A 212,370-nucleotide genomic window follows, 5' to 3' on the forward strand; every position below is an offset into this window, starting at 1 on the left:
TCAGACCACTTCATTCCCCCACTAGAAGCTGTCCAAAGGCTTATTTTACACTTAGAATGAAATCTGAAAGTCCCACATGATCTAACCTTGCTATTCCTCCAACCTCATCTCCTGCCATTCTAAATCCTGCTCACACAGCTCCAGACACGCTGGCCTCCTCTTGAACAGATCAAGCATGCCCCTTCCTCAAAGCCTCTGCATTTGCTGAACCCTCTCCCTGGAAGGCTATTCCTCCAGATGCCTTTGCAAGGCTGGTGCCTTTACTTCATTCAGGTCTCTGCTCAAATGTCTATTTAGAAAGACCTTCTGAGACAAATCATTCTAAAACAGAAAATATCACTTCCTATTCCCTTTTCTGGCCTTTTTTTTTTTTTTAAAAGCACTTGCCCCAACCCAGCATGGGTTGTTGTTACATGCATGTTCATCATGCTTAGAGTATGGCTCCCCCACTGAAAGGCAAGGGCCGCCAAGGCCAAATTTGTCTGTTTTGTCGACTTACTGCTGTAATTTCAGGGCTGAGGAGAGGGCTTGGTTCACAGCAGGAGTTGAATAAGTATTTGCCAAAGGAATGAATGAAATCACACAATTCTTGCTTATCTAGTAGCTAAACAAACTGATAAAAATAACACACATATTTTAAAGCATTATTATTTAAGCTATACCCTTAAATAGAATGCCTGCCAGACCATAAACATTTTATCTCAGCAACAGAAGCGCTTGTGGGCCAAATAGCAGAATACAACATTGTGTTGAGGCAGCAGTCATTAAGTTAGAAAAATGCTTCTCATTAAGAATTAAACATTAGGGGTGGGGAAGGAAAGGACTGGGAGTTTGGGATTAGCAGATGCAAACTATTACATATAGGATGGATAAACAGGTCCTACTGTATAGCACAGGGAACTATATTCAATATCCTGTGATAAACCATAATGGAGAAGAATATGAAAAAGGATATATATAGGTATAACTGAGTCACTTTGCTGTACAGCAGAAATTAAACACAACATTGTAAATCAACTATACTTCAATAAAAAATTTTTAAAAGAATTAAACATGATTATATACTTAAAAGCTGCTATGAGAATAAAGCTTTAAATGTTCTCACCACAGTAACAAGAAAATGGTAATTACATGAGGTGAAGGATGTGTTAACTAACCTTACTGTGGTAAACATTTTGCAATATATGTGTACCAAATCATCATTATATGACTTAAACTTACACAATGTTATATGTCAATTATAGTTCAATAAAGCTAGAAAAAAAGAAGTTGTCCCAGCCAATCAGATTCATAACGGATTTATTTGGAATTGATAAAATACAATTTGTAGTGAATTCAGATTCTGAAAGAGGTGACAACCTAGCTCACAGAACTCTCAATATGTTTACAGATCCAATGAAAATATGTTCATATATATGAAATAAATACTTTTGGTGCTAAGACTAAAAAAAAAAAATTAAACATTATGGTAGTAGATGGAAATATATTTAAAGCCACCTTATTTAAAGAAATAGATTCAACAATTTTTAATTAAGTTTGATTTCAGAAATTAAAATTTTTTCTTTTATTCTAATGAACTACTTATGACTAGAAAAGTTTCAGATATTATCATCTAACTTGAATTTAACTGCTTTAAAAACTTTCTTGTACCTTATCAATTCCCTAGCAAACTATACAAAGCTATTATTCCAAGTCTCCTATATTAAAACCCTCAGAGGGCTTTCCTCTCAAAAGGTTTAAATATGTCTACTTCACCAAGATGATTCACTATTAACTCACAAAAGCATCCGGGTATATTCAAAAAAATTGGTGCCATACATACATATATAATCTTATTAACTCAGCCTAAAGAAAACACATATGACTTTGCAGACTTTCATGAGGGAATTCTAACATCCTCTAGGGGGCTCTAAATCCACAGACTAAGAACAGAATCACTGAACAAATGGTTGTAACTATGAGAAATATTATAGTTAATGAAAATAGTACTGAAATGGGCTCTTAAAGATCTGTATGCTTTGGGGACTTCCCTGGTGGTCCAGTGCAGGGGGTGCAGGTTCGATCCCTGGTCAAGGAGCTAAGATCCCACATGCCTCACAGCCAAAACCCCAAAACATAAAACAGAAGCAATACTGTAACAAATTCAATAAAGACTTTAAAAATGGTCCACATCAAAAAAAAAAAAAAAAAAGGTCCACATCAAAAAATCTTTTAAAAAAGCTCTGTATGCTTCATTAATTAGTTCTGTTACCTTGGGTATATAATGCATATTCTATGAACCTCAGGGGTTTTTTTCATCCATAAAATGTGGACACAGTATCTACATTTATTTTGTGCCTGGCATGAGCAACATATTAGGTACTAGGGATACAAAAAAAGGATAAAATCTAGTATGTGTCCTCAAGGACTTCCTAATCTAATAGAACGAGGCAGACACGCAAGCAAATGGCTGCCCCAAAATGTTATGGGTATAATGCTATGGCTGAATGAAGGCTGTACAACGTAGAGTACAGACAAAAGAGAAGGAATGACTGAGGAGTTAGGTACCTGTGCCTAGTCTTAAAAGACAAGTATGGGGGTGGGGGATAAGTATTTGCCAGTAATAACACACCATTGTAAAGCAATTATACTCCAATAAAGCTGTTAAAAACAAACAAACAAACAAAAAAAAGAAATGTTGCAGTGGCAATGGAAAGGACAGGACAAATCTGAGAGATGCTAGAGACAGAAAATACAAGATCTGCTGACACCTACACAAGGGGAAGACGAGGCAGAAGTTTCCAACTCTGGTGACAAGCGTTGGGGGTGGTGTTATTCACCACAATTTCGTATCATATGAGAAAACACTTTATAAACTGAAAATTATGCCTGGTATGGTTCTAAGAACTTTACACACTTAATCTTCATAACATCCCTCTGAGACAGGTACTTTGCCACAAAAGAAACTGAGGCTCAGGGATATTACGTAGCTTACATAAGGCCACAGGGGTGAGAGGTGATAGAGCCAGTACACTATTATTATAGTCCTGATCTCTACAAGAATGACTCAGAAATCGTGTGGTTACACAGGTGAATTATTTTTAAGAGATGCACATTCAAGTACACAGAAGTAAATTGTTAGGATGTCTGGAACTCACTTGTACATGGCTCAAAAAAACTAAGAGATTTTTTAAATGCAGCAAAATGTAAACCACTGTTGAATCTGGTTGGTGGGTATATGGTGATCATGGTACTACCCTTCAACAGTTTCTGTAGGTTAGAATTTTTTCATTATAAAATGATAGAGGAAAATCCTTTATAAATTCTCAAACCGTATCCTTCTTGCTGCCTTAATACAATTTAATTCAACAAATACGTTATTGACTTTTGTTGGAACCTAGCCAGGTCCCCTAATCTCAAGGAGTTCACAGCCTAATTACAACCAAAATACTGTTCAAGATAGGATGCATAAAATGTTTCCACTGACATAGCAAAATATGAACCAATTTATGCAATTCAGAAATTAAAACCTTCAAACATAGCTTCACTTAAAAAAAATTAACACATGAAAGTAATGCTCCACCTGATCTACATAAGAACTCACCTTCTAAACCCTTCAGTGGTCCCAAATGTCTTCAAAGACATTTTTGTAAAGATATTTCACATAAGGGGACTTCCCTGGTGGTCCAATGGGTAAGACTCTGCACTCTCATTGCAGGGGGCCTGGGTTTGATCCCTGGTGGGGGAACTGGATCCCGCATGCATGCCACCACTAAAATGTCCAAATGCCGCAATGAAGATCCCACGTGCTACAACTGAGGCCCGGCACAGCCAAATAAGTGAGTGAGTGAGTGAGTGAGTGAGTGAGTAAGTAAGTAAGTAAATAAATAAGTAAATAAATAAATAAATAAATAAATAAATAAATAAATAAATAAATAAATAATTTTTTCAAAAGATATTTTAAATAAACCCAGAACACTAGATAACTTGCTAAATTTTCTTTCTTTAATCAAGTTCATCAGACTATATGACCTACTACCCACCCCTGTTGCCATCATATACTATAGTCTCTCTCCTTCCTTCAACACCCCCAAACTCCAATGATCATTTGACCCTACCAAGACTTTCAAGCCATTAATCCTACCATCTTTTTTGCTAACCTTCACTCTCCTCCTGCCTCTGCTTCCCTCCTTACCCAGCTAGCAAAAACCCCATGGTCAATCATTATGATCACTGGCTGAATGTTCTCTCAATTTGCCCCCTCACTCGACTAAACCTCAATCCCAGTTAAATCCAATGCGGGACTTCCCTGGAGATCCAGTGGTTAAGACTTCGCCTTCCAATGCAGGGGGTGTGGGTTCGATCCCTAGTCGGGGAGCCTAAATCCCACAGGCGTCAGGGCCAAAGAACCAAAACATAAAACAGAAGCAATATTGTAACAAATTCAATAAAGACTTTTAAAAAAATGGTCCATATCCAAAAATCTTAAAGAAAAAAGAAAATGTTCTGCCTACTCCTAATTTATACCTGTGTATGAGAAAACCAACACACTCAACCATGCTAAATATCACTTTAAACTCATGATCACAAACCCTATACGAGCCCTTACTGATGCATGATACGCACACTATTACTTCCCCCGTCCATCCATCACTCCCCCACTCTCCCACGCAACTAATTCATACCACCATCTCTCCTCAAATCTCCAGCCTCTTCCCCTCTCCTTATTCTCAGCTCCTTGCTTCCTACTTCACTGAGGAAATGGAAGCATCAGAAGAGATCTTCCTCAGGCTCCCTGCTTCAGTCTTTGCTCTCAGCCTACTCTCAACACAGCAGCCAGAGTGAGCCTGTGAAATCCTAAGTCAAATCACATCACTCCTGTGCTCAAAATCCTCCAAAAGCTTCTTTTCTTGGCTTTCCATGGTCTTCTGCCTCCATCCCCCCTACCTCTCTGACCTCACCTCCTATTACCAGAAGACCATACAACTTACCATCCAAACTAGGACACTACTGGGAGTGAAAGCGGACACTATTAATAATTTCATTGAGACAAGAGACATAAACAAGGACCACTCTCTTACCAGATCCCTCATTCACTCTGCTCCAACCATATTCTCCAACATGCCAGGTATATTTGCACCCTAGTACCCTTGTACTTGCTCACCACCCAGGTCGCTCACTTCCTTTGGGTCTTATCAAGAGTCATCTTCTTCAATGAGGTCTTTCTTGGTCACCCTACCTAAAATTCCAACCCCTGCCCTGCCACACACACATACTACCTCTCCCTGCTTTAGTTTTTCTTGTTAGCAATAGTCATATTATACATTTCACTTATTTATCTTATGTACTGTCCATCTCCCCAAGAAAATGTAAACTTCCTAAGAAGAGGGATTTTTGCCTAATTTCTTCCCTGCTCTATTCACACTGACTAGAATAGAACCCGTCACATCATGAGCATTCAGTAGTACACATTTGCTGAATGAATATATCAATGAAAAAGAGGTATTTCAATAACCTATTCATGTTAGAAACATCATAAGCAGAGGTAGAAATAACATAGGAGGAACAGAGGTGTAGTCTTTGATGGACAGGAAAAGAAGAGGTAAACACTATGAAATTATCAATAGATACCAATTAAAACAAGCACACCATACTGAAAACATTAAATATACTATGTGGAAGTTTCATGAAAACTTAAAGGAAAAACAAAAGTGCTCAAAATTTACATTTATTCCTTACTTCTTAGCGGATAATTTCCAAACTCCTTAACCTAATGTTTAAGGGCCAACCTTGCCTTAACCCTCACCTCCAGTCCTATCTCATACTATTTCCCTATATGAACCCTCCTGTCCCAGCAAACCTGCCTTTTCATTTTTATTTTTAATTCACCTTCATGTTTATATTTACATCACCTTATTTGCTCCTTCTAATTTCCAAGGCCTGGCTCAATAAAACCTTCCTTCCCAACCATATAGCCTGCCCCCAGTGATAAATCCCAACTCTGAACTCTTAAAGCAGTGCTTATCCATACCACTAAATTGGAACAGTTAATTTTTCTTTTCTTTTTTTTTTTTTTTTTGGCCAAGGTGTTCGGCTTGCAGGATCTTAGTTCCCCAACCAGAGACTGAACCCAAGCCCTCAGCGGTGAAAGCGCCGAGTCCTAACCACTGGACCGCCAGGGAATTCCCTATTTTCATCTTTAGTGTCTATATCTTGTCCTCCCAGCAAGAATGAAGGGTCCCCTCAAAGGATGAGAACATCTCTTAGACCTGTGTATCCCCAACCCCCAATACCACGGCCAAACACAAGAAGTTCTCACATATCTTTGCTAACTGCATTGTCACAAGGTGCTCTGAGAAAAAGAACATAAGTAAAATCAAAAGATTTTTAAATTAACATTAGGCACATTTCACAATAATAGAATTTTTTTTCTCTGAAATTTGCCAGCATTTTCCAAGTTAGATAATTTCTTTCTGGAGTGGTCAAAAATTGGACTTTGAAATTCTATAAAAGCTCACTTGCACTTGACACATTTTCTACAAAAATAAAAGCAATTATACCCATACATGTCAAGTCAGATTTTAAGGTTTTCAACTCATGTTATGAAGACTTATCACTGAGAGCCCAGCAGGGAGATTTTAGTTGAAGGAGTGAAGCACATGGGGTTTTTGTATCCTTCCAACAACAGTATAGAGGCTGGCAAACTACAGCCTGTGGGCCAAACTCGACCAGTTGCCTACGTGTATAAATAAAGTTTTACTGGAACACAGTCATGCCCCTTTGTTTATGTATTATCTGTGGCTGTTCTCATGCTGCATAGCTAGATAGCTGCCATAGTCCTCCAGAGTCCATATGGCCCCCAAAGTCTAAAATATTTACTAGCTGGCCTTCTACGGAAAAAGCCTGTCAACTGCTGATAAGCAAGCATACCTACTGTAATACAGAGCATGGAGAGGAAGCACAACCTGATAAGGTGAAATGCGTGAATTAGAAAATACATTAAAAGTTCCAAGGACGATACACATATTATAAATGTTAGCAACTATGCCTGAACAAACCCCTGTGACTCAAAAGAAGGACTCTAAAGTAGAGGGAAATTATTTCAACTGTTTTATGGAATGAGAATCATGTTTCATATTTTCTTTGATGAAAATTTCTAATTAAAAGCATCCCAAGGGACTTCCCTGGTGGCGCAGTGGTTAAGAATCCGCCTGCCAATGCTGGGGACATGAGTTTGATCCCTGGTCCGGGAAGATCCCACATGCTGTGGAGCAACTAACCCCATGCACCACAACTACTGAGCCTGCGCTCTACAGCCTGCGAGCCACAACTACTGAAGCCCTCGTGCCTAGAGCCCAAGCTCCACAACAAAACAAGCCACCGCAATGAGAAGCCCGTGCACTGCAACGAAGAGTAGACCCTGCTCGCCGCAACTAGAGAAAGCCCACACGCAGCAATGAAGACCCAAAGCAGCAAAAAAAAAAAAAAAAAAAAATCAATCAATTAATTTTTAAAAAAAGATCTCACGTGCCTCAACTAAGACCTGACGCAGCCAAAGATAAAATAAAAATAAATAATTTTTTTTTTTAAACAGGTAAGGTAGGGAATTCCCTGGCAGTCCAGTGGTTAGGACTCGGTTCTTTCACTGCAGAGGGCCCAGCTTCAATCCCTGGTCGAGGAACTAAGATCCCACAAGCTGTGCGGCGCAGGCACCACCCACCCAAAAAAAGAGGTAGGGTAATTTTTATCATTTCACTAGGACACAATGAGACATACTCCACGTCCATCACATGACAGAAGTGACCAAAACAAACCTTTCCATGAAAATAAGTGGTAAATATCAGAGTCATAACTAAAGAGGTGAGACAGACAACTTGGTAACATGATGAAACCTACACTTGTAAAAGGCTTATTAAAAGTGAAATTAGGGCTTCCCTGGTGGTGCAGTGGTTGAGAGTCCGCCTGCCGATGCAGGGGACACGGGTTCGTGCCCCGGTCCAGGAAGATCCCACATGCCACGGAGCGGCTGGGCCCGTGAGCCATGGCCGCTGAGCCTGCGCGTCTGGAGCCTGTGCTCCGCAATGGGAGAGGCCACAACAGTGAGAGGCCCGCGTACCGCAAAAAAAAAAAAAAAAAAAAAGTGAAATTAAAGGCCAACTATCTTCAATCGAAGAGCATTTTTAGTAACATAATATGCCACACACAGGTATGGCTTTGAAATGTGAGAATAAAACATGCTTTGCAAATAAATTAATGTGTGTAAGATGATCCAGTTAAAAATTACAGAGATGATGACAACTAAATGTAACGTGGTATCCTGAATGAGGTCCTGGAACAGAAAAAGGACATCAGGTATAAACTAAGGAAATCTGAGGGCTTCCCTGATGGCGCAGTGGTTAAGAATCTGCCTGCCAATGCAGGGGACACGGGTTCAAGCCCTGGGCCGGGAAGATGCCACATGCCGCAGAGCAACTAGGCCTGTGAGCCAAAACTACTGAGCCTGCGCGCCACAACTACTGAAGCCCGCGCGCCTAAAGCCCATGCTCCGCAACAAGAGAAGCCACCGCAATGAGAAGCCCACGCACCGCAATGAAGAGCAGCCCCCACTCGCCGTAACTAGAAGAAAGCCCGCACGCAGCAACAAAGACCCAACGCAGACAAAAATAAATTAAAAAATAAAATATAATAAAAACATTAAAAAAAAAAAAAGGGGCTTCCCTGGTGGCGCAGTGGTTGAGAGTCCGCCTGCTGATGCAGGGGAGACGGGTTCATGCACTGGTCTGGGAAGATCCCACATGCCACGGAGCGGCTGGGCCCGTGAGCCATGGCCGCTGAGCCTGCGTGTCCGGAGCCTGTGCTCCGCAATGGGAGAGGCCACAGCAGTGAGAGGCCCGCGTACCAGAAAAAAAAAAAAAAACATTAAAAAAAAACTAAGGAAACCTGAATAAAGCATGAACTTTAGTTAATAATAATTATCAATACTGGCTCACTAATTGTAGCAAATGCGCCATTAATATGAGATGTTAATAATAACAGGAACTTGATTCTGGGTATATGGTAACTCCCTGTTCTATCATCTCAGTTTTTCTGTAATTTAAACTGTTCTAAAAAGTAAAGTCTATTTAAATTTTTTTAATTACATAAACAGGGGCTTCCCTGGTGGCACAGTGGTTGAGAATCTGCCTGCTAATGCAGGGGACACGGGTTCGAGCCCTGGTCTGGGAGGATACCACATGCCGCGGAGCAACTAGCCCTGTGAGCCACAACTACTGAGCCTGCGCGTCTGGAGCCTGTGCTCCTCAACAAGAGAGGCCGCGATAGTGAGAGGCCCACGCACCGCGATGAAGAGTGGCCCCCTCTCGCCGCAACTGGAAAAAGCCCTTGCACAGAAACGAAGACCCAACACAGCCAAAAACAAACAAACAAACAAATAAATTAATTAATTAATTAATTTAAAAATTACATAAACAGGGACTTCCCTGGTGGTGCAGTGGTTAAGAATCCGCCTGCCAATGCGGGGGACACAGGTTTGATCCCTAGTCCGGGAAGATCCCACATGCCGCGGAGCAACTAAGCTCATGCTCCACAACTCTAGAGCCCACGAGCCACAACTACTGAGCCCATGTGCCACAACTACTGAAGCCCACACATCTAGAGCCTATGCTCCACAACAAGAGAAGCCACTGCAATGAAAAGCTCATGCACCGCAACAGAGTAGCCCCCGCTTGCGCAGCAATGAAGACCCAACACAGCCAAAAAATAAATAAATAAATTACATAAATAACATAATTCTAAAACCAAGCATCCAATTTAGCAACTTTTTTCAGTATAAAAAAATATACAAATTTTTTTTATTATTATTTTTTAGCTAATTGGGCCTCTCACTGTTGTGGCCTCTCCCGTTGCGGAGCACAGGCTCCGGACATGCAGGCTCAGCGGCCATGGCTCACGGGCCCAGCCGCTCCGCGGCATGTGGGATCTTCCTGGACCAGGGCACGAACCCGCGTCCCCTGCATCGGCAGGCGGACTCTCAACCACTGCGCCACCAGGGAAGCCCAAAAAATATATACAAATTTGAGAAATGCATGTGAACACTGTAATTTATCGGTCTCCAACAACCACCATCTAGAAGAAGGATTAGCAGCTATCTCATGATGTCCCAGAACCCATTTACATCTGGTAACACGTTGCGATATTTAAACTATCACGAAGAATATTTTATCTTTCAGTTCACTGTGATCAGAAATGAAATACAGAAACTTCCTAACACAAAATTTCCACAGCTATGTTATATTTTGCACTAAATCCTGGTCAACTGAAGCAAGGCAAATGTATTTCCTAGCCAGAATTGTTTAAGAAAAGCCAGTTTTTATATTAATTTCCATTTAATATCAAACTTTAAAAAAAAGCCATTATAAGTAGTAATGGTTGAGCCTGAAGAGGAGAGTTTTGGCTGGTGGTAGTAAAGCATATGGGTGCTTAGGAAATAAAGACAATAATAACTACCATGCATGTCAGGCTCGTCATGTACTAGGCACCAACCAGGTGCTTTACATGGACGTTCTTATTTAACCTGTGTAACACTCGTGAAAGGTAAGTATTCTTAGCCACTTTTTCCAAATGAGGAAACTGAGGAAATTAAATTATTTTCCCAAGGTCAAGTTAATAACTAGCAAAGCCGAGACTAGAATCCAGGTGTATCTGGTTCACCCAGCTTTTACCCACCAAGTCATTTGCCTCCCAAGAGTGAGTGCTTTAATTTACAGTCAAGGTTACTTCTTCTAATCACCCCACTCTTTCAACAACTATTAATATGTCAGTCAGTAGCTGCCTGACAAAGTCAGGTTTAGTTGGACTTCAGGACTAAATAACCTAAATTCTACTAAAGAAATGGTATAGGAAAGTTTAGAAAAAGTTACTAGGGACTAATCTAGATTATTACCTTGATAATTAAACACACACACACATAGCAGGTGCTATCTAAAGTATTTTTAAAATTTTTTTTTAGTATTTATTTATTTATTTTGGCTGCACTGGGTCTTTGTTGCGGCATGCGTGCGGAATCTAGTTCCCCGACCAGGAGGGAAGTTCCTATCTAAAGTATCTTTTGAGACTTAAATGTGGGATTTCCCTGGTGGTGCAGTGGTTAAGAATCTGCCTGACAATGCAGGGGACATGGGTTCCAGCCCTGGTCCAGGAAGATCCCACATGCCACAGAGCAACTAAGCCCGTGCACCACAACTACTGAGCCTGTGCTCTAGAGCCTGTGAGCCACAGCTACTGAAGCCTGTGCACCTAGAGCCCGTGCTCCACAACAACACAGAAGCCACCGCAATGAGAAGCCTGTGCACCGCGATGAAGAGTAGACCCTGCTAGCCACAACTAGAGAAAGCCCGCACACCGCAACGAAGACCCAACGCAACGCAGCCAGAAAAAAAAATACATATAAATAAACATTTTAAAAAAGATGTAAATGTACTAAGAGTTCTGGGTATAGCACTCTAAAGTAAAATAAAATGAGCTCAAAACTAGCTATATAATCTCTAGTGATTAATATAATCTTTCTGGAATTCAGTTTTTCAATGGAAAAACAAGGAATTATGGGTACCATTCCCTTCCCATAATTTACACTCTACGAACCTCCAAATAGATCCAAGTTCCCTAACTGGTTCCAGAACATCTTGGTCACCTCACTCTCTTTCTCTATGAGCTAACAGGGATTTTTTTTCTGTGGGCAGGTAACCTCAGATAGTAACCAATATTGTCAAAGTGATCTATACTCTTAGCGTATCATCTGCCTTCTTCCAATGTGGGAGCGCATAAGATCAAAATGGCCCTTTATTGGAAAAGGTTCGGAAAATTCAAGATTATCATCTTCCTCCCAATCCTTCAAACTATTTAGAGTCTCATCATCTCAATAGTCTCCTTCCTGGTCTCTCCTTCCTACTGTTGAAGCAATCTTCCTAAAGCACAAACCTTGTCATGCTACTCTCCACTGCTTACAGAATAATGTCTACAATATGCTACAGGGTATCAAGCTCTCAACCATAAATCCCTCTTTTTATAACTCCTATCTCATCTCCCACCACCTTTCCACTTCCCCAAAATCAGATTTTGCTGCCATACTATATCCTAAAGTCTCCAACATTTGCACATGCTATTATCTAGGCTTAAGGGGCTCAGATCTTCCTTATCTTCAAGTGAACTCAGATTTCTCCTTTAAGGCCCGGCCCCCAAATCTCTTCCCTCTGTGAAGCTCTGGGGGAACTGCTCCTGACAACAAACGGGGTGCATCCTTCCTCCCTTATGACACTGACTGGGAAAGTTACCCCATTTTAAAGTCTCTTTCAGTTTTTCTATTTACATCATGCAGAAAATCTAAGCAAGGTGTCAATTTGTCTTCAACACTTCCCTAACACTTGTTAATCTCTCCTTTTAATTAAAGACAGAGGTCTCAAACTCAGCACCTTCTGCAAACAGTAGCAAGCTAGGTCTTATAACATTGTTTTTATTATATTCAAGTTGCTTTCTATTTAGGGCAAGAGATGGTAGCCTTTCATTATGGTAATAACATAAAGCTTCTTTAAAAAAATTTTTAAAGGTGTCCAAATTTTTAAAAAAAGACATTTTAAATAAACAATGGTATAAGTAGTTTGCAGATTTGGGAAAAATCATGATGCTACTCAAGGATTAAGCATGGTTAACATTGTTATATACTGATGCCTCCACCTTGACAGAACTGTCAGTTACTTTTTTTGTTCATTAAACAGGTACATTTCATCATAGTATTTATATACTATTCATACGAATGTGATAGGGCAAAAAAGGACATAACTGCCATTTTTTAATGACCTACTACAATGTTAGCTGTATTTTATCAATCAAATAATTTTAATTTGAAGATTTATTTTAACTACCCACCCCTTTTAAGGGACCTAACCAATTCATTCCAGAGATGGGTGTCCTTTGCAAATATTTTTTTATAAATATAATCATGTTGAATTACAATGATTTGTCTAAACGTGTTTCCCCTTACAAGACTTACCTCCTCCAATGCAGGAACAGTTTCTTATTCATTTTATGTTTTGCTAAATTACATACTCTAAAAATCATTAGGTATTAAAAATAATGAGCTCATCTTTTTCCAAAAAATGGACAGACAAGCACAGTAAGCTTTATCTAACATATATCCTTCACTCATGCATTCAAAAAATGTTTATTAAACACCTACGAAGTGCCAGGCACTGATGAACCGGACAGTTTAAGGTCTGCTCTTGAGGGACCCACATTCTCATAGGGATACATGACATTCTAATGTCACTTTTAAGTCGTTGTCACAGACTGGATTTCTACATACCCTCTACTTAGAATCCTTTGCCTACTCCTTTTAGTGGTCAGTTGAGTCCCACGTAGGCAGCAGGGCCCAGCTCAAACTGAGGAGCCTTTACCAATCTCTTGACTCAGATACTTTCTCACAGACTATTTGCAACAAAATGTTGTTTTCTCAACAAAACTCCAAGTTCCCTAAAGTAGGGACATAGTCATCTTGGTATCCCCATTACTTGGCAGAGGAACTGGCATTTAGCAGGTGCTGAATCAATGTCTGAATTTATTAAAAAATTAATAAATAAGTGACTGAATGATGAAGAGCAATGCTCCAGTTAGGAATCAGCCAAGCTGCTGCTAACTCAGTTCCAAAATGACTGAAGAACAGTAACTTAATGTAAGTTGAAAACATCTACTAACTTCCCAATGAGCATGCTTGAAATAATTATTAATGTACCAAAAAGATATTTCCTCACAATTAAGAAACATATATCATGAGAGGGGAAAAAAATGGAAACAAGTGATACTTTAATATCTTTAGTTGGTATTTTTGAAACAAAAGTAAAACATTATAGAAAAAAAGAATGGACTTAGTATCAACTATTCCTGGCACAAGTACAGGGAACTGAAAGGCACACTACTTTGAAGATATAAGTATATAATATAAAGCCAGATAGTATCCAAAATTCAAATTAACAGTACAAGATTTCTTGTTATGACAGCAAAACTCCAGACCCCACCAAAAGTGAATAAATAAAATACAGATGTCAATTTTACCCCAATACATTAATTAATTTTCCAGAACTAAAAAAGACAAACCACAAAAATAATGAAATTCATGCATAATAAATGGCTTGTGGATTAAGCTCAGATTTTATAAGACCACACAACTGACAGAATATCAAAACACTTGGACAGCTAATATGCATTACTGAGTAAATACTAATGTATCCTCACTATTCCATTAAAAAACCTTGGCTTTTTAAAATATTACTTGAAATCATTACTAATGGGACTGTTAAACAAGATTAAGTTTGAAAGACATTAAATAAGTTATGGTACACCCCTACCATGGAATACTACGTAATCATTAAGAAGGAGGTAGAGGTACATGGAAAGGTATCTACCACGTACCACTAAGTGAGAAAGCAAACTGCAGAACGATATGCATGGTAAGATCCCAGAGGCAGTACAGGCGTTAAAACACAACCCCCCCCCCCAAAAAAGAAAAACACAAACCCCAGAGCAAGACTACTTGAGCTCAAATCTCGGTTTTGCTGCTCACTAGCTAAGCAACCTTTGGCTAATTACTTCTCCTTGCCTCGGTTTCTTCATCTGCAAATGGATGTAAAATTGAAGCTTACTTCGTAGGGTATGTTCATAAGTTTGTGAGGGTTTAACAGGTTAACATATGTAAAGCACTTAGCAAGAACAAGTGTTAACTATAATTTGGGGGGAAAAAAGAAAAAATCCAAATCATATAGCATATGCATATACATGCAGGGCAAAAAAGCTTTCATTGTTGCATTGTTTTTAGTTGTTCTTTTTTTTTTAACAAAGAACATTTATTACTTTAGTAATTTAAATTTTTTAAAAAAGGAGAACATAATAAAAATTTGGCACTAAGAGCTCCCCTGCTGAAGGATCTGCTAGTACAATTACTTAAACACTCAAGACCAAACAAATTCTGTGAATAATAAAAAATGTGAAATTTTCAAGTCCAACAAAAAGGACACAATACTTAATCTCTAGGTATAATTCAACAATAACATGCTACACACCAACAAGGAGAACTGCAATGGTATTAAAATTATATCCCTTTTTTTTCCCCAAAGGACATAAATAACACAAAAATATCCACCTAATCTGGAATGCATATCAGGAACTTTCATAATTATTTAAACCTTCATTAATTTTATTAGTCTGAAATTATATACTACCAAATCTAATTTCCTCTTATTCAACAATCTCTAATGACACCTCACTAAGACAGATATAAATCTGGAGATCAAGATAAACCAAATAGTTAAAAAAAACCTAAAACCCTTAGAACTCTTGAGAGGAAGATTTCACCACCCACATGCTTTGAGGAAGCTTTGGTCCCCAGCATAAACTTAGCTTCTTCCATAAATACAGTGGGTGTACAAAACTACCAAACAGAAGAGCAGAAAGAGAACTTTGAGCTTCAGCTGCATTTTTGCTGAGCTGTAATACTGGTAAGGCCTGTTTCAAGATCCAAGGGTACACCCTCAAATTTAAGGAAAGCATGTAAACAGCAGACTGACATGTCTATGTCATCACATTTACCAGAATGGTACTTCATAAAATTACAAATATTTATTATCAAACTTCAAATAGCATTATTATCACTGTGTTCTATCTAAAAGGAACCTTCCAGAACAAAAAAAAAAGAAGAAAATCTTGTTAGTTAAATAGCTTTTCAAAAATAAATAGAAATCAATAAATGTTAGCAATTACTGTCATTACTGTTATTATGATGTTTTGGAATGATGGAATAGAAACTTACTCAGAGGGAGACTTAATAAGTTACGTTCCATCAGAATCCAAGTTGGCCCACCACATCCTTGAATAATTAGATATTAAAAGGCAGTTTCTTTTAGAGAAATCGAAGTTAGATTCCTTGGTTCTAAAGGAGGTAAAGATGAAATAAAGTCTGCGAAAAGAATTAATCTATTCTTTCCTAAGCTTTTCTGACATAAATCCATATTTGTAAACAGTTTGCAATTCTGCCTTAAGTGTTATGACTTTTAGACCTAATGTATTTTTGTCAGGATTTATAAACAGTGAAAGTAAAATCAAGAAATGGGTCAGAGTTCTGCATTAGAAAATGAAAGGAGACAGTTCAGTGGGTTGAAAATAGATGACTTTAGCCTAAGCCCTAAAAACTTTTAAAATAGATGTATTTGGATAAAATTTAGATTGCTTGGGAATATAATTTGGTTCTGATCTTGAAAAAAAGGAAATAGGCTAATATCCCAACTAAATTTCTGTCTTTTAAATTTTCCAATATTAATCCTTTCAAAAATTCACAGAAAATAAACTGAAAACATAAATTAGGTAAGGGAAAAAAAAAGAAGACCTGAACATGTTTGACGACATGCTTCCCACTAGTCTCCAGCGTGGGTGTACAGGCATTACACGGGAGCAAGACCAAGCAAGGATCTTTTCAGACAGACATCTTAGATTAATGAACTGACATCTTGCCTGTTTTTACAGTTACAGTATGCTTAAAGCCTTATTTTTCTTTTCTTTTTATTGAAGTATAGTTGATTTACAATATTGTGTTAGTTTCAGGTGTACAGCAAAGTGATTTAGATATATAAATCTTTTTTTCAGATTATTTTCCATTATAGGTTATTATAAGATATTGACTATAATTCCCTGTGCTATACAGTAAATCCCTGTTGCTTATCTATTTTATGTATAGTAGTTTGTATCTGTTAATCCCAAACTCCTAATTTATCCCCCCCACCCCCTTTCCCCTTTGGTCAGCATAGGTTTGTTTTCTATATTTGTAAGTCTGCTTCTGTTTTGAAAACAGTCATTTGCATTATTTTTAGATTCCACATATAAGTGATATCATATATTTGTCTTTCTCTAAGTACAATATTCTCCATGTCCACTCATGTTGCTGCAAATGGCAATATTTCATTTGTTTTATGTAGAGCCTTATCTTTTTAAAATGGCTGACAAAAAGGTGAATATGAAGATAATTTTGGCTTAATATACATAATTTAATTACAGCATTAGTATTAAGTTATATTTTCCTTTCAGGTATAAATACTTATCAATTATCTGGTTCATCTTCAAACTTAAAAAAAAAAGAAAAAATACATTATAGAGACCCTTCAGAAGTCTGTATTTTTTTTTAAACATTTGCTCAACTGTTCATTTATATATATTAAATATGCAAACTTGAGGTATCAACAGATGTTCACCACTTCTTCTGACCTTTGCATTGCAGAGTTCAAAACTGGGTTTCAGCTTAGAAACAATGAACAACTACCTTTCTGAAAATGTTTTTACAAAATCATAATACATATTGAAACATACTTTAAAAAATCAGAAAATATAGGTAAACATAAAGAAGGAAACATTAATTATCTATAGTTCTAAAAACCAAAAATCAAACAATTTAGTGTCTAAAGCTTCATCTAAAATGTGTACACAATACAGAAAGTATTGATCCTAGTTCCTTTACAAATGAAAATATCTTGATTAGGATTAAAGAGTTAAGGCCACAAATAATTCTATGCAAACACAAGTTTAGGTAGTTCAAATGTAAAAAAAATACATAACTGAAATCCTTCTTACCTAAGAGAAAATTAACTCCAGAGAAGGAAATGTGTGGGTGAAAAAACCATAAAGTTGAAAATTTAATCATTTAAGAAAAAATTTTTTTCAATTTTTTTTGGTCTTTCCAAAGCAAGTAAGAAGGATTCCACTTATATCAGACTTTTACCCGCCCCCCCCAAAAAAATCATATTTTATCTTGGAGAATCGTAATGTATAACCAACTCCCCAATACTCTCACTCCTAAAAAAATAATAATAATAAATAAAAGTGAAACATCTTACAATTGGGAATATATCCACTTTCCTGCTTCAATTTTCTGCAAATATCAGGGGTACTTTTTCCAAATAAACCAATTTAAACTAAAGCACATCATGTTTAAAGAGTGGCAAATTTTGTATTGTTAGTTTCACCAAATAAGAGTTAATACATATTGTTGCCGTTTCCAGAATGCCATTATCAGGCAGCATCACCTGGTAAATTGCTAAGTGCCATCACTGGAAAGCTGCTCACAAACTCACCGTGGAGCCAACTGGGTGAAGTGGGAAGTGACAACGCTGTGACAGTGGTCAGGAAGGCACCAGAAGAGTAGCCCTTGTTTTAAAGTCAGGGATGTGGTATGAAGGTGGAAAAGGACGAAACCAGGTTGAAAGCTGGAACACCAAAAGGTAACTACCAGTTACTGAGTGAAAGCCATGTTCCTGAGCTTTTACATATATTATTATTTTTGAAGTTAATCCTGTGTGATAGCTATTTATCACCTCCATCTTACAGCTGAGGAAACAGGATTAGAAAAGTCAAATAACTTACTGCATAATCATGCAGCTATCATGAAGCAAACAAGGAATTCAAAACTAGATTTATTTGACTCCAGAGCCCAGACTCTTTTCATTTCCCCAGGCTGCCTCTCTGGTTCTTCAGTATATAGAATTCAGGTTCCCTGTGAGCAATTTCACTGTTGTGGGCTCTAGGAGGGAGAGATCCACCTGGAGGCAAACGGTCACATACTATCACCTGGGGAGCCTAGAGTTTTCAGCCTTTGTTCGTCCCAAGCCACCGCTATACATAATCTTTTCTCCCGTTTTCCCTTTTACAGACCTAACACACTGGATGGGTGGATGGAAGGAGAGAGGAAGGGAGGGATGGAGGGAGGGCGGCAAGCTGACTTAGATGTTTATTTGATTTACAAACTCCTCTATCCTTGTCTTTGTTCAAGTTGTTCCCTGCACCTGAAGCCCTTCTCCAATATCCCTATAGCTAATCACATCTATGACTGAAGGTCCAGTTCAAATGCCATCTCCACACAGCACTCCCCAGTCTCCCACTCTCTCATTCAGTAGTAGTATCTCCATCTCCAATCTAAATTTTCCTGACCCTTTATGTATAAAATAAATATACAAATAATATGATGCCGGGTAGATATACACTATAAATACAATAAAGGGGCAGGAGAGAAAGAATGACCAAGAGGGCAGTGTAAGGACCCAGAAAGTATCAGGCAAGACCTCTCCAAGGCAGTGATTTGTAATATGGCGTGTTTAATTCAACACAAACTATTTCGGCGCCAATATCTGTTTCACAAAATGCTCTTCTTCAATTCTCCACACCCTCCCCTTAATCTTTTCCAGAAATAGTCTGCCGTAGTGGTTTTTCATTACTGCTATTATTTTAGAGGAAAAAAACATCTCACACAAGATGTTGACAGGTGCTTTACAAACAGGTGCAAATTTCAAATCACGAATATTCTGAAAAAATGTTAAAAGTGATTTGTCAGTGAGAAGTCTGATGCCAAAATGAAGCTGAACTACAAGAATTTAAAATGGAATTTCAAGAAAATGACTTAGCAACTCTTCAACTCTATAATCTGCACGTTTACTTTCTATCATATATGAAAAGAAGAATGGCAATAGGAAAATATACTTGAAGAGAGATCCTGCAGTTTTTCACTTAAGGATAGATGGGGACTTCCCTGACAGTCCAGAGTTTTCACTGCCAAGGCCAGGGTTCAATCCCTAGTTGGGGAACTAAGATCCCACAATCCGCACACGGCACAGCCAAAAAAAAAAAAAGAAGAGTTAGAATATCCTCACCCCTTTAAAAGCCACACTATCTACATGCCTTAAAGAAAACCAGCACATGCTAAAATTTTCTTTCACAGGCTTATACAAGAGCTTGGAGAGCTCAAGCCCTTCAATCACTTGGAACTAGAAGATGCCTAGTTAACACAAAAATCTAAGGGCCAAACTACTCACTTCCCTTTCTTCCTCAGATTTATTCTGCCGATTCCCCAGTACCCTGAAAGAAATATCTGTGGTCTATTCTATCTTTCAAAACGATTACTCTGATCCCAGTCAAATCCTTTCTCTTACTTCCCTGATTACAAAATTCCCTCTTTCATCTACACTATCGTCCTATCTGCCTTGACTTTTTTCTTATCTAATGAGAAAAATATTCTTCCAGGCAGACTTACAGATCCCCAAAACTTACTTCTACTTCAGGAATTCTTAATCTTTTTGTGCCATGGGTCTCTTTGGTAGTCTGGTAAAGCCTATGGACCCCTTCTCAGATTGCTTTTAAATGCATAATTAAATATATGGGATTACAAAAAAAACTAATTATACTGAATATTAGCAAAACAATTGAAAAACCCTGATATTGCAATATATGTACACCTTTATTATCACATTAAGTAACAAGATCTAACGGTGGATTCACTAATACCATAATTCAAAAAAATTATGAGCATAAATGATATTTTTAAAATGTTTATTGGAGTATATCACCAATGATATTTTGAGACATCTGCAACAACTGTAAACATGACACAAAAATATCTGTAATTTTTATTGGTGACAAAGTCACAGGCATTGCTAATTCTACTGCGGTTTGTTGCTTACATTCATAATTGAAGGAAATGATAATACAGTTATCAGATAATAAAAATAAAGACGTGATTTTATCCCCATTCTAGCTCAAGGAGCCCCTGATTTCTATCCACCAACTGGTGAATCCCTGGTTAAAAATCCCTTCTAGTTCAAAACCTTGCTCAAACTGATTTTTGCCACAAATTTTAAAATAAAAACACTGATTTCTCCTTTGATCTAGCTCTCATCTGAACATACCACCATGCCTCCCTGTTTTTACGCAGATGTATACACAGAACCCTGTTTATTTCTATGATTTGCCTATCCAGCACCCATTTAAATTTTGCCAGTCAATAAAAGGCGAAATTGAAGGAAAGGAGATGGAAGCAACCAACAGCTTCTCACTTACAGACCTCCAACAGGAAGTGGAAAGATGCCAAGTACGGTGTGTACGTTTTTGGTAGGTGGGCTGCCCGACCCGTAAATCCAGCTTGTCAAGAGTCTCCGAAGCAAGACATCTTCACCAGCGGCACTCAGAAGACATTCCACCTCCTCCTCGCCTCCCATACTCAGTTCCCTGGCTTCCAGGTCGCTCGCCTCTGGCTCTCACCCGAAGCCACCCCGCGGTCCTCCTGTCCCTTCCCATCCCATCCCCCACGCGTCCCTCCCTCCAGTCCGCCCCAGGCTGCCCTGGCCCCTGCGCGCCGCCACATCTCTCCCTGGACCTAACCGTGTGCCCCCACCCCCACTTCTCCCCTCATTGCAGGGAAGGGCCCAGGGGTCAGCTGGACCCGGGGGCCCACCGTCAGCGCAGGCTGCGGCCCTAGGCCGAAGCAGCACGGCCGCCAGGCAAGGAGCCGCGCACTCCGCGCAGCTGGATCGGGGACGTGCACTCACCAAGAAGATCATGCGGAGGAGGGCACCGAGGTCTGCGCAGGACCGCCACTCGGCCTCGGAGCCGTCGCCCTCGCGGCGAACTGCCACCACCACCGCCGCCGCCGCCGCCACTAGCTAGTTGGCTTCCCTGCGTCCTGCGGCGGCGCTGCCGCCACGCCACGGCGCGTGCGCGGCGCCGCGGGGGCCCCTGGGACTAGTAGTTCAGGCCGGCAGCTAGCGGTGCCTCTTCCGCTTTTACCACCCAAGTCCGCAGCAGGCTGGAGCAGTCTTGAGCTGCTGGAGTACCGCGAAACGGCTTCCGGAAAATTGTTCACCAAACACTCACCCTTGCTTCCGCGTACGGTACTGATGGATGTGAATAATCCGGCTGAGCAAGTATGTGTAAAGTAAAACAATTTAGAGCATTTATGTTTTAGATAACAAGTGTCACTTGGCCAGAACACATCATTTGAAACACACACACCCACACACCCCTCTTCTTCCTTTCTGTCAAAAGGGTCTTTAATTGCCTTTGTGTTATCTGGATTTTCAGTCTTAAACCTGATATCCCACCCCTTTTATCAAATTTTACTTGACCATACAGTTTTTTAGGTCGATTGACAATTTATCTAATACAAAATTTTTAATAAAAACAATTCAGATATATTCAAATATAAAGTTAACTGAGCTGAACAGTCCTAGAAACCTTAGAATTGGAAGACAGCTTAAAGGTCATTAGTCCACCTCCGGCCCAGGCAGGAATTCCCTCTTGTACACTCCAGCCAGATAATCATCCAACTTCTCTTTCAAACAGTTCAAATTTCAGGGTGTTCACTTCCTTAAGTAAGGAGGCCTGGTCAACTGTTGGGCAGCGTTAAATGTTAGAAAGTTCTTCTGCTGAACCAAAATCTACTTCCCTTTTACTTCCTTCCATTGCTAGTTGTTATGCTGCCTGGAGCAATATAGAATGTTTTCCACTTGATAGTCTTTCAAAAAATTGAACACAATGATTATATCGTCCAACACTAGGAGTCTCCAGACCAAAAAAAAAAGGCATCAGTTTTGCAACAATTTCAGATCTGATTCAGCTCCCAGACTGCTTTCCATTCAGTCATCCTCCTTGATGTATTATCTTTAAAAATCGTCAAAATTTGCCTCAGATTTATAGCCTTGTTTTATTACCACAAGAGCATTCTGTGGTAAACTGGTCAGGTATTATTGCTATCATACTGCCATTCAACTGAATCAAGAACTCCATCAGATCAAAGATTATTCCTCAGCTCTGTTATAAAACATTGTCCAAAGCAACAAGGGAATGAAAAAAGCAACAGGATATGGTTTACAATTTAGGGTAAAAGGATAGTTCACACAGATTAAGGATCATAATCATAAGCTAAGGTACAAAGTGCTCCAGATTCCTGGCGGAAGTCTTCATCAAATTGAGGGGCCATGACTTTAAGAAGGAAGTTAACACTTGGGAGTTACTGAATGGTTGGATTTGAAGAAAGAAATGGCATGTGAGGATTGCTAAGGAAGAACCCAGCCTGAGCAAAATGAATGCATTCACAGTTTGCCCTCACTTAACACTGAGTACAGTACTATAAGTGGGCTGGACCACACAGGCCAGGTTAAGGGGAAAGGAAAGGGCCCCCAAAGTTGCAAAAAGCTCTTGAGGGTTGTGAAGAAACCACACTGTGTGTAGTAAGTAAAAAGGGCACTGGGATGGTCAATTAGTTGTTCTGAGCCCTTCTCTGTCAACCTACAAATGAAGAGCTTGAACTAGGTAAGTTGTTCTCAATCTTTTTTTCCAGCCAGTGCATCCAAGGAACACAACCTGCACATTAGAACGATGATCACAGCAACAGTAATTCTTGTGGAATATGAAGTATTTTTCTCAACGCCTTTTACACAGGGGAAAGTGAACTCAAGAGGTGAAAAGACACTCAATAAATAGTACTCCTTGAGGGCGGAGAACCCTGTCTTATTCACCACTGTCTCTCTGGAACCTGCCATACTACCAAGATGTAATACATATCTTCTTTAAAAAAAAATGAATGGGATGAATAAACAGTAAACCATGGCCAAAGCCTTTTTCCTTCCACTACATCACTCAGCCTTCCTTGACATACAGGGATATGAAATTGCTTGTCCATAGTCAACAGAATTCGAACCAGATCTTGATCAGAGCTCAGTTCTTCACTCTGCAGACCACTCTGCCACAGGAGCAGAGAGCAGTGACATACTCAGAATTTTTTTTAATGTCCTTTCTTTCATTTGTGCACAGCCAGTCTTGGAGGTAAGACAAGAAAGCAGGTGCTATGCCAAGTGACTTGGGGGTCTTTGGCAAGTATTTCTGGACAAAAATATTTTTTCCTCACATCCATGAAAGCCCCCTGAAATGTCATCCTTAGTGTTAGAAACATTGAATCCTGGATGTTAGAGCTGAGTATAAGAGATCATCTAGTCCAATACCTGCATTCGTTTGAATTTGGAGGCTGTTCCTCAAGAGATCCTAATTAAAAAACACATGCCCCTGGGAAAAGTAACATTTAAGTTATTATGCATCCATCTTTAGGAAAGAAATACGACAGTTAATTGAGAGCAAACCATACCAGAAAGAAAAGCAGGGCCATATCCAGAAAAAAATAAAGATTAGGAAGAGAGAGAGCAAGATGAAAGGGAGAAAAACAAAGACTTTATCTATGTGCAATTTTTAAAATCTATTTGGCACACAGTTTGGGAAATGAATTCATTTGAAGCAGTACATACTTAGGTGTAGATAGCTACAGCTTGTGCAAAGATTAATCTTAGTGTCTCATCTGAGTCAATTAAATTATAAACTAGGTGATACGTAAATATAGCAATAACATGGATAGAAACCAATACAGCAGAGAATGAACTCTGAGACTGTATTTTCTTTTTTTATTTATTTTTAAAAATTTAAAAAATAATTATTTATTTGTTTGTTTTGGCTGCGCCGGGTCTTAGCTGCGGCACACGGGGCATCTGGCTCTTTAGTTGCATCATGCGTGCAGGATCTAGTTCCCCAACCAGGGATGGAACCTGGGCACCCTGCACTGGGAGCTCAGAGTCTTACCTACTAGACCACCAGGGAAGTCCCTGAGACTGTATTTTCAACTATAAAACAGAAACGTCACCAACCCTATCTATCCCGTCTGGTTGTTTTGAGGATAAAACCAAAGTAGGTAGGTCAAAGCTTTTTACCATAAAGCAAAACACAAATGTTATGCATTGACATAGTTCAAACTCAAGCAGCAGGCAAACATTCACTGCTAAAGGCTAACTTAGTCGTTTTTTGTTTCTTAATCTCTTTTATAAAATTTATTTTCAATCTGACAAGTAATATATTAATTCTTGTTCTTAAAAATGTATACAATAAACAACATGGATGGACCTAGAGATGTCATACTAAGTGAAGGAAGTCATACAGAGAAAGACAAATATCATGATATCACTTAATGTGAAAACTAAAAAATGATACAAATGAACTTATTTACAAAACAGAAACAGACTCACAGACTTAGAAAACAAACAGTTACCAAAGGGGAAAGGTGGGGGGGAGGGATAAACTAGGAGGTGGGGATTAACATATACACACCGCTATATATAAAATAGATAATCAAGGACCTACTGTATAGCACAGGGAACTCTACTCAATACTCTGTAATAACCTATATGGGAAAAGAATCTAAAAAAAAAATAGATGTATGTATACATATAACTGAATCACTTTGCTGTACATCTGAGTCTAACACAATATTGTAAATCAACTATACTCCAATATAAAAATTTTAAGAATAAATAAATAAATAATAAAAATTAAAAAATGTATACAATACAAATAAGTCAAAAGTTCCTCTTGATTCCCACCCAATTCCATCCAGGAGCCACTCTTGTCAATTTGATACATATCTGTCCAGATTTGGTGGCGGGTTGTTTAACCCAAATAGAATCACACTGTACATACTGTTCCACGTTCTATAATGCTTTTTTCATGTAATAGTAAATCCTGGCATCTTTCCATATAGATACATAAAAATCTACCTCATTGTTTTGAACCTTGCACAATATTTCCATAGTACAATCTACCCTAGTTAATTTAGCATCCCCTGTTGATGGACATTTAGGTTGACTCATCACATTTTGAATAACAAAAAATACATGTGAATTAACTATATGTTATTTCTTAATGGGAAAATTTTTCTAAATCTCTGGAAAATCCAGAGAGACAGACATGGAAGCTGTCCTATACACAAGGGGCACAAAATATCCTTCATAAAGTCCTTTTTGCACTTAAACTGTCCAGTTGAAAGTAAAGGACAAGATTCCAGTCACAGCCCTACTCCATGCTCTGGGCCCTTGGTTGTCCTGCACTGGCCCCCACTGGCAGGTTCAGAAATAGTGATACTCAGAGGTCGATTTACTATGAAGCTGATGGAGCTTTTGATTTAAGGCAGTGTACTCACATAGTCGTATGGTTTTATAACATTTGCCAAGGAATTTTAAATTATTGGCTAAATCGAGGACAACAGATAAAAGCCTAAAACTTGAGAATACTGGAAATGAGGATCATTTCCTGTAGAACAGGATCATAAATTATGCAACTCATACTTCAGCCCAATGAAATCTACTATAAAACTGATTTTTCTACCAGTGCAAGGGATGTCCAGACTGATAGGAGCTGTAATGTTAATGGATCATAAAGCTTTTGTGCATTATCTGTATTTGAATTTGACCCAAGACTAATTATAATATATGAAATATCTTTAACGTAATCATATTTTACATCTTTCACTGACAACTGTTTTCATTGTCTTGTATTACTTAGTTTTAAGTTCTCAAAGTTTTTCAAGCTTGTTAAGCTCCTGATAGATTTTTTTAATAACAAAAAGTATAGACAAAAAAAGTAACATGCTTACAATTTATATACTCTTTGAAAATCAGATATCAACAATTTTAATGGCTACATAATATTTCATCATACTGACAAATCATAAATTGTCATTTCAAAATGGAAATTGTTTACTCCTGATAACAAATTTTTAAATGCCAAATTCATGCAAATTAAAGAAATTCTAGAATACAGATATAAGTTAAATAGAAACTTAATACTTTGTAAAGCTTATTTTAAAAATAAATGGTGGGGGCCTCCCTGGTGGCGCAGTGGTTGAGAGTCCGCCTGCCGATGCAGGGGATACGGGTTCGTGCCCCGGTCTGGGAGGATCCCATATGCCGCGGAGCGGCTGGGCCCGTGAGCCATGGCTGCTGAGCCTGCGCATCCGGAGCCTGTGCTCCGCAACGGGAGAGGCCACAACAGTGAGAGGCCCGCATACCACAAAAAAAAAAAAAAATAAAAATAAAAATAAAAAAAAAAAATAAATGGTGGGCTTCCCTGGTGGCGCAGTGGTTGAGGGTCCACCTGCCGATGCAGGGGACACGGGTTCGTGCCCCGGTCCGGGAGGATCCCACATGTCGCGGAGCTGCTAGGCTCGTGAGCCATGGCTCTAGCCCATGTCCTAGAGCCCGCGAGCCACAGCTACTGAAGCCCCCGGGCCTAGAGCCCATGCTCCGCAACAAGAGAAGCCACCGCAATGAGAAGCCCACGTACGACAATGAAGAGTAGCTCCCACTCACCTCAACTAGATTAAGCCCGTGCGCAGCAACGAAGACCCAACACAGCCAAAAATATATTAATTAATTAATTAATTTTTAAAAATAAGCAGGGAGGCTATAAAAAAATTAAAAAATAAAACAGGGATACACACATACACATTGCATATGAAGAAAACATCTCTAGAAGGCAACATAAAGTAGTGACAGTGGTAACCTTCATTAGTGTAGGGTAACAGGGCTGGGGACTGAGTGGCAGGCCAACTTATTTTCATTGTATATTGTATATTGCACCCATTGAATTTTACACCATGTATATATATTTCCTATTTTAAAAATTTAGAAATTTAAGACATATATCAAATATTATCACTCAGAAGCTATAGAGGTAGCTCTTTATCCCCAGTAGCTTATTTTACTTCAAAGGAAAACTTAAGATAGAAGAAAAAGGGTTTCCCTGGTGGCGCAGTGGTGGAGAGTCCGCCTGCCGATGCAGGGGACACGGGTTTGTGCCCTGGTCCGGGAGGATCCCACATGCCGCGGAGCAGCTGGGCCCGTGAGCCATGGCCGCTGAGCCTGCGCGTCCGGAGCCTGTGCTCCGCAATGGGAGAGGCCATGGCAGTGAGAGGCCCGCGTACCGCAAAAAAAAAAAAAAAGATAGAAGAAAAACTAAAACTAACATTTTATGTATAAAATTAAAATGCTTTACAACTAATCAAGTACCTTAATCATAAATAGTTTTGTGAGGAGGCAGAATTATATCCATTTTACATACTAGTGAACAGAGCCTCAGAGAGATTAAGTGACTTGCCCTAAGTCACAGCTAGTTAGTGCCAAAACTGGAACTCAGTTTTTAATGCTTGCAAACCCCATGATCTTTCCCATCACACTGACACAACATGCCCCCCTAAATACCTTTCTCCAAAAAAACACGTGAAGAACAGAAAATGAATTGTTACTTTTTAAAATTTTTATTTATTTATTTTTGGCTGCATTGGGTCTTCGTTGCTGTGCGCAGGCTTTCTCTAGTTGCAGCGAGCGGGGCCTACTCCTCGTTGCCGTGTGCAGGCTTCTTTGTGGTGGCTTCTCTTGTTGTGGAGCACGGGCTCTAGGTGCGTGGGCTTCAGCAGTTGCAGCACGCAGGCTCAGTAGTTGTGGCTCGTGGGCTCTAGAGCTCAGGCTCAGTAGTTTTGGCGCATGGGCTTACTTGCTCCGCGGCATGCGGGATCTTCCCGGACTAGGGCTCGAACCCGTGTCCCCTGCATTGGCAGGCAGATTCTTAACCATTGCGCCACCACAGAAGCCCTTTTTGTTACTTTTGTGTGTGGGGAAGGGCGGGGAAGGTTCTCTATTAATGATTAAATTCATTTTCTAAAAGTGAAGACAAAACTTATTGAATAGCACATTGCACCTTCAGAAGTACTAAAAAGTCTTACATGATTAATACCTCCTATTACTCCCAGCTCAGGTATTAGGGAGATACTTTTCTTTCACTCCCTTATTTAATGAAGGCTAAGGAATTATTCCCAGTCTCTTAATAAAAAAGATATCTTTGTGGCCAATATAAGAGAGATTTTTTTTTTTTAATTTTGGCTGCACTGGGTCTTAGCTGCGGCATTCAGGATCTACACCGTGGGATATTCGCCACGGGATCTTTAGTTGAGACATGCATGTGGGATCTAGTTCTCTGACCAGGGATGGAACCCAGGCCCCTTGCATTGGGAGCGCAAAGTTTCACCCACTGGACCACCAGGGAAGTCCCCAAGAGAGTAATTAGATGTAGCACTTTTCAAAGCATTTCCAAAAATCTTTGTCAAATTCAGTGTAATCCCCAAACTTATTATTTCCCATTGAAAGTAATCTTGAAAATTCACTCTCAAGAGGTGGTTTTCTTGAAGAGCTTCTAAAATTTATTCTCATAGTATATTTACATGATAAATAATAGCATTACCACTATTCTACAACTTTCCCATACAGTATCTCATTTGATTCTTGAAACAAGCCACTAAGACAGGCAGGGACAGAAATCCCTGACACTCAATAGATGAAGAAACTGAGGCTCTGGGAGGTTGTTTTTTCCTACGGTCATGTGTCCTATCTCTTAGTTGAATATTCTCTCCAACAAAGCATGTGAAAAATTCTTAATTATCAGAACTTCAACTTGTCAATTACATAGGACTTTTCCTTTTCCTTCTTGCTCTATGCCTTTAATTCCCTTTCAGAAAGGAAGATTTGGGGACTAAACAACATTCAATCCTAATCAGTCCTGACTCTGCTTAGCTTTCTGAGATCAGATGGGAAATAGAAATCTATTTTCTTACCCATAAGAGCACAAGTGAAATGAGCTGGTTTAAATTACTAGATAAACTCTACATTTGTCTATTGCCCAATATCAAAATACTTGTAAACTATGTAACTACTCTATATCCTAAAAACGATATGTAAGTCTTCTAAACCTGAAGCTCAGGATGACAACCTAGACTACAGAAATTAAAAATTAAACGGCCAAAGCTCACATCCTGGCTCCATATCTTCTCAGCTGTGTGATCTCCTGGGCAAGTTTCTTGGCCTCTTGGAGCTTCGGATTCCTTAGCCCTAAAATTAGGGGTTTAAAAAAATGTTTTCAAAAGGATTAAAAGAGATAATGCACTTAAAACATTTAGCATAGTGTCTAGCACTTATTTAAATATTGATAACTTGGCACTGACACTATTATCGGCATTTACGATTCAGCAAACTAGATTTATCTATGCACTTTCCTATTCAATCCATAAATGAATGCACTTTGCAATATATTGTAATATATAACATACCTAATATACTTGACATTTAAAAGATACTACAACCACCAATATACTCAATTCCCTTTAGCAGTTAGCCAGATATCACTTTTCTAAATCTCAGAAAAAGTAGAGTTGCAAAGGTTACTCCATCAGTCAAGGGTGAGGCTGAAACTAAGAGCTCTGTTTTTAATGGATATGGACTATGATATATACAGAAAATTTGCTTGAAATTATACGTAGCTGTAATGTGGTGGAATGGTGATTTCTATCTTGATAATGGACTAAGGTAACCTAAAGAAGGGTCAGTGTTACAGCAGTATACAAATCCTGTTGAAAGAGATGGATGATGCAACTTCTGTAGTAAGAATGGAGTCAACTCTGAGTCACCAGTATAACCTTGAGGAGCACTAAAGGAGATAGGAAAATTCTTGAGTACTGACTCCTAGGCTCAGCATCTTAGTCAACTGTGTGTAAGATGTTTCAGTGCTATTTGGACACAGTATTGTTCATACTAGTGAATCTCAAGAAAACATTTAGTGCAAAAAATACTAGAGTTATTAGCGCCTGACTACGATAAGTCCCATGAATTTTCTGTAATCATCTCAAAAATATTTTGTGTCAGGCCTCTGGCCTGTCTCTAGTAGGTCCCCCAAAAAGATTTGTTGAATAAATGAACTTCATTTTTAAAAATTGTTAAGAGCATTGGCTACAGAGTCAAGCTGACTTGGATATCCTAACTCCATCACTTATCAGCTCTATAACTTTAAGCTAGTTAATTAATCTCTTTTGGTTTCAATTTTCTCATCTGTAAAATGGGAAATGTCAAGTATTGAACTGTAAGGACCAAAAGGCACAGGAGACAGACTAATGCTTGGCACATAGTAAGCCTGAAGTAAATAGCAGCCTTTATACTTTTTGCTACAAGAGTAAGGCATTATCAAGACGTCTTTGTCTATCAAACGCGTTTAAGCACAGATCAGACCTTTTCCAGAAGGAGTGAAGGTAAAAACATATCCAAAAAGGATGAGGAAGGCCTTGTAAATGATAATCTGATCCACAATGGGAAATGATGGGCAGGAAGAGGAAAGACAGGGGGTGACAAGTTAGGAAAATGATACATCCCAGGGTGGGAGTGATGGCATTAGTAAGCTCTTCACGGGAGAGCTGCCACATGGGGAGGGGACTCCCGAGTCAATTACTTAGGAATCAATTACTTTGGCCAGGCCTGCCCTGGGACTTACCGTGGGGCAAGGCAATGTGGAGATGCCTGGTATAGACAAAGATAGCGGGGCAGGGGGTGCCGGGGAGAAATAACTGGCTAGTAGGAGCTATGACTCGCGACCGGGCAGTGCCCAGACCAGGCCCCAGTCGAGGGCTGCGCACCTCGGTGAACAACAAAAGGCCCTGGGGCTTGGACACTCTAGTACCCGTAGTAGCTATGAAGGGCAGAGAAATTTGTTCTGAGGTGATCACAGCATCTACGCTGATACCTGCCTGCCTGGGACGGGATGGAGACGAGGAGGAGGAAGAGCCGCTTCCCTCGGGAGGGATGGAGGAAGGGCAGGCGGGCGGGCAGTGGAGAAGCAAGGGACCCAGGACCCACTGCCTCGGGGGAATCAAGCACGCCGTACTGACTCCCGCATCCTTAGGGCTCAGCGTGGAGGCGGGACCTCAGCGGTTACCGACGGAAACCGCCTCGGAGTGGAAGGTCGCGTCACGGACAGGCAGCTGCTAAACCAATGGAGCCGGAGCATGGGGCGGATGTTGCCTTCCATTGGTGACTGTTGGGCGCGCCCAGCAGCCAATGAGTCAGCCCAGGGGGCGTCGCGGTGACGTTAGCTGCGGAGGAGGCCGCTTCGAATCCGCAGCGGCCAGCTTGGTGGCCTGGACCAATCAGCGGCCTCCAACGAGCAGGGCCTTCGCCAATCGGCAGCCTCCACGACGGGGCTGGAGGGAGGTTATATAAGCCGAGTAGGCAACGGCGCGGTCGACGTTGACTGAGCTCTCACAGGCGCGTTAAGTTGGGGTTTTCGTGCGTGTGAGAGATAGGTGCCGCGGCCTGCAGTTCCGGACCTGCCCTTCGCCTTGTACGCTGCTCCTCCTGACCCTGGGCTGTGTCATCCTCAGCTCGGACACCTCGGTGCGCTCTCGTGTTGCGGCCTGTGGCTGGTTTGCCTGCGAAGCCCTGCCTGCCTGCTGAGTGAGTGGACGACGGTGCCGGCAAGATGAAGCCCTCCCTGGTGGCTGCGGTGCTGCTGCTGATGCTCGGCGCGGCGCGGCCGGAGGAGGAGGACAAGAAGGAGGACGTGGGCACGGTGGTCGGTATCGACCTGGGCACCACGTACTCCTGGTAAGTGGGGTTTGTGGAAAAGGGGAGAATGGGGAGTGGCCTCCTGGACTGCCGTGAGCGTCGCTGATTTCTTCTGTTCGGTTTTTCCGTCAGCGTCGGGGTGTTCAAGAACGGCCGCGTGGAGATCATCGCCAACGATCAGGGCAACCGCATCACGCCGTCTTATGTGGCCTTCACTCCTGAAGGGGAGCGTCTGATCGGCGATGCAGCCAAGAACCAGCTCACCTCCAATCCTGAGAACACGGTCTTCGACGCCAAGCGGCTCATCGGCCGTACATGGAACGACCCGTCTGTGCAGCAGGACATCAAGTTCTTACCTTTCAAGGTTCGACCTGATTTTTCTCTTCTAAATAGAAAGAAAAAAAAAAAAAAAAGAAAGTGGGGGTGGTGGTGAGAGTATTTAGGATTAAGAAGTTACTGAAAAACAGTGCAGAGACAAGCAAAAAGGATACAGACATGGTGTATCTATAATTTTTATTTAATAGTTTCAGTGTGTTACAGAACTTAAGAAAGTAAGGTTGGCAAAGAAACTTCATGCGTAACTACTCTGTCCGCAATAGGTTAGCATTAAGAGACTGGTTAAAACTGAAGAGGCTTGTAATTATCAGGCACCTATACTCCTTAAAGTATATCTGTTCAATATTCAGCTCCGAAGGACCAAAGTAAACCAAACTGTGGGGGAAGAAGTGGGTCTCAAACGCTCCTCTTTTCAAAGTTTAAAATGTCATTGCTTCTACGTCTGAAAATAATTATTCTTTAAAATAGGTGGTTGAAAAGAAAACTAAACCGTACATTCAAGTTGATGTTGGAGGTGGGCAAACAAAGACATTTGCTCCTGAAGAAATTTCTGCCATGGTTCTCACTAAAATGAAGGAAACTGCCGAGGCTTATTTGGGAAAGAAGGTAAGTATTTCTAGAACAATGTCGAGCAGTTTTATTACTATTCTTGATTGATTGTGTTGTGTTGACGCTTTCATCGTTTTAAAAATCTGAATGACATCCATGCATCAGTTTTAATTACTTGCGTGCTTTATTGTAGGCCAAACAAAATACTAGCGCCTTTCATGTGTTATCACTTAATGCTTGCAAATTCATGGATATAAAATTATATATTATACCCATCTTAATAAAGCGATGGTTTGGCTGTAACTTAAATAAAGGTTAAGCCGTGTGATATGTTTAATTATCTTTTGTTATCATTTTAGGTTACTCATGCAGTTGTTACTGTACCAGCCTATTTCAATGATGCCCAACGCCAGGCAACCAAAGATGCTGGAACTATTGCTGGGTTGAATGTTATGAGGATCATCAATGAGCCGTAAGTGTTAAATTAAAAAATATGACGGGGCTTCCCTGGTGGCGCAGTGGTTGATTGAGAGTCCGCCTGCCGATGCAGGGGACATGTGTTCGTGCCCCGGTCCGGGAAGATCCCACATGCCGCGGAGCGGCCTGTGCGTCTGGAGCCTGTGCTCTGCAACAGGAGAGGCCAAAATGGGGAAAGGTAGACTTAACTAAGTCATTTATTTTTTCTTTCTCATTCTCCTAACAGTACAGCAGCTGCTATTGCTTATGGCCTGGATAAGAGGGAAGGGGAGAAGAACATCCTGGTGTTTGACTTGGGTGGTGGAACCTTTGATGTGTCTCTTCTCACCATTGATAATGGTGTCTTTGAAGTCGTGGCCACTAACGGAGATACTCATTTGGGTGGAGAAGACTTTGACCAGCGTGTCATGGAACACTTCATCAAGCTCTACAAAAAGAAAACTGGCAAAGATGTTCGGAAAGACAACAGAGCTGTGCAGAAACTCCGGCGTGAGGTTGAAAAGGCCAAACGGGCCCTGTCTTCTCAACATCAAGCAAGAATTGAAATTGAGTCCTTCTATGAAGGAGAAGACTTCTCTGAGACCCTGACTCGGGCCAAATTTGAAGAGCTAAACATGGTATGTTCCTTGTTTTTTGCTTTGCTAATGAGATCTAGTTAGACTGTCTGAGTTTGGGACAATGCATTTAGGTATTTTGACTGTACCTGGGTATGACAGGCATCATCACAGTAATTTGTCACTTATTCTAGGACCTGTTCCGTTCTACCATGAAGCCTGTCCAGAAAGTGCTGGAAGATTCTGATTTAAAGAAGTCTGATATTGATGAAATTGTTCTTGTTGGTGGCTCTACTAGAATCCCAAAGATTCAACAACTGGTTAAAGAGTTTTTCAATGGCAAGGAGCCATCCCGTGGCATAAACCCAGATGAGGCTGTAGCGTATGGTGCTGCTGTCCAGGCTGGTGTACTCTCTGGTGATCAAGATACAGGTAAGTCAGTGTCACAGCATCATCCATAGTGCTTCAGAGTATAATTAGCTGTTGCTTTAGAAAGCAGTAGATTATGAGCAGCAAGCTCACACAGCTAGTAGAGGGTACAGTGAGGTCAAGACCTGGCAGTCTCAAGATCCTTGGCAACTATATTTAATTCATTGCTTCTGAAATGATTATGCATAGAACCTAATCAAGTGGCAAGATGGAGAAGATGAAGTTGTATTGTTTGTGGGGTCTGCTTGGAATTGCTCCTGTGACTCCTGAATTAGAACTTAGCTCGATTAACGTACCTTTGCAGGTGACCTGGTATTGCTTGATGTATGTCCCCTTACACTTGGTATTGAAACCGTGGGAGGTGTCATGACCAAACTGATTCCAAGGAACACTGTGGTGCCCACCAAGAAGTCTCAAATCTTTTCTACAGCCTCTGATAATCAGCCAACTGTTACCATCAAGGTCTATGAAGGTAATTGCTTACATTTGTTAATACTATGGTATGTTTTTGAAGAGCTTGACTTCTTTTAACATACTCTATTGAAATGTCTAGGGAAAGAAATATCTGCTATTTTCAGGTGGGAGGGCCCTAATTTAACTGGTGTTGAGTTTGGTAGAGCCAGTACTAAAATCTATTTCTTATCTAGCTATCTAGCACTCTTTCCCATTAAAAATACCTTCTGGGGGAATTCCCTGGCTGTCCAATGGTTAGGACTCCACGCTTCCACTGCAGGGGGCACAGGTTTGATCCCTGGCCGGGGAACTAAGATCCCACATGCTGCGCGGTATGGCCAAAATAAGTAAATTCAAAAATACAAGACAAAGGACTTCCCTGGTTGTCCAGTGGCTAAGACTCTGCACTCCCAATGCAGGGGTCCCGGTTTCAATCCCTGGTTGGGGAACTAGATCCCACATGCTGAAACTAAGAGTTCGCATGCCACAACTAAAAGATCCCTCGTGCCGCAGCTAAGACCTGGCGCAGCCAAATAAATAAATTAAAAAGATAAATATTAAAATACAAGAACAAGTAAAGGGTTCATACTGCTATAAAGTAGATGAAATTCAATTAAGAGTTACTAGTAACTTAACTAACTGTTCCTTTCCCAACACTGACCCACTTCTAGTTTGATAGAGTGCCCTTGACACTACAGGCTCTAACAGACTGAAACATAGGGATCCAGATGTACTAATGTTTGTCGGTAACAGCGAACAAATTTTTTTGTGTGTGACTTCTAGGTGAACGACCCCTGACGAAAGACAATCACCTTCTGGGAACTTTTGATCTGACTGGAATTCCTCCTGCTCCCCGTGGGGTTCCACAGATTGAAGTCACCTTTGAGATAGATGTGAATGGCATTCTTCGAGTGACAGCTGAAGACAAAGGTACAGGCAACAAAAATAAAATCACAATTACAAATGACCAAAATCGCCTGACACCTGAAGAAATTGAAAGGATGGTCAATGATGCTGAGAAGTTTGCTGAGGAAGACAAAAAGCTCAAGGAGCGCATTGACACCAGAAATGAGTTGGAAAGCTATGCCTACTCTCTAAAGAATCAGATTGGAGATAAAGAAAAGCTGGGAGGTAAACTTTCCTCTGAAGATAAGGAGACCATGGAAAAAGCCGTAGAAGAAAAGATTGAGTGGCTGGAAAGTCACCAAGATGCTGACATTGAAGATTTCAAAGCTAAAAAGAAGGAGCTAGAAGAAATTGTTCAGCCAATTATCAGCAAACTCTATGGAAGTGCAGGCCCTCCCCCAACTGGTGATGAGGAACCAGCAGATAAAGACGAGTTGTAGACACTGCTCTGCTAGTGCTGTAATATTGTAAATAACTGGACTCAGGAACTTTCGTTAGGAGAAAATTGAGAGAACTTAAGTCTCGAATGTAATTGGAATCTTCACCTTGGAGTGGAGTTGAAAATGCTATATAGCCCAAGTGGCTGTTTACTGCTTTTCATTAGCAGTTGCTCACATGTCTTGGGGTGGGGGGCGAGGAAGAATTGGCCATCATCAAAAGTGGGTAAAAAAGCTGGGTTAAGGATGTGTGTTCACCTTGAAAATGTTCTATTTAACAATTGGGTCATGTGCATCTGGTGTAGGAACTTTTTTCTACCATAAGTGACACCAATAAATGTTTGTTATTTACACTGGTCTAACTTTTGTGATAAGCTTCTAATTAGGTTAGTCATTTACTTTAAGGTTAGAGTCTCGGGTTGAGGGGAGTGTTTGGCGTTTTGAGTAAGGAAAACACTTTTTATTCAGTCATTTCTGGAAATCTGCCTAACCTAATCTAAGAAAAGGGGTGGGAGATTCATCCATATCCTTAAGTAGGCAAGGGCTATTTTACAGGGCCCACGAGTGGAGTTTTCCTGAGCATAATTGAAATTTCCTATTTCCCCTTACCTTTCAAAAACTTCTGGTGGCTTTTTATTACTAATGATGCTTTATACCTGCTTGGATTCCTTTGAGACTTGATAGAGTGATGGATCACTGATGATAACGTTACACACCTGGATTCAATTCATAATTTTAGAATGTGAAGGTATATTTTTGAACCTCAGCTATGTCAGTCTCCATCTCAGTGGTACAGGAGTGGGGTCTAGAATGGTGACCTACATTTAGCCCTACTAAAGTTTAATAAATATGGTCAATAAAGGGCAGGCTATCATGCTAACATGAAATCCAACTCAGCCCCAGGATAGGTATTTTATAGATGGGCAAGCAGCTGAAATGTTAACTTGTGGAACTAGGACCTGACAGTGTGATAGTTTTACTCTGAGGCCCGGACCTCTGCTGCATTGCCCAAAAGCATTTGGACAGAGGGTCTTCAGGCCAACGTCCATACAAACGTTAAAAATGACCTGCAGTGCTACGTGCAGTGGGATAGGGCATAGTGGGGACAGATAAGGGCCAGGCTTTGTCCCGGTCCCCAGTGGCTCTCAATACCAAGAGCCAACAGTCTGCACCTCTTTCTGAGGAGCAGCTAATGAATATTAAAAACACTTCAGCCTGTGAATGTCCACCCCCTAATTTCTATAGCTTTTGTTGTATCTAGCAATTAGGATTTCTGCAACATTTTTGTGATTAGTATTCTTAACAATCAGCCAGTCTATTACTCAGTTACCTGGGTTGTATTGCTGGGAAAACCCTTTATATAATAGAGGTTTTTGCCCTGGGCTATCCAGTTCATCTCTTTACCTACCAAAGTAGGTAAAAGCCAGAGGGATATATAGTGCAGAAGATTTTGGAGGTATGAAACAACTAAGGTTTCATTTAACTTTTCTGAAAGTAATTGACATTTAAAAGTAGTAAAAATGTGGTTTTATTAATCAACTACAGTCACAATACAATCGTTATAGATTTCCCCTTCCGTATTCATCCCACCAAACACAAAACAGAGTAGTGTGTCAGTCTGACCTTCTTCATGGGAGTCACCACCTTGGGTTACTCCTTTCTCAGTGGAATCCCCTTTCTCAGCAGCACAGTTTAGAGTGGCAGAATTTGAATCTTCTTTCTCAGAAGTACATGTCACTGGCCATGGAATGATACACATGGAATGGTCCAATCGTCCAGGGGGTAGAAAAGTATCAAATTTAAGCAAGGTCCAATGCTGCTTTTCTATTTTGGAAAAAAAAAAAAAGAAAGAAAAGGGTCTGTGTTAAGAAATTTCCAGAAATGCTCCGTGATGTGCTGTATCACCTGAGCCCTAACAGAAACAGGAAATAAAAGGGAAAAACCCCTAATGGCACTGTTACTGCTTTGATGATGTTATTTCCTAAAAGTTTGGTTGTCATTCTTTCGGATTTAGATGTGGAGGGACCAAAATCAAAGACCAAAAAGCATTGTGATACTTTTCAAAGAATGGTCACATTTGCTTAAAGATGCACAGTGAACAACACCTGCTCACCTATGTGATACTGGTACATTGTGCCCAGGGCTCCAGTGGGAGTCATCCCTCCAAAGATATACAGGTGCTTTCCTACAGCCACAGCTGAATGGGCAGCACAGCCTGTGGGAGCTGCCCCAGTAGGACTTAGCTTCTGCCACTTCATGTCACCTGCCAAGAGATAGAAAGTGTTTAGGTACAACATGGCCTAGACTGCGGTTTCAAACTTAACCTGTCAGACTCCTGCAGTTTGCAAAGCAATCACTGAACTTCATTCACTGAGAGCTCTGAGAGATCCTATAGCAAGGTTTGGGGTGCACAAAAATCACTGGGGACTGAAATTCTGTTTGGCTAGTCCAGGGAGGGAGGGAGGGGCTCAGTAATCTATAATTTTAACAAGCATCCCAGGTGATTCTGATGTGGGTGGTCTTTGGAGCACACTGAGGAATGTGATCCAGTCTTTGGTGACCATCACCATTAAGTATTTTGGAGCCCAGAAGTAGGTGAGGTTCCAACTGTGTGTGTGTGTAAGCATGCCTGTATGTGCACACATGTGCATGTTTGAAATACAGTTCCTTAGAAAGCAACTTTGTGAGTACTGGCTAGACACTTTAAGTATCTTGCTTACTTCATTCTCTTAATAGCGGTATGCAATTGCTATTATTTCTGCCTACCTTCTTTCTTCTTAAAGACGAAGAAATAGGATTAGAGAGGGAAAGAGACTTGTTGGAGATCCCACAGCTAGCAGGTGGCAGAGCTAGAATTGTACTCAAGTCTGACTCCAAAACCTGTGTTATCTATGCTGTAATGTGCTGTCTCAGCACCTATTTCCAACCTATTTCTGCAGGTAGTTGCAACTTTTCAGACAAGAATTTAAATGAGGCAGGGTATCGCTGGATTTTAGGTTTTAGAGAACTACCTGGGCTGGAAAGGAGGAAAAATAGTTAGGAAGTAGTTCCTTGCACAAGAGAAAAGGACTTTCTTTTTTAAAATAAGCATTAAGGGACTTCCCTTGTGGTCCAGTGGTAAAGAATCCACCTTCCAATGCAGGGGACGCAGGTTTGATCCCTAGTCAGGGAACTAAGATCCCACATGCCCTGAGGCAACTAAGCCCATGCGCTGCAACTACTGAGCTCACGCGCCTCAACCAGAGAACCCCCGTGCCACAAACTACAGAGCCCACGCTCTCTGGAGCCCGTGCATCACAACTAGAGAAGAGAAAACCCACACGCCACAACTAGAGAAGAGAAAACCCACACGCCACAACTAGAGAGAAGCCCGTGCGCTGCAAAGAAAGATCCCACATGCTGCAATGAAGATCCTGTGTGCCGCAACTAAAACTCGATGCAGCCAAAAAAATAATTTAAAAAATTTAAAACATTTTTAAAGAAAAAAATAAATAAAATAAAGCATTAAAACTCTGTTTGACTGCTTGCAACGAATGCTTCTGTGAAGATATTTTCCATCTGTCAGTTCAAGGCAGGGGTCCAGCAACTCAGAGTTGGAAGGGAGAATCACCCAGTCCAGCCAAATATCCTAGGCAATGCAGGAATCCCAGCCAGTGTCAGCTGGCCTCAGATGTCACCAAACCAGAGAACCTATTGTTTGGCAAGGTAGCCCGATACACTGCACAGCAGTTCTCATGCATTCTGCCCATAGTTCCAATTCCTATCATCTGGAGCAACGCAGAACATATTCATTTGTTCATCTGTCCACTTTTTTTTTTAATATTTTAAATTTTTTGGCTGCACTGTGCGGCATACAGGATCTTAGTTCCCCAACCAGGGATTGAACCCATGCCCCCTGCAGTGGAAGCGCAGAGTCTTAACCACTGGACCACCAGGGAAGTCCCTATCTGTCCACTCTTAACAGATATGCACTCATCACTCATGACCTGCTAGACACTGTGCTCAATGCTGGAAATACACTGGCGGAAAAAAAGAGACAAAGTCCCTGCCCTAAAGGAGCTCATAGTCTGCAAGAATGATCCAGAAAGAGTCCAGGCTCTCTAGGGCACATCAGCCCTTCAGACACTCAAAGACAATTCTCATGTTATCCCTAACTTTCCTTTTCTCAGTGTTTTTAACAATTTAGCGTGACAGTTCTGGTTGTCCACCTCCAGACACGCTCTAGAAGTTATCCATGGGGTTAATGGGTACTGCTTGAAAGAAATCCAGTCGGGAAACAAAAAGCATAATGAATTTTAATGAAAGAGCAGGGTTGTTGGAAGGATAAGAAATAATTAATGGGTAGGTACATGGCAAACAGAAATACCTGCTTTTATTGTTATTATTATTTCTCATTATTATTCAGGCCACATTTCACAGAATCTAGTGAAGATTCTGCTGGCTGGTCAAGAACAAGGCTCTAGTCAATCAAAGCTATTTTATTTAATCTTAAGCAGATAAGCCCCCATGCCCTCCACCCTACTTACTGATATCAATGCAATGGAGATCATCATAGAAATTGTCCTCTGCCAAGCCTCCATGGATGAAGAGCTTTGTCCCTGCTGCCACCATCACATGACCATGCCGGGGGGATGGAGGTTTTCCAAGTGTCTTTGGTTGTGACCAGGTCAGGGTACCTAGAAAAATAAATTCAGTGACATTAGATGACAAAGCTATGAAGCAAGAACCCGAGAAATATACCCAAGCCTCACCTCCCAGCAAGCAGAGATGCTCCAAGCAGAGAGGGACCTGGGGGGTCATTCACTGCAACTTGCCAACCCAACCCAGGCCTCCCTCCGTCCACAGCCTTTACAGCCTCTACTGGTACACATCCAGGGCTGGAGAATTCACTGCCTAATATGCCTGCCCCTTCTACCGGGCAATAAGGAACCACTTCTTGCTTTGAATTAAAAAAAGACCTCCCTTAAGTTTCTTCAACCTAGAACTGCCCCAGAGTTAAAAAGAATGAGTCTACTTCTTCTGGGACAGGCCTTCAGAGTCTTCTCTTTTTTAAGACAATATTCTTAATTGATTTGCTGGAAGTGTGGGGAAAGAAATAGACTACTTTTAAAGTTAGCAGGGCCTCCTGAAGTGGTTGTATAGGATAATGGTTAGAGCACGGGATTTGGAGTTAAAACCAGGTTATTTCATTGAATAACTATGTGGCCTTGCACCAGTTAATTCTATAAGCTTCAGTTTCTGTAGTTGTAAAATGAGGAGAAATTACCTGATAATACCTACCTCTCAGGGTTGAAGTGTGGATTAAATGAGATAATATATGGAAAGCACAGGCACAGAGAAAGTACTCAATACATGAGAGTTATTAATATGGGTATGATCCAAACAGTGCAGATGTATTTTATGTGTTGAAAACCCTTCATATCTTCAAAATTGTACATATATAGAATTCAGGAAAATCAATCATTTCAACATACTAGATAAGTCTTAAAGGAGTGCTACAAAAATTATCTGAGACAAAAGCCTGCCAAACAACTTATCTCTGAATTACCATTTGTGACAGGCCTGAAGGTTGTTCAAGGAGCCCCCAGAGTTCCAAAGAATACAATTTGAAATAATCAGAAAAAGTTTATGCATAAATATGTTTACCACAGCATTGTTTGTAATAGAGAAGAATTGGAAATAGCCTAAGTCCATCAACAGGTGAATAGGTGAGTTATTGCTACAGTCATGATAGAATACTATGTATTCATTAAAAACATTGAAAAAACTTTGTGATTACAGGGGAAATGCTTAAGTGAAAAATACAGGATACAAATAGTATACCTAGAATTCTCTCTGCTATTAAAAAAAAAAAACCACCATAGTTGTACTGAAATGTTAACAATTTTGGGGTGATAGTATTTTTTATATATATACATATATATACATATATTTTTTTCTCTTAGTTTTATGTATTCAAAACCAATATTTAAAAATTTAAAACTGCTTTTTTTTTTTTTTTTTTTTTTTTTGCATTACGTGGGCTTCTCACTGCTGTGGCCTCTCCCGTTGCGGAGCACAGGCTCTGGACGCGCAGGCCCAGCAGCCATGGCTCACGGGCCTAGCCGCTCCGCAGCATGTGGGATCTTCCCAGACCGGGGCACGAACCCGTGTCCCCTGCATCGGCAGGCGGACTCTCAACCACTGCGCCACCAGGGAAGCCCTAAAACTGCTTTAAAAGAATCACACAGTTCATTCTTTCTGGATAAAGTCATACTGTGACGTGTCAATTCTTAATTTAAACTTTGTAAGTTTGAAATTTTGCTTATTGCCTTTTCTCAAAAAAGGCTGCAAAAACACACATGAAAATTATTTTTGTCACATGCTATTTGTAAAGTATTATTCATAAATGCCCACTAGTAAGAGGAAGAAATGTAAATAAATACTACTTAGACAAAGATTTGGCAAGAGGTCTCACAATTTTATTTTTTGAGGTCTCACAATTTTAAATGTTCATACCATTTTGACCCTATGTAATTCCACTTCCTAGCATCTAGTCCATATTAAATGTTGTAACATGTACAGAAATTAATATATATATTCACTGTAACACTGTCAGCAAAAAAGTCAGTCAATAGGAAAATGACTGAATAAACAGGGATTCCCACAGAAAGATATGCTTTGCAAGGAAATTTCTGACTTAGGAAAGATCGATGATGTATGATTAAATGAAGGAATAATAATGATAATACAGTGATTATTTATTAGGTGCTTCCTACGTGTCAGGCACTGTGCTATGCACTGTATCACATTATCTCATTTAATCTTTCCAACTCTTGTGGTAGGCACTATTACTATCTCTATTTTACACATCAGCAAACTATGGCCTAGAGAGATTAAGAAATTAGTCTGAAGTAATACAGAAACTAGATGTCAGATCTGGTCCTGAGTCCCTGTCCTATGGCTTCAAAGTTTATACTTTCAACTAGTACTAAGATCTACCCTTAGACCTGCAAAAGTAAGAGGCAGACCAACATTTATAATTTAATAATTCTATGTGTGTGTTTTAAAGTTTTTATGTAATTTCAAAATCCATAGAAAATTCATAGATGTTCATAAACACATGTGCATATGATTTATAATTGCACAGGAAAATCTGGAGGTAGACATTAGGAATGGCTAACAGTGTTTACCTCTGTCTGGGGAGTGGGAAGGAAAGGTGTAAGGGGCAAAATTTTACTTTTTTGCTTTATTAACTATACTGTTTAAATTGATCAATGATTCCTTTTTAAATGCAAATTTTGCTATGGGTAGAAGATATCAGCTAAGAGATATACTGAAGAAGTCTAGAAGTGAGACACACAGCCAGGTTGTCATTTTCTAACCTCTGCTTCCTACATCGGGTAAGCTGCAGGCCGGGGTAACCCCGACCAGGTAAGTGGCAGCCCCAGGGTTCCCCCGAGTCCATACTTGCATCAAACACATGCAGCTTCACATCCTGCACAGGCTGGGCGCCTCTCTCTCCGCCCCCAAGGACATACAGCTGGTTTCCGATGGTTGCCGATGACGTGTGGAATGTTCTTGGGGATGGTGGTGGGCCGGTCACCTTTGGCATGGTCCAAGTCCTCGTTTCTGGTCCACAGAGAAGGTAGGTATCTAAAACACCCAGGCTGAGGGGCCTCTGACATCAACTCTGGGGCTGGGCAAGGTCACTTTGCAAACCCCAATCCTTAAGGCGGACAGTGTAGGTCTAGGCGGGGATCTCATGCCACCAAATTCCAGGAGGGGTAGGGGGCAATACTTAGAGTTTGCCCAGATAGACCCAAATCCCCAAGATTGAAAAGCCACAAGTACAATTCAGAATGAGGCCAGGGAGGGTGGGAGGGAGGGAGACGCAAGAGGGAAGAGATATGGGAACATATGTATATGTATAACTGATTCACTTTGTTAAAAAGCAGAAACTAACACACCATTGTAAAGCAATTATACTCCAATAAAGATGTTAAAAAAAAAAAAAAAAGAATGAGGCCAGTTTGTTTTTGGAGGCCTTCAAACATCCTCTCTGAACCCTATTCCCCTTTGATGACTGACTACCCTGCCCTGTGCCCATTCAGAGGAGCCCAACAGCTACTAAAATTCATTCCCACTAGATGCAAGAAACTAAATGTGCCAAGTTTCTCAGGATATGTGGCCATTAAAAGAAAGTAGGCAATATTATTACAGTTTCAGTAGTAGCAGTAATTGTCCCTACTACATAGTAAGTGCTAAATAAATACTAGTCTCCCCATTTTACAGATAAGGAATTGAAGCAGAGACAGATTAAGTCACTCATTTAAGGTTACATGGCTAGTAAATGGCTGAGTTGGGATTCAAATTCTGTTTCAACACCACCAAGATCTATGTATTTTCTACTCTTCTGACTTGAGAATAAAATTTCACCACGTGGGTAGGTGTACAGAAGCTTATTTCTTTCCAGAATGAAGCATGAATTTTATAGAAACACAAGCAGTAACTGAGCACCTCCCTTGTGCGGAATCATTGCCCTGAGCACTCTGCCATCCCCACTATCCTCAGTCAGCCCTGGGAGGCGGATGCAAAGTATCTCCACTTTGCAGATGAGGGAACTGAAGCTCAGAAAGTCTAAATCCTTTCTCCCAGGTCACAGTGTTGGTGAGTAGTAGAGCAGGGCTCTGAACACAGATCTGTCAAAACTCCCATACTTATTCCACTACAACACACCAGGAATTCTTCCTCCCTCCCTTCCTCCCTCCCTCCCTTCCTCCCTCCCTCCCTTCCTCCCTCCCTCCCTCCCTCCCTCCCGTGCCACATGGCTTGTGGGATGTTAGTTCCTCAACCAGGGATTGAACCTGACCCCACGGCAGTGAAAGTGCCAGGGAATTCCCAGGAATTATTTCTTGACTGGGAAATTCTGTGCCTTTTGTAAAGGTCTTCATTCAGTATACAAAGTGGCACACGAAACATGTGTAATATGTGTAGGACTCAAAACATGAACCTGGAGACCAAACAAGTCTCAGCCTATATCCAAAACATAATGGAGACTTTCCTGGTGGTCCAGTGGTTAAGATTCCATGCTTCCACTGCAGGGGGCACGGGTTCGATCCTTGATTGGGGTACTAAGACCTGCAAGCTGCATGGCCAAAAAAAAAAAAAAAAAAAAACCCAAAACAAAGCATAACGTAATTGTCTCTATAGCTACAGATCTTGGATAGCTTTTGGATTTTAGGGGGAGTTAGAAGGGGCACAACCTCCAGGGTCAGAAGATCCTGGGATGGTGTGGCTGCCAAGCTAAACGTTAGCACAAATAATACAAAAGGAGTCCTAAGCCAGCTGAAGGACTCGCCTTAGTAACAAAAGCAACCAATGATTCACCTACATCTTTCATATTTCTTAGGCATGGTGTCAAACTATACTTTCTAGGAGAGAAAAAGGATCTGGTGGAAAATCAATTCCCTTGACAAAAGCTTTCCAAATTCTCACTGTATTTTATTTAAATAGATGCCATCATTGAAAATCAAAGGAACTGATCTCCATCCAATCTAGAACTGATTTCCATCTGTCGAACCATAGCTACATCAACCACAACAACAATTATTGAGCATTAAGTATGTGCCAGATTTGAGTTAATTTAAATTCTTGCCAAACTTAACAAGGTAGGAACTGTTACTATCCCAAAATGACAAAGACCAGCTATTGTAAAAATAAATCTGTTATCGATAGAGGGAACTGGGCAAGAGTTGACTGTTATGTGAAAAATGTCCAGATTACTAGTAATTAACAAAATGCATATTTAAACAATTAGATACAAGGGTTTCTTTGCCTATCAAATTAGCAGTGCTTAAAAATGATAAATTCGATACTGGTCAGGAGTGAAACAAGAACTATTAAACACAGTTGGAGAGAGGATAAGTTGAAAAAAATCTTTCTGGATAGGGAATTCCCTGGTGGTCCAGTGGTTAGGATTCTGGGCTTTCATTGCCGTGGCTTGCGTTCAATCCCTGGTTGGGGAACTGAGATCCCACGAGCCACACAGTGCAGCCAAAAAGAAAAAAGTTAAAAAAAAAATCTTTCTGGAGAGCAATTTGATAGTATGTACTAAAAGCCTTAAAGTCCAGTGTTTTATCTAGTTCTTTTATTTCTGGGCATGAGTTCTAAGACAATAATTTTTTTTTTAAACATGGAAGAACTTTTTTTTTCTTTTTATTTACTTATTTTTGGCTGTTTTGGATCTTCGTTGCTGTGTGTGGGCTTTCTCTACTTGCAGCGAGCGGGGGCTACTCTTCGTTGCGGTGTGCAGGCTTCTCATTGAGGTGGCTTCTCTTGTTACGGAGCATGGGCTCTAGGTGCGCGGGCTTCAGTAGTTGTGGTGAGTGGGCCCAGTAGTTGTGGTTCACAGGCTCTAGAGTGCAGGCTCAGTAGTTGTGGCACACGGGCTTAGTTGCTCCGTGGCATGTGGGATATTCCCGGACCAGGGCTCGAACCCATGTACCTTGCATTGGCAGGCGGATTCTTAACCACTGTGCCACCAGGGAAGCTCCTAAGGCAATAATCTGGAATACAGTCAATGATTTCTGAACAAAGATGTTCAATGCTTTGTTATTTATAATGATAAAAATCTGAAGACAACTTATACGTTAAAAAAACAACAACAGGGGGATTATGGTATTGTCATAAAAATTGAGGGACTCCCCTGGTGGTCCAGTGGTAGAGAATCCACCTTACAAAGCAGGGGATGCGGGTTCGATCCCTGGTCAGGGAACTAAGATCCCACATGCCACGGGGCAACTAAGCCCTCGCGCCTCAACTAGAGAGTCCGCGTGCCACAAACTACAGAGCCCATGTGCCCTGGAGCCCATGCGCCACAACTAGAAAGAGAAAACCCACACCCACAACTAGAGAGAAGCCCATGCGCCACAACGAAAGATCCCATGTGCCGCAACTAAGACCCAATGCAGCCAAAAATAAATAAATAAATAAATCTTAAAAAAGTGTGATGCAGCCATTAAAAATGATTTCAACAAAGCCTTATTAATAGGGAATTATTTCTGTGCTAATTATGAAATTAAAAAGAAAAAGATACAAGAGTGTAGTGGTGAAATAGGATGATCTCAGGCTTATAAAAATGCAGAGAAAAGACAGGAAGTACACAGAACTGTTATTAATAGCCTTAGGTCACAGGATTTTGGATGGCTTTTGTCCACTTATTTACACTTTTCAAATATTTTACAATGAATATAAACCATATTTATAAAGAGAAAAACAACAAAAAAAATGTTTTTAACTGACAAAAAGTCAGGTCCACCTCCCATGGGTGGTTCAGCAACATCCTCGCAGTAGTGATGTCCCCAAACTGCTTCCTCTGTGATAAAACTGCCAGTGAGACTAGTCAGGAGCTTTGCACTTTTTGACTAAAAGAAACATACTAGGAGGATCTAGATCAGGGTTTCTTAACTTTGGCACTACTGACATTTTAGACCATATAATTCTTTATTGTGAGGGGCCTTCCTGTGCATTACAGGATGTATGGCAGCGTCTCTGGCCTCTACCCACTTGATTCCCTGCCCCGAGGTGTGACATGGCCAACTGTCCCCTGGGGGGCACCATCGCCCGCATTTGAGACCTCCGATGTAGGTGATTTGGGTTCTAGCCTGCCCCAGTCCCTGGCTCCCTGGTGACTTTAGGAAAGTCACTTCCCCTTGTGGGACCTGGGTTGCCCACTTGGCATAGCTTTTCTCTGAAGCCTCTTCCAGCTTTGGCTTTTAAGAAATGGATAATTCGTACACATTACGAGGAAAACAAAATGTAACTCTATTATTTTCAGATTCTGCCAGAAGTTAAAATTTCTATTTTCTATGAGGTCAGCAAAGTTAAATGGATTAGTCAGTACAATCCAAATGGGCTTTGGTACAGGAATTGGAATTGGATTTATTTATTCATTTTGGTAAATAAATAACCTTTGGCTACTTACCAGGATTGAGAACTTGTAGGCAATTTCGATTTCCTGACTGGTCGGCACCTCCAAACACCCAGATGCTGTGAGGTGTGCAGGAGGGAACAAAGCTGGCATGCTCGTACCGGGGCAAGAGGCCCTCCGAGGTGGCTAAATCCCACTGGTGTGTTCCTAGAAAACATTTCACCCAGTTCCTAGATTGGGGCTGCCAATGGCTTATACTGGTTGACAAACTTGGGGGAGGGTACTGAGGAGAAAAGGGTCAAAAGCATAAGTGAACAACCATCAGATCACTTAAAGGGAATGTGGTCGACCTCCAAAAATTTTTATATCAGACACTTGGTGGGGGGGCCATCTGATTCATCCATAAACCCTCTTCTATGGGAACTGTCCCCACTCTCCCAACCCCAGGGATAGATCCCAGGACACTTTGTTGTACTACACCTTGACTTTCTAGCCTTAGCTGATAGGGTCAAAGGTAGTCACTGGACCCAAAATGGGCCAATCAGATCCTTTCTCCCAAGAATTTGGAATTCAAATAGATTTCTGGGTTTGGGTGGCGATCTTCTACCATGTGTGGAGAAGGAGAGAAAGCCGAAGTATGTGGAAGAGAAGAATGAAACACCTACATAAAGAAGCAGATCTCTCCAAAGAGAGCGAGGGAGGAAGTAGATGGTTTTTGACAGCTTTCTAATTCTTGCTTCCACTTTCTCCTGAGGCTAGGCCAAATCTCCTGCCTTTGGATTCTCTTTCTTTCTTTTTTATTTGCTGGTTTAAGAGAGTTTCTATTACCTGCAAGTAAATGACTTCTGGCTAAAACAATTTCACAGACTTAATACCTAACTTATGAGTTATTTTAATTAGTAAACCACTTACATATGACCTTTACAGGCATTATCTTGTTAGATCATTACAAGTGCCAAGTGAAGCAAGTTATTATCCCTGTTTTATGGGACACTGAAGCCCAGATGGTTTAGCCAGAGTCACAAAGCTAGTAATAGGTCACGAAAGAATTGTAACTGTACTAGACAGCAAGCTTCTTGAAAGCTGAAAGAGATTTAATTTAACTTTGATTTCCTAGTGCAGAGTATAGAAATTCAAATGCCTACAGAGGATTGGAGGAAATTGGAGAATGAGAGCCCCAATGATAGGTGGCAGCTCAGTTGCAAAAAACTGTCACCATGTAGACATACAGGCGTATGGATGTCAGATCTTCCAAGATTATCAAGAGAGGCCAAACCACTTCAAGTTTTACATGTAGACTCTCCTGCACATTTGGTTAGTAAACAACTGAGATCAAAACAATACACAGGGGCATCACTGGTGGCGCAGTGGTTAAGAATCCGCCTGCCAATGCAGGGGACACGGGTTCGAGCCCTGGTCTGGGAAGATCCCACATGCCGCGGAGCAACTAAGCCCGTGTGCCGCAACTACTGAGCCTGCGCTCTAGAGCTCGCGAGCCACAACTACTGAGCCTGCGCGCCTGGAGCCCGTGCTCCGCCACAAGAGAAGCCACCGCAATGAGAAGCCCATGCACCGCAACGAAGAGTAGCCCCCGCTCACCACAACTAGAGAAAGCCCACGTGCAGCAACGAAGACCCAACGCACCCGAAAATAAACAAAATAAAATAAATAAATTTATTTAAAAAAACAACAACAGTAGACAGCAACGTTACACATGGACCTAACAAAACATGTAACAAAACACCAATTTTCTTCTGCCATTGTGTGGTACATAGTAGTCACTCATTCATTCATCCAAATACTTATAAAGCACCTACTCTGTGCCAGGCACTGTGGTAATGGCTGGGGATACAATGAGAAGCCATATAAAAGACAGACAACAAACAATCACACGTGAAAAGGGCTGTGAAGGGGGATAAAGATGGGAAAGTACAGGATACTATGGAAACACAGAGAGTGGTTGTGTCATTGTGATTTACATTAAGAAATACATATTTGGTCTTCATCTGTTCCAGGCACAGAGCTCTGAAAATCCCTGCGCCGACTTAAGTGATAAGACTGATAAAGGTGTCTTTTGTTATTGATAACAAACCCCCTGTCAACCACACCTGAGTATATGTTAATGAGGTGACTTTTGGAAAGCCCCTAAGGATGGGAGCTGGTTGCCAGGGGAACTAACCATGACATTACAGGGTTAGAACTTTTCAGCCCCAGACAATGCCCCCCTACCCCCATCTCCGGGGAGAGGAGAGAGCCACCAATGGTCATAACTCACTCAATTATCCCTCCATAAAAAAGGAAGGGCTGCAAGAGCTTCCAGGTTGGTGGACTCACGGAGGTTTTGCAAAGGTGGGGCACCTGGACAGGGCACGAAGTGCCTCTTCCTGCATACTCTGCCCTATGCATCTCTTCTATCTGGCTATTTTCCTGAACTCTGTGAGCCTCTCTAGCAAATTAATGGAACCTGAGGCGGGTGACATGGGAACCTCCCGTTTATAGTTGGTCGGTCAGAAGCACAGGTGGACTTGTGACTGGCATCCGAAGGGGAGCAGGGAGAGCCTCGTGGACTGAGTCCTTCACCTGTGGAATCGGATGCTAATTCCAGGGAGAACTGAACTGAGTTGTGGGACGTCCAGCTGGTGTTGCAGAATTCTTTGGTGTGGGGGGAAATCCCCACACATCTGTCAGTCAGAAGGGAAGCACGGAAGACTAGTGTTGAGAGGAGGCATGGGAACAGAGAAGGAAAACAGAAGAGTCTCTCCTTTACAGTGGCAGTGCCTAAACTAGTCCTAAACTAGTGGCAGATGTATCAAGGCAAGGTTCCTGATGAAAGTGTCATTTAACTGGGATCTGACAGATGAATAGTAGCCAGATGATAAGGAAGAGTAAGAGCCTTCCAAGCAGAGGGAACAATACAGTAAGCCCCCTACATACGAACATTTGAGTTGGAAACTTTCAAAGATGTAAACGTGCATTCGCATGTCCAAATCACATAAGTTTGTTCACATGTCTGGCGTTATCTGTAAAAGTTGGGTACCTAGGCTAACTTTGTTGGACTTAAGAACAAATTGGGGGCTTCCCTGGTGGCGCAGTGGTTGGGAGTCCGCCTGCCGATGCAGGGGGTGCGGGTTCGTGCCCCGGTCCGGGAGGATCCCACATGCCGTGGAGCAACTGAACCCGTGTGCCACAACTACTGAGCCTGCGCTCTAGAGTCCAAGAGCCACAACAGCTGAAGCCCGTGCACCTAGAGCCCACACTCCACAACAAGAGAAGCCACCACTGTGAGAAGCCTGTGCACTGCAATGAAGAGCAGCCCCTGATCGCCACAACTAGAGAAAGCCCACGTGCGGCGCACGTGCAGCCCACGTGCAGCCCACGCGCAATGAAAAAACCCAACTCAGCCAAAAATAAAAAATTAAGGAAACAAAAGAACAAACTGGACTTACAAATGTGCTCTTGGAAAAGAACTCATTCTTATGTAGGGCATTTACTGTATATGCAAAGGGTTGGAGACCAAAAGAGTTCAAGGAACTGAAGGATATCCAGTGGAGCAAGTGTGGGTTTGGGGGAGCTAAGAAATGAAGTTGGGGATAGCCTGAAATTGGGGAGTGACATGATCAGATTTATATTTTAGAAAATACTCAGCTAAGTATGGAAAATGCAGTGTACAGGAGGTAAACTTGGAAGCAGGCTGACCAGTGAGGAGGCTGTTGTAACAGTCTAGCTGAAAGATAGTGATGCTTGGACTACAGTAGTAGCAGTGCAAATGGACAGACATGGATGAAAATAAGAGATACTTAGGATTTGGTGATTAAATGGCTATGTGGATAGAAGAGGTGGAGACATCAATGCCTCCCAGAGAAACAGTTGATGAATGAATGGCTGGTTATCCAGGGCTCCATATGGACTCTTTCCCCCAAATCAAGGAGGTCTTGGTTGGGTGGATATATTCCTGGAGTCTGGTGAGACCTTAGGGACCTCTCAGGGACATTCATTTTCTCAGAGAAAAACCCTACTGTCTGGTCTGAACTGATAGTCTTAGGAATGGTCATGGCTGGCAGCACAAAGCCCTGCTCTCTGGCCATATAGGGCATGTGTTCCACAGCTGCTGGTCTTTTTTTTTTCTGGCCACACCGAGTGGCATGCAGGATCCCAGTTCCTCGAGCAGGGATCAAACTGCAGTGGAAGTGCAGAGTCCCAACCACTGGACCGCCAGGGAATTCCCCACAGCTGTTGGTCTTACCCAGATCTATGGTGTGCACATCTGAGAAGCTCCTGCTTGGGTCTGCTCCCCCAACAATGAAGACCTTCCCTCTCTCGGCATCACCAACAGGGGGTAAATATGAGCAGCTATGGCCAACCCGAGCACAGGGGCTGTCTCCAACCGGGGTCAAGGTGTACCTGCCAAAGGGAGGGTATATTCAGGAGGCCTGAGCAGAGAATAAATGCAGCAGTATGTTCTTTGCATTCCTCATGGAACAGTCACCAGAATGAAGGGTCTTATACATACACAGTCATTTTAAATCATGTCCAGCAAAGCAGCATTTTCCTAATTAATGAACAGTACCTTCCCTTTGCACATAACCTTTGAGCTTTCAATTTTGTCACTACTTTCATCTCACATTAACTTAGTGGGGATGCCCTGGGCTAGTAATTGTTCCCATTTGGTAGAGGGGGAAACTGATACCCAGAAATGTCCAATGGTGTGTCCTGGCACAGGATGGTAGTTATGAGCATGATTTGCAAGTTCAGACAGACCTAGTTCAAGTCCCAGATCAAGTGCTTTCTTGATGTGTGCCCTTTTGCAAGTCACTTTACCTTTCTGAACCTTAGTTTCTTCATTTGTAAAATGAAGACAGCAATAGATCTCACCTGTGAAGAATGAGATGCAATCTTGTAACACAGCAGGAAGGACTCAGTTAATGATGGCTAGAGCTTTATGTGTAATCACATGAGAACAGCCCCAGAGCTCTTGCCACTAGCCAGTGATGCTTCCCTCTGCCATGTAATATTCTCCGTCATTCACTGATTCTTTTTTTTTTAATTTATTTATTTTTGGCTGCACTGGGTCTTTGTTGCTGTGCATGGGCTTTCTCTGGTTGCAGCGAGCGGGGGCTACTCTTTGTTGCGGTGGCTTCTCTTGTTGCAGAGCACGGGCTCTAGGAGCCCGGGCTTCAGGAGTTGTGGCTCGTGGGCTCTGGAGCGCAGGCTCAGTAGTTGTGGCGCATGGGCTTAGTTGCTCCGCGGCACGTGGGATCTTTCTGGACGAGGGCTCAAACCCATGTCCCCTGCATTGGCAGGTGGATTCTTAACCACTGCGCCACCAGGGAAGCCCCATTCACTGATTCTTAAGAGCTTTTCCAGATTACTCATAAAGCTCGACCTGATGGAAGACAAAACTAGGACTTTGAAAAATCAAATACAGGATCCATTCATTCTACTCTGTAAAGTTTTTCTGAATGCTGACTGAGAAAGCACACTTCTTCAAGCTTTCTGGTTGGAAAAGAAAACTCTGCAGCTGTTTTTCAGGCCCAGTCTTATCTGACCTCTCTGGCATTTGGTACTCTTGGCTCTTCCCTCCTTCTCATACCTTTCTCCTGACCTGGCTTCCCCACACCCATTCCATTTGGTTCTTTATCCACCTGTCTGGCTGCACTTTCTGTTTCCTTCTCTGACTCCTTTTCCTCCAGCTTTCTCCCAATCCTCATGGGTTCTCTTCTTCTCAGTCTAGGTTTGCTTGCCTGATCAATTTTTCTTTTTTCTTTCTTTTTTTTTTTTTTTTGTGGTACGCGGGCCTCTCACTGTTGTGGCCTCTCCCGTTGCGGAGCACAGGCTCCGGACGCGCAGGCTCAGCGGCCATGGCTCACGGGCCCAGCCGCTCCGCGGCATGTGGGATCTTCCCAGACCGGGGCACGAACCCGTGTCCCCTGCATCAGCAGGCGGACTCTCAACCACTGCACCACCAGGGAAGCCCGCCTGATCAATTTTATATGTACTGATGGCTTCAATTATCACCCATCTACCGTACATGTTCATCAGTGACTTTCAAATCTCTATTTCTTTTCCAGATCTCTCTTCTGATGTCCAGATTCACACATTCCACATTATCACCTGAATGACTACTAACCACATACCATGCATGCTGCTAACTTCGCTACAACCCTGGATTCACTAAACTTGCACAAAATCCCTCTGGGGACAGTACTATTATCATCATCTGAGGTTTACAACTGAGGACCTGAGGCTTAGAAAGGTTAAATGACTTATTCAAGAGCACACAGCCATCCAGCTACATGGTGCATAAGACAAAAGAAGTCCCTGCCTTTACAGCCCTGACAGACTGGTTGGGAAGAAAAACATTAAACAGATAATTTCCAAATATCCATTTCATTTCAGTTGTGTTATAAAGGAGTACAGGACATATACAGGATATATAGTATGAGAACATATCACAGGGGGACCCTACCCTGTAAGGAGAGGTAGGTGGGGACAGGGGTGGTCAAAGAAGACTTCCTGAAGGAGCCCCATTTGAACTGAGATCTGAAGTATGAGTAGAAGTTAGCTGGGCAAAGAGAGGGACAAAAGATGGGGGGAAAGGATGATCCAGGTAGAGGGACCAGCACATACAGTCCCTGAGTGGGACAGTGCAAGCCACATTAAAGGAAGAGAAAGAGAACAAAGGCTGAGTAACGGGACTTGCGGTTGGAAAGACAGGCAGGGACAGATCACGCAGGGCCCAGTGGGCCATTTTAAGGACTCTGGTTTTTATCCTAAGACCAATGGAGAGGCACAAAAGGTTTTAAACCAGGGAATGCCATGATCAGATTTATGATGCGTAGAGAACAAGAGTGGACGCATGGAAGCCAGATCAGGGGCTCTCCTCCAAGGTCCTGCAGAAGCATTGCCTCCTCTCTACAGCCCTCTGTGAGCCCTGCTTCAGCACTGGTCACTGTTCCCCCACTACACTGAGACTATTCACCTTTGTACCTGCAGCACCTACACAGCGGCTGGCCCTGTCAGGCCAGTGTTAGTTGCTGAACGAAGGGCTGGTTGAACAAGCGCTCAAGAAATAGTGAAGCCAGTTTAATCCAAATCCAATTCCCTGAAAATCTTAAAAATGAGTCAGAGCTTAGGGGAAGACACAGTGTTGGAGCTGAGGATGCCAGATGGTCAGTGCCTTACTCTTCCTGGCAAATGGATTTTAATAAAATCAACATCTGCTCTGTGATAATTATTGCCCCACTACTTTTCCTCTGAAGACCTTCTCAGACAGTTTGAGTCTAATTACCAGAAACCACAGACAGTTTCAACTCTACCCTTTTTCATAGATGATCATATATGTTAGTAAACTACTTATAAATGAAGAAAAACCTCATGTGTTTCTGTTTGAATCCTTCCTTACAGACCATGTTGCTTTCCTGGGCTTGTCTCCAGGCTCCAAGACTGGCAGCTGCTTCATGGTGTCCTATGCCTAAGAAAGAAAGGTACTTTTAGACATTTACAATTATCTTCTACCTAAAAAACACAGCAAATCAGGTTACTCGCCTCTTTAAAAATGTTCCTGTTGATGTACCAATTTCTAGGGCCTGATTAATTTGAATAAGCATTACCAACCTTTTGATATAAACTTATATTTGAGAGGCAACTATGACACAACTTTCATAATCCAATTACAGAGTTTTTTTGTTTTTTGCCTAAAGTTTTCTGTGTCTGTGGTTTTCATGGGGAAGGGGTATATATCAAAATAATTTTCAGAGGTCATAAGGTATTTATGTTTATCAAAAGAAAACATTTTAAAAGGCCAAGAAATACTGAACCCTAGGATAAATCCTGGCCTCAGCATGACATTCAAAGCCTTCTGGTCTCAACCTTCCTTTCAGGAACTCACCTCTACAATTTCTTGCTATATTGAACTGTTTTTACTATATTTGTTCCCCTAAAATGCCAGGCCCTTTCATAACTTGCATCCTGTGCTGCTTCCCTTACCTGAAATGTCCCTTCCCTTCCGGTCAACTAGAAAACTCCTAGTCAACCTCCAAAGCCCAGTTCAAATGTCCCCTCCTTAGTGAAACCTTCCCTGATTTGTTGCTTTCCACTTACATCCTCAAGTTACTTTATTCTCTACCTGAAGGTATCTATTAAGCTATCGTCATTGCAGGGATCACCCTGAATGTAGTCATCTATTTAAAACTCTCTAGATTCTAGAATAAGTTCCACTAGACTAAGTTCCAAGCGAGCTGGGCCTCTCGGATTCATTCAGAGAACCAACCAAGAGGCCCGGCATAGAGTAGAAGTGAGGGATGAGTGAATGAAGAAAGAAAATGGATGAGATTTCTGGGAGGTGAATGGATAAATGCAATCTTCAGCCTAAGCCACTAACTGCTGTCCCCAAAGCCTAAAGCTCAGTGGGGTAAACTTCACCTGGACCGGGACTTCCAGCAGCCGCCCCTGCCAGGTCCATCCCCCAGTCCCATCCCCGCTTGGCAGCGCTAGGAGATAGGAGACAGGGTCAGGAGAGAACAGGCTGGTTCCTTTCCGTCAGTGTGGCTGGGCCGGAGCCAGAGGAGGTCTCCCGAGCGCTTTCCACCCGGCCCAACTCCACTCCCTTAAAGGATGCGCCCTCCCCCCCGGCCCGGGAACGCTTCAAACCAGGGTCCCGGAGCCCCCCACCTCCGGACCGCATTACCTGCGGCGGTTTAGACCAGTCCTGGGCCGTGGCTCCGCCCCAATAGGGGCGGTTCTTGGACCTTCGCCCCTCCTCCGGACCCCGGAAGAGCGCCGCGGCCAACCGCTCTCCACTCCCAGGGCCGGGTGCCCAGGGCGCGCCCTTGTAAGGGTGCCCGGAGGGGTCTTAGCGGCCTGGGTTCGACCCAGCTGTGTATTTCTCCAGAACTGAACTGGCCGGGTCGTCCTGGGGCCCTACCTCCCCGGCTGAGTAAGTAAGCCAGAGCTACTTGGAGGCGACTTACAAGCGAAATGCCAGGGGTTGGGCATCCAGTTAGGTGACCCAAATCCCTTGGGCTATTTTAAAGGAGCTAGGATATTTTCAGTTCCAGCGGTTGTTAGAATGGTTTCTGAAAGAGAGAGTTGAGTGTGCTTTCCTAGGTGTGAAATTTCCCTACGCAGTCTTTTTTTTTTTTTTAATTAATTTATTTTTGGCTGTGTCGGGTCTTAGTTGTGACACGGAGGATCTTAGTTGTGGCCCGTGGGCTTCTCTCTAGTTGTGGCCTGCGGGTTTTTTCTCACTAATTGTGGTGCGCAGGCTCCAGGGTGCATGGGCTCTGTAGTTTGCGGCACGCGGGCTCAGTAGTTGTGGCGCACAGGCTTAGCTGCCCTGCGGCATGTGGGATCTTAGTCCCCTGACCAGGGATCAAACTTGTGTCCCCTGCATTGTATGGCGGATTCTTTACCACTGGACCACCAGGGAAGTCACCCTGTTTAGTCTTTAGGCCTTTTCAAGCTTTAGTGCCCTAAAGAGCTGACGTTTTCCATAATTCGCGTTTGTAACTATAGCAGGCACTATGGCGAACCAGGCAAACCTGGCCCCTGGCCTCCTGGAGTTTACAAACTAGAGAGAGATTAAACAGAAAAACAAATAACTAGGTACGCTCGTAAAAAATGCAAGGAATAAAAAGTTCATCAAGCAAAGTATCTATTTTTGCGGAAGATAGTTTTCTCTGGGCCCCAGTGTCACCGGTCTGTAAAATGGAGCTAATAAGACTTCTGTCACAAGGTTATGGTGGGGAATACATGAGCTAATGTATATAAACTGCTTAGTGCCCAGTGACTGGCACAGAGCTGGTTGTATGTAAAATGTAATGCTATTCCTAGGTGTAAATGAACTCTAGACACCAGTCCTGAGTGAGATGTATTCATCTGCATTACTGTGGTCTCCTTCATAACCATAGGTTCCCTGTGGCTTTCCTGAAAATAGAGAGCTGGCTCACCTATGCCTATGTTTTGGAGAACCCCACAATCAGGAGGGCTGAGTTGTTGTATCCTAGGAATTGGAGGAAACAGCTAAGGAAGGAAACCATAGGAGCGCCTGCTGCACAGAGCTATGGTAGCAGAGTGGGAAGCAGACAGACATACTTGGGTTCACATCCAGGCTCCCGCACTAACCATCTAACCTTGACATTTGGCAAGTTCACCCTCTCTGAGCTCTAGGTTCTTCATCTCTAGAATGGGAATAGTAATTACCTACCTCAGAGAGGGAGCAGTTGAGAGGATTTGATAGTACAGCTGAAAGGTGAACTTGGTAAATCTTTTCGCTACTTGAAACCATAACAAAAATTTATTGACAAGATGGAATTTGCAGTCTGTAGCTCTTTTTATTGCTCACATATCCTATTCCAAAGACCTGGAGTCTTTGTGAGTTCCCATGTTAATGGAAAAATCTCCACTGACTGTTTGCCAAAGAGGAGTTTCCTGCTCTCTTTCAGGAAAGAAAACTAAGGCCAGGTTGGCTCTGCCATACGTCCATGTGCATCTAGATGGAGATTTCTGCTCACAGATGCAGAATGCTCTCTCACCCCCTGTGTCTTTAGGCTAAATCCATTTCAAGGTGCCATGCTGGAGTTGCACATAAACAAGAAAAATTGGAAGAGGTTTGTGGGCAAAATAGCAACTAATTTTCATTGTGGGATCTATGCTTTTAGACTAGAAATCACTTTTCAGGAAGTGCTGGAAAGAACTTTGGAGATCTATTTTTAAACTGGAAATTGAGGCCCAGAGAAGTTAAAATGACTAACCCACATAAATGGGAGAACAGGAGCCCAGATCTCCTGTTTCGTGCAAGGAAGACTAAGAACATATTCCAGTCAGCAAGCTCTGTACACTGTCTCTGTAACACACCACCCAATGTGTCTATCATCTCTTCTAAGAACTCACCCAACTGGGAATGTCAAGAGTGAGATTCACTGAATGAGGTGGGTCTGCAGGAGGGACCTTCTTACTGCCAGACAGTTTGGTAATGTGAGGACTGCCCCCTATTTTCACTGGAAGGGGATTGTCTTCATTACCTACCTGTTCACTGACTTATCAGCAAGGGAAGCAATGATGCTGGTGACACCTTCCTTTCAAGCACTTTATTGTTTGTAAAGAACGTTCATTTCCATCTCCCTATTTGTCTCCCTTCCCAATTCTGAGACGATATTTGAATAGGATTAATTCCCAGTTACTGGGGTTCAAAGATGAAAAGTGAATTGTCAGTTTTTCAGAGGACTGTAAAAAAAAAAAATCAAACAACAATAGCATCTTTCCCTCACTTGGGGTTTTTTTTCCTCCAAAAAACTCTAAGCATATTATCCCTATACTTTTTTTCCCCCTAAAGTCTTAAATCTTACCTCTTCAAAAAGGCCTTTTCTGTCCACCCAATATTCAGAGCTAACACAATGCACTCACTGTACACGACATTGTTTTAAACCCTTTCCATATATTAACTCTATTTAACCTCAGTACAAGCCTAGAAGTATTCTTGTCATCTCCATATGAGGCAAACACTGTTATTATCACCACATTGGAACTGAGAAAACTGGAGCACAGAAAGGATACATAACTTTGCCAAAGTCACACAGGGAGTGGTAGAGCCTGGGCTTGAACTCTAGCCATTTGGTGCTAGAGTCTGCACACTTTACCTCCACTATGTTGCCAACCTAAAGTAGGCCTCTTCTACTCCATGTTTCTTACTTACAGCACTCCTTCTTTCCCTTTTTCCCCCTTTTTTTTTGCCATTAATCATACTTTGTCATTAATTCTTTCCTCATTTACATGTTTGTTATCCGATTGTAAGTGCCATAGGGCAGGGATCATATCGGTCTCATTCACATCATAGGTATTCGTTGAATAAATGAAGAAATCTATGCTTGTGAGCACCATTCTGTAACAGACTGTTAAAAATTAATTTTACTTTGAAACCATTTCATACTTACAGAACAGTTATAATACAAAGAACATCACCCAGAGACCTCAATAAAGTTTCGCCACATGTTGTCAAAATACACTTTAGGGCCAGAGGATCCAGTCCAGGGTCACTTGAACAACAAATATTTACTGAGCACCAGCTACTATTGGACTATATAACCGTCTCCTAACCGGTCTTTCAGCTGCAATCATTGCCTCCTACAGTCCTACACAGCAGCCAGAGTGACCCTTTTAAAATGAGTTAGATCATGTTAGTTCTCTGCTCAAGACTCGGCAATAATTCCCTATTACATCGAAAGTAAAAATCAGTGTTCTTTTCTCTCATCTCCTCTCCTACTCCTCTCACCTTGATCCAACCACACTAATCTTGCCATTTCCCAAAGATTCTAGACATGCTTTTGTCTTAGGGTCTCTGCATCGGCTTCTTTCTATAATTTGTCTCAAGTAACTGCATGGCTAACTCCCCCACCTCCTTGTTGATTCCTAAACATGCATCACTACATCTCCCTTGCTCCGTTTTTTTTCCCCCTAGCACTTAACACTTTTTAAAAATTTTTTTATTTATTTATTTATTTTTGGCTGCATTGGGTCTTCTCTGCTGTGCGCAGGCTTTCCCTAGCTGTGGCGAGTGCGGGCTACTCTTCATTGCGGTGCACGGGCTTCTCATTGCAGCGGCTTCTCTTGTTGCGGAGCACAGGCTCTAGGCGTGCGGGCTTCAGTAGTTGTGGCACGTGGGCTCAGTAGTTGTGGCTCGCAGGCTCTAGAGCACAGGCTCAGTAGTTATGGCACATGGCCTTAGTTGCTCTGCAGCATGTGGAATCTTCCTGGACCAGGGCTCGAACCCGTGTCCCCTGCATTGGCAGGTGGATTGTTAACCACTGTTCCACCAGGGAAGCCCACCACTTTCTCATATACTCTACAGTTATTTACTATATTATTGTTTAATGGTTTATGTTCTGTCTCCTTTACTGGAATATAGCTACAGGTTGAGGAGCGGGATCTTCTTCTATTTTGTTTGCAGAATACCCTAAGCACCTACAACTGTACCTGGCATATAGTTAAGTGTTCAATTAATAGCTGTTTAGTGAAGGAATGTTGAAAGTGTACTAAGTACCAGGTCCTGTTCTTGGTACAACAAAAAAACTCTCTGCCCTCATGGGACATGCACTGAAGTAGACTTAAGCCACCCAGACCTATTCCAGTCTTGGCTTCCCTGCCTATAGCCTGTGAGATCTGGGCAAGTTACTCAACCTCTCTGAGCCTTCCTTTGCTATCAGTCGTTATGAGGATTAGACAGAAAAACAGCATTTGTATAGTGCCTGGCCTAAGAAGAGCTTTAATATTTGTTTCCTTTCTTTCCAGGCTGGAAAGTTGGTAGCCTGACATCTCTGCCAAGGGTTTAGGCAAGGTTTCTATTAAGGCCTTGGAAAGGTGCAAACAGGTTATTATACGGCCAGGCCTACCCAACTTTTTTTTTTTTTTTTGGCCCTACCGTGCAGCATGCGGGATCTTAGTTCCCTGACCAGGGAGGAACCCGTGCCCCCTGCAGTGGAAGGGTATAGTCTTAACCACTGGACCGCCAGGGAAGTCCCCAGGCTTACCCAATTTTTAAGTGAAGATATTCTGGTGAGAGAATGCTTACAAGGGTCGGAGTGAGAAACCAGGGAATGGCTAGTGTCACCTACTTTGCCATTTTGCATCGTAAAAGCCTCGCTGGGTCCCCAGAGGTGAAAGTCTAGAGGAAGGGAAGGGGAGGAAGAGTAGCTGTCCACTATAGAAAACTACAAATCCCAGCACACCCCACGGTAAACAACTACGGGTCTCAGCAGTTTCAGCACCCTGGACCCAGGGAGCTCTGGGGGCCTGCATCCTGTGTTCCTCGGGAGAGAGCGTGGGGCGTGCCGAAGCAGCGGGGAAAATCGGGTCAAGCTTTACGCCGCTGCGTAGACGCGTCTCACGGGCCGGACGTGACGTAGGGAGGGTTCCGGCTTCGGCCTCCGCCGCTGCCGCCGCTAGCATAGCCGCGGACGCCGCTGCTGCCGTCGGGGTTTGTTATTTCTAAAATGGCGCCCCTGGACTTGGACAAGTATGTGGAGATAGCGCGGCTGTGCAAATACCTGCCGGAGAACGATCTCAAGGTGAGCCTGGCCGGGGCGGGAGCGCTGCTTTCGGGGCTCCCCCCCTTCCGGCAGCGGGGCTCCCGCCGGCCCGCCCTTCCTCTCTCCGCGGGACCCCCGGCGGTGTCCTGTCCCGTCACGGTGGAGGGCCTAACGCGGTGCGAGGCGACTCGTTCCGACTTGGCGTCACGCGGGGAGCGGGGGCAGCCCGAGTCCCCCGAATGCCATCCCGATTCCCTCGGCGGGGACCCCAAGGGATGTCGCGGCCTCTGCCCCAGGGTTGCCCGTCCTGGCCTTGGGGCTGCCCCGGGGCTCGAGCCTTCACGGCTTTGCTTACAAGACTCCTCTCCCCTCACCCCGACCCCGGGTCTCGGAGTCTTGAGGCGAGCCTCCGCGGGCAGTGGCAGCGGTCATCCCCCCAGAGGCGGTGACAGGAGAGCGGGGAGGCCGGCGTCTGACAGGGGATGCAGCGTGCTCCCGGAACGCGGCCCCAGTGGGTTTAGGTGCCTAAGGAACGGGGATGGGAAGGGGCAGGCGGGGGCCCGAGCGGTCTGGTAGGGTGAGAGAACGTCAAGTCGTCCCTCTGCCCGAGCACTCTCCCAGTTGCTTTTTAGGAGTGTTGGTTTTCTTCTGCTCATTCCAGTGTGAACCCGTTTTCGAGCACGTCTTTGAGCTGTTTTAAGTGGATAAAGTAACAGGCTCTCAATAAACACCAATACGTTTCTGTCCTTTAAGTTGTCCCCGCTCCCCCCCACCCCGCCCCAATCTCTTCTTAGCTCAAGATTTCGTTGTTTTGGTTTTCCAAAGGAAATGAGTCGTTCTTTGTACTGCAGAGTCCTAGCAACAGTAAACCTATGTTTGGGTAAAGGAATGAATGTAAGAATAAAGGAATGTAAGTCTTTGGGATACTGCTTTTTTGACAAGTTTCTATGCGTTTGTTAAAACCAGTGCTTAGGTGACTAGTAGTGTTTAGAGGTTAGTGGTAGTGCCTGTTCTTGTTCAGTTAACTTTGATTTGCTGTGTGGTAAGTGGGTAAACTGTTGATAATTTTGAGTTCTTTTTATTCTTTAAGCTGTGGGTTTAAAGTAATTTATTTTTGTCCGTGAGTTTTTTTCTCTTAAGGAAGATATTACTGGTTTTTTCTTTTGCCATCTCTTGGTACAGGGAGTTGATATTTAACATCAGTCAACAGTATGCAAAATGATTAAGGCTACAGGAGCTGTTGTGAATGTAACTAACTTGTATGTTAATTATATGTGCTGTTTGATAGGGGAGTCATTCTTGTCCATTTTCCCCTTTTTAACAGGATAATTTAATTAAAATGGGGTCAAAGCCAGTATTAGTAGAAATGAAGCTTTCATGCTCTTGTGACGATAGTTTTGTAGCTTCTTTCTGCATATGGCTTTTTAGGAAACAAGGATTTTTCCTTAAAAAATCGCAACATTGTGACCCAGTTCATTGGAAAGCTAAAGTTGGTTTTGCATGTCAGTGAATTGATGTGGAGTCTTCTGTTCTTTAGGATATGTAAAGCAGTTTTAAGCTTTGTGTTTATAATGAGTAAAATATTGCTTATTATGAAATGTATCTTGATATTGGATATTGAAATGATTTGAAAGACAAATCAGTTGGATTTTCTTTAGACCTCTTAGTTTGATAAACATTAGATTTCCTTCCTAACCTAAGAGAATATAGTTGTTAAACCATTTCATTTCCCTTTGCAACACAATTGGACTGTACTTAGTGTGTATCTGTTTCCTAGTAAATTCCCCCCACCCCCCCCCCCGACCAACTACTAGAAAAAAAAAATTCTGAATTTTTCTATATAAGTGGAGGCTTTTCTTCGTTGTCTTGGAAATGTGTGTTTTTTTTGTTTTTTTTTTTTTGCGGTACGCGGGCCTCTCACTGTTGTGGCCTCTCCCGTTGCGGAGCACAGGCTCCGGACACGCAGGCTCAGCGGCCATGGCTCACGGGCCCAGCCGCTCCGCAGCATGTGGGATCTTCCCGGACCGGGGCACGAACCCGCGTACCCTGCATCGGCAGGCAGACTCTCAACCACTGCGCCACCAGGGAAGCCCTGGAAATGTTTTTATCAGATTAATTTTCTTGTGCTGCATCTCTGGTGTATTTAAAGAAATTTAATTCTGTTTCTCCCTCTTGGCATGAAATGCAAACTAAAATTAGGCAGGCCAAGAAAGTATTCCAGGAGCACTTTTTCTGAGGCTTCAAAGCCAAACTAAAATATTCTATCAAAGGAAGAAAAGAAATCATTGGAGCCACTTAATGATCATTATGGAAAAGATTTGTTCTGGTAGAAAAATAGACCGAAATTTACCTCTGTTTTAAATTGACTGGAAGTTGGAGATACTAAATAAAATAATAAATGCATAGGATGTTCTAGATCTAATCATGATTTCTCTATATCTAAATCGGAAATGGTCAAATCACTAGTCCTGGGTCAAATGTACATAACTGTTTTGAAGGAATAAGGGTGTTATGTGAAGATGAGTGGACCAAAGCATAACATTTCTTAAAAAAGAGTTCGTGTGATTCTCACCCACTAAAAAAATTTCAGAGAGGATCATAGAAGACACAGATTCCATATCTGACCAAATGTAAGAATGAATGATGAAAGACAGGTTTACTGAATACTTACACTTAAGTATTTTGTCATGGGAGAGGTTCTATAACTTGGAGATTGTCTGATCCCTTCAACAGTTCTTAAAGGTCCCATGTAAGTAAAGAAGTTGCACACTGAGTTGGTGTTCAGTTTTGTTTTCTTTTTTACTGAAGAACTGAAGACAGTTTCCATGGTAGGGGTTGGGAGAATACTAGTGTCCACCTCAGACATGCAACACAGGGAGAAGTAACTACTTCTGTGGATTGATAGTTGCTGTAATCTTTTTTGGAATTCACTTTTATGTTTAGTCTGAGCCATCTCTGTTTTTCATATAAGGCCACTGAGCCATCTCTGTTTCTCATATAAGGCCACTGCTCTGCAAAATTGTACCTCTGTTTGAAATGCCACCATAAAGCTTCAGAGAATTCTCCCTTGCTTTTTTCTAAGACTTGGTGAAGAGCCTTTTGTACCTCCTTATTCAGCCTCTATCTGATTTTATAGATTCTCATATATGGTAGTCTTGAGCCTTCTAGATTTGAAGCCTGTTAGTCTTGTCACTCACCTTATTGCCTGTCTTACTGATCATTCTGTTTACCTGAGTTGTTTGGTTTTGTATATTATATTTCTTTAGGTATTTCAAGGAAAAATGAACACAGTACAGCAGTTAGGGGCAGACTGTGGCTTTCTATAGGGCTAGAATAGTTTTTTCAGTGTTTTCATTTATAATGTTTCTGAGACCCTTTCTGATAATGCTTGGCATTTTGTCTTTTTGGCTACAGAATCACAGTCTCTTGGGTCTTCTGAAAATAGTCTGTAGCAGTGCTGTCCAATAGAAAATGCTAAGAAATGTGAGCCTCAAATTGTTAAAATTTTTAAAGTAAAAACAAACAGGTGAGGGCTTCCCTGGTGGTGTAGTGGTTGAGAATCTGCCTGCCAATGCAGGGGACACAGGTTCGAGCCCTGGTCTGGGAAGATCCCACATGCCGCAGAGCAACTGGGCCCGTGAGCCACAACTACTGAGCCTGCGCGTCTGGAGCCTGTGCTCCGCAACAAGAGAGGCCACGATAGTGAGAGGCCCGCGCACCGCAATGAAGAGTGGCCCCCGCTTGCCGCAACTAGAGAAAGCCCTCGCACAGAAACGAAGACCCAACACAGCTAAAAATAAATAAATAAATAAATTTATTTTAAAAAAATAGGTGAAATCAATTTTAGTAATATTTTATTTAACCCAATTTCAACATGCAATTAATATAAAATTACTAACATAATACCTTGTCTTTTTTTTGTATTAAGTCTACAAAATGTGGTATATGTTTTACATTTACAATACATCCCAGTTTGGATCAGCCACATTTCAGGTGCTCAATAGTTACATGTGGTAGTAGGTTTCCTATGGGACAGTGCACACTTCTAATGACTCCCCAGACCCTTTTCTAGAATTTCAGAGCTGAGAGAGAATCAGAGTTTGCCTAGTTCTGTATTCTTCTTACTTTACTGAGGGGGAACTGAGCTTTGTAGAGTTTATGATCTGCCTGAGGATGTCCAGCTAATCAGTGAATTAAGTTGGAAAGCCTCTTTGTGCAGAGCTCTTTCTGATACAGTTAATAGCCTTTTAGGATGGCAAAGAGCATACTTTTCTAAATATGTCTTCCATTTAATCACCTTTCTTTTTACCTTCCATTCTGAGCCCATTAGAGTGCTCTCTTCTGACAGTGTGCCTTGTACTTCCCTGCTTCTTTGCTTCTGCTTAGTCTCTTTCTTTTACCTACTTAATACTTATATAGCACAAATATTAAATCATTTAATACTGTGTGAGTTGGGTACTAACATTTGCCCCATTTTACAGACAGGTATCTCAAGCACAGGCAGATTAAGTAACTTTTCAAAGGCATATAGCTAGTAAGTAAGTGAAGGAGCTGCATTCAGACCTAGGCAGTCTGGCTCCAGGGTTCACGTCCATAACTACCACTTATGTTTCCTCTATACAATACCCTTCATGCCCCTTTTCATTTTATTTATTTAGTTATTTATTTTTTGGCCGCACCAAATGGCTTGTGGAATCTTAGTTCCCCTACCAGGGATTGAACCCGGGCCCACAGCAATGAAAGCACAGAGTCCTAACCACTGGACCACCGGGGAATTCCCCTCCATGCCCTTTTTAGTTCTAGCTCAGATGTCACTTTCTCCATACAGGGCTCCTGGATTCCACAGTCAGGATTATTAGTAATGGTTAGAATTTACACAGCTACTTACAGTTTTCAGAGTGCCTTCATGTCCACTCTATCACTGTGATAGGCAGAACAAATATCAGGACCTGATAAGGTGTAAGTATTTTGAGTAAGTATTTTGAGTCTGCTGAGTGAGTCAGCAGAGTATATACCAGAATTTATTTGCTATTTAAAATTTCCATTCTGGAATTCCCTGGTGGTCCAGTGGTTAGGACTCGGTGCTTTCGCTGCCATGGCCCAGGTTCAATATCTGGTCTGGGAACTAAGATCCCGCAAGACGTTTGGCAAGGCTAAACAAATTTTCCATTCTTTCTGTTCTATACTAACCTTTGCCCCGTAGCACTTTTTGTTCCATTTTACTACCACTTGTATTGTTCTGTCTTGTATGATAGTAAATATACCTGTCTCCACCATTAGACTGCAAGCTTCTTGAAGGGCCAGGATCATATCTTGTTTATTTTTGTATTCTCCACAGTCTTAGAACACTGCCTTGTATGTGATAGACACTCAGTTAAGGTATGTTGAATCAAACTATACTGCTTTACAACAGACATTTCTTTAACTGTCTCCTGTGTCAAGTACTATTCCCTGTGGATGCTAGAGATAGAATTTGGCACTTCTCTCTGTCTTTGAGGGGCTCTCAATATAGTAGGGGAGATAGAGAGGTAAACAAATGATCATTACATAGTTTGGTAGGTGCTAAAATAGAGAGCTGTCCAGCATATCGGAGAACATCGAAGAAGCAGCATCTAACTCTGGAGCCACAGATGGTTTCACAAAGGAGGAGCAATGAGAGGATGAGCAGAGTTTTTTCAGGTAGACAAGATGGGAAGGAAAGAACATGAAGCAGAAGAAATACCATGTGCAATGGTATAGCTTAATCTAAAAGAACATGGCTGGTCAACTTGAAGTAGTTTGGTATGGCTTGAGGTGGTTCAGGGAAGACAGGCAGAGACCAAATCATGGAAGACGAGGCTGATAAACTTGAATTTTTATCTTTGAGATGGTTCATGTATAAACACTTCGAAATGTTTTCATATTTTAGGGAAAAACAAATAAATCATGCTTGGTGATATTTTAAAAAATATGGCTAACTAAAAAGTAGATTCAAAGAAAACCATTAGAGAGATACACTGTTGTATGTAGTAGGAATATGACAAAATCATAAAGATGATATCTGAATGGAGTTTGGGAAACACTATCGTAGACAGAGGAGTGTCCTTGAGAGGTTTTTAAGGGGGACAGTGACAGGTTTTAGGAATTTTCTAGCAGCATTATGGACCTTGGATTGGAATGGGACAAAAATGTCATAGGAGCAGTAGACCAGATGACATGAAAGCTTTTGAAGTAAGCCAGTGACAAGTGGTTGTGGTGTTTAAGAGGAAATGAAGATGGTATAATAGGACCTGTTGACAGATTATGTCTAGGTTTGAGAGAGAGAGAGAAGAGTTGAGTGTAATCTCTTAGTTTCTGGCATGGATTACTTAGTAAATACTAATAACTAGACTAAGGCATTACAAGGGAGTTTGGTTTGGGCCAGACTGAATTTGAGATGCTGCCAAGTCAAGACATTGAGGCAGAAACGTTCAGAAGACTGTTGGATAAACAGATCTGTTGGGTAACAAATATTTATTGATTACCAAATGTGCTCCAGACACTGTTCTAATAGTGTTAAACTCAGGAGAAAGGTCTAGACCAGTGGTTCTCAGCTGGGGGTGATTTTGCCCCCTGAGCGGATATTTGGCGATGTCTGGAGACACTTGTAGGTTTTCACAGCTATCTAGGGGGTGTAGAGGCCAGATGTTGATGAACATCATACAGTGCACAGGACAGCAGCCCCCACAACGGAGAGTTGTCGGTAGCGCCAGGGCTCAGAAACTCTGGTTTTTATTGAAGGTACAGATATTTCCTTCTGTATTGTTAGCGTGTGAATATCATTGTCATCTTGGATTCCTGCTCCCACTCTTCATTCCCAGTGATTTGTGTTATAGTAGAGACTCTGTTCAAAGGCTGTGTAGAATATAATCTTAGATAGATTTTTATTTCTTAAGATAAGAGATTTTATAAATACCAGTATGTAAAAGTAAATAAAGGAAATAGTATGTTTCAGATAACAAGATCAGCTAAACGAAGAATTACAGAAATTCAAAACCCAGTGTATTTGAGGGGCAAGAGAGAACAGGGAGACAGGAGCAGAGAATAGAGTGGATCTGTAAACAAGCATCTTGAGGAAAATGTAGAGAAGGGAAATGGGGTCTCCTAAGAATGGGTCCATGAACCTCTACTTTTTCAAGGATTAGGAATTAATTAGGCACCGTGGGAGAAATGGGTGTAGTTTGCCCTAAATTTGGGATAAGATTGAGAATCTTGCCTGAGTGACTGCTTTGGGGCAGAAAGAGAAACAAACCGTGCTTCCTACAAATCAAGCTGCAAAAAGAAGCTGTGAAGGGCTTTGGAGGAGCCTGTCCCATGGCAAGACTGGGCTCTGAGAGTCCACTGTGTGTGTAGTTGGCTGACATATGTAGAGTTTGTACTGAAATTTCATAGACTTCTTTTTTTTTTTGCTGTACTCGGGCCTCTCACTGTCGCGGCCTCTCCCGTTGCGGAGCACAGGCTTCGAACGCGCAGGCTCAGCAGCCATGGCTCACGGGCCCAGCCACTCCGCGGCATGTGGGATCTTCCCGGACCGGGGCACGAACCCGGGTCCCCTGCATCGGCAGGCGGACTCTCAACCACTGCGCCACCAGGGAAGCCCATAGACTTCTTATTTTTATCTGTTTCTTGACATGAATTCTTGACATGAATTAAGCTGCTGCTGAACTGGAGCGATGAGAGGCAGTGGCTTTGGCTTAGAGGCTTAGTGCTCTAAGTCCTCTGTTGGGACTGCAGAAGTGACAGTTATAGGAGGCAGCTGTTAACTTTACTCAACTTAGGGTGCCTGGCCTCGGGTTGAAGATGTTGCCTAAGTAGTTTACATGGTTCGCTAGGCACTCACTGGCTTTTAGTAGGGTTTCACAGTGATGTTCTTTAGCTAATGGTCTCCTGTTACTTTCAGATCAGCACTGGGGGTTTGGGTCAGTCACCATAAGTGACTTGCAGTTCAGGAGGCATTATGGGCCAGGAGAGCCAGTCATATGTGGGTGCAAATTCTGCAGCATTCAAAATGGGAACTATAGAGTCCCTCACGAATCTGTGCTGTGATTAGTTTCAGAATGTTAAATGATAACTCACTTTGTTCTAAAAAGGATATAGAGTGGTTTACAAAGAAGCATTCAATATAGCAAGATAAATTATATTCAGAATAAGTAAGAAAAATGAGACAAAAAGAAAATAAAGATAGGAAACCAAGATGAAGCCAATAGGAAAAATAAGAATAGTACATATAAAATAAAAGCTATGATGACTGGGTTACTTCCTTGAGATTAGGCCTTAAGCTTTCTAGGAGCCTACAGAAAGATGTAAACTGATGAATTAAAAATTTACAGAGTCTTTAAGATGATAAAAATAAGCTTCTCAGGGAAATCACATCTATCCCTGATGGAAGAAACAGAGACATTCCTCCCCCGTCCTCCTTGAAGGCAACTATTTAATCACAGCATCCTATGCACCTTGTTTATAGTCCACGCAATGACAAGCTCTGTAAGAGGACTGTTTCCTATAATGTCCTTTACTACAGGTTGATAGTATGACATTAAAGTGCAATTTGGGAAAAAGCAATTGGGAAAGGAGTGCAGTGTAACGCAGGGTGGGGACAGCCCTCTCTAGAGGACAGTCTGGCTTAATTCATGGTGGAGTTTATAGTAGGTTAGTTTGTTTGGGTAACATACTAATAATTGATCTTTAAAGGGGTGTACACCAAATTTGGTGGAGCCCCCAAATTTACAAGAGTGGGCAGGAGGAGAGATCAACATTATACGCTTATGTCAGAGAATATATTAGGTATGGGCCCTGACCTTCACTGATGGAAGTTAGGCCTGTTCTTAAAAGATGTGCAGTCTGAAAGAGTGTGGGTGGGACAAGTGCCTGAGAACATGCAGGCCTCCTGGCAACAAACAGAAAACTCTGCCCACTCCTGGACAAATTACAGCAAAGCACTTCTGCAGATACCTTGGTGGAATTCTCTTTGAGGAGGTTTGGTGAGTGTACCTGAAAAAAATCGCAAATATTAATTGAGCAAGGCATTATACCTAAGAAAGGTGGGTAAGGTCCTGAGATAGGTACTTTAAAACATCACTATTTTGTTTTATTTTAAAAATTGTATAGTTACAGAAAGTACATCTAAAAGTATACATTGCTGAGGCTAACCTAAAAAAAGTAGTGCTCTTTTTTCTGGCTGACTGAGAAGGGAGGTGGTAATGAAAGACTATAAAAAAATACAGGACAATCATGGCATATTTGTTCTTTGGAACTACCCTTAAGCTAGATGGAAGTGAGTTAGGGTGAAAAAAAATGCAAATAGTAATTGTAAACTTTGGGAGCTAATTACTATACAAATAATAAATTATATATCACAGGTCTAATGGATTATAATAGAAAGAGGATGTTGTACAACACTGATCTTTTGAAATTGATTGGGAGGACAGCTACCTCTATCCACAAGGAGTAGATTTGAGTGGTTATGGTCAACGTGGTAATTATTATTTTTAAAGAGGTAATATATATTATTAATTTAAAAATAACAGTTTTATGAGATATAATTCACATATCATAAAATTAATTTTTAAAGTGTGTAATTCAGTGGGGTTTTTTTCCCAGTGGGTTTTAATATATTTACAGAGTTGTGCAACCATTGCCATAATCAATGTTAGAACATTTTTATCATCCCAAAGAGAAACTATACCCATTAACAGAAACTCCCCATTACCCCTTACCTCAAAGTCCAGCCCTAAGCAACCATTAATCTATTTTATATCTTCATGGATTTGCCTATTCCAGGCATTTCAGATAAATTGAGTCATATATTGAGTTGGCTAAAAAGTTCCTTCGGGTTTTTCCATAAGGTTTTACGGAACTTTTTGGCCAACTCAATATATATATATATATATTTTAAAATAAATTTATTTGTTTATTTGTTTGTTTATTTATTTATTTTTGGCTGCGTTGGGTCTTCATTGCTGCGTGCAGGCTCTCTCCAGCTATGGCGAGGGGGCCACTCCTCGCTGTGGTGCGTGGGCTTCACATTGCGGTGCTTGTTGCAGAGCACGGGCTCCAGGCGCACAGGCCCCAGCGGCTGTGGCATGCAGGCTCAGCAGTTGGGGCTCACGGACTCCAGAGCGCAGGCTCAGTAGTTGTGGCGCATGGGCTTAGTTGCTCTATGGCATGTGGGATCGGGACCAGGGCTCGAACCCGTGTCCCCTGCACTGGCAGGCGGATTCTTCACCACTGAGCCACCAGGGAAGCCCCCTCCATCAGTATTGAACATAGCTGATTCCTCCTCTTTTGAAACATTTTCTTCACTGGACTTCCATAACACCACGCTCTCATGGTTTCCTTTGTACCTTATCAAGCAGTCCCTTTTGCTGGTTCCTCCTTCTGTCCCTAACTTCTGTGTGAAGTATTAAGACTCGTTTTTGTAACTTATCCTTTTCTCTCTTTGTAAGCAGCCACTTTAGTTGTCTCTTCTAAGTCTCATGACTTGAAATATATATTTCCTGACAATCTCCAAATTGGTCTGTCTAGCCTGGATCCTTTTCCTTGAATTCAGGACTCACTCGGTCAGCTGTTTACAGTACATCTTAGGCACTTTGAAGTCTGATAGGCATTGCAGACTTAGTGTGTCAAAATCAAATTCTTACAGCCAAATAGTGGAAACAACCCAAATGTCCAGCAACTGACGAATGGATAAGCAAAATGTGGTAAATACATACAATGGAATATTATTCAACTATAAAGAAGAACAAACAAATCATGTATGTTACAATGTGGATGAACTTTAAAAACATATGTTAAGTGAAAGAAGCCAGTTACAAAAGGCCCCCCTTCTAGGTGTCCAGAATGAACAAATCCATAGACACAGTAGACTAGTGATTGCCTAGGGCTGTGGGGTGGGGTTGTGGGAGGTGGGAGATGAGTGCTAATGAGTATACAGTTTCTTTTTGGGGTGATGAGAATGTTCTAAAATTGATTATGGTGATGGTTGCTCAACAGTGAACATGCTGAAAACCATTGAATTTTATGCATTAAAGGGGTGAATTTTACGATGTCTGAATTATATCTCAATGAAGTTGTTAAAAAAGCCCCACAAATTCCTGGTTCCCCGTCCCCCAAACAAAACCCAGACAAATCAAAACAATCTACTACTCATGAAAAAATAATTGAGAAACACTGGGCTTATTAAAATTAAAAACTTTGCTCTGCATGGGAATTCCCTGGTGGTCCAGTGGTTAGGATTTCACGCTGTCACTGCTGAGGGCCCAGGTTCGATCCCTGGTCAGGGAACTAAAATCCCACAAGCCACGCGGCCAAAAAAAATTTTAAAAAACAAACAAAAACGTTGCTCTGCAAAGGACACTTTCAAGAGAATGAGAAGGCAAGCCACAGACTGGGAGAAAATATTTGTGAAAGACATGTCTGATAAGGGACTTTTATCCAGAGTAAACAAAACACTCTTAAAACTCAGCAGTAGGAAAACAAACAACCCTATTAAAAATGGGCCATGGGCTTCCCTGGTGGCTCAGTGGTTGAGAGTCCACCTGCCGATGCAGGGGACACGGGTTCGTGCCCCGGTCCGGGAAGATCCCACATGCCGCGGAGCGGCTAGGCCTGTGAGCCATGGCCGCTGGGCCTGCGTGTCCGGAGCCTGTGCTCCGCAATGGGAGAGGCCACAGCAGTGAGAGGCCCGCGTAATGCAAAAAAAAAAAAAAAAAAAAAAAAATGGGCCAAAGGGGCTTCCCTGGTGGCTCAGTGGTTAAGAATCCGCCTGCCAATGTAGGAGACACAGGTTCGAGCCCTGGTCCAGGAAGATCCCACATGCTGCAGAGCAGCTAAGCCCGTGTGCCACAACTGCCGAGCCTGCACTCTAGAGCCCACATGCCACAACTACTGAGTCCATGTGCTGCAGCTACTGAAGCCTGCATGCCTAGAGCCCATGCTTTGCAACAAGAGAAGCCACCGCAATGAGAAGCTGTGCACTGCAACGAAGGGTAGCCCCTACTCACCGCAGCTAGAGAAAGCCCATGCGCAGCAACGAAGACCCAATGCAGCCAAAAAAAAAAAAAAGGGCCAAAGACTTGAACAGATACCTCAGCAAAGAAGATATGTAGATGACAAATAAGCCTATGAAAAGGTGCTCCATATCATATGTCATTAGGGAGATGCAAGTTAAAACAAGGTGGGAATTCCCCAGCGGTCCAGTGGTTAGGACTCTTGCTTTCACTGCCGAGGGCCCAGGTTCAATCCCTGGTCAGGGAACTGAGATCCCACAGTCCGCGTGGTACGGCCAAAAACAAAACAAAACAAAAACAACAACAAGGCAGTACCACTACACACCTATTAGAATGGCCAGAATCCAAAACACTGACAGCACCAAACACTGGCACAACTGTAGAACAGCGGAAACTCTCACTCATTGTTGATGAGGATGCAGACTAGTACAGTCACTTTGGAAGGTCATTTAGCAGTTTCTTACCAAACTAAACACCCTTACCATATGATGTAGCAGTCATGCTCCTTGGTGTTTATCCAAATGAGTTGAAAACTTAACATCCACTGTAAAACCTATACACATGTTTATGGCAGCATTATTCATAATTGCCAAAATTTGAAAGCAACCAAGATGTCCTTCAGTAGACAAATGGTTAAATAAACTGGTACATTGAGATAATGGAATATTATTCAGCGCTAAAAAGAAATGAGCTATCAAGCCATGGAGAGACATGAAGGAAGCTTAAATGCGTATTACTACGTGAAAGAAGCCAACCTGAAAAGACAACATATGTATGATTCCAACTATATGACATTCTAGAAAAGGCAAAACTATGGTGATAGTAAAAAGATCAGTGGTTTCCATCCTTTCCCCATACCTTGCCCGACACAGCTCTTAAATCTGGATGTCATCTGTATCCTTTATCACATCCTTTAGTAAACTGGTAAATGCAAGTGTTTCCCTGAGTTCAGTGAGCTGCTCTAGCAAATTATTCAAACCTAAGGGGGAGGTCTTTGGAACCTCTGATCTATAGCTGGTTGGTTAGAAGCGCAGGTGATAACCTGGGCTTCCAACTGGTGTCTGAAGTGTGTGTGTATATTGGCAGGGGAGTTGGGAGGGGGCAGTGTTGTGGGACTGAGCCCTTAACCTGTGGAATCTGACACTATCTCTGGTAGATAATGTCAGAATTGAGTTAAATTGTAGGATACCCCGCTGGTGTTGCAGAGAATTGCATATTGTAGGGAGAAAGAACCTCCCTACGTTTGGTGACCAGGAGTGTCAAAACTGTGAGTGTTCTGTGTGACTAGTAAGGGAGACACATAGGAAAGAAGCACAAAGTAGGGAAGAACTGAGTTTTTCCCGACATAGGAAGGAAAAAGCTGAGGTTTTTTGTTTTTGTTTTTTTTAAACAAATGCAAAGTGGAACTGAAGGCACCTTAGAGACCATCGTTCATGATAAACTTAAGGCTCTGAGTTCAGAAACATTGTTTCACTCACCAGTATCTGTTCCTTTTACAAATAATGGATGGATTATATATCTGGACCAAGGATTGTTTATTGAAGCATCTGAGGGTTGTAGGAAATTCAGCACAGAAGGAGCTCGCTACTCAGGGCCAGAAGGACTCCAGGCCAGAAGGATGATCTTGCCTTTGAGGTGCTCTTTGAAGATGAAGAACTTATCCTACGAATAAGAGCAAACCTTTTTATTTTGAAAATGTTTTAAACACCTTGATTTACCCTCATTTTTGGGGGGGTGGACTTTTTCTTGCTCTTCCTCCCCCCTCCCATTGTGAGTTCTCTCCTATGCTTGCCTCTGTGTTGTAGCTATAACTGTTAAAGTGTGTCTCTCATATATTTAAGTAAATTGTAGCATTTAGATTCCTTAATTAATGTTTGAAATCATTTCATTATGCTCGTGTAGTTTAATTTGTCCTTTCTTGGCAGATCTTCATAAAATCTAGTAGGGCCTCTGACTGTAGTATTAACTGGTCTCAGATGGAAGGAATATTCCCCCCCCCAGATCTTTTTTTTTTTTTTTTTTAATATCTATTTTGGCTGTGCCAGGTCTCAGTTGCGGCACGCTGGATCTTCGTTGCGGCATGCGGACTTCTTAGTTGTGGCATGTGAACTCTTAGTTGCGGCATGCAAACTCTTGGTTGTGGCATGCACGTGGGATCTAGTTCCATGACCAGGGGTCACACCCGGACCCCCTGCATTGGGAGCATGGAGTCTTACCCACTGGACCACCAGGGAAGTCCCTAGAGTTCTTTTTTAAAATAATTAATTAATTAATTAATTTTTGGCTGTGTTGGGTCTCCGTTGCTACATGCAGGCTTTCTCTAGTTGCGGCGAGCAGAGGCTACTCTTCGTTGTGGCACGCGGGCTTCTCATTGCAGTGGCTTCTCTTGTTGTGGAGCATGGGCTCTAGGCGCGCAGGCTTCAGTAGTTGTGGCACGCGGGCTCAGTAGTTGTGCCTCGTGGGCTCTAGAGCGCAGGCTCAGTAGTTGTGGTGCACGGGCTTAGTTGCTCCGCGGCATGTGGGATCTTCCCGGACCAGGGTTTGAACCCGTGTCCCCTGCATTGGCAGGCAGATTCTTTATTTATATTTATTTTTGGCCACGTTCAGTCTTCGTTGCTGCGTGAGGGCTTTCTCTAGTTGTGGCGAGCAGGGGCTACTCTTTGTTGCGGTGCATGGGCTTCTCATTGCAGTGGCTTCTCGTTGCGGAACACAGGCTCTAGGCGCATGGGCTTCAGCAGTTGTGGCACGTGGGCTCTAGAGTACAGGCTCAGTAGTTGTGGCGCACGGGCTTAGTTGCTCCACGGCATGTGGGATCTTCCCGGACCAGGGCTCGAACCCGTATCTGCTGCATTGGCAGGCAGATTCTTAACCACTGCGCCACCAGGGAAGTTCCCCTAGAGTTCTTTTTAAAAGGTAGAGTGACTCTTAAATTTTAGATTTACATTTTGCGATTAATTTTGTTAACGTTTCTATTTTGAGATAATTGTAGATTTATATGCAATTGTAAGAAATAATACCAAGTGATCCCATGTACCGTTTACCCAGTTTTCTCTAGTAGTAACGTCTTGTGGAACAAATACCACAACCAGGATATTGACATTGATACACTCCACGATCTTGTTCATAATTCTCCAGTTTTACTTGTACTCATTTGTGTGTATATTTAGTTCTATGCAGTATTGTTATATCTGTAGTCTCATGTATCTAATACCACATTCATGATACAGACAGTTCCATCACCCCCAAGGAGTCCACATGTTGTCCTTTTTATAACCATATGCATTTCCCTCCTGCTGCCCCTACCTCCTAGACCCTTGGCAATCACTAATCTGGTCTCCATTTTTATAAATTTTTTATTTCAATAATGTTATATAAATGGAACCATACAGTATATAACCTTTTGGGATAGGGTTTTTTTTTCTCCCCACTCAGCATAAATCCCTTGAAATTTATACAGATTGTCATGTGTCAATAGTTTGTTTTTTATTGCTGAATAGTATTCCATGGTGTGAATGTACCATACTTTAACTATTCACTGTTGAAGGACAACTGATTTATTTCTAGTTTTTGGCTCTTATGAATTAAGCTTCTATGGACCTTTGTGTACAGGTTTTTATGTGATTATAAATTTTCTTTGCCAAGAGTGCAGTTGCTGGGTCATATTTGGTAAGCGCGTGGTTTGCAATGTACTTTAAAAATTAGCAGATAAGGGCTTCCCTGGCGGCGCAGTGGTTGAGCATCCGCCTGCCAATGCAGGGGACATGGGTTCGCGCCCCAGTCCGGAAGGATCCCACATGCCGCAGAGTGGCTGGACCCGTGAGCCATGGCCGCTGAGCCTGCGCATCCGGAGCCTGTGCTCTGCAACGGGAGAGACCACAACAGTGAGAGGCCCGCGTACTGCAAAAAAAAAAAAAAAAAAAAAAAAAATTAGCAGATTAAAACCTTTTCCTGTTAAAATTATTGACTTTTACATTTTTTTTGTTGAAAAACATCATTTTACAGTTCCTTGCAGAGCTCTCTGTCTTCTAGAACCTATTACCTGTATAGCCTGGGAGTTTGCATCTTGGAATAGGCATTGTGAGAGGAAGGTAAAAGCTGACAGAAATCGAATCCCAGAATCATCATAGTTTCCTTTCCTGTGAAACAATACACGGATTAGTTCTTGTCTTTTTTGCATTTGGTCTTCAGTTTTAATATTGTAATAAAAGGTTGCATTTTATTTTCTCTTCTTACAGCGGCTATGTGACTATGTTTGTGACCTCCTCTTGGAAGAGTCAAATGTCCAGCCAGTATCAACACCAGTAACAGTGTGTGGAGACATACATGGACAGGTAAAATTTCATGAGGAGATTTTTAGCTTTTGTACTGTCTGTCCATAGTCCATGTCTGTTTCCAGTTGTGCTGCAAAATATTAAAAAAAAAAAAAAAAGCTGGTGGTTGGCTAGGGTGCCTCAGTCTGTGTGACATTAATGATTCCTGGTTACTGTTAAAGTGAATAAAAGCAGTGGTCAAATTACTCATGGACTTTGTTGAAATCATACTTAGAAAGTGAAAAGTGAAGCATTATTGCTCTGTGGACAGGGGGAGATAATAAGATACAAATGTGCGCTGCTCATAGTTATTATGATTGATAGCAGATGCTTTGGTGTTAGGCACTAATTTTCTATTCATTCTGTTCATTTCTGTTCTGTTCACTTAGTGTCATATTTTATTGAAAACTTATCATTTCTTTAGTGGGAATGAGAATAGCAGCAGTTCAGAAAGATAAAATTATTGGTGCATGATTTTACAGCAAGTCAGTGCTAGAATGGGATGAGAAAGACAGTTCATTTTTTCATCTGCTGGGGTTTTATGTGTTTGTTTTTAAGAGTTTCAGAGCATTGACAGGAGGGGTACACCTCATCTTTAGACTCTTACTGTCAGTGTTTAGCCTAGTTAGAAAACTGTGTATTTGTAGTGTTTTCTTTTTTACTGGGAAATGAAAGCTGAACAGAACGCTCATAGACTGCTCTGTGCATGCAATGGAATTGGGGCTATAAGACATAATATTTGTGAACAACATAGTATTTATGAATTCCTACAGGACCTTAACTATGACTGCCTAAAGGAGCAGAAATGTGTGTAGCTTGGTGGTGATTGAGGGCTGCTCCATGGTAAAGTTCTATTTTTTTTTTCTTTTGATTTGGCTGCCCTGGGTCTCCGTTGCGGCTCGCAGGCCCTTCGTTGCTGGCTTCTCTCTAGTTGCGGCACTAGGGCTCTAGAGTGCGCAGGCTCAGTAGTTGCGGCATCCAGGCTTAGTTGCCCTGTGGCATGTGGTATCTTAGTTCCCCGACCAGGGATCGAACTCGCGTCCCCTGCACTGGAAGGCGGACTCTCAGTCACTGGACCAGCAGGGAAGTCCCATAAAGTTCCATTTTGACTACTTAGCTCTTTTCTTTTTGGTTTTTCAGTCTGTTCTCTGGATGTGTGAGGTTATAATAAATGACATCTGCATGTTATCAGCTTCTAAATAGAGGCCCCCACTATGTCATATTTAATCTGTTAAAATTCTAGTTCTCTAAAGTAGACCTTAGGAGTTCTTCTTAATTTCCATGTAACTTCTCTCCAAAAGTATAATAAATATTTGTACTTTGCTAACATAAAGGATATTAATATAAGCAGTGCCTTAACATATTTCTAAAAGCTGGAATAAACCAAGTAATGCTTTCCCTTGATTATAATATTAAAATTGAGGGGTTACCTGTGTTTATTGGCCGCAGCATGAGGCTTGTGGGATCTTAGTTCCCGACCAGGGATCGAACCTGTGCCCTTGGCAGTGAAAGCGCAGAGTCCTGGGCTTCCCTGGTAGCGCAGTGGTTGAGAGTCCGCCTGCCGATGCAGGGGACATGGGTTCGTGCCCCAGTCCGGGAAGATCCCACATGCCGCGGAGTGGCTGGGCCTGTGGGCCATGGCCGCTGAGCCTGAAAAAAAAAGAAAGTGCAGAGTCCTAACTACTGAACTGCCAGGGAATTCCCCAAGACTTTTCAATAATATGAATTATAGTCATAATCAGAGGTCAGGAAGTTAGAGACAACTTCAAACTGCTAAAATTAATTCAGATAATAAATTTGCACTTCTACTGATAGATTATATATACCTTCAGTCAAATGTACAATTCTTGCTTTCATTTATCTTGTGTTTTGACATTAATAATGTACTTTTTCACATATTGCATGTCAATTTTTTTTTAAGGTTCCTATGAGGTAGGATTTTGTAGAGAAGGAAACTGAGTTGAAAGATTGAGGAATTAACCCAAATTCGCACAGCTACTAAGGGACAGAGCTGAGATTTGAAACTCATTTGGGTGCCCAATGGTCCATATTATTTATTTATTTATTTTTTGGCTGCACGGCTTGTGGGATCTCACTTCCCTGACCAGGGATTGAACCTGGGCCACATCAGTGAAAGCCTGGAATCCTAACCACTAGGCCCCCAGGGAACTCCCAGCCCATGTTATTTTAAGACTACTACCAAATTGAGCCGTGCTTCTCTTGTACTTGACCCTTTAAAACAATTGCTCATCAAAAGCATGGGACTTGAGGAGCTTCTAAATGTCTGCAGACTAGTCAAATGTAAGGTGTATCTTTTGGGACTTGTACAGTTGTCTTCCCCTTGGGCTAGTTTTGGAATTGCAGGATTGGTTTATGAGTATAAATAAACTCATAAGAAATGTTGACAAGCATACAGTTGCTGAGGAGCATTGAAACAGCATAATCTAGTGAGGAGATTGCAGACTTCATTGTCAGACAGAGCTTGGTTTAAGTTAAGTCCTGCTTGGGTACATAACAGCTGTTTAAGAAGCCATTTCAGCTAGCTCTTCAGTTCTTTAAATATGGCCTGTGGACCCTTGATCATCTATAAGATGGCACAAAATCAACTGAGGGTAAAACTGTTGGTGCCTCAGCATGAATCAAGGGAGTGTCATCAGCCTATGCTGGTTGTCATTGTATTCTTCACCAGCATGCATGCATGTACAGTAAAATAAAATGCCAGTATCACTTAAGAATGTCCTTGATGAAGCAGTAATATTAATTGGCACTCTTGACCCCTTAGTAGATACATCTTTTGAGTAGTCCCTGTGATGAAATAGGAAGTATGCATAAAGCACATCTGCTGCATATCAAAGAAAAATGGTTTGCTCAAAAGAAAAGTACTTGTGCAGTTCTTTGCATCTCCTGCTGAAATAGCCTCTTTTTTTAAATGGAACACTGTTTTTACTTGAGAGAATGAATGACAAACTACAGGTATTTGGCAACTGTTTTGCAAAAGTGAACGAAGTGAGCCAGTCACTTCAAGGAAAACAATTGACGTTATTTGTTGCTGATGACAGAATTTGAGTTTTCAAGTGAAATATTGGAATTTTAGAAAATTTGAGTTTACCACCATGAGGCTACTAGCTTCTGATACTTAAAAGACTTTTCTGATGAGGTGAGTGATTAAATTAACAAATATTTTTTGATGATGTATAAAGAAATGTCATTTCCATTTTCCAAATAACCAGTGTGTTACCCACTCAAAGTGTTAGACCAACTTATCTAACAGAGTTTGAGAAGAGACCAGTTGTCAAGTTTTGATGTATTAAAAGAAGAATATGCACCATTATCTCTAAAGGTTATTAAAATTTTCCTCCCTTTTGTAACACATACCTGTATGAAGGTATGTGTTACACTTTAAATTTCTAATATGGTTAATACTGATTCATATAACGTATAAACAAAAGCTTTTTGGGGACCTGTAATTTTTAAGACTATGAGTGCGTCCTGGAACCAGAAAGTTTAAACACTGCTGAGTTAGCCAACTCTTTCCTTGCCTCTAATAATGGAATAAAATCCACTTCTCAGGATAGGTTTTGTTTTAAGATGAGAACATTTACGGAGTGTGTGTGATATGAAAAACATACAATAGATGGTAGAAATTATTTGTGAAATAATGAGATGGGCTTCCAGTAATGTGTGACAAGGTTAATTGTCTGCATATGTTTTCAGTAAATATTTATTATATTAAAGAATTTTGGAAAAAACTACCAGTATGGAGTAGGAACTGTGGGTCCCCAAAGCAGAATTTTTGATCATCCATTAAATATATATAAGTTAAATGGAAACTTACAAAGCTTTTATTCAAGAATGTGTTTCTACAGACATCAGTAGTAAAGTCTAAGGACACTCACTCTTTCACCACACTTTTATAGAAGCAATTGTTTCATAAAACTTTTTAATGTTTCCTTCCTGACTTTGAGTGTGTACATACTCAGTTTTTACATAACAAAATTGTATAGTTATATTAGAGGTATAGTTTTGTGTTCCATTCTTTTCCCTAGTCATTTTCCCAGTTTGCTACATAGTTTCCATTATAATCATGATTTATGACTGCCTAAGGTCCAGGTCTTTGAATTGGTAGATCATACTTTATTAACATTCCCTTACGTTAGTCACAAAGGTTGTTTCTTCTGTTATTAGAAATGATGCTATGATGCATTTTCTTTATGTTATACAGCTTTTTTTTTTTTTTTTTTTTTTTTTGCCTTTAGGATATAGTCACAGAAGAGGAGTTACTAGGCCAAAGTAACACAGACACATATATGTATGTGTATATATATACACTGAAAGTGTATTTAGATATATATACTTACTTTTCACTGCTCATATTGTGTGTGATTTTACTTATACATATCTGATATATGATATACATACACACATCATATATATATCTGTGTGGTGGGAAGTGAGAAGTATATTCTTTCAAAGGAAGGGATTCCACTTAGTAGAAATGGACAGCATATATTTTGAATAAATAATAGTCTACCAGTTGAGACTGAATTTGTTTCATTTGTTTGCTTGCTAATTTTAAGAAGATAGGAAAATTTTATTTTAAACTTTCTAAAGTTTTTTTTTTAAGCAAGTGACAACTCTTCAGACTTACGAAACATGCTATATATATTTATTTTATCTAGGTGGGGGGGGGGGGGGGGGGGGGGGGGGGCTGGGGAGGGGGAGAGGGGGGGGGGGGGTAGTTATTTCGGTAGTTAATCTTTAAATTTCAGTTTTGTTCACTATGACTAAGATTTCTGTACTGTTTTAAGTGTTAGAAATTTAAGTAGTAATACTACTTTCAAGTGTAAAAGATAGATGTGAAGGAAATTATTGGTTGTAGTTGGTATGGTATATTATAGTCAGTTCCTTTAATCTAAAATCCTTTGTCAGAAAAACTGTGACTTCAGGAAGTAGGATTAGGATAATCGAGTTGACTGAAGTTATCAAACGCACATTTTTGTCAGTTAAATTTTCAGTCAAGTAGAGTATGATGAAATATACTATTCTTTTTCTACTGATTATTGAGAAGACTCCACAGCTGTAGAAGCTGAGGGTACACATCTTCCAAAGTAGAGTGTAAGAAGGTAGGTTGATCTGCTCTTTACGACACTATGAAGTGTCATGTAAATTCATTCTTTGAAAGAAATTCTTATCCACTTGTTTCCTTATCTTTTGTCTCTTTAAGATAGATGCTGAAGGTGGGGCAAGGTGATTGGGTTAGCTTATTGACAGGTAACTGATAAATGATTTCAAATTCTCAAGTGATAGATGGGGAGAAGCATGAAAGAAATTTGAAAGGGGGTTGCCTATAACATTAATGACTTAGGAATGACTTTAGTGATATCTGAGCTTCATTTTAGTGCTTTTTTTTTTTTTAAGGCTTGGGAGCTGTGTGCTTGGCAGTTTAGTTTGCACTTTATTTCTTTGTATAAATGTAAATATTTGAAGTCCTCTTAATTAACTGCTTCTTTACACAGTTTGGCCTCAGTTTTATTATTTTACTCCTTCACAGGAATTTGTAATCAGCATATATTGCCTTTCTTTTATAGTTTTATGACCTTTGTGAACTATTCAGAACTGGAGGTCAGGTTCCTGACACAAACTACATATTTATGGTATGTAAACACCAGTGATATCAAGTACTTATTTTAAATGGAAGGGATCTGACTTACTACATGTAAATTATATAATAATTTCGTTGCCATGTGACAATCACTATTTAAATATATGAAAAGGTGATTCTATGCTTTTCTACATTTTGCTGTGTCCTCTAGTTGAGAATAATTGCTTTTGTAAACTGCTGTATACACAGGACTGGGTTGTAGCCCTCAGTAATGGTTAGGCTGAAAAATAGCCCAGAACCACAGGTTTAAGGCATAAATCTTCAGTTTACTGTTATTTTATCAGATTTTTTTGAGCATTCATTTTCACCTGTTATTAATCTGTGGATTGATTAATATACACATAAACACATTTGCTGTTAAGGTAGATATTTGCTTACTTTCTTTCTATAATATAATGTTACTGTTGAACTTTTTCTGAGTCCTTCTGTTATTTTCCTTCCTTCTGAAAATTTCTGGGTCACTTTTCTAATCTTTTAGCTGTTTTCCTATTGGTCTAATATTGGCCCAAGTAAAACATAAATGGGAAGTGTAAATAGTATATCCTCATATGCAGTTGTTAAATACAAAGCTAAATGTAGAATACTGTTATAATTATGGTAATTGCTTTTATAAAAAAACTATTTTCTTCAAGTTGACAGCTCTTTTGATACAGTTAAAAAGATTTTTGAAATTCATTTAAAGTTTTTTGATTCACACATGATCTTTTAGAAACATTTATTAATGTAGCTAACAGAGAATTGAAAAAATGGTGGTTTTGCGGGGAAAATCCTTGAGAGAATTGCACAGCAGGTTCCTGTAGGCTCCTGTAGCATAAGACTAGCACAAACATTTAGTAGGAACAGCTTATTTATTTCCATTTGAATTTTTTGTTAAAACCCAATTTCCAAATAATTCAATGTGTAACTCTTCATTTTTGTTATTTTGGGCTGTGTCTCTTGAGTTTGTGCCCTTTGGTATAATTTTTAAAAAATATTGTTGCTATTGTATTGTTTGTAACTGTAAATTTTTACTTTACAGGGTGATTTTGTAGACAGAGGTTACTATAGTTTGGAGACCTTCACTTACCTTCTTGCACTAAAGGCTAAATGGCCTGATCGTATTACACTTTTGCGAGGAAATCATGAGAGTAGACAGATTACACAGGTGTATGGATTTTATGGTAAGACCTTCTATTTCTCTGATTCTGAATATTGATTTACCTTCCTCTTTGGGAAAAAAAGCCACACAAGTCATACATGTGCTTTTCATAGTAAAGTTAGAAAATACAGATAATCTTTTTCCACTTTCTCACCTTTAACTCCTTTTCTTCCCTCAGTCAGTTGAAAATCTGACTACTGATATGTAGAGAGAACCATTCTTTTTTTTTTAATTGAAGTATAGTTGATTTACAATATTATATTAGTTTCAGATGTACAACATAGTGATTCAATATTTTTACAGATTATACTCCTTTTAAAGTTATTATAAAATCTTAACTATATTCCCTGTGTTGTACAGTATATCCTTGTAGCTTATTATTTTATACATAGTAGTCTGAGAGAACCATTTTTAACATTTTGGTGTATGTCTTTCTAGATCAGTGCTTCAAAGTGTAGTCCTCAGTTTATCTCACTGGAATCATTTGGGATGCTTGTTAAAAATGTAGATTGCTAGGCGCCATTTTTGGGGTGGGACCTTAGAATCTGCTGAAAGGGAATGTTTTGCACACTCAGTTTGAGAACCTATTCTATATATATGTATGTGTGTGTGTGTTTATACATATGTGTGTACACACACCCCAAGCTAAAATGGGATCATACTTGTTTTTTAATATTGTGATCAGCCTTTTCACTTCACTGATGTTATTTTATAGCTGCACTGTATTATACTGTATGGATGTACTGTAAATCTGTGTGCTTTCTCCAGAGAATACTAGGACCTCAGGTCATAAATAGAATGCAGCCATTAAAAGCAAAATAGCTACTTCCATAAAATTTTTATATGGTTGAAAGTTTTTCAAAATGAGGTTAGGAAGCTCTTTGAAGAAGGTAGATAGAGGAACTGTAGAGATTATTATTATTATCCATCTATTTATTTATTTTTGGCTGCATTGGGTCTTCGTTGCTGTGCGTGGGCTTTCTCTAGTTGCGGCGAGCGAGGGCTACTCTTCATTGCCGTGCGCGGGCTTCTCATTGCAGTGGCTTCTCTTGTTGCGGAGCACAGGCTCTAGGCACGTGGGCTTCAGTAGTTGTGGCTCGCGGGCTCTAGAGCGCAGGCTCAGTAGTTGTGGCGCCCGGGCTTAGTTGTTCCGCGGCATGTGGGATCCTCCTGGACCAGGGCTTGAACCCGTGTCCCCTGCATTGGCAGACGGATTCTTAACCACTGAGCCACCAGGGAAGCCCTGTTGAGATTATTAAGAAGAATTTTCCTTGAGCACAATTAAGGCAGATATTGAGAGATTTGAAAATATTAATCTCATAACCCTTTAGTTTTTAGACTTTATAGTTTGAATTATCTTCTGTCATTATAAAGATAAGCTGAACTCTCCTGATTTTGTCAGCCATTATCAATTATTAAATTGAGAAATTTTGACAACGTATTGTTATCTATCTATCTATTTATTTATTTTTGGCTGCACCGCGTGTCTTGTAGGATCTCAGTTCCCCGACCAGGGATTGAACTCGGGCCACAGTAGTGAAAGCCCCAAATCCTAACTACTAGGCCACCAGGGAACTCCCCGACAATTTATTGTTGATATAACTATTAATAGGAATTGAAAAGTTAGATGGCTAATATTTATCTCCTTTCTACAAGTTACTTCAGATTTTCATTCACAAAATGCCAAATATCATTTGGAATAAAAAGTGTTTGATTCTTTTGCAAAATAATCAGTATTTTGGATAATACATTATGTGGTGTTAGCTCAGTAAAAGCAACTGGCTCCAACTGTGTAAGATTAATGTTACATATATAATTACACCCCAGAATTTGACCAACATATCAGTGTAGGGCAAAAGAGGTAAAGGGGGGAGAGGAAGGAGGACATTTTAATCAAGATGCCTTGACCGAAGAAAATGACAACAGCACAACGTCTAGTATTGACTTTTTTTCATCCCAAGCTATGCTCTAGTGTTCATCTATGGTTTTTTTTGATAAGAGGAAGCCCATCTGCTCCTCAGGAGGGAGACAGTTTTAGTCATCATGGAACTTAACATTGATTTTAAAGTAGTAAAAATGTCTATATATAGCTATTATATTGGGCCTTCAGTTCACACTGATAAATATATGGTTAGCAGTTATTATGAACCAAGTGCTTTGCTTACGTGTTAAGGTGAAAAATTCACAAGATTCGTACGGGTAAACTGAGCTCAATGTTAGAGCTGTCTCATGAGACGTTTACAATAAGGACCCTGCCTCACGTAGAGATATAATTTAGAAAATTATGAGGATTGACCATACCCCACAGTCTTATATCCTGTATCATTTTCAGCTGTACTTAGGGCAATTAGTGATATGTCCATTTTTTTTTCGAAATTAAGGAAGAAGCCAAAGAGCAGAACTTCCATGGTATTAACTGAGAGAAGAGATAATGTACCCTATTAACTGTTGTAGACAGCAGAGAGAATGTTCAGCTGAGAATATGTAAGAACTGATTGGCAGTTTGTCCTTAGTGATGACTACAGGGGTCATCTTACTGGAACTCAAGTATGTAGTTGCACAATTTGCAGAAAATCTCAGAAGAGGCAACCTAGGCCTGAAAAATGTTGAAATGGGAATTATCCATGCTCCTCTAATTTGTTTGATTATCCTGCTAGAATAAGGTAGTCACATTAAATACATTACTCTGTTTGATAGAATTGCCCAGTTTTTTTTTTTTTTAAGTTTATTTATTTATTTATTTGGCCTGCGGGGCCCCACTTCCCCAACCAGGGATGGAACCTGCTCCCTCAGCAGTGAAAGCGTGGAGTCCCAACCACCGGACTGCCAGGAAATTCCCCCCAGTATTAATAGTAAGACAAAAGCTTTTGCTTTGGGTTATGTGAAATTAATATTTAGCTCTTCTTGATTATAGCATTTTGACTAATAATTTCAGCTGGTTCTTAGAGCCACTTCTGGAATGAAAAGCAGGACCACATTCTTAGACTAGTTAGACACTAGTCTCCTTCTGGTTCTACATGGAGGACCTACTAGGGCTAACTATATATCATAACTTGCCATCCTAGTTTAAGCAAATTTCTGTTGTCCCAGTATTAGATGTATTCTTTACTTATTTTATTTATTTATTTTTTGGCCACACCTCATGGCTTGCAGGATCTTAGTTCCTTGACCAGGGATTGAACCCGGGCCACGGCAGTAAAAGCGCTGAGTCCTAACCACTGGACTGCCAGGGAACTCCCCTGTATTCCTTAGTTTTATCAGCAGATTCAGAACTTCATTAATGAGAACTCTTTGTTTCTCTCATAGATGAGTGCCAAACCAAATACGGAAACGCTAATGCCTGGAGATACTGTACCAAAGTTTTTGACATGCTCACAGTAGCAGCTGTAAGTTTATGTAAATCTTTAAAAAAAAAACACTCAAGTATTTTCCTGCCAGTAACACTTGGCATATTTTTATCTAATTGCCATTTCAGTTATATTGATATCATTAGCACTCACTGATGGATTTAGATATATGACTGAGTTTATTATTATATGTTCAACTCTTTGTTTTCCTTTTTTGCTAGTTAATAGATGAGCAGATTTTGTGTGTTCATGGTGGTTTATCTCCTGATATCAAAACACTGGATCAAATTCGAACCATTGAACGGAATCAGGAAATTCCTCATAAAGGAGCATTTTGTGATCTGGTTTGGTCAGATCCTGAAGATGTGGATACTTGGGCAATCAGTCCCCGAGGAGCAGGTTGGCTTTTTGGTGCAAAGGTCACAAATGAGGTAAAGCCAGCATTTTCGGAAAAGTGGTTTGTTGGTTGCTAATGGACTACATAAAGAACTATGATGGCTATAGATACCAAACTTCTAGTCTAGTTTACTCAAACTTTGGTGGCTATGGATATCAGATTTCTTGTCTAGTTTATCCTGTATGTCTTTCCTTAATGGTTAAATGAGATCATGTAATAAAAGCACCTCCTTTAGCATCTATTGGTACTATGTGTAAAATAAATGGTCCTTTTCTTTCAAACATTGCAATTAAGTAATGAGATAACAAGGGCAAGATAGGCAACTTTTTAATATATATATTTCTTTGTATATATATTTTTAATTGAGATATAATTGACATATAACATTGTATTAGTTTTATGTATACAACATAATGATTTGACATATGTATTTATTGTGAATAAGCAATATTTTTGAGGTTAACTACTTTCAGTTAAAAATATATACACACACACACCACAGGGTGAAGTAATCCAGCATAATGAAGTCAGAGAGCTAGATTTATCCTGTCTGAGCCTCTGGTTCCTGAAGTTGCAAGAGAAGGATAATAAATCTCTTTCAGAATTTTGTAAGAGCCATACTAAAGCCTCAGTAAATGATAGATATTGATAGTAATATATTTATTATTAAACCATAAAAACTTTGTTTCATATCTGATAGCACTTACAGAATGCTTTTCTTTCAGAAACTTCTAACTAATTATGTTACTATGATTTCTATAACTCAGGCCAAAGTGGCTCTATAACTTATGGAAATTAGTGGGGATAACTGTAGAATGGATTCTATAATCATGAGAGCTTTAGTAATTACAGGATTTATACTTTATTTAAATGCTTATTTTCTTATATATGTAGGTTGATTTTTTTTTAATGTGCTGGATACTTAACAAAACCTTTCTAAATTGCAGTTTGTTCATATCAACAACTTAAAGCTCATCTGCAGAGCACACCAACTAGTGCATGAAGGCTATAAATTTATGTTTGATGAGAAGCTGGTAACAGTATGGTCTGCTCCTAATTACTGTTATCGTTGTGGAAATATTGCTTCGATCATGGTCTTCAAAGATGTAAATACAAGAGAACCAAAGTTATTCCGGGCAGTTCCAGATTCAGAACGTGTTATTCCTCCCAGGACAACGACGCCGTACTTCCTTTGAGGCCTTCGCCCATCCTGCTGACCCATTTTTCTGTCCTCTTACCCCAACTTTCGTGTATTACCCTCTACAATATACTTTTTATTGAGCACTTTGCTGCTGAAATGCTGCCTCTTGCCTTTTTTTTTTTTAATTTTAAATTATCTAAATTTATTGTTTGTTATGGTGTCTATAGCAATGTTTTTCTATCAGTTTTCTCCCCCATCCCATCCCCGCCTTGGACTCATTTGAGAAGACTTGAGAAATGTCTTAATACTCACACTGTTGCATGTAGCTCTGCTTATTTACTGGTCTACGGGAAACAGGATGTTTCCTTTTTTAAAAAAGCCAATTGACAGAACAGACTACACTGAAATACTCCTCCTTTTGTATTATTCAGTCTTTTGTTTTAGTTCGGTAAGTTTTAAGAAATTTCAGCAGCAAAGTTGTTATTCAGTGGGCACGATGGACTGCAAATGCCTCGAGTTATGTATACCTGTCCCAGCTGTAAACTTCATTTTCCTTTGTTGGATGATATTTTAAATGGATATAAAATAAATTGGTCTAAAGGGCTGCCCTCCTTGTTGTGTTTTTAAATTTTAGTTTAAAAACTGCTACAGCTTATGACTTTGTACATTAAGATAATTGTATTGATCTTTTTTCAGATTCCTTGTATTTTTTAATAAAGTAATCTTAAATAAAACCCAGATAGGTTAAAGTATTAGAAATTTTAAACAGTGTACATTGTTAGCTTAAAGTTATTCTTTTTTTCTTTTTTCCTAATCAGAGTTCTTGACCCTTTGGTTATTAAGTTTAAAACTTCAAATGAAATTCCATACTATATATTTTAAAAAAATCACTAAACTGTGCCTAAAGAAATAACTGCCATATTAATGTTTTGGTTTATATCCTCTCTAGTAATAGAAAAACATTTAATACTTGTAATGCTGATGTGTTCATTTGATACCAGTTGAGTAGAATGTGATCAATCCAGTTTACAATCTATCATGAGTATCATTAAGTAAAATATATGTACTTTTCAATAGGAATCATTCTTACTGTAACACTTGACCTTAACTTTTAGAAAGTGTTCATTTTTTAACTGCAACTGGAAAGGTTGAAAAGTCAGGACTCTTGTACTTGTGAACTGTAATCTGAAGCAGATTTTTAAAAGTGTAGAAAAAACCAAATTGTCCTTTTTTGTAAAGGTCTGTGATACTATGTTTCGGCTTTGTGTAAGTAATTTGAATATCCAAAGGGTTGTGATGATCAGTTCTTGATATGCAACTGTCCACTTAATAAGGACAAGTGTTCCAGTGTCTCTTATGACTATGGTCATAAATGATGCTGGGATTAACCATTTTATGAAATAGTTGGTATCCCTTTACTATTATAATTAATTTTTGTCATTCCAGGAAATCTTTGTGAAGCCAGCCAATTAATAAAGCACTTTAGCATCTGTTCAGGTAGTTTTGAAAACCAACTGTCCCCCTTCAGGATAGGAACTTCCAGGTTACCTAAAAATGCAATAAAAATCTTTATAGTCTAAGCTTCTTGGCACATAATTTTTCATCAGGGCTTTTCTTTTATTAAGCGAGCACAATACTGTTTTGATTTTTTCCTCCAACCACACAGCTCCTTGTGTAGTTTTTAATTGTATAGCTGTAAGAAAGAAGTGGCTAAGACATTTGCTGCACACACTTGAACTGTTGGGTCAGTAGCTTTGTTTTACTGCCCTGACCCCAGTGTAATTCAGGGGGAAAGGTATTTTTATCTTACAGGGATATGTAGCTATGTATTTTACTAATTGTGAAACACTGGAAATGAATGATGCAGACAACTTGGTGTGGTCTTTGAACAGCTTTCTGCAGTATTTTTTTTTTCTGTTACCATAAATTGTATTTAAGTGCTTTCTCTCTTCTGCTTTTAAGTTGTACCAATAAAATTGGTAACCCTCAGCCCTTCCTTCCCACTTGACACTCCTTAGCTTAGATTGATGTAGTTGTTTTAGTTACCCGTGTAATGTGACTTTTATTTCTAAGTCATGGTGTACTGCATTTGTTTGTCACTAGTTGGGCATGTGCCAATAATATTCTGTCCATTCCTTAATTGCCATCTCTGTTTTGCCTGATTTTTTTCTCTTCAACTGAATAATGGCTTTTTGCATGAAAAAAAAACAGTTTTTACTCTTAGACATGTAAAGGGAAGAGAGAGTGAATGTATTGGACTCTGTAAGCCTAAAAGGAATATTTGGATCCCTCTGATAAATAAGGGCTATGTACTATATAGAGTAATCATGTGGTGGAAAATACTTGCAAGTCATAGATTTGTAGGCATGAGGCTCTGTTATTCCCTGTATCTAGGCTGAATGTAAAATCCCTTATGTTGTGTTAATGGGGGTAATAACCATTTTTATTTGCCTATGATATACTTGGTTTCTAATAAAATGTCCTAGGCTCTAGTGAGAACTGACTACTTTTAATTGCCAATGACTCCCCTTTCCTCATTTTCCTGATATGCTCTTGGCTAGCTTTTCCTAGGTTAATGCTTTTTCCTGAAAAATCTCACAACTCTAAATGTGTTCATTTGGGTGTGATCCTAAAAAGCCTGGACCAAGAGCACATCTTTAATATGCAACCTGCATCAGCTCCTACTCTGTCCAGATGTCTAGAACTGTTGGAAGATTTTGATGTCTTAAACCCGGTGTTTCACTTTTGAAATAAGGTTTGAAATATTGTTCTTTGCATTAAGATTTGTGTGTTTTTGCTTTGTAAGCCCAGCACCAGGTTTTGGAAAATGCCTGTACTGTGAAAGCAAATCCGAACTCTTTCTGAGCCTCTTTGGTTGTGAGAAACAGAATTGCTTTCCATCAGCCTCCAAAAAATTGTGTATCTGGAGTCGAAGAGATTTAACAGCAAGAATCCAGATTTTTAAATGTACTTGTTTTCTAAATGCTAATGTTTGTAAAGCACCTTCAGTTCTTTGGATGAAAGGTGCTATATTCTCTCTGTAAATTAATAAAAAGATTATAGGAAGTTTGGCAAAAAATTTTATCTAATGCAGTCTGTCCCGACAAGAAGTTAGCATTTTATATAACACAATTTAAAAATTAAAAAATGCTTATTCCTTCACTTAGTTGCTTGACTAGTAAACAGAAGTGAAACTTTTCTTGTTATGCATTTGACTCTTCAGTGTTCCAGTTCATTGTTACGTCCTGGATCCAGTGCCCAGAACCCAGCTTCATGAGATCATCACAGCTCTTTCAATTGTGTATTTAAACTGTGCAGTCATGCTGATGAAATATACAGTAGTAAAACACCAAAAAGAAGCATTTGGAAAGTCCTCTAGCATGAAACCAAACACAGTAGATGCTTGGAGAAGGACCCTATTCCCCTCTTACTAGTTTTCTGTTTCCTTGTTAATCACTTGGTGAATATGTGCCTTTCGTAAGGCATATTACTCATGATAGTAAGCTTATGCTGGCTTGGATCATTCAAATGTTTGCTTAATTCAAAAATGCATGAAATTTATGAATTTTGTGTGTGTGTATCAACAAAAATAATTATTATGTAAGTATATTCCACTCAGTCCCTGGGCAGCTACTGTTCTCAGCACTTTGCTTTTTTATATAAATGGGAATGGGTTATAAAAGACTGTATGGAGGCAATGGAATAGTGGAAAGAATTTAGGCTTTGGGATCAATCTAGGTAAAAACCCCAGCTCTGCCAGTAATAGCAGCTAACCTGTATTGAGCACACTTAGCTAAATGCTGTACATGCCCTATTTTGTGTCACCCCTACTATGGCTCAATGACTGTAGTACCTTTTTTTTTTTTCTTCAGACAAGAAAACACACTTAGAGATCATAGGTAACTTGCCCAGGGTTGCACAAGAGAGCTGCAATGTGAACCCCTTTAGGGCATCCTAGAGTAGTACATCTTAAGCAATATTGGTTATTGTAGCTTTGTGACCCTGAGCAAGTTGGGTTTTCTGAATCTTAAAATTCTGTGTCTAAAATAAGAATGCCATACAGGGTTGATCTCAGGATTAAAAATAGCACATATAAAATACCCAGTCCCTGGCCCAAAGCTGCCATTTATTGAGGGCCCACTTACATATCATTTGCCCAAATTCAGTGTAGTTGGGAAGTAAGAATAATCCAAGGCAATATATAATTGCTGACATAGTGTAGTTTAAGTACAACAAATTTGGAGAAGGAAATGTTTGAGGTAACATGGAGTAATTGGGGAAGGCTTAAAAGAGGAAGTGTGAATTAAATGTATACTAGAATGATGGGCCATTTCATATAGTAAAAGCACAGAAGCAGGGATTACTAGAACTTGGACATGATATGAAGGTAAACTTGAGGGTACTCCTTGGGAAAGCGTAAGAAATGAATAGCTGCAGCTCTATTGACAATACCATGTATCAGAGAGGCGTTGGCCAATTGCGAAAGACCTTGAAAACCAAGCGGATGATTTTAATTCATATTTTAAGAAACATAATGAGTGACATTCAAGATTAGTCTCCTAGTAAGTTGATCCTCCCCACCAGGACTCCTCCTACCACATCTGCCCTAGTCTTCTCTGACAAATGATTCTGAGGTTCTCTCTTTTCTGGCTTCGTGATTATAAGGGTGGATATTGTTTGTTGGTATTGAGGGGATTTATGGTTCTGTTATCTTGGGATTATGTAAAATATTAATTTGGGGAGCCAACAGATGCTCAACTTTTTTTTTTTTCCTTGTCAGTGCCATTTAAAGGTCCCATTACAATTTACCATCATCATTTTATAGAAGGAAAGATGTAAAAAGAGCCATCTCAGAATAAAGGACAGCCCTTTACACCAAATAAATTCGGCTTTATGAAAAACTATAGTAGTCTCATTTTTACCATTTGTGAAGATCAGTAAGAGATTTGTCCCCAAACTTTTGGTGTGTATAACTCTAAGCTGTCACATTATTGATGCATAAAAGCATATTCTGATAAAACAGAAGTAGCTTAAGAGAAAGTTTTATGCCTCCTCCCAGCTCCAAATAGATGCCGAGGATCTACCAAACAAAAACTACACAGGATTGCAGAAAGACTGAAGGGGATTCCACCTTAGAGGAAGAATTTTGTTAATATGTTAATGAGTTATGTCTTATTTTCAAGGATGGCCTTGTTAAAGTAGAAGAGAAAAGGTAACTGATTTATAATGCTTATGTGCTGGTAGTCTTGCATGCTTAGGTCTGTCAACACTAAAAATGCAAGGAAATTTATTTTAAAATTGATTCGCTGGAGTAGAAGTCACAAACATCTGCAGTATCACAGAACGGTTAGCAACACATTCAGGGGTCAGTTCCATTTAGGCATTTAAGAACCGAACACATTGCTTTTGGTTACGGCATCAATTCTGTTTGCAGGGTTGATTTTCCTTTCTTGGTAATTTATTTTAAAAATCTCTTGCTTTCTTGGAAGCCTGCACCCAAGCTTGCGATCTCTTCTGCAGAGGATTGAGCATCTAAACCACACTTTATATTGATAGATTCTTACAGTTTTCTTGCCGGATCCTCTGTGAAGTGTTATCTGTGAGCGCTAACCATTTCAGCATGATGCAGTCAGGGACCGGATATGAGGTGGTTCAAAATGAAGCTCATTTTGGAGACTTACCTCAGTGTCGCACCTGCCAGAGGAGTTTGGGAAATTGCAGCGCGTAGCTGTTGCTCCTGGCGTGGTGCAGTGTTGAGGGGCGCCAGCAGGTGTGTGGGATGCAGGACTCAGAGCCAGAAGAACCTGCCCGCCGCAGGTGTCTGGCGCCGGAGATGCAGTTTTTACTTTCGACCGCACGGTGGCGCTTAGATCTCCCCGGCAGTGTTAGCAGCCTCTAAGGCACCTCTGCCGCCACCTGCAGTCTCAACCAAACTCTAGGTGGCGGGATATGACGGCCCGAGCGTCCAATCGGCCTCCAGGCTTTCGGCCACACTACAGCTCTAGCCAATGGGAGCCGAGGAGAGGCGCGGAGGAGGCGGGCCCTGCGGCAAGCCTGGCAGAGGCGCGAGGCCCACCGCCCGCCCCTCCGCCTACTCCAGCCTCCGCCGCCTCAGCTTCCCGAGCGAGCCCTACGGCCGCCGGAGCAGCTCCCGCGGCGGAGCAGGAGCCGGATGGTCAGAGGAGCCCGGCAGCCCCAGCAGCCGCGGAGTCGCCTGGCCCCAAGGTGGGGCGAGGGCTGAATGGAGGTCGGGGTTGGGGATGGGGCGCGGGAGCGGGCCCAGGGCAGCAGCTTGGGGCCGTGAAGCATTCGGGGCGCCGAGACTGGAGGGGCGGTCGGGCTGCGGGGAATTCGGGGGGCGCCAAGGGGCGGCGGAGCGGGCTGGGCGGTGGTCGCATCCTCCAGACGGGATGAGAGGGGCGTGTGAGGGAAGGGGCGCCGAGCGGTGAGACTGGGGGCGCTGGGCCGGGAGGGGCAGGGCGCACGCGCCCGGTGGAGGGGCCGTGGAATGCGGGGGGCGCGGGGCCTGGAGGGGCGGGGCTCGGAGGGGCAGTGCCCGGGTCGGGAGGGGGTGGGCACTGGAAAGGGGAGGCCGGAGGGGCTTGCGGGGGTGGTGAAGCAGACAATGAGTAGGTGGCGGTGGGTGGTTTTGGGGAGCTCGGCTGTGACGAATAGGAGCTGAGGATGGAGTGAGAGACCAGGAGGCAGAGCAGGGTTTGGGCTAAGCAGACATTAGGGGAACGGTGAGTCCCAGGATCGCTTGGTCTTGGTATTTAGGGGAAACAACGCAAGGCATTTGTAAGGTCAGGTATGGGCTTAGACAGCCTGTAGTTCTCGAGGGTGGTGCGTTGAGTTCTTGACTGGCACAGTAGGGCCCGCAGATGTGATCTTATATGTTACTTTTAGTTACCATCTTATTTGTTTGGTCTGCAGACTGACTGGCACAGTGGAGAAACCACCTCGAAAACGGAAAAGCAGGTAAGGCAAAATGCCTTCCCAATTTTGCTTCGTGTTTTTTCCATTTGCTTGGCTGCACCTGTACTATACTGCATAATTATACACTGTCAGTAGATGAAGTTTTTTACTTAGCTCCTTTCTTAATGAATATAACTATCAGCAAGCTCTGTCTTCTAGGACTTAAAAGTACTGCCTGTACTTTTTTTCTTTTTTTGGTATCTAAGATTATGTGGGAAAGAGATGTGGATAATTGAGAAGGCCTAGTTTTTTATGTTAGCCATAATTTCAACTTCTTCACCAGCTCTGTTTAAAAAGCTAATGTTTATTGAACATCTACTGTGTGCCAGGTACCATGTGCAAGTGCTTACTTGTATTATCTTCTGTAATCCTTGAAACACCCCAAGGAAGTGTGTACAGTTATCACTGTTTTAACACAAGAGAGAACTGAGGCACAAGAGAGGCTGATCATTTATCTAAGATCACACGTCTCATAAATGATAGAACCAGGATTTGAATCCCAGCAGTCTGACTCCAGAGCTGAAGCTCTTAACCATTATACTATAATGCCTCTAATAAATATACAATTGAAAATAGGTTTTCTTTTTAATTAATTAATTAATTAATTAATTTTTGGCTGCATTGGGTCTTCGTTGCTGTGTGCAGACTTTCTCTCGTTGTGGCGAGCGAGGGCTACTCTTCGTTGTGGTGCGCGGGCTTCTCATTGCGGTGGCTTCTCTTGTGGAGCACGGGCTCTAGGCGCACGGGCTTCAGTAGTTGTGGCACGCGGGCTCAGTAGTTGTGGCGCACGTGCTTTGTTGCTCCGTGGCATGTGGGATCTTCCTGGACCAAGGCTCCAACCCGTGTCCCCTGCATTGGCAGGCGGATTCTTAACCACTGTGCCACCAGGGAAGTCCCGAAAATAGGTTTTCTTATTGCTTTTTCTGTTTTCATTGTACGTAGAGTCTAATAAGCAGTTGAACTATAGGAAGATAGAAACAAAGGGCTTAGGTAGTCTGCAGCAAGTGCATTGTTCCTTGAGTAATGAAGAGCATGCATCCATTCCACAAGCATTTCTGAGCACATTCCATGTGTCAGGTACTACATAGCAATTCTGTGTAGTCATTCGAAGATTTCTTTTTCATGGATGTAGGCATTGGCCTAGAGAAAGTAAGTTACAGTAGTGAGGATGTGACCAGTAGGACCACTGTAATAGTTAATACTTGCTAAGTTATTGATGTTAATACACAGTAAACCTTAACAGTAGGTAGATGTGAAATGCTGATGGTGGAAGGTGCCAACAGCCAAAGTTCCTTTGTCACTCTTTAGGCCTGTATGGGCCAATGTGGTAGCCATATATGGCTGTGGAACACTCAAAATGTGGCTCTCATGACTGAGGAACTGGATTTTTAATAAATATTGTTAGTTGTAATTAATTTAAATTTTAAAACCGATATTTAATTACTGGAAAATGTTTATGTCTGGAGCAACTTGGGTATGTGAGTTTGCTTTTTCATCTGTAAATTATGAAATCTAAATACAGATCAAATTTTTCCAATGAAAATTTAATGTCCAAAGTGAGGCATATATCTAAGTATTAAAAAACACACCAAATTTCAGATTAGTACAAAAAGTGCATGGCAAATTTCTCATTACTAATTTTTATGTCAATTCATGAAATAATATTTTAGATATATTGGATTAAATAAAAGTATTACTCAAATTATTTTCAGGTTTTTTTTTACTTTTTCTAACATAACTATTGGGAAAGTAAAAATTACATATATGGCTTGCATTATATTTTCTTTTGGATAGCCCACTGCCAGGCTCTTGGAGTAGCCTCCTGACTGGGTTCCCTACCTTGAATCTGTAATTCATTCACATACTGTGCAAGTTGATCTTGTAATTCTCAAGCTTAAGATCCCTATGTGGTTCCCCTTGTTTATTGAACATAATTCAGACTTTTTAGTGTAATCATAAAAAGACACTGCCCTCTATTATGATAAACCATAATGGAAAAGAATATTAAAAAAAAGAATGTATATGTATGTTTAACTGAGTCACTTTGCTGTATAGCAGAAATTAACACAAAATTGTAAATCAACTATACTTCAATTAAAAAAAAAAAAAGAGACTGCCTTTATTTCACTTCTATCTATCTTTCCAGCCACAGTTGAGTACTGTGGTCATGTACTCAATAACGGCCAAATTCTCAATAATGGATCTACTAAACGTCCAGTAATTAATTGACTTAACTTTCTGGTGAACGCTTCACAGTGAACTAATTTCTGAATGTAACTCTATGTCCTGTTTGCCATTCCCAGAACTTATGTTTGGGTTTTTGCACATGATTTCTCTTTGTCTCTGGAATACTTTCTCCCTGTTCCTTGGCAAGCTCCCCACCTTTAAGATTTCCCTCAAACATCACATCTTCCATGCAAACTTTCTACCCTCTCCTTCACCTTCCTCCTCTTTGTTTTGTTTGTTCCTATGATAGCCTGTAGATAACACCTAGGTGTAATGGTTTGAGCGGAATTTGAATCTTAGCTCTGTCAGATACACGTTGTGAGATCATATGCAAGTTAATAAACCTCTCTGAGCCCCAGCTTCTTCATCTGTATAACGGAAATAATAATAGTTCAACCATTATAGGGTTGTAAAATGCTTAGTATAGTGCCTGGCACGTAGAAAGTATACAGTAAATTTTAGGTTAAAAAGCACCTATTAGGGCTTCCCTGGTGGCGCAGTGGTTGAGAGTCTGCCTGCCGATGCAGAGGACGCGGGTTCATGCCCTGGTCCGGGAAGATCCCACATGCCGCGGAGTGGCTGGGCCCATAAGCCATGGCTGCTGAGCCTGTGCGTCCGGAGCCTGTGCTCCGCAACGGGAGAGGCCACAACAGTGAGAGGCCCACGTACCACAAAAAAAAAAAAAAAAGCACCCATTAAATACCTTTTATTTCCCACTTCTTTTCAAAATATATACAGTATGAAGGATTAAAAATAAAGATATTAAGGCAAACATGAGAGAATAGTAATAAATCAGTGGCAAAGTTAGTATATAGACTAGAAGGTACTGCACAGTTACCAAAGGTAGGTTCCATATTTGGCTCTGAGTTTCCTGGAACAAAAGCTAAGAAGAAAATAAAGCTCAACTTGCAGGTTCTTGGTGTCTGTAAAATCCAACACATGTTTAAGAGAGGCACACTTTTTTTGACTTTTAGAGAAAAATTTCTCTCACTGGTTTTCATAATGGGGACACTGTGGTTTTGTGGGGGAAAATAAACCCAATAACAAATATAGCAGGAAGTTTTTTTGTTGTTGTTGTTTTTTAAGATTGCTTCTTATAATGCTTCTCAATCCAGGTTTAGGTAATACCAGTGAACATCCTCCGAAGAGCCAGAGCAACTGGATTTAGGTATACTGCTCACCGATGGTTTGGCTTGGTTCAGAGATAAGGAGGAAGGAGTAAGCTGCAGGGACTCTGCTTATCCTCAGCACCTAGAGTGGTGCCTGGCACTTAGAGAATGTTTGATAGAATTATTGAATGAATAATTTGTTCCATGAATATTATTTCTGTAATCAAGTTTTGGTAAGCATCAGGCACCAATGAGGGCACACATTCCGCATGTTTGAGGTCAGATCCTGATTGAGTCAGCATTTTGACCTGAATGGACAGCCAGCATACATCTCTAAAGAGATCCTGTGGATGAGACCAAGATTTTCTTCAGAAAGCAGGTCTGGGATTGCTCTAAAAATAGAAAAAATAATGGCCAGGTAAGCTCTAAAGGTGGATTATAGAGAGAAGATGTAATGGTTGTAGCCAGAAATTACTTATAGCTGTTTTTATGAGTTGTATACTGTGGCCATAAAACTCTCAACATCAAATGATACAACTTCCTGGTGAACACTGCAAGGTGAATTAATTGCTGAATGTAGCCTTAAATATCTCTTTGAGTTGGCCTGCTGTGTAGAGTTGTTGACTGTTACACTGTATATCCTATTCCATTTTAGGAAACAGTTGCCAAAAATATGATTTTTATTTTAGGATTGTTGCTATTAAGTCATTCTTTTTGATAGACATTAGTTTAGTGGCTGAGTTATCTTTTGAGAACATTCCTAGTGGACCAAACTATAAGACAGTTTGAGAAAAACTAAGATAATTTGAATAAGCACCAAATGGCCCACGGTTACCAGTTCTTTGTGTCTTCCCTCCACCCCCACCACTAAACATTTGTTTCCCTTCCTTGGTTCTTCTTTGAGCCCCTAGTACTGAGGGGGTGCTCAGTAAGAGCATCTGAACTAACAAGTGCATTGGTGGTAAGAGGGAGGTAGTGTGGGATGGGGCTTTGGTGGTCCAAAATAATGTGATGCTATTTAATGCCCCTGACAAACTGTACTAGACTGAGAGGAATTTTAAGATTAGGAAACTTGATCTCTTTGTGGTTTTGGAAAATTCTGAAGGCTTCAATATGTTTGTTAATAAAGTTTGGGTTATTAGTTAGAGAATCCTTTCAGATCCTGTTAGGAGCAAGACCCATTTGTTTAGAATTCATGTCCTAATAGGATTCATGTTGATTAAAGCTTTATTGTATGATTTGCGGGGCGTGTGTGTGTGTATGTCTGTAATTTGTTTGAATTACAGTTGAATTAAAAACAACCTTCAAATGCTTTCTAGTTCTGGGTACTAGGGTTATAGATGAATGAGATATGGCCCCTGCTGGGGAAAAGCTCACACATTAGTGGGGAAGACAGACACAAAAATAAGGTGGTGTAGGGCTTCCCTGGTGGCGCAGTGGTTGAGAATCTGCCTGCTAATGCAGGGGACACGGGTTCGAGCCCTGGTTTGGGAAGATCCCACATGCCGTGGAGCAACTAGGCCCATAAGCCACAACTACTGAGCCTGCACGTCTGGAACCTGTGCTCCGCAACAAGAGAGGCTGCGACAGTGAGAGGCCCGCGCACCGCGATGAAGAGTGGCCCCCACTTGCCACAATTAGAGAAAGCTCTCGCACAGAAACAAAGACCCAACACAGCCAAAAATAAATAAACAAATGTGGGGTTAAAAAAAAAATAAGGTGGTGTAATTGACTTTGTATGTACACAAAGAGTTTATAGTAATTCTTCGTACTGGTAGTGAGGGCAGTTTCTACAGACATTTCATCTAGGGTCTGAATGTTTAGAAGGTGAATTTTGGCAGTCTTGTGACTGTTGAAATGATAGAGAGTAGCGTTGGGATGTAGACTGACAAATGATGAAGTCTTAGGTGAGGTGAATTCAGGACCAGTGTCAGGTGTGGGAAGAAAGATGTTTTTAAATGCTTGGACTGTTGTGTCAGTTTAGAAATTATGCAGTAGTTCTCAACGAGGGACGATTTTCCCTCCCAGGGGGCATTTGGCAATGTCTGGAGACATTTTTGGTTGTTACAACTCGGGGCATCTCCTGGGTAGAGTCCAGGAATGCTGCTGAACACCTACAGCATACAGGATAACCTCCGAACCGAAGAATTGTCCTGCTCAAATTGTCAGTGATGCTGAGGTTGTGAAATCCTGAATTAGAGTTTGAATCCTAGCTCTTCCTAATAGTAGCTTTGGGCTCTTGGACAAAGTATTTGCCAGATGCAGGTAATGATAGTACCCACCTTGTAGAATTATTACTCTCCTCTAGTAGCATATAAACTGCCTGAGTACAGAGATTTTTGTCTGTTTTCCTTGCTATTCTGTTCCCAGCACTTAGAACATTGCCTCACATATAATAGGTACTCACTAGCTCTTTGTTGGATGATTCAATGAATGGCTTATTTTTTTTAAATAAATTTATTTATTTTATTTTATTTATTTTTGTCTGCATTGGGTCTTCGTTGCTGCAGGCGGGCTTTCTCTAGTTGCAGTGAGCGGGGGCTACTCTTCGTTGCGGTGCACAGGCTTCTCATTGCGGTGGCTTCTCTTTGTCCCAGAGCATGGGCTCTAGGCGCACGGGCTTCAGTAGTTGTGGCATGCGGGCTTCAGTCGTTGTGGCTTGTGGGCTCTAGAGTGCAGGCTCAGTAGTTGTGGAGCACCGGCTTAGTTGCTCCGCGGCATGTGGGCTCTTCCCGGCCCAGGGATCGAACCCGTGTCCCCTGCCTTGGCAGGCGGATTCTTAACCACTGCGACACCAGGGAAGTCCCTGAATGGCTTATTGAGAGGATTCATTGAGATAATGAATGTAAAATACATGATACTGTTACCTGACATACATTAAGAACTCAATAAATGATAGCTGTGACTATCCTTAGTTTGAGTATTTTTATTTTGCCTTTCCTTCCAGTGTTTTTAAAAATCAGCTTTACTGAGGTATTACATATCATTTACATATGATAAAATTCACCAATTTTAAGTATACAATTTGAGGAGTTTTGACAAATGTATACAGTTGTGTAACCACCCACTGCAGTTACGATATAGAACATGGCTGTCCTGCCGCCTCCCCCCCTACACACACACGCATTTGCTCACGTTTCCTTGCAGTCATGGTTTTGGCAACCACTGGTCTTTTTTTCCTGTCACTATAGTTTTGTCTTTTCTAGAATTTCATATAAGTGAATCATTCAGCGTATAGTCTTTTGTGTCTAGCTTCTTCCACTTGGCATAATGCTTTTGAGATTCATTCATGTTATTGTTTGTAACTGTAGTTAATTTCTTCTTATTGCTGAGGAGCATTTCATTGTATGAATTTACCACAGTTTGTTTCTCATTCACCAGTTGATGGACATTTGTCTTGTTGCTAGTTTTTGGCTAGTATGAATACAACTGTTACGAACATGTGAGTTAATAAGTGTTTGTGCAAACATATGTTTTCACTTCTCTTGAGTAACTGCCTAGGAGTGGACTTGCTGGGTCTTATGGTAAGTGCACGTTTAGGTTTTTAAGAAATTGCCAAACTGTCTTCCAAAGTGGCTGTACTATTTTGCATTCCCACTAGCACAATGTATGGGATTCCATTTGCTCCATGTCATTGCCAGTGCTTGGCATTCTTTTTCTTTTTAAGTTATATTGAGGATGTAATTGGTATACAATAAGCTGCACATATTTAAAATGTACAATTTGATAAATTTTGACATATATGTACCCCCTTTGCCATTCTGAGGGTGTGCAGTGATATCATTATGTTTTTGTTTGGCGTTCCTATGATTTCTTTTGTGGTTTCCTATTCAAATCTTTTGCCCATTTTTTGTCAGTTTTTTGTCTTCTTATATAATAGTTATAAGAATTCTTTATATATTCTGAAACTTCTTTATCAGGTATGTGTTTTACAGACTTTTTTCCCTTAGTCTATGGCTGGCCTTTTCCTTTTCTTCACAGTATCTTGAGGAGCTTTTAGCTTGAATAGTAGGTTGGATGGGAACACATTTAACTGAGGCAGCAGATCCAGGAGCAAGTTCAGAAGGGTAAGAGTATGAGTTTATTTTAGCTATATGGAGTGTAAAGTGCTTCAGTGTACCATCTTTAACCAGGCAGATGAAAACATGGGTCTGGAGCTGAGGAGAGAGATTAGGGCTTGAGGTACGGATTTAGAAGTCAACAGCAAACACGTAGTGATCCAAGTCATGGAAAAGAATGAGATAACCCAGAGAGACCATGTTGAGTGAAATGTGCAGATGGCAATAGAATGTTACAGTACATGGTGTGGAAGTAAACCAGACAGCTTTGTCTTTTGGATGTTCTCTCTTTGCAGTATTATCTGTCCATTGCAGTGTTTCTGTAGGTAGTCATCAAACAAGGAGTGTTTATCTCTGGGAGACAGATCTCTATACAGCGAGTACACTCTTTGGTGAGAAACAGACTCTGGAGGTACTTATGTGGAAAACTAGGGGAATGTCTTTAATCTACATTGAAAAACAGGAATATTGCAGAGTTTCTTTGTGGTAGTGTTTGCCTCAGCAGTATCCCTACAGAAAGGCAGTGGTTTTGGTAAAGCTGTTTCTTGTAGCATGTGTCGGTGAAAACCTAGGGCAAAATGCCAGAATTTAATTCTGTGAAAGCAGACTCTCTGGTGGGGGGAGCCCAAGAGAGGATGGTCAAAGTATTCGGTATTTTCATGGTAATGTTTTATTCAAGAATTAAACCTAGACTAGCTCAAGCAGTGGTTTTCAGCGGCGTTCAAAAAGAGCCCAGAGGTTCCTTGGCAGTAATTCAAGGGCTCCCTGGGGGTTGGGATGCCAGGAGTAGTCAGAAAAGGGTTAAGCAGGCTAGCTTGCCTCTAAGGCTCTACATGTACTTTTCTGTATGTATGTATATTTTTAATATGGAGAATTTCAAATACAGATAAACTTAGAATACTACAGTGAACCTGAATTGTTCATCACCCAGCTTGAACAATTATCAGCTCAATTCCCATTTCACCTATATACCCACATACTCCACCTGAAGTGTATTCTATACATATTATTCATCTGTATCATTTTAGTATGTATTGTTGAAAGATAGGGACTCTTTTAAAGCACATAACCGCAATTCCAATAACAGTAACTTGAAAATTAGCAGTATTTTCTTAATATTATTAAATATCTCATCAGTGTTCAGATATCCACAGTTGACTAATCATTTATAAAAAAAATTGTTCAAATCAGGATCCACATAAGGTTCAGAACTGGCAATTTGTTGATTAGATCTTAAGTTTTTAAAAAAAAATCTATAGTTTCCCCACTGTCTCTTTTCCCCCGTGCTGTTTATTGTTAAAGAAAGCATGCTTGTTATTAAGAATTTCCCACAGTCTGAATTTTTAATTTTCTAAAAGGTTGAGGTATAATTTATATTGATAACATTTATAATAATGAAACTTACCTATTTTAGTGTACAGTTTTCTGAATTTTGACAAATGCACACAGTTGTGTAACCACCACTACAATCATAATGTAAAACATTTTCATCACTCCCCCAAATTCCCTTCTGTCCCCACTGACCAACTGGCAACCACTGACTAGTTTTTCCACAGTCTGAATATTGCTGACTCTCTCCCCATGGTATCATTTACCATGTTTCTCTATTCCCTGTGTGTCTTATAAATTTGTAGTTAGAACTAGTTTTAGAGACTTGATGAGATTCAGGTTTTATTGGTTTTTGTTTGTTTGTTTTTGAAAGAATACGTAATAGGAGTGGTGTGTAGTTCCATCAAGGCCTCTTTTTTTTTTTTTTTTTTTTTTGCTGTTAGGAACTCATAGTAATGTGTCTATAATTTCATTTGAGGTTACAAATGGTGACATTCTAAATCTTTCATTCCTTCTTCATTACTAGCTGGAGTGCTTTTATAAAGAGAAGTTCCCTTGTTGACTTAATTTTTTTTTTTTTTTTGAAATTAACATGCAAATTGACGGTTCCATGACATTTGAACACACGTATAGATTCCTGTAACCACCACTACCCCCAAAACTTGCCTTTGCTGTCCTACTGCAGTCACATCCTCCTTGCACACCCAGCTCCTTGGCAACTGATCTGTTCTTCATTGACTGTTAAATTTTCCTTAGGTACAGTTTGTAGAAGGAAAAGCAAGATAAATGCTTGTCCTCCTACCCCTTTCTTTTTTTTATAGCAGATTTCAATATGAATTGGTTTCCTAGCATGCTCCAAAGATGACTGGCTTTCTTTCTTTCATTAATAATAATATTATCAACTCGTGGATTTAAACGTATGCAATGAATTTCCATCCAGCTTGGTTATCTTTCATGTTGATGTTCATATTGACCCGTGGAAGTCTCTTCTAAATTGGCTCCTGGGTCTTTTTGACACGACTCCAGTAGACTTTGGTAGCTTCCTCGTTGGACAAGGTATTCCAGACACATCTTGTATGTTTTCTACTTAGGCCTAGAATCGGCCATTCTCCAAGGAGACCTATCTATTCTAGCATCTTCTGCTTCTAACTATCTGTTTTATATCCTGAGAGTCTATCTGAAAGAAAGAATTGTATAACCTAAAAGTAGTTTTGAAAGCAGCAAATCCAGAAGAATGGATTATATACTGTGTTCTTTCATAATCTACCAAAAATGTATTTTTTCATTTAGGTTTTTCATAAAGGTTGAATAGCACAGAATTAGGACATATTTTAGGTCAAGATCCTGAAGTATAGGTAATCTGCAATGCTGGTTATGGTTGGATCTATTGAGAGAGCAGGTAAGTGACTTGTGAATTATGTGGTAGAATTGATTTTTCTTTTTTATGGAAATGGCGAATCCCCAAGCTAAATGGACGGCTTTCCTACAAGGCCAGGATTTTTTTTTTTTTTTTGGCCACATTGCGTGGCATGCGGAACTTCCCCGACCAGGGATTGAACCCGTGCCCCCTGCAGTGGAAGGCTGGAGTCTTAACCACTGGACTACCTGGGAAGTCCAAGGCCAGGATTTTTTCAGAGAGGGTAGCAAACCCAGGCAGATACACGTGGATATATAATTAATTGCTTAATATTCTATATATTAGGAGAGTAAAGCCTGGAAAAATTTGGGAGTAATATATTGGTGATGGAAAAATCTTAATATTTTGATGGAGCAACTTGTTTGGAACTTTTTTTGAAACCACCAAGATTCGTGAATTGTAAAAGATATCCATAAGGTAGTGAACTAATTGACCATATAGTCAGTATGAATCTTATTTCACAATATCAGGTAACCATGAGAAGTTACTATATATATTATTTATTTTAAATGAAGTTAAATCCAACCTTGGGACATCCCCTCTCCCCCCAGTCCTATCAAACTGATGAAAAATTCAATCTTAGGGATTAAGAATGGGCATCCACCCCTCCTTAGGGTTGTACAAGAATCTGAGAGGCTTGTGAGGAACCAGGAGAAGGGTGGAAGGTTATTTTACGTCCACTGTGGCTGTGCCTGGTAAGCATGTTGTCTAAGAGGGTGTGGGTCCTTGGTGTTTGGTGGCTCTAATAGTTACGGCAGACTTGAGGCACAAGAATCTTTGCCAGGTATGGGGATTCTGGTGCAGAGGTTTCAGCTTTCCCGGGTACAATACATACCCGTTTCCCTGTAAAGACTTGTCACTTGTCCTTTATCTAGAACACTGCTAGGAGGTGGAATTGCAAGGCCTCTCTTTTTGTGAGTCCCAAAGCTCTCCTTCCTCTTCCCAGTTAAATTACCCCCTTTTTTCTTCTAGTTTCTACCTTTCTGCCCTCAAAGGCACTATGTTTCCACCCTTCCCTCAGATAATCTCCTCAAGGAGTTCATATTTTCAGAAAACAAACACAAACCTCCCTTGAGGCAAAGACTGTTTTCTTGGGGATGGGGGAATACAGTGAGAATAAAATGTCCATTGGTGTCTTAATAACTTACCCAGCTACTTTTTTTTTTTTCTTTTTTTCCCCTCAATAATTCCTTTAGTCCCTGTGGTGGTTTTAAAGAACTGTGTACAAATTCTTTGATTCTCCTTTCTTTAAAAGATGGAGCTTAATTCTCCCCTTGAGTGTGGGGTGAACTTACTGACTCATTTCTAGGGAAGAGAATACAGAAATAATGAGATGTCATTTCCCAGGTCAGGTTATAAGGAGTCTTCGTCGTCTATCTTGGGTATTCCTCTCTCTCTCTCTCTCTCTCTCTCTCTCTCTCTCTCTCCCTCCCTCCCTCCCTCCCTCCCCCCCCCCACTCCCTCTGGAGGAGGCTACCTGCCATGATGCAAGGCAACCCTGCATAGAGGGGAGCCATGCTGTGCAGAGACTCAGGCAGCCTATGAGGAGGGCCACATGTTAAGGAAGCCAGGCCTGCCAGCAACCACATGAGTGAGCTTGGAAGGGAGTCCTACATTAGTTGAGCCTTGAGGTGACTACAGCCCTCTCCAACAGCTTGACTTATTATCCTGGTTTCACAAGGTCTGAGTTATGTGAGCCCATGATTTTTTTTTTTTTAAAGTCTCCTTTCTTCCAGCACTGGCTCCATTGTACCCAAAGGGCTCAATCTCTGGCTAAGCTTTTTCTCCTTCTGGAGAGGTCTCTGATATGCTCTGTGCATGTGTGTGTTTTGGAAGCAGCTATCTTTTGATTAAAGGCATTGAAGGACAGTTTACTTTCAGGCAGTGATGTGTCCCTGTGCTAATAACTGAATCTCCAGCCATTTGCATGTCATCATCTTCAGAGTCTTTGCTCTCTCCCTGGTCTTTTGTCCCACAGATTGGGAGGTAGTCCCCTGCTCATGTTCACTCTTATTAAGGGAAGAGCCAAGGCTTCCCTGGTGGCGCAGTGGTTGAGAGTCCGCCTGCCGATGCAGGGGACACGGGTTCGTGCCTGGTCCGGGAAGATCCCACATGCCGCGGAGCGGCTGGGCCCGTGAGCCATGGCCGCTGAGCCTGCGCGTCCGGAGCCTGTGCTCCGCAACAGGAGAGGCCACAACAGTGAGAGGCCCGCGTACCACAAAAAAAAAAAAAAAAAAAAAGGGAAGAGCCAAAAGGTAGTTGCCTAGTGAAAGGGTCAGTTTTCCTCTGCCTGGTACCTGTCACCAGGTTTTGAACTCTGTTTCGACCCCTTCTTGGTTGTCTGGGAAGAGTAGGCAAATCAGAGTCAAGTAACCTGTGATGATGTCTGATTTTATCTGTCGACTTGGCCATAGGGTGCCCAGATATTTGGTCAGACATTATTCCTGGTGTGTTAGGGTGTCTCTGGATGAGATTAACATTTGAATCAGTAGTCTTGAGTAAAGCAGACTGCCCTCTCCAATGTGGGTGGGCCTCATCCAGTTAGTTGAAGACCTCAAACAAAAAGGCTGAGTAAGAAGGAACTCCTCCTGCCTGACTGCTTGAGTTGGGACCTCAGTCCTCCTTGCCTTTGGATGAGAGCTGAAACCTTGCTCTACTTGGATCTCAAGGCTGCTGGCTCCCAGACTGGAATTTAAACCATCAGCCCTCCTGTTTCTCAGGCCTTCAGACTCAAACTGGAACCATATCATTGGCTCTCCTAGGTCTCCAGCTGGTCGACTGTAGATCTTGGGACTTCTCAGACTCCATAATTGTGTGAGCCAATTCCTTATTATCTATGTGTGTACACACACACACACACACACACACACACCTCCCACATCTTGTTGGTTCAGTACATAAACCTAGTCTTTTTCGTGGCCTTTGTTTCATTCCTGGTTTTCCATAGTTCTCCTAAGGCTGTCATAGCTTCTGCATTATTAGCTGTGGGTTCTCTTCATGGATGCGTCTGCCATGAAATGGCCATCTTCACCACAAACTAAGCAGGAGGGGTGCTGTGTTTTCATAAACTTGGCAGCTGTCTTGGAAACATTTCACTCTCAGGCTAGGCACCATTCTTTATAGTCTTGTTCTGCAATTGGGTTCCTTTCTGTCAAGCTCTCTCCATATAGTCCATGGGCCTTGAAAGCATATGTGCCTGTTGGCAGTATCCTGGGAGTTCTTCCTGGATGGGGAGCCCATGTTGAAAGTGCTCACACATGGTTTCCCAAAAGCCTGTAAAGTAGCTGTCAGAACTTTTAAACTATTGTGATCATTGCCAAACTGTAGAGTTATCACATACAGATTTTTAGAGAACAGCTGCCCAAAATAAAGATCTTAGATTTAGAATTATTGCCATTAGCCTGTCTTTCTAATAGATAAGCAAGCCATTTACCTATTGAGGTAACTCCTGGATGGTGATAATAAAATTGTCATCAACAAGTAAGAGGATTCTTACTTTTTTATAAAATAGAAACATGCATCTATATTGTCCCAAACCAGTTTTAAATCTTTAAGATGTAAGTTAAAAGGAAGGGGAATGCCTTTAATAATTTATAAGAGAATTATAGAATTTGTGTTGGAAGAGATTAGTTGTTGAGTCCAACCATAAGCACAGCAGGGGAAATCCTACTGTAACATACCTAAAAAAGGAAGTTCTTAAAAATTACTGGTCTCAGTCTTTTCAAATATGGTTTACTTCGTGTTTACCAATACCTGACATTGTATTCAGTGTTTCCTAAGAACTTCACCTAAGTCGAATGTCTCATGTACATGCTATTGTGCTGTAACAGAAAGACCAGTAGCATTTAGTAGAGGTGTTAGTGAGTTCGTGGTACTTCTGTCATTATTGATTTTTCTCATAACCAGATAATAAAATCACAACAATTTTCATATGGATGGCCACAGAAGTTTTACTCTTAAAAAAAGGTTCTTATACCTGAAAATGTTGGAAAGCACTGAATTAGATATGTCTGGAGCTATTTCTAGCTCTAGTATGTGGAGATAGGACTGTGGTTTAAGGATGGAGTCTTTGTATAAGAATGTGTTTAAAGGGCATACAGTACAGCATGCTGGTGAAATCCCTAGAGCTTTGGCTGGTTTCTAGCTACCCCATTTCTTTTTTTCCTGTGTGCCTCAGGGGTTTGATTCATCTTTTTTTTCCACCACATCTATTATGTAATCTGTTGTTCTCTCTGCTCATATACCCTTCTTAAAAGGGTTTGAAACAGGATGCAGGTGCCTCAGCTTTTCCCTTACGCTGTTAACTCTGAACGTATTTGATGCATTTTCATTTTTAAGCATTTTCATTGCCAGTGACAATAGGGAATGAAATGAATGAATAAAATTTTATGCATTTTAGAATTTAGAGTTTTACTAAAATTAAGAGGTTTCCCTAATCTTCACTGTAAGGTACATGAGAAAAGCTCAATTTTCTGGTAGTTGCTAGAATTAAAGCAGTGGACTAAGTGATGTCAAAGTTTCTTCCAGCTCAAATATGTTTAATTTTTACTGAGAGATTGCTCAGTTTCCTTATTTTATCATCTTTTTTATTCTGGGAAGTACCTACCCATCCTTTTTTCTCTTTTTCTCTTCATTTGGCCCTGAAGGTAATTTAATTACTCATGGCCCTGAAGGCCACTGAATTCATTTCATCACAGAGGAGGTTATTATTATTATTATTATTATTATTTGCCACGCCACCGCAGAGCTTGTGGGATTTTAGTTCCCTGACCAGGGGTTGAACCCACGCCCTCAGCAGTGAGAGCACAGAGTCCTAACCACTGGACCGCCAGGGAGTTCCTCAAGGTTATTTTCAGTCTCTTTACCCATTGCATTTTGCAGGAAAAGCCTACTTAATAAAGACCAATAAACACCAGCAAAAAGTCAATTTCAGTATATTCTGAACATAACTATTCCATTGGTGTGGTAGACTGTGTTTCCCAAAGATGTCTGCAATCGTATCTTTCATCCCATATGTTCTTACAATGTGACCTTGACATTCCTTCCACCTAGTGGTGAGGTCTGTGTCCCCATCTCCTAACCAGGGCAGGCCTTTATAACTGTCTCCACCAGTAGAGCATGGCTCCAGCAAAACTATATGACTTCTGGGGCTAGGTCATTGAAATGCCATGTACTTCCACCTTCCTGTCTTGGGATAGATGCTTAGAACCTAGCTGCCAGCCCAAGTGAGAGGCCCGTGTAAGAGAGAAACTGAAGCTCCTGGCCCTCAGCCCCAGCTGAGCACCCAACTGCTATCCAGCATCAGCTTGCCAGCCGTGCGAGTGAGCCATCCTAAAAGCAGATCATAATCCTCTAGATCCCCACCAGGCTGCCCCAGTTGGTGCCCACGTAGAGCAGAGAAGAGCTATCTCTGCCAAGCCCTGCCTAAATTGCAGACTCACAATCACAGTGAAAGGTTGTTTTAAGCCACTAAGTTGTACAACAGAAAATAACCGAATTGGCATTCCATTTTGCCAGAGTTAGAGACCATACTATGTATTAAACTGCCTCAGCTTTAAGAACTAGATGTATTTCTACCTTCAGGAGCACTGTCAGTATCATAAGAGAAGAAAAACAGATTCTGTGTCTTCTTCCTTTATAGATTTTTATCTCATTGACTTTCATTTTACATGTTTATTAAATTTTGTTTTTTTAAATTAATGAATAGTACAAAACAGCAAAAACTGGACAATAATATCCCTGCCCAGATAACTCCATTCTCATGTCCTTGTAACTTAGAAGGTTGTGTGCATGTTAATAATGAACTATGACTTTGGAATGACTCAGGCCAGATGTGTGACCTTGGAAAGCAGCATCCTCTTTGTAAGTCAGTTTCTTTATCTACAAAATGGTAACAACCTAAATGGGAAAAGAATTTGAAAAAGAATAGATACATGTTTACGTATAACTGAATCACTTTGCTGTACACCTGAAACTAACACAACATTGTTAATCACCTACACTTTAAATAAAATAAGTTTTAAAAAAATGGTATCTACTTCATATGGTCGTTGAGAGACTTTGGTGATATATACATATCAAGTGATAGTGCCTGTCACAAAATGGCTCTTCATTACTACTGCTAATCACGATTACTGTTATTGGCCTTATTATTTTTAGACTAGGGAGGGGAAGGATAACCAGCAGAAATCTGAAATGGTGGAGTAAATACTCCCAAGAAGTTAGGGACAGAAGGATGCTAGGAAGTCTGAAGGGACTAAGGAATTATTAAGCATGTTTTAGATTGTTGAAGGCTTAAAGGTTTACTGAAGAGCTGAAGAGCAGAATGACCTCTTTGGGAAAAAGGATTAGGGAAGGTGATGGAGAAATTTCGAAAACAGGCGAGCTGATGCTGGTTTTCGGACTTCTTAATAATGACTGGCATTTACTGATTATGCAGTGATATCTCGGATATATTACCTGTTGTCACTAGTTTATTTTTTTGCAAGCCCTTTGAATTTATTGATGAATACTTTGCATGCAGTAAAATGTAAAGATCTGACGTGTTCCGTTCACTATGTGTTTTTATCAGTTCTTAATTGTTTAGTGTTTTGGTTGATTACAGAGTAGAGTAAATGAACTAAATGGGAGGAGGGGCCTCAGGGAGAATAACTTAATCCCTAGGGTGCTGGTGCTTATTAGCAGATCAAGGTTGTATTTGTTACTTCATTAGAAGACAGACGGTATTATTCCCATTTTCAAATAGAGAAACTGAGGCTCATGAAAATAAAGTGATTTGCCCAAAGTAACATAGCTAGAAAATGGCACAGTCAAGACAAAACAGTTTTTGTCTGGCTCTATAAATTTTTTGCTATTACAGACTGAAATAGTGACATTGGAATTTATTTTTTTAACTTTGCTGGAGATAATTTCCTATGAGGGTTTATTAAAGTCCCATAAGTGGGCTTCCCTGGTGGCACAGTGGTTGGGAGTCCGCCTGCCGATGCAGGGGACACGGGTTCGTGCCCCGGGCTGGGAAGATCCCACATGCCGGGAGCGACTGGGTCCGTGAGCCATGGCCGCTGAGCCTGCACGTACAGAGTCTGTGCTCCGCAACGGGAGAGGCCACAACAGTGAGAGGCCCGCGTACCGCAAAAAAAAAAAAAAAAAAAAAAGTCCCATAAGTAAAATGAAAACAGTTCTTGATGTGGGTGTCTTCTGGTTTCAAATGTTTCAAACTTCCTTAAAGCTTCCAAAGCCATTATTTTCTGTTTTATCAATTTCTATAATTGATATAGTATAGTTTTAGCAGGTATTCCTCTCCAGTGGTTCAGGTTCTTAGATAAAAGTAATTGTTGTGGGTAACCTAGTGCATTTTTACTTTTAAGTATCAAAGAAAGTATAGACCATTAAGAATGAAAAGAATTCAGTTTCTAGACAGTTCGTGCTATTACAGGACTCTTAGATACAAGATTTAAAAGCAGAAATGTTTAAGTGACATTCATTTTACTGGATAACAGCCAAAGCCTCATGCTTGAGACTGGATGGTGGACAAGTAATTTGCTATGTTACTGGGTGAAGAACATCTTCAGGTGCAGGAATGTAGTCTCTGATTCAGTCAGCATAGAGTTCCCGAACAGCTCAGGTTTTTCTTTCTTCTCTCATAGTTTAGATTTCTTTATTCTCTGCAGCATGTTCTATTTTTTTGTTGTTCTGTTTGAAAATTGACATCAGATAAAGAAATACATATAATAGATGAAAGGGTAACTGAGAGTTCAGCCATTTTCATAAATTCTTTTAAAAAATTTGTTCATTTTATGAAAAATACTAGCACAGAAAATGAGATGGTTAAGACAGATTTCATTTGTAAACAATCATTTGTTCAACAGATATTCTAAAAGCATCTAGATGTGCTAAGTGGTTTTTTTTTAATTCTGAGGACTTTTAATGGCTAGATAGTCTACTTGACATTCTCAAGAATACTGGAAACAGAGAATGGTTTTCTTTTAACATATTGTTGATGGTTTCATCTCTTAGATCTTTTCCCCCTAGTTTCTTATAAACTGGTACAAACCTAAGAGTTTTTATTGTGAGATAATAGAAAATATATAGTGGTCTTTGCCCTCAGTTCCTGACACAGAGCCCCTGAAACGTTTATAATTTCCTGGGTGATGAATGTCTTTGTTCTGATGAGGTGACTGGGTGGGCTCCTGGATGAGGGCTGGTCACCGGAAAGACCAAGCCATGGTTAGAAGCTTGGTCAGCACTGCCACCCATTCTCTTGAGAAGGGAGAAGGGCTGAAAATGGAGTTAATGATTGATCATGCCTACATGATGAATCCTCCATAAAATCCCCAAAGTACGGGGTTCAGAGAGCTTCCAGGTTGGCGAGCACGGGGAGGTGCTGGGAGAGTGGCATGGAAGCCACTGGACAGGGCATGCGAGCTCCACGCCCCTTTCCACATACCTTGTCCTATGCTTCTCTTCCATCTGACTGTTCCTGAGTTATATCCTTTTACAGTAAACTTGATCTAGTAAGTAAATGTTTCTCTGAGTTGCGTGAGCCACTCTAGCAAATTAAGCAAACCTAAGGAGGGGGTCATTGGAACCCCCAGTCTGTAGCTGGTCAGTCAGCAGCACGGGGGGTAACCTGGGCTTGTGACTGATATCTGAAGTTGGGGAAGTGGCAGTCTCGTGGGACTGAGCCCTTAACCTGTGGAAACTGATGATTGCTCCAGGTAGACAGTGTCAGAATTGAGCTGAATTCCTGTCGGTGTCAGGGAGTTGCTTGGTGGTGCCGGGGGAAACTGCCACACATTGGTGACCAGAGTGAAGTGTTTTGTGTGAGTAGTAACGGAGATTCACAGGAGAAAAATAGTAGGGAAGGAGGACTGGGTTTTTCCCTACATAGGAAGGAAGTAGGGGTTATTCCTTTTTAATATCTCAAGAGTAATCCAGTGAGTGTTTCATACTACAATTTGCCCTATTCCTGATAACCCTTTCTCTGCTCTTACAATAAAAAAAAAAAAGAGTGTGTGTGTGTGTGTTGCTGCATTTTGCTTTCTGTCTTCTTCCTCAGCTATAAGAGAATATAAGCTCTGTGAGGGCAGGGATGTTTCTTTGTTCATAAAGCACTCAGAATATCCAGAACATAGTAGGTGTTCAAGAAATATTTTGTTGAATAAATAGTGTTTAGTTTAATTAATTATTTTAAAATGAAATCTAATATATGTACCAAAAAAGCATATAGGACATATGGGTACTTTAAAAAAGAAAAATAAAATAAACATCTTTGTCCCACTGGCCAACTTTAAAAATAGTGCATTATCAATATTCTTGAAAGTTCCTCATATGCCTCTCTTTTATGGCATTCACTTCCTTCCTTTCCCAATCAGAGGAAAACACTACTTTGCAGTGGTTTTTATTCCCTTGTATTTTCTTCATTGTTTTTGACATGTGGAAGTAATTGTAAATATATTGTTTAGTTTTAGATTTGTTAAACTTTATATATATATGAAATCATACTGCTTGTACTCCTTTTCAGTTTGCTTTATTCATTCAGCATTAGGAGTTTGAGATTCTTTCATGTTAATACATGTAGATGTTTAACCTTCATTTTCAGTGTTATATAGAACTCAACTACATGACTGTGCCACAATTACCCATTATCCGATCTGTGAGTAACTGAATTGTTTCTAAGTTACAAACTATGCAACCACAGACATTTAAAAAAATACCTCCTGATGTACATGCGCAAGAGTTTCTTTAGGGTAAGTATCTAAAGACTTTCTGGGTCATTGGGTTTTGTCAACTCAGTAATGACAATCATTTTCCAAAGTGGTTGTACCAATTTATACTCCTATCATCCACTTCCATGAGAGTTCCAGTTTCTCTACTTCCTTGCCAGCGCTTGATATTTAAAAATTTTAACCACTGTGGTAGGTGTATAATAATATTACTCTGTGTGTGTGTGTGTGTGTGTGTGTGTGTGTGTGTGTGTGTTTTAAGAAAACATTTTTTATTTCATTCTTAACCACAGATGCTTGGGCACTTCACAGCTTCTCAAACCTTGGGGTCATATTGGGTGTCATCACCTCCTTTCCTGTGCCACATGATTTTCACATGGTATTTGTTTTTTTGTTGCAGCAACCACTGGAAAAACCAGCTTCACAAAGATATGGCATTATGGCAAGGAATGTAAAGTGATCTAATGTTAACACTGAACTGCTGAACACTGAGCTTGTAGATTGTGGAGTATCCGACAGATGTCACTGTGTTTCCCTTGAAAGTTTAAAATAACCCGCAGCATCCTTGTGAGTTTGCTGTGGTTCCCCGAGGTGCGTGGACGCACATTTTAGGAACCATGGCCTTGGAATATTAATCATGGTTATCTCTAGGAAGTAGGATTTTTACTTATTTTTTTATACTTTCTGGATTTTCTACATTTCTTTTATAATGAGCATATAATGCATAAGAGGCATCAGAGAAAATATTATATCTGTGTCCTGTTTGTAAAGTCCATACTTTATTTTACTTTTTCCTTAGTGTTTACCTAATGTCCTTTTTCTGTTCCACATAGGATACCACATTAGTCATATTTCCTCAGAGACCTCTTGACAGTGACAGTTTCTCAGATCTTTCCTATTTTTGACGACCTTGACAGTTTAAAGCGTATTGGTGAAGTAGTTTTTCAGATGTCTTTCAACTGGGGAAGACCATGGGGTAAAATGTCGTTCCCATCACATCATATCGAGGGTCCATGCTATCCACATGACTTATCACTGTTAATGCTAACCTTGATGCCTAGCTGAGTATCAGGGTTCTTCACTGTAAAGTTACTCCTTTATTCCCCACTTTCATATTGTATTCTTTGGTAGGAAGTCACTATGCGCAGTCCACACTCAAAGAACGGGTGTTATGCACCACTTCCTTGAAGGCAAAATATGTAAATTATCTTAAATTCTTCGTCATTGGAGATTTGTCTGTTCTCCCACTTATTTATTTACTTAATTTATTGTCTGTCTATCTATTTATGTATTCAATCATTTATATAGTTGAACTCAAGGATTTTTTTTTATACTTTGGGTTATAATCCATTACTGCTTTATTTTTTGTTGTTGCTGAAATTGTTCCAGCTTGACGATTGAGAGTTCTTCAATTGGCTGCTGTATCCCTTTGACATACTCCTGTCATTGTGGGTTTAAAATAAAAAAAATTTTTTAGAACACTTCTTACTTTCTAGCACTACAAGATGCTCCAGGCTCATCTTGTATATTTCTTGCCTCAGTCATAGAATCAGACATTTCTCCAAGGAACACTGTTTCATTTTATTGGAAAATGGTATTTGGTACTGGGGTATTGGTTATTTGTATATATGTTTATTGGTTATTTGTATATCCTGTTTGTTATGTAACAAGCCTGTTCAAGACTTCTGTCAGAGTTGAGTTGTTGCAGCAGAGAGTGTATGACTCACAAAGCCTAAAACATTTACTATGTGGCCCTTTATAGGAAAAGTTTGCTTGCCTCTATAGTTATGATAACTATTATATATATGATAACTATTATAATGTCAGTTCTTATCTCTATAGTTATGATAACTATTATAATAGTTATGATAACTGTTATAATGGGTTGGTTTTGATTGGTTGATTTTTCTCATCATCAGTGGTTATATTTTTCTGCTTCTTTGCTTTTTTAAAATTTTATTTTATTATTATTATTTTAGGCCACGCCCCATGGCATGTGGGATCTTAGTCCCCCTATCAGAGATCAAACCCATGCCCTCTGCATTGGAAGCACAGAGTCTTAATCACTGGACCGCCAGGGAAGTCCCTTTTTTTTTTTCTTTTTTGTCCCCCTGCTTCTTTGGATGCCTGGTAATCTTTGACTGGATGCTAGACATTGTGGAGGGATTGGAGTTTTGTTTTTCTTCTTATAAATTTCTGGAGATTTTCCCTGAGATACAGTTAAATTATTTGGAAATATCTTGATGCTTCTGGGTCTTGGTTTTAAGCTTTGTTGGGTGGACCAGGGCAGCATTTAGGGCTATTGTCACTAGGGCTTGTCATTCTCTACTACTATGGCAAGACCCTTCTGAATATTCTACCAAGGAATTATAAGGTTTTGCAAGTCTAGCTGGTGGGAACAGACACTACTGTTGGTCCTGTCTAAGCTCTCAGCGTTGTTTCCTCTAGTCCTCTCTGATGATTCTTTCCCCTGTCTTTGGTGGTTTGCTTCCATTCATGGGCTGATGTGTATTCAGTGGAATACTTGAGAGGAACTCCCCGCACATCTCCAGCATTTTCTCTCCTATACGATATCCTGCGCTGTGAACTCTAGCTGCATTGGTCTCCCTCTACTCTCAGCTCTGTCTTTTCAGCTTGTGATATCCCTTGGGCTCTGCCTGGGATCCCTTTCCCTGCACCACACCCTGGAAATAATCTCAAGGCCGTGTCTTGGGGGCAGTTATAGAACTCACCTTTTTTTTGTCCTCAGAGATCACTGGGGTTTTTTGTTGTTGCTGTTTCTCGATGTACAGTGTCTTGAAAAACCATTGCTTATCTATTTTGCTGATTTCTTTTGGTTGTTTAATGTAGGAGGGTAAATCTGGTCCCTGTTACTACATCTTGGCCAGAAGTAGAAGTCCTTGAAATCTTTTTTTTAAAATCCTGAGTGAGTGTTTAATTTTGTCAAATCCTTTTTCTATATCTATTGAGATGATCGTATGATTTTTTTTCTCTTTTTTTCCCCCTGTTAATGTGGGTTGAATTACATTGATTTTTTTTCCCCCTAATGTTAAATCAACCTCGCATTTCGGGAATAAACCCTACTTATGCATGATAAATAATCCTTTTTAATATATTCGCTGTATTCAATTTACTAGTATATTTTTTAGGATTTTTGCATCTATGTTTATGTTCATATACTGCCCTTCCTTAGGTTATGACATCAGGGTTATCCTGGTTTATAAAATGGATTGGGAAACATTCCTTCTTTTTCTCTAGAAAGATTTGCATAATATTGATGCTTTTTCTTCCATAAATGGTTAGACAAATTCTCTGGTGAAGCCATGTGATGATTTTATTTGGGAAACTGTTTAATTACAGATCTATGTCTTTAATATATTTAGGACTATTGAAATTTTTAAATTTTTGTTTCAGTTTTGGTCAGTTATTTTTCTAAGAAGACAAATGATCCTTTCAAGGTCATATGTCTAATAATGAATAAAACTTCCAGTCCTGTTCTTTTTCAGATTATGCCATACCATCTTAATATATACTTTTAAATTTGTATACTTTTTTATCCTCTCTGGTAGATTGTAAACTAGCAAGCAGGTTCTATCTCTGGTAAAACTTAGTATCATCTGAAGCTTAGGACCAAATAGATGTTTGAATTAACTTAAAGCATACTTGGGTTTGTATTGAGATTTTAAATGGTTTAAGTGGTTGTTTTAATTGATTTAAGTGGTTGTTTCAGTGCTTCATTTGGACTCTGTCAGTCTCTACAATGTACATTTTACCTCTTTGACAGTGGGTATTGTTGTTTAGAGTATGTATTGAATAAAAAGATAGGAATAATGAATTGAAAGTATAGTTCTTGGGACTTCCCTGGTGGCGCAGTGGTTAAGAATCCGCCTGCCAGTACAGGGGACAAGGGTTCGATCCCTGGTCCAGGAAGATCCCACATGCCATGGAGCAACTAAGGCTGTGCGCCACAACCACTGAGCCTGCGCTCTAGAGCCTGCGAGCCACAATTGCTGAGCCCACATGCTGCAACTACTGAAGCCTGCACGACTAGAGCCCATGCTCCACAACAAGAGAAGCCACCAAAATGATAAGCCCGCACACCACAACAAAGAGTAGCCCCCACTCGCCGCAACTAGAGAAAGCCTGCGCGCAGCAACTAAGACCCATGCAGCCAAAAATAAATAAAAATTAAAAATTAAAAAAAAAGAAAGTATTGTTCTTAAATTTTGGAAGTACCATTTATATTATTATATTTATTTTTCTATATTTCACTCAATTTTTTTATTTCCTAAAACTTAGTAGAATAGATATCTGTCTATAATTCTAGGGCAATTGAAAGAAAAATAACTCTAGTTCAGAATATGATTTACCAAAACCATTTTTAATTTCTATTCAAGAGAGATTGTAACTTGAATTGAATTCTGTGATCAGGGAGATTTAGTGAATATGTAACATTTCAATACCATAAAATGTTTCCATCTTGTTATAGTAGACTTAGTTTAAGATTCACCTGTTAGGGAAGAATGTGAGTTTGAAGTGGAGAGGGTTCAATTGAAGGTCTCTTTCTATAAAATTTGTAGTCCACTGACAACAGAAATATTACCTAGCAGCAGTTTACAGGTGCCAAGAGAGGCCAGAAAAGTATCGTAGTAGAAATTGTACAGGAGAGCTGTGAAACTAGATCCCTGATGATGTCAGGCAGGAAGTAAAGCTTACCAGGCTAAAAAAATTTTACTGGATGGCTAGGCCATTGGAAATGAATCTTCCAGTGCTTGTATTTTTTATTGGGCTTTTATTTTATTTTTTAAGTGTTATTTAATTTTATTATTTATGTATTTATTTATTTTTGGCTGTGTTGGGTCTTCATTGCTTTGTGCGGGCCTTCTCTAGTTGCGGCGCGTGGGCTTCTCACTGCAGTGGCTTCTCTTGCTGCGGAGCATGGGCTCTAGGTGCACGGGCTTCAGTAGTTGTGGCACGTGGGCTTCAGTAGTTGTGGTTCGCGGGCTCTAAAGCACAGGCTCAGTAGTTGTGGCGCACGGGCTTAGTTGCTCCGCGGCATGTGGGATCTTCCCGGACCAGAGCTCGAACCCGTGTCCCCTGCGTTGGCAGGCGGATTCTTAACTACTGCGCCACCAGGGGAGACCCTATTGGGCTTTTATGTTGAATAGACAGTCAGTTACTTGCACTTAAGTAATTTAAACTGTTTAAAAAATTTAAACCAAAATTTTCTTAGAAATTTTCTAAGATCATATTGAATAAATATTAACTTCTTTTTCCTATAAAGTATTTAATTCTCTGAGAGTAAGGTTTGGAAATGCATTAAGAGAGGGGTTTTAAGTTCTTGGGGATAAAATAGAGTAAGTAGTTAAAGCAGTTTCCTTTTCTGTGCCAAAAATGGAAATACAGAAAATATAATTAAGTAATTGTACCAGAGTATTTATCTGTGATTCTCTTTATTTCTAAAGTACATTTCCCATTTCCACTGTACGCATTCAGATATATTATACACAATCATTGAGCCTAAAGGACTTTGAAGGAATATCTGCTGGGATTGGTTTATTTTGTGGGGAAGAGGAACAAGGAAGATATCTTTGAGATACAAGTAATTTGCCTAGTGTCATGAAGGGAATAGGAACATTTTTAGCACTTGAGGAAATAGAACTTTTCCTTAATTACTGTTGTGTTAGTGAGTTATTTGAAATTTGACATGTGTGGTGATGGCTTGGTTTTCTCACCACCAGATGGCTTCTCAAAGTTGGTATGTCACTTTTAGTGACTGCCAGCAAAAGTAAAAACTGTCAAGCCCCTTTGAAGGTCATTATCATTTAGGAAACAAAAACAGTGTTGACACTTTAAATAAGAATAGCTTTAGGTTCTTAGAATTGAGAGAAGTTTATTATGAAATTATTTAATCTTTCTAGGCTGCTTCTATACTGGTGACACACTCTTCTGTCTTTTATTATGCATGCCCCTTGAGGTTCACAGATAGGTTTTAGACTGATGTTATAGAATATTAAAAGGAATAGAGATGGTCCCATAACTTCAGTTATACGCAGTCCTTGTAACTGTGTTGTACATTGAAATCTTACCTACGGCAAGACTTAAAATCAGTCTGGTTCACTTCTGGTTCATAGAACATTGATATTAACAATTTAAAAAATGCATTCAACTCATAACATCATTAAAGAAATTTTTGAAGAAGCAAAAAAAAAAATTGCTGCTTAAGTTGAGAAAAATTTCTTTTTATAGAAAAGTTTTATTTTGAGCTCAGATTGCAGCTGCATTATAGCCTGTACAGCAGAGCCAGTATTGAAACAGAGCTTAAAAACTAGGATTCTAGGGCTTCCCTGGTGGCGCAGTGGTTGAGAGTCCGCCTGCCGATGCAGGGGACACGGGTTCGTGCCCCTGTCCGGGAAGATCCCACATGCCGCGGAGCGGCTGGGCCCGTGAGCCATGGCCTCTGAGCCTGCGTATCCGGAGCCTGTGCTCCGCAACGGGAGAGGCCACAACAGTGAGAGGCCCGTGTGCCGCAAAAAAAAAAAAAAAAAAAAAAACCAAAAAAACTAAGTGTTCAAAACTTATTACAAAGCTACAGTAATCAAAGCATTGTGGTCCTGGCATAAAGACGGGCATATAGATCAGTGGGATAGAATTGAAAGTCCAGAAATGAAACCTATAGATCTCTGATCAATTGAGTTTCATTAGGGGTGCCAAGAGAAGTCAGTGGTGAAATAATAGTCTTTTCAACAAAAGTGCTGGGACAGCTGGACATCCACATGCAAAAGAATGAAGCTGGACCCCTCACCTCACATCATGTATGAAAATTATCTCCAAATGGATCATAAATCTAAATGTAAGAGCTAAAACTAAAACTCAGAAGAAGACATAGAAGTAAATCTTTGTGACTTTGGATTAGGCAGTGGTTTCTTTGATATGATACCAAAAGTGCAAGTGGCAAAAGAAAAAATAGATAAATTGGACTATATCAAAATTAAAAACTTTTTTTTGCTTCAGAGGACACCCTCAAGAAACTGAGAAGACAACCCACAGAATGGGAGAATTGATTTGCAAATCATGTATCTGATAAGGAATGTATCCAGAATATTAAAAAACTCTTACAACTAATAAAAAGACAAATAATCCAATTTACAAGTGAACAAAGGATTTTAGTAGTCATTTCTCCAAAGAAAATACATACTTGGCCGGCAAGCACATGCAATGATGCTCAACATCACTAATCACTAGGGAAATTTGAATCAAAACAACGAGATACCATTTTATACCCACTAGTATGGCTATAATAATAAAGAAAGACAATTACAAGGTTGATGAAGAAATTGTGCCCTCACTACAGACCTGGCGGGATTGTAAAGTGATGTAGCCGCTTTTGCATAATTTGGCAGTTCCTCAAAAAGTTAAGAACATAGAGTTACCACGTGACCCAACAACTCCACTGATAAGTGTATACTCAAGAAAAATGAAAACGTATGTTCACACAAAGACACGTACACAGATTTTCAAGGCAGCATATTTATAATAGCCAAAAAGTAGAAACAACCCGAATGTTCATCAATAGATGAATAGTTAAATTAGATATGGTATTTCCATACAGTGGAATATTATCCAGTCATAAAGGAAATGAAATATTGATACATGCTACAGAATTGATGAATCTTCAAAACATGTTAAGTGAAAGAAGCCAGTCATTAAAGTCCACATATTGTGTGATTCCATTTATGTAAAACATCCTGTACAGGCAAATCCATAGAGAGAGAGAGTAAATTCGTGGTTTCCAGGATTAGGGGTAGGGGAAAATGAAGAGTGACTGCTAATGGGTATGAGATTTCTTTTAGGAGGTGATGAAAATGTTCTGGAATTAGGTAGTGATGATCGACATAGAATTTTTGTGAATTTACTAAAAACCAATGAGTTATACAGTTTAAAGAGGTGAGCTTTATGGCATGTGGATTATATCTCAAGTAAGCTGTTATTAAAAATACCCTGTGTTATAAATAACTTACTCTAATGACTAATACAAGATTGTTTGTGATTAAAAAATGAATTGGAATCATAAAGCAGTTAACCACTTCCAGATCAGGTGGCGACTGAGAAGCAGCTGAGAAAAAAATTGCATGAGCCTCCAGCAGACACCAAATAAAACTTGGCATTATGCAGTTGCTGCTGTACGGCCAAATGTAAGGTAGCATTTTTGTTTAGACTTTTTTGGAGTAGGCCATTTTGATTTACATTGAAGATGGTTCTTAGTTTGAAATATATATTTTGTGCTTGTAACAGGTTTTTACGTAGGTGGGTTAAAACAGTGATTACAAAATTAGAATGTGACAAAATAAAACCTTGTACCTGAATTCCAATTTGTTGTCAAATTATTCACTAAACAAATGGGAGAAAGAATTGTTTGGGTTGCAAACGTACTACCTCATTATTACTTAGATAGAAATAGATGCTGTCTTCTGGGAAGCATCTTGAATTACTTTCAGAAAGATATTTGGTGACTTGCTGATTGGTCAGGTCAGTATTTTTATCTTTGACATTTGCTATTTCTGATGAATTCTTTTTTTTTTTTTTTTATAGGAGATGGAGCAGTCTGCTCTTTTCTTAAAAAATTTATTTTTGGCTGTGTTGGGTCTGCCTTGCTGTGCACGGGCTTTCTCTAGTTGCAGCGAGTGGGGGCTACTCTGTTGCGGTGCGTGGGCTTCTCATTGTGGTGACTTCTCTTATGGAGCACGGGCTCTAGGCATGCAGGCTTCAGTAGTTGTGGCATGCGGGCTCAGTAGTTGTGGCACATGGGCTCTAGAGCGCAGGCTCAGTAATTGTGGAGCACGGGCTTAGCTGCTCTGTGGTATCTTCCCGGACTAGGGCTCGAACCCGTGTCCCCTTCATTGGCAGGGGGATTCTTAACCACTGAGCCACCACGGAAGTCCCTGAATGTTTGTTTTAAAAAATGGTTTAGCTATGACCTGGATTTTTGGAATTGTACCAACACTACTGTTGTAATTTATATAAACATTTCCCTGGGTTTATCATCTTTCATTTATTGCTAGTTGGTACTAGATTTTAATATGATAATGGAAGTCAAAACTTATACTTATGTGATTATCCACTTTAAATTTCCTTTAATCATTAAAAAAAAGATGAACTTAATTTTACAGTACGATTTGACCCATGGGGTTATGTTATTTTAAGTAATGCTAAAGCCCTCCCAACTTTGTGAAGAAGCATGCTCAGATGGTTAATTTGGGAAAGTATTTGACTTAAGGGCCAATTAAACTTTTGTTTTGGTGCTAGCCAGTAGCTTCTTTGAGATAACTATCCTAAAGTGATTTTAGCTTTCTGCTGTAACAAACAGTGCAAAGAATTTTTTTCCCTTGCTTTCCCTGCAAAGAATTACTAAGTAAAGTACACTGCAACAAATCGCTTCATTTTGCAGCTTTTGTGAAATTTTTGTTTTGTTTGTTTTTCCTTTGATGTGTTGAGAGCTGGCAAAGAAGATGACCTGACAGGCAGAATTAGACTGAAATCTTTGGGGCGATTGTTAAGTGTTTGGATCCTCAAGCCTGATGCCTAGAGGAAGTGTTGGCAAGGATAGAACTATAAATCTTAAATTGTTACTCAGTTAAGATGCATTCATGACTCTTCTCCATTAAGATTTGGAGTTAACTGTTTGTAACTAGTTACAGCCATGTAACAGGTATACCTCATACTAGAAACTCCTTTGTCATTTTTCCAGTTACTCTGCTAGGTGGGTTTTAATATAATAGGAAGAATATGATGTCAGCTCTTTCATACTTTGGACTAGAATGATTTTGTTCTCTTGTCAACTTGAAGAGACTAGCTGAATCCCTTTCTAGTGGCTGGCCTTAGTATTTGATTGTAGATTTTGTGTTCATTTCTACTTGGGGTAGTAATCCTATTAGGATATATATTGCCAATTGTATGTAAAGGTGTAGCTATATGGAGCATAAAATTAGATACACTTCCTTCCTTTGGCTCACAATCTAAATTTAGTAGGCGAGAATCTCCTTTGGTAGATGTCATTAAAAATAGAAGATACCCATCTGTCTCGAATGGTTTAGATACAATTCTGCCTACAGGTTTGGAGATGAATTATATAATGCAGACTTTCTTTTAGCCCTAGGATTCTTAGAAAAATAATGTTTTCTTTGATACAGAGGCCAAGAGTGTACAGTTTCCAGTGTTGACTTTAAATTATCCTGTAGTTCTGTGGAAATCAAGAAGAGCTAAGAGAATTGAATTTTGAGGAGAATTTTAGAAGATAAGAAGAAACAATACACTTGATTAAGAAAATTGGCTTTGAAGTAAAAATGTAGTTCCAATCCTATATTTACAGCTTACTAGCTGTGTGAGAAAGTTCCTTAACCTCTTGGAGATTATAACCTCATTTATAATGTTGGGATAGGAAGCCGACTTCATAGGGCTGCAGAAGAGTAAATTAAGTGAGTTAACATGTATTTTTGCAAAACACTTTCTTCAGTGCCTGCGTGCAGAAGGCATTGCTTGGTGGGAGTTATTGTTTATGGTAATATTGCTTTTGGTTCCCTTTATTCAAAATTATGCCACCTTGATGGTAAAAAAAAAAAAAGTCTTAATTTAGAGCTCAGCGTTTAATATGGGGGCAGAGATGAACAGGGAATTCCTAGGGGTATTTGGAGTCATGGAAATCGTTGAGAAGAGTACTGAAAAACCATCCCCAAAGGAGTACTTGTATTTAGGGGATGCAGAAGAAACAGAAATAGAGAAAGCCATCAATAAGGTGAAAAGAGAACCAAGAGAATAATGTCAGGGAATTCAAGAGGTAGGTTGCTCACCAGGTCAAATATTTTCTTCAGAAGTTCATTCAAAAATATTTTAAAACACCCTGTGATGTGACGTAATGGAAGGACCCTGAGGAGACCACTGAACTGGGCAGGTAGGATCTTTGAGAGAATAGAAAAATGTCCATAGACCCAGATTTTCTTGGGTAGAGAAGTAAATGTATAAAAGTAGTAAAAGTAAAAAAGTGGAAGTGGAGGCCATGAGTATAAGATGGATCCTTATGAAAATTTGTACAGATAAAGAGAGAGAGAACTTAAGGGGCAGGAGAAAGGGTTTGGGTTTGTTTGTTTTGTTTAGGAAAGAAAAAAATGAGCATGTTTGGAGTCTGAGGGAGAAATTAAACATACTGTCCAGAGAATAATAGCCGGGCAGGTCGTGGCGTGAGACAAGTGGGAATGGGATCCAGTGCACGGGTGGAGGCTGAGAGCAACCGCTGTTCTTCAGTAGAAAAGGCAGAAAGGAGGATGACACGTAAGTTTGAGGCAGGAGGGTCTCTATTTAAGTGGGGAAATGAACAGTGAACTTATTGAGATAATAACAGACCAGTGGCCCTCAACTGAGGACGATTTTGTCTCCCAAGGGACATTTGGCCATGTCTGGAGACATTTTTGATTGTCCTAAGCTGGGGAATGTGCTACTGGCATCTAGTGTACAGAGGAGAGGCGTGCTGTTGGCCTGCTGCAGCGTACAGGACAGTCTCCCCCATCAAAGAATGATCTGGGGCTTCCCTGGTGGTGCAGTGGTTGAGAGTCCGCCTGCCGATGCAGGGGACACAGGTTCGTGCCCTGGTCCGGGAAGATCCCACATGCCGCGGAGTGGCTGGGCCCGTGAGCCATGGCCGCTGAGCCTGCGCGTCCGGAGCCTGTGCTCCGCAACGCAAAAGGCCACAGCAGCGAGAGGCCCACGTACCACAAAAAGAAAAAAAAAAAAAGATTACACTGGCTCCTACATCACGAATGAAGTAAGGGGTTTAGTAGTAGAAGTGGGGAGAACCAGTCGTGAGACTCCAGTATAAATGATGTTGACTTAGATTAGGATAGTGACATTAGAACGGATAAGAAATGGACAGATTCATGAAATAGCCCACTAGGTTGCTACTGAAATTCTTTTTTGGGGAAAAATTCTTTTTCATCATCTTCTTTCTCCTTTTTGTCTTTCTCTTCCTCTCCCTCCTCTTTTCCTATTTCTCTTCCTTCTTTTTCTTTCTCAGACTCCAGACCTATCTAGAGGCCTTGATGCAATCTTATCTTGCACAGGGCAGTGTAACTAATCTAGCAGATATTTTATAACATCCTTAATTCATTAAGAAAAATTTTCTAAGCTTCTCTACGTATAGTGTGGTGCTAAAGGGGGTTGCAAGTTTTAGTCATTCTAGAAGTGAGTTCAAGTCTAGACACTCAGAAATGATTCCTTTCTTCCAGGGCACTACACTATTGCTAACTAGACTGACCAACCTTTTTCTAGGTGTGGTTAATTGACACCACATAATCTCACTTTCATCTAAACTTTTTTCTCCAGGACTCATTAGTCCCTTTTTTTAAGTCTTTTATTGTATACTGGTTATTTGAAATGGGCCAAATGCATATCCATTATTTAAAAATGTAATGAGAAAGAAAACAGTATCTTTTTTTTTAATCCTCTTAAAACAGTGATTTTTAAATGGAACTAATCATCAGAAATGACTCAAGTAGTTAAAAAAAAAAAAAAAAAAGAATCCCAGCCCTCTTGAATCATAATATCTGGAAGTAGGTCTCAGAAATCTTTACTTAAAAAAAAAACCCAGGGACTTCCCTGGTGGTCCACTGGTTAAGACTCCATGCTCCCAATGCAGGGGCCCTGGGTTCTATCCCTGGTCAGGGAACTAGAGCCCGCATGCCACAACTAAAGATCACGCATGCTGCAATGAAGATCCCGCACGTGGCAATGAAGATCCCGCGTGCCGCAACTAAGACCCGATGCAGCCAAATAAATAAATAATTTTTTTTTTTAATTCCTGGATAATCAGCCAGGTTTAGGAAACATAAGCTTTATTCTATTCAGACTAGTTTTACTCTTTACAGGGAGAGTTAATTAAATTATTTCTTAATGGGGAGGATCCATTATAGATGACTATTTGGATTTCTCAGCTTGATTTTAAAATAAGGCATTTGTGTCATCCTTGAGATTGATTTCATAAGATTAGAGACAGTTTTTTTGGGGGGGGGTGGTAGAGGTGGATTACATTAACTTTTCTTTGACCCTGTGGCTTTTTTGTAATTATACAGTTTTTCTTTCATCTCCTTAAGTGTAAGAAACTTGTTCTGTATATTACAAGAATATAGCCCTCTAAACTTCAGCTTCGAGCAAGTTTGTATAAAGCTAGCTCACTGCTTCTCAAACTTAATGTGCCTGGACATCACCAGGAGAGCTTGTTAAAATGCAGATTCTGATTGAGTAGGTCTGAGATGGAGCCTGAGATGCTACATTTCTGATGAGCTCTGCTGTGATGCTGATGTTTCTGGTCTGCAGATCTCATTTGAGTAGTAAGAGGCTAGATGATAGTTGTGTTATCCTTTGATCGTTCATCTTTGTGTGAGTTACTCTGCTTTGGGGCTAGTTTGGGGACTGTTTAGTTTGACCAAAGGTTGAGTAGTACATTTTAAGAAGATTGGATTATGTAACCTTTTAATGCTTTTTCCCCATATTTTTGAAGGTTATAGTACTATATATAGCCTAAGGTTTTTAGTTTCAGGGTTTGGAACTAAGTAAGTGTCATAAATAGTATAGTTTTTATTGAATCATTAAACATGTAGCAGCAAAATTGGTTAATCTACTTGAGGTAGTCTGAACTACAAGTAGAGTTGTAACTGCATTAAGAATAAGAGAGAAAGTGATATAATGTTGAAAATTATTTTTAGATGTGCAGGATATACTTAAGGATTGGGGAATCTGTGTTTTGCAGAATTGAGAATGCTTTGGATAAGATATATGTTATGTTAGAACAGTGGTTCTTAGCTAGGGGTGATTTTACCTCCCAGGGCACATTTGGGAATATCTGCAGGTGTTTTTATTTTTTTATTTTTTAAATTTATTTATTTAATTATTTGGCTGCCCCAGGTCTTAGTTGTGGCACACAGGATCTTCAGTCTTTGTTGCGGCATACAAACTTAGTTGCAGCATGTGGGATCTAGTTCCCTGACCAGGGATCGAACCTGGGCCCTCTGCATTGGGAGCACAGAGCCTTAGCCACTGGACCACCGGAAAAGTCCCTGCAGGTGTTTTTTGGGTTTTTTTTTGTTTGTTTTTTGGTACACGGGCCTCTCACCGTTGTGGCCTCTCCCGTTGCAGAGCACAGGCTCCGGATGCGCAGGCTCAGCGGCCATGGCTCACGGGCCCAGCCGCTCCGTGGCATGTGGGATCCTCCCGGACCAGGGCACGAACCCGCGTCCCCTGCATCGAGCAGGCAGACTCTCAACCACTGCGCCACCAGGGAAGCCCCCTGCAGGTGTTTTTTTTTTTTTTTTTTTTTTTTTTTTTTTTTTTTTTTTGTGGTATGCGGGCCTCTCACTGTTGTGGCCTCTCCCGTTGCGGAGCACAGGCTCCGGATGCGCAGGCTCAGCAGCCATGGCTCACGGGCCCAGCCGCTCCGCGGCATATGGGATCCTCCCAGACCGGGGCACGAACCCGTATCCCCTGCATCGGCAGGCGGACTCTCAACCACTGCGCCACCAGGGAGGCCCTGCAGGTGTTTTTAATTGTCACGACAAGTAGGCTGGTAGTGGTGCTACTTGTATCCAGTGGGTAGAGGCCAGGGATGCAGCTAGACACTATAGTGCACAAGACAGCCACACACAACAAAGAATTATTTGGCCCCAAATGTTAGTGGTAAGGTTGAGAAACCTATGTTAGAGAATCTTCACAAGTACTTGATTAATGTTTAAATTAAAAATAATACAGAAGGGACTTCCCTGCTGGACCTGTGCTCCCAATGCAGGGGGCCCAGGTTTGATCCCTATTCAGGGAACTAGATCCCGCATGCCAAAACTAAAGATCCCGCACGCTGCAACTAAGACCCCTAGCAGTCAAAATAAATAAATAAATATTAAAAAAAAAATACAGAAAATACAAATAGAAAATAATTATTCATATTCACACCAAATTTAACCAATGTTAACATATTTGTTGTCATATTTGATTTTTGGCTTTTGATTTAAGACATATCACTCCATTATGTTTGGGGAATTAATGCACAGTTCCTGTTTTGAGGTTCACACAATGTAGAAAATTCAAGGATGAAAGTAATGAAGCTATCCCAGATCTCACCACGCAGAAATCATTAACACTAGATGTTAATGATTATTTAACATATATGTTAAATAATATTAATTAATGTTAATTATTAATTAACATTATCCCCAATATCTTTCCATGCATATATACAGAAGAATAGAGAAATGCTTTTATAAAGTTAAGACCATACTGTATATGAACTAAATTTTTTTCCTATGAAAAATTTTAAACTTAGAGAAAATCAAGTAGAATAATTATCCCCCAATGTACTTACCATTTAGCTTCAACAATCATGAATTCATAGCCAGTCTCATTTCATCCAAATCCACACCCCCTCCCCTGACCCTGAGTATTCTGAAGCAAATCCCAGACGTCACATCATTTCATCTGTAAATGTTTCAGTACCTGTCTCTAAAACATGAGAACTCTTTTTGAGCCAGTATCACACACAATTTCCCTGATTCATTTTCTCTCCTTCTCCTTCTTTTTCCCTCTCTTGAATTATGTTTTCTTCCAAGTTGAATTTTTTGTTTCTAATGAGATTGCATGTAACAGAAGAGCATTAATTCTGCAAAGAAAGGGAAATGGATGCTGCGTAGGCCAAAACAAAAGCTATCTGTCACAAATGCTTTTTGCAAATTTTGTTTTTTCTTTGAAGAATGTCTTAAACTGTTTGGCAGTGCCATGTAAAATAATGAAGTACTTTATTTCTCTTTTTTACTGTGTTCATTTTTCAAGTCGCCTTTTCATCTTTTTCAGTATTTCTCTGAGATTCCTTCCTGCTTTGGTGAATTTGCTATAGCGGTGGCCTCTGGGGAATGATTGGAGGAAACTACCTGCAGGAATCATTTAACTGATGGTTACCTTCCTGAGGGCTAGGAGCAAGTCTTACCTTACAACTTAACCTTACCTAACAAGCAAGGTGACCTTTCTGCTTGTTACCGTTACCATGTCCTCAGTATTTGTTGGATGCTTGTCATTGATCTTGAGGGATTGTGCTGATATTGATTGGTGTATTACAATTGAAGCCATTTACAGGAAAAACTAAGTATGCTCATTTAGTGCCAACACACTTGCATGCAGATGAATGTAATTCACTTGTTAACCTTTGGTATTTGCATCTGTGGGTGGCCTGCATGTAAAGAGGTGAAGCAGGGAATTCTCTGGTCACACTCACTAGGTTTCTTTGAACACTGACTCATAGGGTGACCATATGTCTGGTTTGCCTGATGCAGTCTAAGATTTTGCAGTGTCTTGATGTCATTATTAATAATGTCTCTTGTTATTCACCAAATTGTCCCAGTTTAGATGGTAAATTAAATGGTAATCCTACGATAATGACATTTAATGTGTGCCTGGCTCTCTTCTGAACACTTTACATACACTCTCATTTAAACTTCATGACATCCCGAAGAGGCAGATCCTGTTTCATCCACATTTTACATATGGAGAAGTTGGGGCACAAAGAGGTTAAATAACTTGGCGGGTACCACACAGCTCTATTTGAGTAGTTCGTAGCGGAGCCAGGATTTGAGTGCAAGCAGTGTCCTTAACCACTCTGCTATGTCGCCTCTGTGCTGGTCCCAAACATATCTTTGTAGAACACATGCTGATATCAGAAGTCAGTCTCCTGATAATTGATCTGCATATTTTTAATTTTTATTTATTTTTATTCATTTTTTATTCATTTATTTTTGTCTGCTTTGGGTCTTCGTTGCTGCATGCCGGCTTTCTCTAGATGCAGCGAGTGGGGGCTACTCTTCATTGCAGTGCACAGGCTTCTCATTGCAGTGGCTTCTCTTTGTTGCGCAGCACGGGCTCTAGGTGCACGGGCGTCAGGTTGTGGCACACAGGCTCAGTAGTTGTGGCTCGCAGGCTCTAGAGCACAGGGTCAGTAGTTGTGGAGCACAGGCTCAGTTGCTTCGCGGCATGTGGGATCTTCCCAGACCAGGGCTTGAACTCGTGTCCCCTGCATTGGCAGGCAGATTCTTAACCAATGTGCCACCAAGGAAGTCCCAATCTGCATATTTTTAGATCGGAAGTCTGGTGAAGGCTTTGGGATTTTGAGGGATTTCCTTGTCTTCACAAGACACTTATAGTATAGGCTCTTCATGCACCACTATGCCAATCTATTATAGACTTCTTTCTCAGCAGGGTGAACATTTACCTTTTTTCATTTTCTAGATGCCAGTTATTTGGCATCCCTAGATGCTCAGGTGATGAAAATCTCCAGATTTTGCAGATTCTCAAGTCCCTGCCACAGTCACTTTTCTTTACTTCTGGTCATCTTTGGTATCTTAAATTCACACATACACACAGGGACTTCCCTCTGCCCTCCCAGTGCAGGGGGCCCGGGTTCCATCCCTGGTCAGGGAACTAGAGCCTGCATGCCACAACTAAGACCTGGTGCAGCCAAATAAATAAATATTAAAAAAAAAAAATTCTCTAGCACCCAGAACAGGGCCTGCCATATGGCGGGTACACACAGACTTTTTCACTACCTTTGATCAATTCATCTTCTGGAGTTGTCTGGGAACAGTATTCAGAGCCCTTGTACAAGGTGCTTTGAGGAAGGAGATTTCAGACAGCTACCGCTTTCAAGTAACTTACAATTTAGTAAGAGGATGGTGAATGTACATGAATGACTGATACATGGCAGCTGAGCTAAATGAGAGTAATTTAGAGTTTGGAGAAAAACAGTTTCTGACAGGGTTGATCCAGGAACATTTTGAGAAGGTGGAGACACTTAAGTCAGTTTAATGCTTCTATTAGCTAAAAAATAGCTGCCTCCTTGTGCTAAGGACAAACCTGAAGTTTGCCAAGAGTAGAGGGCTGCAGAAGATTAAGATTTTTGATCAGCCCAGATGAGAGGACTCTGATCAATTTGACGCTTGGTCCTCTCATGAGAAATCCTCAGTCAGCGGTGTTGCTCTGTTTTTATGACATCATCATCATCATGGCACATTTTCACCCTCTAGGTGGGTTATAAGCAGCAGGAACAGATGGAACTCCTCAGCAGCAAAGAATTTTATTTTTTTTAATGTGGAAGCCTGGTGTTATTTATTTGATTTTTAGTTTAACGTCAATTGATATACACAAGGTCTTTTTCCTTGATAAAACCATTGTCTCCTTTTATTATAATATTTATAATTGCATTTGCTTTTTTACTTGATGTCTTAATAAGAAAATGATTACATTTGAATAGAATTTCCTCACTTTACAAGTGAGGAAACCGAAGTTAGGTTAAACCGTCAGCTGAATGACTTTGGAGAAAATGGCACCATTGAGACTTGTACTTGGGTCTTCAGAGTCCAGATTCAGTGTATATCACACAGCCATATTTTAACTTACTAGATTAAAACATTTTATCAAGATCAAAAAGAACAATGAAAGCTGTTATTATCTCACATTATAACTCTTTGTTAATGAATGTCATTATAGAATCTAGTTCAACATAATTAGTTTATTTCCAATTCTCAGTTGACAGGCATATTAACACCACTTTGATGATTGTAGATCCAATAAATTCTACTGAAACGGAAGTCTTATAGGAGCTGCAGGGGCTTACCTGGAACCTGTGTGCAAATTAGACCAAGGCAGTGTCTCTGGCTAGATGGGTCATTCAGAAAAATGCATACCTGCTACGGGCAGGTTCAGCCCCCACCAGGTTGCTGGGCTTGGGAAATGAGTGTCTGGATTTTAGTCTCTTGCTCTGCCTCTTTTATTTTTATGTATTTATTTAAACATCTTCACTGGAGTATAATTGCTTTACAATGGTGTGTTAGTTTCTGCTTTATATCAAAGTGAATCAGTTATACATATACATACGTTCCCATATCTCCTCCCTCTTGCGTCTCCCTCCCACCCTCCCTATCCCACCCCTCTAGGTGGTCACAAAGCACCGAGCTGATCTCCCTGCCTCTTTTATGTAGTGCTCAAAAAGCAACAGCCATGAATCCTGTTTATATTTGTTTATGAGGAGCTGGGTTTTTCTGGGTTTTTTTTTTTCATTGTTGTACTTATAGACAGAACCTCTTGCTGTTCGTCAGTCTACCAAGTACATTCCTGCCTCAGCACCTTGTACTTGTTCCCTCCACCTGGAACCTGAGCCTCCCTGATCCTTACTTGGCTCACTCTGTCACTCCATTCAGGTCACCCCTCCAGTGTTACCTTCTCAGAGGTCGCCTCACCTACTCTGACTAAAATATTACCCCCAATCACACTCTCTGCCATGTTTTCTTCATAGTACTTCTTAGCACTTGGAACATTATATTTATTTTATCTTTTTTTCTTTTTTTCTCTCCACTACAAAGTACACTCTGTGAAAGCAGGGATTCTGCCTGTTTTGTTCACTGTTGTACTCCAGCACCTAAAAAATACCTTGCGTATAGGGGGCTCTCAGTCAGTGTCTGTCAAGTGAATGACCACTGGACTGTTTGTACTGTGATTGATACTCGTATACCAGTTTTAATATTACTGACTGTAGCACTTTCTGGACTATAGTGTTATGAATATTGTCTAATTGAATCATCATAATAGCTATATGAAGGGTAAATATTATAATCCCCATTTTGGAGTTGAAGAAATCTCAAAGCTTAGAAAAGTTCAATAACATGCCTGAAGCCAAATATCTAGTAGTTGGACTCATTCCTTAACGGGATGATCTGATAACCAAAGTCCCTTTAAAAATATTTGTTGTAGTGATTCTTTTGGGTTTTGTAAGTTTTTTTTTAAAGAGTGATTTGATTTCCAGTTACTGGGGGGAAACGCCTTAAAAATGCTCTAAGCTATGTTTTAAGGGAAGGGGAGACAGGGCCCACAGGATTTGAAGCACTGGGATAATGAGATCAGACAACGCGATTTTGTAATCTTTGCATTCTCATACAAGGGTGCTGACTGTGAGGGTCCTTTGAGCATGACTTTGGAGTACTTTTCCAATTGTGTAACTTTGGATAAATAACTTACTTGAGCCGCTTTTTTCATCTCTAAATGCTGGTAATAGTGCCTGCCTTAGAGAGGTGTGAAGATGAAATGGGTATATAAAGTGCCTGGCGTAGTTTCTGGCTACTGGGAGTTGGATTTCTCCTGCCTCCTGCCCCTCTCTTCCTTCAGCTGCAAGTGACCACAAGTCCGGGTTGTTAAGGGGTGATTTCTCTTCTTGGTAACTTTCCTCTAGACAAGTAATCCCATATTTTAAGCTGTTTTCTGGTTGTATGTAGGCAATCAAGGTACCTTTTATAATTTGCATGTCATTTTGTTTATCATTATAATTCAAGGAGTAATTTGTGTGCTTTGTTAATAAGTGGTGTGCACTTATTCCCTTCACAAAGGGAAGGGATCTGATTCCTGCTTTTGTGATTGAATCTTGCATGAAAACTGTGTGTTAATAACTGGGACGCGCTCTCGACTTTGTTTCCCACATCTTTCTCCCCATGTTCCATGAAATACCATTATATTAAAAGTCACCAGCACATGTTTGCTAACACATACAGATTTGGACGCTTACTAGAATTTCTTAAGCACCATCTTATAACTTCTGTAGTTGTCACCATGTCCACAGAATAATTGTGTCATGCACAGACCCAAAGAATATGGTTTCCCTCAACTAATGAGTAATTGAGGTAGGTAAAGGCATTTTTTATATGAAGAGACGCTCTTTCTGAAATTAGGTTAAACAGTATAACATTTAACTAACAACTGTGAAAAATTATTTAAGAAATGACAAATAGGGGGCTTCCCTGGTGGTGCAGTGGTTGAGAGTCCGCCTGCCAATGCAGGGGACATGGGTTCGTGCCCCGGTCCGGGAGGATCCCACATGCCGCGGAGCGGCTAGGCCCGTGAGCCATGGCCTCTGAGCCTGTGCGTCCGGAGCCTGTGTTCGTAACGGGAGAGGCCACAACAGTGAGAGGCCCGTGTACCGCAAAAAAAAAAAAAAGAAATGACAAATAGGATTTAAAAGAAGTGCAGCCTACTATCAGTTAAAGATGTCTGAGGATCTTTCTCAATTATATGCTGATCTTCCCTGTCTCTTAATACCCTATTTGATGCCATATAATGAAGTTATAAAAGCGTTCATTATTTAAACATTAATTATTGATTTAACTGGAAGGTATATAATTTAAAGATTCACTGATTTAACCCCAAATAATGATATAACAATATTGGGAGGGGTTCTAGAAGTATAAGAGAACTAATTCCTTATTTGTCATTTTAGAAAATCTGTAATGTCAAAAATGGATGAATCGAGCAATTGCAAGAAATGCTTCTTATGTAGGCTTATGTAGGGAAACTACCAGGTGAATCAGCCAGAAGAGTTGAAAGTTGTTGTTGCTGGTGGTATGGAGCTGGTGGAGGAAGGGTGAGCCAGTGGGCTGCTGCTTTTCATTTAAGTGTTTTTGGGTACTGTTGAATTGCTAATTCTGTATACATTATTTTGATAAAAATAAGGTTAAAATGACAAAAGAAAAAATAGAAATATAATCTACCTAAGAAAGTGATGAGACAAACCAGAAAAAGGGAGAATATATTTGCAAATCATATAGCTGGTAAGGTACTTATTTATTTATTTATTTTAAAATATTTGTTTATTTATTTGACTGCACCAGGTCTTAAGTTACAACATGCGGGATGTTTGGTGCTGCATGTGTGATCTTCGTTGCGGCATGCAGGCTCTTAGTTGTGGCATGCAGGATCTGGTTCCCTGACCAGGGATCGAGCCCCAGCCCCCTTCATTGGGAGCATGGAGTCTTAACCACTTGACCACCAGGGAAGTCTCTGGTAAGGTACTTATATCTAGAATAAATAAATGAACTCTTACAACTCAATAATAGCAAAAACAAATAACCCCTAAGATAGGCAAAGGATCTGAGTAGTCATTTCTTCAAAGAAGATATATAAAGGACCAATAAGCACATGGAAGGATACTCAACATTACTAGCCATCAGGGAAATGCAAATCAAAACCACAATGAGATACTACTTCACACCCAGGAGTGGCTAGAATGAAAAAGACAGTGTTGGCAAGGATATGGAGAAGTAGGATCCCTCATGCATGCTGCAATTATAAAATGGTGCACCCATCTTGGAGAACAGTCTGGTAGTTCCTCAAAAGTTTAAGCACAGAGTTACTGTATGACCCAGCAATTTTACTGGTTGGTGTATACCCAAAGGAAATGAAAACATGGCCACACAAAAACTTGTATACAAATGTTCATAGTGGCATTATTCATAATAGGTAAAAAGTGAAATCAGTACAAATGTCCATCAGCTGATGATTGGATTAACAAAATATGGTATACCTATATAATGGAATATTATCCAGCCATAAAAAAGAATGAAGTACTGATATATGCTACAATGTAGATGACCCTTGAAAATATTATGCTAAATGAAGAAGCCAGTCAGAAAAGGTCACATATTGTATGATTCCATTTACATGAAATATCCAGAAGTTAAATGCATAGAGACCAAAAGTAGACTAGAAGTTGCCCAGGGTTGGAGGGAAAAGATTTGGGGGCAAAATGGGGATATGACTGCTAATGAATCTGGGGTTTCTTTGGGGGGTGATGAAAATTTCTAAAGTTGAATGTGGTGATGGTTGCAAAACTTAGGAATATATTAAAAATCACTGACTTGTACTCTTAAATAGGTAAATTGCCTGGTATATAAATCATATCTCAATAAAGTTGTAACATATATATATATATATATATATATATCTCCTATCAGTTATTGCTAAAAGAAACAATAACTTTCTCTTTTGTTGAAAAGTTTATTATTTTTTTACTTCTGCTTCCAGCTTATTGCAGATTAAAAATGCAATTTAGGAAAGCAAAATTGTTACAGTATAAATCACAACTATCGTTTTTTTTTTAGTTTTTTAAAAAAATTATTTATTTATTGGCTGCGTTGGGTCTTCGTTGTTGTACGCAGGCTTTCTCTAGTTGCAGTGAGTGGGGGGCTACACTTTGTTGCATTGCGCGGGCTTCTCATTACAGTGGCTTCTCTTGTTGTGGAACACAGGCTCTAGGAGCACGGGCTTCAGTAGTTGTGGCACGTGGGTTCAGTAGCTGTGGCGCATGGGCTTAGTTGTCCCACAGCATGTGGTATCTTCCCACACCAGAGCTCGAACCTGTGTCCCCTGCATTGGCAGGCGGACTCTTAACCACTGCACCACCAGGGAAGCCCCTTTAATTCTTCTTAATACAAATCAGGTATGACCTAACTAACATTTGCATGACTAACAACCTTCTCTCAGAGTATGCTGAGATGTTGGGTTTGGGTGGCCTCAAATGATTTGCATGGTACCTGTTTTTCTTTTTTGCTAATTTATTATTTATTTATTTATTTAGGCTACACTGGGTCTTCGTTGCAGCATGCGGGATCTTCGTTCCGGCATGAGGGATCTTTAGTTGTGGCATGCGGACTTCTTCATTGCAGCATGCGGACTCTTAGTTGTGGCATGCAGGCTTCTTTGTTGCGGCCTGTGGACTCTTAGTTGCGGTATGCGGGTTTCTTAATTGCGGCATGCAGCCTTCTTAGTTGCGGCATGCAGGATCTAGTTTCCTGACCAGGGATTAAACCTGGGCCCCCTGCATTGGGAGCACAGTCTTACCCACTCGACCACCAGGGAAGTCCCCATAGTACCTGTTTAGCGTATTGTCTATGTGACCTTTGGCTGCTGCTGCTGCTATCTTTGTATGTGATTAAGAAGGAAAATTCTGCATTGTAAAGCAACTATACTCCAATAAAAATTAATTATAAAAAAAAAAAAAGAAAAGTCTGTGTGGCCTGCGCTTCTTTACCTACTGAATGGGAGTAGTGTCGTGGTAGCTGATTGAGACTCTTGCCTGAACATCTTGTTCCCTCTCGAGTTTTTGTGTTGTGAGTAAATGGCCCTTTAAATTGATCTACATAGTATTTGACTGCTGCCTCTGTGGGTTTTCCACCCAAAACAGTGTTTATGATTTATTAGCCCCAGGCTGCTTCAAGTCATGTTTCCTCGCATCATTCTCCAGGGTATAAATATTTGTTACTTTCTTTCATTTTGCATAGTTTTGTGTTTCCTGCCCCATTAGCTTCATAAATAGTCTTTGCATGTATCTTGTTGATAGTTGTTCTTTTCATTTTATTTTTTAAAATTTATTTATTTTATTTATTTATTTTTGGCTGCGTTGGGTCTTCATTGCTGTGCGTGGGCTAGTTGCGGCGAGCGGGCGGGGGCTGCTCTTCATTGCGGTGTGCAGGCTTCTCATTGCGGTGGCTTCTCCCATTGTGAAGCACGAGCTCCAGGCACGCGGGTCTCAGTAGCTGTGGCACGAGGGTTCAGTAGTCGTGGCTTGCAGGCTCTAGAGGGCAGGCTCAGCAGTCATGGCACATGGGCTTATTTGCTCCACGGCATGTGGGATCCTTCCAGACCAGGGATCGAACCCGTGTCCTGCATTGGCAGGTGGACTCCTAACCACTGCACCACCAGGGAAGTCCTGATAGTTGTTCTTTTTAGATGGCTGACTGAGTGACAGGCTTCCTTTCCTTTCTTTTAGGCTGTGTGCTATGTCTCAGTTGAATAAGTACTGGAATTTGCATATGCGGATGTATTAGGTAAACACTTCTGTTTCTCCACATTTGGTAGGCAAAATGATATCTGTATAATCTCCTGGACAATATCTTACAAATGGCCTTCTGGCTATATGTCTGTATTATCACCTCTGCTCCATGCCTTCGCTCTTTTGGCTTTTTTTTCTTAACCTCTCTTTGCCCTCAGTTCATCCAGTCTCTTTCTGTATTGAACCATGAGCAGTTTGGTACCTATGCATTTCTCTTAGAATTGTTATTATAGCTTGAAACAACTGCAATTGCATGTTGGAGTAAGTCAGAAAACTTGTTTTCAGAAAATAATTTGTATATAATTCAGGATATTTTTCTGCTCTCTTTGATACGTGAAGATGCTTTGCACTCTATTTGGATCCTATTATAGGAATGCCATCTGAAGCAGTAGCTTCTTGTTCCTTTTTCATTGAATATAGCAAAACCGTCATAATCACCCCCCACATACGCACACACACATTCAACATTGTTTTGTACTTGCTATTTTTCAATTTATGCTGTTTTTTTTAATGCTCTGTTTTGAATGCATTTATAACAATTTTACAACTAATAATTTTAAACTACACTATAATTTACAGGGCAATTTTATATCCATTAGTTCATTTTATTGTCCAACAGCTTTATGAGGAAGCTATTATTAATATTCCATTTTTATAGCTGAGAAAACATGTGTGAGACTCTAATGCTGATGCTTAATTATATAGCCATTCCATCTCTTTTACCTGTCTTAAAAAATCTGAATGCATAAGAAAATGTCTCTTTCCTACCATGTGATTTCTATAAATATCTTCTCTACTTTGTCAGAATAAATCTTTTTTATTATACTTTGGTTTCATTTCTGTGTACTTCCATTCTTTTCTCGACCTATTTCCCTTTTAGGTCTAATCACCGGGTCGTTCCCTATCTTTTTGAAACATCACTAAACTGCAGAATAATAATGATGGTGGTATTATACATTATATAGTGTTCAGACTTCTTTCACACCTGTCTTCACAGCAGTTATCTGAGGTAGCAGAACAAGTGTAAATTGCTTGTTTTTGTGGATTAAAAATGTGCAACTCAGTGTTAGCTATAGTTTTTTGTTTACAGTCACAAAACTAGAAAGTATTTGGAACAGGAATGCTTCTTCTGTCTTATTCTGAGGCCCTTTCTGCTGCTGTTGTGACTCTGCATAGATTTCTTTCATGCTTTTGTATTGCCCACCATTTACTTAGAATTCAGTCCAGAGTAGCAGTTTCTCTTGTTGCTTTTGTCAAGACTTCCTTTAAAAAGAAATTGTCAACAAACCAGGTCAATAATTTGCCAGATGCTCTGTACTTAGCAGAACAAGTCTTTGAGCAGTTGTATGCATTCAGTGCTCTTATGCTCCTGTGCCTATTTTGTAATCTGTGTTAGGACTGTATCACATATGGATTGGTGTCCTAGGGCTGCTGTAATAAATTACCACAAACTGGGTTGTTTACAACAAGAGAAATTTGTGCTCTCATACTGCAGGAGGCCATAAGTCCAAAGTCAGGGTATTGGCAGAATTGGTTCCTTTTTTGAAGCTCAGAGGGAGGATCTGTTCCATGCCTCTTGTCTAGCTTCTGGCGGTTCCTTGGCTTGTAGCTACATAATTCCAATCTCTGTCTTTTTCTTCATTTGGCTCTCTTCCCTCTGTGTCTGTGTCTTCACATGGCATTCTCCTCTCTGTGGGTGTCTGTCTCTGTGTCTTTTTTCCTCAGCTTATAAGGATACCAGTCATATTGGATTAAGGGCTCACTCTATTCCAGTATGACCTCATGTTAATTTACATCTTAATTATATCTGCAAACACCGTATTTCCAAATAAGTTTACAGTGACAGTACAAGGGGTAAGGAGTTCAACGTATCTTTTTTTTTTTTTTGGCCGGGGGACACAATTTAACCCACAACAAAATATGTCCTTTTCTTTGTATCATCTTTTTTTTTTTTGCGGTACGCAGGCCTCTCACTGCTGTGGCCTCTCCCGTTGCGGGGCATAGGCTCCGGACGCGCAGGCTCAGCAGCCATGGCTCACGGGCCCAGCCGCTCCGCGGCATGTGGGATCTTCCCGGACCGGGGCACGAACCCGTGTCCCCTGCATCGGCAGGCGGACTCTCAACCACTGCGCCACGAGGGAAGCCCCTTCCACACCATCTTATACTTAAATTATTTTGATGATTTGATTGTAATCAGAAGATGTCTCTATCATAAAAAAAATGCTATCAGATGATATAACTAAGGTCTGTTTCTCTTTTTATTTTCACCTACTTGGTAAATAGACATATGTTTTCTTACAGGACTGAATTTGCTCTTAAAGAAATCATGTCCTCTGGAGGTGCTGAAGATGACATCCCACAGGGAGAGAGGAAAACAGTTACAGATTTTTGTTACCTTCTGGATAAATCTAAGCAACTGTTCAACGGGTTAAGGTTAGTGGACTCTTGATGCCTTAAACTTTTATCTAGTTCTGTATCTTTTTTTTCCATGGCTGATGTATAGTAAGTTTCTGAAAAGTTATGGATAGAATGTTATATAAATATCTGTACTAGAGATGATCATGCTTTTTTTCTTCATTCTCAGGTGAGAAAACAACAGAAGAGGATAACTTATATTGTTTTACTCAAGTTGAGAGAGCTGTTTTGTTAGATGGTCTTGTATACCTTACTCCACATCATACCTATTTTACATCTGATTTTACACATTGCGATAACTAAGGAGCCTGGGATGCATATGCAAGTGAACCTGGGGCTTCTCTCCTGTTACATTTTCTGTATACTTGTTTATTTGCTTATTTCTTTTATTCTTTCTTTTTCTTAGGATAAAGTATCTGTTAACTAAAATAAGAGTGTTCTAGACAGTGTTATTTTTACATTAGTTGTGCGTGCCCTGACTGACTGGTAGCAGAAGCTATATGCGATTTTGTCAAAATGTGTCTTTGATTGTGTATTTTTGTGTGTGGCGGGTAAATAATTTTGTACCATTTTGTTTTATTTAAATGGTTTAGCCGTATTTCATTTCATGAGATTCTTAGGATATTGACTTACTTCAGACCTAAAGCTTCAATAGCTTAGTTTCAGTCATAAATAAATTCATGCTATGGGTAAAATACTAAGGATAAATAGGTTTTTTTGGGAAACTTTATATAGGAGTGAATAATTGTAAAGATTGTGAGTTATTTTTATTTTAATTAATTAATTATTGAAGTATAGTTGTTTACAGTGTTGTGTTTAGTGAGTTATTTTTTTTTTCTGATAAAGTATTTTTATTTATTTATTTTTGCTGTGTTGGGTCTTCCCCTCTGTGTGAGGGCTTTCTCCAGTTGCGGTGAGCGGGGGCCACTCTTCATCGCGGTGCGCGGGCCTCTTACTGTCGTGGCCTCTCCCGTTCTGGAGCACAGGCTCCAGACGTGCAGGCTCAGTAGTTGTGGCTCACGGGCCTAGCCTCTCCGCGGCATGTGGGATCTTCCCAGACCAGGGCTCGAACCCGTGTCCCCTGCATCGGCAGGCAGATTCCCAACCACTGCGCCACCAGGGAAGCCCAGTGAGTTATTTTTAATTTGCAGTTTATTTCTGGGTAAAAATGCAATCTTCTTTTCACATATTTTATAATTTTATTCTACATCCCTAGGATCGGAATTGTACTGACAGAGTTTATTTTAAAGAATATATCTTTTTGGGTTTCCCTGGTGGCGCAGTGGTTAAGAATCCACCTGCCAGTGCAGGATACATGGGTTCGAGCCCTGGTCTGGGAAGATCCCACATGCCGTGGAGCAACTAAGCCCGTGCACCACAACTACTGAGCCTGTGCTCTAGAGCCCGTGAGCCACAACTACTGAGCCCACATGCCACAACTACTGAAGCCCACGCACCTAGAGCTCGTGCTCCACAACAAGAGAAACCACCGCAATGAGAAGCCCATGCACCGCAACAAAGAGTAGCCCCCGCTTGCTACAACTAGAGAAAGCCTGCACGCAGCAATGAAGATCCAATGTAACCAAAAATAATAAATAAATTAATTAATTAAAAAAATTCTTTTTAAAGAATGTATCTTTTTGAATTTATTTATTCATTTATTTATTTATCTGGTTGCTCTGGGTCTTAGTTGCAGCAGGTGGGCTCCTTAGTTTTGGCTCGTGGGCTCCTTATTTGCCGCTCACTGGCTTCTTAGATGTGGCATGCAGGCTCCTTAGTTGTGGCATGTGAACTCTTAGTTGTAGCATGCATGTGGGATCTAGTACCCTGACCAGGGATTGAACCCCTAGCCCCCTGCATTGGGAGCACAGAGTCTTAACCACTGCACCACCAGGGAAGTCCCTAAAGATTATATCTTTAATCAACTATACTCCAAGACACTTCTTTAAAAATTTTTTTTTAAAGTCCAATCTATCAAAATAATAAGTCTCTAAAATGCAATGTTAGGAATAAGGCAAAGCCTCTGACTGGGAGGAGTTGGAACACATTTACAAAGCCTACTTCATGGAGTTACATACAGCTGAGAGAATAAGGAAGGATAAGAAAGTTCTGTGAGTTAAGTTTACTGCCTATCAGAAGTTTATTGCCCTTCTGCTTTATAAGTTTTTTGAATCTTGCCTGTAGAATTTTTGACTCTACTATAGTTGGAAGCCCTAATAGTAGGTTTGGGTTTTTGTTTGAGCAGATGTGGCTAGTGCCAATGCAAGTCTGTAGTTTACTGAGAGATTAGTACTTTGACTCTTTTCCTTTTCATTTTTAAGAAAATTTATTTTATTTATTTTTATCTGTGTTGGGCCTTCATTACTGCATGCATGATTTCTCTAGTTGCGGCAAGCTACTCTTCATTGCACTGCACGGGCTTCTCATTGCGGTGGCTTCTCTTGTTGCAGAGCATGGTCTCTAGGTGCACCGGCTCAGTAATTGTGACTCACGGGCTCAGTAGTTGTGGCGCACGGGCTTAGTTGTTCCGTTGCATGTGGGATCTTCCCGGACCAGGGCTCGAACCCGTGTCCCCTGCATTGGCAGGCGGATTCTTAACCACTGTGCCACCAGGGAAGCCCCTTTCTTTTCTTTTTTTTTTCTTTTTCTTTTTTTTTTTGCGGTACGCGGGCCTCTCACTGTTGTGGCCTCTCCCGTTGCGGAGCACAGGCTCCGAACGCGCAGGCTCAGTGGCCATGGCTCACGGGCCCAGCTGCTCCGCGGCATGTGGGATCTTCCCAGATTGGGGCACAAACCCGTGTCCCCTGCATCGGCAGGCGGACTCTCAACCACTGCGCCACCAGGGAAGCCCCTTTCTTTTCATTTTTAAAGAAAATTCATTTCACACACACCCACAGAATAATATAGAACTATTAAAAAGATGTTGGTGGAGATATAAATGAAAAGTTGCCCACAGTATGTGCTTAAATTAAAAAAAAGCAAATTGTGAAAATAGTATTTTTTACATGATCTTGTTTTATCAGAAGTTCTCTGTTAAATTTATGTTCTATAAGCCATATTAACTCTTAGTGGGGACTCTTTGCTCTTAGTGCTCAGTTTGGTCTCTTTCTTCTGGGGGGCTGATTTTCTCACGGTGTCTGGTGCATGTGAGTGTGTGTATTTTCTGTGCTTGTTTATATAAATGAAAGTGTTTTGTTCATTGTTAGACCTCGATTGGAAAGCGATCAGAAGATCTGTAGGTCTGTTAGTTGCCCGTGGTGGTGGGTTGGAGGGATGTGTGGCATTCTTTCCCACACTTTTCTCCGAAGAACCTCTTTGAGTTATGGAAATTAAACACATCTCTGCTTTCAAGCGTTGATGTAGTTTTTGCACATTTCTTTTGAAATAGAAAAGATTCCTTGGGAATAATTAAAAGAATAGTTTTTTTGGTTGTCTCCCTCCCAACCCCCCATTTTTGTGTTGGTCTGAATAGAAAACAGAATCACAGTGCTTATAGAGAAAGAGAAATATATTGGGAGTGGCTCTGGACCAGTTTTGGAACTTCTGGGAAAGGGGTGGAAGTGGGAGTCCAGGTGGGATAGCATCAGCATTTTTTTTAAAAAATAAATTTATTTATTTATGGCTGCATTGGGTCTTCATTGCTGTGCGTGGCTTTCTCTAGTTGTGACCAGCTGGGGCTACTCTTCGTTGTGGTGTGCGGACTTCTCATTGCGGTGGCTTCTCTTGTTGTGCAGCACGGGCTGTAGGCACGTGGGATTCAGTAGTTGTGGCACAAGGGCTTAGTTGCTCTGCGTCATGTGAGATCTTCCCAGGACAGGGCTCGAACCTGTGTCCCCTCCATTGGCAGGCAGATTCTTAACCACTGCGCCACCAGGCAAGTCCCAGAATCAGCTTTTAACATGGGGCCTGTGATTCCCAGCCTTCCCTTCACTGTTGGTGCTTATCTTTTGGCAAGCTTTCCTTTGTGTTTTCTCTCTTTCTTGAGTTCACAAGCTGGTTATTAAACTTATTATTGCAGTGTTAATATGCTTGCAGAAAAGTACACGTATTATAAGTGTATCTTTTGCAAACTGAACATATCCATGGGCCTTGTACTTGGACAAAGAAAGAACATACAGCACAGCAGCAACCCCCTTGTATTCCCTCACTTGGGCTTTTTAACTGTTTATGAGCAGAGTGAAAAAGTATGTTTCAGTGCATGAAAGGCTAGAGTTTCTATATACGTAATGCCTTATTTGGGTACAATAAACTTTCTCTTTACTCTTGAAGGTGTATCTTTTCGCCTATATGTAGTAAGTTGTCATCCAAGTTGTCAGAGCCTTTTCATTTTCCCAGCCATGAATATCTTTTTTAAAATATTTTTTTAAATGAGTGAGATTTTTGTAGTGGCCCAATATACAGCCAAATATGTAAATATTCCAACAGTAAGTAAAAAAGGTGCATTTTCTGATATCAGGCAGCAGGGCTTGATACAGATCTATTAGACCAACTTTATTTATTTATTGGAGTATTATTGCTTTACAGTGTTGTGTTAGTTTCTGCTGTACAACGAAGTGTAACAGCTACATGTATACATATATCCCCTCTCTCTTGAACCTCCCTCCCACCCCCACCCCCCATCCCAGCCCTCTAGGTCATCACAGAGCACCGAGCTGAGCTCCCTGCGCTATACAGCAGCTTCCCACTAGCTGTCTATTTTACACATGATAGTGTATATATGTCAATGCTACTTTCTCAATTCATCCCACCCTCCCCTTCCCCGCCATGTCCACAAGTCCGTTCTCTACATCTGTGTCTCTTTTCCTGCCCTGCAGATAGGTTCATCAGTACCATTTTTCTAGATTCCGTATATATGAGTTAATTTACGATGTTTGTGTTTCTCTTTCTGACTTCCTTCACTCTGTATGACAGACTCTAGGTTCACGCACATCACTACAACTTGACTGAAAATACCTCCTTATAATATGTGCATAATAAATAATCTCTTCTATCCACTCACTGTGTAAGAAAACATAGTCCAGAGAGTGAGAAATAGATAAAATGAATGGCGTATTGCTTATAATAGCTCTTGCATATGTAGTTACAGTAGTAATGAAGTGAGAATGATGTTAGAAATAGCTTTCAATAATGTCAGAAAACCATCAAAAGCCTAAGTGCTTGCAGGGTTCTAGTTACCATGGTGACTAAGACTGTCGAAGCAGAATGGAATACTTGATGAGATTATTTAAGGCAGCATCTTGAGACATGTATTTGAGATATGCACCTGTGCCTACCAGTGATATCCATGACTTTTGAAACAGCAGAGGCCTGCAAATCACTAATTATTGACTCCAGAGGAGCAAATACTCAAAGCCAAAATAAATGTTGGAGGCAATAAAGAAACAAATATGCAAAGAAGTGCACCAAAGTGAAGTGTATTGATCTTAAATAAAAATAATGGCAGAAATTTTTATTAAACATGCTCCTTATATTTCAAAGTAAAGAAGAAATCCTCTACAATGCTTTCTTCAACAGTCTATTTTTAGGATGCCCTGGTTCCTATATAGGAAAGGATAACTGAGAAATTAACAGTTTTTTCCACTGTCCCCTTTCTCGCCCCACCCCCTCTTGCGCTCTCTCTTACTTCTCTCGTCCCTCTTTTTTTCTCATTTCTCTTCCTTCTTCAAAAAATTAGTACTTTCCTAGAGGCAAAGTTCTGCGAAGAGGTAATAATAAAGTATATGTTATTTCAGAGGTAATACTCTAAACTACCTGTACAAGCTTGTGATGCCTGCTTTCATTTTATATGGTTTGCTACCCAAAATAGTTGCACTTGCAGTTGAGGTGGGCTGCCACCAGGGTGCAGTAGGTGTCATAATCACGTGATCTAGAGAAGCATTGACTGACAGAAATTTAATGTGAGCCACAAATGTGATTTAAAATTTTTCTAGTAGCCAGGTTTTAAAAACGTAAAAAGAAAAAAGTGAAATTAATTTTAACAGTATATTTTATTTGATCCAATATATCTAAAATATTTTCTTTCAACATGTAATCAATATAGAAAAAGTATTGAGATCTTTTACATTCTTTTTTTTATACTGAGTTTTTGAAGTACACTGAATATTTTACACTTTCACACATTTCAATTCTAATTAGACACATTTCAAGTACTCATTAGCCACATGTGGCTACTGGCTCAGGCAGAATTCCTCCACCTTTCATTTCTGTTCTCAAAATGGTCCACTGTGCTTTCCAGTGGATACATACTGGCTGTTTTGGGAGGTTCTCTTCTTCATAGTCCATCTTCTGTCCCCATTGTTTCTTCTCTCTCTTCCTGCACAGATACTGATAGTGTGCAGGTCTTTTGGCTGTTGGTGATTTATTCCCACCCGTTTGTATTTTGGGATTTGAAGGCTACTTTATCGCTTACTATTTTAGTTTGCTGAGGCTATCATAACAAAATACCACACTCTGGGTGGCTTAAACAACAGAAGTTTATTCTCTCACAGTTCTGGAGGCTGGAAGTCCAAGGTCAGCATGTCGGCAGGGTTGGTTCCTGCTAAAGCCTCTCTCCTTGGCTTGCAAATGGCCATTTTCTTGCTCTGTCCTCACATGGTCGTCTCTTTGAGCATGTGCATCCCAGGTGTCTCTCTGTGTGCCCTAATCTTCTGCTTATTAGGACACAACTCAGAGTTTTTGACTTGTTATCAAAACAAGTCACAATGTTGTTGTCAACAGCATTCTAAGAGTGAGCTCCCAGAGAAGGACTTTACTAATGTAGAATCAAAATCTAGGTTGTTTTTCCCTGTGGTAGAAAGGAGAGAGTATTAGATTACAGGCGCAAAGGGGTTATGAATTTCAGTCATAACTCAACAGTTTACCAGCCATGAGTTCCCAGGCAAATCATTTAAGCTCTCTGATCCTCATTTTAGTGTGTGTGTGTGTCTGTGGGTGTCTGTGTGTGTGTGTGTTTATGTGTATTACACATACCTATGCTGGGGAAGCCATGCATTTTAGTACCAGACTAAGGAAAGAGAAGCCAATGAAAGAGACTGTTAGAACAGAAAGAAGAGAGAGTTACAAGATGGTGAGGAAGTGATGAGCCATGTCAATGTCATAGGGAGAACTGATATAAGGACTGGAAAGTGGCTATTGGACTTGGATTTTAGGTGTTGGTAGGCATCAGTTATCTTAGCTAATTCATTTTAGTAAAGGTGGTTGATTTATGGAAACTTGGAAGAAACTTTGTAAGTGCCATCTCGACTTTACATTTGAAACATCTCTGAGAAGTAGGTTTAATCATTTCCACTAATAGTCTCCCAACTTTCACTGATAAGAGTTGAGGATTTTAAAACACAGTGAGATTAGCGTCACGCTTTCGATTTCCTCTGAAAACTTGACAAAAGAATATGAGCAGCCAATTTATAACAAAGGTGCCTTTGCAAAATGTGAAATAGAAGGTCATTTAGCTTGTGGGATAATTCACACAGCCCCATTTAATTTAATTCCATGGACCATTAATTTCCCATCTCTACCGACAGTAATAATGACCAAATGGTATATTCAGAGTTTAAAACCAGAGTCAAGCTCTGAATAGTAGAGGAATTTATCTAAAACTCTTTATAAAGTACCTTAGTTAATTTTGGACTCTAATCATATTCGAGTATAATAGCTTCTATGATATGTTTCACTAGAAAAAGGGTGATCATGGGACTTACCCTTTAGGAAGTTTTTTTAAAAAAAAACTTAAACACTGTTTTGAAAAAGACATTGCTGTCTTTATAGCTGAGTCTTCAGACTGGAATGGTAGATGCTCTAAATTCTTTTAACAAAAATTGTATAGAATTTAGTCAACATTGTTCATAGCTATAAATCAGAAAATACTTGTATATTACAACTTCCGTTTGGAGCCTTGTTCTAACCCTTTTAGGCCAACCACGTTTTATGTGCTTTTAGCCCTCATAGAAAAGTCCCTTCCTCTAAAGCCCTTTCCACTGAACACCTGAAATTATATAGTCATGAAATAAAATACTGAGTTCTAATTCTGTTTTCTTCCTTAACAAGATATATTACTGAGGTTTATTAAATTTGTCAGTTTGGGAAATGCAAAGGAACTTGTAGGCAAATGCTTACTTGAAAATTTGCAGAGAGGCTTTACATAGTATCTTTAAAGAAGCACTCAAGGGTTATCAGTTCTCATGAAGTTGATGTTGCTGCCTAATGCTTTTATATAAAATACTGTCTTCCTAGCAGTAGCCACTTGGTAAGAGTCTTAAAGATTCTAACAGCAACTTCAATTTAAAAATAACTGATTAGAGAAGCAAGAAGAACTACAGTCCTGCAGCCTGTGGAACAGAAACCACATTCACAGAAAGATGGACAAGATGAAAAGGCAGAGGGCTATGTACCAGATGAAGGAACAAGATAAAACCCCAGAAAAACAACTAAATGAAGTGGAGGTAGGCAACTTTCCAGAAAAATAATTCAGAATAATGATAGTGAAGATGATCCAGGACCTCAGAAAAAGAATGGAGGCAAAGATCGAGAAGATGCAAGAAATGTTTAACAAAGACCTAGAAGAATTAAAGGACAAACAAACAGAGATGAACAATACAATAACTGAAATGAAAACTACACTAGAAGGAATCAATAGCAGAATAACTGAGGCAGAAGAACAGATAAGTGACCTGGAAGACAGAATGGTGGAATTCACTGCTGCAGAACAGAATAAAGAAACAAGAATGAAAAGAAATGAGGACAGCCTAAGAGACCTCTGGGACAACATTAAACGCAAACACATTCGCATTATAGGGGTCCCAGAAGGAGAAGAGAGAGAAAAAGGACCCGAAAAAATATTGGAAGAGATTATAGTCGAAAACTTCCCTAACATGGGAAAGGAAGTAGCCACCCAAGTCCAGGAAGTGCAGTGAGTCCCATTCGGGATAAACCCAAGGAGAAACATGCCGAGACACATAGTAATCAAATTGGCAAAAATTAAAGACAAAGAAAAATTATTGAAAGCACCAAGGGAAAAATGACAAATAACATACAAGGGAACTCCCTTAAGGTTGACAGCTGGTTTCTCAGCAGAAACTCTATAAGCCAGAAGGGAGTGGCATGATATACTTAAAGTGATGAAAGGGAAGAACCTACAACCATGATTACTCTACCTGACAAGGATCTCATTCAGATTCGATGGAAAAATCAAAAGCTTTACAGACAAGCAAAAGCCAAGAGAATTCAGCACCACCAAACCAGCTCTACAACAAATGCTAAAGGAACTTCTCTAAGTGGGAAACACAAGACAAGAAAAGGACCTACAAAAAAAAAAAACCCAAAACAATTAAGAAAATGGTCATAGGAACATACATATCGATGATTACCTTAAACGTGAATGGATTAAATACTCCAACCAAAAGACATGGGCTTGCTGAATGGATACAAAAACAAGACCCATCTATATGCTGTCTACAAGACACCCACTTCAGACCTAGGGAAACATACAGACTGAAAGTGAGGGGATGGAAAAAGATATTCCATGCAAATGGAAATCAAAAGAAAGCTGGAGTAGCAATACTCATATCAGATCAAATAGACTTTAAAATAAAGAATGTTACAAGAGACAAAGAAGGACACTACATAATGATCAAGGGATCAATCCAAGAAGAAGATATAACAATTATAAATATATATGCACCCAACATAGGAGCACCTCAGTACATAAGGCAACTGCTAACAGCTATAAAAGAGGAAATCGACAGTAACACAATAATAGTGGGGGACTTTAACACCTCACTTACACCAATGGACAGATCATCCAAAAGGAAAATAAATAAGGAAACAGAAACTTTAAAAGACACAATAGACCAGATAGATTTAATTGATATTTATAGGACATTCCATCCAAAAACAGCAGATTATACCTTCTTCTCAAGTGCGCACGGAACATTCTCCAGGATAGATCACATCTTGGGTCACAAATCAAGCCTCAGTAAATTTAAGAAAATTGAAATCATATCAAGCATCTTTTCTGACCACAACGCTATGAGATTAGAAATGAATTACAGGGAAAAAAACGTAAAAACCACAAACACATGGAAGCTAAACAATACGTTACTAAATAACCAAGAGATCACTGAAGAAATCAAAGAGGAAATCAAAAAATACCTAGAGACAAATGACAATGAAAACACGATGATCCAAAACCTATGGGATGCAGCAAAAGCAGTTCTAAGAGGGAAGTTTATAGCTATACAAGCCTACCTCAAGAAACAAGAAAAATCTCAAACAATCTAACCTTACACCTAAAGGAACTAGAGAAAGAAGAACAAACAAAACCCAAAGTTAGCAGAAGGAAAGAAATAAAGATCAGAGCAGAAATAAATGACATAGAAACAAAGAAAACAATAGCAAAGATCAATAAAACTAAAAGCTGGTTCTTTGAGAAGATAAACAAAATTGATAAACCATTAGCAAGACTCATCAAGAAAAAGAAGGAAGGACTCAAATCAATAAAATTAGAAATGAAAAAGGAGAAGTTACAACAGACACTGCAGAAATACAAAGCATCCTAAGAGACTACTACCAGCAACTCTATGCCAATAAAATGGACAACCTGGAAGAAATGGACAAATTCTTAGAAAGGTATAACCTTCCAAGACTGAACCAGGAAGAAACAGAAAATATGAACAGACCAATCACAAGTAATGAAATTGAAACTGTGATTAAAAATCTTCCTGCAGCAGGGCTTCCCTGGTGGCGCAGTGGTTGAGAATCCGCCTGCCGATGCAGGGGACATGGGTTCGTGCCCTGGTCTGGGAAGATCCCACATGCCGCGGAGCGGCTGGGCCCGTGAGCCATGGCCGCTGAACCTGCTCGTCCGGAGCCTGTGCTCCACAACGGGAGAGGCCACAACAGTGAGAGGCCCGCATACCGCAAAAAAAAAAAAAAAAATCTTCCTGCAGGGCTTCCCTGGTGGCACAGTGGTTGAAAGTCCGCCTGCTGATGCAGGGAACACGGGTTTGTGCCCCGGTCCGGGAAGATCCCACATGCCGTGGAGCAGCTAGGCCCGTGAGCCATGGCTTCTGACCCTGCGCGTCTGGAGCCTGTGCTCCGCAACGGGAGAGGCCACAACAGTGAGAGGCCCGCGTACTGCAAAAAAAAAAAAAAAAAAAAAATTGGAGACTAATAAGAACCTGCTGTATAAAAAAATAAATAAAAATTAAAAACTAAAAAAAACCAAAACTAGTACTAAACTTTCTTTGGGTTATTTGTATGGAAATATGTTAATATAAATGTTTCAGACATTACATGAAATTCCTAAAAATCTTATATGTTCTGGTATAATGTTGTAAGTCATAATTCTAGTTATTATTTTAAAATGTATATCTCAGAAATAACTTAAAAAATTAAAATAGGGCTTCCCTGGTGGCGCAGTGGTTGAGAGTCCGCCTGCCAATGCAGGGGACACGGGTTCGTGCCCCGGTCTGGGGGGATCCCACATGCCGCGGAGCGGCTGGGCCCGTGATCCATGGCCGCTGAGCCTGCGCGTCCGGAGCCTGTGCTCCGCAATGGAAGAGGCCACAACAGTGAGAGGCCCGCGTACCGCAAAAAAAAAAAAAAAAAAAAAAAAATTAAAATAAAAATAACTGATTAGCTCTTCCTAATGCAACCTCTCACTAGAGATCCATGGAGACATAAAAAGGATAAAAACTTGTAATAAATTTGGGAATTAGTGTCTGTAGTTAACCTATTCGGTAATCTGAAATGAGTTTCTACTTATCGTAAGGATAATGGAAATAGATTTAAAACTGGAATTGCTAGTTCATTCTTGTAATGCAGTGTCTGAAAATTTTGGGTAGGAAAACCTTTTGCTTTTTTACTCATTGTCTTAACATCTGGTACAGAAATGCAAATCTTCTTTTACTCATTAATTCCACTTACAGAAATTTGCCTTTTACTCATATCACATAACTATTCAAGTTTATTAGTATGAAGATGTTTATTGCAGCATTTATGACAGGGAAAAACTGGAAGCAAGATGAATGTCCATCAGGAGGGGATTTGTTAAGTAAATTGGTTCATTATATACTACACACTACACAGTAAATACTGATGTAATCCTATATGCATTAAAGAAACCTGATATATTATTAAACTAAAAAGGCATGTTACAGAATACTATATATAGTTTGATCCCATTTATGTAAAATAATAGATAAACTGATGTATATTTAAATATATAGAGAAAATGCATTTTCAGTGGTGGTTATTTCTGGGAACTAGAAAGGAAAAGCAGTAAGGTGTTTTTTATTTCTTGCTTTATACATTGTATAGTATTTTTGTTTTCTAAGAGACATATTTTCAAAACTGAAAAAGAGGGACTTCCGTGGTGGCGCAGATGTTCAGAATCCACCTACCACTGCAGGCAACATGGGTTCGAGCCCTGGTCTGGGAAGATCCCACATGCCGCGGTGCAACTAAGCTCGTAAGCCACAACTACTGAGCCCGTGCACCTAGGGCCCATGCTCCGCAACAAAGAGAAGCCACTGCAATGAGAAACCTGTGCACCGTGACGAAGAGTAGCCCCCACTCACTGCAACTAGAGAAAGCCCGTGTGCAGCAATGAAGACCCAACACAGCTATAAATTAATTAATTAATTAATTAATTAATTAATTAGTTTGTTTATTTTAAAAGAAATTGAAAAAGAAAGAAAAATATAAGGTCTCTGTGACAGATTGTTTGTAGAAGTCATTCCCTTCCCCATATCCATGCCCATGAGTCATCCCCCTCTCACACTGACGCTGGGCTTGGCCATGAGATTGTTTTGCCTGATGAGACAGTGCAAACATGATGGAAAGACTTGAAAAGAAAAATGCATATCTGAGCTGCCCTCCCTTTTGCTGCTATTGGGGATCCTTGCAACCACCTCATGTAAATGGACCCAAGCTAGCCTGTTAGGTGATGAGAAACATGTGACCAAACACCTTAGCTGCCAGCCAGGCTAAACATTCAAGGGAGGCCATCCACTACTAGCTGTCCACAGTTGCATGAGTGAGATAGGAAGTGTACCATGCTGTAATCAATGAATATTTATTATTCCTTTATAACACAAATGGCTTTTGAGAGTACAACGCTCTCAAGATTTTATTGACTCTGTCTGTCTGATTCAGGTTAGCTTCCACGTACCAATAGCCATGCCCACAGTATTTCGAGACACTCCCCTCTCTTCTAGACTCTTTTACAGGTAACCTGGAGCTTATCGGGCTTCTACAAGACAGGCAAATCCTTAGATTCTTTCCCCAGATCCATTTTGTCCCCCTGAAAGAATGTACTTGGCGCCACTTTCATAAATTTCTTCACAGGCTTTAATGAAGAGGTTTTGCCCTGGGGATGAGACTGTCTAGGTGCTGCTTATAGCTAGCATTTCTCAATTGGGTCTTTTACATTTATGCGTTAGAAATTGTTGTATTTTTCAATCTTGAAAGTTCTGGAATTTGTGGATTTCCTCTTTTCCTTTTCAGCCCTGCTCGCAGCTAGTTCTTGTTTGAGTTCATCTCTTTCTCATATTTTGTTACATATGCCTAATAGCATACTGTTTCCTGGCTTATTTGTATAAATCCACAAGTTCATTAGTCACATTATCTACTTTCCAAGTTATTGCAGGCAAATGCGGTTTTGCCACTGTATTATATGACAGCCTTCAGTAACAGTTACTTAACACTCAGTCTCAATGCCAGTGTCACATAATGTATTTCTTAGGACAATAACCTAGTCCTGGTACCAGTTTCTCTACTGGCTTTTCCTGTAGTAACTGTACTGGCTGCTGTAATAACTCCAAAATTTTAGTACCTTACTATAGTAGAGATTTATTTCTGGCTCCCATGTTAGCTACGAGTTGTCTGCAGTTCTGAGGCTCCATTAAATGTGCCTTCTGTGTTCCAGGCTGAGGAGCAGCCCTATCTTGTTCTTAGGTCGGAGGGAAAAGTAAAAATGCTGAACCATGTAATACCTCTTAAATCTTCTCAGACATGTGGTAGATAACTTATATTTCATTGGCCAAAACAAGTTAAATGGCCAGGCCCAAGGACAAGGATATATAGTTTCACTTATAGGGCGGGGGTAGAATAGTTGAGAACAACAATACCACCTGCACATCCACTTCTAGATTTATTCCCTAAAGCAATGTTTTTCCAAGTGCTGAGTTCTTAGCTGAAGACAAACATGTGGAAGTTATCAGTATGTAAGTGAGTATGAATAAGAGCACCCAGAAAGAAGGGAGGTAGTGCTAGAAACCTCATGGGAGAGGCATCTACAGAGGAGCCTACAAATAAGCTGTCAGACGTAGGAGAGAACAGGAAAGAATGTGTACTGGACCCCCGTAATAGAACTATTTCTGCTCTAAAAAGTGTAACTTTTTTTTTTTTAAGGAAAGCCTGAATGCAAGTGCTTTAAATCCGTCCAGTTTGTATCATCATAAGACTCAATTTCCAAGTAGCATATGAGTTTTAAAATTAATATATGTTTACTTGTCATTGCAGAGATTTGCCACAATATGGGCAGAAGCAGTGGCAGTCTTATTTTGGAAGAACTTTTGATGTTTACACCAAACTCTGGAAGTTCCAGCAGCAGCACCGGTAAAGGATTTTTACAGTTAAAGGAGAGTGAGGGTCCATTTTTTATTAGTAACAGTTTTGACTAATATATACCACCGCAGTGCTTTTTATCTCTTTGTGTATCTTAATATATTTCATCTTTGTGACCCAAATGAAAGCAAACTGATTTTTCCCTATTTATTTAAGGTTTTCAAATGTAAATACTATTTGATTTTTAAAGACAGTATTATCTGAAATGGTGCAGATTAACTCTAACATGGATAGGCAGATTCATGGTTTCATTCTAAAAATAGATGTTGTTTTTTGGGCAAAGCTATTTGGCGGGGTGGGGGGTGTTGCTTCTAATTTTCATGCATGTAGCTCAAAGAAGTTTGTTTTTATATTTCAACTTACTTTAAATAGACATTTTATAAATGCTTTTTGAATTTAATTGAATGATTATGTTAAAATCTCATGAAAAATTCATGAATTTCAATTCATGTATTCAAAATTTCATGATGAATTGGGTGGTACTTTATCCTATTAAATTAATAGATTTGGTTATTTTTGAAATTTATAGTCTCATTTCTATTTTCTTATTTCCTATGTAAAACAGACAAGTCTTGGATAATCGGTATGGCTTGAAGCGGTGGCAAATAGGGGAAATTGCTTCTAAGATTGGGCAGCTATACTACCATTATTAGTAAGTGAATTGCAAATGGAAAACATAAAGCATTGTCCTGATTTAAACACAGCATGCAGAAGTATGCATCGATACATACCTGGTAGGAGGGAAAACCGAGGAGTTACAAATGAAATCCTAAAAGTTCAGATCATATTGATCAAGACAGCATTTTTAAATGACCTTCCATAATCAAAGTGACATTATTTGCTTCAGAGGCTCACCTTCCACACAGTTCGTTTGGTCAGACTCATTTGTAAACTTAAAGGAGTATGATCTTGGTTTTAGATAAAAGATAAATACTAAATGAATTTTATGGTTCTTAATGGCTTCACCTGAATCTTGATACTGTACAGAGACATATCATAACTGGTATGTTTGAAGGAGTGGTTTTCAGGAGGATACCTTAAAGCTCATCCTCATATATGTCTAAAAGGTTACATGAAGTCAATAAAGATACTTTAGTTTATATCCTTAGAGCAATATCATCTATATAGTCCCACCCATGAGTCAAGGAAAGAAGACAACTCCTTTTAGGATCTAAATATCTCATTATCATTAAGTGATACCAGGTGTTTCATAAAAAGGCTTGGACCATTTGTAGTTTAATAGGCCAGAAAATTCCTTCCTTTCCCTGTCTTTTGGCATGCCACCCAGATTCCCATCATTAAAATCACCTTCCCTGGTAGAATATTTTCTTAAGAAATCCCTTGTAACACTACAAATGTTATTGTATGTCAACTATACTCCGATTAAAAAAACAAACTAGAAATGTTAAACAGAAAATCCAACTCACCAGCATCCTATGAAGATTAATATGGATTAGTCCATTTCTGAGTCCTCTGAGAAAAAACTAAAGAAATGAGCCAAAGGACAAATTACTGTATGAATTTGGGGAAGGTCATGAAAGACCTGGTCCCAGGTGGGAAGATTTAACTGAGTGGAAGGCTCTTTGGAGAGGCCCTTCGAAGAATGAGAATAATGTGTACTCTGGGTTGCCATCAAAAAAGGCTTGGGAGCAGCGGGGAGGTGTTTTTTTTATTATCGTTACTATTCTTTTTATACATTTTAAGGATGATATGATTATTACTTTGCTGATTCAAATTTAGGATAGTCATTCCCATCCCCTGGAGTAGAGGAAGAGAGGAATAATGGAACAAGTATTTATCATGGTGAAGAGATTGAGATCCTGTCAAATGTAAAGAGTTTCTTTTTCTTCTCATAGCCTGCGCACATCTGAGACCAGCTATCTGAATGAGGCTTTCTCCTTCTATTCTGCAATCAGGCAGAGATCATATTATTCTCAAGTCAATAAAGAGGACAGGTATGCACCTACCATTTTCAGAAAGAAGAAGATAAAGCACTCAGCATTTTTAGTCTGTGGAAATTATACAGAAAATCACAGATTTATTTATAACTTTAATTCATTTAATGGGCTTTATTGAGTGCCTGCTATATACTAGACCTTCTTAAGCATACGGAGATGTGTTACCTAAAAACAATAAATATTACAGATGTTGTAACAGATGTCACAGTACCAGGGTAGAGTCAGAGCACAAAAGAAGGGTGGGTTATTTCTTTATGAGAGATTGGGGTCGCACGAAGTTTCATAGAAAAGAAACAACTCCAAAATGAGGCTTAGCTGATCCCTTTGTTCTGTTTAGCCTGTGTCATCTTAGTTCGTATACATTCAAAACCCTGTTGACAACTGTCATATAGGACTAAAGAAAAGGCTGTCATGCTGTTTGAATTTTCTTTTATAAATCCAATACCATTTTGCAGTTGTGTAGCTCCACTGTTAGGGAAAAAAAAAATCAAGTAGAAGTTATTCATTCCCAATAGTAATCTGTTGAGCACTTATTATGTATCTCGCAGTGTGGTCAATGCTAGGGTGAGAGAAGGAAAATGAAAAGAAGTTGGGCAAGTGTACTCTTTCCCTTTTAATATTTATTTATTTTTATTTCTTTATTTTCTTTATGTTTTTGGCTGTGTCAGGTCTTAGTTTCAGCACACAGGATCTTCATTGAGGCAAGCAGGATCTTTCACTGTGGTGCGCGGGCTCTTCTTGTGGCACGCGGGCTTCTCTCTAGTTGTGGCGTGCGGGTTCCAGGGTGTGTGGGCTCTGTAATTGTGGTGCGCGGGCTCCAGAGCACATGGGCTCTGTAGTTTGCAGTATGCGGGCTCTCTTGTTGAGACGCATGAGCTCAGTAGTTGTGGCACGGGCTTAGTTGCCCCACGGCATGTGGGATCTTAGTTCCCCGGACCAGGGATTGAACCCATGTCCCCTGTATTGGAAGGTAGTTTCTTTACCACTGGACCACCAGGGAAATCCCTCTCTTTTCCTTTTAGATGATTACCTTTTCATGGGTGTCCCAGACATACTTGGAGTACAGGTAGATTCCAGATGAGAAAGTAATTATTGAAGAAATCAGGGATCTGCTGGAGAATCTTTATTGCTAGCGTTCCAGGAATTGTTGGAATATCTGAAAGTTCTTTCTACTCTCAGCAACAGAACTCACAGTTGTTATATAAGTGGGAAGATTATATTCTCTTAGAAATAGAAGAAAACATAGTTTTTACCTATTTTTCCAGAGAACACTTTGTGGTTGGCTACCGTAAGCTTTCCAGCTAAATAGCAACATTTTGGGGAAAGCCCCACTCTTGTAAATCCCCTTCATTCCCTTGCAAATCTTGTTCAAACTTGTCTAGAGGAGTTTGCTTGAAACAAGTAAGGTGTGTGGATGCTGAAGTCTACATTTTTCCCCCAAGTCTTTTCGGCCTTACTTCCTCCTTCTATCAGGAAGTTCCATCAATTACTATCCTTTCAGATTTTCTTATGGTTTGCTTCAGATACTTTCACTATAGATGTATTTCCTCCAACTCCCCCTTTTTTTGCGTTCATGCTGTACAATTTGTCTGAATTCTTGGTGGGATAAATTATATCCCTAAAAAAATGCAAAAGGGCTATGTAACACTTTATGAGTATGAAAAATACATATAAGCAAAGAACTATTTTAAGCAATAGTAAAATACCTTATATAATTCACTTTTCCGCATTTTCTAATTTGCCAAAAGGGAAATTCGCCTTAGGCCCCTTGGCTTAAAACCCAACAGTCTGACTTATTAAAATCATTTTCTACCCTAATAGCAAACACCACATATGAATTGTTTTCCTGTGCTGCCTCCTAGAGCAGGGTAGACGAACAGAGGTGGAATTATTTGGAACCAGGATGACAAAACCTCTTCCCTTAGGCCACTAACATAGCATCAAAGGACAGTACAGTCTGTGAAATCTTGACCTTGTTCTCTGTACCTTAGGAAGGATTTTGTTCAGTTGGTAAGTTGTTTGTTTCTCAGTTCATTGAGGGCAGGGGGGCCAGACAAGGTAGCAGTTGGCAGCAGCTGCTAAAATCAACAGCTGGTAGATTAAAACTGAGTAAGAAAGTATTCCACAATTTCACAGTAGCTTTAAAAAGCAAAAATCTCTCCTCCAAAGGCCAAGTTCTCTCTGCATTGTCTCAGTACCTAAGGATTGTGTCAAAGCCAGGAAGAATGGTATGTTCCAACAATTAGCAAAGTGACTGCCTATCACCAAACATACACAACTCTCAGCATGTTTCAATTCCGTGGCCCATCCTGTTTAGCAGAGGAGACAATAGCACATAATCACTTGTCCTAGAAGCTGCAAACCCCGATGGTTGTAAATGACTAAGGCTGAATCTGGTCAGAGTTAGATACTGAGAAGGTGAAGTTTCCAAGCACACAGAGGCTGGGGGGGAGATATTTCAGTTATCCACCCAGAAGAACAGTTTCTCAGGCAGATGTGTGAAGAGTCGGCATCTTACAAGTAGTGGTCCTAACAGGTTGGACAAGGCGGCAATTCTGGAGTGCCAGAAGAACTTTGCCAAAGAGAATCATGTCATCTCTAGTGGTGACAGTACTGAAGTTTTTATTTTTTATTTTCTTAATTTATTTATTTTATTTTTGGCTGCATTGGGTCTTCGTTGCTGTGCACAGGCTTCCTCTAGTTGCGGTGAGCGGGACTACTGTTCGTTGCAGTGCGCGGGCTTCTCATTGTGGTGGCTTCTCCTGTTGCGGAGCACGGGCTCTAGGCACGCGGGCTTCAGTAGTTGTGGCTTGCGGGTTCTAGACTACAGGCTCAGTAGTTGTGGTGCACAGGCTTAGTTGCTCCGTGGCATGTGGGATCTTCCCGGACCAGGGCTCGAACCCATGTCCCCTGCATTGGCAGGCAGATTCTTTTTGTTTGTTTATTTGTGTGTTAGTTTCTGCTCTATAACAAAGTAAATCAGCTATACGTATACATATATCCCCATATCTCCTCCCTGTTGCGTGTCCCTCCCACCCTCCCTATCCCACCCCTCTAGGTGGTCACAAAGCACCGAGCTGATCTCCCTGTGCTATACGGCTGCTTCCCACTAGCTATCTATTTTACATTTGGTAGTATTTATAAGTCCATGCCACTCTCTCACTTAGTCCCAGCTTACCCTTCCCCCTCCCCGTGTCCTCAAGTCCATTCTCTACATCTGCATCTTTATTCCTGTCCTGCACCTAAGTTCTTCAGAACCTTTTTTTTTTTTTAGATTCCATATATATGTGTTAGCATACGGTATATGTTTTTCTCTTTCTGACTTACTTCACTCTGTATGACAGACTCTACGTCCATCCACCTCACTACAAATAAGTCAATTTCGTTTCTTTTTATGGCTGAGTAATATTCCATTGTATATATGTGCCACATCTTCTTTATCCATTCATCTGTCGATGGACACTTAGGTTGCTTCCAAGTCCTGGCTATTGTAAATAGAGCTCGCAGGCTAATTCTTAACCACTGTGCCACCAGGGAAGCCCTGAAGTTTTTAATAGTGGAAAATGTGAGTCTAAACTTGAAGACCTTGATGCCTCCCAGTCGTGAGCTTCACAGGATGACTTCTTCTGCAGCAGGCAGAAGGCTATGGGTCATCATTCAGGTTTTCAGGCTTGATAGAATAGCCTCTCATGTGTATGAGTGGATAGCAATTCAACACAGTGGTTTCCAAAATAGAATGCCTCTATTCACTTCTGTATGTGTATTTAATACAGGGATCTGCAAACTATGGCCTGGTTTTGTACTGTCTGGTAGCTTAGAATCCTTTTTATGTTTTTAAAGGGTTGTGAAAAAAGAAAAGTTAAATATGCTATAGACACCATATTTGGCCTGCAATACCTAAAATATTTACTCTCTGGCCATTTACAGAAAGTTGGCCAATCCCTGGTTCAGTATATGTTCATGTAGTCTGTGTTACATGATTGTATAATTTATCATATAGATTCATAGAACCTGTTTTTTCTCAAAAAATTAACGGAATTGTCTTATTAATATTTTAAGTATGAATTGACATCAACCTCCTACAAATTTTCCTTCCGTTTTGAATTCCACTTCTGACAGTGTGTCAGCCTAGATAATCTAAAATAGTGTCTTCAAAACACCTAGAAGTACTGGCTAAAAAAGAGCAACCATTGTGGGACTTCCCTGGTGGTGCAGCGGTTAAGAATCCGGCTGCCAGTGCAGGGGACATGGGTTTAATCCCTGGTCCGGGAAGATCCCACATGCCACAGGGCAACTAAGCCTGTGTGCTACAACTACTGAAGCCTGTGCACCTAGAGCCCGTGCTCGGCAACAAAGAGTAGCCACTGCAATGAGAAGCCTGTGCACCACAGCAAAGAGTGGCCCCTGCTCACTGCACCTAGAGAAAGCCCACGTGCAGCAATGTAGACCCAATGCAGCCAAAAATAAATAAATAAAATAAATAAATTTGGGGCTTCCCTCATGGTGCAGTGGTTGGGAATCTGCCTGCCGGTGCAGTGGACACAGGTTCCATCCCTGGTCCGGGAAGATCCTGCATGCTGTGGAGCAGCTAAGCCCGTGTGCCACAACTACTGAGCCTGCGCTCTAGAGCCCACGAGCCACAACTACTGAAGCCCGTGCACCTAGAGCCCGTGCTCCGCAACAAGAGAAGCCACCACAATGAGAAGGCCACGTACCGCAACAAAGAGTAGCCCCCGCTCACTGCAACCAGAGAAAAGCCTGTGCGCAGCAGTGAAGACCCAATGCAGCCAGAAACAATAAATAAATAAAATTAAAAATAAAAATAAATAAAATTTTAAAAATAAATAAATTTATTTTAAAAAAAGGATCAACCATCCCTTTAAATGGAAAGCTTAGCTGTCAAGAATGTGAGGGAAATCCCCAGGTCATTAACCCTCTGACCAGTGCTATGACAGCCTTGCAGGGGCATGGTTGGTTTTGGTGACATAAAGGAACTTCTAAGGATTTCTTCAGGAAAAGGAAAATTGAAACTAAAAGGAAGGGATGATATACAAGGATTCATGAGAAAAAATTATCCCCTTGCTTCCTAAGAAAGCATGGACTTTATAAGACAGTAATCATTGTAATAATGGCTAATTGAGGTTGTTAAGATAAAATGGGGCCAAATCCTGGAAAACAACATGAAAGAAGGGAGAAAATAAAGAATTCAACCATACTAATAAGATCCATTTATTGTTCAGAGGAAGCTTAGAGTAAGTAGTGTTTGCTTATTAAAATATTAAGAAAAATATTTTTAAAGAACATAAGGAGAAGGTGTAAATTCAAAACAGAAGGGGGAGGAAAGTGAATTACGATCATTACAGTAAAAAGTACGAAAGGAATATATATGAAAAAAAGTATAATTGTAGCACGAAATAATAAAGTAGAAACAAGTCCAAGTACATTGGTAATCATAGTCAATGAAAGTAATCTAAGCCTCCTAGGGAAAAGTCAGAGATTATCAGTATGCCTTTTTAAGAAAAATTCAGTAATATACTATCTACAAGAGGTCCTCCAAAGATATAAGGTACATAGGAAAAGACAAATGAGACAGATACTAAGGGGAAGAAATGCTGCTCTATTTATGTATACATTATTTATATTTAAGGCAGAAAATATTATTAAGGATGGAGCTTTACTTCGTAATGATAAAAGGAACAACTTGGGAAAATAAAAAAATTCTAAACTTGTATATGCCCAGTAATGTAGCATAATAATAAACAAAGCAAAAGGTGGCATATTTTCAGGGAGAAATTGATAAATGGTCCCATGTATTGTACGTGGAGATTTTTAATATAACATTTAATAATTTATGTGTCAAGAAGATAAGCAACTATAAGATTTGAGTAACATAATTGAAAACTTGTTCTAATGTGCATGAAAGTGCATACAACAATAAGCGAATGCACGTAATTTTCAAGCTTATATGAAACTTTTGTGAAGTTGACTTATATTTGCCACAAAAAATGTTTCAATAATTTTTGAAGTATACATTGTCTAACGGTGGTGCAATTCCATTAAAAATTAAGAACAAGACATAGTTTAAAAAAATCATTATGTTAATCAGTAGACACATTTCTGAATAATTCATGGGTCAAAGAGGAATTTAAAAAATTTTTATTATGGAAAATGTGAAACATATACAAAAAATATATTGTTGTAAGGTTATTTATTATATTTGCAATGCAGGATGTGGAAAACAGGAAGTAGAAATTGGAAATGTCCGGTTTGAATTGATAAGGGATAAATATATATATGTATTTTTGGCTACACTGTGAGGCTTGAGGGATATTAGTTCCCCGATCAGGGATCGAACCCAGGCCCTCAACAGTGAGAGCTCGGAGTCCTAACCACTGGACCGCCAGGGAATTCCAGATGAGGGATAAGTACTAAGGGTCAGGTGTGAAGAGGTGTAATATAGATTGTAAATAGCCTTTAATAAATTAAGGACGTGTGTTGCTATTCCTAGCAATCATGAAAAGAACAGTAATGAAGAAGTATAAGTAAGAAGCTGATAGAGGATATAAAATAGAATACTAAAATGTATTTGATTAGCTGAAAAGAAAGCAAGGAGGGAGCAGTAGAGGACCACAAACACAGAAGGGGCAAGTAGTAAACAAATAGCAGGGTGAGAGTTGCAAACTCAGCCAAGGCAACAATAAGGCTAAATGTAAATGGTCTGAGTTCCTGAGTATACACGACAGAGATTGTCAAAGTGGATAAAAAAGCAAGGCCTAACTGTATACTGTCTACAAAAGATGCATTACAATGAAAAGACACAGGTACTTGAAAGTAGAGGGATAGAAAAAGATATGGCATACAAATAGTAAGCATAAGAAAACTGGCTTGATTGTATTAATGTTAGAAAAATAAGATTTCAAAACAAAGACTGATCTTCCTAGAACTCTTTTTGTCTCATATTTTCCTGACTGTTGTCTTCTCATCTTTTTTTAATTAGAAAAATTGATTTATTGATTGATTGATTGATTGATTTTTGGCTGCATTGGGTCTTCGTTGCTGCGCACAGGCTTTCTCTAGTTGTGGCGAGCAGGGGCTACTCTTCATTGTGGAGCATGGGCTTCTCATTGCGGTGGCTTCTCTTGTTGCAGAGCACAGGCTCTAGGCGCATGGGCTTCAGTAGCTGTGGCACACGGGCTCAGTAGTTGGGGCTCGTGGGCTCTAGAGCGCAGGCTCAGTAGTTGTGGCGCACAGGCTTAGTTGCTCCGCGGCATGTGGGATCTTCCTGGACCAGGGCTCGAACCCGTGTCCCCTGCATTGGCAGGTGGATTCTTAACCACTGCACCACCAGGGAAGCCATTATCTTCCTTATAATTTTTTTTAAATTTTTTTATTGAGGTATAGTTGTTTTACAATGTTGTGTTAGTTTCTACTGTAACGTCTTCCTTATAGTCTTAACTTAAACATTACTCTCTCTAAGACGCCTTCTCTCACCCAAGATCCTGTCCTGTGAGCTCAAATTGTAATCATTGTAATATTTTGTAATATTACATCACTGTAATATTTTTTCCACTATTTTAAATATTTATCCGTCTCCTCTACATTTTAAATACTTTTCTGTCTGTAAAATCTGTGAGGGAAGGGGCTGTGTCTATAGTGTTTTTTTTTTTTAAATCATTCTAATCTAGTACTTAGCATGGTGCCTGATACATCTAAGTTTCAATAGATAACTTGTTGAATGAATTTAATATATGAATGAACAATGTAATGAACCACTGAGTAAGAAATGTGTTAAAAGACTATAGGTTATATGAAGCAATGTTTATAACTGTGCAAAATAGTATCAAAAGAGTTTAAAAAGCTATCAGAAAGTTAGAAAAATCAAAAAGCATATTTTTTTAAATCTCATGAATGATTTTCCATTTATCTACCATAGACCTGAGTTGGTAGTTAAGAAGCTACGATACTATGCAAGATTTATAGTAGTTTGTCTTCTTCTCAACAAAATGGATGTTGTAAAGGATCTGGTGAAGGTAAATGTCCTTTCAAATAATTAAAATCCTAATCTCTCCTTGTCTGTGGATAATTTTGTTTTTTAAAAATAGATTTAAAGTTAAAATAATTTTGATATATCTAAATCATTACAACTTTGAGAGTATGGTAACTTCTGACAAGGGTCATGATAAAAAATCTTTCCAACTCTTCATATTTCAAACACACCAGAGATAATTGTCTTAATTTCTTACTTTTGTCCCCTCAGCTTATTTTACATTTCATCACTCATCAATGAATGGTTGGCAAATGCAAACAAAAGTTAAAATATTTGGTTTAAGAAAATAATTGAAAAGTTAGGTCAAGAAAAATGTTTTACAAAGGTGTGAATGGGTTTTGATTTTTCCTCCCTTTAGTATGTCTGCATCACTCTGTCCTTCATTAACTCAGGTAATTAAGAGTTACCTGCATTCTAGATTCACTTAATATCTGTAATTATTGCATGCTACATTCCGGTTACACTCTGTATTCAGTTAGTGGTTTCAATGGCATACTTCTTGATTTTTTGGTGCTCAAGTATAATATGGTAGTTTTTGCTTTTTTTAAATTGAAGTATAGTTAATTTACAGTGTTGTGTTATTTTCAGGTATACAGCAAAGTGATTCAGTATAACATGCTAGTTTTGACAAGCCTTCTTCCTCCATCCCCAGTTACTAATAAGATTATTTCCAAAAGAAATAGTGTGATATAAATACAAAGAATTTATATTCATTTTTTTTAATGTTAAAATTTTGGGGGTTTACCTTTAAGAATTTCCTGTTAATAAAGTCATTGCTGATGTAGCACTGAGTAGGTATGGGTCACTCTGGATTTCTATGAAGATCTTATTGATGTGTTATCATTTTGGAGTTTTTGATTTTGAAGCAAGCCCATGTAATTTTCGCTCTGTTTTGGTTATAACTGGGACCGTATATTGATAATAATCAAACTTCTTAACTGTATCAGTTTCTGTCAGGAGTATGGTACAATATACAATCTATTTTTATGTTTTTTTTTTCTATAACCATTTCTTTTCATGATATTGTAAAATCAGGAACTCTCGGATGAAATTGAAGATTATACTCACCGCTTTAATACTGAAGATCAAGTGGAATGGAACCTGGTGCTTCAAGAAGTAGCAGCTTTCATTGAGGTCAGTTCTTGACAAGAAAGTTTGTCATAATTATGTATGTAAATGCATATGTGGTATACTTTTTATTATGTGTATATGTCAAAAAGAAGGAATAACTTCTTATATTGACGTTTTGTCTTGGCCATCAACCACTTACTGCTTTTTCTCCAGGCAGACCCTGTGATGGTATTAAATGATGATAATACCATTGTTATCACGTCTAATCGCCTTGCTGAAACAGGAGCCCCATTGCTGGAACAGGGCATGATCGTGGGACAGTTGTCTCTGGCTGATGCACTCATTATTGGTAATTGTAATAACCAGGTAAAGAATTGTGAAGGAATTATGCTTAAAATTCACTTTGAAAAATAGTACTTTTGATTGTTACAGAATTATTTCCTTGTAAATATCCTAATATCCATTTGCTAGGAAATAGTTAATTAAATTATGCTGTGTCTATATATGGACTGTACTACAGACATTTAAATGGTTTAGAAAGAATTTTTAATCACAGAAGAAGATACTTATGATATGGCAAGTGAAAATAATATGGACCTATGTAAACAGAATTATTTTATTATATATGTTAAAATGTCTATGTATAGTACATATATACACAAGAAAAAGACAAGGAAGAAATTTACCAATATCATAAAAGATTTATCTCTAAAAAATTTAGCAAAATTTTAAGTGATTTTTATTTTCTTCCTTACAACTTTCTAAATCTGTATATTACCTTTACAATCAGGCAAAAATGGGGGAGGAGTTTTGTGTTTTTTTCTTTTAAATTTCCATTGTTACTTTTTTTTTTTTTACATCTTTTTTGGAGTATAATTGCTTTACAGTGGTGTGTTAGGGAGGAGTTATTTTTAAGTACATTTGTCAAAAGCAGATTTCAGATATTTTTTCATGACAGCATAGTCCCATGATACTAGAAATGTAATTTACTGAAAATTATGGGATATTGGAAAAGTCACCAGTGGATACACTTTTCTATATGTATTACTTACACAAGTTTTAATTTTGGATCCTTCCCTTACATCTATCATTTTTGTTGTTGTTAACTTTTTTTATAATTCTCCAGTTTTGGATTTTAAAGCTTTAATTTTCAAATTTCTAAATTAAAACATTTTAATTTAAATTAAAACCTTGCCTACATGAAGTTCTGTAGAAGTATTATTCAAAATAGAAAAGGAGGGGACTTCCCTGGTGGTCCAGTGGTAAAGAATCCACCTTACAATGCAGAGGACACGGGTTCGATCCCTAGTCGGGGAACTAAGATCCCACATGCCACAGAGCAACTAAGCCCCTCGCGCCAAAACAACTGAGCTCGCATGCCTCAACGAGAGAGCCTGCGTGCCGGAAACTGTAGAGCCCACGCGCCCCAGAACCCGCGTGCCACAACTAGAGGAGAGAAAACCTGCACGTTACAGCTAGAGAGAAACCCGCACACCGCAGTGAAGAGCCTGCATGCCACAACTGAGACCCGATGCAGCCAAAAATAAATAAAAAATAAGTTGTTAAAAACAAAACAAACTAGAAAAAGATACAGTCTTTTCTCTTTTTCTTTTTCTTTTTTTTTTTGCCATGCCACGCGGCTTGTGGGGTCTTAGTTCCCCAACCCGGGATTGAACCCAGGGCCCCGGCAGTCAGAGCTCCAAGTCCTAACCACTGGACCTCCAGGCAATTCTCAGGATTCAACCTTAAACATTATGTAGTGCCAAAATGTAATGAAGTGATTTTAAAATGGGCCATAGTCATATTTCAGCCTGGCTGTTTTGCCAAAAGTTAACATGTTTTATGGGATCTAATATAGGTCTCTGTGTTTACGTGACTACTTTTTGTTTTTAAAAATACCTATGGAGGGCCTCCCTGGTGGCGCAGTGGTTGAGAGTCCGCCTGCCGATGCAGGGGATACGGGTTCGTGTCCCGGTCTGGGAGGATCCCATATGCCGCGGAGCGGCTGGGCCCGTGAGCCATGGCCGCTGAGCCTGCGCGTCCGGAGCCTGTGCTCCGCAACGGGAGAGGCCACAACAGTGAGAGGCCCGCGTACCGCAAAAAAAAAAAAAAAAAAAAAAAAAATACCTATGGAAATTGATGGATTGATAGAAGTCTTGATAGATGGAGCGAGACGTGATGAAGCAAATATAGAAAAATGTTAATGTTATAGGATCTAGCTATTGAGCATAAGGATGTCACTGTACAATTTTTTGAACTTTCTGTCTTTTGAAATTTTTTGGAATAAAATATCCAATGTCATCAGGTACACATGAAAGTCAAGAGTAACAATATGATTAAACACTTCAAGGTCTGCATACTGCATTAACGGTCAGGTTTGTTTTCCTTGCAGGTTAAGTTCAGTGAACTAACTGTTGACATGTTCCGGATGTTACAAGCCCTGGAAAGGGAGCCAATGAATTTAGCTTCCCAGATGAATAAACCAGGAATGCAGGTGAGCTTCTCCCTACATCTGCAATTTGCTGCTTCTGCTCCTCATGGAATGCTATTATTCAACGAATGCCTGAGTGTGAATAAAGAATTCTCCTGATGAGACACAGAAGAAATCGATAAGCATAATGCTAATAAAAAAGATATTTAATGAAAAGGATAGTAAAAATAGGCATTGATAATTCATATGTCAAGTACAGTTTGTATAGTCATCCGTCTGGGGGATTGGTTCCAGGACCCCCGTGGATACCGAAACCCGCAGATGCTCAAGACCCTTATATAAAGTGGCAGAGTGTTTACATACGACCTATGCACATCCTCTCGTATACTTTGAATCATTTCTAGATTACTTATAACATCGAATAGAATGTAAATTATATGTAAATAGTTGTAAATATAATGTAAATGTTATGTAAATAGTTGCTGGTGCACAGCAAATTCAAGTTTTGCTTTTTGGAACTTTCTAGAATTTTTTTCTAAATATTTTTGATCCGTGGTTGGGTGACTCCATGGATGCAGAGGGCCGACTGTATGTGCATTGTTTTCTGTGTGTAAATATAGGAATCAGCTGACAAGCCTACCAGGCGAGAAAACCCCCACAAGTACCTGCTCTACAAACCAACGTTCAGCCAACTATACACATTCTTAGCAGCATCTTTTAAGGTATCTATCATCCAGTACTTTTTAGTATATGGGGAAAGTGTGCCTTAAATGGAATCTGAGAGTCACTCTTCTCTTTGAATATTTGAGTCAAGAATTTAGGAAAAATATGAAAATGAAAACTGCCTTAGAATATCCTAATCATAGCTATTTTTGGAATGGAAATTGCTTATTATGTTATGAATGTTCCCTACCATTAATTAATGAGAATATTGATTAATTATCATTCTCCTTTCTCCGGGTTTTTCTTGCTAAACTGCTTTAGGCATAATAGTCAATGCAGAACTGAAAAACAGGAGCATATTTTATAAGCGTGTTCTATAAATAGAATAGCCACCTGAATGGTGGCTCTGGGAAACATTTTGGTCGTCTGAAAGAACCATGAGTAGGGAATTCCTCTCAGTTTATATAGAGAAAGGCACGGATGGAAGTTTGTCTTTTAGACCTATAGTCAGGATCTTTACTTCTCCATTTTAAGTTTTCCAGAGAACGTTCTTTAAATGATGGGGTTTTGAAGCAGAGATTGTCTTCAAAACTTTGGGCAATGGTTATAGGTTAATAATGCATCTTTGCTGCGTAGACAGTTATAAGTTGGAACTAGCAAGAGTGACTTTTCTCTTGGAGGAGACCATTATGTGTTAAACTAGGTTCTTGTTTTCCCTACAACTTTAAAATGTCATGAACTTTCAATAAAACTGTTGTTTTCTGTTTGTTGTTTTGTATAAGTGATTTTCTTTAATTTCAGGAGCTGCCTGCCAATAGTGTGCTTCTGATTTACCTGTCAGCCACTGGCGTTTTCCCCACAGGTCGTTCTGATAGTGAAGGTACAATAAAGGAATGCTCCCTGTCGTGAGCAGGGCTTGAATTCTCTTTATTTTCTACAAGGCGATGGCCCATAGCCCACAGACAATCTCAAGCTTTCTAGAGAGGCTCCCAAATTTGAAACCTGGTCTATTTGCCGAATTGTCAATCTTGTAGATACCCCAGTCTGTTTTATTTGCTGAAATATTATACGGTAAAGTTAAAAAAAATCAGAAAATTCACATACTACATGCATGCCTCTCTAACAGATTTGCTAAAAGCAAACACATATATGTGCATGGAATAACCAAGCCTAATTATCTACTTCACATCGTTGAATTCTTCTGAGCCTTTAGTGTGTTAGGGAATCTGGTCAGCGGCTTCACTGTGGCTGAAAGTCTTGTAGAAATCAGTGCACTTTTGTAACTGTGAAAGTTCAAGTCCTTGACATGATTTTATTTTGTGTGTCCTTTCTTTGGTTTTATGGATTCAATCTGTAGAATATTGGGATGCTATTTTAGAATAAAAACTTGAAGCTGTCCAGAACATGTGAGTCCAGAATATATGAAATTGGTTGAAATAGATGAGTAGCTTGGATGTAAACAAGGCAATTAAATCTTTTCCTGGACAAAAAAAAATTGTTCTTAACATCCTTAACATTTTCCTCCTCATTTGTTTGTTGAAATTTGCATTCCTTTATACAATGCATGTCCCTGCCATCTTCCTTGCATGACCTACAGATCCTCTTTAAGTGTCAAAATGAAAACAAAACAAAATAAATCTCTTTTCATTGCAGTGATTTTTTTAAGGGATAAAATATAAGACTTACTGGTAAAAGTGATGCAAAATCATAAATACTTTAAATTTTTGGTGATAAAGTTAGTACTTTTATTTATAAATAATTATTTCCATATCTTATACACTATTGAATCAGATTTTCTGGGCCCCGCCTAACGTATTGATCTCTTGTTTTACTTTTTTCAAAGTACAGTAGTTACTAACTGAATGGTCCTTTGAGAGAGATTATTCCTAACATCTCACAGTTGCTGTTCCATTTACATAAGAGTTTAACTGATAGAACCAGTGGGAAAAGGCTAATTCCCAAACTGGAATTACAGTGGTTGATGTAATAATAATGATAATGGATTTTTTCCTACACTGGTATTTGGTAATTCTTTTCTTAAAAATGAAGTTTTTGTCAGTGAGAATTTTCAAGTTCCATTCAAAAATTTCCCTACATTTTTACAATTAGTGGCCCTCTTAAAATTACATTTAAGAAATTATTAGGACTTCATTCTGCAACTTTCTTACTTAAATAATTTTGTTGAACTTGAGATTTTAAATTTTGCTTGAAATGAGAAGATCATTTTGAACATCCCAGATCTCCATCTCTTTTTTACCCAGAATAATGGGATGCAGTAGATTCTTGTTTTGTTTTTCATTATAATCTGAAGAACTGATGAAGATGGTCAGATGATCTTTTAAAATATTGGAACAGGCAACATGCTGAAATCATTTCAATGCCACGTTAAACTAAAATGTTAAATTTTCAATTAATAAAAATGTTTTGTAATTATCTTCCATTTGTTTCAATGAAAGATTCACCCAACACCTTTGTGTTTGAACATCAGATCGATGCTACTCTCCAATTGAAGTCTAGGATTCTTCCCTTTCTTTTTATAGGTCCTTATGATTTTGGAGGGGTACTTACTAATAGTAACCGGGATATTATAAATGGAGATGCCATCCACAAACGAAATCAGTCCCACAAGGAAATGCACTGGTATGTATTATAAAAATTATAGTTCTCTCTTATAAAATATTAAGTAAAATGGAATGTTCCCTTAGGCTGCTATTCATAACACTTATTTGGATTCCAACAATATCTCAGGCTCTGACTATCTTAGGCAATTAGAATTGTTAGTTAATATTTATTTTACAATTTTTTATTGAGTATGTATTATATGTCAGGAACTATTCAGTCACTGGAGATCTGTTCATTCAAGTTGGAGGAGACAATAAATATATACATAAATAATAAGTCAGGACATGATGCATGTTAATATCAAAATAAGCTTTTTTAAAATTAATTAATTTTATTTTTGGCTGTGTTGGTTCTTTGTTGCTGCGCGCGGGCTTTACTCTAGTTGCGGCAAGCGGGGCTACTCTTTGTTGCGGTGCGTGGGCTTCTCATTGCAGTGGCTTCTCTTGTTGCGGAGCATAGGCTCTAGGTGCACGGGCTTCAGTAGTTGTGGCACGCAGGCTCAGTAGTTGTGGCTCGCAGGCTCTAGAGTGCAAGCTCAGTAGTTGTGGTGCACGGACTTAGTTCCTCCGCGGCATGTGGGATCTTCCCGGACCAGGGCTTGAACCCGTGTCCCCTGCATTGGCAGGCGGATTCTTAACCACTGTGCCACCAGGGAAGCCCAATATAAGCTTTTTTTTTCCCCCCAATATAAGCTTTTTAATATAAGGTTCTGTTGGTGTGATATAGCAAAAATGAAGTTAGCTGTATGATTTCAAGGAGATTTCATCCATGAAAGTTTGCTCAGTGCATTCACTGGTTGGGTCATTATGGGCTCTAAAATTTCCCTAGCTGAGAGAGAGCAGTCTCATTACAGAGGAAACTGGACTTGCTTGAAACTACATTTCTAATAGCACTTTACATAAAAATATAACTCTTCATATTAAAGAGTGGGGAAGGGAGGTCAGAGGGAAATGTTTCAAATTACATGTATAACAGCTAATGGTCCCCCAAGCCATGTGTTGGTGCTGTAGTTGACCATAGTTGTAAATGATTTATATCAGAAAAACCTGTGTTTGAAATATATTGGGGTTTGATGATATTGCTCATTGACAACATCATTTTGTATATTTACATTTACCTTAATATTTATAAACTACCCACATTGTCCACCAACCATGGGAAAGAGCATGCACATCAAAATTGCAACCTTAAGCAGTGGCTCTCAAATGCATGTGACTGGACTTTAGCCTTCTGTGGGCCACAGTGAATCTGTATCTTTAACAAGCACCCCAGCTGATTCTGATGCACATGTCCAGAGGAAATGTAGATAATAGAAGGCGAGCCCCTGCTTATTGTCTGCAATATTAAGATATAGCTTAAAATAATAAAAATCTTTAAAATGGATATAGATTTTGAAAGATTCATTGAAATAGAAATCTGGTTGTGTTATTACATCTTGTTTTCAGAACATGTTCTTAGGAGGAACTTTTAAATACTAAGTAAGTCCCTAAATGCTGACTTCTGAGATTTTCATGTGTATTTATTAATCCATCTTTAAATATATTAATATATATATTAAATATATAGACTTCTCTTTAGCTTGAATATTCTTGAATAATAATTGTGTCTGAATTTTTTTTTCCAAATAAAACTGTTAACTTGCCTACCCCAGTAAATACAGACTTTTTTGGTCTTTTGCTTAATTAATCTTTGTTTTTCTCCCAGTGCTGTGACAAAAAGGAGGTGTGAGCAGACCAAACTGATGAATAAGATTTCTGAGACTTGGCTGATAGAGTTATACAGTCATTCATTGTTACTCTTATTGTTGTTTTCCCAGCCTTCATCCTGGAGATCTCTATCCCTTCACAAGGAAGCCCCTGTTCATCATTGTGGATTCATCCAATAGTGTTGCGTATAAGGTGAGTTCCATGAGCGCTATTGCACGTTAGACACTATGGCACCACCCTGAGGTAACCAATCTGAACATGTGCCTTTTTATTTTGCTTTATTTTATTTAATTTTACACAATTTGTATTTAGTCTTTCTTTTCTTTTGAGGTTGTGCATGCTAGTCAGGATCTGGTGCTATGAATAGAAACAAGAAGAAAACGCATGAATGGACACTCAGTGGAAAATAATAAATCCTCCTGCAGGAAAAAAAATTCAAGATTCCCAAGATCACTGGTGGGAGGTTTATTTTTGTTATATAACCCAGAATAGTTTTCTTTTATAGAGGTTGAAGTATATGGGAACATTTTATTTTCTAGTTTTCAAACTTTTTCCCCTCTATACACTGAGCTACTATAGTTTAAGTGGAATTTCTATCCCATGCTATAGAGTTATATTCATTGAATATCAACACAAATTGTTTTAGATGCACTTATTATTGTTTTTTTTAATTTGTGACAATAAGTAAAAAAAGATGACCCTGAATTCTGAAATAAGTAACAGGGACTTAATGTGAAAATCCTTTCTTTTATATTTTGCTATTGAAGCAATGGTTTTCAATGATTGTATAAAGAATGGCAGCAGTGAGACACTTTAAAGTTGGATGTTAGAATTCAAACAATAGTAATTTACAGGAAAATGAAAACAGAATTTTTGGAGCCCTTTGTATGTGGTTGGAATATTTCATTAGTGGACAGTATGCTCAGAAATATGCTAGAAACACAGATTTGCCAATTGAAATTATTTCTGTTGTGGGTGTTCATATAATTAGATGGAGAAGCAAACGTTAATAGGTTTATTTCAGGAGAGCAATAGAAATGTCTGGTAGCCAAAAAAGCTGACCCCAAGCATATTTTTCCATCTAATTTTCATGCTTAGTTTCACTTTTTAAAGTTGGAATTCCAAGAGCATCCATCCCACCCTACATTGTTCAGCATGTTTCCTGCTACCCATTTTGTCAAGTTTAACGTTACAACTTTTGATTTTTAGGAAAACTAGCTATGTACTCTCTTAAATTGTGAGTGTGCTGTTGTCATTTTTAATCTTTTTGAGAGGGTGGGAGGCTGCTGAAGGAAAAGGTTTATTGGCTAACCCATTTAAACATATAAAAGCAGAAGAGTCCAGGCATTTTGTGTTTTCACAGAATTCAAAAAAAGTATTCTGTGCCTTTGTCAATGAGAAGGAAACATTTGCTACAGTTTAACGATGTAACAGAATGTGTTGATGCACAGTAAGCAAGTGTATTGCTTACTATGACGTAGCATGCATTGAAAGTATTTTCACAATCTATTAATTTCTCTCAATTTAATTGGACATTATTTGATACCATCTTTTATAATCTCAAGAATATCATTCATGTTATGTACCTGCTATTTCCAGAGTGTCATTTGGATGTAGACTGCGTATTGGATGATGATTTTGAAAAAACACCATTGCGTATAATTGGAATTATGTCTCATGATTTAATTCTAAATTTCAATATCCCAACACCCAGGATAACAGTGGAATAATAGAAAGATTTCTGTGTGTGTTTGGTGTTGATGGCACATGCAGTATCACTCCTCTAAAAAATTAAATTGTCAAGAACATTCTGATCTTTAGAAATGAAATGGGGAGCCCATATGCAGTAGGCAAATAAGACCATGAAGTAGTCTAATTTGATCTTTTAAAAAACTAGTTAATACCTCTGAATCAAGTGTGCAGTTCTCTGTGTTAACATATGAAAGTGTCTGACATTTACTTTTCCCACAAAGCACGTAAAAATTCTTAAACTATCATTTTGCAAGTTTCTAATGAAAAAGAACTGGGTGACATGTATTATTTCTTCAGTACATACTTTGTTATGTCCATTTCATCCATATGAATGTTTTATGAACATATATGTGTTTTCTAAATGTTTCTTCATGTAAATACAAACACTTCATGTTATTTCTTCATTTCAGTATTACTTTTTAATTTTTATGAAAGTAACTCATGCACATAGTTGAAAGCTGTAGTTCTCTTTCTGTGCATCAGAAACATTCAGAGCCCTCTTCACAACCACTTGTACCTGGGTCCCAACTCCTGTGATTCTAATTTGCTTGGCCTGGGGTGGGTCTCAGGTATCAGCATAATTCCCTTGTGTGGTCAGGGTGAGATCTACTCAGCCAGGTTCCACCAGGAGTTACTAACAGCAGCAGTCTCCCGCTCTCATGCCCTACCCCTGTTTGCCTCTTCCCAGAGGCTACCATTTACATCTTTTTTAGTTAATTATTGTGGTATTTAACCATTATTTTTCTAAATCACATGCTGGTATTGATATTTCTTGATTCTTCAGTTTTTTCTTTTTTGTTTTTTGTGGTACGCGGGCCTCTCACTGTTGTGGCCTCTCCCGTTGCGGAGCACAGGCTCCGGACGCGCAGGCTCAGCGGCCATGGCTCACGGGCCCAGCCACTCTGCGGCATGTGGGATCTTCCTGGACCGGGGCACGAACCCGTGTCCCCTGCATCGGCAGGCGGACTCTCAACCACTGCGCCACCAGGGAAGCCCGATTCTTCAGTTTTAAGCAGCATGTATTGATACCCCATTATGGAAGAAAAATTTAACTCTCTTTCCCCTTCCTATCCCCATTTCATATTCATACCTTTTATAACTTTTATCCACACAATAGACATATCATAATTTTGATTCACTGAATATTTAGTGCTTACATTATTATGAGTATACAACGCTTTTAACATCTAAGCCACATAGTAAACTTTTTCTTTTCTATGCAACTTTCTACTTTTCCTGGAGCAAATAATGTTATCTTGCTCCTGGTTTTTTTTTCTGAACTTATCACAGATTCAACCCCAAGCTCCTCACCAATTGCTTAATCTTCTTTCAGGTTGTTCAGATGCATCATTCTCTTAATTTTATCTTTGGGATGAATTCTCTCCCAAAGCCTCTGGACTGGTGCCCTCTACATGTACTGCACAGCTCTCCTCCCTGAATCTCTTTTCATTATTATTCTGGGAATTCTTCATCTCTCTTCTATATTGGAATCCCTGTTTCCTAAATCCTATGTCTTCCTCTTGGACACTCTCATTTACTCTCTCATTTTGGTTTATTCTCTCATTTTACTGTAGCATCTCCAGCAAAATGGAGCTTTCTGAGAAAGGGTGAATATGAGGTAAAATATTTGAAGTCTTGCACTTCTGCAAATGTTTTTGATTTACCATCACACTTAAATGGTAGTTTTGGTATTGATTAGAAATTATTTCCCTTCAAAATTTGGAAGGCATTGTTCCATTGCTTTCTAGCTTCCAGTGTTTCTTAAGAAGTACAAAGCATTCTAATTCTGAGTTCTTTCATGTGACTTGTTTTAAGTCCCTGGAAATATATAGGATCTTCTCTTTGTCTCCAGTGTTTTTCAGCCTCTTAACAGAGTGCCCTGGTCTGGGTTTACTTTTAACCATGGTACTTGGCATGTACTTAGTGAGTCCTTTCAATCTGGAAACTCTGCTCATGTTCTTGAGTTGTTTCAGTGGTTTTCTCCCTTCCATTTTTTCTGTTCTTTCTTTGGAGAATTTTTGTCATTCATATATTGGACCTTCTGGTCTAGTCCTCTGATTTTTTTGCCCTTTATTTTCCATCTTCCAGTCTTTTTGCTCTGTAGGAAATTCCCTTGCCTTTATCTTCTAACCCTTTTATTGAGCTTTTCATTTGTTCTCTAGATTTTTTTTCACAAAGATATAGATGTATCTGTGTGTATGTAAAACATATATACATACACATATATAATTGGTTTTTATCCTGGTTGAAATATCTTCTCTTCCCTTTGAGAATGTCAATGGTCATTTTAAAAATTCTCCCTGCATGGTGTCTCTTTCCTCCATTATGGTTTGTTTCTGGTGTTTTTCCTGAATATGTCATTTTAGAGATTCATAATTTTTGCCTTTCTGCTCAGATATAAGAGTGGAAGCTAGCAAAATGGTTAGAATCTCTGAGGTTGTGGGTAGGGCTTGTCACAGTGAGCTGCTCAGTGTGGCAATCTAGCTGGGCCATTTAGTTGGGTAATCTCTGATGTCAGTGTCTTTAGGTCTTCGTGGTCTAGTCATGTTCACTGGAGCAAGTTCAGCTGTTCTGCCCAGAATGTAAAGGTCTATCAGCGTTATGCTATGTTTTCCCTGAAGTCCGTGTGTTTTTGTTTTTTAATATAAATTTATTTATTTATTATTTATTTTTGGCTGTGTCGGGTCTTCGTTGCTGCATGTGGGCTTTCTCTAGTTGCGGCGAGCAGGGGCTACTCTTCGTTGTGGTGTGCGGGCTTCTCATTGCCATGGCTTCTCTTGTTGTGGAGCACGGACTCTAGGCGCTCAGGCTTCAGTAGGTGTGGCGCACGGGCTTAGTTGCTCCATGGCGTGTGGGATCTTCCCAGACCAGGGCTCGAACCCGTGTCCCCTGCATTGGCAGGTGGATTCTTTTTTTTTTTTTTTTTGCATTATGCGGGCCTCTCACTGCTGTGGCCCCTCCCGCTGCGGAGCACAGGCTCCAGACGCGCAGGCTCAGCGGCCATGGCTCACGGGCCCAGGCGCTCCGCGGCATGCGGGATCCTCCCAGACCGGGGCACGAACCCGTGTCCCCTGCATCAGCAGGCCGACTCCCAACCACTGCACCACCAGGGAAGCCCCAGGCAGGTGGATTCTTAACCACTGCACCACCAGGGAAGTCCCCTGTTTGTGTTTGTATCTGCATATACGTGTACCTTTATGTACCCAGTGCTTCATACTTAAAAGATTCTCAATAAATATATGTTGAATGATTAAATGAAGGTAGTCACCATTATCCTTATTTTATAGTTGTGGTAACTGCTCTTGGAGGTTAAGTATCTTGCCTAATTGATTCCAGCAGTGTTTCTCATTCCAAAGCCCAAGCTGTTTCTACATTTAGAAAAAGAGGAGCTTTTCATGCTAGTCTGAGCCTCATTTCAGAAGAGAGGAATTAAAATGCCGAGATCTGTAACATAACAAGTATGGCTCACATTTTGGCTCTCAAATTTCCATCAGGGAATAGGCTTTATCTGTAGTAATGTAGTACTAGTGGGGTTAAAAAAAACACAAACCTGTCATTTTGGGCAACACTTCTTTGAATTCTGCTTTTTTTTTCTTTGGAAGAAGAAAATCCTTTGGGTATTTAATTATATATGACAGAGATGGATCCCTGCCAGTAAACATGACTTACACATTTGTCAAAACAGTCATATTTATCTAAACAGCCTTGTCCTAAAGTGTTTGACTGATGACTGTAGATTGCTGTGGTCTGGGAAGGCATTCACCTTCATAACAAAATTACCTAAGAGCTCTTCTGACAGTCAGCCTCACTCACTCCATTTCCTTCTTGCTACTTTGAAAGACCGTCTCTTTGCTTTTGGCGTTCTGCAGTTATCTAGGTTTTGTTTCTTTATATTTAACCTATTGGGAGTTGCTGGACTTCTCGAATCTGTAGGTTAGAGTTTTTCATTATTGCTGGAAAATTCTCAGCCATTATCTCTTCAAATCTTGGCTGTGCTGCAGATCCTCTCTCATCTCTTTCTGGAACTCTGATTTTACATACATCATTCTCATTGTGTCTTCCATGTCTCTTGACCTCTCTTCTATATTTTCCATCTTTTTGTTTCTCTGGCTGAGATTTGGATAATTTCTTCTGATCTGGCTTTCAGTTCACAAATTCTTTTCTTCAGCTGTGACTAACTCGTTATTAAACCCATTTATTGATTTTTATATTAGTTGTGGTATTTTTCATTTCAGGAAGTTCTGTTCGGTTCTTTTTCAAATAATTCATTGCCCTTTTTGTAATTCCCTATTTTCTGTTTTCAAGTTTGTTCTTTATTTCTTTAAACTTAATAAGCATACTTACTATATTATTTATTATCTATCTGGTAATTCTTACACCTGAAATCTGCTTTTGCTGCTTAAAGACACCCTTTGCTATTTTTGTATCCCTGTATACTTGATTATCTTTGATTAGATTCTTCTTGTTATCCTTAGATTCTTCTTGTTATCCTTAAAATTATCTGTGGGAAATTCACTGAGCCCTAGAATGATGGTACTTTCATCCAGAGAGGGTCTGCATTTGCTTCTGCTAGACACCTAGAGGCACTGCCATTTGGGGACCATGTGTTTGGGATTACCTAGGTGGTATGAATCTGGGCTACAAACATGCAAGAGGGCTGGCTTACAGTTACAACCATCAGGACTGTTTGGTTCGTTTGTTTGTTTGCTCTGTCTCTGCTCTGCTCAGCACCAAGAAAATTTTCCTGTGGTCCCCCGAGGCATGGTTTGGGCAGGAAGGTATGAAATTTGGTTTTGGTTCATCCTTACAGTAAGGGTGTAGCCCTTTGGGATTCCAATTTAGCAGGGCCAGTTTTCTGTTAGACTCCATCTTAGGCAGACCCTGAGCTCTGACTGCTGTCCCCTTCTCTGCATAAGGCCTTTAAAACCTAAATGCAAGTGGCTCGATTGATTGCCTCAGGGCAAAGGAGGCCTGGCGTCAGCTGATTTTCTCAGTCTCCTCTCCTGGTTTTGCCTCTTCTCTCTGACCTGTCACTGAAGTGCCCCCAGGCTCCGTCCTTTTTCCTCTTCTTTTCCAGCTACAACAGACTGCCACTGATGCCCTTACATAATTTCATGACTAATTACTATCTCTATCCTGACACTTTCCACATTTATATCTCCAGCCCAGACCTTTCTCAGTTACTCCAGACTTGAATATAATCTACCTACTCTACATCTCTATTTGGTGATTCTCATAGAGATTGCAAAGCTAACATGCCCAGGACAGAATTTCTAGACCTCTTCCAGGTCCAGCTCTCCCCATGTCAGTTAATGACTATTGTGCTTTTATAGTTGCCCTAGCCCAAATCCTTAGTTTCATTCTGGACTCTTCTTTCCCTCACACCCACATCCATTTCAGAATATTTTATTGGTTATAACTAATATATCCAGAATCTTACCACCTCTGCCGCCACCATCCTGGTCCATTCTACCATCATCTCTCCCCTGAATTATTGCAGTAGGTTCCTAACTAGGCTTCCTCCTTCTGCCCTTGCTTTCCTACAGGGTGTGGCTGTAAGTCAGATTATGTCACTTATCTACTCAAAATCTCCGAAGGCTCCTCATCTCACTCAGAGTAAAGGCTTCATGTTTTCTGCCCTCACACGGCTCCTCCCCACCTCAAATGCATCTCTGATCTCTTGCTGGTCTCCCTATCACTCAGTTCTCTTCAGCCACACTGACCTTGCTGTTCTTCAAACATACCTGGTAGTCTCCTGCTTAGGATCTTTGTGTTGTGTTCCCCCAGGCTTGAATCCTCTTCCAAAGATACCCACATTGTTTTCCAGGTGTTTAATCAGCTGAAGCCTCTTCAGAGAGTTCTCCCTAATTGCCCTATTTAAAATTATATGCCTCCCCAATACTCTTTATCCAGTTTTCTTACTTTATTTTTCTTATAATCATAAGTTAGCTTCTATATAATGCCATGCACTATTCTAACACATTTAATCCTCACAACGCAACGTGTTACTTTTATTATCCCCATTTTACTGATAAAACCAAGGCAAAAGGTGGCTGATTTGGGATTTAAATACAGTCTGATTATAAATCTTTCTGTGCTGCTAACTACTTTATTCTGTCTTTCCATATGTAGCACTTGTCAGCTTCTGTAATATTATATAACTTCTTTATTTGTTTACTGTGGGTCTCTACCTGCCACCTCCACCCCCATCTAAATATCAACTCCAGGAAGACAGGTTTAGGTTTTTTTAATCAGTTTTTTTTTTCTTAACTACAGTATCCCTAGCACCTAGAACAGTGTCTAGTTTGTAGGTTCAATGAATATCTATTGAAGAAAGATTTATTTATTTATTTATTTTTGGCTGCGTTGGGTTTTTGTTGCTGCACGTGGGCTTTCTCTAGTTGTGGTGAGCCGAGGCTACTTTTTGTTGAGGTACATGGGCTTCTCATTGTGGTGGCTTCTCGTTGTGGAGCACGGGCTCTAGGCACGTGGGCTTCAGTAGTTGTGGCGTGCGGGCTCAGTAGTTGTGGCTCACGGGCTCTAGAGCACAAGCTCAGTAATTATGGCACATGAGCTTAGTTGCTCCGCAGCATGTGGGATCTTCCCGGACCAGGGCTCGAACCCGTGTCCCCTGCATTGGCAGGCCACTGCGCCACCAGGGAAGTCCCTAAAGTTGTAAGATGTTTTAAAGTCTCAGTTAAATGGACAATTTCCTGGGAAAAAAATATCTAATGGCTACAAGAAGGGAAATCCGAAAGCCCAATCACAGGGTATGAAATAGTATGAGGGAAGTGATCAAAGTTATCTCCATTAAAAAAAGGCTCTAGCCTTTTTGAGTTCACCAATAAATTATTTTAAACTTTTATAATCTGCACAATTCCAGAGCAATGGAAAATATCAGAAATATCCAATTCATTCTATAACAGGCCACAAGACATTTATATGACCTTGAGCATTTCCTTGGTCTTTTCTGAGACTCTTTTTCCTTCTCTGTAATAATTTTATAGGATTGTTAAGATTATGGGTTAGGAGCTAAGAATCCTAGGATAGTCCCTGGAAAATAGTTAGCACTCAGTAAATGTTAGGAATCATTATGATAATGATACTATTTCAAGACAAAAATAGCACATATAAAAAACTCTATCCCAGATTAGTTTATAATTATATATTAGAAAATTTTAAATAAAATGCTAATAAATAGACCTACTAATAGAATAATCTATCTGAATAATGCATGAAGGTTCCATATATGAAAATCAATCAATATTGTATTCCCTGTTACCCTTCACCCATTTTTCTGTTAGGACAGTGGTCTTTTTCTTATGGATTTGGAAAAGCTCTTTCTATATTAAGGAGATTAATCCTTTGTAATGTGAGTTGCAGATATTTTTCCCCAATTCATCATCTAGCTTTTGATTTAGTTCATGCTGTATTTTTTATTTTTGTAACTGGGTTTATTAATCTTAATTATAATAGTTAGGAAGATCTTCTAGATGACAAAAATAACCCTTATTTTCTTTTTTTTTTTTTTTTTTGCGGTACGCGGGCCTCTCACTGCTGTGGCCTCTCCCGTTGCGGAGCACAGGCTTCAGATGCGCAGGCTCAGCGGCCATGGCTCACGGGCCTAGCCGCTCCGCGGCATGTGGGATCTTCCCGGACTGGGGCACGAACCCGTGTCCCCTGCATTGGCAGGCGGACTCGCAACCACTGCGCCACCAGGGAAGCCCAACCCTTATTTTCTTTCAGCACTGTTATTGTTTAATTTTTTTACATTTAAATCAGATATATTTGAAATTCATCCTAGGTTTTGGTATGAAGTATGGAGCCAACTTTTTTTCTAGATAGCTATCAGTTTTTCCTGCCAATTCCAACCATCATCTTTATCATATATCCTTAAGCCCTGTCTATTTTGGGGTCTAATTCTAGATTCTTCATTTTCTTGCATTGGTTTTCTGCCTCCTCTTATGCTGTGGCACATATTTCTAATTACTGAGGCTTTGAAGTATGTTTTGGTGTCTGATAAGTCTAGTTCCCCCTCTTTGCTCTTCTTTTTCAGAGTTTTCCTGGCTAATATACCTTATCTGTATGCACTTTAGAATTTCTTTCAGTTGCAGGGGAAAAAAGTCCGTGGCCGTTTTTGTTGAGGTTGGTTTAAATTTTAATAAATTATTGAAATGACATCTTTAGAATGGATTCCCCTCTGAGAACACAATATAGCTTTCCATTTGTTCAAGTCTTCATTTTTATCATTCAGGAGTATTTTTTAGTTATTTTTGTTTTTTTCACTTCTTATTAAGTTTACTCCTAGGAGTTTTCTTTCTTGTTTTACCAAACAGTCTATGATTTTACTTCCCATGTAGATCTGCCTTTAGGGAAAGGATATTCTTAATCATGCAAAGAGTAGTGAGTGTCAGTTTAATTCTCACCGTAAATTAACACATTCACATTCTGGTTTTATACATCATTCTGTATGAGCAATTAATATGATTCACAATGAGAGATAAATCCAGTCTTCACATACCAGTAAGTCAGGTTTTAGAGCCTGTGAGGCTGAGAGCCAGATCATAGATCTTGGCAAATTTACCCTTGTAAATATTAGTGTATGTTGCCCAATAGAGCAACCTCTTTTTTTTTTTTTTTTTTTTTTTGCGGTACGCGGGCCTCTCACTATTGTGGCCTCTCCCGTTGCGGAGCACAGGCTCCAGACGCGCAGGCCCAGCGGCCATGGCTCACGGGCCGAGCTGCTCCGCGGCATGTGGGATCTTCCCGGACCGGGGCACAAACCCGTGTCCCCTGCATCGACAGGCGGACTCTCAACCACTGCGCCACCAGGGAAGCCCCTAGAGCAACCTCTTGATAAACAGCCAGATGCCCTCTCCCTGTGACACTTCAACCATGTGTGTGCCTTTACTTTAAAAATCAATAGCTCACTTAATAAACTTCACCACTTTAAGAAAACCTGTTATGCATGTTAGTTAAACTTGAATGACAGTCTTTTCAGCTGTTACTGATGTTTCTGCATCTGTTTATAAGTTAAAGGACCCAATCTATACACTAATGATATGCTTTGGAAAATTACTATCATTGGTCAAATCTTTAATGAAAGTTTTAAATTCTTATATATTACAGAATTTCACAAACTTATTTGGACAGCCACTAGTCTGCTTGCTTTCTCCTACAGCATATCCAAAAGCTTTACAAGGTATGTTCTGTCATTCCCTGTTGTATCCGTAGGTTGCAAATAAACTTATGTCTACATTTTGAATAATCCTGCTCTGATCTTTGTCTCCCCCACCTATAGTGGTCAGTTGTGGATTTATAGTGTTTAATGTAGCAAGTGTCAGTCTGAAATAAACCCCGAAGTCTTGCCAACAACCAGAATTCTTTAATGGGCTAACTGTTAGGCCTTGAGATAATTCTAAAAGAAATGATAAATCATCCCTGAGAAAAGAGTGGTTTTGGTCCCTTGCTACTGGGGAGCTCATGATTTGTGAATTTTAAAATTTGTGTTGCAGGTGTGCTGGTCGTCATCCATATAGCATGACTTCCTCCAGCTCTGGCTACATATTTTAAGTATCTTTTAAGACAGTGAGATTTCTGGTCTAGAACACTTCTCAATCTATGCCTAAGTGTTAGAATAACCTAACTGGCACAACTTAAAGGGTGTCTTTTATTCACATTTTTACCTCGCATTTTTAAAATAAAAGAACTGGGCTTCCCTGGTGGCGCAGTGGTTGAGAGTCCGCCTGCCGATGCAGGGGACACGGGTTCGTGCCCCGGTCCGGGAGGATCCCACATGCCGCGGAGCGGCTGGGCCCGTGAGCCATGGCCACTGAGCCTGTGCGTCCGGAGCCTGTGCTCCGCAACGGGAGAGGTCACAACAGTGAGAGGCCCGTGTACAGCAAAAAAATAAAAATAAAAATAAAAATAATAAAATAAAATAAAATAAAAGAACCTCTTCTCAGGGTGCCAGAGAGACAGGTCAGTGTTTTTGCCTTTTCTCAGGTGGCTGAGAAATGAAAAACTTTTTGTCTTTAATAATTTGTCCTCAGTAAGCAACACATAAAATCTAATCTAATTCCCAGTCATTAAGCTAGGTAAAATACTAAACAAACCTTAATCCTGTTTTAGCAGTACTTGTCACTGTTTCACTATCTCCCTAACTGTGAATAGTGCTGATGTCTCTCTGTGGGAGATGGCATTTTACTGCTACTTCCCAGCCAGAAGTCCTGTCTGCTGACATAGTTTGACACAGGAAGTGATGGTCAGCATTTGAATGCCCGAGAGAAGCTGGAGACTTTTCACCGTTGTTTTAAGGTAAGTTCTGCTATTTAACAGGGAAAAACATGTAGAAATACTAAGTTCATGTATCTAAAAGGCAAATCACTAAGGGATAGAACTTACCTTCAAACAACGGTAAAGCTCTCCTGCTTTGAGGACTTTGTTAACCTGTTTCTTATCACTTTTGGAGACATGTAACCCCTTCTAATCGCGAGTACTTTTTGCTATCAAATTTTCCTATCAAGATGCAGCTTTATTTTAAATTGCATGGACCTGATGGGTTAATACCACAATTATTTAATCTGAAAGGTTTTATTGTGAAGAGGGTAAAAACACAGACTCTGGAGGCAAACTGATTGTGTTTGAATCCCAACTCAGCCACTTACCAGCTGTGTGACCTTGGGAAGTTACTTAGCCATTCTGTGCCTCAGTTTCTTTCCTATCAAATGGAGATAATAATAATACCTACCTCATTAAATAATTCTGGGTACACAGTAAGTATTCAATATGTGCTAACTATTGTTATTAATATGATTAATTGAAATATATGTCCTTAACATTTTTTAGTCCAGTATCCTATTTTTTGTGCTGTAAAACTTAGACCTCTAATCCCTTAAATGTGTCCCATCTGGACACAAAACTAGCAGATACCTAAGTATTTGGAATGTCAGATTACATCCCTGCACCTCTGGTATCTGAATTCTGCAGTTATCTCTTTAACCAAGAGTCACTTCATTCATTCAACAAGCATTTATTCCACATTTATTTATCAGGTGCTGTGCTAGGTAGAAGATATAGACAACCTAACTGGCAATTACTGTAGGTGCTCTGAGGGTTTCACAGGAGGAAGCACATGTAAGGTGAACTCCTGACCAGCCCTTGAGAGTTAAGAAAGTAGATGAAATGATGTCTAAAGTTGAGTTGAAGGATACGTAGAATTAGATGGGGGTGGGAAATGGTTGAATAAGAGTGTTCTAGCAGAGAAAAAGCATGCGAGCATGTGAAGAATGAATTGGGGAGGAGCTTTGATGGAAATGGGGAGATGATGTTGGCCAGAGTGAGGACAGTGGCTGGTTAGCTGGAGATAATAATCCTGGAGAACCAGTAGGACTTGATGGACTGGATGAGAGGGAATCAGGGAGAGGAAGGAAGCAGGGATGGACTGCCAGGTGTCTGGCTGAGGTGCCGGTAGAAGTGATAATCCTGGATAAGAAGCAGATTTGTAGGAGAACAACAGGGGAAAGAATCTACTGACAAGTTTTGATATGTTGAGTTTGAGGTTACCTTTGAGAGTTAGGTTGAGTATAGTAGTGTGGAGCTCCTCTGTCCAATAGAAATATAATGGGAGTCACACATGTGATTCTAAGTTTTCTAGTAGCCACATTTTTTTTAAGGTAGAAACAAACAGGTGAAATGAGTGTTAATGAGACATTTATATTTTATAATTCACAGTTTGTCTCAATTTGGACTCATCACTTTTGAAGTGTGTCTGGTGGCTACTGTAGGACAGTGCCGTTCTGGACCTAAGGAGCTTATTTAGGCTGCAGATAGGGAACTGGGAATTAATATGCATATAAATGATAACTGAAATTTGTGCATAGGTGAGATCAACAATGTGTAGAAAGAAAATACTGATATTTAAGGGATAGGAAGAGAAAGAGCAACTAACAAAGGAGAATGAAAGAGATTGGCAGTTCTAGTGCTTCTCAGAGGGTTCCATTAGGAGCTGCCCATGATCCAGCACTTGCCATATTTGCATGGAAATTGTTAGTTGGAGGGGAAAAAAAAGCAAAGAAACATGTTCATTTTCCGTTTCTCTTAAGTTTACAAGACTCTATCTTAAGTTTTTTTCAGCAGAAAGCAATGTACCTGGGATATGTTTTTGTAGTTCCAAGCCGAATGTACTTTGTTGAATTATACTTTAATGATACAGCTTTAATTTTATACATTGTCAGTACATTAAAGTGTTCCTCAAATGCCTCTCTTTTGCAGAACTGTTGTCTATATATATAACATGTTTGTTATTACAGATCAATCTCAACGAGGTAGCCTCTTCACTCTCTTTTTGAACAATCCTCTAATGGCCTTCCTATTTGTCTCTGGATTGTCAAGCATGCGTAGAGGCCTATGGGAAAAGTGTCAAGAATATCTTCGAAAAATCAACCGCGATATTGCCCAGCTACTGACCCATTCACGTTCAATAGGTACCCTACTAATCTAACTGCACACTTAACAGAATGTACTATAATGGTTTAAAATTGTTTAAATTGTTTGAATTTATAAAGGTATTTGTTGAAGGCAGGAAAGTTGAGAAGGTTTTCCTGAACATTTCTTGCCTTTTGAAATGTATTTCCCACTTAAGTATCCTTTTACTGTCACTTTTCTCCTCCCTACAGATCAGGCATTTCTCCAGTTTTTTGGAGATGAATTTCTTCGCTTGCTTCTCACAAGATTTATCTTTTGTTCAGCCACCATGAGGATGCACAAGATTTTTCGGGTAGGCAAAGAATATCATTAAAGATCAATTTTGCCATTTTAGGTATTTAAGAGTCATATATTATATTTCACTTGTATTAAATAAACTTTGACTAGATCCAATATAATATTCACATATTAATATGTAAGGTATAAAGATGAACAATCTAAGGCACATCTGAGTAGCTACCACCCAGTTTAAGAAGCAGAAAGTTTTCATTACCTTTGAGGCCCCTCTGTGGGTCCTCCCTGATCCTGTCTCCCCTCTTTAGTTTTTTTTTTTTTTTTGCGGTACGCGGGCCTCTCACTGCTGTGGCCTCTCCCGTTGCGGAGCACAGGCTCCAGACGCGCAGGCTCAGCGGCCATGGCTCACGGGCCCAGCCGCTCCACGGCATGTGGGATCCTCCCGGACCTGGGCACAAACCCACGTCCCCTGCATCGGCAGGCGGACTCTCAACCACTGCGCCACCAGGGAAGCCCCCCTCTTTAGTTTTAATGAAACGAAAACCCTAAATTTTATAATTGTCATTTGCTTTACTTTATAGTTGTGTCACATATTTTTGTGTTCCTACACAACATGTTCATGGATCCATATTGTATGTATTCTTCTACATCTTGCTTTTTGACTCACTGTTACATTCCTGAGATTGAGCCATGTTGATGACTGACTGTAGCTTTCATTCATCCGTTTTCACTGCTATATAGGATTCAGTTGTTTGACTATACATCCCAAATTACTCATTATCTACTGATAATGGCCATTTGGGTTGTTTCTGGTTTGTTATTATTATAAACGATGCCACTGTGAAATCTTCCATCAGTTACCTGGCGCACATATGTAAGATTTTCTCTGCCGAACATACTAGTAGTGGACTGTAGGGTCAGACACTATAGACGTATTCAGCCTTACTAGTTAAAGCCCTGGTTATACCAGTTTACGCTTGCAGTCGCTGTGTGTAAGCGTTGCTATTGGTCTAATCCTTGTCAACACTTGTTGCTCTCATTCTTTGTGTTTCATGTGAATCTGGTGGGTGTAAGTAGTAGCTCATTGTGGTTTCAAATGTCATTTCTGGGATTACTCTTGAGGTTGAACAACTTTTCATATGTGTTACTCTGTGTTCTTCTTTATGAAGAGTATGTTCAAGTCTTTGGTCTGTTTTGCTCTAAGTAGTTTGTTTCTTTCTGTGTATTCATGTAACTATGTAACACTCTTCAGTGAGGTTTTAAAAAACGTAGCCATTTTTCACTTCTTATAAGTAACATTTGGTTCTTTTTCAAATATGCTTAAATATTTTCAAAAGTCTTTTACCATTTTTAGTTTTAAAATATAATATTTTTTCCATTTTATGACTATAATTTTAAAATGTGAAAGAGTTGTGCAGTGAATACCCATATACACACTAGCTGGATTCTGTAGTTAACATTTTGGTATATTTGCTTTCTCACATATTTGTCCATTTATCCATCTCTCTTTTCAATCATCAGTTCATCTCAGTTTTTGATGCATTTTGAAGTAAACTGTGGACTTCACCCCTCAACACTTCATCATGCATATAAATAACTGAAATTTATATTTATTTACTTACTTCTTTTTTTAATGTAAAGTTTACATACAGTGAAATGCACAGAACTAAAGTCTACCATTAGATGAGTTTTGACAAATACATACTCCTTTGTAACTCAAACCCCAATTAGTAATACAACATAGCATCATTCCAGAAAATTTTCTCCACACCCTTCTCCAGTCAGTCCACTACCCATTATCCCAGAGACAATGCTCTTTTTATTATTTTCACTACAGATTAATGTCACCTATTCATGAACTTGAATTATACAGTGTAAACCTTATTTGATCAAGCATATTCTTAAGATTCATCTGTGTTATTTCATGTAGAAGTAACTCATTCCTTTTGAGTAGTTCCATTTTCTGAATATATCACAGTTTATTTAGGCCTTCTCTTTTTTTTTTTTGACTTCGTCAGGTCTTAGTTGTGGCACGCGGGACCTTTGTTGAGGTGTGCAGGATCTTTCGTTGTGGCACACAGGCTTCTCTCTGGTTGTGGCATGTGGGCTTCTCTCTAGTTGTGGTGCACGGGCTCCAGAGTGCATGGGCTCTGTAGTTTGCAGCGTGAGAGCTCTCTCATTGAGGCCCGTGGGCTCAATAGTTGTGGCGCGTGGGCTTAGTTGCCCCGCGGCATGTGGGATCTTAGATCCCCGACCAGGGATCGAACCCACGTCCCCCGCATCAGAAAGTGGATTCTTTACCACTGGACCATGAGGGAAGTCCCCTTGGGTCTTCTCTTTTTAATGAACACTTGGGCAGTTTTAAACTTTTGACTATTATAGATAAAGTGACCATGAACATTCCTATGCAATTCTTTTCCAGACTTACGTTTTGAATTTTCTTGATCACAGAGTAGGTATGTCTTTAGTCTTATAAGAAACTGCCAGACTTTTTCTCAAAGTAGTTGTGTCATTTTCTGTTCCCAGCAACTGCATGTGAAAGTTGCTCTACATCCTTGCCAACACATAGTGTTGTCAGTCTTAAATTGTAACCAGTCTATTGGATTTATAGTGGTATCTCATTGTATTGGTTGGCCAAAAAGTTCATTCGAACCTTTTGGCCAACCCATAGTTTCAATTTGCATTTCACTGATGAATGAGGATATTGGACATCTTTTCATGTGCTTGTTAGCTGCATCTTATCCCATTCTGTTGGCTTTCCTTTTCGTTTTCTTAACAGTGGCTTTTGAAGACTAAACTTTTAAAATTTTGATGAAGTTTGAACGAATCAGTTTTTTTTTCTTTTGTGGTGTGTTTTATCTAAGAAATCTCTGCCTATCCCAAAGTCACAAAGATTCTAGGAGTTTATAGTCTTAGCTTTTACATTTAGTTCTATGATATGAGTTAACTTTTGTTTACAGTGTGAAGTAAGGGTTAAAATTTCTTTTCAATACGGGTATGAAATTGTTCTAGTATCTCTTGTTGAAAAGCTTATCCTTTTCTCATTGAGTTACTTTTGTTATTTTTTGAAAATCAGTCAACCATATATGTATAGGGATATTTCTAGACTCTAAATTCTGTTCCATTGACTGAATAGCATTTTTCTCTAATATGCTGCTGCCTTGATAATTGTAGCTTTATAATAAGTCTTGAAATCTTTGTAGTGTGAGCCCCCCCTGCCATTGCCAAAATGTTTTATGTGTTTTAATAGTTCTAGAAGATCCTTTGCATATCTATGTGAATTTTATATTTTGATTGGGATTGCATTTAAATCTATATAATCAATCTGTGGAGTGTTGTATTTTAATAATATTGAGTCTTCCAATGAATTAATATGATATATCTCCCCATTTATTTAGGTCTTCTTTAGTTTCTCTCACCAATATTTTGTGGTTCTCATCATACAGGTCTTACATGTGTCTTATTAAATTTATCCCAAAGTATTTCGTTTTGATGATTTGTAAATAAAATTATATTTTTTATTTCATTTTCCAATTATTTGTTGCTGATACATAGAAACAAATGTTTTTATGTATTATCAGCGAATAATGTTTTCTAAATTAACCTGTGGGACTTCCCTGGTGGTCCAGTGGTTAGGACTTCGCATTCCAATGCAGGGGGTGCAGGTTCGATCCCTGGTCAGGGAGCTAAGATCCCACGTGCCTCGCGGCCAAAAAGCAAAACATAGAACAGAAGCAATATTGTAACAAATTCAATAAAGACTTTAAAAATGGTCCACATCAAAAAAATCTTTAAAAATAATAATAATAAATTAACCTGTATCCTGCAGTCTTGCTAAATTGAAGTATTTGCTTTGTTACCTTTCTGTGTATTCCTTAAGGTTTTCTATCTACACGATCATGTCATCTTCAGACAAAGGCAGCTTTACGTCTTCCTTTCCAATCTGTATGCCTTTTATTTTGTGTATGTGTGTGCTTTTTTCAGGGCTAGATCTTACAGCAAAATGGTGAATAGAAGTAATGAGAATGAATATTCTTGCCTTGTTCCTGGTTTTAAGGGAAAAATTAGTCATTTACCATAAATTATAATGTTAATTGTTAGTTTTTCATACACACCCTTTTTCAGGTTGACTGAGCTCCTTTCTATTCCTATTGCTGAGAGTTTTTATCAGGAATGGGTATAAAAGATTGTCAAATAATTTTTTTCTGCATTAATTGATCCTGATATATATTAATTCTGTTAACATGGTGAATAGCATTGATTGATTTTCTAATAGTAAGTCAACCTTGTATATCTGGGCTAAACACATTTTGTGGTCATGTATTATCCTTTTGCATTGTTTGATTCATTTTGCTAGTATTTCCTTTTGGATTTTTGTATCTGTTTTTATGAATGATTATGGTATTTAATTTTTTCTTGTGAGGTCTTCATGTGGTTTTGTTATCAGGGTAGTGCTGACTTCATAAACTGAGTTGGGGTGTGTTTCATTCTCTTGTATTTCTTAAAGAGTTTCTTTTCAATTGGCATTATTTCTTCCTTGAATGATTGGTAGAATTCATCAGTGAAGCCATCTGGACCTGGAGTTTTCCTTTTGGGGATGTTTTAAATTATGGATTCAGTTTCAAAGGCTATTCATGTTTTCTATTTTGTTCTTAGTTTTAATCACTTGTGTCTTGCAAGTCATTTTCTAATTTATTGCCAAAAAATTGTTGATAATATTCCTTTATCCTTTTAGTCTCTGTAGACTCTGTAGTGATTTTTCATGACTCATATTGGTAATGTTTCCTGTCTTTTTTTTTCCAGTCTAGCTAAAGGTTTGTTAGTTTTTATGATCTTTCCAAATAAACAGCTTTTACTTTCCTTGATTTTTTTTTACTACTGTTTGTCTCTTTTCTACTTAATTTATTTCCATTCATACTTTATTATGTTTCTTCTTTTTAATTACTTTTATTTTAATTTTCTCTTTTAATTTCTATGTTTTAAAACTTAGATTGAAAACCTTTTGCTCTTCTAGTACAAGCACCTACCCTTTAAGCTTAACTGCTATAGTTATATGATTTCAATACTTTTAACTTTATTGAAACTTGTTTTTTGACCCAGCATGTGAATTATCTTGGTGAAGATTCTTTCTGCACTTGAAAAGACTATGTATTAGATGCTATTCTAATACATGCTATTAGATGTATGCTTCTGCTATTATTAGATGGAGTGATTTATAAATGTCAATTCAGCTTGATGTTCCAAGTATATTAAATAGTGTTCTTCAAGTCTTCCATATTCTTTTTTTTTTTTTTTTGCAGTACATGGGCTTCTCACTGTTGTGGCCTCTCCTGTTGCGGAGCACAGGCTCCGGACGCGCAGGCTCAGCGGCCATGGCTCATGGGCCTAGCCGCTCTGTGGCATGTGGGATCTTCCCAGACCAGGGCACGAACCCGTGTCCCCTGCATCAGCAGGTGGACTCTCAACCACTGCGCCACCAGGGAAGCCCCAAGTCTTCCGTATTCTTAACTGATTTTCTGTCTGCTTATTCTATCCCTGATAGAGAAGTATCTAAACCTCTAATTATACTTGTGAATTGGTTCGTTTCTCATTTTGGTGCTGTTTTTTCATTATTCATTTTGAAGCTGTTATTGAGTTTGTACATACTTAGAGTTGTTATGTCTTGTTGAAACTACCCATTCATTACTATGAACTGTCTTTATGTGTGGCAGTATTCCTTGATCTGCAATCTAGTTTGTGCAATATTAATATAACTATACCACTTTTCTTCTGGTTTGTGTTTGTATGGCAAATCTTGTTTTATTCTTTTACTTTTAACCTATATCTGTCTTAATATTTAAAGTGGAATTCTTTTCAACAACATTAGTTCCTGCTTTTTTATCTAGTTTGACCATATCTGCCTTTTACTTGACATTTTTAGTTTTAAATTACATTTAAATTAAGTATAATTATTAATATAGTTTGAGTTAAATATACTATTATTTGTTTTCTATTTGTCCTGGCTGCAGTTTGTACCTTTTTTCTTTCTCTCCTGCCTTCATTTTCATTTGACTTAATTGAGGTTTTGTTTTGTTTTAGAATTTTATTTTAATAACACTGTATATTTATGCTGTATCTCGTTTTGCTTTTTTAATGTCACTTCATATTTAATGTAATTATCTTACAATAGTATTCTTCCATTTTTCCCCTCCCAATCTCTACTATTATTGTCATTTGACTTTTGAGTATGATATATACTATTTGATACTTTGTGGTTATCATAGCATTAAACAGTCAATTATCTTTTTTTTTTTTTTGCCACGCCATGCAGCATGTGGGATCTTAGCTCCCTGACCAGGGATCGAACCCACACACCCTGCAGTGAAAGTGTGGAGTCTTAACCACTGGACCACCAGGGGAATTCCTAAAAAATTTTTAATGAGGAGGAAAAGCTTATATATTTATTATTTCTGGCACTCTTAATTTCTTTCTTTAGATTTAATCTTCCATCTGGTATCATTTTTCTTACCACAGAATTTCCTTTATCATTTCTTATAGTGCATATCTGGTGGTGATTAATTCTCTCATTGCTTATTCATCTGAGACAGTATTTATTTCACTCTGATGTTTTGTGAACCATGGGTTATTTAGAAATATGTTATTTAGTGTTTAAATTTTGGGAATTTTCAAGATATCTTACTGATTTCTAATTTAATTCCTTTGTGGTCAAATAGTATGCTTTGTATGGTTTGAGTCCTTTTAATTTATTGAGACTTGCTTTATTGTCTAGAATGTGGTCTATAATGGTACATGTTCTAGGGACACTTGAAATGAATGTATCAATATATGCTGCTGGGGCCTCCCTGGTGGCGCAGTGGTTGAGAGTCTGCCTGCTGATGCAGGGGATACAGGTTCGTGCCCCGGTCTGGGAGGATCCCATATGCCGCGGAGCGGCTGGGCCCGTGAGCCATGGCCACTGAGCCTGCGCATCTGGAGCCTGTGCTCCTCAACGGGAGAGGCCACAACAGTGAGAGGCCCGCATACCGCAAAAAAAAAAAAAAAAAAAAAAAATATATATATATATATACATATATATATATATATATATGCTGCTACGGTTGAGTGAAGGGTTCTATAAATGTCTGTTAGGCCTTGTTGGCTTATAATGTTGTTCAACTTCTTTATAGCCTTACTGATTTTCTGAATAATTGTTCTATTATTACAATGTGTAATGTGTGTTTTCCTCTGGCAGTTTTTAAGATTTTCTCTTTACATTGGTTTCCTACAATTTGATTATGATGTACTAGCTTGATATGCTTTTCTTTGTTGCTTTCTTCCTGCTTGGGGTTTATTGAGCATCTTGGAGCTATCTAAATATCAACATATTTAATATATTTTAGAATATTTTTGGCCCTTATTTCTTCAAACATTTTCTCTACCTCCTCCCTTTTTCTTTCTGGAGCATCAATTACATATATGTTAAACAACCTAATATTGTCCTACAGGTCAATGATTTGCTCTTTTTTTTTTTAAGTGAAAAAAGGTTTATTTACATGCTCTTCATTTTTAAAAATGTCTGTTTTCTCCCAGTGTTTCAGTTTCTGTTGTCTTCAACTTTACTGATGTTTTCTTTTGCAGTGTCTAATGTGCTCTTAATCCTATGTCCATTTAGTTTTTCATTTCAGGGATTACATTTTTCTCACCTCTATAAGTTCTTTTTGGTTCTTATAACATTTTCCATTTTTCCCCTTATTATTTTTATGTTTTCTTTTGTGTTCTTGAATGAATAATAATAGCTAAAGCCTTTACCTTCTAATACTGTATTCTCTATCATTTATAGGTTTGCTTTTATTGTTTTTTTCTACTGGTTAGGGGTCTCATTTCTAATTCTTTGTATGTTTAGTAATTTTCTGTTAGACTGTGAGCATTATGAATTTTCTGATGTTGAATTCTGTATTTTGTTGTCTTTAAAGAGTGTTGGGCTTTGTTCTGGCAGGAGTTAAATTACTTGAACATCTTTTTGACCTTTCCCTGGCTTGTTTTTAAGCTTTTTAAGGGCAGGTTTATTACAGTAGCATTAACATACAGATGTAGATTTATTTCAGCCTAGTACTAAGAAGCATGATTTCTCTGGGGTCTCTTTTATATGTCCACTGTTTCAACACATATTCTCCACCCTTGGGGTGTTTGGTCAGAATTCAAACATGTCCCAGCCCTGTGTGAGCTGAGAGAATTGTTCAGTTTACAGTAGCCCCCCAGCAGTTCCTGGTTTTTTGTATTTTTTTGGGGGGGGGGTTTGAGCTTTTCATTATTGTCACTCCTCATAGTATTTAGTGTGGTAAAATGAAAATTTGGTCTCTGTAATATGTAATTACTGAGGCCTACAGGCACAAGAGAGATAGAAATGACCTTTGAATATATGGACCGTCATGTTAGATGTATAGAAAAATGGTAATTTATTTTTTCAGTAAATTTTAAGTATGTGGCAAAATTGTAGTCTATAGAAAGTACCAAATGAAGAAGAATTTCCAAATGAGAATCACTTTATTCTTGAAATTGTCTTCTTATTTTGCTTCCATGTGATTACAAAAACTATTTTCTTTTTTCTTTTATTAGTCCTTTTTTTGTTTTTTCCCCTGATCTTTCATCTCTCTTTCTAGGGACTCTTTTTTTCACTCTCTTTGCTAATAAGCTTAGAAACCTCATCCATTTTCACGGCTTTTAATATTTATCTTCATGTAGATTGTATCAGTGTATATATTATATATGTATGTAGTATGACATAAACTACTCAAACCTGTCTTCTTCTTTTTTAAAAAATTTATTTATTTTATTTATTTATTTTTTGGCTGCATTGGGTCTTCATTGCTGTGCGTGGGCTTTCTCTAGTTGTGGTGAGCGGGGAGTACTCTTCATTGCAGTGGGCGGTCTTCTCACTGCGGTGGCTTCTCTTGTTGCAGAGCATGGGCTCCAAGTGCACGGGCTTCAGTAGTTGTGGCTCGCGGGCTCTAGAGCACAGGCTCAGTAGTTGTGGCGCATGGGCTTAGTTGCTCTGTGACATGTGGGATCTTCCCGGACCAGGGCTTGAACCCGTGTCCCCTGCATTGGCAGGCGGATTCTTAACCACTCTGCCACCAGGGAAGCCCTCAAACCTGTCTTCTGAGATACAGTCCTGAATTTTCAAATTCTGGTTGACGGGCTGTCCTCTTTGTATAGCCCATTACCTTAAATAAAATATACCTAAGACCTGAAGCTTTATACTATCCCCAAATTATCTCCTCCTTTACATCTCTTTTTCTCTGAGTAGCTCTCAACTCTTCTTTCAAGTCATCCATTCCTGAAATCTTAGTCATTTTTGACACCTCCTTCTCCTATAATTAATTGTCCAGGCCCATTAATTTGACCTTTTCAGGGTTTCCCATGTCTTTTCTCTCGTTTTAATTTCTACTGAAACATGTATTTATTTATTCATTAACAAATACTTGTTGAAATTCTGTGTATTTTAGGATTTTCCCCCCAGCAAGTAGGAATTGTATGGTTTCCACAATATAGCATAGTTCCCAGAAATGATAGGCCCCAGTAAATATTCATGAAATAACTCACTAAATGAATATATTGGGTTGAACCATATGAACTTATCATTTTTGGGGTCAAAATGGTCAAATGTCAGCAATTTCGTATGTTCATCAAATATATTACCAATATGAAGGAGAAATATGCATATTAAGTTACTTCTTAATACTGTTCATATTAACAGTAATATTAATGTGTATAATTTTCTTTCCTTAAACTATAAAATTGACTTTTCTCTTCTTTGTTTACCAGGAAACACGAAATTATCCAGAATCATATCCACAACTGCCAAGGGATGAAACAGTGGAGAACCCTCACCTCCAGAAGCACATTTTGGAATTAGCATCCATTCTGGATGTGCGAAACGTGTTCCTTGAGAATACCATAGATGACTATTAAAACAAAAATCCTCTGTTGAAACAAGTTTTCATTTGCCACAGATTTTAAATGGTGCAGTTTTCTAATGTGATGACAGACACATAGTGGTGTTATTTAGTTTTTATTTTTCAATTTAGGACCACCATTTTAAAAATAAGCTGAAAAAAATTGTTCAAACTTTTAGGGCAACTGTTTTAAAATACAGTATTTCAGGTCTTTTAAAAACTCAATTAATCTTGGAATTTTTATTTTTTGGTTTTGAGGTACGGATACTTACCTCTAACATCTGATCCTACACTCATATAGTCACTATTCTCACCCTGAGAAGAGTAAATCATTTATTTTTGTATAATGAGGAAAACCCAGCTCTTATACTTGGACCTTAAGTGTGTGGATTTGGAAAATATGTAATTGTTCACAAATATAAAACTAGCCAGCATGGACTGCAAAGAATCAAGAACAGAGCCCTTCCAGCCCTTTCATTCCAAGCTAGTAGATAGAAAAATGTGTGATTCTTTGAAGCCTAATCAGGCTAGTTCTTAAAAGCATTTAATTCGTTTAAATGCTGTCAAAATTTCAGTGACTGTATAGGATTGATTTGCATCTGAAAAGCTGAATCTTTAATTGGGGTCTTGAGATGATACATATCATTTGGAATGTGTGAGTCCTGTGTTATCATAAGATATGTTTGCATATTTTGTTTTCTTTGTATCCTTTGAATGCTGGAAGTGAAAAAGAACAACTTTTAAATCTTTCAGTCAAAAAATCAGGTTGTCTTTTCATAATACAATGTTTCCAAAGGAATTCCATTTAAACTTTTATTAATTAATGAGATCAAGTTTAAAGACTGTCTAGGTTGAGGTCTGTGGTATACAGTAGAGAGTTTGTAATCTTTTTGCCTAGTTCAGATTTATGAAACTTCAGAGTTGTTACTAATTTTAGTTGAGGGTAACTGAATTGTTATATAATTAAAATGGAAGTTGCTTTTGCATTGACAATTTGGAAATTAGGTTTTTAAAAACTCCTTATATTTACTATTTTATATTTCATGCACAAGTTTTTTATTATTTTATATAGGACTCAGTGTATTATATAAAGATTTTTGTGTTTTTTCTTCCCTTCCATCCCCTTCATAATTTTGCAGGTACTAGCTATGATTTCTTTCCCCTCTTTTTTTTTTTTTTTTTTTTTTTTAATGCGGTACGCGGGCCTCTCAGTGTTGTGTTTTTTTTTTTTTTTTTTTTAATGCGGTACGAGGGCCTCTCAGTGTTGTGGCCTCTCCCGTTGAGGAGCACAGGCTCCGGACCCGCAGGCTCAGCGGCCATGGCTCACGGGCCCAGCCGCTCCGCGGCATGTTGGATCTTCCCGGACCGGGGCACAAACCTGCGTCCCCTGCATTGGCAGGCGGACTCTCAACCACTGCGCCACCAGGGAAGCCCCTTTCCCCTCTTTTGACTCCCCAGCATTCAGGTTCAGAAATCTATGAATCAAAAACCCTTCTACCTAATTTTCTGTACAGGCTCACAGCTCTACCTCTGGCAGTCCCAGGGGAAATGAGGTGTTTGCTTTTGGTGCCTCTTTCCTATGTCCCTAGGGAAATTTTACTGTAATATTTTTAACTTGGTTTTTATTTCTAACATACAGAATTATTTTGGTCTAAGTTATTCATATATGTGTTCCAATTTGTTGGTTTTTCATCTGAAGTCTTGAAGTTATTGTTCTTGGGTTTGGGAGACTCTGTAGGTTTTTTATTTTTATTTTTATTTTTTATTTTTTATTTTTATTTTTTTGTGGTACGCGGGTCTCTCACTGTCGTGGCCTCTCCCGTTGCGGAGCACAGGCTCCGGACGCGCAGGCTCAGTGGCCATGGCTCACAGGCCCAGCCGCTCCGCGGCATGTGGGATCTTCCCGGACCGGGGCATGAACCCGTGTCCCCTGCATCGGCAGGCGGACTCTCAACCACTGCGCCACCAGGGAAGCCCTAATTAACTTTTTAACAGTCATTTTTGTTTGGTCTTTTAAACATTATTTCAGAAGGCTTTGGAAAAGTTACCCTGGAGAGAGATTTCCTTTGCTAGTGGGTTTTCATTATCAGATAAAGACTGCTTTCCTTTTTCTTCCTCCCCCCAGTACCTTAATAAACTTCATAGCTTTCCTTTCATAACAGTGTTCACCTGAACTACAGCAATAGACTGTCCTTAGTTATCTGACCTCTTGCTTCAATTCCCCCGAAGTTCTGTGCCAGTAAGATTCCTAGCAACACATATTCTCCTGTTCTCTGATGCTTAAAATAATATTTATCATCCTGAGCTTTATCCTCACTTGATTAACATAAAGAACACTGGCTTGAGAAGTAGGAGACCTGAGTTCTAATCCTGGCTTTCCTGATAACTAGCTTTATGCCCTTTGACAAGTGTCATCATGTCTCTGCTTTTTAGCACTCTCATCTGTAAAATGAAGGCATTGGCCCAAGGTTCTGTCCAATTCTGTGGTTCTATAATTTGAACTCTTTGTTCCAAAAGATATTGATTTTCCCACCCCTGCCACCTGGAAAATTGGTTTCCCTTATTTTAATATACACAACATTTTCTTTTCTATATCATTTTTACCTAGTTTTTGTTCAAGAAAATATCTGGGTCCCACTTAGTTGTTGTAGAAACTAGTTCAGTGAGAGAACCTCCGGAAGAAATTAGAGCTTTTGTTATTAGTAACATGTTTGTCTAAGAAAAAGGGGTCTTGGAACTCACAGCTAGTGTTTAGATGATGACCTTGCTCCTCAAGTTAATAGTAGTGTAATTCCTTACTGGTGGTTAAAAATTTAAAGTAAACTAAAGTAACCTTGAGAGGAAAACTGTGCTGGAAAATTCTAAACTATTGTTTCATTCATGCCTTTAAAAAAATTTGTATTGAGCAACACTATACTCCAGATTTTGTCCTAGGCATTGGTGAAACAGACAACGTAGACTTAAAAGTCCTTGTTTTCATGAAGCTTATATTCTAGTAGGAGGAATCAGGCAATAAATATAATAAATAAGTAAATTTATGCTATAAAGTTTTAAATAGTATGAAGAAAATTTAGAGCGTGGCAAGGGAAATTTTTCGTTTGTTTTTAGGCAGAAAATAATGTTTCAGTGAGTGATCGGGATAGGCCTTATTGTGAAGGTTACATTTGTGCAAACACTTGTATTCCTTTGTTGTTGTTTTAACTTTTTGTTATGAAAATTTAAAACATACACAGAGTTTAATGAACCTTTTATACCCATTACCCAGCTTCTACATTTTAAGACCTTACTTTAATCGAGGAAGAGGAAATGAAAAAGGACCATCACTCAATGGGCTCAAGACGGCAATAGCAGAGAATCTTACTTTCTCAATATATACTGCTCTCCTTTATGAATATTAAAATGTTAAACCCTGTATTTATTTTTAGAATTCATAGAAATTTAAATTTTGGAACTAAGAACAAAGCAAAACAATGGCAAAGGGCATGACTTTGCTTTCAAATTGCACAAACTCCCCCCTGGAGATTCTGATACAGTGTCTCACCTCACCTAAGAACCACTGTAAACAAAATAGTGTAAGAGTGCAAGAAGTCAGTTATATACAAAACAAAATTAAGCACAATGGAATTGTTTTCTCTTTCTTTGTCCGTATATTTCTGCAGTTGATAAAGCAACTATCTTCCCTAATTTACAGAAGAGAAAGCTGAGACCCCAAAAAACTCAGTTTTTTTTCATAAAGATGGAGCTAGAACTAAAACTCAAATCTCCTAATCTCAGCCCAGTCTTTCCAGTAGCTCAGGTTGCTTTCTATAATGAACAAGAAAGAAATAATTAGAGATTTATATTTTGGCACAAAAGCTATGGTATTTTTTTAATATATCAAATATTGAAACCAGTAAATCAATCAGCCCCAGCAAATTTTTATTTATTAATTATAAAAAATCCACAAGTCAGACATTTTATCTTTGATTTTAGCCAGGGTATATCCTTTGTGTATGTGTGTGTGTGTGTGTGTGTGTTTTCTTCCCAGGAAGTGGTGCTCTCAAAAACCTCTCAAAGCACATAGAATTTATTGTACCCTTTATATTTTTACCAAGTTGAAATGTTTTGAGATTATAAAAGCAAAGTGCAGTCTAGTCATGACTGAAATTTTCCTGGTAAAGGATCTGTGTTTTATTTTTTTCTCACTTGTGGCTACTGTGCTTTGTTTTCTTCTTGCAGTAGTATTCCCTGAGACAGATTAGTTGGTGATTGAACTGAATTTCTTTGAGGTAAAGGGAAAAGCAACAAATCCGATGTATATATTAATTATGAGAGCTTTCATTAGCATTTTTCTCCAAGTTTAATCTCTGACCTGTGTGAGTTAGTAACTTTCTGTCTCTTAGAAGGGTTTTGGACTCTGTTGAAAAATCTTGTACTTAGTTATCCACAGAGACTTGTAATCAGTCTGATATACAGAGAATATTCTGGACAGGAAGTATAGTAAGGTACCAAGGTCTGCAAACTTGACTACTGCCTGTGATTCAGAACCACCTCCCCATCCTAAGTGAGTAAAAAGATTTGATATGAATATGAATGGTACGAATCTCCTGGTGATATTTTGGGTGTATATGTTCCTGTACGTTTGTTTGGAGAGTATTAAGATATTTACATTGAGGGCTCTTTTGTTGTCCTTATTTATTTGAAATTCTTATTTTATTTGCAATGGCATGTATATATTTTCATGATGCTGAATCTCTGTGTATACTTTCTGTATATATGTACATATTTGTAAATATATGGTATGCAGAGATACAGTATGTGTATATTATATACCCATACCCATTGTGGGCTGAATTTATTTAAGTTCTGTGAGGACATCGTGGTGGCATTGTTCATGCTGCTGTAATTAGGTTGTGGCTGTATCTCAATCGTGAGCCTCTATTTTGAGGGGCTTGTGTTTGGGTAAAATGGACTAATTTGGAGTTGAAATTAGGACATGAAGATCTTAACAGAAAGCTGGATATTCTTAGCTTTAAAATCATCTGCCAATTTCCATTTAAACTGATCATAAATTAGTGATATAAACCTGAAAAACCTAAGTATGTGAAACTGAGACACCAGCAGGTTCTTAAGCTATATTAGTACTTTATTTTCTTCCTTGTAGTTGGGTATTATTACTTAGTAACATACGTATTTATATTGAGAATCAAGGGGCAGTGGAAAAAATTACTTTGATCACATTTCAAAATAGATAGGAAAATGTCCTTTAAATAGGGAAATATGTTCCTAGTTGCCATTTTAATGCCTGATACCACAGTTTAATTTTGGAACAATTTTTTTTTTCACCAGTGTGTCTCATCTTACCTCTGTGAGGCAGAAAAAGGAGCATTAGGTAGAGGAGGGCTTTACCTAGGTAGGGTCGAATTTAATGAGGAACAAGAGGTTGATAACCTTTATAATTGCAGCAGCTGTGATTAATTTAGTCCTGTCTTGGCATTTCTAACTAGAGATTTTTCTAATTGGAACTGCATATCAAAGATGAGTATGCTTATCCGAGAAAATGCTTCCTGTGAATAAAATGCCTCCAGTTGTATTTCTTTGTCTCTATGAGACCACTGTGTTCTGCAAATTGATATTCACACACGAAGTAGGATTCTTAATATTAGGTGCATGGCCCGTGCTATAAAAGTGGGGCCTTCACACCTCTACCAAGAATGATAGGTTGGGGAGGATAAGGGGATAGTAAATATGTGCAGTGCCAATTTGTGAACCTATGGAATATCACAGAGATCAATATTCGGTTACTCGGGTCTTCACTGGGCATGTTTATTTGCACGAACAGTGTAGGAGATATTTAATATACACTTGACTACATTCACCACAAAAATTAAGTAGGGGTTATTTTTTTGCTTGATAAAATATAACTGCAAACAACTATTTACCCCATTATTCTTCAGAAGATTAAATCTATCTGATCCAATTTTAAATTATCTTAAAGAGAAAAGTCAGGAGTCATTTCTACTGTCCTCCAAAATTTGCCTCTTCATTGTATTTTTAATATGTCAGCCAAGTATTCATAACACTTCTCAATTACAATGTTAAATTTTAAATAAAGTTGTAATAGCCTTTTTCTTAAATACATATTAAAGTTTGGCGATGTATTCTTTCTGAGAAAATCAGTGAAAACGTTCATAATGTCTGATGTTCGAGTTGTTTTCGTAACCAGGTCATTTATTGCAACTGGAGGGTAGCAGAGCAGATGTTATGCTATTTAAAATTCATGGAACTGACTCATGCTTAATGTGGACATTGATTTGAGGAGAGCAACAGTATTTAGAAGTGTAGTAGATGAGACTGACATTGTGAATATGACCTCTGACTCTCTAACAGTCAGGTTGCAATTAACTAAGAATTGCTTAGAAAACCAAGCCCTCTCTCCCCCTATTCTCCTGCAGTCTTAGACATGGATACTTTATACCTGTTCATGCTGTACCTCCAGTTCTTTCCTGGATACTGTGACCACTTTACCTTAAAAAACAATTTTATTAAGGCAGTTCATCTTCCTCAAACAAGAATTTCCAAACATCATAATTACACTGTGTCCCAGCTTCACTGAATTTTTGAACAAAGAGATTTATTAAACATGCCTTGTGTTTAAGGAAGGATAATTGATGTGTGAATGGAATCAATCACCTATTGAAGGGAAGGATGTCAGGATGATGTAGGGGGACATGCCCTTAAATGGGTAAAGATAAATGTATTAAATCAAGTGTAACTAATTTGTTGATGCCATAGAAATATTTCCTTTGGAATTCTGTAGATATAAAATGTTTTCTTAAGCTAAAATTGATATTTTTAACTTAGTTTGGTGTAATATTGACTTTTAAGAAGAATTCCATTTCTGTATAACGTTGTTAGTCACTGACTGAAGCACCAATTCTTAATTTAAAAATATTTTTGTTAATTTGTGTTTTTAAAAGTTATATTTTAAATTATCAAACTGTTCTAAGCAGTATGATTTTTTTTTTTTTTTTTTTTTTTTTTTTTTTGCGGTACACGGGCCTCCCACTGTTGTGGCCTCTCCCGTTGCGGAGCACAGGCTCCGGACGCGCAGGCTCAGCGGCCATGGCTCATGGGCCCAGCCGCTCCGCGGCATATGGGATCCCCCCGGACCCGGGCACGAACCCGTGTCCCCTGCATCGGCAGGCGGACTCTCAACCACTGCACCACCAGGGAAGCCCAGCAGTATGATTTTTTAAAAATATATTCGAACAGTGCTTTCAGAGTTTTTTAGCAGTTTGAGGTATACTAATTCTGCACTCCAGATTCACTTAATTATAAAGCCTGAATTTGGTCATAGAACAGACTATAAATTGGGAATATTTTCCTATTTTGGTGAGCAATTCCAGTCTACATCCCAAGACAATCATCTTTTTAGGTGTAGTATTGTTTATTGAGACATTGGTAATTTTAGGGTTGAGATTTTTTTACTTTTCTGATAGGCTTATGGAATGAAGATTAATAGAATGAGTGTTTATGTCACTTTTCAGAATGAGATGGGGAATTATAGCTAGCCTTCCTTTAGTTCTGCAGTAAACAATATTTAAAATTTTATGTTATATTACTAATATTCTTTTTTTTAAATTTATTTTATTTTTGGCTGTGTTGGGTCTTCACTGCACGCAGGCTTTCTCTAGTTGTGGTGAGCGGGGGCTGCTCTTTGTCGCGGTGCGCGAGCTTCTCACTGTAGTGGTTTCTCTTGTTGCGGAGCATGGGCTCTAGGCATGCGGGCTTCAGTAGTTGTGGCACGTGGGCTCAGTAATTGTGGCTCACGGGCTCTAGAGCACATGCTCAGTAGTTGTGGCACATGGGCTTAGTTGCTCCGCGGCATGTGGGATCTTCCTGGGCCAGGGATCGAACCCGTGTCTCCTCTATTGGCAGGCAGATTGTTAACCACTGCGCCACCAGGGAAGCCCTATATTACTAATATTCTTTTCTCTTTTGAAACTGTCATGAATGTCCACTTATCTGTGATTGAAAATTAAGATTTGTAAACATTACAATTTGACCCATAAGTCTTTTCAAACATCAAATCAGTAAAGTGGTTTGATATTTTCAAACATCAAACCATTGTAAAATGTGAAATGATCATGTATGATAATCCCAAGAGTAAATATTTCCAAACATATAGAAATAAACACTATTTAAATTTAAAAATCTATTCCTACCCTTCTTTGCATGTCACTGACTTTTTTCTAGATTATAGGTATGTGTTGTAATGTATTAAAAATCTGCAGGAAAAATTGCTTCAAATGTTTTAGGGCAATAAGAATTTTTATTTACTATTTCTTGCAGAATGAGTTTTTAAAAAAACTTTTGTTTCTTTTTTATTAAAAAGAACTCTTAATGGTTCAGTAAAATATTTTAGGACTTTGTGTTTGTGGCTTTTTATAGTTATCTGGTTACATCCCTTTCATCACATAGATCATACGACTACTTCTCCAGCTGTTTTTTATTTGTTGTTTTTAATAAACCTTGGAGTCAACAATCAAGAGATATATTTTGGAGGCTTCTTCCTGTCAAAGTAGAAAGGTCTTAGGTAATAGGAAAGGCAGATGCAATGTCCTACCATTTTCATAGTAGAGTTTACAAATGAAGGAATTTATCCAAATAGGTTTATCTTCACTGTGTAGCACCAGTAAAAATAGTGGTTTCATTAATCATTGAATGTGATGAAGCAGTTTTAAATCATTTCCTACTTAGCTCTAAAGAATTTTGTCATTTCAGGCCACATTATTATTTTCTCTGAGTAGTTTCCATTGTAAGGTTGAATACCTTTTTCTTTATTCAAGTCATCACTAAAGGTTAAGATAATCAAATAGGAGTTAAAATAAGTTATATTTGGTCTTTTTTCCCTGAAAATAATGGTGAACCTATTGTCTATATTATGGATATTAGGCAGAAATGCACTTGTTTCAATCATAGCAGAAATTACATTTGGAGAATATAATTACTTGATTTCCTAGTGGTGTGAAATACTTTTTAAAAATTGTGCTTGTCTGTAACTGAAATGTTATAGAATTGTAACACTATAAGGATTATAGAAGTATATTTATTAGCTCTCTTTGAGAGGTTGAAGCACAATAATTTTCACGTAACAGTTCTTATCCAAGTGCTGCTAATCTGTCGTGCAAATAATGAAGCTATTTGGTTGCCTATCTAGCTATTCACAAATCACTGTAATCCTTGAAACGTAGTCTTGTTGCTCATTTGTATTAAATTTTGGGTATTGTGAGTTAATACTTTAGAACAAAATCCATCAATTCAGCTCTGTGAGACAAGAAACCATTTGGATTCACTAGTTTTATATGTGTTCTCAGTAGAGTTAAATTTGAAGGGGCTATTTACCACCAGTGACTAAGGGGGAAAATTATATTGTCAATATCATTTGACTTGAACAACTGTGGTATTGTAAAAGTCTTATCTGTTGTGTTTCTAAATTGCTTAAGCCATACATACTCTTAAGGATGTTTTCCTATTGTGTTCCTTTTCAGCAGCCTTTTTCTGCTTTGTCTGTTATGGCTAATATGTCATAGATTTTAGAAATTGAGAAGTTATCAAAACATTTTATTTTCTTGATCATCACTTTTAAATCTTGTATGGTATGTGATTTGTCATAAAGGATAGCAGGCCTTTCACTACTTAAGTAAATTAATATCAGAGTAAACACTGTGATTCTGCAGAGCAGATTCAGTAGGCCCTTGTCTTTTCCAATGTTTTCTTCTGTTATATGGTGCCTACCACCTTGAGGGCTCTTAAATAGTAGAGGATGGAGAGTTAAACATTGTTTTGATGTTTATTGAATAACAAGATTACAGAATATTTGATTTTTGTTGTCAGTGTATTGAAGACATTTTTGCATTGATAAATGTTCTCTCTAGGAATGTGATTACATTCATCAGGTGTGAACTCTTGTAAACGAATTTTGTATCTTGAATTCACGTATATATTAAGTGTATCATCGATATAAAAATAAACATTATTTGCTTAAAGTTTTTGCTACTTCTTCAGAATTGTTGACAACATAAGGGCTAAACTGATAGGGTTTGCTTCTTTCAGATAATTCCTCGGTTACTTGAAACAGTCTTGAGGTTGAGGATTTGATGTTATTTAGTTTGTAAATTTCTTCTACGTCCTAGTCTTGGTTTTTTCCCTGCCCTCCTCCTGGTGGGACACACTGAGGGAGAGATTGTTTCAGGGGATTGGGTTGAAGCTACTGGCCCTCGGGCTGGTGTTGGGTCTGGGCAAGAACATGTGCAACTTCAATTTGGAATGTCTGGCTTGGTTGGCATTGAGGAGTCCGGAGACCCGACATAGGCTACCAATTTGTACTGTAACTTTGTACAAGGCAGTTTTACCTCTCTGGACTTTCTTCATCTGTCAAAAGTTGGAGGCCCATTAGTGGCTAGTGAAATGAACGTGGTGGGCTGCCGCTAGCGTGTGTTTCTAATGAAATGCAATATATCAGACTGCAATATATAATAAGAGTATGATTCCGGAAACTCTTCTTTCAATGACACATTACGTGTCGTACAATGGGTCACAGGCACAAAACTTAAGACACCCATTACGAAGCGCGAGTTCCCAGTACTAACGTGTGGAGCCATAGGTTCCTGCGTGAGGAAGGCGGCAGGGGCTTGCA

The 212,370-nt window shown here is 39.6% G+C and overlaps 4 protein-coding genes and 1 long non-coding RNA gene across 6 annotated transcripts; 3 read left to right on the top strand and 2 right to left on the bottom strand.

Moving 5' to 3' along the window:
- Positions 1 to 27,938: 27,938 nt before the first annotated feature.
- LOC307055235 lies at positions 27,939 to 29,546 on the bottom strand. The gene is made up of 2 exons (XR_013810972.1): positions 29,507 to 29,546; positions 27,939 to 28,361 (listed from the first exon to the last, which is right to left on the bottom strand). It is a non-coding gene; the product is annotated as an uncharacterized lncRNA (long non-coding RNA).
- Positions 29,547 to 31,811: 2,265 nt separating this feature from the next.
- HSPA5 (heat shock protein family A (Hsp70) member 5) lies at positions 31,812 to 36,578 on the top strand. Its single transcript, XM_079705994.1, has 8 exons — positions 31,812 to 32,123; positions 32,217 to 32,448; positions 32,889 to 33,026; positions 33,329 to 33,441; positions 33,673 to 34,063; positions 34,195 to 34,432; positions 34,734 to 34,901; positions 35,666 to 36,578. The coding sequence occupies exons 1-8, from the start codon at positions 31,999 to 32,001 to the stop codon at positions 36,226 to 36,228; spliced, it is 1,968 nt and encodes a 655-aa protein (XP_079562120.1). The 5' UTR covers positions 31,812 to 31,998; the 3' UTR covers positions 36,229 to 36,578.
- Positions 36,579 to 37,745: 1,167 nt separating this feature from the next.
- RABEPK (Rab9 effector protein with kelch motifs) lies at positions 37,746 to 55,595 on the bottom strand (the record flags this gene model as incomplete). Its single annotated transcript, XM_079706320.1, has 7 exons — positions 37,746 to 38,049; positions 38,339 to 38,488; positions 40,752 to 40,901; positions 43,675 to 43,836; positions 48,191 to 48,343; positions 52,380 to 52,537; positions 55,543 to 55,595. 7 exons carry the CDS (start codon positions 55,593 to 55,595, stop codon positions 37,757 to 37,759), a joined length of 1,119 nt encoding a protein of 372 aa, XP_079562446.1. The 3' UTR covers positions 37,746 to 37,756.
- Positions 55,596 to 62,093: 6,498 nt separating this feature from the next.
- On the top strand, positions 62,094 to 90,782 carry PPP6C (protein phosphatase 6 catalytic subunit). 2 transcript variants are annotated; one of them, XM_079706826.1, is made up of 7 exons: positions 62,094 to 62,196; positions 78,419 to 78,514; positions 84,082 to 84,147; positions 85,174 to 85,315; positions 88,600 to 88,679; positions 88,862 to 89,071; positions 89,985 to 90,782. In XM_079706826.1, exons 1-7 carry the CDS (start codon positions 62,122 to 62,124, stop codon positions 90,231 to 90,233), a joined length of 918 nt encoding a protein of 305 aa, XP_079562952.1. In that variant the 5' UTR covers positions 62,094 to 62,121; the 3' UTR covers positions 90,234 to 90,782. The 2 variants fall into 2 exon arrangements, with proteins under 2 accessions (XP_079562952.1, XP_079562953.1); XM_079706827.1 differs by lacking the exon at positions 84,082 to 84,147.
- A 5,568-nt stretch (positions 90,783 to 96,350) lies between these two features.
- SCAI (suppressor of cancer cell invasion) lies at positions 96,351 to 201,705 on the top strand (the record flags this gene model as incomplete). The annotated part of the gene is made up of 18 exons (XM_079706403.1): positions 96,351 to 96,403; positions 97,112 to 97,156; positions 144,046 to 144,177; positions 158,680 to 158,775; positions 159,350 to 159,436; positions 160,641 to 160,739; positions 168,676 to 168,772; positions 169,825 to 169,923; positions 170,074 to 170,226; positions 172,253 to 172,354; positions 172,912 to 173,013; positions 173,756 to 173,834; positions 175,495 to 175,594; positions 177,393 to 177,474; positions 188,164 to 188,236; positions 191,346 to 191,519; positions 191,712 to 191,812; positions 201,559 to 201,705. 18 exons carry the CDS (start codon positions 96,351 to 96,353, stop codon positions 201,703 to 201,705), a joined length of 1,821 nt encoding a protein of 606 aa, XP_079562529.1.
- Between the last annotated feature and the right edge of the window lie 10,665 nt (positions 201,706 to 212,370).

Source organism: Hyperoodon ampullatus (assembly GCF_949752795.1).
Source record: "Hyperoodon ampullatus genome assembly, chromosome: 6".
NCBI classification, from domain to species: domain Eukaryota; kingdom Metazoa; phylum Chordata; class Mammalia; order Artiodactyla; family Ziphiidae; genus Hyperoodon; species Hyperoodon ampullatus.

Bases quoted from the DNA above. Each gene is read 5' to 3' on its own strand.
- HSPA5 (XM_079705994.1), top strand. From the start codon at position 31,999: ATGAAGCCCTCCCTGGTGGCTGCGGTGCTGCTGCTGATGCTCGGCGCG. The intron at 34,064-34,194 runs GTATGTTCCTTG...CACTTATTCTAG, and splicing joins AATTTGAAGAGCTAAACATG to GACCTGTTCCGTTCTACCAT. The intron at 34,902-35,665 runs GTAATTGCTTAC...TGTGACTTCTAG, and splicing joins TACCATCAAGGTCTATGAAG to GTGAACGACCCCTGACGAAA.
- PPP6C (XM_079706826.1), top strand. From the start codon at position 62,122: ATGGCGCCCCTGGACTTGGACAAGTATGTGGAGATAGCGCGGCTGTGC. The intron at 62,197-78,418 runs GTGAGCCTGGCC...CTCTTCTTACAG, and splicing joins TGCCGGAGAACGATCTCAAG to CGGCTATGTGACTATGTTTG. The intron at 88,680-88,861 runs GTAAGTTTATGT...CTTTTTTGCTAG, and splicing joins ACATGCTCACAGTAGCAGCT to TTAATAGATGAGCAGATTTT.